Source organism: Martes martes (assembly GCF_963455335.1).
Source record: "Martes martes genome assembly, chromosome: 6".
In the NCBI taxonomy this organism is placed as follows: Eukaryota; Metazoa; Chordata; class Mammalia; order Carnivora; family Mustelidae; genus Martes; species Martes martes.
Window position 1 is genome coordinate 135,053,153 of NC_137893.1, and position 253,101 is coordinate 135,306,253.

Here is a 253,101-nt window from a genome sequence, read left to right on the forward strand (position 1 = left end):
CTGGTCCCAGTGATACTACGAGATCCGCAAAACCCTTTCATGGTTCATAACTTCTTAATATGAAAAATGTTTATCTTTTGCATATGTATTTATACCTGTCCAAACACATACAAACCCTTTATCTCCCCACCCTCTAGTTCTCCTGATACAATTTACTTACCAAAAAATTCACATGCTATAGTGGAACAACTCAATGCCATTTAGTACATTTATAGAGCTACACAATCTAGTCACATTTTTACTTTGTTTTAGTATATAGTTCTAGGAATTTTGACACATATATAGATTTGTTTAACCACCCCCAAAATCAGGATACACAACAGTCTCCTTCACCCCAGAGGACTTCCTCGTGCCCTCTATAGTTATTCCTTCACCACACCTAGCTCCTGGAAACCACTGATCTATTCTCCACCTCTAGAATTCTGTTTTTCCTAGGATGTCATACAGTAGGTAGTCTTTTGTATCTTTGCACAATGCTTTAGAGAGTTATTCAAGTTGTTGCATGAGATAATAGTCTACTTCTTTGTGCCAAGTGACAATACATTGTATAGCTAGACCACAGTTTATCCATTTACCTTTTGATGGGCATTTGCATTGTTTCTGGGTTTTGGAGGGAGGAATTATGAATAGAGTTGCTATCCAATATCTTTTTTCATGTTTTAAAAAATATTTTTCAGTTTGGAACAATCATGAACTTGTAAAAAAAAAAAAAGTTGGGAATACCATACAAATCTTTTTCTAAATGATTTGAGAGCAGTTGATAATCTGATGTTACCCCCTAAACTTAAGTACGCAATTTCTACACACAAGAACATTCTCCTACAAAACCACAGGTCAGTGGTCAAAATCAGGACATCCACCTTGATACATCACTACCATCTCATCTTCAGAGTCATTCAAGTTTATTTAGTTGACCCCACAGTGAATTGTAGAGAAAACGTACCCAGATCACAATCACATGGAGTATTTGGCTATCATGTTTCTTGAGTCTCCGTCTGTCTGGAAGAGTTCTCAGTCTTTCAGTGGTTTTCATAACCTTGACACTTTCAAAATTAACCGTCCAATTCTTTTGTAGACTATCCAATTTACTGTGTCTGATGTTTCCTCAAGATTAGATTAAGGTTATTGATTTTGAAAGTGATTGCATCCTTTAATTTCTGTTAATTATTCTTTGATATTCTGATATTTGATATTCTGATATTCTTTGATCCCTTGACTGGGTGGTAGATGCCACCTAAGATTAGGTGGTAGATGCCAGGCCAGATAAATACTTTGTGGGATGGTATTTGGAAACTATCTAGATATCCTGTTTTGTATCAAACATGCACACACTACATATAAAACAAATGCATATATTTAAATATACATATCATGTATATATATTCTTATGATATCCTGTTATATTTAATAAGTTATAATTATCAATCCTTCATCCTTCTGATGGCCCCATCATTCCTGGGGCATGTTCTTACTTTCTGGAACTACAAGATGTCCCAGGATCATCTTGTTCTTTTCTTGTGCCAAGAATGTTAATTGATATTGGGTATTTCTGCTCCCAGTCTTTCAGTAGACAGAACTAGGGAAAATATGTATATTTTATACATTTGTATATATGGTATATATGTATGTATATATATTATGCATATATGTGCATATACATGTACACATTTTTAAAAGATTTATTTATTTATTTTAGAGAGAGAGAGAGAGAGAGAGAGTGCAAGAGGGGCAGAGGGAGAGAGAACCTCAAGCAGACTCTGTGCTGAGCACAGAGCCCAACCAGGACCTCAGTCGTATGACCCTGAGTTCAAAACCTGAGCGGAAACCAAGAGTCAGACGATCAATTGACTGAGCCACCCAGGCACCACACATATACATTTTTATGTTACAGCTTTCTTTCATCTGTCAGCTGTCATGATCATTTATCATGGTTTTTATATATTTTAGATGTTAATTCCTTATCGCATATACGATTTGCAATTTTTTTCTCATTCCGTAGGTTTTCGTTCCATTTTATCGATGGTTTCTTTTGCTGTACCAAAGCTTCTTTATTTGATGTAGTCCCATTTGTTTATTTTTGCTTTTGTTGCCTTAGTTTTTGGTGTCAAATCCAAAAAAATCATTGCCAAAGCCAATGTCAAGAAGCTTACCACCTGATTTTTCTTTTAGTCTTATGATTTCAAGCCTTACATTCAAATCTGTAATCCATTCTGAGTTGATTTGTGCGCATGGTGTAAGATTAGGGTTGAGTTTCCTTCTTTTGTCTGTGGTTGTCCAGTTTTCCCAGGACCATTGACTGAAAAGACTGTCCTTTCTCCATTTATATGTGTGACTCCTTTGTCATATGTAATTGATCACATATGTGTGAGTTAATGTTAACAGAGTAGTTTACTCTATTCCATTGATCTATGTTGTTCATTATGTCAATACCGTACTGTATCAGTTACTACAGCTTTGTCATATGGTTTGAAACCAGGAAGTGTGATGTCTCCAGCTTTATTCTTTCTCAAGATTCCTTTGGCTAGCTTGGATCTTTTGTGGTTCCATGTAATTTTAGAATTTTTCTATTTCTGCGAGAAAAATGTTAGTATTTTGATAGGACTTGCATTGTTTCTGTTGATTGCTTTGTCTTTGAGTAGATGGACAGCTTCAATAATATCAGTTCTTCCAATTCATGAGCATAAAATATCTTTCCATTTATTTGTGTCTTCTTTAATTTCTTTCATCAGTGTGCAGATTTTTCATCTCCTTGGTTAAATTTATTCCTAGGTATTTTATCCTTTTTGAGGCAACTATAAATGGGATCATTTTCTTAATTCCTCTTCCTGTTAGTTCATTATTAATGTATATAAATGCAGCTGATTTTTGCATATTGATTTTGTATCCTAAAACTTTACTGAATTTGTTTATCTGGTTCTTTTTTTTTATAGCATCTTTAGGATTTTCTGTATACAATATCATTTAATCTATAGATAGAGACAGATTTACTTCATTCATTCTGATTTGGATGCCTTTTATTTTTCTGCCTAATTGTTCTGGCTAAGACTTCCAGTACTATGTTGAATAAAAGTGGCATGGGTGGGCATTCTTGTCTTGTTCCTGATCTTAGAAGAAAAGCTTTCGACTTTTCAGTGGCGAGTATGAGGTTTGCAGTGGCCTTGTCATACATGGCCTTTATTATATTGTATTATGTTCCCTCTATACCACTTTATTGAGAGTTTTATCATGAATGGACACTGAATTTTGTCAAATGCTTTTTCTGCATTTATTGAGATGATCATCTGATTTTTATACTTCATTTTGTTGATGTGATCTATCACATTGGTTGACTTGTGCATGTTGAATTATCCTTGCATCCTCAGAATAAATCTCACTTGATCATGGTATGTGATCCTTTGAATGTGTCATTGAATTCAGCGTGTTAATATTTTTTTTGAGATTTTTGCATTTATGTTCATTAAGGATTTTGGCCAGTAATTTCTTTTCCTATAATGTCCCTGTCTGGTTTTGCTATCAGCATAATGCTAGCCTCATAAAATGAATTTGAGGGGCGCTTGGGTGGCTCAGTAGGTTAAGCCTCTGCCTTCAGCTCAGGTCATCGTCTCAGGGTCCTGGGATCGAGCCCTGCATCTAGCTCTCTGCTCAGCAGGGAGCCTGCTTCCCCCCCCCACCCCACCTGCCTCTCTGCCTACTTGTGACCTCTCTCTCTCTGTCAAATAAATAAAAATTTTTAAAAATCTTTAAAAAAATTAATTAAAATAAAATGAATTTGAGGGTAGTTCATCCTCTTCTATTTGTTGGAAGCATTTGAGGATTGGTATTAATTCTTTAAAATAAAGATTTTATTTATTCATTTGAGAGAGAGAGAGACAGAGGGAACATGAGCATGGGGAGGAGCAGAGGGAGAGGGAGAGGGACAAGCAGACTCTGCTGAGCAGGAAGCCCAGGGTTGGGCCCAATCCCCGGACCCTGAGATCATGACCTGAGCTGAAGTCAGACACCTAACCAACTGAGCCACTCAGATACCCCATGGATTGGTATTAATTCTTTAAATGCTTGGTAGAATGCACCAGTGAATATATTCATCTGGTCCTAAACTTCTGGTTTGTTTGTTTGTTTGTTTCATTTATTTTTACTCTGATCTATAGTGTTTCCTACTTTCCACTACCTTTGGGCTTAGTTTGTTCTTCAGTTCCTTTAGGTATAAAGTTAGGTTGTTTATTTGAGATCTTTCCTGTTTCTCAATATAGGCATTTATTGCTATGAGCTTCCCCCTTTAGAACAGCTTTTACTGCATCTGATAAATTTTGGTATGCTATATTTCCATTTTCCTTTGTCTCAAGATTGTTTTTTAATTTCTTTTTTGATTTTTCTCTGATCCATTGATTGTTTACTAACACGTTGCTTAAACACCACATATTTGTGAATTTTCCAGTTTTCTTCTTGTAATTGATTTCTAGTTTCATATCACTGTGGTCAGAAGAAAAACGCTTGGTAGTTTTCAGTCTTCTTAAATTTATTGAGAGTTCTTCTGTGGCCTGCTGTAAGATCTATTGTGGAGAATGTTCTATGTGCACTAGAGAAGAATGTGTATTTTGCTGCTTTTGAGTGGCATGTTCTGTACAAGACTGTTAAGTCCCTCTGGACTAACTTGTCATTTAAGTCCAGCGCTTCCTTATTGATTTTCTATCTGGTTGAAGAAAGGGGGGTATTAAGGCCACGGTTATTATGATTTTGCTGTCTATTTCTCCCTTAAGGTCAGTTAGTCTTTGCTTTATATGGTTAGATGCTCCTATATTGGGGGCTTTAATATTTACAAATGTTATCTCCTCTTGTTGGATTGACACCTCTGTCATTATATAATATCCTTCTTTGTCTCATATTACAGTCTTTGGCTTAAATTTTATTTTGTCTGATATAAATATAGCTGCTCTGGCTTTCTTTTGGCCTCCATTCACATGGAACAACTTCTTCCATCCCCTCCCTTTCAGTCTCTCTATGTCCTTAAAGCTGAAGTGACTCTCTTACACGCAGCATATGGTTAGTTGGGTCTTGCTTGTTCCTTCGTTTTAATCCATTCAGACACTCAATGTCTTTTGATTGGGGAATTTAGTCCATTTATATTTAAAGTAATTATTGATTTGTATGGACTTATTACTGTTTTGTTAAGTGTTTTCTGGCTGGTTTGTTCCTTTCTTCTTCTCTGTCTCTCTTCCTTTGTGATTTGATGCTTTTCTATAGTGGTATGTTTAGATTCCTTTCCCTTTATCTTTTGGGTATCTGCTGTGGGTTTTTGCTTTGTGGTTGCCAGAGGCTTACATAAAGCAACTTACATTTATAACAGTCCATTTTAAGTGAATAACAACTTGTTCAAATGTGTTCTAGAACTCTACATTTTCATTCTCTTCCTCCATATTTTATGTTTCTGATATCACAATTTACATCTCTTTATATTGTTATTCATTAACAAATTATTATAGTTATAGTTGCTTATCTACTATCTTTTTAAATAAAATCTATCTATCTATCTATCTTTCTTTCTCTCTTTCTTTCTTAGAGAAGGAGAGAATGCATGTTTCTGGGAAGCAGGAGAGGCAGAGGGAGAGGGACAGAAAGAACTCCAAACAGTCTCCACACCCAGTGCAGAGCCCGGTGGAGCCTGATGTGGGGCTCAATCCCACAACCCTGAGATCATGACTCGAGCTGAAATCAAGAGTTGGACACTTAACTGACTGTGCCACCCAGGTGCCCCCATAAAATAATTTTTCTAATTAAACTAGCCAGGATTGGGAGCACGTGGGTGGCTCAGTCCATTAAGCAGCTGCCTTGGGCTCAGGTCACGACCCCAGCATCCTGGTATGGAGCCCCGCATTGGGCTCCCTGCTCAGTGGAGAGCCTGCTTCTCCCTCTCCTTCTGACTCCCACTCTGCCTGCTTGTGCTCTCTCTCTCTCCCTCTCTCTTTCTCCCTCTCTCTCTCTCTCTCTTTGTGTTTTCTTCTAGAAGTGCCAGTTAAAAATATAAAAAATAAACTAGAAATATACTAGCTTAAAAAATATATACTAGCCAGTTTTTTTTTTTTTTAAGGTTTTATTTGACATAGAGCAGGAGAGGGAACACGAGCAGGGAGAGTGGGAGAGGGAGAAGCAGGCTTCCCTCTGAGCAGGGAGCCAGATGCAAGGCTCAAGGAGGCCTCCAGGAGAGACCCTTAACCCCAAGCATCACAAAGTTTAATGAGCTGAATGTTTAAATTTTACACAAGCTCATCCCTCTTTAGAGCTCCTGTGTTGTCAAGGGGAAGGGGCTAAGGAAGTTTCCTGTAAAATGGCCACTACGCTCCACCTGAAACCATTGCTCTCTTCCAAACCTCAGTCTTGTTGCCAAGTTCTGCTCAGCATCCCTGAGTTTTTCTTCCCTTAGTATGAATTCACTCTTGGAGGCTCTATATTTATTGCTCTTTCTTCTTTTGAGCTCCCATTTCCCCTCCAGTTCAGCAGATATGACTCTCTTGGTGTGCTCTTCTACCCCACACACCCATTATGGAGCAGGTGAGGCAAATGCAAAGCACTCTGGGCCTGGGTGAAGCCTGGGCACACAGAAAGTCCCAAGAGTGACAATTACTTGCTTCTTATCCTCTGCCTAATTTTTCTTCTCTGTTTCCAAAAACATCAGAGGAAACTCTCTTCAACCCAGTCTACTTGAACACCTTGTCTCCTGCCTTGGAGATTCCCCACTGAGCTCAGAGGCAAGAGGCTGTCTCTCCTACCAAATCCCTCCAGGCACTAAGTTACTCCTCCTGATTTGGGCCCTCCCCATTTTCTCTCTGCCATTGATATGTGTATTACTTGTCTATCTCTATGTGACAAATGAACCCAAAACTTAAATGAATACATTTATTGTCTCACAGTTTCTGTAGGTCAAAAATATAGGAACTGGAGCACCTGGGTGGCTCAGTGGGTTAAAGCCTCTGCCTTCAGCTCAGGTCATGATCCTAGGATCCTGGGATCCAGCCCTGCATTGGGCTCTCTGCTCAGCGGGGAGCCTGCGTCCCCCTCTCTCTTTGCTTGCCTCTCTGCCTACTTGTGATCTCTGTCTGTCAAATAAAGAAAATCTTTAAAAAAAAAAAAAAAGAATATAGGAACTTACAGGCTTAGCATGAAGAGCCACAATCTCCAGCCAAGTCTTCACATGACAGCAGCCCTAGCTGACATCTTAGCTGGGAGATTGGAGCCCCAACCACAAAACTAAGCTTGTGCCAAGTCCCTGACCTACAGAAAGTGGGAGATAATAAGTGCTTGTTGTAAAATTGCGTGTCTTTGTAATCAATCTCTTACTCCACCCAGGCCCCTGGCAACTGATCTAGTGGTTTAGGCCTGCAGTTTTCTTTTTCCAGAGTATGATATGAATAGAACCATACAGTAAGTAGCCTTTTTGAGTACCCCCCCCCTTTTAACATAATGCTTTCGAGATTCCTCCCTGTTGTTGCATAAGTCATCCATTTGCTCCTTTTCATCGCTGAGGAGTATCTCCTTGTAAGGCTGTGCAATTGGTTTATCCATTCACAGCTGATGGCTATTTGGGTGGTTTCCAGGTTTTGGCGATTAAGAGCACAGCTGCTAGAAACATTAGCCTTGAGGTGTTTCAGTGAACTTATGTTTCCATTTCTCTTGAAATGCCCAGGAGTGAGATCAAAATGGATCACAGTTTTAACGCAAAGCCGGAACCTACTAGACTTCTACAGCAACGTTTTCCAGTAGAACTTTCTGTAATGAGGAAAATGTTGTATTATCCTGTAACATTCAGTATAATAGCCAGTAGCCACATGTGGCTAATAAGCACTTGAAGTGTGACTAATATGACTAAGAAACTGGTCATTTTATTTAATTAGATTTTAGTAATTCAAATTTTAGTAGCCACATTTGACTCATGGTTACCATATATGACAAGGCACTTCTAGAAGAAAACACTGGAGGGACACCTGGGTGGCTCAGTCAGTTAAGCCTCTGCCCTTGGCTCAGGTCATGATCCTAGAGTCCTGGGATTGAGTCCCACATCGGGCTGTCTGCTCAGCGGGGAGCCTGCTTCCTCCTCTCTCTCTACTGCCTCTCTGCCTACTTGGGATCTCTCTCTGTCTGTCAAACAAATAAATAAAATCTTTAGGGGATCCTGGGTGGCTCAGTGGGTTAAGCCCCTGCCTTCAGCTCAGGTCATGATCTCAGGGTCCTGGGATCGAGCCCCACATCTGGCTCTCTGTGTGGCAGGGAGCCTACTTCTCCCTCTCTCTCTGCCTGCCTCTCTGTCTACTTGTGATCTCTCTCTCTGTGTCAAATGAATAAATAAAATCTTTAAAAAAAATAGAAGAAAACACTGGAGAAAATCTTTGTGATTTCGGTTTAGGCAAAGATGACTTAGGCACAAAAATCAGATCACGAGTCATATATATATATATATATTAGACTTCATCAGAACTTAAAACCTCTGTTCCTTGAAGGAGGCTTGTAAAAAATGAAGAGACAAGTAACAGAGAAAATATTTGCAAGACAAATGCCTGGCTAAGGCATTTCATAGTTTAATAATATGGAAACGACCCAATTTTTAAAAAATAGGCAAAATATTTGAACAGACACTTCACCAAAAAGATTTTGATATCAAATAAGTATACGGAAAGATGCTGAGCATAGAGAAATGGAAACCACTATGATGTGATTCCACCTTACACTTAGTAGAATGCCTTTAAAAAAAAAAAAAAGATTTGACAGAGAGAGAGAAGCAGACTCCAGAGAAAGATTTAGAAGATGCCTTTTTTTAGTTGATGTAGAGCTGACATACAATATTATATTAGTTTTAGGTGCAACATATTGATTTGACAATGATATACATTTTGCAATGCTCACCATAATAAGTCTAATTACCATCTGTTACCATACCAGTTATATTATTATTATTATTATTATTATTATTAAAAATACAGCTTTTTATAAAAGATTTTATTTATTTATCTTTTTTGAGAGCGGGCGCATGTGGGCGCACAAGTCAAGGGAGGGGCAGAGGGAGAAGCAGGCTCCCTGCTGAGCAGGGAGCCCAATGCGATGCAGGGACTCGGTCCCAGGACACTGGGACCATGACCTGAGCCAAAGGCAGACACTTAACAACCGAGCCACCCAGGCACCCTTTATAGATAGATAGATAGATAATCACATCTTCTTTATTCATTTGTCTATCAACGGATGCTTAAGTTGCATCCATATCTTGACTATTATAAATAATGCTGCAATAAACATAAGGATGCATATGTGTTTTTGAATTAAATAAATACAGTTTTTGAGTAGGAAAACTCAACATCATAAATTTGTCAATTCCCCCTAAATAAGTTCATAAATTTAACTTGATCTCTTAAAAAATACCAATAGAGGGGCACCTGCATGGTTCAGTTGGTTAAGCATCTGCCTTTGGCTCAGGTCATGATTCTGGGGTCAAGACCCACATCTGGCTCTTTGCTCAACACCTCTCTCCCTCTGCCCCTCTCCCTGCTTGTGCTCTCCCTCTCTATCAAGTAAATAAATAAAATCTTTTTTAAAAAGTACCAATAGAACTGGGCTTTTTAAAAATTACTTTTATTAACATACAATGTATTATTTGCCCCAGGGAACTGAGCTTTTAGACATGGGCAGGTTTTTCTAAAATCCACAGAGAGGACATCAAGGACAATTGTGAACAGAATGGTAAGAGAAACTTCCAGTTAAGTGCAGGGAGAATGAAGAGCTCTTTACTCTTCATTTCCCCCCTGAGACCTCTCCAAGATGACAGTAAAGGAGAAACAAAACAAGAAAGGACATGTAAACTCATTAGGTCAAAGAGATTCAGGGGAAAACAGGAGATAAGAAGTAGTAACAAATTTGGGGGACAATGGGAAGATGATGGAGCCATAGATGACCAGAGCCGAGAAAGCTGCCTGCAGACATCTGCCCAGGGCCTGCAGCCAGAAGGAAGCTGATTTATTGATTCATGCCACAGGCCCCGGAAGGCTCAGGAATTTGAGGTACCAGGTAGCAAGAAAGGTGGGGGTAAGTCTTGGGACTGAAACCAGGGAGACTGATTGAAAGTCTATAAAAGGAACTACCCTAAACATCTTTCCCCTCTCCCCCACCTAGGTCTCTTTCCCCAGCCTCCCCGCCACCCCCCATCCCCTACACATGGCAAGAGGTTTATTCTTTGGAAAAATTGCACCAGATTGGGGGAGAACTCGAGGATTATAAGCAGAACGGGGAGGGGTAGGATGGAGGTCCTGAAAAAAAGAGAGAGAAAGAAAACAAGAGAGGATTCAGAGAAAAGATTCAGAAATTTCAACATTCTGAATATTAAATCCTCCCCCTCCCACTGCCCCCCAAGCATTCTTACACAACCCAGCACACAAACTCTGGCAGGAAGGGAAATATCCTCCACTGGCGGGATGCTATATAATTCTTCTTTAAAAGACCAGGAAGACCTCAAAGATGGACATTTTTGTCCCCCCCGCCCCCAAGTGAACTAGCTCTGTCCTCATCCGGGGGCCTTACAATGAGGCCCAACGGTGGACACCCCCTCCTCCCACACCCCAAGTATCCTATCACATTTTTGGAGTCTTCCTTATGAACACGTAGTCAAGGATCGCCAGATATTTGCGGAACGTCTTCAACAGGAAAGACAGACCAAAACAGAAAAGCAAGTCAGGGAAAATAGAGACAGCGCAGGGAGCAGAAGAAAACACGTGCGCGTGTGCACACAGACACACGCACACACACTAATCATGGATCGAGGTACTAATTGCAAGGTTTCTGGTGGTCTCAAGCTTTCGGCTGAGATTCAGAAGGTCAAGGACAAAGTAGCTAACAAACACCTCCGCCTTTTAAAGAGAGGTGTTAGATCACGCATGTGTAGGGGGACACCAGGGTCAACAGCCTGGGCAAGGTGCTAGAATGCCCGGGTCCAAATCTTGACTCTGCCCTTACTAGCTCGTGACCATGGGCGGATCAGCTGACCGTTTCAAGCTTTGGTTTCCTTCTCCTTCGTGAAGATTCAAAGATCCATGCAAAGTGTGCCGAACAGAGGCTGGCACTTAGGAAAGCTCAGGAAAGCTCAGTTGTTAAAATATAGGTGTCTTTCCTGTACCATCATGGGGGAGCACAGTGGAGTCCGTCCTCACCTCCAGCCAACTGAGGAGGGGGTTTCAATACACCCAGAGATTGACCTGTGTGCCCTGTTGCTGGACAGTCTCTGGGTCGGATATTCGGTACATAACATGAGAAAGCCCGAAGGTGAGAAGATGAGGCTAGACAGGCTTGAGGTGACACAACACAGAGGGTTGTGTAAGAATGCCTTCATTTCTAGGGTTTGATAGGGAAAGGACTTACACGTTTTTCATGGGCTGTATATGGCCCCATGGAAGGGGAGTTGGCTGGTGGTTTTCTTCGAAAGGGTCCTGGTTCGTGGACTTTCTGTCAAGGGAGAGATGGCCTCAGCCAGCAGAGGTTCAAGCAGAAACTGAGGGGGCCTTGATTACATCAGGGGAACTATGGCTAAAAGAAACCCCCAAACTCTACAGGTCTCCCACCAAAGGATGAATGGGCATCTGGACACTGCTGGGACTTAGATCCTTATCCTTGAAGCATCTGGAGACCAAGGAGCAGCGTGAAGGGGAGAGAAGCTCTTGAACCTGGACCTTCCCCACCTTCCCCACTCCTCCCCCTTCTCAACAAGTGGAAACAGTCTTCTGTTCAATAGTAAGCACTAGTAAGTGTGGAGAGCTGGGATACCTGATCTCAGTGGGGCTATTGAGACACACTGCCATTCTTCCAATGGCTTTAAAAAGTTAAAAGGTGTTGCCTCCACAAAACAAAACACACAAAAAATGCAGGCTTTGATTTGCGACGATGTGGCTGGAACTAGAGGGTATTGTGCTGAGCGAAATAAATCAATCAGAGAAATACAATTATCATATGATCTCTCTGATATGAGGAATTTGAGAGGCAGGGCGGGGGGGGGGAGTGTGGGGGGTAGGGAAGGAAAAAATGAAACAAGATGGGATCAGGAAGGAGACAAACCGTAAGAGACTCTTAATCTCACAAAACAAACTGAGGGTTGCTGGGAGGTTGGGGGGTAAGGATAGGGTGGCTGGGTGATGGACATTGGGGAGGGCATGGGCTATGGTGAGTGCTGTGAAGTGTGTAAGCCTGATGATTCACAGATCTGTACCCCTGGGGCAAATAATACACTCTATGTTAATAAAAATAATTTTTTAAAATGCAGGCTTTGAACATGAAAAGAAAGAACAGGGCTCTTGGACGTGTTAACCTTAAAAACAAAACAGTTATTTTACCAGCAAAAATGGGTTTATTCAGGAATAGAAGGAGAGAATTGCAATTCAGGACACGTCAGCCGCCGCCGAACCACAGGCAAGTCCAACAAAAGAGAGGGAAAAAATTGTTGTGTCATGGAGAAGAAAGAGGAAGCTGGGAAAGATTATTCTGAATGAAAGTCCATAGGACAAAGGCAAGAGAGTTCAGGGTAATGAAGGTTTCTCATTGGCTGGGTTGCAGGGGTGGTGGATTTCTTGTAGGAGATGCAATGTACATCTTTTCCCTGTTGGGCCGGTAATTGATGATTCTTTCCTATTGGTCATCCTTCTGCGGGGGCCTAAAATTGACCCTGTAGTTGATGTTGAGTCATAAGTCTCTCCCTTCTATCCTCTGGACTCTACTTTAGTGAGGTTTCCCTTTATTAATAATCACAAACATGAGGAATAAGGGCACCGACTCCCTTACACCCTACCATCCAACGGCCAAAAGGTTGCGTCCTCACTCCTCCAGATCGCTGTCTGATGCAGCCTTTCCCTGTAACCCAGCTTCCCTCACCGCAGAGCATGCAAACTCCTCCTCCACCCCTCATTTCCTGTCTCCCACAGCTCACAGCTCAGTTATTTGTGTTGATTTTATTTCTTAAGCGTGAGTTGCGTGCATTGTTGCGGGATCATATGCGGCATATTCTGTGCAGATGGGCTGACCAGCTGAGAGCGGTGAGAGCCACAGCCCTGGGATGCTTTGTGTGCTGGGTCCCTCTTAGGGGAGGGTCATTCTTGGGGCTAACCAGTCCTCCGGCCTCACACTGAATCCCGAAGACCCTGGGCAGAGAGGGCCTTGGTCTCTTGTCTTTCTCCATGAAGGGCCCAGGATGCATGGGGCTGGTGGGGTGGGGGCGTGGGGCTGAATGTCACCTTGGCGGGTTATTGTGGAAACAGGTGGGAGCTGGGAGATGGAAAATCTAGTGGGGCTGGGATTTCTCAACTGTGTGTGTATCTCTTCTAGTTTTGTAGCCTTGATGTCTATTTTCTTGCTGTTCTCCCTTAGTATTGGGTAAAGCCCTTGGAAAGCTTTAGCCTTCTCCCAAGTGTGTCAACATCAGTCAGTCGATAAAGGACACCAGGTTGGATGTTTACATCCCCGTCTGCGTTTGTAGCAGAGGCTTACAGAGGACAGTCCAGCCTCGACAGGCAGTGTGATAACCAGCGAAGCGAGTGACCCTGAGAGGATAGAAAAGTCAGGGTGGGGGGAGAGTTTCTCACCATAGGGTGAGTTATGGATAAGCTGTTTTTGCTTGTTTATTTTTGGTTTGCTCTGTGTTGCCAGGGACTCAGAAGCAACATGAAAGAAAAAGTAATTTGCTTCTTCATTTTGGTAAAGATAGCCAAGCCATTATCCTCTGAATTCTAGGCTGCTTTCCTGAGAGACTGCTCATTTATTCGTGTAATATATGTTGAATGAACTAATAAATTGGCCATCCACTATCAGGCACTGTGAGGGACTGGAAATTCCCTGGTGAGCAAACAGAGATGAAAAGGCCATCTTCAGGGAAGCTTACAACCTGGCGGGAGAACAAAAAGGTAATCAAATACGCGGAAATATATTTGGAATCTTCCCTGGGATAGCGGCCGTGGTGCTGTCAGAACGTGTACCAAGAACAAGGGGTCTCACATGATGGGGGGTTAGAGCTGGGGTCAGAGAAGGCTTCCTTGAGGAAGGGACAAATGACCTGGGACCGGAAGGATGAGAGAAGTTGCTCTCGAGGGAAAGGGGAAAGAACATTCCAGGAAGAGGGCACAGTCTTTGTTTCGGAAGAACAGGGTCAGCAAGAAATTAAGCTGGAGTTGCTTCAAAGATGGAGAGGAGGGTGCCTGATGCTTCAAGAGGAAGTCAGCTCTTCCAAGCCTGGAAGAAGGGATGGGATGGAGAGGTGGTGTGGTGTGGTGGCAAGTTGTAGGTAGTGTAGGCTCTGGGACCCTGAGCCTAGGACAAGTTCAGCCACCTCTGACTGAACTTGTGGGTGGTGGCAAAGGGCTACATGCGGGGCCTTCGGACCTGGGAAGGTTGTAGTGAGGAGCACTGGGCCTCCCCAACTCCCCGCATTCCCAGTGTCTGAATGAAGGGAAAGATGAACACCTAATGACTAATCTCACACGCACAAAAAGCAATGGACCAAGACCTTAATGACAGGCAAGAGATGTGGGAGCCTGGATCTTTGCATCTGGAGCCCAAGCATTTAGGTTCAAATCCTAGCTCTGTCAACAGCTTTTCTGCCCTGAACAGTTACTTGACCTCCCTGGGCTTCTGTCCCCCCCCCCCCCCCCCCGCCTTGTAAAGTGGGGATTACTGTATCTCTTTTATCAAATGGTGGGAAGATTTAAATTGGCTGATGCACGTTCAGTCTTACAAGTGTCTGCCACAATGTCCGTGCTGTATACACGTGAAGGGGAAGACGGCCAGATGTGAGGGCGTCCCCCAGTATCCTTGGACTTCCTAGCCCCCTGAGGGGCTGGTACAGCCTACAGGAACAAGAGGGGTTCCCAAAGTGGGCTGAATTTCCAGCCAGACTAGGAAGGGTTGAGACGGGGAAAACAAATGTCAAGGAAACATTTTTTGCTCCTAAGTTCTCAGAGTTCCTCCCGTTCGGATCCATGAGCAATGCCCCTGCAGGAAAAGAAGGGCAGGTGGTAAGCCTGAATCAAAACTGAGAGAGATGAGCGATTTTAAGGGGGTTCAGACACGCGGAGCCACATGGGTCACCGAATCCTAGAGACCTTCAGACTGTTCCCTTCGGACACGCAGGTACCAATCGCAGTGGTGTTGCCCGGGAACCCAACGAACCATCCCTAGAAACAGCGTTTTAGGGAGAGCTGCCCCAACATTTGAAACGCTGTGTCCTTAGGGTGTGCAATCCAGCTGCGGGGCAGGTCATCATTCACGACATATAGGGGATGCTCACAGAGACGCAGCAAGACACCGCCTCCTGCCCTCCGCTGTCCCGCAAAGAGACCGTCGCTGGGGCACAGAAAGGGGGCTCGCGAGCGCCGCGGGGCTGGGTCCCCGGCAGGGGCCGCTGCAGCGGGGCCGGTGTGCCCGCCCGCCCCGTCCTCGCTCGGCCCCTCCGCCCTCAAGGCCCGCCCCCGCGCCAGTGCCGCCGCCGTCCCCGCCTCCTGCAGGTGCGTCTCCGCGGGGACCGGGGGCTCGGCGGCCTTCCTCAGCTCCGGCGGGTGCGCCGGAGCCGCAAAAGCCCCCGGACCTCCGCGGGAGGGGGCGGGGCGGGACGGAGGCGGGGCCGGCCGGCGGCGGGGCCGGCCGGCGCATGCGCGCTCCCCCCTTCCTGGGTCCTTGACGGGTGGGAGAGCGAGGGGGAGGGGAGCGGACCCCGCTTCTGCGGGAATTACCCGCCCCCCCCAATCGAGTCTCCCCAGGCTGGGCAGCGGCACGTGCGGAGCCCCAAGCCCGGGTGTTCTCCGAGCGTAGCCTGCGGGCAGCTGCCGCCCGAGAGACGGGGGGGGGGCAGGAAGCGAGGTTCAAAGTCACGCGGCCGGAGCAGGTGGGCCCGGTAGGCCGCTGTGAAGGGGGAGCCGCGGGAGGGCTCCGAGCCGAGCGTCCCGTCTGAGTGGAGCCAGTGTGGGTACTGGCAGCAGCCCGGGGGGCAGATGATGGTGGCCGGGCTGGTGGCTGCGGGCTTGGGAGGAGGGGTCGGAACAGGGACGGAGTTGAAAGGGGGAGCTCTCAGGACTTGCCGACGAGTCTGGCCGGAGTGTGAGCTGTGAAAGGGAGAGGTCAGGTTCAAGGAGAAGATGTGGGCAGAGTTCCGGAGCTCAGGCGTGGCCCAGTGGGGTGGGAGCCGTTTGGGGGACATTGGAGGGGGTACCCAGGGAAGGAGGAGGAAAACCTGGAGAGCGTGGTTTTGGGAAACCAGAAGAAGGAAATGTTTGCTGGAGAGATGATCAAAGGGGTCAGAGGCTGGACATGGCCAAGGAGGAGGACCCAGACGACCACTGGGTTTGGCAGGGTGGATCTTGGTCTCTGGTAGCCTTGACGAGAGCAGTTGGTAGAGGGCAGAGAGGAGTGTGCGAGTGTTCATAGCCAGGGACGGGTTCAGAGCACTTACTTAGCTCAGAGGAAATTCAAAAAGTATTTATTTGTGTAAGTTTTTGCACTTCCTGTTTTAAAAAACTTTTTCCTGAAGTTTTTTTTTTTTTTTTAAATCTCAAATTCCTGATACAACCTTTCATTTCATTTACTGTGTTTTTCAGAATTGGTAGGGTGCCACAGGGAACATACAGACATTTTTCTTTTTTTTCTAATTCAGTAGGTGATTTCATAAGTCTGGTTAACAGGGTACTGTCATTCACCCAGAGTGGTGAATGTACTGCCAGAGGAATTTGCTTTTCCATTTGAACAGGGTTGTAAGCTTGTGGAAGGTAGAACCACTGGTCACCCTGACCCCCTTAGAAAAGCAAATAAATGTTGGCACAGAAGATGCTTCCAGTAAATACTTTGTGGGAGCATCTTGAAAATAGTCCTATGTTCTGAGCATTTCTGATCTTGAAAGTGCATTTTAGGTGGCACTGTTCAAAAACATGTGAACGTCTGTATTTATTTATTTTATTATTTTTTAAGATTTTATTTGTTTATTAGCACAGGGGGAGAGTGGGAGGGAGAAGCAGACTCCCTGCTGAGCAGGGAGCCCTACATGGGGCTCCATCCCAGGACCCTGAGATCATGACCTGAGCCAAAGGCAGACCCTTAACTAACTGAGCCACCCAGGTGCCCCAAACATTTTTAAAAGTATTTAATCTCTACTTTGCACATTCAATGAAGGACTTGCAGAACATCTTTTAAATTAATGAGAAATTTAGCGAAACATTTCCCACATCCTTTAAAAAAAAATCATGTGAAATGTTCACTAATAAAACAGGAAATAGAATGGTTTTGTGAGACCAGAAATTTCCTGATTCTGATAGACACGAAAAACTCAGATTCTACAAATAATAAAAGTTAATATGATAAAAGATTTGAAATACAAATAATGAATGTGTTTAGAGCATTTTAATTTTAATATAGTCCATGAGTGTGTGGATACATGCATCTATATAAAACATGTGTGTCATTAGACACAATTCACATAAGATGAGAACTAAAGCTGTTTTCCCAAGAAGTACTTGGCGATTGCATTTCCTAGGCAGAGAATCTAGAAACTAGTGATTTTTGGAAATGTTGAAACATGAACAAGTAAAACTTTTTCCTGCTTTATTATTTTGAGTTCAGTGTTAGGGTGAAAGTAATTTTATTACTCAATAGTGAAAACTTTTATTTGAATAGAAAAACCTAGGTGAAAAATTAGTAACATTTTATCCAGATAATATACCCTAATCTGGTCAATCAAACAATTAAAAATTCCCTGATATTCTCAAGTTTTTTTTTTTTAAATTTTCTAATGATTTTATTAAGTAATTTCTATACCCAACGTGGGGCTCAAACTCTCAACCCCAAGATCCAGAGTTGCCTACTCTGCTAACTGAGCTGGCTCGGCACTCCAGTATTCTCAAATTTTTGACAACTGTTTATAATTAGCAACAAATTCAATACTCATGCTCAAAACAGAATGAAGATTTGTCTTCATTTCATAGCAGTTCAGTAGAAGACCCATCACTGAGACCCTCTTGCAGAAAAATTTAGACAAAGAGCAGTATCTCTAGCTGCTTTTTGTTGATACCTCTGTTGATGGGATTTTAATTCCTTAAATTCTTTAAAGTTCTTAATGACTTTTAAAATCCTGCCTTCCTGTCTGAAAAAAAATATGCAGTTTATTCAGGAGTTATCTAGAAGCCTTTGACAGGAAGTAGGAATGTTTGCAAACGTTTGAAAACCTATAGAAGAAGAAAAGAATTTTCTGGAACAAACTGATGTCTCCAAATTTCAGTACTAGAAAGCAGCAATGGAATCAGACATCTTCATCTTTGAGAGAAATAGATAAAGACATGTATTAAGCTAAAAATGATTGCATAATTTCAAGCAGTTTGTAAGAAGGTTTTGGTCTAGTTAGGCAGTATTGGGAACTTCAATTTTCCCAGTTTTTATCAAGATGTGCAAGTTTAGCAATGATCCTCTATGACAGTATCTTAAAGCCTCAGATGGATCTGAGGTCCTCAAATGCATCTTTTCTTGATAATTACTGAAACCAGGTGATGGGAGCCTAAGAGTTCACTATGCCAGTCTATTTTTGTATATATTAAAAATTTCCCATAATTAAAAAAAAATAAACTGTCATAATACCTCTCTTGTTCCTTACCGAGGTGTTTCAGATAATTAGTTTTTCCAGATAAATTGAAGTTTGTCAAAAGCCTGTGATGTCCATGCTGGTTGAAAATCATGCCAAGCCATTTTCCCCATGCATCCTTTCAAAAGGGCACTGAGGTGATCTTTGTGATGGTCCAGCAACCCCTTTGTGGTCTGCAGGCTGCCCCCCAAGTCAGCCCACCTGCTCCCTCAGCAGCCAGTCAGCTAGGGGCCTTTCTTGGTCTTCCCTTTGGCTCTGACCTGCATTCCTTCTCTGCAGAGAGCCTCCTGGCAGCCAGAGGGTCTTGTCCCACAAGATTGTTCTGGAAACCAGAATATAACATTTTTTTCTAACCTACTCTCTTTTTCCCAATTCCAAACTTCTTATCTAGTCTTTTTGATTATAGCAGAGACAAATATTGGTGAAAATTTGTCAACATGCTTGCTTCTTGTTTTTAAGTGAGGTTTACTGAAATACAACTTAGGTGTTATGAAATTTCACCTTTCTTTTTATACAGTTCCATGAGTTTTGGAAAACCACCACGAAATAACAACACAGAATTTTCCACTGCCTGAAAAAGTTCCCTGGTCCTCCCTGCCTCCCCCATCTCCTAGTCCCGGGAAGCCAGGGATATGATTTCTGGATGTGATTCCTGTACCTATAGTTTTGCTCTTTCATAATATCATGTAAATGGTCTTAAATATGTGTGGGTTTTTGGTTCTGGCTTCTTTTGCTTAGCATAATGCTTTTCTTTATTTTTTATTACTTTGAAATAATTTTGGGTTTACAGAAATGTTGCAAAAAGAGTACACAGAGTTCCCATATACTATTCATCCAGTTTCCCCTAAGATTAACATCTTACCAAACTAGAATACAAGGATCTAAACCAGGACATTGGCATTGACACTGACTATTGACATTGACTAGTCGCTGCGAGGTACTATTCGCTAATCTTGCAGGTTTCATTCAAATTTTGCCACTTCTCCCACTAGTGTCCCTTTTCGTGTCTTGTATCCAATCCAGATCCCACAGTGCATTTCCTTGTCATGTCTCCTTAATCTGCAACCTGGGACAAGTGCCCAGTCTTTATTTTTCATAAACTTGGTAACTGTTTTTGAAGAGTACTGGCCAATTTTGCTGGCGAATGCTTCCTCAATTGGAGTTTCTCTGACGTATTCTTAGTAGAACTAATGCATTTTAGGGGAGAATACAGAAGTGAGGTTTTGCCCTTCTCACTGTATCCTCTAAGGAAGTAGATGAAGTCAGTGTGTCTTATTACTGGTGATGTTCATTTTTTTTTTTTTAATTTTTTTTTTTTTTTAAAATCTATTTATTTGTTAGAGAGAGAGCAAGCAAGCACAGGCAGACAGAGTGGCAGGCAGAGGCAGAGGGAGAAGCAGGCTCCCCGCGGAGCAAGGAGCCCGATGTGGGACTCGATCCCAGGACGCTGGGATCATGACCTGAGCCGAAGGCAGCTGCTTAACCAACTGAGCCACCCAGGCGTCCCTGGTGATGTTCATTTTGATCGCTCAGTTAAGGTAGGGTCTGCTAGGTTTTTCTTCTTTCAAGTTACTATTGTGTAATACTTTAAAAATTCACCCATGTTTTTGTGTGTATTCGCAGTTTGCTCTTTTCATTGTGGAATAGTATTTTGTTGTATGGATGAACCACAGTTTTTTTGTGTGTGTGTTTTTTTTTTCTTTAACCCCTTTATAAGTCAATGAACATGTGGTTTGCTTCCGTATTTTCTGTCCTGGCTTTATGCCGTGGACCCTGGTGTTCTGTTGAACATAGTGTTCACAGGACACCGACATCAGACAAGGCTCCGCCATGACCACAGTGAATCAGCGTAAAAACAAGACAACTCCGTAATTAGGTCCGAACCCAGACAAAAACAAGAACATTTTCTAAACCACAAAAAATGACAAAACATCCTCCTATCCTGGCTAGGAGTGACTGCTGCTCTCCAACCCAACTCAAACCCTGTTTCACTCATTGTACTTTTTAGGTAAGACACACTAGGATAACCAAGGTACCCCTACGTCTCCTGAGGGCTTGTAGTCCATAACAAAGCCTGCCTTCCGGGACATCTCCCTCACCTCACCAACCCAAGCCCTGATCCTGTAATAAATCCTTTCTGTCACTGTTCTGAGATCTGCATATCTTGATAGTGCAGTTCTCTGTCCTTGCAACTTGCTCGACCACAGGCGTGTTTGTGGTCTTTCGGTGGAGAACGTGGACACGGTAAACAACGTACAAACGCGTGTACTGAAAATATCTGCTGCTTCTCAAGTCTACAACATCCTGTTTCCCACCCCACCTTCAACTCTTTTTACTAATTAATTGGGAATGTCCCCCCCTTTTTAATGCAAATGCATATAAGTACTATGGTATATACTTCTATCTCCTTCCCTTTCTCTTACAAAACACTGTTTGCATCTGGCTTTTCCCCCCTCAACATTTATTCTGGAAATAACTGTCAAGGTTCTAGAGAATGTCTTGAGATGCCTGGCTGGGTCAGTCCATAGAGCATGCAATTCTTGATCTTGGGGTTGTGTTTTCAAGCCCTATGCTGGGCATAGGGCTTACATTAAAAAAAAAAAAAAAAAAGTGAAAAAATTAAAGGTTAGAGAGATTGTCTTTATTTTTTTATTTTTTATTTTAAACATATGACATCTGCACATTGGAATGATTTGTGGAGTGACCCTGACTTGTCACTAACAGGCTTTTTAAAAATTTTTTATTTTTTTATTTATTTTTCATTAAAAAATTTTCCCTATGCCCATTTAAAAACATTTTTTTTTGTTTTTTGGTTTTTTTTGCCCATTTTATTTTTAAACGATCTTATATTTCACATGCAGAAAAATTAACCCTTTTTTAGTGTGGTGTTCTGTGGATTTTGACAGACACGATTGTGTAAATTTTTGGTGAATGTGTTATTTTTCTGTTTTCTAGGTCTACAGACGTTTACTTCTGAGTTCTTCCAACAATTTGCCCACCAGATAGAAGTCAGCCCTGCCAATTATCCTGTGGGTGTCATTGATCCAAATATTGACTGTTTTTCTTTCATTAAATTCCTCAGGGATGGATCAAAATTTACTAAATGTGCTTGAAGTCACAGGTTCCTTTGACTTGATGTCTTCTAGATCTTATTTGTTGTCATAGAACAGACAGGTCTTCTCTGCCTGGCTCCATTCTCAGAATTTACATTCTCATAGAAACTGTATTTTGGCCAAAAATTGAGAAGACATACCTTTTTCTTACCTTTTAAGAAGTAGCAGAACTCGCTTTTCAAGTGATTTTTCGCATCTCACGCCTTCCCAAGCCTGTCGGGTAGTGTTTCCCAAACTTGAGCATTCATCAGAATCACTTGGGGACAGACGTGGGCCCCACCTGCAAGGTTTCTGATTCAGTGGTTTGGGGTAGAGCCCCGACTTTGCATTTCTAACAAGAGCGCAGGGGCTGCCAACCAAGGCTGCCGGTGGTGTGGGGACCAGAGTTTGAGAACCACTGCCCCAGGGCGCCTGGGAAACCGTTGGTTTAGAAGAGGAATACCATCCCTATCTGTTACTCATGATTTTTGTAAAGGGCATCCTTACATATATATGTACAACTACAAGCTGATTCTGTTTGTTTCTGTGGTTTTTTTCTAAAGCCCAACTCAGGAATTAGTACCACAAAGAAAACCTGATGCAACCTCTTCAGATCCTTCCCCGCCGATTACTTTCCGGGCTCTACTGTGGACTGAAGTCTCCAGCCTCCTCTGGAACCCGGATTTGCCCAGCAATGGCTCGACCAAGTTCAAGTAGGTCTTCCTCAGCCCGCCACCCCTTGTCTCTGGTAGAATGTGAAGAACCCGAGAGTTCCTGCACTTTGAGGGGGAATGTGGATAGTGGAGTGGGTCCTGGGCAAGATTTTAGAGAAAGCCACACCGGTTGTTCTCCCCTCAGGCAAACCCCTTGCAGGATAGGTCTGAGATCGTCTCTCTGTGGTCAAGTTGAAGTCCTTTGGAAACATTTTATTGCTTCTCCCAGAATATTTGCATTCAAGCTTCTCACATGGGATTTGTCTTTTTATTATTATTATTTTCTTAAAGATTTTATTTATTCATTTGAATTCATTTATTCATTTGAGAGTCAGAGACAGAGAGAACATAGGCAGAGGAGCGGCAGAGGGAGAGGGAAAAGCAGGCTTCCGACATGGGGCTTGATCCCAGGACCTGGAGATCATGACCTGAGCTGCAGGCAGGCGCTTAACCCTCTGAGCAATCCAGGTGCCCCCGGATTTGTCTTTTTTATTTTTTTTAAAGATTTTATTTACTTATTTGACAGACAGAGATCACAAGTAGGCAGAGAGGCAGGCAGAGAGAGAGAGGAAGGGAAGCAGGCTCCGTGCTGAGCAGAGAGCCCGATGTGGGGCTCAATCCCAGGACCCCGGGATCATGACCCGAGCCGAAGGCAGAGGCTTTAACCCACTGAGTCACCCAGGTGGCCCCCCGGATTTGTCTTTTAAAGCCCTCCCCTCTCAGCAAGAGGGGAGAGCTGGAGTTTGTCCTCCAGGGCAATACGGAGTTAATGCTCTACTGTGCAGATAGGATTCCTATCTCTACCTGGGCCCTTAGTCTGTAGTGAATACAGAGCCTAACAGATTTGTATAATAAAGGGTCTTTGGTGGGCCTATGAGACGTGCTTTAGGATGGCATCGAAAGGCCAAGCTCACCTCTTTTTGCCTGTTTTTCAAAATCTGGATAACTTTTCCTAATACCGCAATCATGCTCAGACGTAGCAGCGCCTCCTTACATTTTGCGCAAGCTCAGGGACGACAAACAACCGAATTCCTTGGTATTCCTGGCTGCGGAGAACAGGGCAGGCTGTTCGAGGCTAAGTGTGTGCCTGACTTCCACCCAGAGTGGGCTGTCTGGGTTTGGACCTGCAACACGTATGGGTGTTTTCCCTTAGTAGTTGGAAAATGCCTTTTTTTCTTTTCTTCTTCTTCTTCTTCTTCTCCCCACTCTCTTCTTCTTAAAGATTTTCTACCACATTAACGTTATTATATTTACAACCCATTTTCCAAGAACCAAACTTGAGTTGACCTTTTTGTTTCTAGAAGTTGCTTAGAGTGAGATCTTAATAGAGGTCACTTTGACCTAGGATCTATTCCTCAGTACGATGATGGAGTTTGCATTTAAGATTTAAAAAAAGAAAAAAGATGGTTAGGGCTAGGGAAAGCTTTATAGGTGAACTTCAAAGTCCTTGAGGACATTTGTAGGGTTTGAAGCCAGGAGTCACACACATAGTCCCTGGTCAAGTACTTGTACCTTTTCTTATTAAGCATCTTGTTCTTTCAGGAGATTCGATCAGACTGCACACTCCAATCCGCCCAGACTGGGTTTCTTTTTTCGAATTCTTCCTGGTGGGACAGCTTTAGTGTGCCTCACTTGTCACACTGGTCTATCTCCAAAGGGGATGTAAGCATGGGCGGAGCTTTGGCGTGGCTGGCACATGGTTGGGCCGGTTATGGCCCAAGGACAAGGGGGTAGTGTGCCTGCACCCATCTTCAGTCCTTTAGGACTTACGCTGCTGGAATCGTGATCCCAAGGAACTTCAAGAATGTGGTGGGAGAGGGAGTTGGAGCCTCTCCTTCTTTGTCTCTCAGAGTCTGCTTTTACTCTCTGTGCCTTCTCACCAGCAGCCAGACAGGAGGGGAAGGGGAGAAGGGGTGGGGCCTTTATTAAGATTCACAGTCATGGGGACGCCTGGGTGGCTCAGTTGGTTAAGCGGCTGCCTTCAGCTCAGGTCATGATCCCAGCGTCCTGGGATCGAGTCCCACATCGGGCTCCTTGCTCGGCGGGGAGCCTGCTTCTCCCTCTGCCTCTGCCTACCACTCTGTCTGCCTGTGCTCGCTCGCTCTCTCTCTCTAACAAATAAATTAAAAAAAAAAATTTTTTTTAAATAAGTAAATAAATAAATAAATAGATAAAGATTCACAGTCATGGGCCAGTCATGGAAGTGACTTTGGGCTTGTGAGGATGAAGCCTCGGAAGGGAGGTGGTCTCCCGGGAGACCGACAGGATCTGTCTTACCAGCTCAGTATAAAAGGTGAAGTCACATTCCTGTTCATATCTGAGTTCATCGTCCCTCCGCCCGCATCCCGCTCTCTCTCCTGTTTCCCGTCCTGCCTGTCCTGGGTTCCGTCTCTCAGGGGATGCTCATTCATTCCAGGGATTCTCCTTGGTCGCCATTGCCTCCGGGGAAAACCAGAAAACCTGCTGCATCAGCTGAAGAGTCACTCATATTTTTGCCAAAATCTGCAGTGCGTTAGCATAGGTTGGAAGATGTGTCAGGGCCATGGGCAACGCCACTCCGGCATTTGCTTCTCCCGGAGGAGGGCAGAAGAGGGAGTCTCTCTTCTCCTGGCAGCTATCCTGAGCTCTGTACTGCTTAGGCCTGGCCTGCGGGGGCCATAGCACTTACGTGGCCCCCGGACGAGGGTCTGCAGAGCCACGGTGCCTGGGAGGGAAGGGTGTCGCTCAGCCACATGCCTTGGCCTACCCGAATCTCTGTCGCCGGGGAGGAACAATGGCATTTCGAAGTCTAGCTCCTTATTCTGAACCTGGGATGAGGACATTGGTTGCAGGGGCAGATTCCACGTTATACTCCATGTATAGTGCTTGGCGCAGAGCCTGGGGCACAGGGAGCCCTCCCTAAATGGTGGCTGCTGCCCCTGATGGCCAGAGAGCAAATGGGACAATGCCTGGAGATGTAGAACTAGGCGCTCCGTCCCAGGGAGCCAGCCACGGTCTGCGACCATCGTTAACCTGCCGTCACCGTATTCTCTGTGTTCAACTCTCTTCTGTTACCCCAAGTCTCTGGTGACGTCTTGTTGAAGGGTCCAGCTGTTACTTGAGTTGTAAGGAGAAGGTTACATGTCCAGGTTTGGAGCAGAGCATCTGTTCACGGTGGGGAGGGGTTCTCACTCTCACCTTGTAATGATGCCAAAGGAAGCGGAAGTTAGCAAGATCCCCAAAGGGAACAGGATTTGGGAAGGAAGGGAAGGTTTCGGAGTCCGGTGGACATGAGGTTAACCCCCCCCCACCCCGCCACACACACATACACACACTAGCTTATTTTTACTGTTAGGAAGAGGATGCTTCCCCATCCATTAGCTTTTAAAAATCTTTGTAGCAGCCTGTTCTCGGGAAAACTCTATCGAGCACATCAAACAGCCAGGAAAGCAGAGGGCCAGTCGTTTCCATCACTTCTCACAGGTGGAGGGACGGGAGGTGGAGCTGAGCATCAAAGACAATGGCGTGTGTCCTGCTTCTTTAAGATGCTACACAGTCGTCCATCGGGCCGCAGGGACGGCATCTTCATGGTACAGGAATTACTTTTTTTAAAGATTTGTATCTTTTTTTTTTATTATATTTTTAGAGATGTATTTATTGTAGAGAGAGAGAGAGCGTGAGCGAGAAGAGGGAGGGAGAGAGAATCTCAAGCAGACACCACGCTCAGTGTGGAGCCTGATGCAGGTCTTGATCTCTCGAACCTGAGATCATGACCTGAGCTGAAATCAAGAGTTGGACACTCAACTAACTGAACCACCCAGGTGCCCCTGGTACAGGAATGATTTTTATTTGAAGATCCTAAAGTATCATTTCATGGAAGGCCATGTCAAAATATGAACAACTGATACAGGATATGAATGTCCACATGGTACACGGGAGTTAGGAATATTTTATTCTCTCTTTAGGTATGGCTGATTTTCGGAAGCTTTTTGCGAAAGCAAAGCACATAGTCATCATTTCAGGGGCTGGCGTTAGTGCTGAGAGCGGAGTCCCAACTTTCCGAGGAGCTGGGGGCTACTGGAGAAGATGGCAAGCTCAGGTGAGCCATGTTTCCAGAATACCACAGGGTTCTTCTGAATGAATCCTCAGCAGAGCCTGACTTGGGGCCCGATGTGTGTCGTGGGGGGCAAAGTTCCGAAATTAACCATGACTCTTCCATCTTGGTTACTTCGGCACCAGTACAAACTGTGTATGATTAAGGTCTCAGATGTAAGCAAAGCAGCCACTTTCCTTACTTTCTAGATCTGTATAGATTGTATTTATTCACATAACGATTTAAATTTCTTCTAGTAATTAAAGTGGAGTAGGAGAAATCTTGGTTATCATAGTTAATCACGTTTCTACAGATATTGGAAGTCAGGATTATATCTTTTTTTAGGATTTTATTTATTTATTTGAGAGAGAGAGTGAGAGAGAGCATGAGAGGGGAGAAGGTCAGAGGGAGAAGCAGACTCTCCATGGAGCTAGGAGCCCAACTCGGGACTTAATCCCGGGACTGAGCTGAAGGCAGTCGCTTAACCAACTGAGCCACCCAGGCACCCAGGTTTACACATTTTTTTAAAGTTCCTGTGTACTTTTCATATTTTTTTTGAAAAGATTATATTTATTTATTTGGGAGAGAAAGAGAGAGAGCACAAGCAGGGTGAGGGGCAGAAGCAGAAGCAGGCTCCCCGCTGAGCAGGGAGCCCTAAGTGGGGCTCGATCCCGGGACCCTAGACCATGACCTGAGCTGAGGGCAAATATTTAACCAACGGAGCCCCCCAGGTGCCCCTGAACTTCTCATATTTAAAACCACAGTTGCACTGTTGAGGCTTAGGGCTTCACGTTTAGAACATTATGTGAAGGCCGTTAGAATGAAACTTCTATGGGTATGGACTTTTTAATAATTCAGTTTGTATTAAGGCAAAAAAGTAAAATAAATTAAATAAAATTCAGTTTGTATTGAGGTATAATGTGCAGTTGACCCTTGAACAGCACAGGTGTGAATTGTCTGGGTCCACTGACACATGGAGTTTTTTTCTATATATATTATAAGACCTTTTAAAGAGATTTGAAACAGTCTGAAAAAACTCACAAATGAGCTGTGTAACCTTGAACTATCTAAAAATCGAAGAAAAAGGTATGTCACAAATGCATGAAATACATGTAGATACTAGTCTGTTTTTATCATTTACTGCCTTACAGATTTATTGCAGAAAGTTAAAATTTATCAAAGCTTATGCACCCAGTGGTATCATTCCAGGCTAGAGACATGTAAACAAATGTCATGATGCGGCGTTAAATCGTAATTACATAAACCGAACTACCGGAATGGTTCCGTAGCTACCTCCAGTTACTGCTGTACTGAGCTCACATGTTGTCGGCCTCCGCTTAAAATACGGTGTGAACTAGTTATCTCCATGTGAGCCGTTTGTCCCTCCAATAAATTTCGTATTGTAAGAAAGAGTGATCTCTTGGGGTTCTCGTTTATTTTTCCATTGTGCATAGTACAATACGATCAACCCCGAATCATACCGTGGGGCCCATGCAAAGTGCCAGTAGTGATGTAAGAAACGCTCCCAAGAAGCAGAGGAGAGTCATGACATCACAAGAAAAGGTTGAATTGCTTGATGTGACCTGTGGGTTGGGGTCTGCGGCTGTGGTTGCCCACCACTGCAAGATAAATGAATCCAGTAAGGTTCATTGGAAAAAAAAAAGAAAAGGAAATTCATGAAGTCATTGCCATAGCTACACCAGCAGGTGCAATGACCTGCCCTTTTTGTGAAATGCATTTTTAAAAATTCTTTATTAATTATTTTTATTAACATATAATATATTGTTTGCCCCAAAGGTAAATGGTCTGTGAATATTTAGGCTTACGCACTTCATAGCACTCACCATATTGTGAAATGCATTTTTAAAAAAATTTATTTATTTGGCAGAGAGAGAGATCATAAGCAGGCAAAGAGGCAGGCAGAGAGAGAAGGGGAAGCAGCCTCCTCATGAGCAGAGAGCCCGATGCGGGCCTCGATCCCAGGACCCTGAGATCATGACCTGAGCCGAAGGCAGAGGCCTAACACACTGAGCCACCGAGGCGCCCCGTGAAATGCATTTTTATCTCATCCTGAAAATGCAGCTTTGATGCTGGTTCGGGATTGCTGTAAGAAAGGTACAGCCACAGACTCTAACGTGATTTGAGAAAGAGCAAACTTAAAGCAGAAAGAAGGTAAAGGATCTAAAGCTGGAGAATTCAGGACGAGCAAAAGATGGTTGGATAATGTTAGAAAGAGGTTTGGATTTAAAAAAAAAAAAAAGCCAAGCTTATCAAAGTAGCGCCTACCAACCAAGAGTCAGCAGATAAGTTCCCAGGTACCATTAAAAAGATCGCTTTGGAGAGAGTGTGTCTGCCTGAACAGGTTTTTAATACAGACACAAGTGCCCCATTCTGGGGGAGAAAATGCTAGAAAGGATGTTTATTAGTAAGAAAGAGAAGTGATGGCTGGGTTTTAAGGCAGGAAGGGAAGGGCCAATTCTGCGGTTTGATAGAAATGCACTCTGGTTTCTGATCAGGGCAGCCCTTATCTATAAAGCTGATAACCCCTGAGTTTTGAAGGGAAAAGAGAAATACCAGCTGCCAGTCCTTCCGTTGTACCAGAAGAAGGCCTGGACTGCAAGAATCCTGTTTCTGGATGGGTCCCTTCGATGAAGTACCTTGCCAGTAAGGGGATTGCCTTTTAACATTCCTTTGAAATTGGACGACGCCCCTGGCCACCCAGAAGCCCAGGAGTTCAACATTGAAGGCATCAAACTGGTCTACTGGCCCCCCAAACACAACGTCTCTAATTCAGCCTGTAGGTCAGGGGGTCATAAGGACTGCTAAGGCTCATGACACACAGTGCTCTAGGGAAAGGATTGCCAGTGCTGTGGAAGGGAACCCTGGCAGAGAGAACATCATGAAAGTCTGCAGGGGTTACACCAGTAAAGATGCAATTGTTGTTAGAGACAAAGCTGCTAAAACCGTAAAGCCCAGAACAACATATTCCTGCAGGAGAGAACTTCTTCCCGATGTTGTGCGTGACTTCTCAGGATTTACAACACAGGCAATCAAGGAAGCCATGAAAAAGACTGTGGGTGTGGCAGAAAAGGTGGGGGACTAAGGGCTTTAAGACTGGGGTCTTGGGAGCACCTGGGTGGCTGAGTCAGTGAAGCATCCGACTTGTGGTTTCAGCTCAGGTCATGATCTCAGGGTGATGAGATCGAGCCCCGCATTGGGCTCCACGCTCAGTGGGGAGTCCGCTTGAGATTCCGTCCCTCTGCCCCTCCCCCGCACATGCACACGCTCCCTCTCTGTCTCTCTAGAATAAATAAATAAATCTTTAAAAAAAGAAAAAAGATTTAGATCTTGGAGAAATTCAAGCGCTAGCAGACGGAATGGCACGGAATAGCAGACCACGGCAGAGGAATGAACAGAAGATGACTTGATGAAGATGAGAGCTTCTGAACCAGTGCCAGACAGCGGGGGGGGGGGGGGGGGTTGGGGAGGAGGACTTGGAAACTGCACAGAAGACAAAGGGACAGTAGATGGCCTGGCAGAAGAGTTCCAACAATCTAGGATGACTTCTGACTTCTTTTCCGACATGGGCTCGGGCACTGACATTAAGGCAAATGGTGGAAGAAGGCTTGGTGCCATATGGAGCCATTTTCAGAGAAAGGAGAAGGTGAAGAAGCGGGACCGAAGTTTCGGTGTTTTTCTGTAAAGTTAGGCTCAGTGTGCCTGCCTCCCCTCCCACCTCCTCTGTGTCTGCCGCCCCTGGGACAGCAAGACCAGCCCTTCATCCTCCTCAGCTCTCTCAGCGTGAAGGCAGCAGGGCTGAAGACTCCGTGCTGGTCCATTTCCACTTCATGAGTCGTAAATAAGGATCGCGCCGCCGTATACTTGATACGCTGGTCCGTCGTGCCTGCGTGTGTGTAAACATGAGACTCTAACAACCGTCTGGCAAGAAAGGCGTGTCATCCCCATCACCGGCATCACCTAAGAACGCATCGCGTATGTCACAAGCAAGACTTGGACGGAAGCAGCCAGCCTACCCTCACATAGGCATAAAGCGAGTAATATTTAATATAAAATTAATAACGTGTCCGTTTTCTTACTGTTCTATGACTTTGCGTTCAAAGAATTACGCCACGGTGCGGTCAACCTCTCTTTCTCCCAAATGGAGAAGCTGTATCAACCCATCATCACAGGTAGGTGGTTTTTAAAAAAATGTAACAGTGTTTCTAATACCGCACGACAAATTTGACCATAATACCGAATATGCCATAAAGATACTGTAACCGTTCACGGGCGTACAGACGAGCTGCCTTGAAGCGAGGTTACCCACTGCACCAGGTACCAGAAAACCAGCCTCTTCATTAGCAGCACATGAATTTTCACACATAGATAAATAGGAATTTTTTTCACCTTATCTTTTTTTTTTTTTTGATGTCTGCTGTTAGTAATACATATAACATCTACAGTGTTTTGTATCCTGTATAAGAATATTGATGTAGGCACTGACACATGGTTCATGCTGTAAAGGGACACTGTGCTTTTGGGATCGATCCATACTGGACAGCACCGTCCATATATGTTCTCTTAGGATTTTAATGACATTTTTTCTAGTGTACTCTATCATAAGAATATAGTATCTTTTACATATGACATATGAAATACGTGCTCTTTGACTGTTTCTGTTCTCGGTAAGGCTTTCCGTTGACAGGAGGCTATTCGTAGTTAAGTTGGGGGATCAAAAGGTACACACAAGATTTTTGACCGCACAGAGGTCGGTGCCCTTAAGCCCCACATCGTTCAAGGGTTAACTGTACGTACAATAAAACTCACCACTTTGAAGTGTACCGTTCAATCCATTTTAACAGATGGAGGCAACACCCACCATCCTGGGCCCAGAATGTCCTTTTGGCCTTAGGCACTCTGCTTCCCCCCAACCCCCGGCCTAGGAAATCCCTAGTATTGGAATGTGGAAGGTTCTGTCTGTTTTATCCGTTGCTCTGTCCCCAGCTCCCAGAACTCTGGCACATGGAAATGCTTGATAGACTTTTGTTGGTTGAACGAAGGCCACCGTAAGTAGCCACTTCAGTACGTGAGTTCCAAATTTAGTAGGCAGCTTCTTGTTAATGAAAGGTTATCCTGCCCTATTAAGTGCGTTAGGCTGGCGACGTGTGGGATGTTTTCTCGCCTCTGCTGCCCTCCAGCCTATGGAGACAGGGGTGGGCATCACCGCCTTAAAGGTGAAGGAGGGGAGGAAGGAGCTCAGAGGGCCATCAGGGTCCCACGAGAGAAGGGCCACACAGAGCAGTCCCCGAATTAGAGAAGCTCAGTGGGTGCTTCCAGAAGAGAGAGGCAGTCAGTGGTGTCAAAGCAGCTCAGAGTTTGTGGGGAAGCAAAGAAGTCCGTAGATGGTGTCTGACACCACTGTGTTCCAGGGACACACGTGGACACGTTCCCGTGGCACCTGCAAACTGCTTCAGGCCACTCGCATTCTGCACGGAGGGCAAGAAGGTCGTACGGGGTGGATGCGGATAATCCACAGCATACCCTTTTGCTCCCCATTCACTCCCCAAGTGAAGACTGACTCTATTGCCGGATAGAAGGGTGACCTTTATAGTCAAACAAAATGCATAATACCACTACCGCCACCATCGAGATATAGACTATTTCTTTTTTTTTTTTTAATTTTATTTATTTATTTGAGAGAGAGAGAGAGACAGCAACAGCCCAAGTGGGGGGAGAGGCAGAAGCAGACTCTCCATTGAGTAGGGAGCCCAATGTGGGGATTGATCTCAGGACACTGGGATCATAACCTGAGCCGCAGGCAGATGCTTAACTGACTGAGCCACCCAGGCACCCCAAGATATAGACTGTATCTTGCCAGAGGTTCCCCTGTGGCCTTTCCCATCAGCTGGCAGCCCCAGACAACAACGACACTCCTCTCTTTTGCTGTGGATAAGATTTGTCCATCCTAGAAGAGAAATAATCCCTTAAAAATATATTTTATATATTCTGTCAATATATATCCTGGTTTTTATATGCGTAGTTGTGTGTATGCATGTAGCTCTACTTACTGTTATAAAAAACTGAGTTTGTCAACTACAGCCATTATACCTCAAGCAGGCACTTCGCATTTTGCTTTTTTTCCTGGATAAATGAATCGACTTCCTATATTGTGGGGCTCCGTGAAAAAGTGGCTTCAGCCTGAATCACTTTCCTGCAGATTGCTTGACTTCCTGTCCATCACTTCCTTGCCTGGCGAATGGGACAGGTGGCAATATCCCCGCCTTGGAAGTGGAGAAGTTAAAGCTGGTTTCCCCACGGTCCCTCATTAGTCCCAGGTCTGGGGCTCAGGCTGGCCCCGGGCCCCTGTCCCGCATCTGTCGCACCGGGTGGGCCTCTGGTATCTGCGTTCCAGCTTGCTCACTCCAGAAGCCGCCTGCTTCCGTGTCCCAGAGCATTCGTGCATCCTGGCTTTCTCTCTCTGACTCCCGCCTCTTCTCTCCCCCCCACTCCTAGGACCTGGCCACCCCGCAGGCCTTTGCACGAAACCCTTCCCTGGTGTGGGAGTTCTACCACTACCGGCGGGAGGTCATGCTGAGCAAGGAGCCGAACCCGGGGCACCTGGCCATTGCTGAATGTGAGGCCCGGCTGCGCGAGCAGGGCCGACGGGTCATGGTCATCACTCAGAACATCGATGAGCTGCACCGCAGGGCTGGCACCAAGAACCTTCTGGAAATCCATGGTGAGGAGCCCTCATGCGGGGAGGGGAACCAGACTTCAAACCACAAGTCCTGCCATTTCCCTCCAGGGACCCACTGAATCGGAATCTACATTTTTTAAAAACGGTTTTATTTATTTATTTGACAGAGAGAGATCACAAGTAGGCAGAGAGGCAGGCAGTGGTGGAGGGTGGGGAGCAGGCTCCCTGCTGAGCAGCGAGCCCGACGCAGGGCTCGATCCCAGGACCCTGAGATCATGACCCGAGCCGAACGCAGAGGCCCAACCCACTGAGCCACCCAGGCTCCCCCGGAATCTGCATTTTGATGAGACGCCCAGGCGTACGGTGTGCGTATTACACAGCGGCGGTGAAGTGCCCAGCTGGGCTTAGGGGAATGGGAGGCTGGGGAACCTCCTTTAGCAGCAGGGGCCCGGACGACGCTGGCATTCCCTGGGGGGTAGCCATTTACCTTCCCTTTGTCCCCAGTTGGCTCTCTCCCCTGAGGCTGGGCTTCCGTTCAGCTGGTGAGCTCTTAGGGAAGCTGCCAGATCAGTGACCTTCACTGCAGCCAGCCCACCAAGTTTGTCCTATATTCTGTCTGGCTTCCGTTCTCTGCCCTTGATGACATCCTCCTTTTCCCTCACGTCCTCTTTCATCCTCTCTCCCTGCTTGGGGCTCACCAAAAAAATCTAATAAATTGATTCATACAAGGGCATAAATGGGTATGCAAGATTTCTCCCCAAGGGCATTTGTTTTTAAGAGCCTACAAAACTTCCATCCCAAGGAATGCATTTCTAATTGTGGAATTTCCAGAAGCAGTGACGCCATGGGGAATGTTGCTGGTTTCTGTGGCCATGCAGTGAAGTTGCCCATTTTTGCCTGGGATAATGGTGGTGAAGCAGCCTTCACTTGGGTCCCGTCTCGCTTTTGTGTCCCAGCAGTAGCTGGTCACCCACTGACTGGGTGCCTTGTTGGCATGTTCTTCTACAGGGTCTGTCCGTGCGGCTTGTTTCTGTGCAGGTGCAGAATGCAGGTGGTGTCCCTTGCCAGGTATAAGTGTATCAAGTGGGGATGTTGACACCTCTCTTACAGTTGTTTCAAGGATTAAATAAGATAATATGTGCATTAGTTGGAACGTTGGGGGTTGCAGATTGTTAGAACTCTTCTAATTTAGGTAGAAACAAGAGAAAGCCCTGCCTTCCATCAAACCAAAGATGCCACCATTTTTAAGATGCAACCTGCCCAGGACAGGACTCGAACTCACAACCCTGAGACCAGGACCTGAGCTGAGATTGGACGCTCCACCACCTGATCCCCCAGGATCCCCAAGATACATCACATTTTTAATGTGACCCTTACAAAGAGAATAGTCTACCCAAACCATGATGTTTTATTATCCCTTAGAATTGTTACTTTGTAGTTATAGAAACAGTTTGTTCAAACTTACTTAGACACAGGTTTTTTTTTTTTTTATTTTGTTCTGTTAGTCACCATACAATACATATTAGTTGTTTGTTTGTTTTAAAGATTTTATTTATTTATTTGACAGAGATCACAAGTAGGCAGAGAGGCAGGCAGAGAGAGGAGGAAGCAGGCTCCCTGCTGAGCAGAGAGCCTGATGCAGGGCTTGATCCTAGGACCCTGGGATCATGACCTGAGCCAAAGGCAGAGGCTTTAATCCACTGAGCCACCCAGGTGCCCCAATACATATTAGTTTTTGATGTCGTGTTCCATGATTCATTGTTTGCATCTAACACCCAGTGCTCCATGCAGTCCATGCCCTCCTTAATACCCACTACTGGGCCAACCCATCCCCCATCCCCCGTGCCTCAGAAACTCTCCATTTGTTTCCCGGAGTCCATAGTCTCTCATGGTTCGTCTATCACTCTGATTTCTCCTCTTTCATTTTTCCCTTCTCCTAATGTCCTCCGTGCTATTCCTTATGCTCCACAAGTAAGCGAAACCATATGATAATTGACTCTGCTTGACTTATTTCACTCAGCATAATCTCCTCCAGTCCTATCCATGTTGATACAAGGGTTGAGTATTCATCCTTTCTGATGGAGGCATAATACTCCATTGTATATATGGACCACATCTTCTTTATCCATTTGTCTGTCAAAGGGCATCTCGGCTCTTTCCACAGTTTGGCGACTGTGGCCATTGCTGCTATGAACACTGGGGTGCATATGGCCCTTCTTTTCACTACATCTGTTTCTTTGGGGTAAATACCCAGTAGTGCAATTGCTGGGTCATAGGTTAGCTCTATTTTTAATTTTTTGAGGAACCTCCACACTGTTTTCCAGAACAGCTGTACCAACTTGCATTCCCACCAACAGTGTAAGAGGGTTCCCCTTTCTCCACATCTTCTCCAACACTTGCTGTTTACTGTCCTGTTAATTTTGGCCATTCTAACTGGTGTAAGGTGGTATCTCAATGCGGTTTTGATTTGAATCTCCCTGATGGGCTAATGATGATGAACATTTTTTCATGTGTCTGTTAGCCTTTTGTGTGTCTTCTTTGGAGAAGTGTCTGTTCATGTCTTCTGCCCATTTTTTAACTTGGTTATCTGTTTTTTTGTGTGTTGAGTTTAAGAAGTTCTTTATAGATCTTGGATATCAGCCCTTTGTCTGTACTGTCATTTGCAAATATCTTCTCCCATTTCGTGGGTTGCTTCTTCGTTTTGTTGACTGTTTCCTTTGCTGTGCAGAAGCTTTTTATCTTGCTGGGAAAGTTGGAAAGCTATATACAGAAGCACGAAACTGGACTGTTCTCTTCCACCATACACAAAGATAAACTCTAAATGGATGAAAGACCTCAATGTAAGACAGGAATCCATCAAAATCCTAGATAAGAACATAGGCAATAACCTCGCTGACATTGGCCACAGCAACTTCTTTCAAGACACGTCTCCTTAGACACTGTTTTAGAAACTATATCACACTTGTGCATATAAAATACAAAAGGGAGCCTGGGTGGCTCAGTCTGTTGAGCTTCTGTCTTCGGCTTGGCAGTGATCCTGGGGTTCTGAAATCAAGCCCCGCATCGGGCTCCCTGCTCAGCGGGGAGCCTGCTTCTCCCTCTGCCTCTGCTGCTGCCCGTGCTTGTGCTCACTCTCTCTCTTTAGCAAAAATACATACAAAAAATCTTAAAAAAAAAAAAACCCACAAAATATGAGTGAAATAAAGCAGGTAGGTATGCCTCACGAGCCAGCTCGTTGGCATCACTTGCAAACAACTCCAAGGTGTCTGTGGCACCGTGTGTTCCTTGCTCTTTGCCATCGAGGGATCTTGTGACACAGCGTTCCCAGAAAGGTGGCTCCTCTCTTGTCTCCAGCTTCCCTTCCAAGCTGCTGACACTCGTCCTGCAGCATCCAATCCCGGGCCTCTCTGGCTCTTACCCAGATGTGTCCGTGGAAGGTGGAAGGGTCCTGGACAAGAGCCAGAACTCTTTGTCCTCCTCACGTGGTTCTTCAGTGGTTCTTCGGCTGAAACGGCCGGGGCTGGCCTTTGTTCCATCAGGCCCCTGAGACTACCGGATTAGGTACCATGATCGGACCAGTCTGGAGCCGGGACCTAAGCTTGTATTTTGGGATGGGATGGAGAGCTCCTTCTGCTCAGCATGGGGTAGAAGAGAAATGGCTCCCCGAGGAGGGAATGCTGGACAGAATGGGGCGACACATGTCCACCCTGGCGTGTGGCGGGCTCAGCATAGCGCTGGACGCAAGGCAAACATCTGGTGAATTACGGCCACGTTACCGGCTCCTCAAGAAATGGTCACTGGTTTTAACAATTATTGGCTTATATACTAGCAGATTATGTATTCACAGAGCTGCTTTTGTATAAAAGTCAAAATTTGTTAGGTCGAAATGAAAAGTTTGCAAATACATCCAAGGTAGGGAAGCTTTATCAACCATGTACTTGGTAAACCACGCCCTTCGGTTCACTGTGGCTTCAAGTGCCCTAACGACCACTTCAAATGCACCTGCGCATCGAGGTCATCCAGGAGCCGCTTCATCATGGAGTAAGGGATTTTCTGTCTCTCCCTTCCGGATTGCAGGGTCCAGGAGGCAGGTGCCCTCAGCTGGCTTAGGACCGCTGCCCACCTTTATGTTTCCCTTGAAACCTAGGGCAGCCCCATTTGCTAACGTGGACCCATAAAAACTCAGTTATTTTGTACCCTCTCACAGAGACAATTGCTGTTGATTATACTAAACTCTGGTCTCATTTAATTCGTGTTTTTCAGGTAGCTTATTTAAAACCCGCTGTACCTCTTGTGGCGTTGTGGCTGAGAATTACAAGAGTCCAATTTGTGCGGCTTTATCAGGGAAAGGGTAATTATACTGCTCTCCGGGACGAGTGTGTGTTGTTTTCTCTTTTCAGTTGAACATAAACCTAAGGAAATTGAACAGTAGCCTAGGATTCCCATGGATATTTGTGAAAAATAAGACTAGATACAGTGCAGCCGTCTGATAAAAGAAATATCTTGCTCGGGGCGCCTGGGTGGCTCAGTGGGTTAAGCCTCTGCCTTTGGCTCAGGTCATGATCCCAGGGTCCTCGGATCGAGCCCCACATCGGGCTCTCTGCTCAGCGGGGAGCCTGCTTCCCCCTCTCTCTCTGCCTGCCTCTCTGCCTACTTGTGATCTCTCTGTCAAATAAATAAATAAAAATCTTAAAAAAAAAAGAAAAGAAATATCTTGCTCAAAGTTTACAGTGCTAAGTGAAAACCACAGGACCTAACTGTTACCTAATATGATCCCAACATACACACACACACACACACACACACACACACACCGTTCATGTCGATATATCTGTATACAGGTAAAAAATACAATAAAATGTTAACAGTGATTATCTAGAATGGTGGGATTATGGGAAATTTTGATTTCTTCTTTACCACTCTCTAGACTTCTCTAACAATTCTGTGATGAACATGTACTATTATTATAATTAGGGGGAAAAATAAGAATATACTTGGAATATTGAGAAAAATTTTACCTGGCCATTTTAAGTCAGTGTATATCATACAAGCAATATATTTATACATATCCGTGCGGAAGAGCCAAATCATGATGACATGTACAGCGCATGTCATGAAACGCCCGTTGGCTTCCCGGCGGCTCACCCCCTCCCCACATGCAGATTCCTTCTCTTGAGTAAAACCTCCAGTAGCTAATTGTTTGTTGTCTGTCCTTCTTGGGCCCCTCTAAGTCAGCATGTACTAATTCCGGGTTTCGAACTGTATGCTGCCGGGAAAATATGCGGACTTATTGGGTTATGTTATCTCTCTGTTCTTTGATTATACCAATGACATTGTTTCCTTTCTAATACCATTTGCTTCAGTGCTCCAGACCCAGAAGCTCAAGACGCCGGGATCCCAGTGGAGAAACTTCCCCGGTGGGTAAAACAACATCGGCCCGTGTTTGGTTTTCCAGATTGCCGGAAAAAAAAAAAAAAAAAAAAAGAAAGGAATCAAAATCTAAGTTCATTTTGTGAGGTGCCTCTTAATTTTTTTCTTAAAGATTATTTATTTATTTGAGAGAGAGTCAGCACACATGAGCAGCGGGGAGGGGCAGAAGCAGAGGGAGAGGCAGGCTCCCCGCTGAGCCCAGAGCATGATGCGGGACTCGATCCCAGGACCCTGAGATCATGACCTGAGCCAAAGGCGGACACTTAACCAACTGAGCCACCCAGGTGCTCTGTGAGGTGCCTCTTAAAGGCGCCAGTGCAGAAACCAGCCCTGACCTATGAGGCCAAGAGTGAAAGAGCAAAGGTGAACCAAACCAGGGTGAGAACTCCTTTCTGGTCTCTTTTTGCTTTGTGTTGTGGTGGGAGAATTTGAGGTCTGGAAGGTTTCTGGAGCTGTTAGGCTGCAGATACATACCTGGTGTGTGTAAAGCGTATTATCTTCGTCCTCCTCGTCAATCAATGTTACCAATCCAGGGGCAAAGGAGGTAGTAAAAGGTCTTGAGAAGGTGAAATTACAGGACCAGACAGGCTTTTCACATTACGATAAACCCTGGAGAGACTTTTTTCTCTCAGGTTTCGCAAACCAGATGTTACCACAGTGGTTCCTAAAATGTTTCATAGAGCACTAGATCCATGTGACGTTGATAGGCATTACTTGAAAAAAAAAATTATGTGTTCCAATAAATACGGAAACCACAGATTAAACAAAGTCAGAGTAAATTTGCTTTCCTGCGGGACTTCTCAGATCATTTAATATGTGAAGTACACTGTTCCTCCTTAAAAAGTGGTTGTAATATGTTAATATTTCACCAGCTTATTTAACTGCAGAACCCTTTTTATGATTCTTAGTCAGGATTTTCATTACCGAATCCTAAAATTTTATATGAAACAATGGGGAACCCTGAGCAGTTCTTGGGTAGATTATTAAGATGAAAAGGATGTTTGGGGGATTATTTTAGAAGGTTTATATAAGATGACTTAGAGGTAGGAGGGAGTGAAAATGAGAAGGTTTTGGCAATGGACCCTGGAGAACTTGGCTGTGGTCAGGGCAAGAAAAAGGTGAATCTGAGGGAAGAGGAAAGGAGGTCATTGATGAGACCAGCTGGTGGTCGGGGTGTTAGAGGCAGGTCTGAGCCTGGTTCCTCCCAGGCAGCCACACCGATGCGTGTGGTGAAGTGGCTGGGAAAGAGAAAGCTGCTGCGCAAACCCCAAATCCAGGGGCACCTGAGTGGCTCAGTCGGTTAAGCATCTGCCTTCTGCTTAGGTCATGATCCCAGGGTCCTAGGATCGAGTCCTGTGTGGGGCTCCTTGCTCAGCAGGGAGTCTGCTTCTCCCTCTCCCTTTGCCTCTCTCCCTGCTTGTATGCTCTCTCTACCCCTCTCTCTCTCTCTGACAAATAAATAAATAATCTTAAAAAAAAAAAATCCAGCTGCGTCAATGTTGGAGATCAGTTGGCTTTCTCCAAGCTTCGCGGATCAGGCAGCGTCCCATCTCGCAGACAGAAAGGCGCTCCAAGGAGTCACACACAATGGAAGACTCGTACAGGCCGAAGGAGGCAGGGCGAGGAAGTTTTTCTAGCAAGGAGGGAATTGTTTCAGACAAGGTCACCTTCCTTCGGGGGACCCAGGGGTGTTTCAGCGGCTTACCCCGCTAGTGCTGACCGGGTGGTTCCACACTGACTGGTGAGAGGTCGCATTTCCTGGAGAGGCTGAAGCTACAGGTTAGGTAGTAAGTCTTGGTTTGCTGACCTGGGCCTTAGCACAAGGGACTCCATTTTGGGCCTGTTGTCTTTGGAAACACTGTTTAGAAAGGGATTGTGAAGGTTGGCCGAAACACGTGTGTCAACACATGGGCCCTGTGCGTCCAGACAAAATAAAAACTTGATGAGGACCGTTAAAATGAGTAATTTCTATCCAGGATAAGCTCACATGGTCTGGTAGAGGAGGAACAGAGAATAAGAAGGATCAGAGCCACCCAACAGGACAGCCTGGTTTTGGAGTAGCCCCTAGCCTTCCTGTGACCCACCTAGGCAGACCTTCTGGCGGGGCAGGTGTTGGGGTTGGGTGAAGGACGATGTTCTTACAGGTGCGAAGAGGCCGGGTGCGGGGGCCTGCTGCGACCCCATGTGGTGTGGTTTGGAGAAAACCTGGATCCTGCCATTCTGGAAGAGGTTGACAGAGAGCTGACCCTCTGCGACTTGTGTCTAGTGGTAGGTCATTCCCTTCCCTGATCCCTGAGATTTTCTGGAACAGCAGGACTGGGGTGGCGTTTGGTATTTCTTTCCTCCCTCCCTCCGTCCCCCCTCTGAATTTGTGTGTTGAGAGGTCTTGTGGTACCCTACAGAAAAATGAAGAAACAATACGAATTGATCTTAAATGCACAACTATGCAAGACCGTGTCTTAGGCTTCACGAAGCCTCTTGCCACCAAAAAAAAAAAAAAAAAAAAGGCATGTTATTGCTTCTGATTTTGAAAGTACTACATGCTCATTATTAAATTTGAGAAAATACAAAGAAGTACAAAATTGTGAAGAGGAAATTCGAAATCCCCAATAACTCTACCATCCAGAAATAGCCACAGTTAGCATTTTAGTATATTTCTTCTCTAGATCAGAAGGGAGAAACTGCGGCCTGGGGGACAGATCTGGGCCTCCACTTGTTTTTGTAAATAAAGTTTTATTGGAACACAGCCATATCCATTCTTCTGGGTCATCTCCAGCTGCCTTCACACTCTAATGACAGAATTGACTCTTTGTGATGGAGACTGTCTGGCTTACAAAGCCTAAAAAAATTACTATTCGGCCCTTTCCTTGCCCGTCCCTGGGCTAGATATTTTCTTATGCAGATGTATACATATAGTTTAAAATTCAAAAATGGCTTCAGATTATATGCTCTGTTTTTTTTAAATTCTATCATACTTTATATTTCTTTCTGAAAATATGTTCCCATCTCAAAAGTAACTTAGAGAATTGAAATAGGAATTTAGTCCTATAATTTCTGCATTTAAATGAACCAGGATCATTTATAGATGGGAGGAGTCATCTACCAATATTTAAATCAAAAATATTTTTATGTGCTCTGTTTTGAAACAACTTTACGCACATGTATTCCATGTCAGTCCGTTCACAAATCTGCATCATCTTTTAACTCGCTGCATGGTGTCCTGTTGCTTGATATAAAGGGAGATATTTAACGAGTTTTCTGTTTTGGGACATTTAGGCCATTTCACATTTTGATATCTTAAATAATGCTATGGTGAATTGTCTTAGACATAACTTCTTAGCATGTTCTTCAGATCCTTTCCTTAGGACACATTTTCCTAGAAGTGGAATTAATTGGACAAAGGGTATGCATATTTCAGAATTTCTAGAACGTGTCTTTAGAAGCAGAAGGACTTTCTCATGGATGCATATTCACCCGGCCAGTACTGTTGAGCTCATCCCAGCGTCGTGTCCATGCTCATGACCGATGGGTCACATGAGAAAAGCTGGTTTGTCCACCATGTTCTGGTCTTTCCTTTCTTGGAAAGCACATTTGTAAATACGTGTTCGTAGGGGAACACTTGAAAGAATATATATCAAAGTGTGAACCGTGGTTATCTTGGGGTAGCAGGAGGATGAGATGTATATATTTTTTCTTTGCATTTTCTAATGTTAAAAAAAAAAAGAACATGGATTATTGGCATCATCTCCCAGAGCGGAAACGAAAACCGAGCCGTTCATCTGACATTCTCTCCATTCATGCTGCTTTTCTTCTAGCACATTCTACTAGGGATCAGCCAAAAGGATGCCTCCCAACTTCCCCATCTGTCCCTTGGAAGCTCCCCATTGAGCCCGTCCAGCTTAGCTTCCCTCACATCTGTAACCACAAACTGGCCTGAGTTTCTGTCAGGTTTTCTGAAAGAATGTTCCTTCTCCCTGGAGTGTGGTCATTTGTCTGTTTCCATTCGTTTGCTTTGTAGGTGGGAACTTCCTCCGTGGTTTATCCTGCCGCCATGTTCGCGCCCCAGGTGTCTGCCCGGGGAGTGCCCGTGGCCGAATTCAACACGGAAACCACCCCGGCCACCAACAGATTCAGGTACGGGGAATACCAAGGTGGGAGACAGAAGGCACCAAGCTGGTTTGGGTATTGTTGTCTGAACAGATCTTACCTACTGTTCTCATTCAGAAAAAAAAGACACAGAGTTGATGTTTTCTAATTTGATCTATAGGTGCTTTTTTTTTTTTTTTTAAGATTTTATTTATTTATTTATTTGTCAGAGAGAGAGGGGGGGGGGGGAGAACACAAGCAGGCAGAGTAGCAGGCAGAGGCAGAGAGAGAAGTAGGCTCCCTGCTGGGCAAGGAGCCCCATGCGGGACTTGATCCCAAGACCCTGGGATCAGGACCTGAGCCAAAGGCAGCGCCTTAACCAACTGAGCCACCCAGGCGCCCCTGGTCTATAGGTGCTTTGATGAAAGAACAAAATATCGGTAACTATAGACGAAGGCAGCCATGTCTTTTTCCAGGGGGTTTGCCTTAGGGCTCTCATTCACACTTGGAAAGTTCTTCTGGAATGAACATTTCACTTGTATTTTTCAGCAAGAGTTGGTAGCGGCATTAGGTGTGGGTGAGTTGAATACCCAGCGCACAGCCGGGGTGATGTCCGTGTGGACCTTCCTCCTTCATCACCCACTGTGCCCCCAGGGTGTGGCCTGGTGCGCGCCTCTTTGGTCTCATTGCCAAATACCCGCCGAATTACCAGAGAGCCTCAGGATCGCCATCTGGGGCTGCGTCATGGTGCTGATCCTGTCTCTCCTATTTGTGTGGAAAGTGGAGACCCTCATGCGTTTTTTGTCTCATTCTGAGTTCTATTTTATCCTCACCTTCATTTTGCCTACTTTTTGGAGCCTGGTTGTTTTGTCTTCCCGTTTAATTTCATTTATATATTCTCATCAGTCTGCTTACTTCCTTTCTAAGGTAGAATATAAATGACTCATAAAGAAATGTGAATATCATAAATAGTATAAATATTATTTTAAATATTATAAATTTAAATTTATAATTTTTTAATACTTTTATAATAAAAATTTATCCTTTAAAATTATTATAAATAAAATGTAAGTCTTCACTGAAACTTGTTATCATTACGTAAAGCAGTCGTTGTTACCTCAGCTACATATTTAAAAATATGGCTGGGTACCACGTGTGGATTCTGATGTAACTCGCCTCAGGTGGAGCTTGGCCATCGCAATTTCCAGAAACTTCCTAGATGAGTCTACCGTGCAGCCAGGATGAGGACCAGCATTCTGAGACTTCACAGGGATAAAAAAACGTGCCACAGACTCTGGAAATGCCTTTGATGACCCCCTTTGGGTGAGCTGGCTGAGTCTAATCTCCTCCGTGTCTTTTTAATCAGTACCGTTTGTGTCCTCTGCCGGCTTCTTCATTTGTGTGTAAGTGGTGGGAAGGAGGAGGACGTCCCTTTAGAAGACTGCCTTCCATGTAAAACAGATTCTTTGAAAACTATACAGTGAGATCAATGAAAAGATCTGAACGCGAGGAAGGACACTCAGGTGCATGGACCAGACAACATCATAATGTCAAGGGGGTGGTACTCCCTGAATTGATTTACAGATACGGCTGGTCTCCACCCACAGTGCAACTGGCTTCTTGGCTAAAACCGGCAAGGTGATCCTAAACTTCATATAGAAATGCAAGGGGCCCAGAGGAGCCAAAACAAAAAAGAAGGATGAAGTTGAAGAACTCACACTTTGCAGTTTCAAAAGTTACTACGAAGTTACAGTCATCAGGACAGCATAGTGCTGGAGTGAGGATAGACATATAGACAGGATTGAGAGTCCAGAAATAAACCCTCAGTGTGGGGCGCCTGGGTGGTTCAGTGGGTTAAAGCCTCTGCCTTTGGCTCGGGTCGTGATCCCAGGGTCCTGGGATCGAGCCCCACGTCGGGCTCTCTGCTCAGCGGGGAGCCTGCTTCCCCCTCTCTCTCTGCCTGCCTCTCTGCCTACTTGTGATCTCTCTCTGTCAAGTAAATAAATAAATAATCTTTAAAAAAAAAAGATTTTATTTATTTATTTGACAGAGATCACAAGTAGGCAGAGAGACAGGCAGAGAGAGGGGGGGAAGCAGGCTCCCCGCTGAGCAGAGAGCCCGACGTGGGGCTCGATCCCAGGACCCAGAGACCATGACCCGAGCCGAAGGCAGAGGCTTTAGCCCACTGAGCCACCCAGGCACCCCAAATAAAATCTTAAAAAAAATAAATAAACCCTCAGTGTATGGCCAACCAATTTTTGGAAAGGGTCTGAAGACAATTCAGGGAAAGAGTAGTCCTTTTAACAAGGACTGGAATAGCTGAATTGCCACCTGCAAAAGAATGAAACTAGACTCCTTCTTCATACCACGTGCAGAAATTAACCCAAGTGGATCATGGATCTAGATATAAGAGCTGAAAGTATAAAATACTTTCAAGAAAATATAGGAGTAAGTCCTTATGACCTTGAGTTAGTCAAAGCCTCCATGACATGACATCAAAAGTGCAAGTAACATAAGAAAAATGGGCAACTTGGCTTTCCGTCAACATTAGAAACCTCTGTGCTTCAGTGGGAGGAAATATTTGCAAGCCTAATATTTTATATGGGACTTGCATCCGGAATATATAAAGAACTCTCACAATTCAACAATAAAAAGAGAAATCGTCCAATTTAGAAATGGGCCAAATATTTGAATAGACATTTCTCCAAATATATACACACGGTCAATAAGTGTATTGAAAATATGCTGAACATTATTAAAATTAGGGAAATGGAAATTAAAACCACCTGAGATACCTTTAACAACCACTGGCGTGGCTATAATTAAAAAAACAAAAAAACAAGTGTTGGTGAAGAAACTGGCCCCCTCATCCGTTGCTGGTGGAAAGGTACGATGATGCCACTGCTTTGGAAGACAGTCTGGCAATTCCTCCAAATGTTTTATGCAGAGCTAACATAAGATCCCATGATTCTCGTAGCAGCATTGTTCATAAGAATCCAAGAGCGGGAACAATACAAATGTCCTTCATCTGATTAGTGGATAAAGGAAATGTGGTATTTATACAACGGAGTATTAGCTGGAAAAGAATGATGTACTGATCCCTGCGACATGAATGATCCTCGAAAACATTACACTAAGTGAAAGAAGCCAGACACACAAGACCACAAATCCCATGATCCCCCCATTTATATGAGATATCCAGAAATCGACAGGGACTCAGAGTGGATGAGAGGTTGTCTAGGGTTCGGGTAGGGAGGAATGGGAAGTGACCGTTAATGGGGACAGGTTTCCTTTTGGGGTGATGAAAGTGTTCTAAAGTTGATTGTGGTGATGGTTGTACAATTTTGTGAGTATACTAAAAAAAAACCCCACTAAATTATACATTCTAAACAGATTATATGTGAATGACATCTCAATAAAGATGTCCTATTAAAAATTAAATTCTCAAAAGAAAAGTAGATAAAAAAAGAAAAAAAGAAAAGAAAAAATAAAGTAAAAATTAAATTCTCTTCTAACTTATCCCCTGAAAAACAGACATGAGGCCTCTAATATGCACTATGGCACCTAAGCTAGCGTGCGTGCATTACAAGTAAAGTAAAAGTAATGTAATAGCCAGACAACTCAGGCCCCTCGTCTGCTTGAAAGAGCATCAGAATCCTCCAAGAGTGGGATGGCATCAACTTCCTAAAGGAGGGAATGAGCTACATCCCCAGTCCCTTCTCCTGTGGTTTATTTTTAGTCCTATGCTCTCCAGCTCACCTCTACTAAGTAGAAAGAATGAAAACCAATCGTCACCGTAGAAAAGTAACAAAACGCTGGTAGGGGATAAATACGAACATAAGAGCAGAGTCGTCTACAAGCCCAGAGCTGGCCTCCGCCTTTCATGCCCCGAACTGACCAGCAGCTCCCGGGCGTCTGTTGTGTGTGTGTCTTCGGAGGAAATTGAACTTGGTAGCTTTCCTGCAAGTTAAGGAGAGAATCCTGGCACTTAAGGACATCATTTCGTAAGCTGGGCCTCCTGAAACTGCAGACCTGACCCAGCCGCTTCTCTTTCTCAGCCAAGACTGGTCAGCTTCACGTCCTGAAAAGCTGCCGTGTCTCCTTTCAGACAGACCGGCCACTTGCTCGTTAGAAACTTTGATCAAATTTGACAAGCTACTCATCGACCCGGCACCAACCACATGAACCACGTTCTGTTTGTTGACTTCTTGGGGGAGCTGCGGCTGTCCTTACCACTAAGTCTGGGAATTTTCCCAGATGAGTGTAACTGACCAGCGAGGACAGTCGTGCTTTTATCTAGGAGGCATCAAAGCTGACATTTAGAAGAGATGCGGGTGATCCTCTTACTGGTCTCAACTTTTCAGACGGGGAAAGGCCCAGAGCGATTGAGTGAACACACAGCCTAACAAGGGCAGAATTTTCTCTTCCATCTCGTGTGCTAGATTTGGGTTGAATTTTACGCTAGGTCAGCAAACTGCTTCCTGTAGGTCAAATTCACCCTGCGTCTGTGTTTGTAGATAAAGTTTTATTGGTACGCAGCCACAGTCACGTGCACCTGTGTTGTCCACGACTGCTTTTGCACCTGCTACAACACAACTGAGTCATTGCAACGTACCCTGCCGGGCCTGCAAAGCCTAAAATGTGTTCTGTGGCTCTTTATAGAATGAAGTTTGCCAACAACTGCTCTAGGTTAACGGGAGCAATGAAAACTGGGATAATATGTCTTTTTAAACTAATTTCCTATTACCTGAACAGGGAACAGGGATGCTGCCTACGCTTTAAGCTTGGATCTCCCTGGACATCCGAGACCCTTGCTCAAAATGTTTAGATTCCTTGCCCCAGTCCTAATTTAGAGACAGAGTCACAGAATTGGCCTCCTACTGAAATGTATTAATATTTTCAAGGTGTTAATCAGTTCTGGTTTGGCTTTTTTCATTTTCCCCACCCCCCTTGGTTGTCTCAGGTGAGTTCCAACCAGCCATTACGGTTAGAGTAGATCCTCAGTATTTTCAGATTGCATGTCAAGCTTTTGACTGTTTTTCAACCCCGGGGCCCTTGGCACATGAGGGTCTGTGCATTTGCCGAGGCAGAAATGGGATTTGTGCTCACGCAAGAGATGGTACACAGGGCCTTCCAAGCACCCCGGCCCTCCTGTGCCCCGTGCCCACCGTGTTGTTCATCATTGAATTTCTCTAAACTTTGGAATTCAGATGAGGTCCACAGATATCTACTAAGTACCTACTATGTACTTGGTACTAGGTACTTCGTACTCAGTACTAGGTACTAGGTACACTGTTCTAGATGCTCAGGATAGGAGGTACCAGCAAACCAAAAAATCTGCCATGTGAAGATGACATTCTGGTGCTGGAGGCAAACAGTGTGCAGAAGGCATAACAAACATGCAAAGGCTAGAGCAGGCAAGACGGGGGAGGGGGGCAGCAGGCTGTGGCAAAAAGCAAAGGCGGAGCTGGAGGAGAGCGGACGGGCTGCAGGATTCATCTGGGCAGTCAGGGTAGGCCTCACCGAGGAGATGTCTGAACGGGCTTGAAGGAGGGGAAGGAGTTAGCTAAGGAGATTGTCTGGCCAAGAGCGTTCCAGACACAGGGCCACTTGGAACAGAGGCCCCCAAGCCAAAGCAGTCCTGGGAGGAAGGAGGGACAGCACTGGAGGTCAGTGTGGCCAGAGTTGAGGGAGGGAGGGGGCACGTCCCGGAAGAGGCGGTCAGTAAGGTCAGGAAGTAACATGTTTCTGCGGGAGAAGTGCCCCCAAAGAAAGTGAACTATCAGCGGAGTTTGTAAGCCTAAGAAGCTCCTAGACATGGTTTTATATAATATTTATATATGTATTTGCTCGTCAAGAATCTAAAGGGTTTACTTTTATTTTTTTTTTAAGTTTTATTTATTTATTAGAGAGAGCCAGAGCATGAGTTGGGGGGGGAGGGGAGAGAAGCAGACTCGCTGTTGAGCAGGCCCCGACATGAGGTTCCATCCCGGGACCCTGCGATCATGACCTGAGCTGAAGGCAGAGGCTTAACCCACTGAGCCACCCAGGTGCCACAAGAGTTTACTTTTTTTTTTTTTTTAAAGATTTTATTTATTTATTTATTTGACAGAGACAGGCACAGCGAGAGAGGGAACACGAGCAGAGGGAATGGGAGAGGGAGAAGCAGGCTTCGTGCAAATCAGGGAGCCCGATGTGGGGCTCGATCCCAAGACCCTGGGATCATGACCTGAGCCGAAGGCAGACACTTAACGACTGAGCCACCGATGTGCCCAAGAGTTTACTTTTAATTTACAGTTGACCACAGTTGATAGGAAGTCTGATGCCCAGCTGGGCCGCCTACTTGGCTGGACTGTCAACTGTCAAGGGTGGGTAGCGAGGGCCCTACTCTTGGCTCATACAGCCAGGCTCCTGGTTTATCAGAAAATCATGTAAAGTCAGAATAATTTTAAAAGGACACATAGATGCCTTAACAAAATATACTTAAAGATACTTTAAAGTATTTAATTTTATTTATTTTTTGAAAAGTTCATTTATAGCAAAACTCCATTCATTTATTTTGTTTTGCTTTGATAGAGCTGAAGGCCTTTTCTGTGATTCTGCAGGTCACTTGTTGTGCATCGATGATGCTTCTAATCCTCCCCATGTTCCCCAGATGCCCCTGAAGAGAAAGATCACCCCAGCCCTTATTTTGTAAAACAAAGCAGCAGCCAAAAAAAAAAAAAAAAATCCAATCCCAAGGCACTAGTCTTGACTTCCTGAATCAGAATTTCCAGGGGGTGAGGACTGTTTGTGTATTCTACAAGTGGCTCAGGTGACTCTCATCATCTGGGATTCTGGGAGAACACTGGATTATGACCTCTGGTTTGGATACTTTTCTACTTTTTTTTTCTTCTTTAAAGTGCAACAAGAGCTTATGAGAAGAAATTTGTGAAGCAGCCTTTCCCTTAGTCTTTCCCAGCTACGTTAGTTTCTTTTTTATTATTTTTTAAAGATCTTATTTATTTATTTGTCAAAGAGAGAGAGTGAACACAAGTGGGGGTAGGGATAGAGGGAGAAGCAGACCTCGCTGAGCAGGGAGCCCAATGCGGGGCTTGATCCCAGGACCCTGAGTGAGATCGTGACCTGAGCCGAAGGCAGATGCTTCATCGACTGAGCCGCCCAGGCGCTCTGTATACAAATCCTTTTTAACAACCTTCACCGTTTTCCTCCTTGAACTTGTATTTCCGTTCTACTTCCACCCCAGTAATTCATATTCCTGTAATACATTTTTATGCTTAAAATCTTTTGACTACCCTATTATGTTTCTGTAGCAAAATGTGGTATGAATCATTTGTTTTCAGTTTCCTGAAAACTTAAGAAATGTTTTATTAAAAAATTCCTCCGGATTGAATGATCACTAACAGTAATTTGTGGTATAGCTGTTGAAAACAGCAAACAAATAAATAATACATTTTGGTTAATAATTCCATAAAAATGAAATCTTACTGGAAATGCATCTCTTCATAGATGCATAGGACATCAAATTTTCGGGTTAGCCCCCGTGCTCCTGGCTGAGTGTTGGAAGGAGACTGAGTTCACAGTGTTCTATTCCAGTGTACCTGCAGTCACCAGCAACTAACCTGTAGTCAGATCGGGTTTACCGGCTTTCTGCAAATGAGGGAGGAAGGGGGCGCGTGTCGCCAAATGAAGGAAAAGGTGCAGTTGTTATAGGATTTGGAGGGGGAGGGTGGCGTTTAAGTGAAATTTAAGTGAAGCTGTTTTGGGTAGACTGAGCAGCGAGCAGCACTGTGTGGGAGTCAAGTGCAGTCTGGCTGGAAATGTGGACACAGCGTCCTGTTTCCCTGGAGACCGCAAATTGAAGTAGACGGATAACACCGCGCAGACGCCGCTATGTGAAGCTTGGTTCCACGGTTAGAAAGCAAGGTTGCTGCTCGGTGGCAGTGACTTGGGTCCTTCAAGCACATTTATCCTTTACTGCTGTAATTTCTTTCTTTCCTTTTTTTTTTTTTTAAGATTTTATTTATTTATTTGAGAAAGAATGAGAGAGAGAGCGAGAGAGAGCATGAGAGCGGGGAGGGTCAGAGGGAGAAGCAGACTCCCTGCAGAGCCGGGAGCGGGATGTGGGACTCCATACGGGGACTCCAGGATCATGACCTGAGCCTAAGGCAATTGCTTAACCAACTGAGCCACCCAGGTTCCCTACTGCTGCAATTTCTAACAGCAGTTCTGGATAGCTTAGGATTTTAGAGTACAGAATTCCTCGGTGAGTGAAAAAGCGGTAGTCCCTCAAAGAAGGGAGTTGTTTTCATACTTTGTGCAATCGTCCTGGGAGAAAAAAATCTTGTTCCTATTTGCAGTTGGCTTCATCTGTGTCTCTTATTCTACCTAGTATGGGGGAGGGCAGGCCAGATTTTTCCAGGCTAAGTTTCACCTTTCCAATGTCAATTGTAATTCTTAGCTTTTACGTTTTATAGATGTAGGTCCTGAGAACGTGAGCCACATAACTCCCCGGGAATGAAAGGAATTTTGTTATGGCATTGCCACTCAGATTTTGGACCTCTTCTGGAGTTATATGCTAAAATACATGCTGCAATTTTGTATCACATTTAGCCATCTTTTCATTGACAGTCCTATCAGAACAGACCCCCTTTCAAAAGGTTTTATTGAAAGCAAGAATGGACTGGCCCTTCCTTGCCTTGTCACCCAATCTGAGAAAGCATTTGCTGCCCGAGATCTACACCAGCATTTCAAACATCCCTTTATCTGGCCCCGCCTATATTTTCACACTCTGTGATAAGGCAACAGGGTAAGATTCCGGGGCTGTAGGGGAACCAGCTTGCTCTTGCAAAGTAGGAGAAGGATGGATGTGGGAGGGAACACTCAAAAGTCACTTTCTCAGGAAGGAGAACATGTGCAAGTTGAGGCTATGGGAATTCCCGGGAAGTTCTCTGTGACTGGCTGTAATTTTGGGGAAGTCCTCAAGGGGCTGTAACTGCACCTGGGGAGCTTTCTGGTGGCAGGAGGAGTGGAGATGACATCTGGTTGGGGATGTCCGTTAGCCACACTCTATCCAGAGAGAGGAGTATTTGAGGGCTCAGGCATTCATGATCTGGGTTGTGTCCAGAATAAACAATATGGGGCACCTGGGTGGCTTGGTTGGTTGAGCGTCTGCCTTCGGCTCAGGCCATGATCCCGGACTCCTGGGATCGAGTCCCGCATTGGGCTCCCAGACTCCCACGGGGTGTCTGCTTCTCTCTCTGACCTTCTCCTCTCTCATGCTCTCTCTCTCTCTCTCTCCCGCAAATGAATAAATAAGATCTTTAAAAAAAAAGAATAAACAATATGAATACTGAATTACCTTGAGCATAAGCTTTTTCATTTTTAACTGTGCTCACCTGGTTTTCCTCTGAATACATTAGAAAATCCTGCTTTTCCAGGATTCTCTAAATCCTGCATTCAGAGTTGGGTTTTTTTTTCCTTCCTGTTGTGTTTTCCCTTAAAGGAAGCAGAAATGAAATTTTCTTATTTCTCTCTTCTCTCTCCTCTTTGTTCTTTTTGCTTGTTTCTACTTTCTGACTATAAGGCAGTTGTCACAAGGTCCAACAGATGGCTTGAGTGTGCTATTTGCTCAGCTACGATGTTCATGGTCTGTGTGGTGCTTGCGGGTATTTTTCTTGTGTCCTTAGTGCATCAGAATCCTGTTTTTCTTAGTATATAGACTTCGTAAAACTTAGCGCTTCAGTTACAAGATTGGCCATACCATTCCAAAATGCACTTTGCAGCGAATGTCTCCCCTATCCCTTAAATAAAATTCTTGTTTCTAGCACCTAAATTCCAGGCAGTTGCTTTCCTAAATTCCCTCGATCACTGGGACCATCCAGGAAGGAAATGTCTACATCCAGAGTTATCCGAAACTAGATGAAAAAAGGGAGAACGAAGGTCATAATACCGTATTTGTGAGAACTGGGATGTTGCTTTGGATGTAACTCAGAAATGTGTGACTTGCTGAAGTGGTCCGTTGATTTTTCTAACTCTGCTTATCTGTCCTGTTGCAGGTTCCATTTCCAGGGGCCATGTGGTACTACTCTTCCCGAAGCCCTTGCTCCTCATGAAACTGAAAATGTTTCTTAGTTGCCCTGCGGAAAGAAGAAATCGTAGTACCCAGTACTAAGTACCTTAGTACCTAGTACTAAGTACTAGGTACTAGTACTTAGTACCTAGTACTAAGTACCTGGCCACAGACAGAAGAGAACCAATCGTGGGACGGTGAGCTAAATACTGGAAGATCTCAGAATACCCTCCAATTCCCTGGCTGGGATCCCACCTGATGATAAGTGATGGGGGCCTAGAAGCAACAATAGCGAACATTCTTAGAAGTCAGCAAACCGTCAAGTTAATGCGTCTTGTTTTGCGTGGCTTAAACATAAGATATCTCATAGGTGTTTGATTGGTCCTGGGAAGGGAAAATTTTTTTGTAATTAGATTATCTTTTAAAAAAAGTAATTATCCTGCTTGAATTGTTGCCATCTAGACACAGAGAGAAGAAGAGGGGTAAGACCTTGGTATTTCTGATTTTTGCCAAGTTTTGGTGGAAAATAAAATTACTCTCTATAGTAGGTCATTTATTGTATAAAGATCTTACCCCAAGAGATGTCTTTGTTGAGGGGTTTTCCTTTTCAGCATTTCCTGTGTTTGGCTGCCTTACCTCCCAGTGTGTGGGACAGCTCACCACAAGAACTCATGCAAGGAAGGAAGAGAAAAGTAGCATCAAGATAGAAAATCAGGATGAGAAAAATAAACGATGCAAATATATGGACTCCCAGGATAAACACAGCTGCCTAAAATTGAGCACTGGCCTCCTTAGCAGCCGAGGAGGAAAGGGAGAGTTGACGGTTGACTGTTTCTTAATATCATAAACACAGAAGCATTACGGTCCCTGGGGGGGCCCACCAAGCTTTCCCAGACAGTAAATTCTGAAGGTTTTTTGTTTTTTTTCCCCCATGCACTTTAAAAAATTGTGCTCATATTACCTTGGAGTCAAGTAATAAGATTACAGCTCTCTCCTCAAGCCTTGCCACCTAGGGCCCTTGGAGTGCCTGCTGTGTGGTCTGACTAGAAGGAGTGGCCCTTAGGAAACAGGGTAGGGAGGTCCTACATGCATAGGTCCCTTGGATCAGGTCGGCTCCCCGGGTGGTTACACCCCTGGGCCACATTGCCTCAGCCCCTTACAACAAAATTACATTTAATGCTACACCCTTGGCTTTTGTAGAAGTGGGCAAGACATGGTCACATAAAACTTTTTCCTGTACAAATCATAACTTTTAATAAAACCCAGAGGTTCTTTCCATGGGCAAAGAGGGACGTTCATAACTTATAAGGAGTGGGGCTCCTGAGGGCCTAATTCACACTTTGCATGAGTGAGTCAAGGGATGTACACAGAGGGGGTCTCATATAATGCAATTTTTCTACCTGAAATACCATCATTCATTGTTAGTAGGTTTGTTGTTGGGCTTCTCAAAGTTAAATTCATACATTTCCTTAGTGTTAGGAATGATGAAATTTAGCACATTGTCTCAGTGAGTCTGATTATATTTTTACTCTGTAATTTCCATCTGACCACAGTCCTGATATTTCATAACTGTTTTTTGCGACCCCTCTCCTCTCATCCTGGGCCTTTGGTACCAGCAGCAGCTTTTTTTTTTTTTTTTTTTTTGGTTTTGTGTTTTGCCCTTTTTGTTCACAGAATGGTTGGGACAATTGTCTCGTGAACTATTTTACAGAGTAGTAACCACAGTAAACAAATTTGTGTGCAAGATTCAGAGGAGAATGCAATTAGAGATGAGTGGAGTAGAGATGGGGTCAATGTTAAGGTGTCTGAAAGCCTTTAAGAGGAAGTCAGCCCTGGTGGCAGTTTTGGAAGTATAAATAGTTGCACGTGGAGGCGTATCGGTAGAGGAAACAGCATGTACCAATGCCTAGCAAGTGTGCAACAGCTTGGTTTGCTCAGCCAGTGATGAGTCATTTCACGTTGTATAACGAGTGGGAGAAGATAAACCCAGAGATCAGAGATCTGGGGAGTGGGGGGATAGAAGCAGTGCTAGGGTTGCTTTCACAAAGCAGTGGTGAAGTCATTCTTTCACCAGATTCAGGATTTGCGCTGGACCAGCCACTGTTCAAGGTCCTGGGGTTAGAGCAGGGCACCAGGCCGGGACCCTCTTCTCACAGAACTTACATCCTAATGTGAGAACTAGATGATAAGCTGTTAGGGGAGTGGTGTCGGTGATGGACAGAGGCGCGTACACTTCAGGGGCAGGTGGTCAGGGAAGCCTGGGAAATGGTGGCTGAGGTCGCCAAGCACAGGTTTGGTGCTGAGCATTGATTTAAGCCTGCATCTGTCAACTTGTTCCTGTCAGTGTCAGGACTGAAAGGCATCACGTCCTGTTGCTATAGCGCAATTCTGCCCTTGGAAGGAAATGCCAAGTCTTTGGGGGGACAGGGGCAGGTCTCACGCTCTACCACTTGTCCTTAATTGCAAATCCCACGTGTCCTTAATTGCAAATCCAACAGGAAGAGACGGTGGACCTGGTGGGTGAATACGCTTCATTACCTCCGCGGAAGACTTTCTCCCGCCCCAGCAACAGCCAGCCAATGAGAAGCCACTGTATTTCTAATCCCCAGCTGACTCCAACGGACTTTTTGTGTATGACAGCCTCTCCCAACTTCCCCCTCTCCTCTATAAAAGAGCACGCAGCCCTTAGTTTGGGGGACTTGCTGCTGGTTTTGCCAACGGCTTGCTTGCCTGGCAACTCTGCTGTTCCGGAATACACCCATTTTTTTTTTTTCTGCTGGTAAAGCAACTGGTGGTTTTGTTTTTTAAAGTTAACAGGACCAAGTGGATCCCGGTGTTAGGTAGAGTCACCGGGGCTTGTGGTCACACGTTCCTGGGCTCCTGGACGCCAAGGCCCGTGGCAGCCGTACTGGAGGAGGGAGGACCCAGGCAACCCTGCTGTCAGCTTCCCCGCGGAGGTCCCACGATGGCTCTCCCCTCCTAGAAACAAGCCTCATTCCGTCCTGCTCTCACTGCGGAAGTTCTAGTCGCTTATTTGAAGTGGAGAGAAATCCAAGGGACGTCCCGGGAGGAGAAATCTCCCGGAGGAGTGAAGGTAACAACACCCCAACTGCTGGACTGTCCGTTCCGTAGGCCACGCCCTTCCCGGCTCTGCGCATGCGCATCCTCCGTCCCACGGCCGTCTCCCCAACAGCACCTGCAGGGGGCGACGCAAGTCGCGTCGCTTGCACTTTGCGTCACGCTGCGCTTCCGCGTTGCTTCCGGGTCAGAGGCCAGACGGTTGGACGCTGCGCGGGCTATGGTACAGCTCCGGCCGCGCGCGTCCCGCATCCCGGCCTCGGCGATGGTAGACGAGGGCCAGCCCCCCTCCGAAGAGGAGGAGGAGGCGGAGCGCGGCCTGTTGCTCGGGCAGCCGAGCAGCGGCGCGGCCGCGGAGCCGCTGGAGGAAGACGACGAGGAAGGGGACGACGAGTTTGACGACGAGGCCCCGGAGGAGCTGACCTTCGCCAGCGCCCAGGCGGAAGCACGAGAAGAGGAGCGGCGGGTTCGGGAGTCGGTGCGCAGGTTCGGAGCCCGCCGCCGGCCGGGAGAACCGCCCCTTCCCGTCCCGCGCATGTTGCCCCGCACTAACTTGTCATTCTTTCAGGGATAAAACGCTCCTGAAGGAGAAGAGGAAGCGCCGCGAGGAGCTGTTCATTGAACAAAAGGTTAGAGGGTAGGGAGGCGTCTCCCTATTTTAAAGCACCCGGCCGGGGTTGAGTGCCTAAGTGTGGTGGCACAGCTGGGGGGCCTGGGGGTGGGGAAGGTCGCTAATGTGCCTTAGAACGGCGAAAACAAAGGCGCTGGAGCTCTTTGCTGTCCGATTGAGAACGGGAATGGGAAGGTCGTGAATTCGAGGTTCGGAGGGTTCCTCCCACCTGGGACATTACAGCCTCGTCATTTAGTCTCGCGGAGGGAGTTTCTCTATCCGAAATTGGGTCGCTGTGAGAATTATGAGGTACTTTGTAAACCGAGGGCTGTACAGTACAGAGTATGGTTGCTTTGCTGTCTGACGTTTGGCAGATGGGCGGCACAGAACGGACTCGAGGTGGACGGGACTTAATTGCGCTCAGTGTAGAACTGTGTCCTCTGGGGAGGCATACGGTGGGCAGCCTTGCCAGGCTTCCCCAGGTCTTCCAGAGAATGTGGAATAGGTGCTGAGCTCCGTGCGCCCAGCCGTCCCACGGCTTAGAGATCGTGGGGCAGGGCTCAGCCCAGTTCATTCATTCTGTCTAGGTGTAAAGCTGTCCTCAAAATCAGAAACTTCCAAAGCAAGTGGGGACGTACTGTCATGCACCTCACTGCTGATTAATTTTTTAATGTTTTTATCTAAGAAAAGAAAACTCCTTCCAGATAACATTCTAGAGAAGTTAACTACAGCTGGACAGACTAGGTAAGTAACGGATCTTGTTACATACACCTGTGAGTTACGAATTGGTACGTTTGTTTGAATCCAAGCAATAAAAGTAATAAAAGGCTACATAGCAGATATTTGAATCTGGTGGGAAAGGTGGAGGAAATTAACTCCAATTTTCAGTCTTTTGCTGATTCTTTCTGTTCATTCCTGTAGCTAACTTTGGCTTCTGAGTTACTGATGCCAGGGTGTTCAGTCAATAAATGAATGCTTGTGCTCCTATCCTCATACTAAGGGCGGGATAGGTGGTGGTGAATAAAATAATGTCTTGGGACTTAGCATTTAGTGGAGTAGGCGACACTCCACAGGCTCCCGAAGGTGCTGTCCCGTACTTGCCTTGGCTGCTATGGCTTCATTCATTTCATTTAGCAGCTCTGCCCTCTTTCGAATGGTTAAAGGCAAATGCTGTCATCCTCTATCTCATCTGTCCCATGAAATCAAATGTTAATAAACTTAGACTTCTGAATATTCGGTAATTTTTTATGCCCCCCTTTGCTTCTCCTAAATGCTTTTATTTAATAAAGATTTTTTAATGTCTTTTTTTTTTTTTTAAAGACTTTATTTATTTGACAGAGACACAGCGAGAGGGGAACACAAGCAGGGGGAATGGCAAAGGGAGAAACAGTCTTCCTGCCGAGCAGGGAGCCTGATGTGGGGCTCAGTCCCAGGACCCTGAGATCATGACCTGAGCTGAAGGCAGAGGCTTAACAACTGAGCCACCCAGGCACCCTTTTAATAAAGATTTTTGTCAGAGAAAGAGCATAAGCAGGGAGCGGCATGCAGAGGAGAAGCAGGCTCCCCACTGAGCTAGGAGCCTGATGTGGGGTTCAATCCTAGAACCTGGGATCATGACCTGAGCCAAAGGCAGACACTTAACTAAGTCACCCAGGGTCCCTCCTAACTGCCTTAATTTCAGAAGTTTGGTCCCGTATTTTTTATCTAGGCCACTGGTTCTTAAATTTTCAGCAAAAGAACTTTTCCAAAGTTATTCAGATCCTGAATATATAATACATTCAGATACTTTGGTGGCATGTTCCCCTTCCCTCTTTAGAAACCAGGCTCAAATGTCACCTCTTCCTTCTCCTACTCCCCTGACCCCATCACTTTCTCCTTTGTGTAGCTTTTCTACTGTGTAAGTGCTTCTATATGGGAATCTCCCTGTTGTATTTTGTCAGCTTACATTTAAGTCTCTCCAACCAGTACTCCTTGAGGCTAGTCCTTGTCTCCATCCCTGTGTTTGTGCCTGAACTGCTGATTTAATCCTTTGTGATTACCCCAAATAAAAGGATGCTGTCCTACCACCTTTCACTTCGTATTTTGAGTACTGTTACATAACTCACTTTTTTCTTAAGTCCTTAACTGTTAACTACAGCAATCTGCTTCTTATTGAAGTTTGCTAATATGCTTTCACAACTTTCTGAATTCTGAGAAGATAGTCCATCCGAGTATATGCTGGTTTGGGAATTGGTAGCAGTGCAGCAGGAGGGACTTCTGCCTTCCAGAAATGATCCTGAGTAAAAACTGAGGTTGGTGGTAATGAAAGGGGGATATCTTATTTGTAAAGCCAAATGGAATTGTGTAGTAAGTGCAGTAATCTTTGCTATCTGCCATACCAATCCGTATTTTCATTATTCTTCCTTAGCATAAAGAAACCATCAGGAAAGTTGAAAGAAGGTATGAACTATTCTGACCTAAGTAACTTCTCATGTAAGTGTCAAGTGCATTTGTAGATATCTGCAGCCAGATGTTCCTGGCCCTGAGAGAGCGTGTAGCTTGGACCTGTTCTGTTTCTTACAAATAAGAATTGCACTGAAATTGGCACGAGTGAATGTTTAAAGTGAACTCCAGTAAATGTTTCTGCTTTACTTTTACCTAATTACTAACCTGAAATAAAACTCAATTTTTTAAAGCTAATTTGCAGAAGAAAAAGGAAGAAGATGAAAAAGGCAGTGATTCTAAGAACACTAAAGACAAAGTACAAAAAGTACAGTCTGTTGGGTAAGAGTCTTCTTTCTTTTCACCTAGAATGTAAAGGTGGCCAGAGAGAGTTAAAGTATTGGCTTATGTGGCGAAATATTTTAATTAGTAGTGGTTTCAGATTAGATCCTCTGTGGGAAAACCAATTCTGATATTTACATAAGAATATCAGCCTACTAAAACATAAGTGTTAGTCTACTTCTAGTAAAATAGTTCTGATTTTGTTTTCTTCATCATCTGTGCATATACAAAAGTGGGATTTTGGTTTTTTCACGTTTTGAAATAACTAACAAAATGCTTTTAATTTTCAAAGTAAACATGTTTTCAGACGTGCTCATTTTGGCCTTTTGTGTTGGTCACCAGCCAGAATAAAAGCTACGTGGCTCTAAGGCTCAAGGATCAAGATCTAAGAGACGCGCGGCAGCAAGCGGCCAAGGCCTTCATACAGAATTCTTTGTATGGTCCGGGAACCAACAGAACTACTAGTAAGTCCTTCACAGACTGTTTCTCTCACGTTTTATTGCAAATTAAACAAAGAAATGAGAAATAACTTTCTTTTCTAGTAAATAAGTTCCTGTCTCTTGAAAATAAGAGGTTACCAGTGAAAAAGGCTGCAGCTCAGTTTCTGAATAATGCTTGGGGTAAGATCCAGTTTTCTTCTTAGTTTTTTATATATTGAAGAATGTTCTTTTTTAAGGAGACAGTAAACAAGCACAAAACATCAGTATTTTCCTTATAATGGCTCCTGTATTAGTATGTTTTCTTTTGAAAAATAGATCAGCATGTACATACATCTATACAATCTGATTTAATAAGCATAATTTTAGTATTCATAGAATCTTAAACTTTGGAATTATTTCTTGGGAATTTTATATCCAATATTCTTACTGCACAAAATTTTCTATTTTAGGAACCCAGAAAAAACAAAATGCAAAGAGGTTTAAAAGACGGTGGATGGTCAGAAAGATGAAAACTTCTAAGAAGTAAAGCTAAATGAAGAATGAGAACTTGTATGTACTTGTATGTATAGTATTTAGTTATGTGGTTTAGGGAATTAGTTTTTCTGAAAATCTAATAAATCATTTATAAATCGTTTTGAAAGGTCATTGCAAAAATCGTAGACCTTTGGGGGAAGCCCCACCACCACATTTCATCCTTCTGGAGCCTTGTTGTCTTTGAGAATTACACTGGAAGGAAAAGCAACTTAAAAGGAATTGTTTTCCTTTTTATGAGTGTTTATGCATTTAACTGAAAGTGGGTCTTCCCCGCAGTGCTGGGTGCGCAGCAGGAGTGGCAGGGCGAGAGGAGACATGGACAGCTAGGGCTTCCCAGCTGCAGCTCTCAGATGTCTTTGCCTTGCAGGTGTTTTGGTGAGAATTTGTTTCATAAAATGCAGAAAAGGAAAGTCACTGAGAGTGCAGCGTCTAAGTATAGTTACTCAAGCGTCTGTACATACAGAGTTAATAGTCCGCTAAGGGATACGGTTATCTTGGTTACTTTACGGACAAGCCAAGTGCGCCATCCTGTAGTTTTTACAGAAACAGAAGATTTCCTGTTGTCTGCAGCACCCCAGTATCCGGTTTGACTAATCCGGAGGCTGATGCTCTGAAGGCAGTCTTAGGTTGTAGAACTGATTTATAGTATAAACCATTCAATTTAATTGCTCTAATTTTCTATTAATCAGAATATGCAGGTACCTGATACATAAACTCAACTGACACTCTAGTATCTGTAATAGTAAATTTTTAATGGCTGGTTAATTATATCACTACATTTTTATTGCAATATAGTACTCATTTAAGCACTTAAAAATGGAAGGTGTACAAAGATTAAATTAAGACACGGTAAATTGACTAAATATTTGGTTTTTATATAAATAAAGGTCATAACCACACTGTTGACATGTAATACTGTTATAATACAACAGTTAAACTGTGAGTCTACAACAGAAGTCATCTGTAGTTAAACAGGAAACAAAGTTGAAAAAGACCATGTTAAAACAAAACTACTGGGACTAACAGGTTGGGATTGTAAGTAGCAACAAACATATTCACTCAGCTCCTGAGTATTTCAAGTTTTACAGTACACATTAAAAATGATTTCTTCCATCAACACTATAAATTCAAACTGTCGGATGTTTATGCGTTTTGCAAGTTACACTGATTGAATGCTTATATGGGAGTGGGGGTCGGAGCATCTCCCGATTTGAAGTTTACATCACCCACATGCTAACACAAACACAACTTGTTCCGTTTTCCTTCCTCCCTCTCCCCCAAACAAAGGCGGCAGGATTTTTTGGTTTCTTTTAGATCATTGTTTTAAAGGATTTGTGATGATCAATTTGAACGCCTGAAATTCAGTAATATTTAACTCTTAGACAACTAAGAGGTTAAAGATGGAAAATAATTTCTCCTAACACCAAGTTAGAAAATCATTTGCATCATGCTGTAAACTAGGAAGCAATGTAAAGCGACAAAAACCTGTCCCCAGTACATAATTAAAAAAATCTAAATTTCAAATCAGCAGAGCTGGTCTACTTCCATGTTGACTCTATGCCACAGTACGCGTGTGCGCTCCTGAGATGCACAGCTAATGCAGGCAGTCTTCCACTGCGGCAAATGCACAGGATCCGATTCCTGATCGAGCCATCAGTCCTAGACACTGGGTGGCCTGTCCCATTGCTAGGGCAAGTGGAGGTTGCTTTGGCAGATTGTGGGTTTCTGAGGAAAAATGATTAAAAATGGAAACAGTAATTAGCAAGACATTTTCTAAAAACTCTGTTGGGAAGATAACTGCATTACTCTAAAAATCAGCAACGTCTACACTGCTCTTAGTGACCTAACTGGCGAGGATAACTTCTAAGCCAATGAGGATTGTCTTGGACATGCTGCTCTGACTAGGTAGTACGGGTAGCAGGTATTCATCTGTTAAGAGAAATGCTTGCAGAATTAGACTTTTAAACCTTTAGGTACTTAAAAACTTTCGTATTAATTATAATTGGAAAGATGTAATTTCTTCCGTGATACTTAGAGCGAGGAGTAAGGAAGATTTACTATTTCTCTTCAGCTTGACTAAAGTCAGCTGACTTACCGAAAGAAGACACCAGGTTTTCAGTAGAAGTTTCAGTGCTGGATTCTTCCCCTTCTGGGGAGAGGACCGAACTGAGGCTAAGTGTCTCCAAGGCACACTGGCGAGTGTTAACTTGGGTTTCTAGGGGGCCTAATAGTGATGATGGCCATGAGTGATGACAAAAGCAAAATCACCCTCTGATCCTGGAGTTAATTTATAATTGACAGATAACTGCCAATAAATTAGTTTTCAGGGTCATGCATACCCCCAAAATGGTCAACTACAGTACAGATGTAGTCAATTACCAAAATCTGTTCTTTACCAGAGATAAAAAAATGAACTACTGGGGAAAAGTGGCCAACCAGCTAGAAGCTGGTGATCTCGGTGGAGATGTCCACAATTTAAGTTTAGTAATCGTATTAATTGGGAATCTGTATAATCAGTCATTTGTAGGCATAGTTGATAACCAAGGGCAAAAACCATGATACTGGCTGGTAAGGCTCCCTATGACTGAATTCAACTCTGGATTCCAAGTCTGCAGTGTGGTGGGAGAAAGAAAAGATGCAGAAGGAATGGAGCCAAAAAGGAAAAAAAAAAAAATTCAGGATTTAAAAGAGAAAATAGGATCAAGAATAAGAATCAAAATATGGCAGAAAAGGACTGGGGAGAAAGTATGGTTTGAAAAGTGGTCTGTGGGTTAGGATTAATAAGGTCCTGGCTATTATTTGGCAACACGATTTAGCTAAACTGGGATGATGATAAACATTTTTTGCCGAGTCTAATCCAAGCAGGACCGACTTTTACAGTTCTGCTGTGAGTTGAGAACAATTTTTTATATAAAATCAGCGTAACTGATTTTATATAAAATGAAAAGGAAACGTTTTCTCCAAACTCTCTCTTGTATAGGGAAGTAACGTTGCTCAAAGGTAAGCATCTGGAGGTACTCTAATTTTACTTTGGTGAGGGGCAGGGGCAAGTGGTTAATAAGCATTTTTAAGGGTTTTTTTTTGGATATAGAACTTACTGAAATTACATGCAATTAATATAACTTTAAGCACTAGAGATAAAAAACTACATAAGAGCATATTTATAAATCTGTACACTGACCTATAGCAGTCTGCTAATCTTGTCATTCTGTAGGAATTCTATCAATATAAATTTAAGTACCATTTATAGCTAAACTCACATACTACACAGTATGTAGCACAGTATATAAGAATACGTATATCTTGCATAATGGTCCTAAATTTAATATTTAATAACTGAATTCCCTTAAAGAACCCAAGATATTAAAAAAAAAAAAAGCCTCCTGCGAAAAACTGGTTACTCCAATAATTCTTTCTAGAAGATGTGGCATACATATACGATGGAATATTACTCGGCTGCAAAAAAAAAACCACTGAAATCTTGCCATCTGCAACACTGTGGTCTGGAGCTAGAGTGTACTATGCTTTGTGAAGTCAGTCAAGAGAAGGACAAGTACCATATGATCTCACTCACATGTGGAGTTTAAGAAACAAAGCATGAACACAGGGGAAGGGGGGCGAAGCAAACCCTAAGACTCGTAAAGACAGAACAGACAGGGTTGATGGAGGCGGAGGTGGGTGGGTGGTGGGCATTAAAGAAAGCACTTGTGATGAGCACTGGGTGTTGTATGTAAGCGATGAATCGCTGACTTCTACTCCTGAAACCAGTGATACACTGTATGTTAACCAACTAGAATTGAAATAAAAATTTGGGGGAAAAAATAAAAACAAAAAAAAATTCTTTCCAAGTCTGAGTTTTACCTATAAATGTAGCTGAAATTAAGCCTTCATGATTACTTATCATGTAGTAATTTCCAAAAGACAATTACAGAAAATCATAATCTGCCCTATAATCCCAGGATTGCTATTAAGTTCTATTTCTAACAACAGAGCTAAATGAATTTCATATAACCAAAGAACACATTAATCGAAGAAAATTCACATTATTATATACAAATTCTAAATTTAAGGAAACAGCACAAAAGATGACTTACTTTCTTTTTAGTAACTGTTCTTACTCCAAACACCCCACTATGATACCTTAACACACAACGAATTAACAGTTGACCCTGAGAAGCAGGGGTGTGAACTGCACAGGTGCACGTCCATGTGGCGTTTCTCTGGATCCAGCAGTGTGTTTCCCCTTACGGTTTTCTTCCCATCTCTTCTCTAGCTTTACTGCAAGAACCCAGTACAGGAGGCATATAACATACAAGATACGTGTTAACCGAGCGCTCCTGTTCCTGGTAAGCCTTCCAGCCAGCAGTACCAGCCAGCAGCAGGCTCTCAGTAGTTAGGTTTTGGGGGAGTCAAAAGTTACATGCAAATTTTTGACTGTGCAGCAGGGTTGGTACCCCAACCCCCACATTCTTCAAGGGTCAACTGTAATTAACTTCTGTAGAAGTTAATTAAATGGATTAAGGCTCAACTATGAATACTTGCTTCCTTTACATTGTGGCCAAGAGCCCTGGCCCTCTACATGTCTCCCTGTCTAAAATGTTCTCGAAACTACTCTTTGTGGCACTGCTCTCCTACACCTAAAAAACAGTCTGAAACATGTTTAAGCCTCCACACCTGACAGGGCCAAGCTGTAAGAAAACACTTCTAGAGTGGAGTCTCATTTTAGCAAAGGAACTAGATTCTAAAATCAGGTGAAAAATCACTCTTACAAATTACATTTGAAAAGAAGTATCCAGAAACTAGAAGATCGTTTTACCTAAACAACCCTGTAGAATTTATATGTAAATGCATAGGATGTCGCAGAGTCCACACACCTAGTGCAACTATTCAGTACACAAACGCCGTCAGGATTCTCGGCAGCGAGCGGCCCACAGCAACGGCAACTCGCCCACCACTCGGGCTCGCCTCCAGCCAAGCCTCGCTCCTGACACTGCCGCTCTTCCCTGCCCACCCTTTGTGTTCGGTAAGGTCACCCGGCGGAATACACTCAACTTTAGAGCAAACGTCGTGCCATTCCAGGGGCTCCTGCTTCCAGGCACATGCCCGGCACCTGGAAGGCCCTCGTGCCTGCATTTTAAGCACAGTGGGAGCTGCGATAAGGGCGCCTCAGTCCAGAAATGCTTCTGCAACATGCGCACAAAACTTCCCGACTTCCCCAGGTGTACCCCAAAGTACTGTTTATTCCATCTGAATGCACTTCATCTGGAGTTGAGACAATGGACGGGAAGGTTTCTGTATTCCAAAATAATTCTTTTAAAAATGTAGAAAGCATTTCCCCTCAAGACTTTACCAAAACAGAAATCCCAGCGCAAATACCACCTCCAATATTCAGAGAGTCTCGCTGAAGCTGTGGTTTTACTCACCTAATATTGCACTGTTAAGAGCTGAGCACACGGGTTCTCTCTGAATTGGGTCAAGCTGATTTCCAACTGGGCTGTTCCAAGGGTCTGAGTAAGCGAGTAAACTGAATGCATCCTGTTGAAAACAGAGTTTGGTTTTTAATTCAAACATTTAAACTACCATGGTCCCCCACAGTTACGAAGCTGAGAGACAAGTAAAATACACAGCTTCATGGGCCTAGACTACTGTCACAACCCACCGACCCCTATGCTTAGGCTGTATTTTTAACAACTAGATTATACAACAAAGCCTAAGCTGTTTTCATTTTTCTTTACTGTAAACAGCCATCCTCATTAATCTTCCCCCATCCCTAGGACACATGTGGAACAGGAGAATTAAAACGAATTCTTCTGGAATGTGCTAATTAAAGAGGAAGACAAAAACATGCAGATGCTCTATAATTTATTACCACTGACACAAATTTGACATTAAAAGGATAGGGCCTCCCTGTGTATTTTTTTAAACGGATGTGGGGACTCGCTACAACTCACTGGATATCATTTTCTCACTCAGGAATCAAAAAAATTAACCTGGCTCCTGTTCCCGAACATTCGGTAGTTCCAACTCAAGCCACCCTTCCCAAAGGAAATGACACACGGTCTTTTCAATCGCTCTTTGTCTTCTTTCTATGGGAGGTGCATATGACCTTGGTTTCAAACACTGCTTTCAAGTTCAAGCTGCATTATCAGCTGCTGTGTGGCCTCTGGCGGGCAAAGGCCTAAGTGTCCATTTCCTCATCTCTACAGAAGAGGTCCTGCCTGAGAAGGTCGTGAGGACGAACAGCTCAATGAAGTTAGCAATGTCAGTTCATTCTAATCTTTCAACACGTGATTTTTTAAGATTTTATTTGAGAGAGCGAGCGAGCAAGGGGAGTGGGAGAGGCAGAGGGACAAGCAGACTCCCCATTGAGCAGGGAACCTGACTTGGGGCTCCATCGCAGGACCCTGAGGTCACGACTGGAGCCAAAGGCAGGCGCTTAACTGACTGAGCCACCCAGACGTCGTCTTATTTTGCCACCAGTCAGTGCCCTATCTGGAGCACCAGTGCAGACCTAGAGAGACAAGTAACAGGACACCTTCCCAATTCAGAAGGCACACGTGGAAAAGTGCTGCGGAAACTATACATCAGTGAATGCGGTAACAACACTTCCAAAACGCTGGTTTTGGACACGCGGAAGGCTGAAACTGCTAAAGCAATGTATTCCCAGGTACAGCCGCACCGCCGTTCCTCTACTGAACTCCCCGGCGCTCAGGCGGGGGAAAGGCTCGGCCGGCCCGCGGCGCGCACACTGGCCTCCGCGTTGCGGAGCTAGAGAACCGCCCGCACGGCTCTAGCTGTCCGCCTGCGGCCACCAGGCAGGGCACACGGGCACCTCTGAAGGCGCACGTGCGGCTGGCCCACCGTCTGACACTGCCGAATCTCTGCCTCGTGCCAGACCGCTTGAACGGTCTCTGAAGACAAAAATGTATTACCCTATTCTGAGTCCCCTGCAGCCATGGGTGCGCGCGCGGTCCAGGGAAGCAGCTCCCACACCTGCCAGTCACGCGAGCAAGTGTGCCCCGCCAAGCCGCTCAGTGCTGGTTCCCGGTTCCCTCCCTCTGGGCTTACTGACGGAGAGACGATTAACGTCCTACCGCCTGTAAAGCCAACTCTGATCAATCGCATTATTCCTAAAGGACTGATCTTTGCTCAAGACTTAATTTACCCCACAACCACCTAATGGGGGACCATCCCCTACTACGGATCCATTTCTCAAGTACGCCAAGGGTTGCCCAGGAACAACTGGTATATGGAAATCTTTAAGCAGGAGACTACCCCGTTGGGGCTGCAGACCCAGACATGCTACCAAAAAGAAATGGTGCACTCCCAAATCTCAAATCCAGACCATCCTTGTGTTTTACACCTTCTTTAGTATTTAAAACAAAACCTCATGGAAGAAGATGATGACGGCGATCATCTGTCATGCACTAATACTGGGTGCAGTCATTTTGTAAACATGAACATGGACAGACTCATCTTATCGTCACAATAACCTTAGGACAGAAATACTGTTGTGCCCAACTTAGAAGCAAACCGAGGGTGGGAGAGCTTGAGAGCACACAGCTCGTGCAGAAGTCACTTAGGAAGATGCAGGGTTTCTTTTAATTGCCGCTCTAAATACTAGGACAAAAAAAGTCCAAAATTTTGCTCTAATATTTTCAATACAGTGGAATACAGTATTGCACAAAGGTGCCGGACACTTAGGCCACAGCTGGCAATCACCAGGGAGGACCGTAACTGTTTCAAGGACTCCCACGATCTTACAGGAAAGTCAGACATGTAAATAAACAACATGCAGTGCGCCGCTTGTTAACAGAGTATGTTGTGTCACGTGACCTAATCCCAGAAAGAGCCCCAAGCTCCATGGAAACAGGCTGAGAGAAAGGCAGGCCTGGATGGAACCAGAGGTAAGGGGTTCAAGCCTAAAACGCCTCTAAGTCACACTAAAAAGCTTGAATTTTTTTCCAATATGGCAGTGGAGTTGTTTTGTTTTGTTTTGTTTTTTATAAAGGATTCTATTTATTTATTTGACAGACAGAGATCACAAGTAGGCAGAGAGGCAGGCGGGGGGGGGGGGAAGCAGGCTCCCACTGAGCAGAGAACCTGTTGCGGGGCTCGATCCCAGGACCCTGAGACCATGACCTGAGCTGAAGGCAGAGACTTAACCCACTGAGCCACCCAGCGCCCCATGGCAATGGAGTTTTAAATCGAGGATCGACATGGATAAAACTGAACTTTAGAAATATCACGCAGCAACACTAAAGAACAAAGCTTGGAAGTCAGGCGAAGCTATAAGTAAGAAAATAAAATCTTAAAAGGAGAAAAAAAAAAAAAGGTTTACACCACCAGGTTCCCTGAATATCTATTTCATCTTTCTTTACAAAGGGAATGAAGTCAGGGCAGCACCATTAATGTTTTAAATCCTGCAGTAAAACAACTGAGGGTGAAGTTTTGGTGACCAAAGAAATGCAAATGAGCGATGTTAAGGTCTGATGTGGAACCCACTAGAGTAGAAGAATCCAGTAGTGCCTCTGGCACTTTCCCTTTCTACTGCTGGTAAGCCGGGAGAGGTTTCTGGAAAGCAGTACAGCAATACATAGCAAAGCCACAATAATCCTATCCTTTGACCCAATCATTCTATTTCTAGGACTTTCTCCCAGCGTTACAATTTTAGGGAAGAAACAAAGACACATGTATAAAGGCGTTCACTACAGCGCTGGAATAAAAGCAAAAAATCTAACAGAGCAGAGCTTACACGAACCGACCCAGCAGCACTGAAGGGCAGTACGCGGCCACTTAGAAATAACTGAAGGCAGAGAAACTGCAAGTAAGTGTTTATTAGGGCTGTAAACAGAAGCAATACCAAACAGCACAACTACAATCACTAGGTAAAATACACGCACACAGGATTTAAGGCACAAAACTGAAAATATCTTTGAACTATCATGGGATGAGGGTTACTTTTTACTTCAGAAGAACAGGTCTCCGTGGGAAGACTTTCTGAGGCCAGCGGGACACCAGTTAGGTAGGATTCTCAAACTGTACTTACAGTTGGCTTAAAATCGGTAGCAGTTTCTAAACAGGGTGAGTCCAAATTGTTCTATTTTTGCTTCGGTTGCCAGCTGGGGCTGCTCGCTCCTGCCGGCCTCGGCCCCGCCGCGGTTCCGTCAAGGGTGGCGGAACCCATGCAGGCGGCTGTCTGGAAAGCCGCGGGCGGGCGGGCGGGCGGGCGGGCGTCAGCAGGCGAGAAAGCGGGACAGCCCAGGCAGAGGCGCTGCTGCCCCGGGTTCAGTCCGCACCAGGCCCGCTCTGCCAGGACTCAGGGCCAGTGGAACGCGAGGGGCCTCCCGGGAAAGCATTCGGGGACTCTTACCTCTGCATTTAAACAAATCGTGCTCTATGCATGTGTGATTCAGATATCTACGCAGATCCACACACCATGAAAGATAAAAAACACCCACTACGATCACACGTGCCCTGAAGTGAAAAATGAAAGGAAAAGGAAAAAGAGAAATTTCTAAACCTTCTCAACTGCGATAAAGAAACCTTGCGTGTTGTCCTTGAATCCTCCAGCTGCTCTCCTGGGGCTTCCAAGTTGGATCAGTGAGCTTAGCCCTCTGTGCATCGAGGGGAGTTGCGGGAGGGGAAGGAAAGCGCGCAGGATATTAAGGAAGTCTCTTGAAGCAGCTGGCATCTGCTTGGAAGTCAGAAGTGCAAAATCAAAGCCATCCACATTCTTTAGATGAAGAAGATGAATTACATCTTCACATAATTCAACATATAATCAAGGACTCTCTTGGAGAAGAGGCCACTGATGCCATTTTGGGAGCTCTGCGCACACTGGAATCCAAGTCAGTCAGCTGATGAAGTGAAAGCCTACATTTTCCAAAGACACCACAGAAATCCCAGTCCCTCGTCATGTGCCTTCAGCATGAAGTCTGAACAAGAAAACCGTCAGATGACCTAGTGTAAAAAAGTGTATGAAATCTTAAAAACATTTCGTATCTCCAAGTCTCCCCTCCAACAGGAGCGCTCCCAGAACCCTCCAGAGACACCGGGGTCCCATCGGGGACCCTCTCAGGATGTCTTGCAAGCTCCGAACTGCTTTCATAAGGAAATGAAGATACTTTGTCTCCTCTCGCTCTCACACTCCCACAACCACACGGTGGGGGGGTTTCCAGAGGCTTCTGGTGTGCAGACGTACAGGGAAGGAGGAGAACGCAGCTTACCCTCCATCATACCCAGTGGTTAAAAAGACGCATACAAACGTAAAGCAATGCCACTGTCCTTATTTTTTGAAAGTTATTTTTCATAAAAATATCCAATGGATTTATGATTATTTGTCGATAAACAGATTACAGCTTTAATCTCTAGCATGATAAAAATAAATATCACCCATATGAACAAAACTCTGTTTAATAATCATCACCTGCATTAGATACAGTTAAAGGACAAGAAGTGAAGACCCACTCTGACCTCAAGGAATTCTTCATCTCAGAGGGCAAATGTGGACAGCCAATTCCCTAATATATGGATGTCTGATTTTTATTTTGTGTTTTTTAAACTCCAGCATACTTAGAGTTACATTAGTTTCAGGTGTACAATACAGCGATTCAACAACCCTATGCCTTCTGCGCTCTCCACCACCATCCCCGTTTCACGCCCCCACCTCCCCTCTGTTCTCTGTAGTTAACAGCCCTTTTATCTTTTCTTTGTTCGTTTGTTTTGGTTCTTAAATTCCACAAAGGAGTGAAATCACGTATTTGTCTTTCCGTGACTGATTTCACTCAGCATTATACCCTCTAAGTCCATCCATGTTGTCACAAATGGCAGAATTTCATACTTCTTTACGGCTGAGTAACATTCCACTGTGTGTGTGTGTATGTGTGTGTGTATACATATATATATACACACACACACACATATATATGTGTGTGTGTTATTTTTATATATACACACACACACATATATGTGTGTGTGTTATTTTTATATATATACACACACACACATATATATGTGTGTGTGTGTGTTATTTTTACATATATATGTATACACACACACACACACACAGTGGAATGTTACTCAGCCGTAAATATATATATATGTGTGTGTGTGTGTGTGTGTGTGTGTATGTATATGTATACACACACACATCTTTATCCACTCGTCTCCGGAGGGACACCCGGGCTGCTTCCATAATGTGGCGATTGTAAATACCACTACCGTAAACACAGGGGTGCATGTATCTTTCCAAATTACTGTTTTCATAGTCTTTGGGTAAATACCCAGTAGTGGAATTACTGAATCATATGGTAGTTGTATTTTCATTTTGGGGGACCCCCCCAAACTGTCTCCCACAGTAGCTGCACCTTTGCAGTCCCAAATCAAAAAATGATTTGAACACTTTAAATAAAAAGTTGGTTAAATTACATATTCCACTGGTTTTCTTTAGCATAAAATCATAATTTAACCCCCATTTCTGGCTGAACACCACCCCCGGGAAATAGCAGGTGGGCTGTCTGGTGAACGCAGAACCGCATGCGCACAGGGAAGCCACCGCCCCTCCCGCCTGGGCCGCTGGCGCTGTAGGTAAGGGGCTCCTTATTCGCTCTGAGGCTAAGCAGGTATGCTCTGTCTATACAGCAGGTGCCACACCGAGGCCACAGCACAGGAGGCCGTTCCCTGCCTGCTGCCCTCATGCCGGGCTTGGTGCTACCAGGCGGTGCTGGCTGGTGCGCTAAGTCTCAGTCTGGGGCAGGAAAGGGCAGCCCGGGCCTTGCTCTTTCCCACCAAACCGAGGCATTGGCTCAGGGCCACCTCACGCATCTCCCCTTTGTCCTTTGGACTTCTTATAGAACATTCCAGAGAAAATATTTACAACGAATCACCTCTGAGCCCAACCTAATGCTAATGCAGGATTACCAAAGAAAGAAAGAAAGAAAAAGAATCACAATGGCTAGGTTAATGTTTCACAGACTCACAGGGCTATTGGGGACTTCAAGAATCTTAACATCCCTACAAGGGACTGCAATGCTGACTTAAGGCAGGGGAAAACTCCATGTGCAACCGATCTGTAAAACTGGCTAACATCCTGAAGTGCTGACATTCTATCCATCTTGCCACCCACCCATCACACACATCAATCCAGACGAGTTCTGAAAATGTATTTCAACGCCCCCTGTTTTGAAAGATGACCCAAGGCCTCAGCAATGGCCATCAAAACGGAAACCCTGCAGGAGACATTCAAGGCGCTGCAGCCCTGAGCGGCATTTGCAGAAATAAAAATAATCTCAAATTTATATCTTTACCAGCAAACCCACACCTCTACCAACTCTGCCAATTTTACAGCCGAGAAAACAGAACCAGACAAGTAAGTTGACAGAGGGTATACAGTGCTGGCGGGTGGGAGAGCCGGGATTTAATCCACATTAGTTACTGGAAGTCCAAACGGAATTCCTAGCACGACTCAGTGTTTTACAAAATGACAATTGAATTCCTTTGACACATTTCTAATTTTTCAAGGAAAAACAAATCTACCTTCAACATTTTTTTATTCGCTGTGTTCTTGCCACACTCTCTCCTCAGCTGTTCGCTCATGGCCTGCAGCTCTCTTCCGAAGTGAATCATCCTTTCTATGGCGGCCTGACTTCCTCCACACAACTGGCGTCTTAACTGACTCGAATCAACTTCTGTAAGCGAAACAAACGAGTATTTTACTACCTTAATAAATGGAATACAATGGAGAAATGAACATAAATTGCTTATAACAGTCTGTATATTTCATTTAGGAACAACTACCTAATAGTTTATCTAAACACGTGGCTTTATTTTAATTCAGTGCGAAACGCTGCAGCTAAAAGGTCTACTTCCTCTAAGTCTCAAGAATCTAGGCTCCAAACCCAGCATGCAGCTGAAAGTCAGGTGACAACCTTCCTGTGCAGTGGGCACCTAGGGTATCAGGGAAAGGTTTATGAGAAGTTAAGCACAAATCTCTAACACGACATTAAGCAGCATTAAGAAGAAAGGAACAAAGTCAGTAACTGCCTCTCAGGCTACTCTGACACCAAACAGAGATGGAATGAAAGAGTGCCTCTTGGCTAAAAGCTGAATGACTCCAAAGAAACACAGAAGACACCATGTTATCGAAAGGGTTAATCACACACTTTTACAAAATAATTGTATGGTATATATTTATCTTGGTGGACACCAACCACTGATCAATAATGTAACTGTATGGATGACTAACGATGACAATGATTAACATTTACTGAGCACTTACTTTGTGCTTATTAGCTTTTCACAGATTGGCTTATTTAATCTTCACAATGGCCTACAGGCGTTGTTGTTATTACTGTACCCATTTTACAGATGAAGAAACTGAGGCACTGAGCTCTTAAGTAACCTGTCCAAGGTTACACAGCTAGTAAGTGGCAGTTGCAGAATTTGAATCAAGGTCATCTGGCTCTAGAGCCCCTGTTCTTAAATCACCGTGCTTAATTTACTCTCTGAATGTTGAAGCTGCTGGTATCTGACACAGGAAAACGAGGCTGCCTTTTAAATTAAACCCCTTGCCTGAGAAAATGAATTCTATGTTGAACACATAATCCTCAACAACAATCCTCAATACAGACCTTTTAACATCAAAAGAGTCAGAAATCTAATGTTGCCATGCAATTCAGACAAATAAGAATGTTGAGGCTCCAACAAATTTTCATTCTCCAACTAATGGGAGAGTTTGCCAATGGTTTAACTTTGTGGTACGATTTACTTACACAAGTTATCAACAAAACAGAACTATATATGCCAATGTGCTTTTCAGCCACATCATTTTTGGGTGGTAGGGAGGAGAAGGGTGGGTCACACTTAAGAACCTACTATGTGCCCGGCACCAAACTATGCATAAGGCACGTACATTCACATTAAATCGACATAAGAAATTGTCTGATTAGAATTTATAAAATCATTTCTACCCATCTGGCCTTTACTGGTTACACTGAAGTAAGTATAAAAACTGTTCACACCTCCAGCCCCAAACATGCTACAGAACAGTTAACACTACCAAGAGTGCAGCTGCATTAACAACAGCACTGAAATCAGGGAAACCATCCTGCACGGAAAACTGAGAAGCACCTCTGCTCCTCGAGCAGCCCACGTCCTGGGGACACTTTGGGTAATATGTTCTATATGTACTATTGTCAAATCCAATGGCACATACATCTTTAAATCTGATTTATGCTCATCAGCTGGGAATCAATACAAGTAAAAACATAACCTTGTAGTCATCATTTTTTATTAAAAATGTAAGAAATATCACTGCAGACCCATTTCGGTGTCACAATCTTCCATTTCGTGGTCATGTTTAGAGCTACCGTTTAGGAAACCATTGGATGAAGTCTCTCCAACCCCATTGGAGTAGTGCTCTGTTTCCATGTCTACATCATTACTGGAAATGAAAAAAACAAACCTAATTTTAGAAATCGCATACTTGTAGCTTAGTTTAAAATAAATTACTACTCACTACATATAGCCTGCGTATATACTGACTTCATAATATGAGGCAATAGCAATCTGCAAAAAAAGGTGTTTAGTTCAATTCTGAACGTCTTCAAAGCCAGTATATAGCTTGCCCTTAACAAATTTGTACTCCTGGATGGAAGGGGGAAAGGGTATGTCCCAAAATGTAGTGGTTTTCTGACTTTCTAGCAGTATGGACAAACTTTTTCACATATTTCCCACGATTTTACCGACTCAGATCTGCATTTCATTTTTTGCTCGCTAATGAGCCCTTGCCCCAAGATCCCCCACCCTTACCCTGCGGCATGCATTTCCAGCATTCAGGGGAAAAAGGGGGGGGGGGACTTCATTCTCAAACTATTCCCGGATCCCACTTCATTCACCTCTTTGCTGCCTTCATATTCATCTCTAAGACGATTTTTTCTTTAATGGTCTTCACTTTCTAGCATCTGTCCTCGCGGCTCAGAAACACAGCCTCCCACAAAAGTAAAAGATGACTTGGAAAAGCACTCTGTCTGGTCCTCTCAGACCTTGTTGGCACCCAACATGATTTTCCTCCCGTGGGCTTTCTTACTTGCTTAAGAATCTGCCAAACCTTAATTTTAAAAATGCCATTTTGGATATGCAGGTTGCTCCTTTCACTTTCGTCTCCTTTACTGACGAACAGCCTGGTGCCAGTCCCCGCATCTGGACTCACTGACACTGTTGCCGTGTCCCCCCACCCACCCCCAACCACCCCCTCACTCTAAGCACAACAAACACCTATTCTCAAAGATTTCTCCAGTGAAGATATACATAAGGATTCCACAACCCAGAAGGACACACTTGATGAAAATACAGCAAATACATTAAAATGTACTTTTCTCATTTAAAAAGCAATGTATATTCATTTGTGGGGGAAAAAAAACAACACTGAATGCAGATGAGCAAAAAGCGCTCTGCGCGTGAGGCCACCAGACACAACCACAGGCAACACCTCGGGGACAGCGTGCGAGGTTAAGTGTATGCACGTGAGGGCGTGGCTTCTATCAGCAACACAGATCAGGGAAAAAGACACAGATCTAGGGAGAAGGGGGCAATGGCCCCAGGATTCCTCCATCAGTCAGAAACGCTTGTTTACTCTTTCTTTCTTTTTTTTTTTAAGTAGGCTCCTCACCCAGCGCGAAGCCCAAAGCGGGCTCAGAGCGGAGCCGAGATCAAGAGTCGGAAACTCAACTGACTGAGCCAGCCAGGCACCCTGGTTTACTCTACCCTGATGAACTTTGAGAATGGGTAAGACAAATCAAATTTTAGAAAGAATAATGTTTAATTTAATGGAAATTCTTAAGATCATAGTTTTTAGCAATCTTAATATACTAAACTTTTTTCCTTTTTTGACAAAACAATGTAGTATTTGGGAGGGATTCTTTCATTCGAAACCCATTTAAGAAGAGGTTTAGAGCGTGCTCTGTGTTTGAGAGAAGCAGCCTCTGCCCTCCCGGGGCGAACAGAGGATCAGCACTCCGATGGTGAAAGTTAATTACAAGGAGTGACGCAACACTGAGTGGGGACATAATCGAGGAAATCATCCTGCAAGAGTAACAAGGGGACTGAGTTTTATAGCCTGCTGGATCAGAAGTGGGGGGGGGGTAGGGAGCGGCATTTCAGATGGGCGGAGGGTGGAGTGCAGTATAATGCAAAAAAGCATGTGTCTGGGAGTCAGAAATCCTGGGAAGTAGTCACGGTTCTGCAACTTACTAGCCACTGATTATAGAAACTGACCCCCACAAAAGTCATTTGCACTTCTGGTGTTCAGCTCTACATCTGTAAAATGGTTTTAACGGTTAATACCATCTTCGCCTACTTCGCAATCCCACTGTAAGGACGACTTTACCACCTATAAATGTAACTGTTACTGTTTAATACTTTAAAGCAGTTTAAAAGCTTCCTTTCTTCTCCTTCTACCCTGCATTCGGAGCATGCTGTGTCACCAAACCCTTCCAGTGAGCGTGCTGCCCTGAACTCAGGTGGTAATGGGTGTCTTTAGCAACTTCCTGCCATGAAGAGTATTTAAGAGACTAACCCATGAACTGCCCGCAGTCCTGCCCCCAGACAAGGACAGACCCTTCTACCAACAATACAGTACAGACGTGCTATACAGGACGGTAAGACCTAAAGGAAAAGGCTTAACTTCCTTCATTTCCATGCATAATTTTGATTACAACCCAGTCTTCTCATCTTCTGTTTTCTAGTACGTCACTGCTCCTGTGAAAGGCTACTCTAATCCCCTCTGCCCGAGACGGCCATTTTTTCTACCACTCTTCCCACACCACTTCTGTGGACGCCCCCTTGCAGCCCACACCACACAACACCATCACTTCAGTAAGCCGGCACTTGGGAGAGAGAATCTGGATATTCTGATTACTCTCCCAAATCAGAAATACAGGTTTTTATACCTACACCTCTCTCCAGAATCATATTTCCATGAAGATTCCATGTGAGAAAGTTTTGCACTGATGAACGTTCCCCCCCAAAGCACTGCAACCAATCAATTCATGTAATGAGACCAAACCAACATCAGAATGATAAAATCTACCTGTGATTTTTTATCTGTATTATTTTTATCATTCCACTAGTCCTGAACCAAAGTGAACTCAGATGCTGGATGATCTGGGCAGGCTGACTTCGAAAGAGCTTGCTCTCATACACTCGTATCCAAACGGTAACATTCCATGAACCTTGAGGTCCGGCAATCTTCAACTGAGCGGATCAAGGATTTTAGCAGAGTCATACAGACATCCCTTCTCTCAAAGCTCTGGGTAGCCAGAGACCATGCCTAGCAGAATGTTTGACACCCAACAGGTCCTCAATACCACGCTCATGCTGGATGTTTATTACTAAATGACTTAAGGTCCATCTGCTGCTATAAGCAAGCTCTCTAAACACAGGCTTTCAGAAAAGATTCTTCATGAAGTTATTTGGAACCCAGGAAACATTCTATACATTTACACCAAAAAAAAAAAAAAAAAAAACCCACACAGGGAAAAAAATAGTTGTCAACGTATCTTAGGTTACTTCTGGAGAGTAAACAGATCACTGTGACTTAACTGGGAAATATAAGAACAGCATCTATGTGACCATCTGTAGAGGCCGGTGCCATCAGGAAAACCAGAAGAAGGCAGAGCCCGGAACGGATTCTTACAGACCCAGCAGGTGGAAGAGGGAATGCAGAGTCAGAGCAAGGACTAAAGGAAGAGGCTGCACGCACACGGGGAGTGAAAAGCTCTGGGGAACTTACTCCCCACCCTTGTATTCTCTGGGGGCTTGGGAACTCCCAGGCCCTATTATGGACCATATAATTCAATTTTTCTAAATTATTAAAAATGATGACACTTATGCGCAGGTTGCTTATAGTTATGCAAAAGCTAGGGAGATCACGTACCTGGTGAAGTTATTAACTTGCTGTGATCGTGACATGTTTATACTGTTTAGTTCTGGTACATTCAAATTGGATGACTGGTGTTTACTATGGCAATATGACTGATGTGCTTTATTGGATATTACACCATTACTACAACTTTCAAAACCTGGAAACAAAGAAAAAGATGCATGAACACAGAAACACACATTAAATTAAGCTGTAAACAATGTACCCATATTCTGGTCTTGCATTTTAAAACTTTCACAATGTAGGAGAGTCAATGCATTACTTAAATAGTAAACAAATAACTTCTTTGAAAGGACATAAGGATATTAATTGTGGGCTGTAATTACCATCTTCCTTAACATTCACTGAAGGCTTAATTATGGATCTTATTTAATCCCCACAACCCCCCAGGAGGGCAGGGTTCTCATCACTCCCATTTAATATATAAATACACCGAAGCTAAGAAGTTCTCCACGTGTGAGACAATATATGGGCTTTGAGACAGGAGGTGGCGAAGGATATAAACCCGAGAATCACGGGCACGTGTGGGATGGTGAGGTAAATAAAATGAGAGGCACTAATGGAGAAAGGTATGTGCCAACGGAGGAAAAGCAAAGGGGTTATTACTCTGTGAAAGGAAAAGAAACGGTTCTGTTTCAGAAAGCGGAACACACAGAGACGGGAGAACCCCTTGGGAAGAACGGAATGAGAGACAAGCAAACGAAGACGACTAAGAAAAACCGGAAACAAACCTAGAGAAGTGATGTCATATAATGACAAAAAAGGAAAGAACTGTCATTAAGAAAACACCAAAGGCCTGAAGATAGAAGACCAGTGAGCCCGTAAAGGGACAGGAGGAAAAGAGCGGGGCAGAGCAGACCCTCGCAGGGGGCCGGCAGGGAGAGGATGAGAAAGCAGGTGGCCCAGCGAGGCGGGGTGACGGGCGGACTACAGCGACCACCCCTTCACGTTTCTACTTCACCAGGAACGCACGGTGACCTTCACCGAATGTCTATGACTTCATTTCCAAAGACAACTCAGATGCTGAGCTATATTGATGAAGATCTGCTCAGAACCCAGCCTCATTACCAGCCCTTCTTCACGTTACCTTCCTGGCACTGAGAACATCCGTCTGATCCACTTACCATTTGTCTTCCAGAACATCGTGAGATCAAGCATGCCTGTGTGCAAAACGGCTATGTGGAAACATCCAGATTTTTAAACATTTTAAATTTTGGTTCAAAAGCACAAAGAAGGGTAAAAACCTGTAAGTTCTGTCATAACACTAAGTCTCACCAGAAAAATGTGCAGTACTTCCTTTGCCTGATGCTAAGTTGTGGATGTTCATCCCATGGCTGGGGCTCATGCTGGGACTACTGAAAGGTCGAGGACTAACGGGGTAACTGTCTTGAGATTTCGGACTTCGGCCTCCCAGACACCGTACTTCACTATCTGTACCATTCACCATTTCTATAAACTGACGCACTCTAAAAAAAAAACAAAAGATAAACTGACTTAATTTTCAAATAGTTTATTTAGTACAACAGATTTTTGAGATGCAATATTTTAAAAACCTGTATTTATCACTAAGTACGGCCTTTCCATTGTATACTAAAAATATTACCTCTGGATTCATATACTGTACTATTTAAATCTGAAAATTTCCAGAAAAATCAGCAAAGACACTGTATCTCCTTTATCAAAGAATTACCGAGAAAATGACAATCTCTCTGTAGTTATAATAAAATCAATATGGACTTCATTTCTGAAGTTAAAAGTAACTTGATAAAATAATATTTGCACCTGATAGCAAGTCAAATAGTATGTAAGAACATGATGTGCTTTCCTGGACATATGACACAAAGAGCCCTGCTCCCCACTCTTCCTCATTCCTAGGCCCTTTTGCAACTTCTTCACCAAAATGGGCCACACTTAAAATTTTACTCTAAAGCAAAACAATTCTGACATTTGGCTTACAAAGGGTTTCTGATACTTAAGAGACATGAAATATTAAGCTTAATAACACCTAAATTTTAAAATAACAAAGATTCAGAAGACCAACCAAAAAAGCCACATTACGATGGCTGTTATTAAAAAAAAAAAAAAAAAAAAAAAAAAGACGCGGAGTTGACAAGGATGTGGAGAAACTGGAACTCTTGTAGGCTGTTGGTGAGTCTGCAAAATGGTGCGGGGCTATTGAATTCTAAGGATTAATTTCCTCAAAAAATTAAATACAGATTTATCATACGGTTCAACAATTCCATTGCTGGGTCTATACCCCGAAGAACTGGAAACAGGCACTCCATCAGGTATCTGTACACCCAGTTCATGGCAGCATGATTCACAGCCACCAGAGTGGAAGCAACCCAGATGTCGACCAGTCAGCCTTCGGAATGAACGCAATTCTGACATATGCTACATATGCATGAGTTCTGAGGACGTTTTGCTAAGAGGAACAAGCCAGTAACAAAGAACAAATATGTTATGATTCCACTTAGATGAGGTATCAGGGTAGTCAAATTCAATTTCATAGAGAGAGAAAGTAAAATGGTGGTTGCTAGGAGCTGCGGGCAGGGCGAAATGGGAAGTTTGTGTCTCCGTCTGGGATGACGACAAAAGTTCTGGAGATGGAAGGCTGGTGAGGACTGTGCAACAGTGTGACTGTACTTAATGCTACAGAACTGCCGTGTAAAACTGGCAAATTTATGTTATGTATATTTTACCACAATTTTCCAAAATTACACAGACTTACAATAAGGTACTTGGCGGAAAGAAAAACAGATAATCCATCTTCTAAAGAAGATTTTAACACTTTTGAACATATAGCTAACATATAGCTAGCATAACAGAAGAGCAAACAGAGCAAAAGATGCCATCTGCTTACAATCCTCAACACAGAGTTCTTTTTTTTAATCATCTGTTACTTAAATGTGCTATATTACAAAATTGTATGTTAATACCTGAAACAAGGTGAAACAAAGATTAAAACTATGAAAACATGAAAATCATTCTGATTATATAACACACACACACACATAATGTAATAACTTTTTATTAAAAACTCACTTTAATGTGAAAAGGAGATTAGGATTTCTTTCAAGTAAACTTGGGTATAACTGTTGTGTTGTTTCAATGGCTTCTCCCATTCTTCCTGCTAACACCAATTTCTGAATTCCTAGTTAGAGAAAGAAAGCAAGAGATCAATTTTTTAGGAGTAGTAACATAAACTTAAGAGGACCGTCAAAAAAAAAAAAGTAAAAAAAATACTTTAAATAAATTATTGCAATTAACTTCCATTTCTTTTTCTAAAATCATAGTTTCTATTAGGCAATCAAGGAGAGATTTCAGACATATTAAAAAACTAGAAAAATTAGGTATTTCACAAACTATTTTTAAAAATCACAAACTAATATACAAGCGATACAGGAAAAATACCTCTTAAGCAGTACTGAGGTACGAGACACTAAGTTTAAAAAGACGGATTATGTTTACAGCCTACAAGGTGGTGCCGGCCTCACAGAATACTTTTCCCAATCTCATCAAGTTACACACACTAAAAATATGTACAGCTTTTAATATGTCAATCATACCTCAATAAAGTGTTTTTTTAAAAAGACCATAGCAAACGTTAGAGATAATATTCAAAATGTCTTATCAAATATGTAACATTCTGCCCCCAGGACTATGAGAATGCTAGCCTTTGAGTAAAATCTGAATTCAACATTCACTGAGTGTTCCCTGGGTGTCAGATATTTGCCAAATCAGATGATGAGTACCCAGAAAGAGTACGCGATCATCTCCCGTTTGTCAGCGCTCCTAACATAGTGAGAACTGCAGGCAAGCATACGATTAGTGACAACACAATGTAATCGGTGCTAAAGCAAGTTTCAAGCATCCTGACTTCACCCATCCCGTTGTGTTTTGATGCCTGTCCTCTCACCAGGCCACACTCTGCCTGATGGACTAACGCCCACAGCGAGAGGGCAAACTGCGGCAGAGCCACATGCTGACTCGCCCCCGCCAGCATGGGCCCCGGCTCTGGCCGCAAGCCCGGGGACTGAAGCAGTAAAAACTTAAGATCAATGCTATCTTTAGACAGCAACTGGAATAATGCAAAGATTTACATTTCTTTCAAATATTATCTGCACTAATATCTAGTCATGGGACTACTTTACCAACTAAAAAAAAAAAAAAGTGTTAAATATTTACCTCCTAGATTGGTAAACATTTCTTATACAACTTTCTCCAAAATTGTATCTTTCCATATCCAGAATGCTAACACAGTCTTATGTGAGTTTTTTGTAAGGTGGTCTTTAAAAATGTCAATGAAAATAAATTTCAGAGGCATCAATTTTAAGTTAATATATTTGAAATTTTTTAACTTAAAAAATAAAATTTCTAACAGTCAATATAACCAAACCTATAATCTGAAAACAGTATTATCCATGCACCACAGGGTCCTTACTTTGTCTATTCTTAATGGAAGCTAATTCTTCTAGAACGGTCTGGTCTGTAGATCTGGCAAAGGCCTCTGCTGTGGCACAGTACCCATGGTGGACTAAATAAGATGAAACCATTCTTAAAATAAAAAGAAGAAACACACATCTTTTAGTCAAGAGAATACAGGCTTCATACTACAATTTATATAAAACAAGATCTACTCTGTTGTTACAAAACCAACCTATTCCCTTTGAAATAAGGCTTTAGGAACCTCAACTATAAAGTTAAAAAAAAAAAATCATTTTGTTCTGGTCATGTAGTATTTCCAAAAAGAGAACTGCCCATGCCAGGCTACCAGCACTCTCCAGAAGAATGACTGTCACTAGAGGAGAGTCACGGACAGACTCTTGATTCCTGGCTGCCCCTGATCCCCAGCTTCTCTCCTGTGACTCCCCGGCCTTATATTCAATCCTACTAACCATAATTTCTATTTCATCTTTATTGTACGACCTATCCCAGTGACGTGCTGGCATTTTATAAAATACAACAATTTTTAAGTAACAGATGAACTCTGCATGTCATGGAGTTCAACTCCTTTCTTTACGCATCGGTCACATGAGATGGGATCTACCAGCCGTGAATGCGAGAAATACTAACGTGAACACGAGAAAGAATCTTTCAGAACGAAGCCCTATGTGGGTGATAATACGAATCAATGAGAAACTAACCCTTCTCATCTCAATCAGTATCCCTGCACGTGAAAGATCACTGTACATCACTGTACATGAAAGTACGATTCCCATGGCAGCACCACGCTTCCAGAGAACCCAGCTTTCTAAAATGTCATCAAGTGGTCAAAACACCTTGGTATCTAACTACAAAAGGTGAGAAACAGTACGACTCAACAATATTAACCCAAATGTCCAATATATCCAAATATTCAACTCCTAAACCTGCCTCCCTCTGGCATAACTAAGGACCTATCAGAACGTAGAAGGAAGCAGTGATTCAGCAAAGAGGGATCTGGGGGCAGAGGGGGAAATCTCCAAGAAAAAGATTTTTCATTTTATTTCATCTAACTGGTCAAATTAGGTTTAAAAGGGTAGGGAAGAGCTTTTTAAAAAAGGACTTCCTAGTAGGTCATGGTGAGTATCAATTTTATAAAGAATGGGGTGGGGGGGTGGGAGCCTGCACTGGACTCTGGTTACAGAATTAAGAGAAATTATGTTTCCTCTACTACCGCCCTGCTGTGATGCTCAGTGGTGACCGTTTCTAAAGCACAAAAGGGATGTGACCCCGGGAGAGCAACTTATCCTAGCTCTAACTCATGGTAACGACGAGACTGTCAGCTGGACTTCGCTCTCCTGTCAACTGTGCAGGCAAAAAATACCAGTGCAGAGGTTGTGCACTACCAGATGATAATCGCTCCTGGGAAGAAGCATGTTTTCAGAATCATCATCAAATCTTCCAATCATTATCGCCTCCGAAAGACACAGACAAAAACTTTTATTATATCTTTAAATGTATAACTGTTCAAAGCAATTACACAGATATTTAAGATGAACTGTCAGACTGGTGCTATCTGGAAGTCTCTGCTTTTTTCTTGGGTGAGATGACAGCAGTGGAAATGACTACTTACATTTACTAGTACTTACTTACTTTTTAAGTCTGTACTATTTCAAGCTTTATTAAGAGTTACCATTTAGTGCTATGGACAGCCAGGAGTCATCTCCAGCCTTCTGGCAAAGGTATAGTCTACAAAGTTGACTGTCATAGTACTTATATTTTCCTGACTTCCAATCCAATGAAATTCTACCTTTTCATAAAGAATGAGTTGAGATAAAGGTTGTTCATTTTATGGTACACCTTTATTGACACCCACTGTTTGCTCTGCTGCTACCTAACCCATTCTGTATCACTGTTATTATGGAATCTGTGAAGTATTTATCCTACTTTTAGGTATCCTCACTCCATATTCCTAACTCTTTGATCTTCCTTCTTTTGCTGCCTCTTAAATGTCTAATAATAACATGTAAAAGTAAATTACCTTAAAAATAATTAGTAAGATTTTTAAAAACTCCTCCAATTGGAGGCTTCTGGTCAGATTTTTTATTTAGAATGGGGGCAACTATAACCTCCCTGAATCTACATGAAAAATAATAAACAGACTTAGCAAAAACGGGACAGAAATCCTAATAAGGAAAAGTAGCTGATATTATTTCTAAAAGAGTAAACGATTCACCAGGAAAAAAAATGAGTCAAATCTTGAAATACAAAATGTACATACCAAGTCTGTATTCCAATACATAACTACACCATTATTTTGACGCTTATTCTTACTGAGTAGTATTTCTTTATCCCCATCTACATCAGAACTACTGCTGAACACAGCCAAGTTCATATCCAAAAACCCACAGCTCCTGAATTACACAATCTAAATTATCTTCCTGAATTTATCTTTTGCATCAGCACTATTTCAAGAGAATCAAGGGACCTATGGAAAGCATTAAATCCGATTACTAAGGATAGCAAATCAATCAACCTAAGCGATCTAGTGTCACTTTATTTCCTCCACTAAATTCATATGTCAGACTAAAACACAATTTTGTATGTGTGCCACCAAATATAAAATGATTTGTTAATTGTTTAAGTAGAGTGAACTGCTTTTCATAGAGATTAAAAGATAATCAATATATTAAAATTATTAGGATATATAAAAAATAATTTTTAAGAAGAGTAAATTACTTTTTCCAGAGATTTAAATATAATCAATGATACACTAATATTATTAGGATATAAATTAGATTAAAAAGCTTCAGTAAATATTCTTTTTTGCTAAAAGAATGTTTTATAAGAAATATATTTTGGAATAATAACATCCATTCAAATTTCTTCACTTACTTTTGTATCATGGTTTGCCATTCGCCTTCCCGATCTCCAATGGGAAACCGGTCTATCTGCGCCTGTATTTTGGTTCTCCACTCTCGCATGTAGTCTTCTATATCAAACACGAAAGGATGCTGCCCAAAATTGGCATCGACGACTTCTCCTGGTGTTTGGAGCCCCACAGTAGGATATAAATTTGGCTGTAAGACAACACATCCCACTAGCATCTATCTATCCTTTTTACATTAAAGACATACTCATTCTTTCACAAATGCTATTTTTAAAACAACAGAATACAATTTACTTCTTGCATAATTTAAAATTGCAATCAAAACCAGTAGAGAAAGAAAAATGATCTAAATACAATTAAAAGGAAATCATCCAAATACAAATGATCTAAAATAGATTACAGGCTGGATGAAAAACACCACTTCCTATGCTGTGATCATCAAGAAAAAATATGAAACAACCTAAGCCACCTATTTTATTTATTCAGAGGCTGTGTGGTGTTACACATACCTATAATGAACAAAAACATGAATCTTGCTCTTCAGAACAGGTCATATAATTGTTCCAAAGATTAAAATCTAAACACATAACTCAGACCTATCTTTCTATATATGATATGTATGATGCATGTCTAGAAATGGCATGTGAGGACCAGTTACCCCAGAAGTACAATCCTAACTGGGCACACACTACTTTTAAGTTTCCTAACTTCATTCCTCTGTACATCTGGCACGCCATTAGGAAGAGGCAGTGGTAGAATGTAATTCTAAGCAAAACACAGTGCCACTGAGAGTGGGGGGTTCTCCTTATAAAAACAAATGACTCAAATGCACATATTTTTGGAGCTGAAAAGAATTTAAATTTTCAGATTCACAGAGGAATGCATCCAGATATACTCCAAGATTTTGAGGCTAAACAATCAAGTTTAACGGCTTCAAGTACACAAAAAATACCCAAGGTCTTTTGGCTCTATTACTATTTGTTATACCTACAGTGGGCATGAGCTACGGAATGTCTACTGAACAGCAGGGCTTAAGCATCAACATAATCCTGGGAAATAATCACTGTTTGCATCACAGAGATAAAGAAATTGAGGACTGGGGGTCATTAACTTGCCCTGGGTCTAGACAGGAACACAGATTTATCGGACACCAGATCTAAGTTTAGTTTTCCTTCCTACAAACTCCAAATCCTACTTCAATCACCATTCACTGTATTTACACCTTATTTCTTTGCTTTAATGGTTCTTACAAATATTTTCAGTACAAAATCAGGTAGAGACTGAGAGGGGATAATTTGGATGTAACTGTAAGATGCTCAGATTTCACAGCAAAAAGCTAAGAGGATGTATTTAGAAACAACTGATCACTCAAGCCACCAGAATCAGAAACAAAAGGAATACTGTGTCAAAATACTGAGAAACAGAACCGCACTGGATTTGGGAATGAAATGGTAATGCAATGTACACAGATGTACTGATTCTTAATCAACAAAACTAGCAAGTTCTTACAATTTAAGCTGGAAACAAGTGAGAGACTTGTTTCAACCCTCTCATTCCACCACTGAGAAAACAGACCTAAAGAGTGGGAGGGATTCATCCAAAAGCACACAACCTTTTTTTTTTTTTTTTTAAAGATTTTATCCATCTGCCTGGCAAAGAGAGACAGTGAGAGAGGGAATACAGGCAGGGGAAGCAGGAGAGAGAGAAGCAGGCCTCCCATGGAGCAAGGAGCCAGATGTGGGGCTCCATTCCAGGACACTGGGATCACAACCTGAGCCTAACCAACTGAGCCACTCAGGCGCCAAAAAGCACTCAACTTCTTCATGACAGACATAAAGCAATTAATGTAAGCCTCACCATTTCTAGCACAGTATTCTTTCCATTAAACTCCATTACAAAATTATGACATACTTTAAAACAAAAGTATAGAAGGCCAAAGCTTCTTAATAAAGGTAACACCGAATGCAAGGCAATCCTGTTTGTTAAGCAGAATTTATAATTCTGATATTCAGCATTGCCCAAAGATGCTTTAGAAATATTTTGTTTGCTTGGGGCGCCTGGGTGGCTCAGTCGGTTAAGTGTCTGCCTTCGGCTCTGATCTCTCAGGGTCCTGGGATGGAGCCCGCCGCACTCTGCTCAGCAGGGAGCCTCCTCCTTCCTCCCGCTCTGTGCTCTCTCTCTCTCCCTAATAAATAAAATCTTTAAAAAAGATGTTTTGTTTGCTAATCTAAATTTTCCTGACAAATTCAAGAACATAATCATAACACTATAAAAGATAACTGACATTCAGGAACAGTGATAAAATTGTGCCATTAAAAAAGTGTAAAACGTTCCTGTGACAAAACATGCCATAAATGTCAAGACAAACGGACTTTCCAGCAAAAGACCCTGTTGCACATATGAGAAAGGATCAACATTCTCAGTGCAAACAATATTTTCACAATACAGGACAAAGATTAACAAGCCAACTCAATTTTTTTTTAAGTGGTGACAGGTATACAGGCAATTTGCAGAAGAAATATAAAATGACAATGAAAATATGAAGAGACACTTAACCTCACTCAATTTCCTAAAATACAAATCAAAACAAGAAGAGGTTTTTTTGCACATTAGATTAAGATTTAAAAGACTAAAAATACCCAATGTTGACTGAAGGTTGAGACAACAGCCCTCTCAGCCACTATACACAGAAATGTAAACTGATAATATTTCAAGAAAGAAATTTGGCCAAGTCTATTAAAACTGACAAAACAATTTCACGTGTAAGAATGAAATCCAACAGAAAAACAAACGTGCAAAGATATACCAACTGCAGCATTATTTTTATGGCAAAATATTAAAAAGAATGTCCACTCACAGGTGGTATTACCCACCAAACTCACTGAAACTCAGACTCTAATAAGATATACCATCATTTTACGTTGAAGAAAAAACACTGCCTATTAAATCTGACAGACCAGAGATCCTAAGATGCACCCCATTTCATGTCAAAATAGGAAAGATGTGCATCTCAGAAGTTGCGGTAGTGCATCATACAATAAGATACTATAAAAAATAAGAGTAAAATATCCGTATACTGACAGAGAAAGACGTCCTATATATTACTAAAAGAAAGCAAGCTAGAGACTATATAAACTATGACTCTACCTTTTCTGTAAACATTTAAATAATGGACAGACTGGTTAATACAAGTTTAAAAACAGACCTGGAAAGATATACACTCAAGTCAACAGAACCATCTAAACAGGCTGGGATTATGAGAAACTTCTCTTTTGTACATTTATTTATAAACATTTATTATTAGTATTTCAATACTTAACACTATATATAACTTCTGTAATCAGGAGAACTCAGTAAGAAACCAGGCGTGGTAAAGCTAGCTGGGGTCAATGAAAAGTAAGTGTATTTTTATACTACTTACTCAACTTTAAACCTGAAGAACTAGAGAGAAAGGAATTAGCTCCTAACTGGCTGGACCACACATTTAAAAAATAATGTAAAAGACTTTTTCACTTGCTAGACTATAGATTTCTAAAAACAGAACAAATAGGGATGCCTGGGTGGCTCAGTTGGTTAAGCCGCTGCCTTCAGCTCAGGTCATGATCCCAGTCCTGGGATTGAGTCCCACATCGGGCTCCTCGCTCGGCAAGGAGCCTGCTTCTCTCTCCACCTCTGCCTGCCACTCTGCCTGCTTGTGCGCTTGCACTCTCTCACGCGCGTGCGCGCGCGCTCTCTCTCTCTCTGACAAATAAATAAATAAATAAAATCTTTTTTAAAAAATTAAAAAAAAAATAAAAACAGAACAAATAATCACCGAGATGTGCAATCATCACAATTTAATTTTACAACATTTTCATTATTCCAAAAAGTAACCACGCACCTAGCAGTCTGCTCCTGCCCACCATCCCGTAACCCGCGACAACCACTTTCTGACAACACAGATCTGCCTATTCTGGACATTTCATATCAACGGAATTATAGAATATGTGGTCTTCCATGACTGCCTTCTTTCACCTTAGCATAATGCTTTCAAGGTTCTTCCATGATATAGCATGAATCCAGGCTGTGGATTTATGTAAAACAATATTTTCCAGGAAACTTTCTAAATTAAAAAAAAAAAAATCACCCCTTCTTGTGCAGAATTACACAAAAATGAGAATAACTTAAGCCTCTATGAAGAGAATTAAAAAAGATCTCCTAATTTCTATTAACCCATGAAAAATACAGATCCTAAAAATATTCAAAAGCTAAAGATACACAAAATCATATCCTCAATAGTATAATTTTGTTCTGTTTTGAAGATGTTTTCTAATGAAAATGAAAGCAAATAATGTATCTATGAAAAGCAGATTTCAAATCTGCGGCAAGAACTGGAAAGCAGCATCATTGTAGATGAGAGCAGCTTCTGTAACAAAAGGAATTGACCTAATCCCAAACTGATTGAGTTTACAGAGGGACACTTCCCGAACTGGTGAAGAAAGATCATTTTGAAAAAGATACCAGGTTTTCAAAGGTGTGTAAACACCGTAGGTTCCATGATGAGTGCAACCATCTAGATCAACTTTTGTTCTGTAAATACCCTGCCAGGATGTAATGCTACGACCCACCAGTGAGGCATCACAGGTACAGAACATACAAACATTTCTTTGGTGGGACACTTAAGGGAAAGACTAGCTTTTTTTTTTCCTTTTTAAGTAGCAGAATGCTGTGTTGCACGTGGGAGTCCCAGAAGATCTGAGTCACAAAATAAAACAGAACCGCTGTATAAAAAACAAAACAAAAGACAACCTTGCACCAACCACCGTAACCACTTTACCCATTGGTGCTACAAAGCTGAGTATCTTCACTGATTAATTATAGACAAGGCAAAAAAATGACTAGTGACTCTCAAATGGGACAAAAATAATCAGAAGACAACACAAAAATAGTCAACATGTCTACAACCAGCTTAGCCTTTTCCAAATTATCACACTTGTACAAGTGAGGAACAGAAGCTCATCGAACAGCTGCTTGCTCCGACAGGTTGGTTTTACTTGCTTAAGGCCACAAAAGAGGTAAAAAGACAAAACAGAGCACCAAACACCCACCCAGGTGAGCCCTTCCGCCAACTGCAAAGGGAGCAGAATGTCGCCTGCCTCACAGCCCCTGGAGAGATCTGAGCCACACACACCCCATCCGCACCTCGAACTGGCCACACCTGCAGTCCCCCCTTCCTAAGCACGTGACCACAGCCCCGCGCGTCTAGTCAGTGGTGTGAGGACTGCGTTACTTCTCCTCCCTTTATATTAACTCATCTGCTTGCTACTGGAATCATTCTCATCGGCAAATAAACATCCTGGTAAATAAAAAAATCTTTAATTGCCTCCATATCCGCCACCAGCAACCACATGTCACTTGCTTCCTCCCTATTCAGTCGACATCCTCCACAAAGCTGTCCCTACTTTGTGATTTCCCTCCTCCTATTCGCTAGTAAACTCTTTCGAATGAGGATTTCTCCACCACTCAGTCTGCTGAAACTCTGTGCCAAAGTCACCAGCATCCTCCTCTCTGCTAAATCCGTGATTAATTCTCAGTTCTTAGCCTACGTGTGGTATCACAGGGACATCTCACACAGTTGATTTCACCTTTCTTCTAGACAGGCTTTCTTCACTTGGCTTTGAGGACACACCCCCTTCTAAGTCTTCCTCCTACCTCACCGTAGGCTCCTTCTCAATCTCCCTTTGCTGGTTCCTTCTCTTTTCCCAAACATGCATGCCCCTCTTCTCTGCCTACACACACTTCCCCGTGGATGTCTCCTGGTCTCATACTTTAAACACGGAAATGCAAAGGATTCCCAAAATTTTGTCTCCAGCCCAGATCACTCTCTTGAATTACAGGCTTACATGGCCAACTGTACACTTGGGAACTCCATTTAACTTACCCAAAACCAGGGGCGCCTGGGTGGCTCAGTGGGTTAAAGCCTCTGCCTTCGGCTCAGGTCGTGATCTCAGGGTTCTGGGATCGAGCTGCATTGGGCTCTCTGCTCAGCAGGGAGCCTGCTTCCCCCCATCTCTCTGCCTGCCTCTCTGCCTACTTGTGATCTCTGTCTGTCAAATAAATAAATAAAATCTTAAAAAAAAAAAAAAAAAACTTATCCAAAACTGACCTCGAGATCCACCCCCCAACCTTAAACCTGCTCTGCCTATATACACCAATCTCTACATCAGTAAGTGCCATTCTTTCCATTCCTCAGACCAAGAATCTCAAAGTCCGATTCTCTCTCGTATTTTTCACATCCAATTCATCAGAAAATCCTCTTGGCTCTCAGTTGGGATATTTTCCAATCATACTTATTTTTATTTTTAAATTTAACTCTTTAATCTACCTGGAACTTACTTTGGCATAAATATAAGACAAAATCCTAAGATTACAAACTTTTTCAAAAAGATTAACACTGGTTCCCATGCTGCTTATTAAATAATACTTCCTAGTGAGCATGTTGATTTTAGACTCCGAATTTTCCTTGGCTTAGCAAAGTTGTTCTCTATTATAACTTCGATTTCTTCTGTTTTGGTTTTTTTTTCCCCCGAGAATTTTCTTCAGAACATTAATAACCTATAGATAGGATGACTATCCTCTGCCTCTGATTCTACTGTCACCCTTCTCAAAACATCTCTGAAACTGAGATGTGTCTTATAAACAGTGACACCTTACATCTGTCTACACAGGCAGCTGTCACTGCCTGCACAGGTATGAATCCATTCAAGAACAAGCTCTCCGAAAATTCTGGAACTTGACTCATTTTTTTCCTGGTGAAACAGCTGGATAACTGCTACCTCTAAGACATTTTAGTCAACAAGTCATGTACAGACCAACTAAGAAAGAAATACCAGAGTCCTGGTTGGTGCAGTGCCTTCTGAAAATGGGCAGCATCAGAGCCTGCACAATGCAATTGGAAGCTTGGGAGAAAATGCCAGAAACATAATGGAGAGCTCTCAGGAAATGTTCTTGATGGCACAGATGGCAGCATCAAGTAGAAAACCACAGACATCAACTGTAAAGAAGTGGTTTAAAAGACTGGATTCTAAATATGAAGTTTGGGGAATACCTTAGCCAATCTATATTCCTTATTTCATTATTTTCAGGTGTTTAACAAGTGATACTGATTAAAATCTATACATTAAAAACCTATATTTAGGGGTGCCTGGGTGGCTCAGTGGGTTAAGGGTCTGTCTTCAGTTCAGGTCATGATCTCAGGGTCCTGGGATTGAGCCCCACATCGGGGCTCTCTGCTTGGCAGGGAGCCTGCCTCTCTGCCTACTTGTGACCTCTCTGTCAAACAAATAAATAAAAATTTTTAAAAAATCTATATTTAAATACCCTAAGAGATCATTCAGTGAATACAAAATAACAATTTTAAGTGATAACAAAGCATCCTATCCTAGTTTGTTAGGTCTTTCCCCATTAGCGTTACATGGGATGTGTGTTACGATGGGCAGTCTTTGCCTTGGTAAATAAGGTATCCACAATCAAAGCCCTCAAATCTCTAACGATGTTGAGTCACCATCACCTGCTGCCTGAATTTCTGCAAGAGCCTCCTCCCAGGTCTGCCTGCTTCTGCCCTAAATCCCTGTCCCAGTCTACTTTTCAAAGAGCCATCAGCGACCCTTTAAAACCAAAGCTACGCCATGGGAACGGAGACTCTGCAGTGTCTGCATTTCACTCAGAGTAAATGCCCAAGCACTTGCAGCGGCCCTCCAGGTGTCCATGAACTCGCTCACCCTGCCCCACCTCGATCCTGGACTCATCTAGCGCACTCTGTCTTCGTCCCCTCCCTGGGCCCCTTCCTTAGTCAGGCTCCTCTACCTGTTTCTCTGTCTGGACCATTCTTGCTGGATGTACCTATTCCGCCGACTCCCTCACTCTGTTCCGAGTCTCTGCTCCAGTGGCCCCTTGCAAACCTCGGCAAAGGTGAGTGAACCGCACAGCCCATGTTCTGTCTTTGGTACTCCCCCTCTCTTGCTCTTTCTTTAAAAGGTACCTACCATCCTTTAAAATGTCATAGTTTATTTGTCCTTAATGTACTGTTTACTCCTAGTCCCCAGACTGAATATGTCAAGAGGACAGAGCCCTTCACCTGGTCTGGTGCGTGGTGCACCGCATGAAACACTGACCGCAACCGTGGCACAGCCGCTTGCCAAAAGGTTCAGCGATACCAAAGAAACACATTTCAACTGAATGCAGTGACAGTGACAGTACAAGGTGTATTTTAAGTAACCAATTCTGATTTATTTGTTTAGTTGCGATCTAGTTCCCTTGTGCCAGGGCACCTGGCGCCTGGGGAAAGGATCTCTAGTCTATGCATCGCATATAAACTTGATAAATATCAGTGAGATGGAATTCCAAACATGTTTAATACCAGTTTCTTTACGCTTCTTTTAATTAAAAATACAAAACAGCTTTTAAAAGAAAGCATGTCTTACCGGTAGGTCGGTGAAAGCAATACCTAAAACACAAACAAAACAAAAACCAAAAAAGTGGCATTAGACACGGTTTTTCAAAGGCAGACGATAGTGACAAGCTGAATTTAAACTGAAAACAAGGGAAGGAATGGCAAAGGAAGGAAAGGAAAAAATTTTAAACCTAGATATTAAATAGTGAGACCAGTCTTTTTCTCAGTAACACCAACAGAGGTCTGAGCGAATGTTCTGTCTCCCTTCAAGATCAACATCCTTGTTAGTCACACCGCAGTGTTATTTCTGGAGTACTGTCACTGCCTCCAGGACTTTGGTTTCAGACAGATCTTCTAAGCTATGTCAAGAACCTTATAAGAAAACTGGTTGCAAAACAGTCACATTTGATTTTTGACCAATACCCATGCTGCTTTATCGAGCCTTACCACTTAAATCTTCCTCACCTACATTTAGCTTTTAAGTAATTCTAGGGGGAAGGGAAAGAAGAGATTTTTTTGTTACCAAGGGAAAAAAACTGAACGATGCAAAATGCAGTACTTTTGTTTCTTAAAAAAAAGTTTTTCCCCATGAAAGTACATTCTTAAATACCTTGACTGTTCTGCGAAAAAACTCAATTCCTCATTCAAAGGATCAAGGGTTATACAGCTGAGAATTTCTCATGCATGTCCTCTGACAGTAATTTCACCACAGTCATGTTCAGAAACAAGTCAGAGGAGTGAGTCTACTGGCATCCCAAACTGATGATTTAATAATCTCTTTTCAAATATTTAAATAGATTACTTCACTGAAAATAAAATAATAAATAAACCAAGTATTTCTGTAGGATCTCATTCATATGCTCAAAAAGACTGAGCTCTAGAAAAACAGGAGATAGTCACTTACTCTCAATTCTTCCAGTCTAAACACACATTAAAACTAAAAAAACCCACACCAACACCACTACCTTTCCCGTGTTGAATCACCATCTAAAAACTGAGGGCGTTTCCACTGAATTATCTTTTAAGGCCTCTTCCCAGTGAGATTTTATGGCTCTGTTATTGTGCTGTACCATCAGAAAACACAACTATCTGACTCTATCCTATTAAAGTAATAAAATTAGAAGACAAACTGACTATGCCTCTCTTCTATATGGTTTTTAATAAATGTGTAAAAACAGTGGCTTGTAGTTAAGTCCTGTCTTTATGACTTTTAAAAACTAGTAAATTCATGTTGGCTTATCAAAAGGAAAGCAAAACTGGAGGTCACCTAAGCTCCCCATAAAACAGATTACTTTTAGCTTCATTAATAAATAGAAAGCAAAGTGACCATAGGCCAAATATGAAAATTTATTCTAAAATTCTCAGAAAACTAAAAAGGATACAGGAAACAACACAGAATATTTTAATAAAATATTACCAATTGTATCTTAATATCTTAATCATAATTTAGCAGCCTAAAAAGTTATTTTCCTCAAAGACATCTACTATAGCAAAGATGGTCTACTTTTACAGTTTTAGCCAAAATTCCTTTTTGTTAATAATTACTGCAATCCTCAGTCTTTACCATAAACTCTAATGAAAAACCCAACTCAATCTCACAGATTAACATTTTTGAAATAGCTACCACAACCTGTACACATTCAGACCACAAAAAGATGCTACTTTAGTAAGATAGATTTAAATTTTACCTGGAAGACAATTTTTTATATTTATAATTTTCTGATATGTCAAAAGTCTTTTCAAAAAGTGATCTTCAATTGATGATTTTCAATAAAACAAAGTAAAAAAACTTCCAATTAAATTAACCTAGATACTGAACTGTTTCTCCTTTAATTATTTTCTCAAATAAAAACCGTTCCAGGGGCGCCTGGGTGGCTCAGTGGGTTAAAGCCTCTGCCTTCGGCTCAGGTTGTGATCCCAGAGTCCTGGAAGCAAGCCCCGCATCGGGCTCTCTGCTCAGCGGGGAGCCTGCTTCCTCCTCTCTCTGCCTGCTTCTCTGCCTACTTGTGATCTCTCTCTGCCAAATAAATAAAAAAAATCTTAAAAAAAAAAAAAGCTTTCCAGTTCTATTTCTATGATCAGTAAATATATATTTTTAAAATCTTCATGAAAAAGAAACTAAAGATGTATCAGCTTTTGGGTAGAAATGATCCACTCCGGGAAGTACAACAGTATTTAAATAATATTTTTATCTTCTAGATGCTAGAAACTGGACCACAGGGAAGCATACTTCCGTGAAGACCCAGAGAGTAAATCTCTTCCACTTTCCAGGCTCTATTAATATTAAATAATATTAATATAAATTAATATTCCAGGGTCTCCATCACAAGCACTCAGTCCTGCCACTGGACAGAAAAGCGCTGTATACATAGCACAAACGAATGGGGGTGGCTCTGTTCCCATGAAACTTGACTTAAAGCACAGACAGGAGACCAGTCTGGATCATGAGCTGTGGCGGGTTGACCTCTGTTCTAAAGGAGTGACCTTTTACCCAGCATCTAAGCCCAGACTCTGGCTAATAACACGGAATGAGTACTCACTATGTGCCAGGCAATCACCTAAGAACTTTGCATGCATCATTTCAGTCTACTTTACCAACCAAAGAAAGGCAGGTATTACAGTGGTTCTACTTACAAAATGAGGCACAGAAATATTAATTTGCATAAGGTCACATGGCCTAAGCCAGGAGACAAACCCAGGCAACTAAAGAACCCACATTAACGGCTCTTATACTGCCTATGTGCTTAATAAACATGAAATTTATAAATGAATACTGACAAATGTCTCAAAAATTTACTTAAAATTAGAACGTGATTTTATCATGAAGTACCTCACATTTTAAATAGGTTTCTTATTCAAGAGAAAATCTCAATATTAATGTTTGTGAAAATCTAACAAGAAACAAATAAAATCACATCATCTATGATCTTTCTATTTCCCAAAACAAAATTCCTTCTCTGGAATAAAGTTTTAAAAAACAGTAAAAAGACTAATTTTTGGTTTAAAAATATGCCTTCTTTTGCATTTTGGAATGAAAGGTCATACCTAAAAGCAGATTTCTACAGTTTAATTTAAGATCAAATACCTTAAGCAAGCAAGGCAACTAAGACCACCCTGGGTTAAATGCTGTGATGAGTCAGAGCCAGGACAGTAACACGGAATAAACTAGAGGCTACATCATCTGGAAAGGGGCCAGCCACAGCAATCAAATCACAAATCCACACATCTCCTGGTGTCCCGAAGCAACACTCCTGTGTGGACTTGGGAAAACCTTTTTGTTGCTAAGACAGGACTTCAAAATCAGTATTAACATTCAGAACGAAAAGACTTAAGCTGCATATAAAAGTGAAGACACTAATTTTATATCAGGAATATGACAGCTATTACCAATGCAGCCAGAAATCTAGAATTTTCTACTATGAAATGAAAGACACAACAGTTTTTGTGTTTCATTAAAGAACATCTATTATATGCCCAAGGAACCTATTTGCAGTCTAATTTTCAAATACAATTTATGAGCACAATGAAATTTCTGCCTTCCAAGGCTAGTTTTTGCTTCCTTTTGCTTTACTTCATCAGAAGTAGTTTGCTTTGAATCAAGCACTTCTCTAGTAATGTGAAACCATTTTACTTTTAAAGCATCAGTCTTACTATCCTTCACAGTTTCTGTATAAAAACAAAAACAAAAAAACTTCTAAGAAAAGGGAATATAACCACCACACAGTTCTCAATTTGAAACACTACAGGTGCATATGCAACCAAAAAGCGTGATTTTCTACTATCTTGGGATGGCTATGCCTCTTTATGTTTTCATTAATTTATTTTTTTATTTACCATCTGTCTTTTATCCTTGGAATTTTTGCTGTTATGGTTTTAATTCTGCTCCTTTCTGCAGAACTTGTAGTCATCACCCTTTAGTCATCACTAAAGGCCTGCCCTTTTAGTGGGTCAAATGCCTTTCCTTTGGTTGATAGTATTAAGACTTTCCTTCATTATTACCCCATACTACACTAAAAACTGACAGCCTTTTTTTCTTGGTACCTGTTACCTAGAGAATTCAGTCATACTATGAAGTGTTTAGTGTCTTACTCAAAGCAGAAAAGACTTAGCATTTCTATTACTAGAATAAATATGGGAGCATGGGGATTATTTTCACAGTTACTTCCATATATGTGATACAATGTGGCGTTCACAGAACTCAAATATTTACCATTTCCTCAACTTCAACCTGGAAAGAACAAAGAAGTAACATCCAGATAGGCATGTACTTACAATCGAGGACTACATAACAAATGTGACTACCATGCTATAAGTACAATAATCACAATATTTGATTACTTTACATGCAATACATTATCTTAGTACCTAAACTATGTCCATTCTTGGTGTAGAAGCAGGTATTGTTGATAAGGTTAACACAACAGCCAATGACATCACCAGTCGTAAAAGTTGGTCCATAAGGTTGTCCCGTTCCAGAAGAACAAAATGAATGTCCATCATCCCCATGATAACCATATGAATGTTTATCCCAGCCTAAAGAGAAAGTTCCAGTATATTTACAATGAAAAGTAAGGTTCCTCTGTACTAGAGCTATTCACTAAGATTATGACAAGAAAAGCAAGAATAGTACAATAGATGATAGCACAAAAGTAAAACTCTCAAATGTACATTTAAATTCCCAATAATTACGCCACATGATTTCTACATTAAAATACTGTTTACAACACTAAGGAAAATAAATCTGCCACACAGAAGCCTAAAAGATGTATTAAACAAGACTCTTACCGTCTAAAAAAAAAAAGGCAAGACACATTTTCCATGCATATTTCCTTTGCTAATAAACCAAAGGAATTTTGCTTTGATTGACACACACACAGAGTTTAATATAAAATAGAGGATTTTTCTATTTTCCAAAGTTTCTTCCAAATTAATTTTTAACACTAGTAAAAATACCAGAAAATATAATCCGAGAATCACTTTCATCTGATTAATGGCTTTGGGAAACAGTTCTGCCATCTCAGCTGACACTTTCCTTAGCTCACTTGGACTATTAGCCTCCATTCCCAGAATACTGAACAAATGAAAACAGGTTAAAAGCCAGGAATATACTGGGTAGCAAAGAGAATTAATCACATTAAAATATTTAAAGTCACTGATATATGACTATGTAATAGAAGTTAAAATACCAAAACAAGCAAAACCATAAAACAAAAAAATGCATGGTAGATATAAGTTTTGCTAAATAGCATAAAATTTAAATTTTTAAAAACCACCTGGCTTCCACTTCAAACTCATAACATAGAGGAGATTAAAAACACAGAAAATCAATGTACTTAACTATTTCAATTATTACTTCAAATTTTTAGACAGAAAGATGTAGCTGTAAGACAGTACTGTAATTCAATTACAAGTACCTGGTAGTCTATTCATGTTCACACCTTGAGCAGAAAGACCAATTCCCATGTAACTGTTAAAAAAAAGAAAGGGGGGGGGTGGAGAGAGGAACAAAAGGAGGTTATTATAACCATATATGTAAAAATTACCAAATACCCTGAAACATATCAGAACCCAACCCAAGTTGAAACTCACAGCTACAAAAAAATTTTACAATTCATTAAACAGCAAAAAAGGCAGTATTAAGCAACAATAAAACTCAGATTCTCAGTAAATTCCTATAATATTCATTCTTAAATATACCCAAAGTACTAGTAATAATTATATACTCTACTAACAACTATAAAAACCTTTCAACTTATCTACACGTAACTATTTAGGATTAAGATTTCTAATAAAAAGCGCAGGGGGACTTGTGGAAGAAAAAAGAAACAATACTTAGGAAACTATTATATTTCCAAAAGGACACAGTAATAATCAAGACCACAAAAAAAGGGACATGGATACGTATTTGGAAAAAATGTCAAATTCACATAAAAACATGTGAAATATTTAATAAAATTACACTTAAAAGTATGTACTGTAGGGGCGCCCAGGTGGCTCAGTGGGTTAAAGCCTCTGCCTTCAGCTCAGGTCATGATCCCAGGGTTCTGGGATAGAGTCCCACGTTGGGCTCTCTGCACAGTGGGGAGCCTGCTTCTCTCTCTCTCTCTGTCTGCCTCTCTGCCTACTTGTGATCTCTGTCTGTCAAATAAATAAATAAAATCTTAAAAAAAAAAAAAGTATGTACTGTATAGTATCCATGTACTGGTTTTCTTAGAATTTGGCAAAATGACAAAATCAAATTAAAGATAAGATTCTTCGTTTTTAATTTCTCAAACTAAAAGAACAAAATTATCTCCAAAAAAAGAAATATAAAAGGAAAAATTATTGAAGTATGTGAATCATTTTAGAAGCTTATAAAATATTAATAAAACCTGATAAAGATAGCTGAAAAGTGGGAAGAGTATAAAACAATACACTTGTAAGTACTGATGCAAAAAGAAAAAGAAAAGCCACCAACTAAATAAAAGAATAAGGTGAATCCAGTTTGTGAAAAGGCTGACTATGATTGCATCAAGACTTAAAATGGCACTTGATAAATTTTGCTACCATTATTATTATTTTTTTTTAAGATTTTACTTATTTGAGAGACACACAAAGAGCATGAGCATGAGCAGGAGGAGGAGCAGGGAGAGAGGAGCAGAGGGAGAGGGAGAAGCAGACTCCCCTCTGAGCAAGGACCTTGACATGGGCCTAGATCCTGGAACTCCAGGATCATGACCTGAGCTGAAGGCAGCCGCTAAACAGACTGAGCCACCCAGGCGCCCCTCAGCTACCATTTTTAATAAAACTCAACCAAAATAAAAGCAAACTAAAATACGACATACTTTTTACCAAATCTAATACAACAACAGTAAACACTGAAGCCATTTCCATTAAAATCAGGACATGGAATTGTCTACTACAACTGTTAAATAGTATTTTGAAGGTTTCAGATAATTTAATAATATAATGAAAACAAATAACCAGTATTAATATTAAAAGATATAAAATAATCTTTATTTAGTTGCCATGATTATATACACAGAAAACTACAGAAACTACTAAAAGCTTAGAAGATAAACTCTCACGTGGGCACACTGTAGAAAATCGATAACACATAATCCTAAAAGCTTACGAAGAGAAAAGGCAAATTATCTCCCCAAAAAAGGACCATTTATGACAATAAACAATGGCACAAAGCACTAAGGATAAAGAACTGCCAGCCTAGAACTGATGCCCAAATAAAGTATCATTGAAAATGAGGGCAAAATAAGGTATTTTAAGACACTAAAAAGCTAACAGCTTACTTTCCGCAGAACCTCACAAAAGAACTATTTGAGGATATGCTTTAGTAGAAAGATAAGTGAAAAAAATGAGAAAAAATACATGGGTCAAAGAAACAATAATCAGCACAAAAAGCATGAAATATATACTTAAAAAGAGCCAGATTCTTTAAAAATACTATTGCTTTTAAAATCTGTAACCCATATGTAATATGCTAGAATGCAATTAATGGTACTTTACATAAAAAGACACAGGAAAATATCACCCACATTCAAGAGAACAGAAACAAAAGAGAATGACTCTGAGATGATGAAGTGTTTGAAATTAAAATATAAAGAATTCTGAAGCAGCTGTTGTTACAATGCTCAAGGACGTAAAGAGAAATGTGCTTGTACTGAATGAAATGATAGCAATTTCAACAAAGAAAAAGAATAAAAAAAACCCAAAATTCTGGAGCTGAAAAATATCTGAAATAAGCATTTACTTATGTACTTAATGGCACACTAGAAATGGCAAAATGAGTAAGTAATGATGAAATCAGAGCAGTTTCTGAAGAACAGAGAGAAAAAATATTAAGGCTAAAAAAGAGAGCCGGCTGAGGCAGCATCAAAAGGTCTATCAAACATGTAACCAGAGTCCCACAAAGAGAAAAAGAGAGGGGGTTCAAAATTCAGAGAACAATTTTCCAGATTTGGAAAAAGAAAAAGATCTATAAATTCAAAAAGCATAGCAAACCTTGCAGGTTCAATACCAAGAAAAGCACACCTAGGCACAAGTCACAAACTGCTGAAAACTTAAAAAAAATAATAAAACAAAATAAAAGAACAAACACTGAAAGCAGCCAGAAAAAAAGACATTTCACTGTCACAGGAACACTGAGTTGAACACTCGCGCATTTCTCATAAGAATACAGGAAGCCCAGAAGACAGTGAAAATGAAATCTCTATTAAACCAAAGCTGGGAGAAGGGGGACTCATGCTTTATTATCACATTTAAGGTCCTTAAAATGACTACACTATACAAAATCATGCAGTAAAAACCACAGGGCTTATCAGAAAAAAATGGGGTTACAAGCACAGCATTCCTAAACTCCATCAGTAACACATTAAAAAAAAGGGAAGAACCCAACTTAAAAAACCCCCAATTCAATAAAAAATGATTTTACACACACTAAATTATTTAAGATACATAAACACCACAATAAATATATCACTTTACACTGAAAAAGATCTGAAGTTTACTTGGGGAAGTAGGTGACACAGCACTGTAGCTTGTGGGTTATTGTGAAGTGGTGGGAGGAAAGTTACTCGATGCGCAAATCTGTCCCAGCAGATGTGGACGGGTGTGGCTCGTAACACGCAGTGAACCAACATAGTTGGTACATGTCTGAGGTGTTGCAGGACATATAAAAACAAGCTCAAATTCAACAGCAGTGAGGGAGTGGCAAGATTTTTAAAGCGCATGAACAAAAATGTATTACTGTGGTACTCTGTGTTTAGCAAAGGAAACAGACACAAAAAATTTTCAGATCAATATATCAATACAGATATTTTCAAATTTTACATTTCCTATCATTTTTTAAATTATGGTTGTACCAAATATCAAATAAAAGAGACTAAGAAGACTAGTTTAATTCCTACTACAGACAAGTTTAAGTCCACTAGAGCATGTTAGTTTCCCATCTGTTCTCTCCATTCATCCTTTCTATGTTCTTTGTATTTTTCTATATTTAATCCTTGTTAACTTTTTTTTTTAAAAGACTTTATTTATTTATTTGAGAGAGAGACAGTGAGAGAGATCATGAGCGAGGAGAAGGTGAGAGGGAGAAGCAGACTCCCCGTGGAGTCGGGAGCCCGATGCAGGACTCGATCCCAGGAATCCGGGACCATGACCTGAGCCGAAGGCAGTCGCTTAACCACCGAGCCACCCAGGCGCCCTCCTTGTTAACTTTTTGCTATACGTTTTGGTACTGTATTAATGAACACCATGTAAGTGTTAAAGAGTACACTTTTGACATATCTTTGATTGAATTAGTATATTTATCACATGATGACAATGTAACACAAAGCTTTTTTAAAGCCTGTTTACCTCTTCCCACATTTTTGCTACTGTTGTCATGTTTTATTTCTTAAGATTTTATTCATTTGCCAGAGAAAGAGAGAACACAAGGAGGGGGATCTGCACGCAGAGGGAAAATCAGACTCCCTGCTGAGCAAGGAGCCCGATGCAGAACTCAATCCCAGGACCCTGGGACCACCACCCGAGCTGAAGGCAGACACTTAACCGACTGAGCCACCCAGACATCTCATGTTTTATTTCTTTACATGTTGCACACTCCATAGGAATGTCACCATTATCGCTTTATATAGTTAATGCTATTTTACTCAGTTAGATACACAACAGACTTCTCATCAGAAACCATGGAAGCCAGCGGGCAAGGGGATGACATACTGCAACGCTGAAAGAAAAGCCTGTAAAGCAAGAATTCTAAATGGAGCAAATTTATACTTCAAAAATGGAGAAGCTAAGATGTTCCCAACTAAACAAAAACTGAAAATTTCTAACAAACCAGCATATTAAGAAATAATAAGGTGGAAAAGAAAGGAAACTAGGTAGTAACTCAAATCCACACAAAGCAAGGACATCAATAGAGATAACTACATAGACAAACATAAAAGAGTATAAATGACTTGTTTCTAATTCTATCAAAAAAACACAAAGTAGTAATTTTAACATTTGGGTTTAAATTGTATACATTATAATTTCATGACAATAAAATAGCAAAAAGGAGAAAGCAGAAAATAGATACACTATGTTGCAAAATTTAACATACTATTGGAATTAAGTTGGTATCAATCCAAATTATATTTTCCTATTAAGATACTATGAGTAATCCTCCAGAGCAACCACTAAGAAAATAATTCAAGGGGCACCTGGGTGGCTCCATCAGTTAAGCGTCTGACTCTTGGTTGTGGCTCAAGGTCCTGATCTCAGGGTACTGGGATGGAGCCCTGCATTGGGCTCTGCACTCAGCAGGGAGTCTGCTCAGTATATTTTCTCTTCCTCTGCCCCTCTCCCTGTTAGCTCACTCTCTCTTAAATAAATAAATAAATATTTATTTAAAAAAAAAAAAAAGAGAACTCAAGAACTACAGAGAAGAAACCACAATGAAATTAAAAGGTACACTAGAAAACATCTAATTCACACAAAAGAAAGCAACAAGAGCAGAGCAGAGAAACAATAAGATATAATACATGTAACAATAAATACCAAAATGGCAGACTTAAGTCCTATGTTATCAGTAATGATAATAAATGCAAATGGATAAAACCATCCAATCAAAAGGCAGAGATCCACTGAATAGTCCTTTTCCTTTCTGAACAAAGATCCAGAGATATGTATTCTACAGCGAACACTTTAGGTCTGAACACACAAGCAGGAAGAAAGTAAAAAAGAAACTAAAATAGTAATCAAATGAGAGACTAGATAACTATACTAATACCAAACAAACATTAAGACAAAAGTTGTTACCAAAAACAAAAGAATATATTTTATCATGATAAAAGGGTCAATACACCAAGACAAAGTAAAAATTACACACAAATACAAATCTAACAACAGAGTCCTATTTAAAGCAAAAACTCAAAGAATTAAAATACACAATTCACAATAGCTGACAACTTCAATAACTCACCTTGAATGATGAATGGAACAACCAGACAGAAGATCAACAAAGAAACACAAAACTGAACACAACTGTAAACCAACCAGAACTAACAGACATCTGTAGAACTCTCTGCCAACCATTGTGGAGACACGCTTCTCAACAGCACAGAGAACAATCTCCAAGATCTATTAGGCCATAAAACAGCCTCAATAAATTTAAGATCATTGAAATTATACACAGTATATTCTCCAACCACAAGGGAATTAAATCAGAAACTACAAACAAGAAAAATTTCAATGTACAAATATGTGGAAACTAAACAACACACTCCTAGAAAACAAATACAAAGAAATCACAAGGGAAATTAGAAAATACTTAGAAATGAATGAGAATGAAAACGTAACACATCAAAACTTACGGGGATGAGTCTAAAGTAGTACTTAGAAGGAAATTTATGGCTGCAATTGCCTATATTTAAAAAAGAAGTATCTCAGGGCACCCATCTGGCTCAGTCAGTAAAGTATGTGACTCTTGATCTTGGGGTTGTTGAGTTCAAGTCCCATATTGGGTATAGAGATTACTTAAAAATACAACTTAAAAAAAAAAAAGTATCTCTAATAATCCAACTTTCTACTTTGAGAAACTAGACAATGAATTTTTTTTTTTAAAAAACCACAAAACCCTAATAAATCCAAAGCAGGCAATAGGAAGGAAATAATAAAGATGAGAGCAGAAATCAATGAAATAGAGACCAGAAAAGCAAAAGAATCAATGAATCCAAAATTCGGTTCTATTAAGAGGAAAAAAAGACTCAAATTAATCAAATCAGGAACAAAAAAGTGGTAATTACTACCATAGTAAAAAAAAGATTTTAAGGAAATAAAAAGAACTGTAAGAAAATTCTATGAACAACTATACAGCAACATATTACATAACCTACTTAAAATAGACAAATTCTTAAGTCATAAACCACCAAAAATGAATAGCAATCTTAAAACTTCCCACGAAGAAAAGCTATACTCATAAAAATATAAAATATTTTTATATTATATAAAAAGCAAATGCATCCATATTGTAAAGATAGGAGTAAATATCCTCTATTCACATACAACACAATTTTGTATATAAAAAATTCTAAGGAAGCCCTACCAAAAAACTAATATACAAGTTCAGCAAGATTGCAGGATACCAAGTTCAATATATGCAAAAATCAGATGGCTTCATTCTTGAATTCTACCAAACACAAAAAGAAATTATCACCAATCTTTAGACTCTTCCCCACAAATTAGGAACACTTTCTAACTAATCCTACACACAGCCAGTGTTACCCTACTGTCAAAATCAGACAAAGACACCACAAGAAAACAATTGAAACTATCCTTTATGAATATATGTGCTCAAATCTTCAACTAGCAAACCAAATCTGGCAACACACAAAAAGGATTACACATCATGACCAAGGGGAAATTTATCCTAGAAATACGGTTGACTTAGAAACATACTCAATGTAAAACACCACACTAGAGAGTAAAAAATAAAAGCAACATGATCATTGACAAAGAAACAGAATCAAGACAAAATCCACCATCTCTTCTTTATAAAAACACTCAACAAATTAGGAATAAAAGGGAACCTCCAAAGCTGGTAAAAAACATCTATTTAAAAAAATCCATAGCTAACAGCATCACACTTAATGGTAAAACATTAAATACTTCCCCCTTAAACAAGAAAAGAGGACTTCTACCATTTCTATTCAAAACAGGACTGTAGGTTCTAGCTTGGGCAATAAGGCAAGAAAAAGCAAACGCATCCATATTTTTTTTTTAAAGATTTATTTATTTATTTGACAGACAGAGATCACAAGTAGGCAGAGAGGCAGGCAGAGAGAGAGGAGGAAGCAGGCTCCCTGCCGAGCAGAGAGCCCGATGCGGGGCTCGATCCAAGACCCTGAGATCATGACCTGAGATGAAGGCAGAGGCTTTAACCCACTGAGCCACCCAGGCGCCCCAAACGCATCCTTATTGTAAAGATAAGAGTAAACATCCTCTATTCACATACAACACAATTTTGTATATAAAAAATCCTAAAGAAGCCCTACCAAGAAACTAATATACAAGTTTCAGCAAGATTGCAGGATACCAAGTTCAATATGCAAAGATCAGTTTTGGGGCACCTGGGTGGCTCGGTTGGGTGTCCGACTCTTGATTTCAGCTCAGATCATGGCCTCAGGATAGTGTGATCAAGCCCCATTTGGCCTCCATGCTCAGCAAGGACTCTGCTTGGGCTTCTCCCTTTCCCTCTCCCCCATGCTCATGCATGCAGTCTAAAAAAATTTTTTTAAATCTTTAAAAAATCAGTTTTATTTCTACTCTTTAGCAACAACTGGAAAATGAATTTAAGAAAACAATTCATTTACAACAGAATTAAGAAGAATAAAATATCTAGAAATAAACAACAAAAAAGTGCAAGACTTAAACACTAAAACCTACAAAACACTGTTGAAAGCAATTAAAGAACACCTAAATAAATGGAAAGATAACCATGCTCATGGACAGGAAGAATACTGTTAATGTGGTTAAAATGGTAATGCTACTTTAATTACAATTTAGATACAAGGCAATTCCTATCAAAATTCTAACTTGCTTTCCTACAGAAATTAACAAACTGATTCAGAAATTCATATGGAAAAGCTGGGGGACCAAGAAAAAGAAAAAACTTGGTGGACTCACACTTCACAATGTTAAAACTCCCTAAAGTTAAAAAAATTAAGAGAGTATATGTATTATTACTGTCTTTAGAACAGACATATATATTAATGCAACGGAATTAAGAGTTTAGAAATAAACCCTAAGGTTTATGGTCAATTGATTTGGACAAGAGAAACAAGACAATTTAATGGAAGAAAATCTCTTCAACGGATGCTACGACTCGATGTACCTTTGCAAAAGAATGAAAGCAAAGCAATGCCTCAACACCTTATATAAAAATTAACTCAAAATGGTTTAGAAAACTAAGGGGAAGAGCTAAAAGTATAAAGTCTTAGAAACACCAGAGTAAATCTTCATAACCTTGGATTAGGCAAAGTTTTCTAGATATTAAACCAAAAACATAAGTAACAACAAGATAAACCAGACTTCATAAAATTATAGAACTTTTGTGTGTTGAAGAATATGGTCGAGGAATTTGAAAGAGGAGAAAATATATGCAAATCATATAGCTGTTAGGGGATTTCTATCAGAATACATAAACAACTCTTAGAACTTCGCAATAAAAGAAAATCCAACCAAAACACGGCAAAGAACCTGAATAGACATTTCTCCAAAGAAAATATACAAATAGGCAATAAGTACATGAAATTAGTCATTAGGGAAATGCAAATCAAAACCACTATGAGATCTCACTTCACACACCCTAAGACGCCTAGAATCAAGAATACATGTGTTGGCAAGAATGAGCATTTAGAATTTTCGCAGTTGGTGACAATAAAAAACAGTGCAGTCACTTTGGAAAACTCTCTGGCAGTTCCTTGAAATGGTAATCACAGTTTCTCTATGACCCGCCAATTCAATTCCCGCCATCTATCCAGGAGAAATGAAAACATATCCACACAAAGAAAGTTACACAAATGTTTGTAATAACATCATTCATAATAGCTAAAAATATATTTCTACCTACTGACGAGTAGATAAACAAAATGTGGTATATCCTTACAATGGAATATTATTTGGGAACAAAAAGGAATGGAATACTGATATATGCTACAGCAGGAATGAACTCTGAAAACACTGTTACAATAAATAAGCCACAGAGTGCCTGGGTGGCTCAGTAAGTCGAGCGTCTGGCTCTTGGTTTTGGCTCCAGTCCTGTCCTAATCTCTGATCTCAGGGTCGTGGAGTTGTTCTCAGGAGAGTTTGCTTCTCTCCCTCTCCCTGTCTACTCTTCCCTACCTCCTCTCTCTCTCTTACTAAAATAAATGGATGGATCTTTGGGGGAGGGGGGATAAGCTGAAAACAAAACAAAGGACACCTGCTGTAAGGCTCCACTTACATAAAATGCCCAGTGTAGGCAAATCCACAGAAACGAAAACAGGTAAGTTGTTGCCTTGGATTGGGAGAAGTGACTGCTAATGGGTATGGGATTTCTTTTTCAGGTGATAATATCAATTCTAAAATTAAACAGTGGTAAGGGTGACAAGTCTGTGAATATACTAAAAACTACCTAATTGTATGCTTTTAAGGATAAATGTTTATGATTTTAAATTATGTCTCAATAAAACTGTCATTAAAGCATAAACAAGCGGTATTTTGTTTTCAGCTCCAGTACATAAAGAGCTTGGAATCTGTCTTCCCCACAAGAAAAAAGAAGTTGAACAAATAAGGAAGCTACAGAGTTTACCATGAGCAGGAGCCTCTGAGGAAAGTAAGTGTTAAGAATACTTTATAAAAAGTAACGATGAATTCCAGAAGGCAGAGTATAAACTAGCTTGAAGCTTTAAAATCCCCAAAGGCCCGGTCTTAACCAAGGCGGCCACATATTCATGAGTTTTTACCTTCAGTGGCTCTGCCAGATTATCATCCAGGAGGAAAAAGATTTCTTCCAGTTTTGGGCATGGGAAGAGGAAAAGTAACCATTCTGAGATATGGCCAGAGCAAAGTGTCCCCTTTTATTGGTCTGGTTTATTATTTATTTTATTTTTTTATTTTTTAATTTTTATTTTTTGAGAGAGAGATGGGAGCAGAGAGGGAAGAGCTGAGGGAGAGAATCCCAAGCAGGCTACATGCCCAGCCGGATGCAGGGCTCAATCTCACAACCCTGAGTTCCTCACTTGAGCTGGAATCAAGAATTGGACACAACCCATGGAGCCTCCGAGGCAAACCACGATGCATCCCCCTTAACAAAGACCTACCTTCAAGGGAAACTACTTTATCAGAACCTTTTTTGAATTAGTAAAAGAGCATCCAGACAACTCCAATTCCCGTTTGCCTTCATGATTAAAGAGGGAGAAGGAGAGAAGACTAAAATTCTTCTAAGTTCATAGTAAAGGAAGGGACTCTAATTCACTGTAACAACTGAAATTTAATCATATAATTATAGAACCCGGGACGCCTGGGTGGCTCAGTCATTAAGCGTCTGCCTTCGGCTCAGGTGATGGTCCCAGGGTCCTGGGATCAAGCCCCATACGGGGCTCCCTGCTCTGTGGAAAGCCTGCTTCTCCCTCACCCACTCCCTCTGCTTGTGTTCCCTCTCTTGCTGTCTCTCTGTCAAATAAATAAATAAAATCTTTTTAAAAAATTATAGAACACTTCCTTTCCCTGGTACCTTATCACCACATCAGCAAAGTTCTACTATAATAGTATAATAACAGTAGATTACAACTTAGAGAGGTGCAAGACAGAGACTCTATTTAAGGAGTTTCTAGGGAAACCCCAAATAGTGGAAACAAAAACAAGGAAACCTGACAAAAATGAAGCCTCTGACACCATTACACAATACACACACCAAACAAACATTAAACACAACTTGACTCCTAGCCAGATTCTTCACACTAAAGATCTATTTATGTAAGTTCCTATCACCCAATAAAGCACATAAAATTTTCAACAGAAAGATTACATTGAATGCTAAAAAGCAAGACAAATACATTCTGAAGAAACAAAGCAAGCATCACAAACTCAGATAAGACAGAGATTTTTGGAATCATCAAACTAAGAATTTAAGATAACTGTTATTAATATACTAAGCTATGAAAAACAGTTTTTTTTTAAAGATTTTATTCATTTATTTGACAGAGGTCACAAGTAGGCAGAGAGGCAGGCACAGAGAGAGAGGGGGGAGGAAGCAGGCTCCCCGCTGAGCAGAGAGCCCGATGTGGGGCTCGATCCTAGGACCCTGAGATCATGACCTGAGCCAAAGGCAGAGGCTTAACCCACTGAGCCACCCAGGTGCCCCTGAAAAACAGTTTTTTTAATGCTGGAAGTTAAAAATACTACCATGAAAATGCTTTTGATGATTTCTTCATCAGACTAAACACGAAGCAATCAGTGAGCCTGAAGATATGTTAATAAAAACCTCCCAGAATGAATTGCCAAGAGAAAAACAGGAATGAAAAAAATCAGAAGAGAACACATAAGACCTGCAGGACAACTATGAAAGGTATAACATACACATAATGGGCATACTGAAAGAAGAAAGAAATGGGTATTTTAAGTAATCATGGCTGGGAAATTTTTCCAACATTAGCAACAGGCATGAAACCAAAATTTCAGAAAGCTCAGAGAACACTAAATGGATAAATTCCATAACATCAACACCTGGCTTATATTCAAATTTCAGAAAGTCAAAAAGAAATTCTTGAAATAAACTAAAGGACAAAATGAAACAAGAACTCACCTTTAAGGAAGAGGGTTAATTAAGAATCACATCAGACTTCCTCCCAGAAACCATGCAAACAAGATGACATTGGAGTGAAATATCTGAGTGTCGAAAGAAAAAACTAATCTAGAATTCAATAACCAGCAAAATTATCCTTCAAAAGTTAAAAACAAATAAAGACTTTATCAGGCAAACAAAAACTGAAGAACTGCCAATAGACTTGCCTTGTAAGAAATACTGGAAGCTCTTTAGAGAGAAGAAAAAGCATAGATAAGAAATTCAGATCTAGGGGCGCCTGGGTGGCTCAGTGGGTAAAAGCCTCTGCCTTTGGCTCAGGTCATGATCCCAGGGTCCTGGGATCGAGCCCTGCATCGTGCTCTCTGCTTGGCAGGGAGACTGCTTCTTCCCTCTCTCTTTGCCTGCCTCTCTGCCTACTTGTGATCTCTGTCAAATAAATAAATAAATAAAAGTCTTAAAAAAAGAAAAGAAACTCAGATCTACATAATGAGAAAGGAATAAATGAAGATAAAATAAGATCTTTCATTCTTCTTATTCTGAACTGATCTTAACTGTTGAAAATAGTAACAATAACAATGAATTAGGTATCTGTAGTTTATGGATAAGTGAAAAGAGAGTAACAGTACATGAGAAGGGAGGGAAGAATCGATTATAATCTGTTATAAAGCACTTGCACTACCTGTGAAATGGTCAAGTGTCATTTGAAAATGGACTTGTATTCATTAAAAATGTCTACTGCAAACTCTAGGGCAACTACCAATAAAATTTTAAAAAGAAGTATAATTGGTATCTTAAAACAGGAGAGAAGATACAATCATAAAAAAAATGTTCAATTAAAACCAGAGAAGGAAACAGATTTAAAATCAAAATAATAAAGCAACAAGGAACAAATGCGATGAACAGAGAGCAATTGCAAATAATGCTGACATTAACCCAACTACAACAAGAGTCACTTTCAATGTGAAAGGTCTAATTTACCAATTAAAAGAAAACTGACAGACTGGATAAGAAAACAAGGCCCAAGTATATGTCACCTACAAGAAGCTCACTTTAAATATAAAGACACAGACAGATTAAAGGTAAAGGGTTGGAGAAAGGTATACCATGCTAATTAATACTAATCAAAAGAAAGCAGAACTAGCCATTTTTTCAAAGCAAATTGAACAAGGAAAATTACCAGAATTAAAGAGAAGCATTTCATAATGATACAATTCTCAAAGAAGACATAATAACCCTTAATGTCTGTGCACCTTACAACAAAGTGTGAAAAGCTGTGAGGCAGAAACTGATGGAACTGCAAGGAAACACAGCTAAATCCACTACTGTAACTGGAGACATCAACAAATTTGTATTATTAACTGGCAGGCACAGCAAGCAGAAAATAAGTAAGGACGTAGTCAAACTCAAGAGCACCATCAATCAACTGGATTTCATTGACATTTATAGAACAGTTCAATTCTATTCTGTTTGAGTAACAGCAGAATACACATTCTTCTCAAGCTCACAAAACCATTCACCCAGGCCACCTTCTGCTCCAGCAATCATCCCCCTAGGTATTTACCCAAATGAGCTGAAGCCTTATGTCCAGACAAAACTTGCACATGAATGTGTATGACAGCTTTGTCCAGAACTGTTAAAAACTGGCAGTAACCAAGAGGTCCCTTGATAGGTGCATGGAGAAAAACCGTACTACATCCATACAACGGACTGTTATTCAGTGATACAAAGAGAAATCTATCAAGCCATGAAAAGACATGGAAGAATCTTAAATGCATATTGCTAAGCGCGAAGAGGTCAGTTTGAAAAGGCTACATACTGTATGATTCCAATTATAACCCCCAAGAAAGGTAAAATTATGGAGACAGAAAAAAGATCAGTAGTTGCCAGGAATGTGGAGATGGGAGGGCGGAAGGGGAAAGGATGAACAGATCGAACTAGAAGGGATTTTTAGGGCAGCAAAATTATTCTGTATTACAGAATAGTATCCACATTGCAATGGTGGATACATGACACTATGCATCTGGGCAAACCCCAGAGAGCGGTACAATACAGAGAGTAAACCCTAATGTAATGTAAGAACCTCAGTTAATAATAACATCAATACTGGTTTATTAATTTTAACAAATGTACATTAATGCAAGATGTTAATAGGAGAAACTGGGGGAGTGCTAAAATTTTTCTGTAAATCTAAAATTGTCCTAAAAACCAAAGTCTACTATTTAGGGGCGAAAACACCATAAATAAATATAATGGGCAAATTAGGAGAAATATTCCAACATACATAATAAAGAATTATTCTTAATATATGGTCTGCTTAAAAGCAGAGAAAAAAATGTTCACACAAAAACCTGTTTGCAAATACTTATGGCAGCTGCACTCATAATGGACATATCAACAACACAAAGTCCTTCAACTGGGGAAGGGATAAATAAACCACTGCACAGCCTGACCATGGGATACTAACTCGGTTGTAATAAAAAGCAACACACTATTGGTACAAGCATCAGTGTGGATTAGTATCAAATGTACTATGCCAAAAGAAAGAAGTCAGTCAGTCTCAAAGATTACATATGATACAATTCCATTCACATGTCATTTCTAAAAAAGAAAACCATTAAGGGAGGAGAACGGTTTGGTGGCTCTCAGGAGTCACCAGTGAAGAGAAGATTAATTAATGGTCATTCCCTTTTAGGGAAGTATGGGGAGTGAAGAAATTGTTTTTTATCAGGCGCCTGGGTGGCTCAGTGGGTTAAGCCTCTGCCTTGGACTCAGGTCATGGTCTTGGGGTCCTGGGATCAAGTCCCGCATCGGGCTCTCTCCTTGGCAGGGAGCCTGCTTCCTCCTCTCTCTCTCTCTCTCTGCCTGCCTCTCTGCCTACTTGTGATCTCTGTCAAATGAATAAAAAAATCCTAAAAATAAAAAATTGTTTTATATCATGATCGTGGTAGTGGCTGCAGGACTCTGCCTTTGCCAAAACTCACAGAACTGTACAAACAAACAAAAGGTAAATTTACATTAATTAAAATGCAGGGCTGTTTATATTATTTAAAAACCAAGGCTAACCTATATGTGTAACAATAAAGGAAAGTAATAAATCACCTTATATGCATACATTATAATGGGGAGCACTGTTGCATCTCCATCCCCAGAAGGCCCCACCCAGGCCCTACGCCCTGCAACCACCACAGCTAGAGGAGGAAGGGATGGCCCCGCGGCAGAGAAGCCAGCACACGTGGGAGGGCCCTGCCAGAAGCCCCAACGCCTCAAACAAAACACATCTCGGTGCTTACTACCAATGCTGCTATAAAGCAATGTAATAAATGATATGTAAATAATAGAGGAGAAAGCATGTCAGGAAACTGTACATTTCTTAGAAACGTAAAGTGACAATGTTTTTCAAAAGGGCAAATATGTCCCTTTTGAGCGAAACAATTCAACTTTTGGCAGCTTCAAAAAGACTGGTGAACTAGACATTTGTGTCATATAGGATTAGAGTTATTAGCCTCTGTCAAATAAATAAATAAAATCTTTTAAAAAAAGGGGGTGCCTGGGTGGCTCAGTGGGTTAAGCCTCTGCCTTTGGCTCAGGTCAGGATCTCAGGGTCCTGGGATCAAGCCCCGCATCAGGCTCTCTGCTCAGCAAGGAGCCTGTTTCCCCATTTCCCTCTCTCACCTGCCTCTCTGCCGATTTGTGACCTCTGTCAAATAAATAAATAAAATCTTAAAAAAAAAAAAAAGGATTAGTTATTAGTTCTTAATTTAATCTTAAGATTTACTCTTAATTAAAATAATTAACTTAACCAATGCCTTATTTGAAACTCAGAAGCAATTTTATCAATGTGACTTAACAAAAGTGCTCAAGAATTTAGAAATAAAGAAAATTCCATATTACACTAAATGTTAGCTGTTCAGTAAGCATCCACCTAGTGGGTATAATGGTAACCAATCAAACTCCTTGTTTGATGCCTAATTTTAAAATTTCAAATTCTGAGTAGTTTCTTCTCATTACTCTAGGTACAAGAGGGATCTTTTTGTCTTACAAGACTAGAAAATTAAGTTAATACCTTCTGAAGTGAAATGTGTCTTATTTCTGTCAGATTGCATAATGAATATAATAAGACTCTTAAATTAAGAGCACCAAAAGAGAATTACTGCTTCAAGATACACTGGTGTACATATGTCTATTTCTATATATAGAAACTTACAACACTTATCTGCAACCCACAAGCTACCAATCTTTTTTTAAAGCTTTTATTTATTTGAGAGAGAGAGAGAGAGAGATCGCACAAGCAGGGGGAGCTACAGAGGGAGAGACAGAAGCAGACTCCCTGCTGGGCAGGGAGCCCGATGCGGGGCTAGAGCCCAGGACCCTGGAATCATGACTTGAGCCAGAGGCAGATGCTTAACCGACTGGACCACCCAGGTGCCCCACAAGCTACCAGTCTTCAGTCTGTGTAAAAGATATGAATATATATCCACTTCTTCTTTACATGAAAGAAAAAACATAACTACTTCCAACAATTAAAAGTAAACTGCAGTGGGGCACCTGGGTAGCTCAGTGGGTTTAAGCCTCTGCCTTCAGCTCAGGTCATGATCCCAGGGTCCTGGGGATCGAGCCCCGCATTGGGCTCTCTGCTCAGCAGGGAGCCTTCTTCCTCCTCTCTCTCTGCCTGCCTCTCTGCCTATTTGTGATCTCTGTCTGTCAAATAAATAAATAGAATCTTTAAAAAAAAAAAAGCAACAACAATTGTCTGGAGAGCTAAGGTTCTGAAAGATTATGAACACTTCGGAAATTATGAGAGAAGAAACATATGAAACTTCCCTTGACCATTAAACTAGTCACACTTTTTACTGTTTGTATTTTGTATGTCCTGAACATCTTAAAAAGCTTACTGCATCTCTCACACACAAACCAGCCAATCTTGAGTCTGTGGCCCAGCTGGCTTCTTATCTCACTTTCACACACACTATCATATCAGTATTTCCCCTGACCTAAACCCTCCCAGAGTCAGGGACCAGAAAACCAGAGACCACCACAATAGCCCAAAGCCTGCCCAATTCCTTCATACTAGCTTCTCCTAAACTGTTCAGTCTCGCCCTGCTTTGCCCTTCCCTTGGGAACCCCAATAAAGGCTCTGACCTAAAGCCCTTAACTCCTATCTTCTGTCACCTGACCCAAACTCAGTAATTCCCTGAGACCCTTCACAGCATGTGGGACCTCCCTCTCAGAGACCTGTGAGCATAATAAACTTCCTTCCAAGCCTTGTTCATGCTTCCTCCTGCAGCTGTAACAACTTTACCATACCATATCCAACACGTATATTCTCAGAACAGCCACTATTAGCACACAAAAGTAATTCGAGAATATGTGTATCTAAAATATTACAAATTAAGTAATAATCACCAGATGACTACTACCCGAGCTAACAAAATTAAGGTAAGAAATTGAGAAGTAAAGGAAAATGGAAATAATTATCCACAATACTACTATTCAAACCTAAAGCATTTTGATTTCTTCTCTATGATGCAAAATTTTCCACTGACAGCAAAGCAGCTACCTCTCGTTCTCTACACTGCACCTTTCCTTCTCTACAATCCACCCCCATTTCTCCTAAAGCAGAAAGATCCTGGAAAACCAAACAGGCTCTACTACTTGCCTCTGGAAAGTCCACAATAATATACATCAAGCTTTGAGATGCATATTTCTCCCATTACCTCTAAAAGAGCTTTAATAGTACCAGGGTGCCTGGGTGGCTCAGTTGGTCAAGTGTCTGCCTTCAGCTCAGCTCATGATCCCAGGGTCCTGTTATCGAGCCCCATATCAGGATCCCTGCCCAGCGGGGAGTCTGCTTCCCCCTCTCCCTCTGCCCTTCCCACCCTGCCTCCCATGCTCGTGCGTGCTCTCTCAAATAAATAAATAAAATCTTAAAAAATAAAAGTAAATACCTTAAAAATAAGTACCTTAAATTAAGGAGTGGCTATGGTTATGAAGACAACCTTTAGGTACCTAGTTATCCTGCCTTTTAAGTAATAATTAAGACAATACAACGTGAAGATCCACGAAACCAGAATACTAGTTTGAGAGTTCCTTCAACAATCCTTTGTCAAGGAAATTGCATCTGTATGTAGTTAACTACAACAACAAATAAACATAACTTGATTTCCTGACTTTTTAAAGTAGCCTGTTATAGTGTTAAACATAAAGGAAAACAATTTATCACACTTTATGTATGAAAGAAATCCTTTCACCTCATGGGCACTAAACTATGACTCTACTAATAAAGTGAAATACCTGGCTAAAAAAATCAATTCTTAAAAACAACAACAAAAAAAATACCCCAAAATCAATTCTTTATATTGTACTCCATACTGGAAATTCTTACTTTTCAACATGTTCCCATAAAACTGATGAACAATAAATACCAGCAATTTCAAATCATGCAAATAAGTTAATATGAAATTGCTTCACACTTCTGGGGTGCCTGGCTGGCTCAGATGGCAGAACATGTGACTTTTGATCTTGGGGTTCTGAGTTCAAGCCCCATGTTGAGTGTGGAGATTGCATAAACATAAAATCTTTTTTTTTTTTAGATTATTTATTTATTTGACAGACAGAAATCACAAATAGGCAGAGAGGCAGGCAGAGAGAGAGGAGGAAGCAGGCTCCCCGCTGAGCAGAGAGCCCGATGTGGGGCTCAATCCCAGGACCCTGAGATCATGACCTGAGCCGAAGGCAGAGGCTTTAACCCACTGAGCCACCCAGGCGCCCCAACATAAAATCTTTTAAAAAAAGAAAAAAAAATTGCTTCACCTTTCAATATTATAAACTTTACAGGTACTATCCATCATACCAAGTGAGGTGAACCTACAAAACCATACAGATTGTGGTATATTTTATTGTTTGATTTTTCAGCAATAACCTTTCTCTCCACAAGTGTTAGAACTTAAAATTTGCATTGGATCTTTAAGACTTTTTAAAGATTTTATTTATTTGAGAAAGAGAAAGTTAGAGTCAGAGCACAAGCGGAGGGGGAGGGGCAGAGGGAGAAGCAGACTCCCCACTGAGCAGGGAACTTGATCCCAGTACCCTGGAATCATGACCTGAGCCAAAGGCCGACACTTAACCAACTGAGCCACTTAGGCACCCCTCTTTAAGACTTTTTAATACAAAGTCTTCATTTCATAATACAAATAAGTAGGGTAATAGTGTTTTTACTTGCATTATGTAAGAACTAAAAGAAAAAATTGTATCAGAAGTGAAGACAAACTAAATAGAACATAAGAGTGAACAGTCCCCATAGAAAAAGATGGAACAGAACAGAGAAAATTTTCTAAGTAAACAAAGGAAAATAAAAGGTTTTGTGAACAAATGACATAGAAGTTAGGCAAAGAAGATCCAGCATATGCTTATAATTAGAGTCCCCCCACAAAAAACCTACAGAATGGAATAGAAAAAATACTGAAAATTATCATGATAAAACTTTCTGAAATAAAAGAAGACCTGAAATTATCATTTAAGGCCATACATAAAAGTTAACACCAAGATACATTCAGAAGCAGCTCTTTAAAGAAAAATCTTTTGACCACCCACATGAAAGACCTATTATTATTATTATTTTTTTTTTTAACCCAAGTAGGCTCCATACCCAGCATGGAGCCCAACGTGGGGCTTGAACTCACAACCTGAGCTGAGAGCAAGAGTCAGATGCTTAACCAACTGAGACACCCAAGTGCTCCAAAACCAATTTTCTTACAAGGAAAAAAAAGATGGCATAAGACTTTGACAATGATACTTCACATCCAAGTCTACGGAGCTCAAAAAAATATACGCCAGGGATTTTATACCTGGTCAAACCTTCAAATAAAATGGATGTATTAGTCACAAACAGCTCTGAACCAGAAGGGACTTCAATACTGTTCCCACGAGCTCTTCCTGAGTTCTCTAGTTAAAGAATGATCTTTGGCCTAAGGCCTGGTACAGAGTATTATTAAACATACTACATCTGTAACTGACACTCAATGATGAGGTAACAGAGTTGTGTATGCAAATACTATGTGCTTTTTTTTTTAAACAACATGTAGCTATAATAGAATAACAAAATGGGGGAGAGTTTACCAAAAAAAGAAAACTATTGATACACTGGACCCCCACATGAGTCTCAAATGCATCACGCTGACCGAAAAGAAAGCCTTACTCAAAGGGTTACATTTATATGGCATTCTGGTTTCAAACGGGAAAAAAAACAAAAACAAAAAACTACAGGAATAGAAAACACATCAGTGGTTGCCAGAAGTTAGGTAGGGGTGAGAGGAGGATCTGATTATAAAGGGCGCAGTAAGAGGGAATTTGGGGAGGTGAGGCAATAGTTCTGTTCTTGACTTAAGCATTTGTCAAAACTCACAGAACTATATATCCCCTTCCCAAAAAGGAGATTTTTACTGCAGGTGTATCAGTAAGAAATTTTTAAATGCCCCGCCCCCCAGGCCCCAAGATACTAGGGAAGAAAGAAGGGAAATGAAGAGGTTGCTTACTAATTTCATTACTGCTCACAAAGGAGATCACCTTAAAAGGAGGGGACTGTGTTAGTATATAAGTAACTTTCTAAATGTAAAACTACACTACCCTTTCCCCCAAAAGAGAGCAATGAAGATAGACCACATTATTTAAAAAAAAAAAAAAAAAAAAAAAATTCAAAAGTAACAAAAATGTTTCAAGTTTCCTTTCACTCCTATCTCTAGCTAACCACTTCCCCTATCTAGAAGCAACTACTGTCATCATTTATTTGTGCTATCTATTCAGTTTTCTAAAGCATATTTGGCTATACAGTTGACCTTGAGTAACATGGGTTTGAACTGCATGGGTCCACTTAGACATGGATTTTTTATAATATAGTACTGTAAAAGTATTTGCTCTTCCTTATGAATTTCTTAACATTTCCCTTTCTCTAGCTTACTTTATTGTATGAATGAAACATATAACACAGATAAAAAAGATGTGTTACTCAACTGTTTATGTTATCGGTAACAAATCTGGTCAACAGCATGCTATTAGTAGTTAAGTTTCTGGGGAATCAAAAGTTATACACAGAGAAGCAAGGGTAGCAATACTAACAGACAAAATAGACTTTAAAACAAAGACTGTAACAAGAGACAAAGAGGTACTACTACGTAATAACAAAAAAGATATCGACTCACCAAGAGGATATAACAAATGTACATATCTATGCATTCGACACTGGAACACCTAAGTACACAGCAAATGTGAGCAGATATAAAGGGAAGGATAGACAGTAAAACAACAATAGGGGACTTTAACACCCCACTTTCATCGACAGATATATCATCCAGACAGAAAATCAGTGTGAATGACACAATGACCAAATGGGCTTAGAGATATACAAAATATTCCATCCAAAAACAACAGAATACACATTCTTCTCAAGTGCACATGGAATATTCTCCAGGAAGGATCACATGGTAGGCCACAAAAGAGTCTCAATTAATTTAAGAATACTGAAACCATATCATGCAACTTTTCTGACCTCAGCAGTATGAAACCAGCAATCAAATCGCAAGAAAACACTGGAAGGGGTGCCTGTGGCTCAGATGGTTAAGTCTCTGCCCTCGGCTCAGGTCATGACCTCCAGGTCTTGGGATCAAGCTCCACATTCGGCTCCTTGCTCAGCAGGGATTCTGCTTCTCCCTCTGCCTCTGCCTCTCCCCCTTTTATACTCTAACTCTTGCTCTATCTCAAATGAGTAAGTAAAATCTTAAAAAAAAAGGAAACAATGGAAAATACACGAACACATGGACGCTTAAACAACATGCTACTGAACAACCAATGGGTCAATGAAGAAATCAAAGAAGAAACCAAAAGTACAAGGAGACACATGAAATGAAAATGGAAACACAAAAGACCAAAAATCTCTGGGACATAGCAAAAGCAATTCGAAGCGGGAAATTTATGGTGATATTGGCCTACCTTAAGAAACCAAAAGACTCTCAAATAAATAAACCTAATCTTACACCCAAAGGAACTAGAAAAAGAACAAAGCCCAAAATTAATAAAAGGAAGTAAATAAGAAAGATCAGAAGAGCAGAAATAAATGAAAAAGAGACCAAAAAGAAAGAAAGAAAAGATTAAAGAAAGCAAGAACTGGTTCTCCGAAAAGAAAAACTGATGGACCTCTAGGCAGCTTCATCAAGAAAAAGAGGGAGGAATCAAATGATCAGAAACGAAAGGGAAGGAACAACACCGCAGAAATACAAAGGATTATAAAAGACTACTGCAGGGGTGGCAGGGGCTTAGCTGGTTACGCATCTGACTGCTGATCTCAGTTCAAGGTCCCAGGATAGAGTCCTGGGATAGAGCCCTGCACTGGGATCAACACTTGGTATGGAGTCTGCTTAAGATTATCTCTCTTCCTTGCCCTCTGCCCCTCCCCACACACTTGTCCATGCACTCTTTCTAAATAAATAAATTCTTTTAAAAAAACATACTGCAGGGGCACCTGGGTGGCTCAGTGGGTTGAGCCTCTGCCTTTGGCTCAGGTCATGATGTCAGGGTCCTGAAATCAAGCCCCACATCGGGCTCTCTGCTCAGCAGGGAGCCTGCTTCCCCCTCTTTCTCTGTCTGCCTCTCTGCCTACTTGTGATCTGTCTGTCAAATAAATAAATAAAATCTTTGGGGCGCTTGGGTGGCTCAGTGGGTTAAAAAACATACTGCAAAAAAGAATATACCAACAAAATGTAAAACCCCCCCAAAAAAATGGGTAAATTCCTAGAAACATACAATTTTCCAAAAACTGAATCAGGAAGAAACAGAAACTCTGAACAGACTGATTACTGGTAACAAAACTGAATCAGTAATCAAAAAAACCTTCAACAAACAAAAGTCCAAGACCAGATGGATTCATAGGTAAATTCTACAAAACATTTAAAGAAGAGCTAATGCCTACTTTCCTCAAACTATTCCAAAAAATAGAAGAGGAAGGAAAGCTTCCAAACATTCTACAAGGCCAATACACTGATACCCAAACCAGACAAAGACACTACAAAAAAAGAGAACTACAGGCCAACATCCCTAATGAACACAGATGCAAATTTCCTCAACAAAGTATTAGCAAATCACATTCAACAATACATTAAAGAATCATTCACCATGATCAAGTGGGATTTATTCTAGGGATGCAACAAAAATGTCTCAATGTACACAAATCAATTAGTATGATAGACCATATTAACAAGGGAAAGGATACAAATCATATGATCATCTCAATAGAAGCACAAAAAGGACCTGACCTAATACAACATCCATTTATGATAAAAACTCTCAACGAAGTGGGTTTAGGGGGAACATACCTCAGCACATAAAGACCATATATGAAAAGCCTACAACTGGGGTGCCCGGGTGGCTAAGTCGGTTGAGCATCTGTCTGGCTTCAGCTCAGGTCTTGATCTCCCGGTCCTGGGATCTGGCCCCACACTGGCTGCTTCTCCCTCTGCCCCTCCTCCTTGCTTATGCTCTCTCTCTCACTCTATCTCAAATAAATAAATAAAATCTTAAACAACAATAACACCCCCCCCAAAAAAAAACCAAACCCTTACAACTAACATCATAATCAACAGTGAAAACGGAGATCTTTTCCTCTAAGATCAGGATAAGACAAAAATGGCCACTCCAGCCACTTTCATTCAACACAGTCCCAGAAGTCCTAGTCAAAGCAATCAGACAAGAAAAAAAATAAAAGGCATTCAGACTGGTAAGAAAGAAGTTATACTGTCACTATCTGCAGATAGCATTATACTATACATAGAAAACCCTAAAAATTCCACCAAGAACTATTAGAATAAATAAATTCAGTAAAGTTGAAGGATACAAAATTAACATGCAGAAATTGCTTGTGTTTCTATACACTAATAACAAAGTAACAAAGAAAAATAAGAACAACTCCAATTATAACTGCATCAAATAATAAATATCTAGGGATAAACTTAACCAATTAAAGAAACAGAAGATGACCGAAATGGAAAACTATCTCATGCTCATGAACTGGAAAAATTAATACTGTTAAAATGTCCATACAACCCAAAGCAATCTACAGATTCAATGCAATCCCTATCAAAACACCAGCAGCATTGTTCACAGAAGTAGAACAGTACTCAAATGTGTATGGAACCACAAAAGACCCTGAATGTTCTCAAAGCAATCTTGAGAAAGAAGAACAAAGCTGGAGATATCATAATCTCAGATGACAAAATATAGTATAAAAGAGTAATCGAAACAGTATGTGGCACAAAAATAAACATGCAGATCAGTGAAGCACAATACAAGGTTCAGAAATAAACCTACACTTCTATGGACAATTAAATCTAAGACAAAGGGGGCAAGAATGTACAATGGGAAAAGACGGTCTCTTCAATAAATGGTGTTGGGAAACTGGACAGCTACACACAAAAGAATGAAAGTGGACCACTTTCTAATATCATACACAAAAATAAACTCAAAATGGATTAAAGACCTAAATGCAAAACCAGAAACCACAAAACTCCTAAAAGAAAACATACGCAGGAATCCCTGACATTGGCCTTAGCAACATTTTTCTAGACAGGTCTCCTGAGAACAAGGGAAACAAAAGCAAATTTACTGGGACTATACTAAAATAAATAAAGAAATAAAACCTTTGCGTAGTAAAAAAAATATAAATAAATAAATAACCATCAACAAAAGGGCAACCTACTGAGTCTTAGAAATTATCTGCAAATGATATATCTGATAAGTAGTTAATATTTAAAATAAATATATAAGGAATTTATACAACTCAACACAGGGGTCGCAAAATAATAATCCAATTCCAACTAGGCAGAGGACCTGAAGAGACATTTTTCCAAAGAGGACATACAGATGGCCAAGAGAAACATGAAAAGATGCTCAACATCACTAATCCTCAGGGAAATGTAAACCAAAACCACAAAAAGATTATCACCTTATACCCGTCTAATGGCTAAAATGAAAAAGACAAGAAATAACAGGTACTGGTAAGGATGCAGAGGAAAAGGAACCCTCGTGCACTACTGCTGGGAATACAAACCTGTACAGTCACTGTGGAAAACATTATGGAGGTTCCTCAAAAAAAAAAAAAAAAAAAAATCAAAAAGAGAACTACCATATGATCCAATAATCGCAGTAATGGATATTTACCAAACAAAAACCACTAAATTGAAAAGATGCATCCATCCATATGTTAACTGCAGCATTATTTACAACGACCAAGATATGGAAGCAACCTAAGTGTCCATCAACAGATGAATGGATAAAAATGTGAGACACACACATACACAATGGATATACACATGAATATTACTCAGCCATTAAAAAAAAAAAAAGAAAGAAAAACTCAGATATTGCCATCTGTGTCATGGATTAACCTAGAAGGCATAACACTAAGTGAAATAAGCCAAAGACAAACACCATTTCATTTATACACAGAATCTGAACAAAACAAAACAAATAAATGAACAAACAACCAAGTAGAAACAGACCCATAAATACAGATACCTGATGGGTGCCAGAGGGCAGAGGGGTAGAGGGACAGGCCAGATGAATGAAGGGGAATAGGAGGCACAGGCTTCCAGTTATGGACTGAAGTCATCACAGGGATGAAAGACACAAAATAGGGAATACAGGCAATAATGCTGCAGCAGTGCCGTATGGTGACAGACGGGAGCCAAAGTGACGGTGAGCACAGCTCAAGCTACAGAGTCACACATCGTGTGTCAACTATGTATCAGAAAAAACATCAGCCAACTCCAAACTTAAAAACATAACAGCACATTCCAGGCAATAAATAACTTTCCATCAGGCAAAAAATAAAACAAAAAGCCCCAAATCATACATAGATTTTCAGCTGCACGGAGGATTTTAGCACCCTAGTATCCCATATTATTCAAGGGTCAAATGTATTTTCAAAAGAAATAATGGAAAGATAAACCAAGAACTAATAAAAAAATTAATTACCTGCACGAATGGGGAAGACAACCAGGAGAAAATGAAACTTCTGTGAAGTACCTTCTGGTATGGCTTTAATTTTGGACCAATGCAAATGTTTAAATGTTTTACATAATTACAGAAAACAGAAAGAAAAAAGAGAGAAGAAAAAAAAAGAAACCCCTAAAAACCTAAGAAATTTAAATAAATGAAACTAGTATGTCAGGTTAATTGTAGAAACACAAAAGAATTACTTCAAGGGACTTTAAAGCTCAGTTTTTGAGTATCTATCCCCAATAGGATATATTCTAAAGACAAAAAAAATAAAAAATAAAAAACCTATAAAGAAATCATATAGTAATCAACACTCTTTTTAGTAACAATATCAGTATTTTAACTTAGATATAGTTATGTTCCACTACAAAACAAATGAAAAATTATGTCAATAACATCAGGAACAATGATCTTCAGATTAAAAAAAACAAGATACAAGGGTGAAACCAGAGAATTCAAGTAAAACTGATTTGAAAATTCTGCAAAATCCCCTGAAATGCATTTAAAAAGAAGATGGGTTGATAGACCTGTTTGTAATAAAGCCAATACAGCAAAATTCTGACTCTAAAATCTAAATGTTGGGGCATGGGGCGCCTGGGTGGCTCAGTTGGTTAAGCAGCTGCCTTCTGCTCAGGTCATGATCCCAGCGTCCTGGGATCGAGTCCCGCATCGGGCTCCTTGCTCGGCAGGGAGCCTGCTTTCTCCCTCTGCCTCTGCCTGCCACTCTGTCTGCCTGTGCGCTCTCTCTCTCTCTCTAACAAATAAATAAAGAAAATCTTTAAAAAAATTTAAAAAAAAATTTTTTTTAAATTAAAAAAAAATAATAAATGTTGGGGCGTATGGGTGTTGACCATGTTAACTCTTCTGTATGTCTGAGATGTTGGGGAGGAAAACTGCTTAGAATCTGCATGGTCGGGGCACCTGGCGGGGCAGGGGGCGCTTGGCTGGCTGGGCAGCCAACTGCCGCCTTCAGCTCAGGTCGTGAGCTCGGTGTCCTGGGATCCAGCCTCGCGTGAGGCTCCATGCTCAGCCAGGAGTCGGCCTGAGGGTCCTCTCTCTCTCTCCCTCTGCCCCTCCCCCTACTCTCTCTCTCAAATAAATAAATCTTTTTTTTTTTTTAAGATTTTATTTACTTATTTGATAGACAGAGATCACAAGTAGGCAGAGTGAGGCGGGGGAAGCAGGCTTTCCGCCAAGCAGAGAGTCCAAAACGGGGCTCAATCCCAGGACCCTGGGATCATGACCTAAGCGAAGGCAGAGGCTTTAACCCACTGAGCCACCCAGGTGCCCCCAAATAAATAAATCTTAAAAAAGAAAAAAAGAAAAAGGAGTCTGTACCGTCTAAATCACAACAAGAGAAACACCAGGAAGAAGCTCAACTTTTTAGCAGCCTGTGCTTTTATCCAAGAACAATTACTCCTCTATAATCATTGTAAATATTTCAACCACTCCTCCTGAAAAACCTATCCAAATTGCCAGATGACTGACAAAGAGTCAAAAGGTCTAGGACCTAAAGACCATCTCTCCTTATTCTGAAATGCTCGATTTCACCTAAATGATTCCAGCAGTGAGCAAACAGCAAGCAGTCCGTGTGTCTGAGATAAACACAGACTGGTTACAAACTGGTTTTCTGGTTCTGAAAAAGAAAAACGAAGGACTTCAAGAAACATACTCATTATGACAAAGCTATACAGCCTTACAGTTGTATTGAAAGATTATGGGTATTTTCAAGACATTACTAAAGAGATTTTCACTCTGAATTTTTCATCAAATTCATCCTAAGGTAAAGTATAGGTAGTGGCACATGTGAGAATAATATTTTATTATTCAAATACATCTTAAGACTATTTTTTTCCTTAAAGTAATGTTAAAATTTGTTTGACTAGAGAAAAGAATGTCCTGGAGAACACACCACAAACCATCATGGGTGGGAGGACTGCAGATCCTTTTTAAAATAGTTAGCTTTTTTCTGCTTCACAGGGTTTGTCTGACTCCTCCTTTGGCATTAAGAATGCGTTACCTCCTAACTACAAAAAAGGTTCTTAAAATCCATGTGCGTTTGCTGGGTACAAGATAACTGATGGGAGTAGGCAGCGGGGTAAGGACGATTTGAGATTAACTACACTGAAGATAACCAATACAAGGATAATCTGAGAAACACAATGGTGATAAAGTTCTAGGTCCCTTTTCCCATATTTGCTGGGTACTCAGTTAAATAACACTTCGCTCACCACCACAAACAGTTCCCATCATCTTTGGTTCCCCGTTTCCAAAGGCAGGTACAAGAAGTATTCAAATCACTGCATCAATACCAAATCCCTAACACACACTCCGCATAAGGTGCAGGGCTGGGGGCTAGAGAGAAGAAAAGACGTTATCCCTACCCACCTCCGCTCGGTCAACAGATTCCTTCAGCACCGAATTTTGGCCAGCATTGCTCTGTACACTTAGAATACACTTGTGAACAAAACAGACCAAAAATCCCTTCTGCTTCTCCGCACATAAGTTGTCTTTTGGTACTACACCCAAACTTCTTAAAGTGTAAGTCTTTACTGAGAGTGATTTAAGTCTGCTTCTTGCCCTGCCCCACTGCACCCTCCAGTGAATGACACTCCTTGCGGGCAAGGACCCACATTTAGTTCACTTGATGCAGTTACTGAGTTTCTACTAAGTGGCAGGGCCTCTACTGAGAAGCATGGATAAGAAACAGGTGAATAAAATAATTTCATATTTATACTCAGCTGCTGACAATGCCTGACACATCATACGTGTTCAATATATATTTGCTAAGTTAATAAATACGTCGCTTACTTGATGCCTTTGTTCATTTCTCCCATTCCTCTGTTCGCTGTGTTTCCATCTGCTGCTTATCTCCCGTTGAAACCAGAAGGAAAGACCTTTTATAGCCTTTTAAAGCTGAATGGGAAGAGAGGCCTTTATTTCTCTTCCACTCCCCCACCAAATAATCCAGAAAGTCAGCAAGCATAGAAGGAACACTCTGAGGAGTGTACTTTATTGTCAGCAGAAGAATTTAGGAGAGAATACAGAGACTGGATTTCTTCCTGGTCACTCCTGAACCACTGGCAGAGCGGCATCAATATTTTGCTTGAAAAGCTAAAAGTAGCATACTCATAATAAATTATAACTCTAAAAATATTTAAATAAAAAATTCATTACCTCTCACATTTAAAATTAACTGTATCTTCACTGCCTGTATTAGTATGTATAATTCAAAACGTGAACAAAATTCCTCCACTGAAAGTAGATCCATGAGACAAAGACTGCTTTTAGAAATTCATCTTGATGGTCAACAATCATTAACAAAGAATACAAAAATATATAGCCTTTAAAAACGTCTCCTAAAAAAAAGTTACGCAGACAAGGTGATAGATGATGTAACCTTTTGTTATGGAATGCATTAGAAATTTATTTTTAAATTAATTATAAAACTTAGGCTCCTGTGTCCCAATAAATAAGCTTATTTTCCTGAACACATACAAATTTGTTTCATTTAAAAGAAAATCCAAGGCAAAACCCAAAATATATTACTTCTTTCACTCACTAAAAGAAACTTCCTTCAAGCCTTATTTCTTAGGCAATAAGGTACAAGTAACAACTACCATAGTCATAGTCCTAATTTTCCAACGCAGACCCAGAAATAACACACATCACAGATAAATTAAGAGGTATCAACTCCCACTATGTCATGAAGAAATTTGCTGCATTGACCGATTTATCTTAAACCAAGTTCTTGGACCTAAATATTTATTTGCCTGCTCTAATCCTGGATAAACACACTGTTTTTTGTTGTTCCTGTTATTGTTTATTTTTTTTTAATTTATTTATTTGACAGACAGAGATCACAAGTAGGCAGAGAGGCAGACAGAGAGGGGGGGGGAGCAGGCTCCCCGCCGAGCAGAGAGCCCGATGTGGGGCTCGATCCCAGGATCCTAGGATCATGACCTGAGCCGAAGGCAGAGGCTTTAACCCACTGAGCCACCCAGGTGCCCCTGTTATTGTTTTTTAAAGATTTTATTTACTTATTTGACAGAGAAAGACCCAGTGAAAGAGGGAACACAAGCAGGGGAGTGGGAAAGGGAGCAGCAGGCTCCTTCCCAAGGTCCTGGGATCATGACCTAAGCCGAAGTCAGATGCTTAACAACTGAGCCACCCAGATGCCCCAAACACACTGTTTAAAAGAAAATTAAATCTTAAGTATAATCAAACTCTCAGATGAGCACTTATCACTGCAACTGAAAAGTGACTAACAGCTCCTCTTTCTGGTCCATTCTTTACAAAGAAGTTGGGATTTTAGGAAGAAGTTTTAGTTCTCTTGATACAGTTAAATACATCTCCAAAAAGGTATCACTCGCCCAAAATTAGCAATATGACTAGCTTTTCTTCCATAAATGAATCGTGCTCCCCTTCCAAAAGCATGGGGTTAGACCTAGAACTTAGTCAAAAAGTGTACGAGAAGGATAAATAAGATCTGCCCAAAGATACAACAGTTTTCTCCAAGAATAAGGAGGGAAGTACAGTTTCTCATCATTTATTCACGCGTATGAATGCTAGCTATCAAGTCAGTATTGGAGTGACAGAAACATAAAATAGTCCCTTACCCTTGCGTCTGCAGTTTAGACCACCAGGAGGCAAACAACTGAAACACACAGATATTATAATTACAGTCCGGCCAACATGTGAAGGAGGCATATGAAAGGCATAATACTATTTGGGGGAGGACAAGTGCCACCGAAAAGGTATCTTTAAACTACGCTAATTCGTTAAGGGGGCAAATGGCAAAGGGACAGGGGAAGGTGAATGTGAGAAGGAAGGAAAGCGCCCGCAGAGAGAACGAGAAACCTGAGCCCGCCTGTACAGAGAAGTAAAACAGGAGCTGATGGTCCTGCGCGCACTCTACCAGATACACTTCCCACAGACAGCCGATTCTGACTAGAAACAGATCCTTGCGAGTGTGCTCTAACCCAAAAAGTCTGTTCCGCCTCTGTCTTTGGGGTCATCTGATGTTGATTCAACCCTGTTTAGCATCCTACTTCCTATTTTCTGGGGCTTATATCTTCAAGTCTAAGCGGGCATCCAAATGGAAATGGAGATTAACCGGATGCCCCAGTTAGAGCTTCCACCGCTCGTGAAGGAGATGAAGTATAAGGACCTTGAATTTAACGTAAGTGACAAAATGAGAAGGGCCCTACAAAATATTCCATTCAATTCAGCTGCCAATTCAGTATTTTTAATATCTGTAAGTCACTTCTTAACCACTTCCACAGCTGTTGACAAATGATTAATTTAAAACCAAAGTAAAGGAGCGCCTGGGTGGCTCAGTCGGTTAGGCCTCTGCCTTCAGCTCAGGTCATGATCTCAGGGTTCTGGGATTGAGCCCTGCATCGGGCTCTCTGCTCAGCAGGGAGCTTGCTTCCCCATCCCCCTCTGTGCACACCCCCCACCCCAAGCTGATGCCCTCTCTCAAATAAATAAATAAAATCTTTAAAAATAATTCAAAATAAAGGAATTACTGTGTTTGTTAAAAAAAAAAGGGGGGGGGGCACCTGGGTGGCTCAGTGGGTTAAAGCCTCTGCCTGCAACTCGGGTCATGACCCAGGTCCTGGGATCGAGCCCCGCATCGGGCTCTCTGCTCAACAGTGAGCCTGCTTCCTCCTCTCTCTCTCTGCCTGCTTCTCCTCCTACTTGTGATCTCTGCCTGTCAAATAAATAAATAAAACTTAAAAAAAAAAAAAAAAAAAAAAAAAAGGGGGGGGGCAGATAAAATTAAAGATTCTTTAACATCATTCATCATTAAGGAAATGTAAATTAAAACCACAGTAAGACGGGGCACCTGGGTGGCTCAGTGGGTTAAAGCCTCTGCCTTCGGCTCAGGTCATGATCTCAGGGTCCTGGGATCAAGCCCCACATCAGGCTTTCTAGTCAGTGGGGAGCCTGCTTCTCCTCCTCTCTCTGCCTGCCTCTCTGCCTACTTGTGATCTCTGTCTGTCAAGTAAATAAATAAAATCTTTAAAAAAAAAAAAAAACCACAGTAAGAAACCACAAAGATCCCTATTATGAGAGCTAAATTTTTTTTTAAAAGCCTGACAACACCAAGCGCTACAGAGGATGCAAAGCAACAGGAACTTTCACACGCGGCTGGTGGGAATGCAAACTAGTACAGTCGCTCTGCAAAACAAGTTGGCAGTTTCTTGTGAAGTTAAAAATGCACTTAACACATGATCCAGCAATCCCACTCCTAGATATTTACCCAACTGAAATGAAAACTCAAGTTTACACAAAAACCTGTACATAAATGTTTATAGTGGCTATATTCCTAATTGCCAAAAACTGGAAACCACCCAGATGTCCGTCAACTGAAGAGTGGGTAAGCACACTGTGGTTGGCTCAGCCATACAATCAGCAATAAAAAGGACTGATCTACTGATATATGCAACAACAGCGATGAATCTCGGATGTATTACACTAAGTGAAAGATGCCAAAATTAGAAGACTGCATACTATGATTCCATTTATACACCATTATAGAAACAGCAAAACTATAGAGACAGAAGACCAATCAATGGTCGTCACTGAGAGATGGGGAAGAATTGTCTACAAAGAGGTAGAGAGGAATTGTGGAGGGCGATGGAACTGTTTGATCACTGATCCTTCAACAACTGGGTGGTGCTGGGACACGGATCACCCACCCCACCACCCCTGCCACCACACAAGCTGAAAATCCTGTATAACTTTTGCTGTGCCCAAAACTTAACTATTTAATAGCCTGACGGTGACTGGAAGCCCTACCAGTACTGTAAACAGTTCAGGCGTATTTTGTACGTTGTATTATATGCTGCATTCTTATAATAAAGCTAGAGAAAAGAAAATGTTATTAAGAAAATCACAAGGAAGAGAAAATATATTTCCAGGGCTGTGCTGTAGTTATAAAAAAAAGTCCACTTATAAAATAGATCCATGCAGATCAAACCTGCATCATTCAAAGACCTACTGTATACTGACTGTGGTGGTTACATGAATATGCACATCTGTCAAAACTCAAAGATCGGCACACTAAAAATGATACATTTTACTCTATGTAAAAATCAGGTAATTTTAAAAATGGGGAGAAAAAAGATGAATGAGAGATCTTGGCAACAAAGAGATCAGACTGAAAAGTTAAAAAGGAGTTAGTCACATCATGCAAGACCCTGCTAAGAAGTTTCAGATTTTATCCTCAAAGCAACAGGGGTACCAAATGATCTCAAGGAAGGGACAGACACAAGTCAGTTGTGTTTGAAAGAAGGATGATAACAGTTGCACAGTGAAGTAAAAGCATAACAGGGAGCAATTGGGAGACCAAAGAACCCACCACCTAGGTAATTTAGGGGATTAATTAGCAAACCTGAGGCGGAGGCCATAGAGATGGACAAAATAAGAGATAGGAAGCTGTCAAGTTTCTAGAACAGTGAAACCACTAAGCAAGCTGGTGCTGAGAAAAAGACTTAAAACAAGCGACACTGCAATACCTGTGGGACAGGCAAATGCAAACATCGGGTTAGACAGATCCGTCTAGAGCTCAAGGGAATAACCCGAGATGGGAGTTTTAGATTCGACGCTCATCGGGCTGTTTGCAGCCATGAAAAGGTAAGGTCAAGATCATGCAAAGACAAACACGTGGAGCAAAAAGGTGAAGAGAACCCTGGGAATAATCAGGAGCAACATCAGCAAGAATGAGGTTGATGGTGTAATTTTAAGTATAAGAAGAATTGGCTGAGTATACAGGCCGCAGTAGAGTTAAAAATGGTTACAATCGTGTGCCTGTTTCAACCTAGGGTGTCTCAACCACTTTATCCTTGGCTTCTCTGATTTTATCTTTGGCTTGATCACCCTGGGACAACTGAGGCAGTTCAATAAAAAGTCATCAATGAATTCCAAGGCTGCACTTTCTACTTTCCATACTGTTGAGAATGAAAATATTCAGCAAATAAAGTCGGAGGAATCATCTACTTATTTTTTCAGTTAAACACAGAAGAAGCACTAATAGGTTAAATGATTCACTTCAAATCCAGGTCAACTTAATAACTCTTAACTCAACTGGGCCAACTCACCCAGTAAGTTTATCTTGGGAGCTGGACTAATGACTTTATGGATGCTTTAAAGGACCTCTCACACCACAATGAGGTTACCAGGAAATACCATAGGATAGAGTTAGTGATTCTAGGTAATCAATTCTTAATCAGAAATATGCACCAAAATTCCCAGTGAAGCTTACTCAAGAATGCCTATCTTACCCAAGCTCTGCTTCTGAAAATAGTGATTTAGGAACTTTTAGGGTAAGGCCCACATTACTATCTTTGTAATAGTCCCGTAAGCGATTCCGATGTACACTCACATACTACACACTGATCCCAAGTTGAAAAGTGATGCTAGAGAAGTTGGTTCCAGAATCTACATGGAATTCTCACCTGGAAGCTTTTACACCATACCCTAATCCTTGGGAATCACCTCCAGTTGAGAGCATAAAAACATACTTCCCTGATCTAAACGCAAGAGTCTAAGTGCCACCCCCTGTGCAATACCTACGAATCACCTTTTGGCCTTGGTTAACTAGCTCTGAGAAGATTTAAGTTCTCAGCAGAATCCAGAAAAGGGCAGTGTAAGACAAGGCATGCTTAATTCCAGTGCTCCAATTTAATGACAAGCGGACCAAAAAACTTGGTCATTTCACCAACTCAAGTATTAGCTTCAACTAGTATCAAAGCAGAACTATATCCAACCTGCTGCATTGTGACACTCAGATCCTACTTTATCAATTACCAATATTTCCAAGACTCCCATTTTCCAATTACAGCATAAATATTACAAATCAAGACAAAAATAATTATCCAAGAATAGCAAACAATTTCACCAAAATGTACACTTACCCATCTCTTCCCTTACTAACAATTTTTACTTCAAAATAATAAATCCCACAGGCTGCTGGAATTGGGTGCGTGGCGCGAACAGATGCTGCATCTTTTGGGGTTTTGCCATGACCTGCATAGGAAACAGGAAGTGGAAAAAAATCAAATGAGATATTCAATGAAAATCTAGAACAATTCAGGAAGAAACAGAGTTTTTAGAATGGTATCTAGACATTTCTGCTCCTATCAGTACATATAAAGACTTAATGAAACATGTGTCATTACAATGCAATACGCAAAGAAGCCCAAGGTTAGTCATGGGACTCTTGACACTATTACTAGATTAACACACTTTCAGAATCTGAACACACTGAGCCTACCAAACTAATATTTCAGGGCAGACTATATTTTTAAGAAAAAAAGGATGCATTTGAAGAACATGATGAAAGTATGATCTTAATTTTATTAGATCCAAACATGCTTATAATTTATATTATTTCCAAGCAACATTCTTTTGTCAAATGGCCTATTTTTTTTTAAAGATTTTATTTACTTATTTGACAGACAGAGATCACAAGTGGGCAGAGAGGCAGGCAGAGAGAGAGGAAGGGAAGCAGGCTCCCTGCTGAGCAGACAGCCCAATGCGGGGCTTGATTCCAGGACCCTGGGATCATGACCTAAGCCGAAGGCAGAGGCTTTAACCCACTGAGCCACCCAGGCACCCCAAATGGGCTATTTTTTAAACCAGAAGCATCTATATCATGGGTATATCTTTAAGTGAAATTTTATATAATCAACTGAATTGGCAAAGCAGCTTTCTTACTTTAAGAATTTTCAAGTTTGGGTGCCTCAGTCTGGTTAAGCAACTGCCTTCAGCTCAGGTCATGATCACGGGTCCTGAGACTGAGCCCCTGCATCAGGTTCCCTGCTAAGCAGGGAGTCTGGTCTGTTTATCCCTCTCCCTCAGTCCCACCCCCCGGACCCCACTCATGCTCTCTCTTAAATAATTTTTTTAAAAATCTTAAAAAAAAAAAAAAAAGAACTTAAGTCTGTTCTTGGGCATACTTTTATCAGCTCTACACAAAGGCTGATTCAACAAATTTCTTTGGTCAATTACAGCCTACTAAGAAATATATCTAATCTCTAGCTGTATATTCTTTCTCTCTTTTTAAAGAAAGGAATGCATCATCATACCACTGCTGAAATCTTTAGGGAATCTGTCAGACAATGGCTTTTAAACTTTGTAAAATAGCTATTCTTCAATTCTAATCCTGAAGAATTTCCTTCGCTCACAATCACCTCCCATCCCTCACCCAAGACACAAATTAGCCTGAAAGCTAGCATATGAACAAAAATCAAGTGAACAACAGAAAATACACCCCTAAAACCACAGCAGAAGAGGTGAAGGAGCATGTCAGAAAGCACTCAGAGTAAGACAAGTCTGCACAATCCCCAAAATGACTCCATGACAAAAAATACTCTATTATTCATTGTTCCAGTTAAATATGCTTCGCCCAATACAAACTTAAGTCATTAGCCCTTTAGTCATACTATAACATTACCTTCATGGGCAGAAAAATTCCCCTTCTCAAATTTACCATGACTGTTTTAAAACTAAATACCTTCTTTTAAATCAAAAATTGTATCTTAGCTATACAATAACCATCACACACCAACGAGATACCTTCCTTTCCCATACACTTCATCATATTACATCATTAAACAGTTAAGTTTACATTTGCAATGCAAATAAGCACATTCTGACATGGCCCAAAAGAAACTGAATGAACTCAGCCTTTCCCTTTTATTACCATGAAAACCTGTGTCCCCAGATGTCTTAAGTATATAGGTTATGGGCAAAAGTTCTCAGCCTGGTGACCACTGAGAGGTGATAAAGTTGGTTAGGAAGACAAAAACAAGAGCAGCAATATACAGATACCCCCCAAATTGCTTTTAACATATGGAGGTAACCGATTTACACTGAGCTAAGCAAAAGAAAAAAAATAGCATAAATCTGCAGAATGACATAGGTCCCTTCTTAAAAATAGACATTTAAACTGTAAATATGTGGGGCTCCTGGGTGGCTCAGGTCATGATCCCAGAGTCCTGGGATCAAGCCCCACATCGGGCTCCCTGCTCAGCAAAGAGCCTGCTTCTCCCTCTCCCTCTGCCCGCTGCTCCCCCTGCTTGTGCTCTGTCAAATAAATAAATAAGATCTTTAAAAAAAAAGTTAAATATGTGTTCAAATAATTGAGTTGCCTGGGAAATGCTTGGGCAAACTAAATTCATTTAAAAAATTTAGACAGTTAAAAAAATATATAAAGAAAACCCTGATTAGTGCTGGAGTCCTAAATCAACTAGCTTTTATTTTTTGGTTTTGGTTTTTCTGGAAGGGAAGTGACCAAAACTTTTAGGGATAAAGTAGTCCCAAGGTATTCTTAACAATGATGATGATGATGACAACAGTTACCATATGTTTAATACTATGTGAAAGGCACTACTCCAAGAGTACTATATTTGTTCACTTGTTTAGCACTCAAAACAACTTCAGAAGTAGATACTATTTATTATTAAGGAAAGGAAATTAAGGGAAGATGAAGAGACTCGCCCAAGGTCATAATGTTGTTTGAGAATTCCAAACCAGGATTTGTGCTGAGATTTAAAGGCAAGAAGTCCAATCCAAGGCAAGCTCTGAACCCACAGGAAGGACCCAGTTACAATGAGCATTCTGGGATCACTTCACTTGTTTTCCTATCTCCTATTCTTGCTACTTCTGTGGGAAAAGAGAAAGAAAATTAATATTTGAGGGTAAACTCTCTCTCAAAGAATTAAGTGCTTTTGTATAGATTTTTCTCATTCAACATCTGTGAAATGGGTTTTAACCTCATTTTATTTTTTTAAATTAACCTCATTTTAAAGAGAGAAAACTCTTACAGGTATTATATAACTTGCCCTGAATTAGTAAATCATGCGTTAAATCCATACATGAATTAAACTGCCCTACACTTTCCCCTCATGCAAAAATTACTATCAACAACTACATAATCCTTAATCTTCAAGGTTCTATTATATTCACTATGCTCTACTTAGACACTGTGGAAAAATGTCATAAAGGTTAAAAGATTTGTTTTATTTTTAAATTAAATTTAAACGTAAAGACCTAGGAAAAAGCTGAGATGTCAGATTAAAAGCATTCATACTCTTGGGTAAGACTAGTAATATCAGAGTGAAGGGCCTATTTCTAATAATGTTCATCAGCAGGAAGCTTATCACCTTAAATTCTGTGACAACCAGAAAACAACCTCACACTACCAAAGTATAAACTGTTAAAACCACGAAGTCTTCAATGTTAAGTATTTTCTATGTAGTTCAAAAAGGAAATACATTTATTGCTTCAAAGCTCTAAGGCTAGCAAGACCATGCTCTTTCATTTCACAACCTGTCCATTCCTTGTAAATGGAAGGAAAGGGTTTGAATGAAGCTCACCTCCAACCCCCCCTCCACTCTCCAATATACAGTCCCAGTTGCCTTTCTGGAAATATAACTCAGTCTTCCTTGTACCTCTATTCCCCCATACAACTAAAATTGCTTAACATTCTCCCATTCAGCCAAGGAAAACCCTGCTGATCTGGTCGTCAACACTTTCCACCGCCTTCCTGAACCTGCCACACTGGCCTGACCATGGTCTTTGCCCCAACTCTTCCCCACACTAAACTGGAAAGTGCTATACCCTTCCTCCTTACCTGCTTATGTCCTGCTCATCCACTTGCTCTTAGCTCACGTTTTCCTTCCTCAATGACTCTTGCTCTAACCTCTCTGACTTGTCCAACCTCCTTTTTATATGCCCTCACAGCAACACATATCTGTCCCACACAACATTACCACACTTCCCAATTATTTGTGATTATCTTACTGACCTCACATTTCAATTCCTGGACCTCTTTACTCCCACTGACTTCCTACTCTAACTTTAATCATTCCTTCCTGGAGCGACACTCTGGACTCTGACATCACCTGAAACTACTCCACCTCAGAAAGAGTAAATTCTAACGAAATCTGTTCTGCTACAAAAAACAGTTCTTGAATACAAATTAGCTCACATGTACTTGATAAATACAGGAATGATGTCAGCATAAAAACTAAATCATTTAGTGCCTAACACAGCTTTTCCCGGTACATCAACGAAGTACAGAGAAAAATCTAGCAACATACAAAAAACCCTAAGTCAAAAACCTGGGGCGCCTCCACAAGTGCATTCCTAGTGTCCAATGTTCAGTGGCTTCAGGAACCGCTACACCTGCCACTATATTAAGCCATCTGGGGAAAATTCAAGCCCAATACTGATCAAAAAGTACTAAGATATTTCCTCTTTGTTTTTATCAGCATGGACCATCTCTTGCATATTTACTTTCCACTTTGTGTTAGAACTCAATACTACTTTACTTTGCTGCTCTAATTAGCCACTGGGAACTTTTTCATTTGGCTCCTCTAACATACCTGTATTATGGTTTTTCTTTGTTTGCTATTTTCAGGCCCCAGAAGACACTGGAGGCTAATCGTGCATGCCTCCTGCCCCAGTCCTAGAATCGGCCGTTTCTCCAATCATCCATTTCTCCAACATCTGGCTACTAAGCATGCTCCTTGTTACTGGGGTGTCACTGCTTTTGGGCTTTCTCATTGATAAGAGCAAGGAAATATATGTATGTATACTAAACCCCTGTGTGTGTGTGCCTACATTTCTATACGTAACCGTCCATGTTTGTATTAAACCAGACATGAGGTTCACACTAAGGTCTCCAACTTTATTACCACACCGATCATTCTAACATTCTCTCTCTGCTTACCTATAAAATTCCACCCCAATGATATGAAACTTAGCTCCCACCACCCACCATCCATTTAACTGTTTGATTCCAGTATACATATATAGTAACAGCATCTGAATTGTTAACTCATATCCCCATGGGATACAACTTTAGCAGTAAGTTTGGTTTCTCTTACCTTTAGTTTTACAGACTACTGATTTCCAAAGTTACCTGTGTCAGCACTCTTCCCCCTCTTCTCTGATGCTGTTTCATATATTTGTAATACAGATCGTTTTATCATATTCTGCATTTTATCCTGGGATTTGCCCCTCCAAATGATTTTTTAAATTTACATACATTAAAGTTCACTCTATATGGCTGAAAACTTCTGTGGGTTTTAAATATATGGTGTGATATGGCGCCTTGGTGGCTCAGTGGGTTAAGCCTCTGCCTTCAGCTCAGGTCATGATCCCAGGGTTCTGGGATGGAGCCCCGCATCGGGCTCTCTGCTCAGCGGGGAGTCTGCTTCCCCCTATCTCTCTGCCTGCCTCTCTCTGCCTACTTGTGATCTATGTCAAATAAATAAATAAAGTCTTAAGTAAATACATGGTGTGATGTATCCACTAGCAGGGCATCATACAAAATACTTTCACTGCCCTGAAAATCCCCTGTGCACTGCCTATCCCTCCCCTCAAGCCTCTGACAACCACTCTTTTTTACTATCTCTATCGTTTTGCCTTTTCCAGAATGTCAGGTAACTGAAATGATACAGTATATAATCTTTTCAGACTGCCTTCTTTCACTTAGCAATACATGCACTGGAGATCTGCAGGTGTCTTTGCAGGGACGGACAGCTTATTTCTTTATATCGCTGAATAATACTCTATTGTATGGATATACCACAGTTCATCCATTCACCTACTCAAGGACACTGAGGCTGCTTCTTGTTTGGGGCAATTATGAGAGAAGTCGCTATGAACATCCACACACAGGTTTTCATGGGGGCCTAAGTTTTCACATCAGCCGGGTAGGAGCTCAGCTGCTGGTAAAAGTATGTTTAGCTTTGTCAGAAACTGCCAAACCACCTTCCAGAGCGGCCACATCATCTCGAGCTCCCACCGGCCGTGCGTCAGCAATGGGCCTTGTCAGGTTTCCGTCGGGCTTTAGCCATTCTAACAGCTGAAGTCTGTACGCCTTTCCTCTTTGTCTGAAAGAGGGGGTGGGGGCCGAAAAGGGCTAAACCCTGAATCAGATATTTATTTCTGATTAAACAGCTGTCAAGCACTTAACATCTCTAAGAAGGAAGCCCAACGCCAGGGCTTACGGCTCCGAAGGATCGGCAGCCTGGGATGCTGGCCGCAAATGCCAGTGCGAACCCAACTGGGCTTGTGTTTTACTAGGACTGTTATTTTTGTGGTGCTCTGGTCCCAAAGATCCACAGGTTTTACGCGGTCTGCCCCTGCCCAATTTTTCCCATAAGCCCCGTTACTTTTGGCGCCCAATTCTGTGGAACACGTAGGAGCACGTCTTCCCAGGAACACGTTTTTGGAGCTGAAATGCCTGTATCTTCCTCTAAGACACAACTCCCTATCCTCTCCCCTTTCTAAACACTTCGCTTCCACACTTCCTCTTCAACATCAAGGGAACTCCCGTTCCCTGAACCCTTTTTCCCCCTCTTGCAGGTTTCCCTGCCAGTAGAGGGTACATGGTGACCCCTTAAGAGCTCCCAAATATCCTTGATCCTTCTCTCACATGCCTACCCTTCCGCCACAGGCAGCCAGCAAAACCACAGCCTTAGGTCAATAGTAGACTCCGCCTTCCCTACTCTTGGCCTGGGCGGCTGCCCGTCTCCCAAACAAAATCCAAGTCTTGCAACAGCCACCACTACGAACCACTGTTCTCCGAGGGGCTCTCCCAGTGCTGTCAACCGCACACTGAGAAACCTCTCGTTGGCGACTTCCCCGTTCCCCTCCACGGCTGGCTACACGTTTTCATCACTCACGCGAAGCTTCAGTCCTGAACTCGGATAAGTGAGCACACGGCCACACCGACTTCATCAGATAACGGGACTCCGCTGTTGTCCACGGCCCTGTTCCACTCCTCACTCTCCTATTACAAACCGGTCAGTGTCCACACGCATCTTCACCTCTTCCCCTATTTCCAGAGGAGTCACACGTCCTCCGCTCTTCTTCAGGACTGCCCTGCGCTCCGGAACGGCTCTCCTTCCTCCAAGCCCGCACTGTCAGCCTCCTAAGCTTTTCTTCCCTCTTCCCTTCATTACTTTCCTCCCCCCCTCCATCTCTCAATCTGTACCGGCAGTGTCCCCAAAATAGCCACTTTCCACAAAATCCTACACGCCTTGGTGCTATAAACCACAGTCGATAATGCACTGGGCTTCGTAGTGAGTATAATTAACCTTTTTTTTTTTTTTTTTGAATGTTAAGGTAACGAAAGCAAGTACTATTACTGTTAATTTTATTTGCCAGAAGCTATGTTAAATTCTGTACACATTAACTGGGACTCCGTGCATCGGACTAACATTACACTCTCATCCAACTTAATGTCACTTCAGTTTCACCCACACCGCTGAGCTAAAACGAGACTTACTTAGAAATGATACAACAGCCTCTAACACAGTACTTTCCAAAGGGGTTTTTATGGATAATTTTGATTCTGTGGATCTTCATCGTCTTTGCTGACACTAGAAAGTAATCACCAGGCACAACCTAATTCCACTATCAACCATTTAAAATAACAACAACAACAACAATCCTGCCTTAACCTTCATCCTCTTCCAGGTACCACATGAGCTCTTCCTCCGCCTCTATTTCTCAAGACTAATCTGTATTCGCTATCCCCTCTGCTCGATCTCCGCTACTGACTCTGATCTTTGCCCCCATCACTAAATTCAGACTGCTCTTCTAAGGTCACAATGCTCTAATTTCCAAATCCAGTGGAAAAATTTCTCTGCTCGGCTCACTAAACCGATCTGTTGCATTTGACACTAAAGGTCACTTCCTCATTTCTGATACTCTGCTCAGCTTCTGCGACACCACACTCTTCCCCTGTCCAGGTACCTCTTAACGAGTGCTTCTTGGACTCTCCCCAGTCTTTTAATGCTGGCCTCGCTCAGCTGAGGGCTCCATCTGTGCCCCACGGCTCTTCTCACTTTACCTACTCTCTCTCTCTCATGCCCTCTCCTTGAGTTTCAGCCACCACCTAGAGGTAACTCCCAAATCAATCGTGACCTAGACCCCTCCCCACACTCAGGGCAATTATGGTACGTGCCCACCCTTCCTACAAGAAAGGGCCTCACAGGCTACCCCCACCAGAAGAAGCAGGGCCCAGACTCTCCTTGTGCCAGGAGGGCACTCTGTATTTCATAACTACCCTTAACAACCCTAAAGCTGATCCAACACAGGTTAACAGCTGACACCAAGGCCACCAATCCAACACCACAGCATGTAATGAAAAGCTCTGCCCAGCTAAGAATGATGGCAATTAGCTTATCCAATCTGTTAAGTCCCTCTGGAATCTGGAATAGAAGTAAAAAGATAAACCAGTCAGGAGGGAAAAGAGAATTAAACAACCAGAAACTACAGCGGAGTCACTTCAGCACTAGAATAAAGTGAAAAGTCATGAACTCCAGCTGCTGCAATACTTGGGGCCACCTAACTCCAGAAGATCTGTTCCTGCTCTTTCTGGAAGGCTTCTCTGGGATCTTCTGGTTTCCGGTGAAGTCAGGTCATATGGCTGAGATTCCCATTCCTACACATCTCCAAATACACTGTAATACTTCCTTGCAATTATTATTTGATTCACGGTTCACTGCAAGAAACTCACAGAGCTAGAAACCCAAGTGTCATCCTTGATTTCTCTCTCCACCATTCCATCAACTCCTATCAGTGTCACTTGAAAACATCACAAATACGTCTGCTCTGCTCCACCCCACCACTGACCGGGTTCAGGTCCTTATTTCCTACAGAGACTTCTCAATGAGTTTGCTAGTTTCAGTCTTGTACTCCTTAAATCCACCTTCCAATTAGTTGTATAATATGACAAAAATGAAAATATGAACCAGTCACTTCCTATTTAAAATCCTTTGATGATTCCTCCTGTCCTACAGAATAAGATCTAAGCTCAATAAAATATTTCCAAGGCCTCTCTCGATCTTTTCCCAGCTGCTACTCGTCACACACTCTTAAATTCCAACACTCCAAAACTGCTTATAGATCCAAACATATACAGTAGTTCTCACCTCTTAAGCTTTTAGTTATGCATTTTCACATGTAATGCCTAGCCCCCCTCCTCCTCATCTTGCAGGCCCAACCGCTGGCCTCAGCTCTCCAAAAAGCTGGCCCTGACTCACCAACTTCATCACTTCCAGCATCAGCCAGGGGTCGATGCTCCTCCTGTCCTCCACAGGACTGTTCAGAACTCTTCCCTCACTACGCTTGTATGTTTTACCTGCTCGGAGCTCTCTGAATTCAAAGATAGTATCTTATCACCTCTGCATGGCCAGAACCTGGCACAAAGTAAACATTCACTAAAAGCTTGTCGAATAAATGCATGGAGAGCAAGGCATGTACACAAACTGTCCAGCAGACTACTTGCCCTACAGCAACAGCTCCATGAATTATCATCACCACTTTTCTACAAATGTGATTATTAGATTTACGTAATTCTTGCAACTATCAACTACCATTTTGGAGCTAAATTCCCCATAATACTGGCAGAGATCGCAGGGAAAAGCTCGGTTTGGTTTTTCAATTCCTTGATTTTGAGGAACCTTTTTATATCATTCCCCATAATTCCTAAAAAACATTTGCATTGGTAGGCAAGCAAATATTGTCAAGATATTTGTTTAGCCTTAAGAAATGTAAAAAATTCAGTAAGTGATTCAAGAAGTGTCAAAGGCCTAATGACTGTTGATACTCAAAGGGATGGGAGTGGGGAGCACGAGAATATCAGCTATCTGGTTAGATGCCATTAATAATGCTTCAATTAAAAGTGCAATTCACTAGTTCATGGCTACCTATCATTTCCAACTTTCACTTCTCTGTTTCTTTCCTGTAAGCTACCCTAAATCAGTAGAATCAAGGCACCTGGACTTATCTATTACCGAAAATTAAAACTCAATACAAACTGAAATACGCAATACTCTATGGTAGGAAAGAGCACTAAATTTAGAGTTGGTGAAAATTAGTTTCCAACCCTGGCTTACTTGCGACCGGGAAAAATCTAACCTCCAGGTGCTCCCACTTTCTCATATCTCTAAAGGAGAATTCCACCATCTTGTCCAAATCCACTAACATGTTTGTGTGTATTAAAAAGCTTTGTTAAGTATCCAAATGCGATAACTTCACAAATAGAAAAATGCAATCTGTAACTGAAACATTTAGGACTAATTGAATCCATTGTCATATGCATTAAAATGCTTTAAGTTGGAATAAAGTCCTCATTATAACTAAGTCTAAACTTGTCACATTTGTACTTATTCGAAGCTGACAATTTTAAAAAATAAAAGGGGCTATGCCTGAGTACTTCAACAGTTGGTGTGTGACTGCTAAGCAAAAGGTCGTTTTAAAAATTTTAACATATAGTATACACACCCTGCTCTTCCTCTGCAATCCAACCAACTCTGACTGCATGTCTGGCATTGTTTAACATCAGTCCCTTCGAATCATTTAAGGAACCATATGGCTTCCCAAAACAGCAATTCCAACTTAGAAGAATAACATCTTTAAAAACCGAGCATGTTCAGAGCAAAAGAAACCAAGATATTTCTACTTCAAAGGTAAGAACAACCCTTACCATTATGGAAAAGAATTGGCAATCTTTTCAAACTCTGTAACATGCAAAAACATTTTATGAACAGTAGTTTTAATGTTAAAAATGTCTGAAAATGCTGAGGTAAAAATCAAAGTGGCACAATGAAATGTTAAAATTCACTCTTATTTTGTGACTTCAAAGTTTTATTCTCCACTACCTATGACACTTCCCCTTTGCTCCCTTCCCCTATTACTGGGACAGAGTTGCCCAGGACTTTGGTGTGGTCCACTCAGAAGGCACACAGAACGACAACAGGAAAAAAAACAAAAAAATGCACACACATTAAAATAACAAGACAAGAGGAAGAGGCAGTAGAAGGGGGAAAAAGAACAGTGTTTTTGACAAGGGGGAGGGGAGAGACAAAGGGTAGACAGAAGGGAGAGAAAAAAGGTAACAAAATCTGTTCTTCCAGAAGTAATGCTTCATGTTTATAAAGCAGTGAAGTTTCCAGAAAGTGAATCTTAGTATTACACAACAAAAAGTAATAAAGAGGCCAACAGGAAAAATAATGGGAGGCAGCAGTGTCATAAATATTCCAAACTCCAACCAATTCCTCATAAGCATGAACTTTTCTTTGACCCAAATCATAATTTTATGTAAAAGGAGTTAATAAAACTAATCAAGGCATGTTACAGTGCTTTAAAAAAAAAAACAACAAAAAACACAACTCATCACAAAACCTAGATCTCACAAAAATTCAGAGCTGGAAATTTCCTTACCATGCAGCTCAACTCTCTCATGTCTCAGAGGAAGAAACTGAGGCCCCGTCCTGTAACATGCCTAAAATCACAGATGATGGCAGGACTCAGCAAAGCTAGGACTCTTTGTTCAAAAAATTTCCATACCTTTTGCCTCTGATTTTATAAACTTATTATTAACCATCGACCATAAATTTAAGATAAAGTTTTGTCAAGTCTAACAAAAAGCCTTCCGGTAGCCAGATAAGAAGTAAACACTTCATAGCACAGCACTGTTCACACAAATCGGAACACAAAATTAAGTAACAGCCTCCACGGAGTCTTAACAAAATGTCCTAACTTAAGAGAAAACAAAGGTCATTTTAGACCATTTAGATTAAGAAACAAAATATTTAAAACTGAAAGTACTCCTCTGGATCTATGGCTAAAAAGAAGGAATATTCCCCAAGGCCTATTTTTGTGCGTGATTCTTTCCAGCCAAATCATTTGGTAGATTTCTGTCGCCATTCGCCTTTCTAATTAAATAGCACTTATTTATCAAGGTTCTTCTCATATTTTAGTCTCGCATGCTTTAAGAATATAACCACAAGAACTGTTTATATCCTCTACATCCCTGTCACTAGGATCTGATTAAGACCCTTCCTTTGTAGCCAATCAAAAGGAGGCTGCTTTGAATGTAAAAGCTCCTGCTTCAGGTTTGGGGCCTAAAAACTGGATTTGGTTCCAGACAGACTGATACATCAGACTGATTTTGTTTTCTCCCACACAAGTAAACTTGACACATGCTATTATTCTGGGCTACATTTCAAAAATTTTCAAAGCAATTTATAATTTCATATAAAGCTCATCTGTTTAAAGCTTTGTTTTAACACAGGAGAGGTAGGTGAGGGAGGAGGGGGACAAACACAAGCCTAAGGCTGCTTTTTGTTTTTAACTGCAGGTGTAAAACATAAGCCAATTTTCTTTAAAATTCTCTGTAACATTTTAAGATACCCGTTTCTAATCAGACTTCATATAACACCAGCACATAAATACAGGGCATTTCCAATCAGTAGTGGTAGGTTTCTGCTCCTCTAAAAAAAACACCTACTTCTGAGGTTCACCTCTTATCCTCCCAGTTGCTCTGAGTAAGAAACACTGATGCCAAACTTGGGGCCCTTGTCCTTTTGTCCCCCCAGACAATCTCTGGCCTGATTTTGGACAAAATCCTCCACTGATTACCCCTCCCCCTATATATCCCTGCTCTCCCTTAATTAGAAATCATACCTCAGAATCGTGCCTCTGTTCCCCTACGTAAGAAGAGGACGCCTGACCCACCGCCACCTGGAGAACAATGTAACCCAACTCCGGGTCCATAGATTCCTCTATCCGAGCCCTAAGATTTATCTTCAGGGGAAATCAGAAAGCGAGTTATGTCCTGTCATCCTGGATTCCCTCAAGGTGTCCTCCTCCTGGCCTAGGATTACCAGCTCCATTACACCTAGGGGCATTCTACTCACCTGCCTTCCCCAAGAACCTGGGCCCTGTCCCCGCGACCTCGGTCCCACCCTCGCAGCAGCGGAACGGGCGGCGAGTCACCTCGGAGGGCACGGGGCCCCGGGCGGGAGGGGGTCGGGGGCGGGTCGAGAGTCGGCGGCAGCGGCGGGACACGTCGGGTCAGTGGCCCCACTCCCACCGCACGACACACGCCCAGTACCTTTGTAGTGCACCCGCAGGTTGTTCTGAGAGAGGCCGATGTAGCTGAACTTGTCCTTCGGGCTCCAGGATCGCGGCAGCGGCGTCTCCTGCTCGTCCACGGCCGGGTAGAGGCGCTTCAGCCGCCGCTGCAGCTCCTTCTCCTGCTCGTTCAGGGCCGAGTCCCCGTGCGGGAAGGGGGCCGCGGCGCTGCTGCCCGCCGCCAGGGTTGCGGCCGGGCCGCCTCCGGCCGGGCCGGGGCCCGCGGCGAGGCCCGGAGGCGCTGGGGGTGCGCTGGCGGGGGCGGCCGCCGAGGCGGGCGGCGGGGGCGGCGGAGGCGGCGGCGGCGGGGCCGCGGTGGCGGGGGGCGGCGGCGGCGGCGGCGGGTGGAGGAGCAGGGCGGCCGCCGCGGCCCCCAAGCCGCCGCCGCCGCCCGCGCCGCCGCCGGGCGAGCCGGCCGGAGAGGAGCCGGCGCTGACGGCCGGGGGCGCCGGCAGGACGACTCCGGAGACGGGGGCCACGGCCGCTGGCGGTGGCGGCGGCAGCTGCTGCTGCTGCTGCTGTTGTTGTTGCGGCGGCGGCGGCGGCGGCTGCTGCCCGGACATCCCGGCCGCGACTCAGCCTGCGGCCACCTCCACCTCTTCTCTCCTTCCTCCTCTGCTTCCCGGGGGCGCTGTCGCTGCGGCCGCCGGCACCAGGCGCCCAGTCCGCCCGCCCCGGAAGCAGGCGGCGGGCCGCGCGCCGAGGGAGAGCGCGACGGTTGGGGGCTCGGAGACGGGGGGAAGCGGGCGGCGGGCCGGGGGAGGCCCCGAGAGAACGTTGGCCGGGCGCGGGCCTGGGACGAGGCGCCGAGGGCGGGGGCGAGGCGGGAGCGCGGGCGCAGAAAGCGCGGTGGTGGCCGCGGCGGCCGCTGCTCTCGCGGCTGTTTCCCGGCGGGCGGGCCGGGCCGGCGCGAGACGCTGCGCGCGGGCGGCGCTGGGCGAGGGGGCGGGGACGGAGGCGCGAGGGGCGGGGGCAGCGCGGGCGGCAGGGGGCGGGCCCGCGGGGGTCCCGGCGCGCGGGCCCCGGGGGCGGGAGGGGGGCGAGGCGCGCGGCCGGAGCGGCGGAGCGCTCCTCCGGGGCGGGGCGTGAGGCTCCCGGCGCGGGGTCCCTCCGCCTGTCCCCGCCTCCTCCCGCGAGCCCGCCGCTGCCCCCCCAGCCCCCGCCTCCGGCCACCCCCCCCCGCCCGCCCGGGCCCTCCCGGGAGAATCTCCTCCTACTTTACTTCTTTTTGTTGTCGTCGCCCCACCTCCTCCCTCCCCGCCGCCGTAGGGTTCCCGCTGGAGCGGCGGTGCTGCTTCTCGCCCAGGCGAAAGTAATCGAGCCCGGCTGGGGCCGCCGCGAGCCCGGCCCGCGGGTGCCCGGGACGAACGGAGAGGCTCGGCTCCGGGGGCCCGACGCAGACCCCGAGGTGAGCGGTCCCGAGAGCGCCCACGGGCTGCCCGGGCGCCGCTTGGCCGCGCTTGCCCCGGAGTAGGTTCCCTTTCGCCGCCTCCCTCTCTTTATTTCGCACCGAACTTAATACCCTAACATTTATCATATAGGGACAGGAAATCATTTCTGAAGGCAAAGTCTCCCGCTTAAAATAGTGGTCATTCTATTAATTAATTTTATGAGGACTTAAAGTGAACTTGGAGTGGTAGAAGGTGCCACAGGAATACTATTAAGGACTGGCATATCTTCAAAGAGCAGGAACATAAACTGTATGAATACAAGATTGTGGTGTGCATTTAAGAAAGGGCTTCTAGAGACGTCAAAACATTTTATAGACCCATTAATTTTCATAACAGGCCTCTTTGTTAGGTAGCAAAGAATTATGCACATTTTTAAAACAAGGAAATATTCACCGAGGTCAGCAGAGTCAAAAATAGGACTTCCTACTTTGCAATTCCCAATAGAGTGCTTCGCTTGGTCGACTAATTTGGCACAATTTGCCAAGTGTTGCTCTCTGACCCATCCTAGCATTACTATTTTGTTTTCAACACTTCCCTTTGTTTGGGTCATCCTTTCCTTAGCTGGCGAAATCGATCTTAACGCGTGTAAACTACATGCTATAAATTCTGCTATTTTGTTTGCTTCCAAAGATACTGTGATGGTAATTGGCCAAATAAGCAAGGAATGAATGGTTTGCTGAATAGAGAATTATTTATTTTGTCTTGAAGTGGCTAGGTAAATGATGATTTAATTGAAGGCCCCTAATGTGTGGCCAGAACTAATAAAGTCATTCAGTCTAATTTCTCCCTCAATTACCCAGACAACTCGATGCCTTGTTGTTCTTTAATAAAAATACCCGATAATGCTAACCTATTGTTTGGTGACTTTTCTCCAAGCCACTGCTCTTTAAATTACATGATGTCATTGTATTTAAATTGTTCTAAAACTTTCATTTATATTACAGTAACAATGAGTTAAGTGTAAGCCAAACTCCTTTTAAATATCGGCTAATCAAGGTTGAATTAATGGGCTCCAAGCCTTATCAGACTTTCTTGAAGCAGTCAACAAGTTTTTATTTATGAAGATGTACTTTTCTGTGTCAACATGCTTAGAAACCGTTTAAAACCTTATATATTCTAGGAGCAGTTGAAAGAATGAAAGTATCCGACATTTTGTTAGAAGCTTTTTTTTTTTTTTTTTTTTTAGATTTTTTTCGTTATTTATTGGACAGACAGAGATCACAAGTAGGCAGAGAGGCAGGCAGAGAGAGAGGGGGGGAAGCAGATTCCCTGCTGATCAGAAAGCCCGATGCGGGGCTCAGTCCCAGGACCCTGGGATCATGACCTGAGCCGAAGGCAGAGGCTTTAACCCACTGAGCCACCCAGGCACCCCCGTTAGAAGCTTTTTAAAGGAGTACCTGGGTGCTCTCCAGATAAGCGACCTTAAGAAATTAATGCCTTCACTTTGGGGGGAGGATGCTGTGAAATGGCCACTCTTTCATACTAAAGGTGGCAGGAAACATAGATAACGTCATTTTAGAAAGCCACATATTTGGTGATACTTATAAAGAGACATAAAGGTATTTGTGCCTTTCGACTTACTCCCACCAGAAAGTCAAGGCCAAGTAATAAATCTAAGACGTGGCAGAATCTCAGGCTAACAAGAACTAGATGAAATATGCAAGCGAACAAAATGTCCAACAGGAAGAGCCTGGTTGAAGAAATGGTCATATAACCCACTCAAAAGAATTAGGAATACAGGAGCACATCTAGCACATTTGCTTGAATTTTTTTTTTAAATGCATCCCTCTGGGCAGTGGAACTTCCAAAAGAAGGAGGCCAACCAATTAGGAAAAGGCGCTCCTTTCTCTTGATTTAGTCATTGGATATTGGACCCAATTTCAGACCTCTTCTCTCTGGGCCTCTCACACAGGCGCAGTCTGAAATAAGTGTTATATGGCTCCTTAAAAATATGGTTTTGAGGGGCACCTGGGTGGCTCAGTGGGTTAAAGCCTCTGCCTTCGGCTCAGGTCATGATCTCAGGGTCCTGGGATCGAGCCCCACATTGGGCTCTCTGCTCAGCGGGGAGCCTGCTTCCCTTCCCCTCTCTCTCTGCCTGCCTCTCTGCCTGCTTGTGAACTCTGTCAAATAAATAAAATCTTTTTTAAAAAAAATATGGTTTTAAAAACACAGAAGAGAGATTATGATGCGCTACATGGGAAATGCCTATACAGTAATTACACACTGCCAAAATTGTTACCAAAAAGATGTGAAGGGAAAAAAAAAAAAACACCACAAAAATGTTTCTATAATGGGCAATTATATCATTAAAAGTAAATTTTTTGAAATATTATGAAAATTTTTTTAAATTTTTTATGAAAATATCAGACTTTTACATGAGACATTTGTGGCAAAAATCCATTAGCCTTGGACTTTTACACAATCTTTTTTACCTGTTTCCAGTCCTTCCCACGTATCGCTATAATATTGATATATATCTTTGCTATAATATTGATAGATATCTATCTGCTGAGGTTCTCAGTAAGAACCAATAGAAGCCAAACCTGGCTCTCTTAAGCAGAAGGAACTTACTGGAAAGATACTGGGTAGTTCACAGAATTGACAACCAGGACTAAAAACAAAGGCCAAAGGCGGTCAAGCAGCATAAATGTACTGGCCAGGGCCCCACCACTAGTCCCAGCAGCCACCATCTGATGCGCCCTCTACCACCTAGCCTCTTGTCCTTGTGACCCCCAATCTTTTCATCACTCGATCCGTTTTCAAAGTTGGTGAAGCCTCAGTTGCATGACGGCGCCAGGGGCTACTGTGCGCAGAGATTCCCGACTTCTCCTTATAGAGAAGGATTATAGAGGTTATAGAGGTTCTGAAAGTGATGCCCTCAGCTCAGGGTAGGCCTGGAGTGCCTAGAGACTGCAGAGCTGGTCTTTTCTGGCAGTGAGCAGCCTCCTGCATTCACAGAGTACTTTACACATCATATCCATTTTCTATGCATGGCATAAAATGAAAAAGGTTAGAACACACTGCCCTAGTGGAAAAAAGGCCACTGATGTCCATCGTTGAGGCTATCCCAGTACTAGGAAAGAGGGTCAGATGCTGGCCAGCCAGGTTCAGTAAATATCCATGACAGTAGCCTTCCTGGATATGCTGGAAAGTGTGATGGCCAAGTATCCAAGATCTGGAGTATGGCTTTAGGGTCTGCATTAGTTATCTACCCCCAAACTTAGTGGCTTAAAATAACAACATATCACCCAGTTTCTGAGGGGCAGGAATCTGGCCCAACTTAACGGGGCCCTCTGCATTAGACATCTCCCCAAGCTGTCAGCTGGGCTGCCCGCATTCCAAGACTTTCTGATGTGAACAGGATCAACTCTCAAGCTCACTCCTCTGGTTATTGGCGGGATTCTGTTCCTTGAGGCCATTGGACTCAGGTCCTGCCTTCCTTGCTGGCTATTGGCCAGAAGTGGCCCTCAGTCCCTTGGCCCATGGGTGCCTCCAACAAAAACAGCTTGTGTCATCAAAGTGTGTCAGCCAAGACAGTGGTACCAGCAGGACAAAAGTCAGTCTTTTGAAACCTCATCAAAGAAGTGCCATCCCATCATTTTTACCTTCCTCTATTTGTTCAAAGGGAAGTCACTAAGTAAGTCACTCTAGGTCACTAGGTCCAGCCTACATTCAAGGGGAGGGGATTATACTAGAGGATGAACAGAGACTTCAGAGTTCAAGGCTAAGTCGACAAAATCTAATGAGATTTTGCATCCTATCTTACCCAGGCCAGGGAGGTCTATCTTGCTGACTATGACCACAAACCCAGAGATAGGATTCTTGGGGCTTTGGGTTCAGGGTGAAAAGGATCTGCATAATCACATGAAATAATACAAATGCATTATTTAATATTCATGTGTGATTAAAAGGAGCTAAATTCAGTGTTCACTCATAAAATAAACGCGAACCCAGAAGTTATTAAATTTAGAGGAAACTCCATGTTTTATTAATCAGTTCTAGAAGAATTTGAACAAAAACTGCAATTCTGGCTTAAAGAACCCGAGCTAACAAGTTAATCTACCATCAATCTGATTTTCCTCTTACTTTTTCCTTCTAATTTTTCGAGTCTACTGTAACTCCTCTTTCATCTGTCAAAAGTCGTATTTTTTCTTCCATATGTATCTCTACGTCCCTCTTTGTTTCCTCAGTGCCATGAAAAGTACATACAAAACGGAGTAACAACAGGGAGCCGAACTTCCTCTGAAACTCACCTCGTCTGCACTGTCTCCCTTAGTGCTACTGGGGAGGTGTGATCAGGTTCTCAATGGATTCATGAAATGGGAAGTCTGCCCCAGAATTTCCCCAAGTTCCAGGCAATGCCTCCTACCAGCCTAGGAAACATCTATTAGTTAAGCGGATTCTGAACCATACCAGTGGCCGAGGTGTGCTGTTTTTGTCCATTTGGGCTGCTATAGTAAAATACCAAACACTGGGTGACCTATAAACAACCAATGTCTATTTATCATAGTACTGGAGACTAGGAAGTGCAAGATCCAAGCACCAGCAGAGTCAGCATCTGGGGGTGGCCCTCTTCCTGGTTCACGGATGTCCTCTGCTCACTGTGTCCTCACATGGCAGGAGGGGCGAAGGAGCGCTCTGGGATCTTTTTTATAAGGGCACTAATGTCATTCACGGGGGCTCCACCCTCCTGACCTAATTCCTGCCCAAATGCCCCACCTCCAAATACCATCACAGTGGGGATTAGATTTCAACATGTGGCTTTGGAGGGGGAGGGGATACAAATATTCAGTCTATGGCAAATAGGAGGGAAGAGATAGGTCGAAGGAAAATAAAAGACAAAAGTAGAAAAAACAGAAGAGGAAAAAAATAAACGGGTCCTTAACAGATAATGATGAATAGTTTCCCAAAGTGCCAGACACCACTGAGGGCTGTTACTTGCCTCCTACTTCCATAAGATGTGGGCTGCATGTCAGCTATCATTTATGGGTATCTATTATATGCAATACACAGTGCATGTGGACATTTCTAGAAAAGGGGTGGGGGGAGTCTTAAGCTCCTTGCCTTAAAGGAGTGTATAGTTTTGTGGAAAAGAATATTGCTTTTACACAACCAGTTATTCAGATCGAGGATGAAAAGTGCTATAATAAAGACAAAAAGCAACATGGCTATTTTTCTAATATCCCAGGAAACACAATTCTCCAGTCCAACCCATTGTTATAAGTAAAACAAATTAATTCTTCAATCTGAATTTCTTTGCAGGCAGGTTACCGCATGGACATAATTACATGTATTTTTTTTTATCATGATGGGTTTCAAAGAAGTTGCAAGGTGTAATTTGCAACCTAAGTAAACATAAGAAAAAAAGTAATTTAGTGAAGCAATTTATTTTACAATTCACTATTTCCTTCATCATGGCTATAAATCATCTTATGCTCAGTAATTAATTTTTTAAACATTTTTGTTTGTTTTCCTTAAGGGCCTTTAGGAATATGCAAGGAAAAATATGCCAAGCACTGTGTGAAGATTTTTAAAATTGTGATGTTTCAAAGATGTCAGAACATCTGTATTTTAGGGGCGCATGGATGGCACAGTCAGTTAAGCATCTGCCTTCAGCTCAGATCATGATCCCAGGGTGCTGGGATTGAGTCCTGTAGTGGGCTCTCTGCTCAGTCAGGAGCCTGCATCTCCCTCTCCCTCTGTCCCTCTCTCTCTGTATTCTCTCTTGCTCTCTCTCTCTCAAATAAATAAAATCTTTAAAAAAATTTTATATTTTTAAAATCAACATAAACTGTTTCAAAGACTTCTTTAGTAGTTTTCCGCTTCAGCTGCAATCCGTCTACCTTACAAATATTTAACTTATAAATAGATATCAATTATTTGAAGGAGCGGCATTTGCTGGGAATTACTGGCTTGTCCCCTGTCATCACCAACCATCTCAGTCCCTCATATGTGCTTTGTGTCACTATCCATCTGAAAATGTCCTGTAGATCATCAGCATTCTTCAGAGACCAAAGACCTTTCTAAATCCTGAAACTCCAAATCCCACCATCACGTAGCATGCTGCCCTATAAAATTCAGTAAGTACGATGCAAATCATCTACATGGTTAGCGAACAACAAAGTTGCACTAAACATGAGGCTGCTGGGTGTTTATTGCATGACCAAGTGCATATTTCCGTGTAGTGCACTAACCTCATCACGCACGTGAGGCAACCTGTACTTTGCAAAATTACAAACGTGAACTATGTCAAGAATCTTCTGGGCTGCTTCTGAAAAGTCAAGACCGTAGGTGTTCAATGTCGAGGCTAGTGGGCTGGATTGTTCAGCACCTCCCTCTTTATCTTGGTGCCGTTGTATACACACACACATCCACACTGTAGTTCACCCCAAAATAGCATCCCAGAAGGCAGCCACCTGTGAACCTGGATGCGACCTTACTGGACAGAGGGTCTTTGCAGTTATGATTAAGGACCTTGTAATGGGATGATCCTGGATTGTCATGCTGAGACCTAAGATCCAGGGCAAATGTCCTCCTAAAACAGGCACGGGGTGGATTTCAGACAGACAGATGAGGAGACACACACCCAGAAGGCCAAGTGAAGGCGGAGCAGGGGGAGAGCCTGCCGCAAGTCAAGGACGGCCAACCTCCACCGGAAGCCGGAAGAGGCAAAGCACGGATCTTCCCTTCCAGACATAGAAGGGGCGCAGCCCTGCCAACACCTTGATCTCTGACTTCTGGCCTCCAGGGATGTGAGAGAATAAAGTCTTGTTGTTTTCAGCCACCAAATTTGGGGTCCTTTGTCATGTAGCCTGGGTAAGGAATGCACACATATACTTCAGGTGTATTGGGTTCTGGGGACAAAATGTTGCACAAAGTTGTTAAGATAAGTATACTGTGTGTTGTGGGAGCCAGGGTGATTGACTAACACATTTCCTTCACCAGAATTGCTTTTTTATTTGAATGTACTTTGCTGTAAGATTCAGAGTCTGCCACCATATTAATGGTGTACCTCAATAAGGCATATCTAGGCTCACGGCTTTTCGTGATTTAATAGCTTAGCCTCATATCTCTGTCTCTGTCTCTGTCTCTCTCTCTCGGGGTTCTGATTGTATTTCAGTAAAGGAAGGGGTTATAAGCACCTTGGTTTGATGGAAAAGTAATTTTATGATTGGGGTATGAATTGAAATGGCTCTTCCACTGGGCAGGAAGTACAGATGCCATAAACCGGCCCTAAGGACACTATCAGAGGGTCCCCTTGGCCACCACAGCTCAGAGCTGTTACTTCTTAACCATTACAAGCCCAATGGCACACGTATCATGCTTTAACGACTATAAACATCTGACCCCATACGGATAACTTTGTAGGATAGGTCAATTGTCTTCTATCAGGTTTCCTAGAAGCAGAACCTGAGATGGAGTTTCTTTTTTTTTTTTTTTTTTTAAGATTTTATTTATTTATTTGAAAGAGAGCATGGGAGGGGGAGGGTCAGAGGGAGAAGCAGGCTCCCCACTGAGCAAGGAGCCCGATGCGGGACTCAATCCTCAGACTCCAGGATCACCACCTGAGCCGAAGGCAGTCGCCCAACCAGCTGAGCCACCCAGTTGCCCTGCAGTTTCTTTTTATTATTATTTATTTATCATTTTTTAAAATGATTAATCCCAAATAATCAAGGTACAGGGTGATACCAGCTTAGGTGTACCATATAGTGATTCAACATTTTTTTTAAAAGATGTTATTTATTTGTTTGACAGAGAGAGACCACAAGTAGGCAGACAGGCAGTGGGGGCAGGAGGAAGCAGGCTCCCTGCTGAGCAGAGAGCCCGATGTGGGCCTACCCCAGGACCCTGACATAATGACCTGAGCCGAAGGCAGAGGCTTAACCCACTGAGCCACCCAGGCGCCCTGTGATTCAACGTTTCTATCCATTACTCAGTGCTCATGGCAATAAGCGCGCTCTTCATCCCCTTTATTTCACCCATCCCCCCACCCACCTTCCCTCTGGCAACCACCAGTTGGTTCTTTACCCATACAAAGTCTGTTTTTATGTTCCTCTCTTTTTTCTTTGTTTGTGGAGATGGGGTTTCTGATGCAAGTGATTTTTTTTTTTGAGACAGTGTTCTCAAGCACCATCTGTAAGTGAAAAAGGGAAGCAGGCAGTTCAGGGGAAGAAGCCAGGCAAAGACAAGTGTCCAGGGGCACCTGGGTGGCTCAGTCGGTTAAGCGTCCACCTTCAGCTCAGGTCATGATCCTGGATCCTGGGATCAAGTTCCCCACCGGGCTCCTTGCTCAGAGGGGAGCCTGCTTCTCCCTCTGCCTGCTACTCCCCCACTTGAGCTCAATCTCTCTCTCTCTCTGACAAATAAATAAATAAAATCTAAAAAAAAGATGAGTGTCCAATGAAGTCTGGCATCTGCCTGGCCCCATGGGGGGGGCTCTGAAATGTGTATGGCACTGCAGCATTGTCCCCCCGCTTGGGCAAGGGTCCAGGACTTTTATAACGTGTATTAATCACTCATCAGCTGCAGACCACCTCCCTCCCGGGGGGAGCATAACATCCCAGTATCTCTGGGCCAGGAGACTCCCTACAGGCAAGGGCAACCCTCTGGAGAAGGACGCAGTGCGAACTGCTGGCAACTCACGTTCCCAGCTGGCAACTCACGTTCCCAGCAGCCTGAGATGGGTGAACCAGCATGTAATAGAAACTGGTCAAGGTACTAATAGCTATTTCGGGATGTGTGGGCTCTGCTTCAGACTGCATTTCTAATCACACGGCTGATCACTTCCATGAATACCGATGCCATAAGAGAACTTTCTGGCAGAGGAAAAAAAAATATGTTTGTATTACTGGAGAGTTGGAAAGTCACAAGTCTTGCAAATCACATTAGGGAGATAGTATCAGCAAACACTTTCAGGTTCTAATAGGAATAATCTGGGAAGCGTGGCTTTTGTAAAGAAATCTGGTTTTAGGGGCGTCTGGGTGGCTCAGTCGGTTGGGCATCTGCCTTCGGCTCGGGTCGGGATCGAGCGCTGCATGGGACTCCCTGCTCAGCGGGGAGCCTGCTTCTCCCTCTGCCCCTCCCCCGACTCTGGCTCCCTCTCTCTCTCTCAAATGGTAAATGATTAAGATCTTAAAAATAATTTTTTTAAAAAGAAAAGCAAAGAGAAAAGAAATCTGTTTTCAGGACACATGTGGGAGCCCAGGCCAGCCGTGAGTTTGGGCTGCTGTGCTCAGTGCTGACCTCACATGGTGCTTAGTTTCCCAGTCTGTACGTCTTCCTCCTCTTCCAGCTGACCACATGAATGTCCGTCTGTGTCAGTGTGGTTTATTTTAGTCTGTAAGGTCCTAGTAGGCACAGGTCACCTCTATTTATTGTTCTCCATGTGGCATGTTGCACAATTACCTGCCTAATAACTGCTTCTTGTTGACGATGCAGTGTAAATAGGTGACTATCCGCCTGTCGACGGCGGCAATGACATTTCACTTAATGACCGCCCGCGCTTTCAGCATATGACAAAGGCGTCATCCTCACATTCAGATACCTCCAGGAGCCACACAGATCTTGTGAAACAGTGGCCCAGGTTAGGTACAACACAAGAGAGAGAAGTGGGAACTGTAAGAGGCAAAGTGTGTAAGGGGATTGAAATTGTCATGTTCGGAACTCTACAGGGGTGAAACAAAATCATTCCGTGGGTCAGACCTGGTTAATGGGTCACCAGTGAGTGGCTGAACGGCAGCTCTGAGCTCCGAGCTGGAATTTCAGTCCAATTACAGGTGTCTTGGATGTACTCTGCTGCCTCCCATCCACCTGGGTCCCCGAGGAGCCAAAGCCTGTTAGGATTTGCCTCTACCCACCGTGGCCAGTTGGAAGCACCTGAAATTTCAGTCATGCTGCTCTGCTTGTAGAACCAGATCTAGGGATCCTGATAGACTGCCGGCTTGCCAGGGACATCTGAGTCACAGGTGCCCCATATGCTTAACACAACCAGGAGAGACACCTTCAAAGAGCCTACTTCCTTTGGAGGGTCCCACCTCTAGTAGGCTCTCCTTAAATACTTCCCGATGCCACAAACAAACTGTTTTGATAATCTTTGATTCCGGGTCTGGAGAAGGACCTTATGGGTTTGATTCTCAGAATAATCTTTCTCACCATTTGCTTATGCTGCAAAGATTACATGTACTCATCGCAAGCGTTGGCAGGAATGTGGAGAAAATGGATCCCTCATACACTGCTAGTAGGAACGTAAACCGGGACAGCCACTGTGAAAACCAGTAGGGTGGGTCCTCGCAAGGTGACACTTACAGGAACCCTGTGACCTGGCGATTCTGCTCCTATGTACACACCCAAGAGGAATGAAAACATGTCCGCATAAAAGCTTGTGCACAGATATTCAGAGCAACAGAATTCATAATAGCCCAAAGGTAGAAACCATCTAACCGTCCATCAGCGGATGAACAGATAAAATGACATGTGGCGTATCCATTCCATGGACCAACGAAAAGGAATGAGCTATGGGCACAGGTTACAATGGATGGACCTCGGAAATGGTGTGCTAAGTGAAGGAAGCCAGTCACAAAAGACCACGTATTTTACGATGCCATGGATATCTTTTATCAAACGGTTTTAAAATCTATTCTTCTACTTTCTTTTTCTAGCATCCACTTTGTCAATTTTATAATGGATCGCCAATAGAAATCGGGGTTGGAATTCAAAAAGCCCAATGTTTCTGTGTTCAGTGGTGGGAATTCCACTCAAGACTCCGATGTCCAGAACAAGTGGACTAGTACAGCGGTTCTCGAACTTTACGCGGCAGGAATGACCCAAGCCATAGATGGAGGGCACAGAGTGCATCCGAATGACCCAAGACATCGATCTATGGACCTGTAGATCCATAGATTTGTTAATTTCCAACAAATCCGTCATATTGCCAACAAGGTACCCCTGATTCGGCTGGTGACAATTTGTTGCTGCTAGTCTGAGGACCACACTTGAGAATTACTAGACTAGAATTTCTTCTTTTTTATTTATTTATTTTATTTTGAAAAAGTCACAGAGTGGGGTGCCTGGGTGGCTTGGTCGGTTAGGCGTTTACCTTTGGCTCAGGTCATGATATCGGGGTCCCCGCATTGGGCTCCCTGCTTAGTGGGGCGTCTGCTTCTCCCTCCATCTCTCCCCCAGCTTGTGCCCTCTCTCTTTCTCAAATAAATAAATAAAACATTTTTAAAAAATAAAGAGAAAAAGAAAAAGTCATAGAGTTACAGGAAAGTTGGAAATACAGCACAAAGAACTTTTTCTTTTTTTTTACTGGGCCATTTGATAATAAGCTGCCGACATAATGCCCTATTATATCCTAATACTTTCGTGTAAAACTCCCACAAATATACTCTTCTCCACAACCAAAGTAGGACCATCGTGATCAGGAAACAAACATGAATGCAGGGACTCCTGGGTGCCTCAGTCATTAAGCATCTGCCTTCGGCTCGGGTCCTAATCTCAGGGTCCTGGGATCGAGCCCCACATCGGGCTCCCTGCTTGGCGGGAAACCTGCTTCTCCCTCTCCCTCTGACCCTGCTTGTGTTCCCTCTCTTGCTGAGTTTTCTCTCTGTCAAATAAATAAATAAATAAATAAAATCTTTAAGGGGAAAAAAGAAAGAAACACAAATGCATTACTACCACCTAATCACTATACCTATTCAAGTTTGGACCGTTGGCCCAATAACATTGTTTACAGCCCAAGGATCAAGAGGAGAACCACACGTCGAAGTTAATTGTCATGTTTCCATGGCCATGGGCCGGTTCCTCAGTCTCTTTGATGTTCTTGACCCTGACACCTTTTCATTTATTCCCTGTTATTTTTTATAGTAACCCCCAGTTTGGGTTTGTCTGGTGCTTCCTCCTGAGAAGACTCAGGTTATGCACCCTGGGCAAGAATAACATACAGGGGCGCCTGGGTGGCTCAGTGGGTTAAAGCTTCTGCCTTCGGCTCAGGTCATGATCCCAGGGTCCGGGGATCGAGCCCCGCATCGGGCTCTCTGCTCAGCAGGGAACCTGCTTCCCCCCTCTCTGCCTGCCTCTCTACCTCTGTCTGTCTGAGAGAGATCTCTCTGTCAAATAAATAAGTAAAATCTTAAAAAAAAATTTAAAAAAGAATAACATACAAATGTCTCTGTGTTCTTCCCCGTGCATTTTGTTGGGCATCGCATGATTTCTATGACTCCCACTAACGATGATGTTACCTTTGATCATTTAATCAAGGTGGTATGTGCCAGGCTTCTCTGCTCTACGGTTACTCTTTTCCTCTTTACCGTTAATTAACATTTTGTGGGGAAGTATTTTTTTTTTAAGATGTTATTTATTTATTTGACAGACAGAGATCACAAGTAGGCAGAGCAGGCAGAGAGAGAGGGGGAAGCAGGTTCCCTGCTGAGCAGAGAGCCCGATGCAGGGCTCGATCCCAAGACCCTGAAATCAGGACCTGAGCCGAAGGTAGCAGCTTAATCCCCTGAGCCACCCAGGCGCCCCTTGTGGGGAAGTATTTTGATATGAGCTAAATATTTCATCCCTTATCAAACTTCCCATTCACAAATTCATTATTTATATATCTATCAATGCATGGCTTCCCATTTTATTCAATAGGTTCATAAACCACACTATTATCATTTATTTTGATGCTCAAAGTACCCCTGATTTGACTAGTGGGAGCCCTATGTCCTTCCCACACGTCCCCATCCTTCCTTGAGCATTTTCTTACTCTCTTGCCCAAGAAGATATTCCAGACTCATCTTGCACTTTCCATCCTGCGGGTTTGCAATCAGTCGTTTCTCCAAGAAGCCATACATCCTTTTATTTATTTATTTTTTAATTTTTTTAAAAGGGTTTTATTTGTTTGACAGCGAGACAGAGAGAGCGAGCGCGCAGGCCAGGAGAGCGGCAGGCAGAAGGGGTGGGAGAGGGAGAGGGAGAAGTAGACTCTCTTCTGCGCAAGGAGCCCGACACAGGGCTCAGTCCCAGGACCCCGAGATCATGACTCGAGCCAAAGGCAGATGCTCAACCAACGGAGCCACCCAGGAGCCCACCACAGTTCCTTTTAGTTGGAAATGACATCTGAAGCCCAGATTTGGGGGAGTGTTGTTGCTCTCAGGCCTCCTCAGTGACAGCTAAGGTGTATCTACTACACGTGTGTACTAGTTATATACTGCCACTTAGAACTCAGCCACTTACACCAACACACACTTATTATCTCACAGTTTCCGAGGTCAGAGATCCTGGCATGGCTGAACTGGCTCTTCTCCTTGAGGGTCTCACGCAGTACCTGGAGTCGTGATCTTCTCTCCAGGCTTAGCTGGGGAAGGACCCACTTCCAAGCTCATGCGGTGGCAAAGAGCCTCCGTTTCTCAGTCGGGCTGTTGGCTGGAAAGCTGCCCTCAGTTCTTTGCCCTGTGGGCTCCTCCACAAAACCACTGACAACGTAGTAGCTTGCTTCATCCCAGCCAGCGAGGGAGAGAGTCTCTAAACAAGACAGACATGACCATCTTAGGTAGCATGATCACAGAAATCACATCCTATTATCTTTGCTGTATTGTATCGGTTAGAAGCCGGTCATAGGTCCTGCCACACTCAAGGGGAGGGACTTACACAAATGCCCAGAAGTATGGATGACTGGGGACCATCTGAGGAGCTCCCTGCTACAATCACCTTACTGAGTAATAGAGGCGAGGAGGCCATCCTCTAGTCTGTCTGCCACAACACATACCCGCATAAATACATCTATGTTTATTTGCTATCTATCCGTCCAGTCTGTCTACCTCTCCGATCTTGCAAACCACACTTCATTACGACGATATCCGCTTGCAATAGAACACCACGTTGTTCATTTTTGTTCTCTTCTTTTCCATGTTTGTGACTCCCTTACCCAAGGGTGAGAAAACTTTATATACTTGTTGATGGGATCCATTCCTTGTCTCTACCGCCACTCCTTCTCCATTACAGATGCTCTCCTCTCTGCTCAGGCTCTGAGATCCCATATCCGGCTGCCCTCGCGTGCAGACGCTTCCGTCATCAAGTTCAAGACTCTGACACACACGTGGGGCCGCTCTGTTTGGGGACACCCCCTCACCCTCCGGGGCTCTGACTCCAGTGTCGGTCGTGCCTCTCCTTGTGTGGTGGCCCTCTTTACCTTACTTGAGATCTGACACACAAGAGCCGACCCTCTCTCCGCACACCATGGAGGTCCGGCCCCATCTAACACCTTACATCCGGATCATTTGGGAAGAAGTAGAAGGGAAAGGAAGCAAAAGCGCACATTTCTCTTTGACGCTCCCATCTTTCCCTCCTTAAATACAGTTCATCCTCTCCTCCCTCCAAAGTTGGGAGAGGAGGTACAAAACGTTCCCTGAACAGATGGTGTCCGGTGCAAGCGGTTCTTCTATACATTTGCAGCCTATGAGCTGGAGTGGGAGGAGCTCTAGTGGGCGAAGCAGCAGGAAAAGATATAAAGGAAGGACGAAGAGAAACCAGCGCACACAGCGCTTTCCTTCTACCTCTGGGCTTTGTGGGAGCGCATCTGTTTTCCGGTCTGCATTGCCCCCTTTTCTTTCCTCTGCGTCCGTGCAGGCCTTCATGCAAGGGCCAGACCCTGAGGTTCCTTCTCCCACAGAAGACCCTCGCGAACTGGACCCCGGCCACCTTCTACCTCCTTCTCATCTTCCAGTCCAAACTCACGCCCTTGTCACCACACCCTAGCGCGTGATTCTATATGACCTCGTGTTGGTCGCTAGTTCTTTTTTTTTTAAAAGGTTATTTATTTATTTATTTATTTGACAGACAGAGATCACAAGTAGGCAGAGAGGCAGGCAGAGAGAGAGGGGGAAGCAGGCTCCCCGCTGAGCAGAGAGCCCGATGTGGGGCTGGATCCCAAGACCCTGAGATCATGACCTGAGCCGAAGGCAGAGGCCTTAACCCACTGAGCCACCCAGGCGCCCCGGTCGCTAGTTCTTTTATTTTACACACCTTTTCTCTGGACTTGGAGAGTAAGTTCCTTAGAGAGAGATAACGCTTCATTGCATCCATCACACACTCACTGGGTGACTGAAAGCAGCCACTTAGCAGGCATATTTGAATGGGGAAAGAGACAGATGGGGCCCTCACCAGAAGAGTGACCACTATGCATTTCATCTCTTATTCCCTTGTTTGGTTCAGTCTCTTGACTAGACGGCAGGCCCAGCACTGAAGGCTCAATAAATATGTGCTGAATTATAATTTGGCGTACACAGTAGCCACAGTCTCTCTGGAATACACGGACCCCGGAAGCCACGTGTGCTGTATTCCCCCTACCCCACATGGATGGCCAGTGATGTGCAGACAGAGCTGGAGCCATGGCTTTTTTTAAGCCCCTGTTTTCCTGGACCCTGTACGTAATACGAGCCCCTCGTTTAGAGGAGTGTCGCTGAATGGGATGCACGATTATATTTACGGACCAGGGTGAAGAGAGAGAGCAAAGATTAAGATGTTCTTCTGATGCAGAGTCTGGGTTAGGAAAGGCGGCAATGAGGAAGCAGTAAGAACAACTTCCTAGTGTGACACGTACCCTCCCTGAGCCTAACCATGTCACAGCCACGTTGTTTAACATACATCCTTCAGTGCTACTCACCACATGGGGCTACACATGATTTGAATTTCTGACTTACTTGTAATAACATCAGAAGTTTGTCCTTTTTTTTTTTTTAAAGATTTTATTTATTTATTTGAGAGAGAGAGAATGAGAGGGGGGACAGTCAGAGGGTGAAGCAGACTCCCTGCTAAGCAGGGATCCCGATGCGGGACTCGACCCTGGGACTCCGGAATCAGGACCTGAGCTGAAGGCAGCCGCCCCACCAACTGAGCCACCCAGGTGCCCCCAGAAGTCTGTCTTATAATAAAATCCCTAGTGGGGCGCCTGGGTGGCTCAGTCAGTTAAGCATCTGACTGGAGGTTTTGGCTCAAGTCATGATCTCCAGGTTATGGGATCAAGCCGCCCCTGGGGCTCCAGCTCAGCGGAATCTGCTAGGAATTCTCTCCCTTTCTTTCCCTTTCCTCCTACTCTCTCCCCTCCTCAAATAAATAACGTATCTTTAAAAAAAAAAAAAAATCCCTAGTAACTGCACAGGGAGTAGATATCAGTCACCACCACAGAATGTTAACTAGTTTGACCCACGTCACTAAGAAGCATCAGACCTGGGCAGTCTTGACCTTCTGATCAGCTGCACCTTCCACCAGTGCTGATGGAGATGACTGTTATCTTTTTTTTTTTTTTCTTGCTGGGGTTCACAACGAATGCTAACACAACTGACTGGCTTTGGGTCACGCCTCCCGTTGGGGTGATGTTCTCAAGCCTTCCCTAATCACCCCGATCCAAGACCCGGCTGGTCAGAACAGTCCCAAAGCCGCACATCAGGCAAACCCGACATGCAGTACCCCCATCCCGCCACCGCTGGGGTCCTCGGCGGCGGCGACGACGGGATGGGGCTCCTTTAAGGGCTGGAAGCAGGGAAGAATGCACGGGGGTTGCCAAAACAGCATGTGAGCCTGGTGAAGAGGATCCCGAACTGAAAGCACGTGAGAGGGCGAGGCAGAACGTAAACAGTGCTCTTTCTTCTTGGCAAAAACAAGAGACAAAAGCCACCTCGGAGGAGGAAGAAATGCTCGTTTTAGATGGGAGAGTGATAGCCATTGTTAGAGGACGGTCCCATCACACTGAAAATGATGCTGGTTTTTGCGTTTGTGTTTTTAAGCAGCACATTTGAGGCTGGTTCTGTAAAGTAATTGGATCCACGTGTACACAACACAGACTACTCGCCCATTTAGCTGGCCAGGGGATACCTGAGGAAATCCGGCAGCATTCTGACGGTGTTCTGTGGGTCACGGATCACAGTGGGTGCTGCTGAGTATTCTCGTTCCTTCTGAAACACGGAAAGGAAAGGCTGCAGGGGTTTAGGACAGGGTTAGCCCCGTAAGGATCCGCTTGGTGACACTCGCCTTGTCCTCGTTCGCTTGACATTCAACATCAGCATACCCTTGTGCTCCGGCAGAGACCCCACGGAAGGGAGGCCAGGCAGCAGCAGACGGTATGAATCAACTCTCAGACACACAAGGGGCTGGAAACGCTCCTTATCTGGAAAACCGAGCAGCTTATGCTCAAGAGAGGCTTTGCGATGGATTCTTTTGATTAGCAAACACCCCCAATGGTTTTGGCTGTACCTCCGAATCCTCAGTTACCAGGTGCGCTTAATTTAAGTTCCAGCTGCACTGAATCAGGTGGTGGTCGAAATACACCGCCAACGATGGCTTTTTCTCATTTGCCAGGCTAGTGGGGAGTGGAAAGGGGGTTGAACTATGGAGTCAGACCCAACTATAATCCACTTCCGTCCCTAAATCCCTGAGTACCAGCAGGCGGGTCAGTGACCTTCTCTGATGTCCAGTTTCTGCATCTGCAAAATGGGGGCCACTTTTCCCGCCTCACAGAACGCTCTGCAGTCCCCAGCACATTTCTGGCCCAGGGCAGGTGCTCAGAGAAGAAAAGCGGCGATGGGTTTTGTTAATTACAGAGTCAGAAACCTACGGAGGTTGCACATCATAGAAGGTCAGCTGCTCTGACCTAATTCCTGCCTAGGCCGTGAAGGGGGACAACTACCACCAGCTCAGAGATTTCAGGTTTCAGTGTGTAAACTGCAGGATATTGGTCCTTCAAAACCCATGGGAGACACAGAAGGACAAATAGTGTATGATTCCACATAAATGAGGAACCTAAAGTAGGCAAATTCATAGAGACAGAAAGGATAAGAGAGATTGTCAGGGGCCAGAGAACGTGGGAGTTGTTGCTTCATGGGTATAGGATTTCAGTTTAGGGTAATGGAAAAGTTCTTGAGATGAATGGTGGGGATGGTTGCATATCACGTGACTATACCTAATGCCCCTGAAATGCACATTTAGAAATGGTTAAAATGGTCAATTTTGTTCTGTTTATTTTACTACGATTTTGAAAACGGGAAAAAAATGCCTTGGGATGATACAAATCCTGGGGCCGCTCACTGGATCAGCCGGTGCAGCGTCCCACTCTTGATCTCGGGGTCACGAGTTCGAGCCACATGTGGGGGCTTGTCAAGATCACCATAAATAAAACTTATAAAAAAAAAGATACATCCAATCATGGAATATCATCCAGCTGTTAGCAAGAATGGGGTAGATTTTGTTCTGGGGACATAAAAAGATGCCCAGTAAAAAAAGGCAAGTTGTAACCATAGGTGGAGTATAATGTCACTTGTCTCTGCTTCACACTTACTAGCTCATCTTATCCCTGCGACACCCCCTATGATGTACCTAGGATTGTCTTCACCCCATTTGGCAGATGAGGAAACGAAGCCGCAAGCAAGGTGAGGCACCTTGCCCAAGGATACAGATCTAATAAGTCGCAGAGCTAGAAGTCTGATCTAGCTTCTGATTCTCTGGATCCCAAAGTCTGAGTCCTAGATGCTTCCGTATCATCTTCGCTTGGGAGCTTCTTAAATATGCGAGTTCTCTGGCCCCGCCCCAGACCTCCTGGATCAGATCTGCACAGCACTGAGATCCAGGAGGAGTCTTGTACATCTCGGAGGCCGAGAGGACCACAGCCCAAACCATCAGGCAGCACTTAATGTGTGTCTCATGAGAATAATAAATGTTAACATATGCATAGGTAAACTTTACTTGGAATTCGTGGGCTTTTGTGTTTATTAACTGAGCAGCTTATTTTACAAACTAGACCAAACAAACAAACAAACCAACCTGGCCACAAACTAGGTTTCCTCCTGTCTTATCATTAGCTTAAGAGTTACTTGTCAGGGACACCTGGGTGCCTCAGTTGGTTAAGCATCTGCCTGCTGCTCAGGTCACGATCCCAGGGTCCTAGGATCCAGTCCCATGTTGGGCTCCCTGCTCAGCCAAGAGTCTGCTTCTCCCTCTTCCTGCCACTCTTGCTGTTTATGCTCTCTCCCCCTCTCTCTCTCTCTGACAAATAAATAAAATCTTTTAAAGAAAAAAGTTATTTTGTCAGTTTAGAAATGTTTTTCTCTTGAGACTCCTACCTCCAACCTTCCAAACTCAGTCTTCAAAAGTAGAGTAAAACCTTATTGAACTCAATTCTGACTTACAACATATTGCTTTGGAATCTGGTGAAGTCTTTGAGAAATTGAAGAAATTGTTTAGTAAATAACTTGTCAAGGTAGTCACTAGGCTTGGAGGGGGGCATATGTAAGCCACTAAACAAAGCCAGCCCAGGTTCTCTTTTTTTAATTTTAAGGATCTTGGTACATTAATGGTTTCTGATTGCAAAAGAGACATCGACCTTCATTAGGGGGCCAGAACTGCTTCTGGACAGACATTCTGATAGTACTTTAGTTGGTCTGACATAATTTAATGCACTAGAACTAATGTCTTAGGAGTGACTCTAAAACTCCTACATTTTCCGAGGCATGGAAATTCCATCCCCTTTCCATACCCACCCTTACAACTGGGCTGATTGATACAATTTTTATCTTATCAAGTCTTGAATATAGTATAATGTAGTTAGGGTGTGTTTGCTTAAACCCTGAACTAAGAAAGTTTCTCTGAACATCTCCATGCCTCAGTTTCTTCACCTGTAAAATGGGTACATTAAGGGTTACCGCCAGGGTCACCACATGTGGTTGTATAGACTGAGAGCTGCATAGGGCTAGGGGGCACCTGCCACAGTCTCCATGATTGTAGGCTGCTGCTCTGCCTGGAGGATTCCTGAGAGGATAACATGAGCTAATAACCACACAGCAAGTGAAATTGTTTGAGTGTTTGATGTTTTTAACAGAACAGGTGTTGATTCAAGGGATTATTGCCCTCAAATAAATATTGGGATGAATGACAAGAGAAATCAACTTGAAGAGTTAAGATGTGCTTTCCTCAATCAAAACCACTGATTTGATACACAATTAATATGTTCTTCCATTAAGAAAAAAGTCAGAGGGGCGCCTGGGTGGCTCAGTTGTTAAGCGTCTGCCTTCGGCTCAGGTCATGATCCCAGTGTCCTGGGATCAAGCCCCACATCGGGCTCCCTGCTTGGCGGGAGGCCTGCTTCTCCCTCTCCCACTCCCCCTGCTTGTGTTTCCTCTATCACTGTGTCTCTCTCTGTCAAATAAATAAATAAAATCTTTAAAAAAAACAAAGTCAGAAAACCTACCTATCGTACAAGATGGAAGGGAATTTCTGCCTTCTGGGGCCACGCAAGGAAGTGACAGACCCAGGAGTACAACTTGCTGGAGTGGCGGGAACTTTGGGAGGAGTTAGGTGCTGGGACCACACAATCTCTCGATCCCAGCAACACCATCACCAGCTGTAAGACCTTCATGCTAACCTCAGATGAAGCCCCTTTAAACCTGTTTCTTTCATCAGTACAGAACAGAATGATAACTTCATCACTGGAAGGCCTGTTTCTTTCATCAGTACAGAACAGAATGATAACTTCATCACTGGAAGGAGACAGGCACGCAAGGACTCACCACTGTTTGGGGCACTAGTGAGCTCCCAGCGAGCTCTTGCTTGCTTGCCTGCTTATGGTCTTACCAGAAGCATCATTATTACTCCAGAGACAACCCTCTCCTCTTTCCACTTCGCCTTGTACTTCCTCGCATGCCTACTTCCTTCCAGAGGGTACTCATCCCACCACTATGATGTCCATCCATGGTCTTCTCCTGCTTGGCATTTTCTCTCTAGCAGCTGTTCTAAACCCTTGAGTTGAACCCAATACAAGACTCATCTCCTGGGAAGACCAAGAAAGGCCAAGAGAGATAGAAGTCCACCTAAATTACTTACCAACAGTTCGCCTCTGCTCTTAACCCTTAGGAATAACAAAGTGACCGTGGTTTTGTCCTCAAGATGCGAAATGTGGTTTCATCTTCATCGTGGCCTCCGTATGTAAATATCCTCAAATATAGAAAATGGGTCCTGGGTTTTTCCTTGTGTCATGTTTTAACTATTTCTTGCAATCAAAGCTTCAAAGTAGAAACACTAAGGGTTGCCCCACTTTGTAAGTTTTAAAAAATGGAATTTATTAAAAAACATTGCTTATTAAATGAGTCTACCAGCTACATGGGAGCCGTAGACACAAAGAGAGATAAGGTCAAGATTGGTCCCCCGGGAAGGTATAGCCTTGTAAGAAAAACACAAGAGGATGAGAGTTACGTAGCAGGTGCCAGGTTCTGCGGCAAAAATAAGCCCCGGATGCCAAAGGGCGTTCTCCGGTCACCACAGGCAGGCGTTTAAGGCCAGGTTTCCCAGGAACTAGGAAAATGTTTGAGTCCTTGCGGGGGAAAAAAAAAGGCATCATGTCCAAAATACGAAAAAGAAATGAGATCAAATACATATGTAACTGAATGTCTTCAAAAACTACCATATGTCAGCTGCATCCAAATTATTTATAAAAAGTGATTCCATCTGAAGATGATTTGTAAGCTGGGCTTTTTTCCCCCCTTCCATTGCCTCTGCCCCAGTTCCCTGGGGTTAACAGGCAATCTTTGGGGCTTCTTGGCTTGTGGCAGCCTGACTCCTGTCTTCCCACGGCACCCTCCCTGCGGGGCTCTGTGTGCAAATTTCCCCCTTTCCATAAGGACACCAGTTCCTCTTGGCATAGGGGCCCGGCCCACCGCCCCCCTCCCCGCGCCCCCAGGGTGGCCTCCCCCTGATTTAACTCATTACATTTGCAAGACTCTATTTCCAAATAAGGCCCCGTTCTGTGGTACTTGAAGTTAGAACCGCAGCACATGAATTCTGAGGGACACGATTCACCCCATAAGAGTGGGCAGAGTAGTCATGGGAGGAAGGCCAGCCAGGCACCTGCAAAGGCCCTACAGAGACCAGAGAGCCCAGGGCCACGCGGGGAAGAGAATCAAGATGAGCCTGAGGTGGGGGGCCCGGGTGGCTCAGTCAGTTAAGCGTCCAACCCTTGGGTCGGCTCAGGTCATGGTCTCACGGTGATGAGATAGAGCCCCGCATCAGGCTCCGCCCTCAGTGCCTCCACTGTGCGAGATTCTCTCTCTCTCTCCCTCTGCCCTGCCCTCCACCCCCGCTCGTGCTCATGTGTACTCTTTCTAAATAAATAAAATCTTAAAAAAAAAAAAAAAGATGAGTCTAGGATGTGTTTAAGAGCAAATTACAAAGTACTTCATAAACCAAATACAAGTTTCATCTACAGGCCAGGGTTTTCCAGTATGAGATTTTATAATTTTTTTTTTATTTTTTAAGATTTTTTATTTATTTATTTGACAGACAGATCACAGATAGGCAGAGAGGCAGGCAGAGAGAGAGGAAGGAAGCAGGCTCCCTGCTGAGCAGAGGGCCCAACGCGGGGCTCGATTCCAGGACCCTGAGATCATGACCTGAGCCGAAGGCAGAGGCTTTAACCCACTGAGCCACCCAGGCGCCCCTCCAGTATGAGATTTTAAAATCAAAATGAAACGATAAAACAATCCTTAGGCACCTCTGCCTTCCCTTGCCCTCCTTTGACCCAAACTCCCCGTACCCCTTATTCCAATATCCTAAAAACCAACGAAGAAAGAGTCAAGCTCAAAGGTGTAGGGAGTCCCCAGGGCATGTTCCCCGCATCATCCCAGGGCAGAATCCAAGGAACGGATCCTTGTTCAGGGGGTCTCCTTCCACACCTGCTGTTTTCATTGGTCTCATTTAGAAGGTAATTCTTTGGTTGTTGTTGAATCTTAGATCATAATTTATTGGATCCATTTTTTAAAGTAGTATTCTGTAATACTAAATGGACCAATCTCGTCACGATCACTACCTGTATTTAAACGTTTTATGAAAGGGGGCGCCTGGTTAAGTGGCTGCCTTCAGCTCAGGTCATGATTTTAGGGTCCTGGGATCGAGCCCCATGTCGGGCTCCCTGCTCAGTGGGGAGTCTGCTTCTCCTTCTCCCTATGTCCCTTGCTCCCACTTGTATGCTCTCTGACAAGACTTTATTGATTGATTTGTCAGAGGGAGCAAGAGAGCCCAAGCGGGGGAAGCAGCGGGCGGAAGGATCGCACAAGCAGTTCATGTAATGCAAGTGGCTGGTAAACAAGGGAAGGGTCTGCCACTGACCCAAGACATGCGCGTTAAAACAGCAACGAGTAACTTTTTTGCTTCCTGGGTTGACAGAAATGGAAAAGATCCAGCGTTGCTAGAGCTGGGGGTGAAAAGCGCTCTGGGAGAAAGTAGAACTTGGTTTATTTCTGGAGGGCGATTGGCAGCATCGACCACGATATAAAGGGTAAATAAGCTTGTGTCCAGAAAGTACAGTTCTGGAGATGCATTCCGGTGATACAGCAATGGGCAGCCTTCACAGAGCACTTCCTGTGTACCAGATGCCATGCCAAGTGCATCACAAGGACGACGTTATTCGCGTCACAAGATGACCTATCATCACCTCCATTTTCCAAGAAACTGAGGCTTGGAGAAGTTAGGTTTTCTTGGTGAGAGATTAGCGGAGCCAGGATTTAAATCCGGGGAGTCTGATTCCAAACCCTGTGCATATAATCACTCCCTTTAGTATACCTCACACTTGCACCAGGATGTACTATTATAATAGACAGACAAAATCCAAGATTCTAGCATTAGAAAGATCGGGGACTTCGGAAGGATTGGGGACGCCTGGGTGGCTCAGTCGGTAAAGCGTATGCCTTCGGTTCAGGTCATGATCTCAGGGTCCTGGGATCCAGCCCCACGTCAGGCTCCCCACTTAGCATGGAGTCTGCTTGTCTCCTTCCCTCTACCCCTCCCTCCTGCCTGTGCTCTCACTTGCTCTATCTCAAGTGAATAAATAAAAAATATCTAAAAATAATAAAAGAAAATAAAATCACAAGGATGGTTTGATAAATAAGTTACAGTCATACCTTGGGAAGCCCTACAGCAGTAGATAGTTTCATTCGTACTGACAGGGAAACTACTCATGCCATTTTATTAAGTAGAAGAAAAGGAAGTTGTAAAATGACATGAGCAGTAAAATGGATTTTTTTTTTTAATCAACTAGGTGTGTGCATAGGTACAAGGGGACACATACCGCTTCAACAACCCACCCCCACAGAGTGCTGTGAGAAAAAGGACACACACCGAGTCATTTACAGTAGTTATTCCTTAAACGTGAAAGTAGGGGGATGTTCACTTCTTTAAGTATGTATCATTTAGGTCTCTTAAGTTCATTAGTGACAGAAAGCCTAACCCAAACCAGCTGAAATACTACAGGGGAACATTTGCTCGTGCCACTGGAAGGCCCAGAGGTCTGGTGTGATTTGACAGTTTGACAAGGCTGGGATGGGTGTGATTTGGCAATGTAGCGATGTCTTCAAGGCACTGGTTTCTTTCCATCTTTGTACTCTGCTTTGAGCTGTGTCAGCTGCATTCATAAGCAAGATTCCCTCATGGTGGCAAAAAGGTTGCAGCGGTTCCAGGCTTCACATAAGCACCCCACCGTATCCTGAAGCAGGGATGTGTTCATGTCCTCTGTTACTTAGCAAAAGTCTTCAGGTTCAATGTCGATGGAACCAACCCTAAATGAACTCCGGGGGCCAGAGGAATGGCAGGGAAGTATCAGCTTGGGCCTATATACTCTAAATAAACCACTGTGGCAAGGAGTCCTACTGAGATTGATCAAAGCGTGTCGTCCCACCCCCCCCCCCCCCCCCCCCCCCCCCCCCCCCGCGCTGGGAGTACCGGCTGGGAGTACCGTAGATCCCATGTAAATCACTCACGGCTGCCACGTGATGGGGGAGGGGTGGAATGCTTGTTGTGGAAACAACACTACAATACACATCTGCATCATTTACATTTTCTACCAATTCAATAGACACCAAAGCATTTAAAACTTTGGTAATTTAAAAAATACAATAGTGGACCTTTTTTTTTTGTTCATGAAAATACTTTGCAAATGATCTTTTTTTTTTTTTTTAAGATTTATTTCTTTGAGAGAGAGAGAGAGAGAGAGAGTGAGAGAGAACCCAAGCAGAGGGAGGGGCAGAAGGAGTGAGGGGGAGAGAGAGGGACAGTGCACCAGCTTGGGAGGGGAGATGGCCAGCAAGGGAGAGAGAGCATCTGAAGCAGACCCCCTGCTGAGCTTGGAGCTTGGGTCATGACCTGAGCCAAAACCAAGGGAACCGGCTGAGTCACCCAGGCGCCCCAGCAAATGATCATTTTTTACAAATATTTTTATTTCTTCCTCAAGTTCAAATTACATAGCTAAACTTCCTACATCAAAGGGTCATCTAAGAGACGTGATGCACCGTGTTGTAGCTAGAGGGACCAGTGCTGGACTGAGAATTAGCAACCCGAGCTCAAGTTCTAGCTCAGTCAGCAACAGTGAGCTCTCAGCAGAGTCACGGACCTGCTCTGGACTCAGCTTCCTTATCAGCAAATGATAGCTTTGGAGGAGACGATCACCACAGTCCCTTCTATCTCAAGTACTCCTTTCTCTTTGTTTATAAGATATTCCTATCCATCCATCCATCCATCCATCCATCCATCCATCTATCCATATCCATTCATTCATTTATGGCTTTTGTTTTTAGTAATAATACTATACGCATAAGATAAAAATATTCTAATACAAAGAGCTTCACAGTGAAAAAGTTCGTTCCTCGTCCCACCCCGCCTCCCAGCCTCCGCTTTGTGCCCCGCCCTCGGCACTGTTAACCATCTATCCCGTAAGCATGGACGCCCCCACCCCCGCCCCCACCCCCGCCCCCCACCTCATTTACCCAAGCACTGAACCACCGCCCCGGCATCCCCCAGTCTGCTTTTTTTCTATCTCCAATGGAACTCTTGGGTCCAAAGTCTTTTTGATAGAAACATTGCAAAATGACCCACGGAGAAAGGGTGATGCTTTATTTCTCCATTGAATTATCAACACCTTACGTTATTATCCTTTCATTTTTGTTGTTGTATAGGATCAAAAAACCACACCTCCTTGTGGTTTTACTTTGCCTTTCTTTCATCCTGTTTGAGGTTGAGAATGTTAACAAGCTTAAAAGCCATCGACAGTTATTTTTGTAAATCATCTGGGCCCGTACTTGGCCCCTTTGCTCTTGTGAATCTACCAGTTTTCTTGGAATGTGGAAAATGGGGCATCCTCGACATCCCTCTCCTGGGACGGTGGAACTTAGAGACCTTCCCATTAGGCCGTGGGGTTACAGGTGGGCATTGAGTGGGGGTGGTGGGCAGAATGGCCCAGGAGGGACCCACGGAGTGAGGGGGGCACCACATAGACCGAGAGAATGGCTTATACATTGGAAAGGGTTTGGGACATCGCCAAAGAAAGAAAGAACAAAAGAATGTGCAATAGGGACCTTATGGCCTCCTAGACCCTGAAATATTGGCGATCTAGCCCTTTGCAGAAAACATTTGCAGGTGCTGGAAGGGATAAAAAGAAAAAAGAGGAGGCTGGGATGGGGGAGGCTGGCGCAGGCGGGGAAGCAGGAGGGTACTCAGACACATGGCAGCTCCGAAGGGAAGAGTCCCCAGTTCTCTTAGCTGGAGGGCTTCTCGGTGTCAAGTTTGGTCAAGAGTTCAGGAAGGATCAAAATTTAATCTGGGGCATCTGGGTGGCTCAGTTGGTTAAGCATCTACCTTTGGCTCAGGTCATGATCTCAGGGTCCGGGGATCGAGCCCCGCATCGGGCTCTCTGCTCAATGGCAAGTCTGCTTCTCCCTCTCCGGCTCCCGCTCCCCCTCCCCCTACTTGTGCTCCCTCTCTCTCTGTCAGGTGAATAAATAAAACCTTAAAAAAAATAAATAAAGAGTGTTCTGGAATCAGCAATGAGGAAGCAGGTCACTGTGACCTTTGTAGAACAGGTTTGGGGGATTGTTGATAGGCAGGTTTCTGAGTCACAAGAAAGAAAAAAAAACCTGAAAGGGAGGGAAGGCCCTGGGGGTGGGGTGGGGTGGCTTGAGGTTGGGGAAAGAGACAGGGGGAGAGAGAGAAAGAAATAGGGAGGGAGAGGCCTGGACACAAAACAGGAGTGCTTAGCAGAAGTTAATTGGAACAAAGAAAAAACTGGCAAGACTTCCTTAAGAGAAATAATAATTACTATATAATGTTATATAATCATAATTATTATCACAGATGCAAATACTGTTTACTTCTCTAAAGCACACGTTAGGTCTGTCTGACGTAAGCTGTAGCTTCTCCATTCGCTCGACTCTCTCACTCTGTAGGGAAGGAAATCCCTGATGGACATAAAAACAGTGTCAAGCCTGCGGTGGGGCCCTCCTTGGATGCAAGCCAGACCAGCCCCCACATACCAGCCCCCACACGTTTTATGTGTTCCTCAAAGAGGAAAAGTGACACGGCCAGGCCACACAGTGAACAGGGCAGGAGCTACAACTCTGGCTTTTGATCTCAGCTCTTCTTCTGCCCGATGGCCGCCACGTCTATCCTCTCTGACGGCCCAGGAGCATCTGACGGCCAGCTAGCATCGTAGATCCTCTCAGTTTTTCCAGATTTTGTATATTCCTTTCCATTCATTTTCATTTATATATTCATTCCCAAGGCGTTGTAGTTCATTCTTTTCCAAACTTCTATTTGGAATACCCTCTTCCATTTTTGTAAAATTAATGTTAGGGAGGTAGAATTTTTTGTTCAAGGTTTTCTTTATTTTTTTTTTAATTTTTATTTATTTATTTATTTATTTATTTATTTTTAAAGATTTTACTCATTTGACAGACAGACATCACAGGTAGGCAGAGAGGCAGGCAGAGAGAGAGGAGGAAGCAGGCTCCCCGCTGAGCAGAGAGCCCGATGCGGGGCTCGATCCCAGGACCCTGAGATCATGACCCGAGCCGAAGGCAGAGGCCTTAACCCACTGAGCCACCCAGGCGCCCCAAGGTTTTCTTTATTTATTTGAGAGAGAGAGAGAGGGTGCGGGATCATGGAGGGGAGGAACAGAGGGAGAGGGAGAGGGACAAGCAGACTCCCCACTGAGCGCGGAACCCAACGCAGGGCTCCATCTCACGACCCTGAGATCACGACCTGAGCTGAAACCAGGAGTCATTCACCCAGGCGCCCCAGAGGTAGAATTTTCTCATTGTGGTAAAATATACAAAATACAAAAATTACCATTGCAGCTATTTTCAAGTGTACCATTCTTTGGCATTATGTACGCTCACATTGTTCCTTAACAGTTTACATGAAGAATTTAAAATTTACATTAAAAGTGACATCCATCACCACCATGAAAAGCCTGAACATTTTTGTCATCCCTGACTGAAACTCTGTACCCATTAAACAATAACTCCCTATTCCCCTGGTTGAGGTACAATTTGTACCCAATAAACTCCCCATCTTAAGGGTACATTTCGTTGGATGTTGACAAACGCATACTCTTGGGTAGTCACTCTCTCATCAAAATATAGAACATTTCTGTCACCACAAAATGTTTCCTTGTGGCTCTCTGCAGTCAGTCCCCAAACTCTGTCTCTGACCTCTAATCTAGACTTGTGTTTTGCTCAAAGCACATATTTTTTGCAGTCCTGCAGATTAAAAAACCACACCTCATTGTGGTTTTACTTTGTCTTTTTTTTTTTTAATTGTGTATGAAGTTGAGAATGTTTCTGTCATTATAGGTTTATTTTCCCCTTTTCTAGAATTTCATAAAAATGGGATCAGACCGTGTATGCTCTGGGGTATTTGGCCTCTCTCACTGAGTGTAATGTTTCTGAAATTCGCTCCTGTCTTGTATACCAGAACTTTGTTCCTTTTTATTGCTGAGAAGCATTCTAAGATATGAATCTTCCAGAACTCGTTTATCTCCTCACTGGCTGACACACATATTGGGTATTTTCAATTTTGTTTTGCTATTATGAATAAAGCTTCCATGAACACTCATGTACAAGTCTTTGTGTAGACACAGATTTTCAATTCTCTTGGGTAAAAACAGCAGGAGTAGAATTGCTGGCTCATAGGGTTAGTGTAACTTTATGAGAAATGGCCAAACTGTTTTCCAACGGTGGTTGTTGTACCATTTTGGTTTTCACCTTCAGTGTCTGAGAGCTCTGTCACTCCACATCCTTGCCAACACTTGGTGGTGGTGTCAGTTTTTCACATGTCAGCCATTCCAATGGATGCGTAGTGGCGTCTTTTTGTGGCTTTAATTTGCATTTCTCTGATAAATAAAAATGTTGAGCATTTTTCCTGTGCTTATTGATTCATTGTAGGTCTCCTCTTGTGAAATGTTTGTTTAAATTTTTTGCCCATTAAAGAAATGGGATGCTTGTCTTCTTCTTATTGATTTGTAAGATTTTTTTTAAAAATATATCTGGATACAAGCAAGCCCTAGTCAGATGCATATGGATATCAGAAGTTAAAATTTGTCTAATCTGACTTCATAGAGGCAAGGATAGGACCCCTTCTTCTTCTCCTTCTTCAAGATTTATTTATTTAGGGGCACCTGGGTAGTTTAGTGGTTAGGCGTGTGCCTTTGGCTCAGCGGGGAGTCTGCTTCTCCCTCTCCCTCTGCCCCGCTTGTGTTCCCTCTCTCACTGTGTCTCTCTCTGTCAAATAAATAAAAACAGAATCTTAAAAAAAAAAAAGATGTATTTATTTATTTGGGAGAGAGAGGAAGACAGCGTGTATGCACATGCGGGGTAGGTGGTGCAGAGAGAGAAGGAGAGAGAGAATCCCAAGTCGACTCCCTTCTGAGCATGGAGGCCAATGCGGGTCTCGCTCTCATGACCCCAAGTTCATGATGTGAGCTGAAACCAAGAGTCAAATGCTCAACCAACTGAGCCAAGTCCCAAGGGTGGGACTTCTTAAGACCAGGTTTTATTCTTGTGGATGGCACTGCTCTGAAAGCGTAGCTAAGGGTGGCTTGGCTTGGTGGGCGCTGGCATTTTTGAACCCTATATCTAAAGTGGTAATAAGCAGCGGCTTGGGGTCTTGGTGCACAAAGACATTCTACGGCTCCCTGGCACTCCAGGAAGCAGCCTCAGGAAACCATAACCCAAAGCCATGGTGAGTCTTTGATGTAGGTTCTGAAGTCTCTAAGCCACGTTTGTCTCTGGAAGAAGGAAAACGTGATAGAAGCGTCACAGGCCTAGGGGAGCTGGGGGCCTTGGCTTGGTTTCTGGATGGGGCACTCTAAGGTACATGGTCTGTGTCATGTCCTGGTTACAATGAGGGAAAGCAAATAGCTCTGATGCAACAGCCTCGGAAGGCAATGGAAGGTGCTAGAAGGTGACAACCGGTGTCCTCACGTTCCTGCTCTTCTCTTTTTCAGTAGAATATTTGAAGTCGTCAATGATGTGGGGCCTCACAGAGTCCTCCCCAAATCCTAAAATCCTACACAGGAAGGTCTCCATGCAGCAATGGGGAGTGTCAGGGGTGATCTCGGACGCAGATCAAATGGCTTCTCAGTGATTATCTGGAATACTATCTGCAGAAATATCTCTGGCCAGGAGACCGAAGGGTTTCCTTAGAATGTGACTGGCAAAGCAGGAGGGCACCTTTGCCTGAACAGATGCGGCGCAGCTGATTTTTACATGGGCGGCTGGAGCCAGAGACGAGCACTGGAAACGGCCGTGTGTGAGCGGACTGCCTGTCGGGGGCTTGCTTTGAGCCCAGGGGAACGAGGGAATCAGAGCCGGAGGGAATGAGAGGAACCAGGGCGGGCGGCAGGTGCACAAAGACCAAGCAAGGAAGGAGAAGCCGGGAATCCACATCTGCACTACAAAAAAATAAAACGAGGTTTTGGGGAGGGGAGTCAGGAAGGCTTCATCAGGTTTGAGATGAGACCTTAAGGCTGAGTAAGAGTCCACTGAGGATGGAGGGGAGGGCTGAGTGGTCCCAGCAGTGGGTCGACATGTCAAAGGGTCCTGGGTGGCCGGCACTTCTTGGAGATGTTACTTCCATCTTGGAGATGTCCGTTTCACGGTGACACCCTACAGCCTTGAAGCTCCAAGCACAGGGTGGGCACATTCTCCTTTGTGTGGACGAAGGCTGTTACGCCCACGTGCTCTGCAACCATCCTCAGGCGGCCCTGTCTTCTGTCCCCCTGCCCCATGCTGCTATCCAGGGTCCTGTTCACGTTAGAGGCTGGTCCTTTAATGTTCAAAGCCCTCCCTAAAGCCTTGGGGCTCGTGATGAGTATCTATCTCCCTCGGGTCCGGAGGACAACTGGCCTTCTGGCCCCAAATTCCTGTTTTTTTGCCTCATTGCCAGGCTTGGCCAGGCTTCCTCAGGGACATCTGGAAAAGAACTTTCCGACGCCATGTTTTAGCTTTTAAAAACGACAGGCTGTTCTAAAATCTCACAGTCATATTGGGATGGCCTCAATGTTTTTGTTTAAGAGCCTTTGAAGCAAATATTGTATAATGATACTTAGTTTCATACTAGATGTAGCCAAGAGCCCAAAGTGCAGTTATGGGGGTACCCATGTTTTGGAAAAACTGATACATGGAAATTCTCCTAACACAGCTCTATTCCGAGAGGCTTTTTCACATTAAAAAAAATCACTGCTGGCTTCCTTTAAATAATTTCCCCCCGTGTAGTTAAAAGATCAAGTTTTCAAGAGAAATTCAATCCATAGTCAACTTCTCAGCGTCGGTAGGAGGACAGTCGTTGTATAAAGATGGGCCCATCTGAATGTCCTGTTCTCCCTCCCTCCGCTGAGCACATCAGGATTTGCACGGCCTCCTCTTCCAGAAACCCGACCGTCTCCAGCCTTCTCTTGGGCCCCTCTGTGTTCAGCCAGGGACTCCCCCCCAGCCCAGACTCTGGAGCTGGACTGTCCCTGGGAGACCCGAGGCCCCCCCAGTCTCCTCTGGATCCCGAACGCGTCCAGCCATGCCCCTGTTGCTCTGCTCCTCTTTCCAGCAGAACTCTCCAGGCAGTTGTCTGTACCGATCGTCTTCAATTCCTCTCCCATTATCCTTGAATGCAGTTTCATCAGGCTCTCACCCTGCCGCTCCCCTGCCACTGCTTTTGTCCAGGTCACTCGCCAGGCCTGACGGGCACCCCTCCTCCTCTCCTCTCACTCGACCTCTCACCAGCTGATTCTTCTCCGCTGTGGAAGCCTTTCCTCACTTGGCCTGGGGACCACCACTCCCCCATGCTTCTCCTGCAGCCTCCTCATCTCCCCAACCCCCCAGCCATCGGAATATTCTGGAACTCAGTCCTCAGACTTTTTCTCTCCTCCCCTCTGCATTCACTCCCTAAGGGGCATCTGTGGTCGCGTGGCTTTAGATGCATCACAACAGCTGCCAAAGTCACGTTTCGGTTGGGGCCTCTCCTCTGAACTCCAGGCTCACAAAGTCTTCCTATGTCCCCTCTTGCTCAGCTACGGTCTATGACACTCAGCTGCTAGAGTCATCAGGTTAAAACATAAATTAGAGCTTGTCATTCCTTTCTCAGGACCTTCCATGGTGCCCCATCTCGTGTGGAATGAAAGCCCGTCCTTAGGTGGGTCTCCAAGGCCTGTATGACGTGGTCCCTGGACGCCTCTCTGAGCTGGTTTTCTGTCAACACTCGCTCACTTTGCTCCCATCGCTGGCTCGCACGAGGTAGTGCTGCCCGTGGACAGCCCTTGGGCGCTGAGGATGGCCTCGGGGCAGGAGGGTGGCCTCCCCTTCCCCCTCCCACCAGCAGCAGCCCACCCCACCCCTGTCCCAGGGCAGCCACTGCTGAATGAAAGAGGAGTGCAAGGGGCCATCCCCCTACGCAGCAGCGTGGGACAGCTCTGGAGGGTCGTCCTATGTTCAGAACTCCCGACACGGGGGGAGGAGTCAAGATGGCGGAGAAGTAGCAGGCTGAGACGACATCGGGTAGCAGGAGATCAGCTAGATAGCTTATCTAACCATTGTGAACACCTATAAATCCAACGGGAAATCGAAGAGAAGAAGAGCAACAATCCCAGAAACAGAAAATCGATCACTTTCTGAAAGGTAGGACCTGCGGAGAAGTGAATCCAAAGCGACGGGAAGATAGACCCCGGGGGGAGGGGCCGGCACCCGGCAAGCGGCGGAGCGACGGAGCACAAAATCGGGACTTTTAAAAGTCGGCTCCACTGGGAGACATCGCTCCAGAGGCTAAACTGGGGGGAAACCCAGGCGGGGTCAGCATAACCCCAGGACCCGCAGGGTCACAGAAGGACTGGGGGTGTCTGAGTGCCGCAGAGCTCGCAGGTATTGGAGCGGGGAAGCCGGCTATAGCGACAAAGCCGAGGAGTGAGCTCTAAGCCCAGGGTTACCTTGTGCCGGTCGCAGGCTGGGTGGGCTCGGAGCGCGGCCGGAGGCCACAGAGACAAAAGCGACCCGGCGCTTTTCTCCAGCTCCAACAATTGACTGCTTTCCTCGAGGCGCGACCGCAAGCCAGGGAGGCGGGACTGTTGGGCGCTTTGCTCTGAGAGCGCACTGAGGAGCGGAACCCCAAGCTCTCGGCTCCTCCGGGCCGAGAGACTGGGAGGCCGCCATCTTCATTCCCGTCCTCCGGAACTCTACGGAAAGCGCTCAGGGAACAAAAGCTCCCGAAAGCAAACCCGAGCGGATTCCTTAGCCCGGCCCCTGGCAAGGGCGGTGCAATTCCGCCTGCGGCAAGGACACTTGAAAATCACTACAACAGGCCCCTCCCCCAGAAGATCAACAAGAAACCGATCCAAAACCAACTTCAGTCACCAAGAACAGCGGAATTCCACAGCAGGAGAAAGCAAATCCTACCTGGACAAAATGACAAGGCGGAAAAACTCACCTCAAAAAAAAGAACAAGAGGCCGTACCGAAGGCTGGAGACCTAATCAATACAGACATAGGTAGCATGACAGATCTAGAGTTCAGAATGACAATTCTCAAGGTTCTAGCCGGGCTCGAAAAAGGCATAGAAGATATTAGAGAAACCCTCTCCGGAGAGATAAAAGCCCTTTCTGGAGAAATAAAAGAACTAAAATCTAACCAAGTTGAAATCAAAAAAGCTATTCATGAGGTGCAATCAAAAATGGAAGCTCTCACTGCCAGGATAAATGAGGCAGAAGAAAGAATTAGTGACATAGAAGACCAAATGACAGAGAATAAAGAAGCTGAGCAAAAGAGAGACAAACAACTACTGGAACACGAGGAGAGGATTCGAGAGATAAGTGACACCATAAGACGACACAACATTAGAATAATTGGGATTCCAGAAGAAGAAGAAAGAGAGAGGGGAGCAGAAGGTATATTGGAGACAATTATTGGAGAGAATTTCCCTAATATGGCAAAGGGAACAAACATCAAAATCCAGGAGATGCTAAGAACGCCCCTCAAAATCAATAAAAATAGGTCCACACCTCGTCACCTGATAGTAAAATTTACAAGTCTTAGCGACAAAGAGAAAATCCTGAAAGCAGCCCGGGAAAAGAAGTCTGTAACATACAAGGGTAAAAACATTAGATTGGCAGCGGACCTATCCACAGAGACCTGGCAGGCCAGAAAGAACTGGCATGACATATTCAGAGCACTAAACGAGAAAAACATGCAGCCAAGAATACTATATCCGGCTAGGCTATCATTGAAAATAGAAGGAGAGATAAAGAGCTTCCAGGACAAACAAAAGCTGAAAGAATTTGCAAACACCAAACCAGCTCTACAGGAAATATTGAAAGGGGTCCTCTAAGCAAAGAGAGACCCTAAAAGTAGTAGATCAGAAAGAAGCAGAAACAATATACAGTAACAATCACCTTACAGGCAATACAATGGCACTAAATTCATATCTCTCAATAGTTACCCTGAATGTTAATGGGCTAAATGCCCCAATCAAAAGACACAGGGTATCAGAATGGATAAAAAAACAAAACCCATCAATATGCTGCCTACAAGAAACTCATTTTAGACCCGAAGACACCTCCAGATTTAAAGTGAGGGGGTGGAAAACAATGTACCATGCTAATGGACATCAGAAGAAAGCTGGGGTGGCAATCCTTATATCAGATCAATTAGATTTTAAGCCAAAGACTATAATAAGAGATGAGGAAGGACACTATATCATACTCAAAGGGTCTGTCCAACAAGAAGATCTAACAATCTTAAATATCTATGCCCCTAACATGGGAGCAGCCAACTATATAAACCAATTAATAACAAAATCAAAGAAATACATCGACAGTAATACAATAATAGCAGGGGACTTTAACACTCCCCTCACTGAAATGGACAGATCATCTAAGCAAAAGATCAACAAGGAAATAAAGGCCTTAAATGACACACTGGACCAGATGGACATCACAGATATATTCAGAACATTCCATCCCAAAGCAACAGAATATACATTCTTCTCTAGTGCACATGGAACATTCTCCAGAATAGACCACATCCTGGGTCATAAATCAGGTCTCAATCGGTACCAAAAGATCGAGATCATTCCCTGCATATTTTCAGACCACAATGCTCTGAAGCTCGAACTCAATCACAAGAGGAAATTTGGAAAGAACGCAAATACATGGAGACTAAACAGCATCCTTCTAAAAAATGAATGGGTCAACCAGGAAATTAAAGAAGAATTGAAAAAATTCATGGAAACAAATGATAATGAAAACACAACAGTTCAAAATCTGTGGGATACAACAAAGGCAGTCCTGAGAGGAAAATATATAGCAGTGCAAGCCTTTCTCAAGAAACAAGAAAGGTCTCAAATACACAACCTAACCCTACACCTAAAGGAGCTGGAGAGAGAACAACAAAGAAAGCCTAAACCCAGCAGGAGAAGAGAAATCATAAAGATCAGAGCAGAAATCAATGAAATAGAAACTAAAAAAACAATAGAACAAATCAACAAAACTAGGAGCTGGTTCTTTGAAAGAATTAATAAGATTGATAAGCCCCTGGCCAGACTTATCAAAAAGAAAAGAGAAAGGACGCAAATAAATAAAATCATGAATGAAAGAGGAGAGATCACAACCAACACCAAAGAAATACAAACAATTATAAGAACATACTACGAGCAACTCTATGGCAACAAATTTGACAACCTGGAAGAAATGGATACATTTCTAGAGATGTATAAACTACCACAACTGAACCAGGAAGAAATAGATAACCTGAACAGACCCATAACCAGTAAGGAGATTGAAACAGTCATCAAAAATCTTCAAACAAACAAAAGTCCAGGACCAGACGGCTTCCCAGGGGAATTCTACCAAACATTTAAAGAAGAATTAATTCCTATTCTCCTGAAACTGTTCCAAAAAATAGAAATGGAAGGAAAACTTCCAAACTCATTCTATGAGGCCAGCATCACCTTGATCCCAAAACCAGACAAGGATCCCACCAAAAAAGAGAATTACAGACCAATATCCTTGATGAACACAGATGCAAAAATTCTCACCAAAATACTGGCCAATAGGATCCAACAGTACATTAAAAGGATTATTCACCACGACCAAGTGGGATTTATTCCAGGGCTGCAAGGTTGGTTCAACATCCGCAAATCCATCAATGTGATACAATACATTAATAAAAGAAAGAGTAAGAACCATATGATACTCTCAATAGATGCTGAAAAAGCGTTTGACAAAGTGCAGCATCCCTTCCTGATTAAAACTCTTCAAAGTGTAGGGATAGAAGGCACATACCTCAATATTATCAAAGCCATCTATGAAAAACCCACCGCAAATATCATTCTCAATGGAGAAAAACTGAAAGCTTTTCCGCTAAGGTCAGGAACACGGCAGGGATGTCCGTTATCACCACTGCTGTTCAATATAGTACTAGAAGTCCTAGCCTCAGCAATCAGACAACAAAAAGAAATTAAAGGCATCCAAATCGGCAAAGAAGAAGTCAAACTATCACTCTTTGCAGATGATATGATACTATATGTGGAAAACCCAAAAGGCTCCACTCCAAAACTGCTAGAACTTATACAGGAATTCAGTAAAGTGTCAGGATATAAAGTCAATGCACAGAAATCAGTCGCATTTCTTTACACTAACAACAAGACAGAAGAAAGAGAAATTGAGGAGTCAGTCCCATTTACAATCGTACCCAAAACCATAAGATACCTAGGAATAAATCTAACCAAAGAGGCAAAGAATCTATACTCAGAAAACTATAAAGTACTCATGAAAGAAATTGAGGAAGACACAAAGAAATGGAAAAATATTCCATGCTCATGGATTGGAAGAACAAATATTGTGAAAATGTCCATTCTACCTAAAGCAATCTACACATTTAATGCAATCCCTATCAAAATCCCATCCATTTTTTTTAAAGAAATAGAACAAATAATCCTAAAATTTATATGGAACCAGAAAAGACCTCGAATAGCCAAAGGAATATTGAAAAAGAAAGCCAAAGTCGGTGGCATCACAATTCCAGACTTCAAGCTCTATTACAAAGCTGTCATCATCAAGACAGTATGGTACTGGCACAAAAACAGACATATAGATCAATGGAACAGAATAGAGAGCCCAGAAATAGACCCTCAACTCTACGGTCAACTAATCTTCGACAAAGCAGGAAAGAATATCCAATGGAAAAAAGACAGCCTCTTCAACAAATGGTGCTGGGAAAATTGGACAGCCACATGCAGAAAAATGAAATTGGACTATTTCCTTACACCACACACGAAAATAGACTCAAAGTGGATGAAGGACCTCAATGTGCGAAAGGAATCTATCAAAATCCTTGAGGACAATGCAGGCAGCAACCTCTTTGACCTCAACCGCAGCAACTTCTTCCTAGGAACATCGCCAAAGGCAACAGAAGCAAGGGCAAAAATGAACTATTGGGATTTCATCAAGATCAAAAGCTTTTGCACAGCAAAGGAAACAGTAAACAAAACCAAAAGACAACTGACAGAATGGGAGAAGATATTTGCAAACGACCTATCAGATAAAGGGCTCGTATCCAAAATCTATAAAGAGCTTATCAAACTCAATACCCAAAGAACAAATAATCCAGTCAAGAAATGGGCAGAGGACATGAACAGACATTTCTGCAAGGAAGACATCCAGATGGCCAACAGACACATGAAAAAATGCTCCACATCACTCGGCATCAGGGAAATACAAATCAAAACCACAATGAGATACCACCTCACACCAGTCAGAATGGCTAAAATTAACAAGTCAAGAAATGACAGATGCTGGCGAGGATGCGGAGAGAGGGGAACCCTCCTACACTGTTGGTGGGAATGCAAGCTGGTGCAACCACTCTGGAAAACAGTGTGGAGGTTCCTCAAAAAACTGAAAATAGAGCTACCCTACGACCCAGCAATTGCACTCCTGGGTATATATCCTAAAGATACAAACGTGGTGCTCCGAAGGGGCACGTGCACCCGAATGTTTATAGCAGCAATGTCCACAATAGCCAAACTGTGGAAAGCGCCTAGATGTCCATCAACAGATGAATGGATAAAGAAGATGTGGTATATATACACAATGGAATACTATGCAGCCATCAAAAGACATGAAATCTTGCCATTTGCGACGACGTGGATGGAACTAGAGGGTATCATGCTTAGCGAAATAAGTCAATCGGAGAAATATAACTATCATATGATCTCTTTGATATGAGGAAGGGGAGATGCAAGGTGGGGGGGTTTGGGGGGAGGTAGGAAAGGAAAAAATGAAAAGATGGGATTGGGAGGGAGACAAACCATAAAAGACTCAATCTCAAGAAACAGACTGAGGGTTGCGGGGGGGAAGGGGGACGGGAGAGGGTGGTGGGGAAATGGACATTGGGGAGGGTATGGGCTATGATGAGTGCTGTGAAATGTGTAAACCAGATGATTCACAGACCTGTACCCCTGGGGATAAAAATACATTATATGTTTATTAAAATAAAAAATTAAAAAAAAAAAAAAAAAGAACTCCCGACACGGGAGACAGCTCCTCCTGACCCTGGTCTCCGTCCCTCCCCCCTTCCCTTCCACAAGCTGATCCCAAGAGCACTCCCCCATGAACTCCCCGGGCACCCATCGCCACCTCAGACAGAAACTGCATCCTGGGGAACCCGACCTGGGAAACTGATTCCTTTGCTCTTTCTGGAACCCACCAGTACGCTCTGCTCACAGAGCTCTTCTCCTAGATGCGCTCGCAGCTCCCTCCCTCCCTTCCTTCCCATCTCTCCTGAACGTCCCATAGAGAGCGGCCCTTCCTGACTAAAACAGCATCGCCATCATCAAGTCCTCTCCTGTCATCTCTTGGAAACAATTTAATGAGTGTGGTGGAGCCTCATTGGGCTGCACGGTTTTCTACAGTCTTTGTCACCATGTGATAAATATTTCCTTGTTTATTTCTCCCATTGCACGCTCGCTCCGTAGGGCATGGACCTCACCTATTTTGTTCACTGTTATTCATTCCCTGGCTCCTGCTGCGGGGTCGGGACTCAGCACCAAGACAGGATGCTGCTGGTCTTGCTCTGACCTGATGCTGGTCACTGGCCACTGTTCTACCCTATGTGACAAAGTCCTGGCGTGCAGCTTTCCACCTTGACTCCTTCGATCTCTTTGACGCTGAGTCAATGTCTTCACGGCTCCCATCGTATCCTCCATGACTTGGTAGAGGGTCTGCCTTATTACCTCCTCTCCAGCCTTTCTAGAGGCAGGATCCTGCCCCTCCAGTGTGGTCCTCTCCATCTGCTATTCGTTTAGCAGGAATCCTACCTCTCACTCTCCAGGTGCCCTCGTGTTGTTGAATACCGGGACCTCCTCCTACAATCCAAGTCCCCGTTCTCATCCATGTGCCACCCGCAGTCTGGCCGGCCTCCCTGAAAGCCCCGTTGAGACTATGAGCCACGTTCATCGGCAGCATCCGAGAGGCCACTGACAGGCAGTGTCTCTGCTGCAGGGAAGAAAGTTCAGGTTGAGGTGCACATCCCAGCTCTGCCGCTTACTGTGGGGCCCCCCCCTTGTGCTAGCCCCTCAATTCTCTGTGCTTTAGCTCCCCACCCCCTTGGAAAACACAGTCGATGACATCAGCCTTGCAGAGCGGCTGTCGCCAGCACAGGAGGACATATGAAGACGTCTGGCACGTTGAGGGCAGTCAGCAAACTTCCCTGACTATCCTGAGATCCTCGGTAACATCTGGCACATTGTGTTCAGTGGAGTGGCACTGTGTCCTGAAGAGGCAGCTTTGAGTCTCGGTAGCCTCCGAGTGCAAAAATCTACTATTTCCCTCGGGAAAAGATTAGCCTTACCTGAAGGGTTGTGAGAATTTCAAACATCTCGGAACAATACAACAGCAACCTGCGCGGCCAAGTTACGTGGCCAGTTGGGTCTACCGGGTCCGGGCATTTAGCTTATGTCCACGGAAGCCTGGCTTTGCCTCTTTAACGGACAGGTAGCCCTAACGCAGAATGAACACTATCCTTGCTTTTGCCAGATTTAATAGAAACATTTATACTAAACCTTGCCAATTTCACAGAAGCTTTTCTAGTTCCCATTACTTTGCTACTCCCAAGGAAGGGAGTAATCATTTCGGGGGCAGGGTGTGGTATATTTAACAGAGCGGTGAAAGCAAGTTCAACACAAATGACCAATGTTGGCAGATTGCATAATGCTCGAGTTATTTTTGTGATGGGCAGTGTTTTTCTTTTTTTATTCTATTTTCCTCCCTCTCAAGTTGGCAAATGATTTCCAATGAACAGCCTCTGTCTGGTATAATCCAGTTAGCTCACGTTGCATACACAGTGTCAAAGAGAGGCTGTGTAACGAGACATTCATTATTTTAATGGACTCCCAGTATAGTGAAGACGGAGGAGGAAATGTTGGGGTGTTCACTTGTAATTTGTGCTCTTGGTTTGGAAGCAGGGCATGAGCTCAGCAAAGAGAATGTAAAAATACACAATAAGGTCCCCACAGTTTCTGAAGTCTGAGCCATCATCTGTTAGGGAATCGAAACATGTGTAGACACGTCATGAAGGTTTTAATATTTTTCTACGTGACCAGGTACAGAGCTTCCGAGTCCAACTGCTGTGTTTTCTCTGGGAGATCTCTAGGCAGGATATGTTTAAAGGTACTACTAAATCCGGTAGTAACATGGTATTCTCTCAACATACTTTGTCCACTGCGATAGCTAGAGGTAAAGAGTGTCCTTGAGAACATGTAGTGTGCATCCAAGAAGGCAGTCAGATTCATTCTTCACACTCAGCCCAAGATGGTTCAAAGATTCCCAGTTTCCTCCTGGGATGCTGAGTGCAGAAGCCAAGGGGACGTTTGAGTCCAGTGAATGTTTTCCAAGAGAAGCTTCAGCACTTGAACTCAGTTTTCGTTCTTTCTCTCTTTTTTTTTTTTTAGAGGGTAGGGAGAGCGAGAGAGAGAATCTTAAGCAGGTTCCACACCCAGCATGGAGCCCGATGTGGGGCTCGATCTCACAACATGAATCATGACCAGAGCCAAAATCAAGAGTCAGATGCTTAACCCACTGAGCCACACAGGCGCCCCTCCAGTTTTCATTTTTCAAAAGTATTATATGCTCATGGTAAGAAAAAATTAAATAGCACACAGTGAAGAGTAAGCCTCCCTCAGCACACTGATGGCCCCCCTTCCAGGTCCCTTCCCCAGAGGAAACCATTGTTACCATTTTTTTGTGGGTCCTTCCCAATAGAGTCTATGCATACAAGAGGAGCTTTGATTTTTTGAAATGCGTTTTTATAGGTTCAGCTGAAGTGGTTTGTAAGATAGCTTTTCCAAATAACTCTCCATGGTAACATAACTTTGGAACATACACAACCACACACACTCACACGGATATACACACGTACACACACACACAGTCGTCCTCTACAGCAGAAAATGGAGGGGAAATGATGCAACAGCATGACTAGTAGGTATATTCCAGTAAACCGTGGTGGTGAGTGGATTCTCAGATGGTTCCAGACAGCTTTTTGTACAGAAATAGCCCGGTGAGAACACCCAGCCTACTCAGACGGCAGAACAAATCCCAGGAACTTGCCTTTGTGCAACCTTCCCCTTCAAGCTCAAGTCTAAACACATCAGAGCTTGGCAGGGCTGCCTGGGTACATTGGCCGGCAGACAGACACTCTAGTCCCTCAGGCTCTCTGTGCTTTTCCCTCCGAACCAGCAGATTCTTACGGATTGGACCACACCAGCCCATCCCCTGCCGCCAACCTGCAGAAGCGGAAAGCCCCTCGAGTTTCTCTCCATCACACAGCTGGACCCAAACCCAACTCGCTCCCACTTGGAAGGAAAGGAAGAAACAGCAGCAGGTGTAAAGAAACACACCTATATGTGCATGCTTGGCAGAAACAAGGAAAATCATTCTGTCTAGGAGGCCATTCTGAAGCTAGGTCATGCACAGGATCGCTCAAATCGGGAAGTGGTGTCTTTGGCTTCAGGATAGCGGTGGCTGATGGGAGCGATACGGAGTAACATGAGAAGCTGCCGTTCTAGAGACTTTTTCATAATTGACACGGGAGTGGGGAACACCAGAGGATTTGCTCTTACCTAAGTCCCAATACAGAATAATAAAAGAGCTGTCCTAATTTTTAATATTCTTTTTTTTTTTTTTAATTTTATTTATGTGACAGAGAGAAATCAGAGCTAGGCAGAGAGGCAGACAGAGAGAGGGGGAAGCAGGCTCCTGCTGAGCAGAGAGCCCGATGCGGGGCTCGATCCCAGGACCCTGAGATCATGACCTGAGCCGAAGGCAGAGGCTTAAACCACTGAGCCACCCAGGCGCCCCAAAGAGCTGTCCTAATTTTTAGCGGAGTCAGCCAATCTACAGGGAACCCGAGTAAAAATTTCTCATCAAAAGCCAACACTCTAAAATAGGAACCATATGGAAGGCGGTAGAAAAGGAACGTTTCCATCGTATAGCAGATATCCTTGGGAGAGCACGTCTTACTCCTGGTTAAGGAAAGAGAGACTTTTATGTCTGGTTTCCGGGACACTGGAACGATCACGTTCCACGGAAATAGTGCCTCACCTGCTGGCTCCTGCCTGAAAAATCCTTTCCGAGTTGAGAAAGCCTTAAAGTCCTCAACAGCGGAGAAAGCGAAATAAGCAAAATCAGCGATCGTGATAATGCTCATTTCCTGAACGCTTACTTACGGTAAATGCTTACACTCATGCTCAGGACTTTACATGAATGATCTCCTTTAATCCCTGTGGTGGCTGGTCCCCAGGATGACCCCTCCATGACCTGGCCTCTACATACATAGATGCCCTTGTGCAGCGCCCTTCCCTTGAACCTGGGCCGGCTCTGGGATGCACATGTAACCAGCAGAATGGGGCAGAAGGGATACCGCGCGGTCTCCAAGCCTAGCTCAGAAGAAGCTGGCCACCTTGGTTTCCTGGAAGGGGCATTCTGGGGGAAACTCAGTGGCCAGATGAGAAATCCAATTCCCCTGAAATTGCCACATTGGGAGGAAGCCCAAGCAAGTCACGTGGAGCGGCTGAGTGGAGAGCGACGCTGGTGATGGCCTTTGGATAGTCCCGCCGTCCCACACCAGGTGCCAGACACGTGAACAAAGAAGCCAGCTTCATGCCGTCGCAACGTCCTCTCAGACGATTTGGTCCCGACCTGGAATCTGATGACTCTAAGTGAAAATTGCCCAGAGGAGCCCACTCAATCCGCAGAACATTAGGAATCATAAGAAATTGGTGCTTTAGACCACCAGGTTTCGGAAGGCTTTGTTATCCAGCCAGAGACTGCTGAGACATTTACTCTCCAGGATTCTGAAAATCACAGTGAACTCTCCAACATCCGTTTCACCCCTTCCTCACGGTGCAATCTGGGTTCCCCTAGGGTACCCCTCATCAGACTATGCTAGTGGTTTTCGTGATCCTGCGGCTTCAGTGTTATTTCAGAACTCATTAGAAAGACAAATTCTGGGACGTCTGGGTGGCTCAGTCGGTTAAGCGTCTGCCTTTGGTCGGGTCAGGATCTCAGGGTCCTGGGATCGAATCCTGAATCGGGCTCCCTGCTCAGCGGGAGCCTGCTTCTCCCTCTCCCTCCGGCTGCCGCTCCCCCTGCTTATGCTCTGCCTCTCTCTGTGTCAAATAAATAAGTAAAAAAAAAAAAAAAAAAGAAAAAGAAAAGGTAAATTCTCAGGCTCTTCTCTAGACCTGTGGAATCAGAAATTCAAGCATCAAGGCCCAGTTATCTGTCCAGTTATTTGTGTTTTTATACGTCCTTCGGGTAATCCTGACATATGCACAAGTTTGAGAACTCCCAACCGTATACCAACCCTGGTAACCCTGTCCATACCTTGCTAGTAACCACTTTAGGGACCCAGGCCTCAGTCAAGCAGCACCTGGCATTCCCTTGGTGTCAGTCATGAGTCCGTGCCCGAGGGCATGGTCCCTCTATCCTGGTGACAGTCACTCTGTGAAAGGAGCTGGCCTTCAGATGCGGCTGCCATCAAGGACGGAAGGCAGGGAGGCCGACCAAGCCTGGGTCCCCGGCAGCAGGATTCAGGCAGACTGTGGCTCCTCTGAACTTTGAATTAGGGCAGGGGGAGGGGGGATGTCCGTCAATTTCCTTACTGCTTAGACCCACGGGAGTCGGCTTCTGGTTTCTTGCAGCTGAAAGGCACCTCCAAACACACAGAGTGTGATGATCTGTCTTTTACATGGGAGAGGCTAGCTGATTTGCAGTATAGCTCGGACCCCTAGGAAGCAGAAAAGCTAGGGTTGTATCCTAGCAGAAAAGCTAGGATCTCTGTGTTGTCAAAGCCCACCATCATAATGAAGCCCCGAAGGGGGAGCTTTGCCCTCTTCCTGAGATCAGAAGCTTCTGTGCATATACTCCATGGGTTAGGGCGTCTGAGAGAAGAAGGGATACCACGGAGTGGGGGAAAGGCCCAGGGAGAGGAGGGAGGTTGCAGAAAAGAGAATTCCTGCTGAATTCTACTCGGGTCTGGTCTCTGCTTGGGTATTTCTTCTTGTCCCTAAATTGAATGACATCCTTTCTCCTCTCCTTTCCCCCCAAACAGATTGTCATATTCTGTTGTTTTGCAGGGAAGACGCCGGGAGAGGGTAAGGCGAGAGTGTTCCTTTGGGGAGTAGGCTGATTGGTCCAAGGAGGTCTATATACGGCATCCACCCACAGCCCGCTACTCCAAAGACAGTTTATAATCACAAAAGGAACAATCCGGAAGATTCCAGCTGTCAACACAGCTAAAATGTAGCAGCAGAAGACTTTGCACAGGAGACACAGGCCATGACACGGACTGGGGATTTTTCTAACCTCGGGGATCCCCAGGCTCTGTGCCCCCTCAGGGGATGCCAACATTTGAGGGGGGTGGGGGGCTCTTGCCTCTACTCCCCTACACTGTGGTCTCCACCGGAGGTCTCCTCCATCCACTTCTGACACACCCCGGCCTCTTCTGGAACCCACCATGGGAGTGAGGTGCCTAATTTTAACCTGTGATCCGAAGCCCAGTTGGGGGCCGTCCCAAGGTACCAGGCGGCCGCAGCTAGAGGGCCCTTTCAGGGAAAACACGAAACAAGGCTTACGAGAAACAAGACAAGAAGGGGACAACTCTTTTCTCCAACTGTCATCCAGAGTTTGAAACACAGGCAGATCATCTTTGTTAAAAGTTCTGATAAATGTTCTCCTAATTCGAAACCGCTGGCTCTGGGAAACAGCAGGCATTTCTTGAAGCCTCGGCTGGTGCGTGGCCTTAACTGAGCATTGGGAAAGGACATCAGTGAGGGGACAGTCCTTCTAGGGACACTTAGAAACGACTATAAAACAAGTCAACAACGGAGATAGAGAGGATAAGATGCACTGACAACAAGGCACCGCCTCCTTCCTAGGTACCATTGTGTCTAAACTAATGTGACCCCGGTCAGGAGCCCAGTCGTTAAGTCCTGTCATTATCCCCATTGCACCGATAAGCAAACCGAGGCACTGGGTGCTTAAGTCATTTTCCCAAGGTCAAGGGATTTCAAACCGAAGCAGGCTGATTCTGGAGGCCGTGCTCCTGACCCTGATGCAGGACGCTAACAGGGAGGAGCGCAGGGAAGAATGGGGTTCACCCAGACGGCCCCCTGGAGGAGGTAAGGGTTCAGAAACTGGTGGGGATTCAGGGCCATGTTGTTGGTAAATGAGAATAAGCAAGATTAAAAACAAAACGAAACAAAACAAAACAAAACAAAACTCAGGTTCCCCTTCTTACTAACCCATGTTGCCTTTTTCTTAAGATATATTTATTTATTTGAGAGAGAGACACACAGCACGAGTGGGGGAGGAGCAGAGAGAGAGACACGCACAGCACGAGTGGGGGAGGGGCAGAGAGACAGCACCAGTGGGGGAGGGGCAGAGAGAGACAGCACGAGTGGGGGGAGGGACAGAGAGAGAAAATCCTAAGCAGACTCCCCGATGAGTGTGGAGCCCGAGGCGGGGCTCGATCTCCCCACCAGGAGGTCGGGACCTGAGCTGAAACCGAGAGTCGGTGGCTTCCGGCCTCCCCCACCCCGGCGGCCCTGGCCCCCGTTACCTGTAATGATCGTCGGGGCAAGTCTCTTCCGTAGCTTCGGTCCTTGGTCCCGCGCCAGGCCCCGGGGGCCGTGTTTTCCCGGAGCTGTGGGTCCGGACGGAGAGCGATCCGATCCCCGGGCTGAGCCGCCCTCTTTTAGAGACAAGGAGCCCCAGCCGAGAGCGACCCCGTGGGCCCCGCGCGGCGTGGCCAGCCTCCCCGCGGGCTCCGGCCTTCGGTGCAGCGGTCTCTCCCGCGCTCGCCCGCCCAGGCCGGAGCTGGGGGCAGGCGGAGGGCTTGGCGAAGGGCCCTTCCGGGTGGGGCCGGGTGGTCTGGGCCCCTGGACGGCTGACCTCTGCGCCTGCTGCCGGTCGTAGCGCCCCGTTCTGGCCCCCATGCCCGCTCACTCCCCAGAAGAGAGGCCGGTGGTGAGGATGGGTGGCCTGGGCCCAAGGGGAGTGCCCTGGGCGCCGTGCTGAGCCTGCCGCCCCCCCCCCCCACCACCCCGGGAGTGAGGGGCGCCCGCCAGGCGGCTGGGGTGGGGGGCACCTTTCCAAACCCACCAGCTCAGTTTCTCTCCTTGTGCAGACTAGGAGCCGGTGGGGCTCCTCATGAAACATTTTACTTATTGTATTATTTTAAAGATTTTACGTATTCGAAAGAGAGAGCGCGAGCATGAGCAGGGGAAGGGGCAGAAGGAGAGGGAGAAGCAGACTCCTCTCCCCGCCCCCGGACCTGGGAGCCAGACCCGGACTGGATCCTGTGACCTGAGCCAAAGGAGATGCTAAACCGACTGAGCCACCCAGGCGCCCCTCCTCATAAAACATTTTAAACAGAGGGAGGCACTAGGTCATTTCATTTAGTCGTCACTGAACCTCAATCACTAAGTAATTTAGGGTTTATCAGAAGCCAAAGCATCATCTTGGGAGACTGGGCGGGAGTCCTGGGGGTGTGCAGGCAAAGTCAAAGGTCAAAAGGTCAAAAATGTGAAGGTCAAAAATGCGAAAATGTTTTATAAATGTTTTATAAACTATTTAAGACCCTATGTGCAAGAAACTGGAATCACTTACTCCCGGACTGGGTGGGGCCTCCAGTGAGCAGCCAGCTCTGTGACCCAGGAAGTCAACTGCACAATTCTCTGGCTTGGGTTCTCCCTCCGAAAATTGAACGTGTAGGATGGACAAGTTTTTTTAAAAAGCAGTTTTTTAATGAGTTCAGTGTATAAGTTACTGATTTGAAGTGTGTTCTCAGTATATTCACAGAGTTGGGCAACCGTCACCATAATCCATTTTTAGAACATTGTCATCACCCCAAAAAGGAACCTTGTACCCTCTGCACTCACTCTCCACCCCCTCAGCCCCAGGCAGATACCAATCCCCTTTCTGTCTCTATGGATTTGCTTATTCTGGTGAAGCTCTGTGTGTGTGTGTGTGTGTGTACACACATGTTTTATACATATACACTTTTTTTTTTTAACATACAAGAAGCTGGGGTAAAAAGCAAGTGTGCCCTTCAAGTGTGCCCCTTCTTCCTACCATCTGAGATCTAAATTCCCACTTTGCTTGGGAAGAGCAAGACATACATGGTTTCCATGGTAAGCCAAAAGCAGGCAAGAAGGGGTTTATGCAAAGAGAACAGAATTTGGATAGGATGTGAATGCTACCAGGGGCCCAGACAGGATTTGGGTAGCCCAGCTTTCTGGGAAATTTTGAAAAGTGGCTGATTTTTTTTTTTTTTCTCATGTAGTCCTACAGATAGATGGTTGACTTGGTTGATTAGGAATGAAATACCCGAGGGACCCCTGGCTTGCTTAATCGGTGTAGTGTGCGACTCTTGATCTCAAGGTTGTGAGTTTGAGCCCTGCATTTGGTGTAAAGATTATTATTTAAAAATAAAATCTTTAGGGGCACCTGGGTGGCTCAGTGGGTTAAGCCTCTGCCTTCAGCTCAGGTCATGATCTCAGGGTCCTGGGATCGAGCCCCGAGTTGGGCTCTCTGCTCAGCAGGGAGCCTGCTTCCCCCACCTTCTCTGCCTGCTGTCTGCCTACTTGTGATCTCTCTCTCTCTGTCAAATAAATAAATAAAATCTTTTTAAAAAAATAAAATCTTTAAAAAGAAAAAGAATGAAATATCCTAATTATCATATCTCAAAAAAAAAAAAGGATACTAACCAAATAATAAGGAATTATTTAAGGTCTACACTTTAGATGAATCTAAGGCTTGGACAGTGGCCTTCATGTTAACATTAATCCTTTTATATAAAGACCCCCAAATAAAATTATGAACATTCATGGTCACCCTGGGATTTATATGAAGGGCTGGTATAATATAATACTTGAGAGCTTATGGTTATTTCCTTGAGGTTATCTATGTTCCTCCAATCCCTGCTATAATCTATACTCCAGCTTTTCTAAGGATTTGTGTTATTTATTTATTTACTTACTTATTTAAGAGAGAGCACAAGCAGGGGGAGAGGCAGAGGGAGAGCAGGGAGCCCAATGTGGGGCTCAATCCCAGGACCCCGGAATCATGAGTTGAGCTGAAGGCAGACACTTAACCGACTGAGCCACCCAGGCGCCCCAGGACTAGTTTTTTGCTAGGATACTGTATCTTTCTCAAAAACTTCATCTGTCTTGGTACTCTGGGGAGGTTGCGAGGGAGTAGAGTTAAGGGAAATGTACTTATTTGGGTAGTGGTATAAGCAACGTTACTGGTCATTATGAGTAAGTGATTCCAGTTAATTGCACAAATGGTTTTATAGTTTTAGAAAACATTTTCACTTTTTTTTTTTTATTACCTCATTTGATGCTTACCAAGTGCTGTCAGTGGGTAGGGTCTCTATTCCTCACAGTCAGAATGCTTGGGTTTGAATCTGGAGTCACCGAGTATCAGCTGGGTGCCTGTGGGGCCCGTTACTTCGTCTCTGCCTTGATTTCCCCCTCTGTAAAGATATCGTTTCAATGCTTACTTCCTAGGGATGTGATGAAGAGTAAGGGAGCATGGAAAGATTTTAGAATCGTGCCTGAAATACGCTACACCAAAGCTCCATAATGATTCCCATTCTCATTATTATTGTTGCTGTTATTTTAGAAATGTGGGAACCATTGGCTTGGCAAGGTCCAGTGGTTTTCCCAAGAGCACAGCAAGTGGCCAGGCTGGGAGCTGAACCCAGATCTCCTGACTCATCGCATTAGTGGTTGTGAAATTATCTGCCTATAAAAACTGGTGGTTAGCAACCAGAACAAGATATTGTGCCGCTAAAACAAAATCATCACGGTTTTATTAATTGGCAAGCAGAAGTTAATAGACTTTTCCAAACCTTAAACTTTTGCCTTAGTGTTTGCTAAACCTTGGAGGATTGGCTACTATTCTGTCTCCCAGCACTCGCGGTGTTCATAACCAAGCAAAGGCTTTCACATAAGTATTAATGGGGAAGACTCAGAATGACCTGACCATGCTCAGTTCAACAGCTTTTTCATTCTCAGGGAGCACTGGCCTTCTGGTTTAACTGCATTCACACATCTTTTTTTTTTTTTTTTTTTTAAGATTTTATTTATTTATTTGACAGAGAGAGAGATCAAGTAGGCAGAGAGGCAGGCTGAGCAGAGAGCCCGATGCGGGGCTTGATCCCAGGACCCTGGGATCATGACCTGAGCCGAAGGCAGAGGCTTAATCCACTGAGCCACCCAGGCGCCCCTGCATTCACACATCTTAAGCAGACTTTCTGCAGGTGCACCTGTCCTCGGTTGCATGAAGGAATTGGCTTCGCTGGGAATCTGCAGGATCCCACAAAGAACATGATGTTCAATAAGTTCCACTACCCCCTTCACAAGCCTGATGGTCACCAACTGTGCCACAGCCGTTCCTCCCCAACCCTGACTTCTACCATATGTAGACTCACTTTTTTTTTTTTTTTTTGGTAGACTCACTTTTTTACTGTCCCTCAACCATGTGAATTTCAGATCTAGTATGTATGTTCTGAGTTATTCTTATAGGAGATAGTTGGAAAAGAAGGGACCAGGATACTGGGAACAGAGGTCAAGAACAGATAGGAGAGTTGGGGGAAATGCGTGCTTCTGCCATGCAGCCAAAGGCAACTGAGGCAAAAATAAACCTCAGGATATGCGGGTACAGCACTGTTGAATGGAAGGGGAGTGGTATCTGGGTTATGCTGTGCTTTGGCCAAAATAATTCGGGAAAGCTGAGGATATATTGCCCTGCAGATGGGGAGGAGTTTTGAGAAATAAGCATGTATGTAAATTTGTTCATTAACAGATTTATTTTTCCTCAAATATGCAAGTTATTTGGAACAAATCCTGAGAATTAGTTTTAGAATTAAAAAAAAAAAAAAGGAATTAAAATTTGGTCAGAAAACCAGTAAAAATATTCTGTGGCATAGAATAAAATAAAATCAGCCACAGGTTCTTGGAAATAAAGGGAAAGGACATCCTAAAGCATTTCTAGCCATGAAAGGGTGGTAACTTAATTATATCCTTCTTCCTAGTGCACAGCCTGTGTTAATCTCACAAACACTGTAACCAACACTGTTGGATGCCAACCCAGCAAAGACTTCCAGCTTCCCTCTTCCTTGTCCCGCTCCCACCAGAAGGGCTGCAAAAGCTAAACATTCTCTTTTGCAACTTGTCTTTCTGTAGGTAGCCTTGTGACCTCATCCTGGCCTATGAGACATCCAGGGTTTTCTGTGGAAGTGGGATAGAGCTTTCTCCTTGACTAAAAGGAGAGAGACCTCTGAAAAGAGCCCTTGTGCACCTCGCTCTCTTTTTGTTTTGCACGCTGCCATGTGAGGATGTGATGCCCGGAGCTGTGGCAGCAATTTTGTGACCAGCTAATACCAAGGCTGAAGCTGAAAGCTAACACACAGAGGAGGCTAAGAATGGCAAGATGGAAAGAGCTGGGTCCTTGAAAGCAATGTTGAGCTGCCAAACCAACCCTGAGGATCACCTGTATTTCTAGACTCAATTAAGTAGTAAATGTCATTTGGTATAAGCCGCTGTTTGTTTCGTGTTACTTTCAGTTGAAAGCAACCAACAGCTATGATGTAAAAAAAAAAAAAAAAAAGAAAAAGAAAAAAACTTTCATAAGTGCTTTCATGGGTTTGCCAAGTATCTTGATCCCCCAGGTTTCCATCTTTTCTCCCTAAAATCTCATCACACTTTTTCACAAATAGCCCAGAGACACCGCCTGTTACAGCGTCTTTCAGAATGATGTGAGGCTCATGCACACTATAAACTTCTACAAAAGTAAGAGAAATAGTAAAAAATGCTTCTGTAGTAGGTAAAGACACTGACTTTTCATGCAAGGGACAAGATGCCACGCAGCAGCTGTTTCTTCCCTCCTGGGAGAACACACGTTGTGGATGGAGTCAGAGGTGGCCAAGGAAGAATTCAAACACCTGTGCGAGACAGTAAGTGCAGGAAGGACGTGCTGAGGACAACCATGAGCGCAGCTCCCTGGGCTTTAATATTAAGTTGACCCGAAGCTTCAGAATCATGAACCGATTAGTGGGGGGTGAGGGTGGGAATTAATTTAAACTGAGAGAAAAAGAATCAGGACTTTGTAAAATGTTCCACTCCTTATTCCTGAGAGTGCTGGCGTAGTAACAGTCATGAGCATGTTTGCAACATGTAAAAGGCGACCTGAAGCTGGGTGTTGCCTGTTTACGTCAAGGATGCAGATACCCAGCGCCCGGACCCCTCCCCAGCATCCTGCTATCCCGGACCCTCGCCCGGAAGCTGCAGAATTAAAGTAGAGGTGCAACTGGCAGGACGCTGTGTGGTCAGAGCTCTGCTGTAGAAAGCCGGAGGTTTTGGTTCAAGAGAAAAAGCTGTTTCTAGAAAATGTCATTCTTTGAAGCTGTGTTCTTATTTTGAAAGCCATCAAAGGCCCCAGGTTGCTTTCAACCTGTGAAAGCTGTTGCTTTCAGATGTGAAAGCAGGACCAGGTGGGAGGCTGTGCACAGCGCCCCACACCCTGCACCCTACACTTGCTCTATAAATACAGGGGCTGAATCTGCAAATCTGTCTGCAAAAGTCTCCAAAAATTTGGGGACTTTCAGGATGTTTATGGCTCACCTTAGTTCTGGTTTATCTGACTCTCTAACTTTGTTAGATTTCTGATTGGAGAGAATGAAAGGTACCTAACATTAATTTCTGGGCTATTTCATTCATCCACGTTCCCAAGGGGTTTGCTTTTCTCTGGAGCAGACTGACGTTGTTACACAGAAGGCCACCTGCACGGAGTTGACTCTCGAAGAGTTCCCTCCTCCCTTATGCAGCAAGTCCGCAGGCTGGCACTGCGGGTGCTCGCTTCCGATCCCTTCTTCAAGGCTTCGTCTAGGTGAACGAACCCTCCAATCACTAAGCGGTCAGGGACGTGCAGGGGTTTCAGTTCTCCACAATGGAAGCTGGTCTGAGAATTCTGCCCCCCCAAAGGCGAGGTAAGAGGTGCAGAGAGGGGTTGATTGCATTTTGACTTTTGCCCTTCATGAACTTCAATCATAAGCCAAAGGCAAATTCTTTCTTGCTCCAGCTAGCCTGATCGGGACTTCGATTACTCGAAAACTGAGTCTGCACAGATACTTCTAAAAACTTGTAATTAAAACTCATTTACGCCTCTACGTAAGCCCCCAGGTTCTAACCATCTCGAGTCACATTTTTCTATGAATTCCAATGTACACAGATGAGTGAAAAAAATCTTTTTTCTCTTAAAACACTTCCCCTCAAGTATTTTACATGAGCATGTTAATTCTTTTGAATAAAAAATTTATTTTGCAAATCAAGTAAGTACTTTCAAAGTTATCGTCTATACAAACCCCCTTTTTTAGGGTATTAGGTTTTCTTATAATACAACAGTGCTGTCATATACAATGGAGGGAGTAACATTAAAATACAGTGCAGGCAGAAGTTGTTTTCGATTTGCCAATTCATTGAGTAATTCAAATGAAAGGTGTAGTAGTTACATAGAAACAATTAAATATTTTCCATAATAAAAATATTATACCCACTCATATAATAATATGTAACTGACTATTCAGTAAAGTGATACAATGGTTAATAAATTGATTTGGGTTATAATCAAAAGAACAGAATCAGAAGAACATGAATGTAAATCTAGAAAGACAGATATTTTCAAAACAAAATTCCAGCGAAGGGCTAAACATTCTCAAACACAAAGAGTAAATCAAGAATAAGTGGTTTCTGTTTAACATGTTCTCTCTTTAGTGTCAGGAAAGCCACAAATTTGATAAACATATGGTAAAGCCCAAGTTTTCGAGACATGAGTTCTGTAGTACCATTTATGTGTTATTTGTTCAGAAACGATGCCAACCCTATCAACAGAGCATGGCCGGGGGAGGTGGGGGGCAGGGGGGAAGCACGCCCATGCTGAATGGTTAAGTAACAGGCAGAGGCGGCGACGGAGGCGGCTGGAGGCCGGGACATGGGGAGGGAAGCTCACGTCACTCTGTGCAGCTAGAAAGGGAAAAGCCCGGCTCGGGATTTTTATTTTTAGAGTGTTCCGAGACAAATTCCAGCAAGATGTCTGGTTTGAGTCAAGCCTTTCTTCTTGAACTTGACTTCACAACTGAGGTACTTGGCATACTTAAGGGAAAAAATGAATACACTCAGATTTATTTTTCTTAGATATTAAGGTAGAAAAGCAGCTTAAGGAATAAGAACAGCCCAGAAATCAAAATCTTGTGTCCTGTAAAGAATGGTATGGACAGACAGGTTTTGCTTATTAATGGAACAGGAAATGACGAGAATTGGAGTTTAGGCTCTTTAAACAAGGAAAGGGCAGGGGAGAGCAGAGTGTAGGAATGCAGAGGCACCCCCCCCCCCCCAAGAATGGAAAGGAAAGCCAGAGTCTGTCCATTTGATGTTCTGCTTTGGGCATTTGTAGCAAAGGCGTAGCAGGTTACGTGTATGCTACCTGGCCCTGGTGAATTTCCTAGGTGCTACGGCCTGGGTCACCTGGAAATTGTGCCAGGCATCCTCCCCCTTCTGAAATTAGGCTAAGGCCAAAGTTCCTAGGCGATCGGAATCCCTCTGAACCAAGCTAGTTCAGAAAGCTGTCCCACTATGTCCCATCCCAGCATGCTTCCGGTGTTCTAAGAAGTCTGGGCCAGCCAGCAGTGAGAAGGGTATGCTTGTATTTCTGGCTCATATGCTTTTCAAATAGAATGTGTTTGACCAAACAAAGGGAACACAGTCCCGAACTTTCCTAACCTCCATATATGCATGCAATCTGAGCCACCAAAAGGCAAGTTCATTGTTCCCGACACTGCGGGTACCGGGAGTCTGTTCGGTCCTGCGGAAAACTACACAACAAAATCCAAGGCCCAAATTAAGTGACTGCTGCAGCCAGTATAAACCAGCAGGAATGTCATCTGGAATACTTATGGCAGATAAAAGAGCGTCACCCCACTGAACGATATTTTCAAATATTTTATCAGGAAGTAAGGTCACTTTGCTTGTTTCTAACCTATGCAAGTTAGTGTTTGCTTTGAAACATAACTGCATACAGCGCTTTTTTCCTCTTGTGGATTCTTTTGATTTTGGAGGAGTGTCTGTGCTCCAGGCCCTTTCTCCAAGCTCTTACTAACAATAGTTATATTAAGTAGTTGCAAATGTGGTCTTAATGGGATGTCATTTACTTAAATCTGTAATACTTAAGGCAACTGCTCAATGTGCAGTATTTTCTGGGGATCCTTTTCTGAAAGCGGAAGCACAAATGGCTACAGTATTTTACGAAGCAGTTGAGATAATGTTGGATCAAGTTTAAAACAATCAAATCATTATTCACTTTGAAACTGATACCACTGATGCCAAAGTACTCGATTTTCAGGCTCATCTGGAGTTCAGCAGCTTTGTGCTAAACATATGTTTCAAAAAAAAAAAAAAAAAGAAAGAAAGACACTGACTTACATTTTCTGAACTTTAGAAAGACATCCAAAGGACAAAGGTAACTTTTTTGCTAATGCGGTTACAACAGTGACTGCGGATGATTTATCCTACTGATTCGATGAACATTGATCAACAAGTGCCCATGTGGCTTCTCCACTGTACCAGGTCATGTGCACGTGCGTGTATGCAGAGAAAGACACAAATATGCTCTCCACGTTCTCGTTTTTAAAATGCTTATTCTCTCCCACACCAGTCATTCAAATAACGCGAGAATGTCCCTCCCTATAAGAACCCCTGCAGGAACACACACACACAAAGTGTAAGGGTGGGAGAGAAATCTAGCACTCTGAGAGGCAAAAACAGAGCCCCATTTGTAATGATTACAAAATTTCATTAGGCAACAAGATTTTCTGGCTGAAAGGCACATGAAAAATAACCATGACAACTTACGAAGACAATGGAAATTAAGAGAAAAATAACTGCTTTAGGGGGATGGTACAGGTGAATCATTAGCACACCAACCCACTGGAGCTGAAACGCAGCCCCCTAACGTGGGCACTGGCTGAGGGAAAGGGCTGGGTCAGAGGGACAGAGGGTCTGGTGCTCTCGGTTTAGTTTCAGTGATCCTTTAGCACTTAATGAAGTCGTTGTGCCTTTTAAATGGAGACCCCCAAAATCCTCTATGTGACAGAAGATTGAAAACTGTAGAGTTATATAAATATTTACTGTTGACACGTCCCACAGGTTAGACCAAGTTCACTGGTCCGGCTGAGTGGGGTCTTCTGTTTTGTCCACCACCACTCAGCAGTACAAAGGCAACTAAACAGAAAAGACGAAAGGAACCGTTATGACTTCTTTCCTTGGTTGTATGTCCATAATCTGCATAAAATAAATAATATACATTATGTCAAAACTAGGGTTAAAATCTGGAAATGAGGGGGGCAAAGAGGCCCAGCAATCTGGTATTCTTAAGGCAAAACAATAGGGATCTCTTTAAATAGACACTTTATTATATCCATAGGCGATAAAATCCCAGAGCTACTGTTAGGCACGTAAATACAGATCCTGTAAGAAAAAAAAAAATTGAGCATGGTATTAGTTGTGTTAAGAGTTACTTAAAGAAAAACATTTTATTAAGAAAACATACAGGCACTTATCCACCTATCCACCAAACAGAAAAACCGACCCAAGAAACTCAGATCGCATGTGAGGTGCCACATTCGATGAGACACCCACCCACTAAAACACTCCGCCCTTTGCAATCGTCTTCAAAGTAGAAAAGTATCCAATAGTCAACAAAACTTTTCAATGAACCTCAGAAATTCTGTGATCACAAAGGATATGTGTATGTACTATAGAGGGACACACCCTTTAAAACATCACCAACAAAATTCCACTTCTAACTACTATTACAACTTGAATATATTGATTAATCCAAAATGTTAAATGTGAATTATAATAATCACCAAGTTGTTTTTATATGTGAATTTTCATTCCCTTTTTTTGGCTCAAAAATTACAAAACCGAAATAACTCCTTACAAGGGGTGTCCCCGATTGAAGCAAAGATCGCAACTCAAAAGCCTTTCCTTCCATCCATTAAATACTGTCTTGAATTTCACTAAGAAAAATTCCAAGTAACGACAGTTCAGTGACAGTATCTTATAAAACTTAAGATTCCACCGGTTGTAAAGCATATCATTTTACTACTAAGGAAAAAAAAATACCGATTACTGTATGATACTCCATCTATTGGAAATGATTACCTGCCTTCTAATTTCAGAGACGTTAAAAGGTGAAAAAAATGTGTTAGAATCGAAGAAACGCAGTATCTGCCTTTGATTTATTTTCCAAATTTTATGTATTTTCCGCTTGTTTGAACTATCCAGACACAAAAGAGCTTACCTGCTAAATATTTAATGTTATCGAGCTTGTGTGACTCCAGCATGGTTTTGAGGCCAGCGACCTCAGTGTCTATCTTCCTGTCTGTCTGGGTGACAGCCCGATCTTGCTGGGCATGCTTTCAAAACAAAGAGATTCACAGCATTCAACCACTTGGGATACACCTGCCGTCCCTTCGGCTCCTGCCGTCCCCTCGGCTCCCGCAGTCCCACAGGCCCTCCGCAGCAGCGGGAAGTCCCAGGGAAAGACGGGCTACGCTCCCTACGCTTAGGGAGACCTGGGCTTTAGCTTTAGTTCCACTATCCTCACGTTAGGTAGCGTTGGTCAGGGCCTTTACTGTCTCTGGGCCTGTTTACTTTAATTTGCAAAAAAGCAAAAAAAACCTCACCAAAACCCCAAAACGAACGCCACTGGCCCTGTCCTCACACAGGACAACCAAATGTGATAATGTAAAAAAAGCTTCTGTAAAAGATACACTGGTCTACAAATTAAGGTTAAAGTTAAAAGGCAGTCTGTACTCAAAGACAATAAAGGTACGTCATTTTTTTCCCTCTTGATGGGAGGTATACAAAAAATGCTTTCAAAAGTGAACACAGGGACACCTGGGTGGCTCAGTCAGTTGAGTGTCTGCCTTTGGCTCAGGTCATGATCTCAGGGTCATGGGATCGAGCCCTGCTTTGGGCTCCCTGCTCAGCAGGGAGACTGCTTCTCCCTCTCTCCACCTGCCACTCTCCCTGCTTGTGCTTCCTCTCTCTCTCCGACAAATAAATAAAATAAAATAAAATAAAATAAAATAAAATAAAATAAAATAAAATACAAAAACAAAAATAAAAAGTGAATGCAATCTTAGGTAATCTAAAAGCAACAGTATTTGCCTTGACACAATTCCTATTCAGATTTTAAACTTTTCTTCTTTCATAGTTCAAACACCAAGTATTTTATTAGTATGAGGCTTGGTTATACCAAAGGCTTATTTGTGTTCTTTTCCAAATACAATACAGTTAAACTAGATACACAACCATCCTCTAAGGGTGGCAAGTTCGGCTGATGTTATAAAGGGGTTGTAACATTTCATTAATGCACAAAAATAATTCACTAAATATCCCAGGACAAGTAAGTACAATTGACCCTTTAACAATGGTTTAAAGTGCATGGGTCCACTTACACCTGATTTGTTTCAATATGGTACAGTGCTATAAATGTATTTTCTCTTTCTTATGATTTTAATAAGAGCTTACTTTGTTTTAGTGTATAATACACATAACATAAAAAATATGTGTTAATTGACTGTTTATGTTTCAGGAAGGCTTCCGGTCAACAGTGGGCTATTAGTAGTTAAGTTTCTGGGGAGTCAAAAGTTATATGCAGATTTTTGACTATGTGGGAGGGTTCCTAACCTCCCTACTGTTCAAGGGTCATTTGTATGTAGTTCCTTATGGCTAACAAGTCTGGTAATGAACAAGGAAATAGAGGTCTGGATGAGCAGAGACATATTCCAGAGGAATATTCTATTATTCTCTGATGGAAGTGTCTTGCATGTTTTAGAGGTCCCAAGTAACAGAAGGCGGAAAAAAAGTAAAGCATGTCGTAAGTTCAAAAAGTAATTTAAAAAATCGCCATTCCTTATTATTCTTCAATCACTGGGATTTAAACTTTCATGAAGATAAACAAATATTCTTTTAAGTGCCAAGAAAATTCTAGGATACCCCACTTCTGGGTACCTGCCCCAGAGAAGTGAAAACAGGGACTCCCAACAGATACTGGTACAACCACGCCCACAGCAGGATGATTCCCAACGGCCAAAAGATGAAGGCAACCCAAGTGTCCACTGGCAGGATAATCCAGATGTGGTCTATCCGCAAATGGAATGGTATTTAGCTTTAAAAAGGAGGGGAATTCTGACAGGCTACGACATGGATGAACCTTGAGAACATTATGCTAAGCGAAGTCAGTCAGTCACAAAACAAATATTGTGTGATTCCACTTATATGAGGTTCCTAGAGCAGTCAGTTCATAGAGACAGAAAGCAGAATGGTGGTAGGCAGGGGCTGGGGAGAAGGGAATGGGAGTTAGCGTGTTACAAGTCGTTTCAGGGCTACAAGATGTAAAGAGCTCTGCGGATGGGTGCCAGTGATGGTTGTATAAGGATGTGAATGTACTTTAATGCCACTGAACTGTTCGCCTAAAAATGGTTAAGATGGTAATTCTATGTGTACTTGACCACAATGAAAAAAAAACCCAAAACACACCCTAGGACACAAAACTTGAGTGTACCCTCCCAAAACACATCATTACAAAGGACAGTAACCACACGTGGGATGAAGCCAAGATGAAAACAATGACCACGAAAAGTAGTCTCATTTCTTACCAATGCCACCATTTCTGTCCTCATTTCCAGCAGCTTCCTTTCATTCAATGAGTACTGAAACCAACGAACATGTAACATAGGTCAGATTCTGATTTATTCCTCTCTCTCCTTTTCTGGTGCCTTAAATACTCTGGTCTCAGTACTTCCAAGAATATAGGACATCAGACACCACATCTGGAATCAAGTAGCCTACCTGCCCCTTTCCTTTAGATGTATTTTTTTGAAGTTTCTTTCCTCTTTCTTTTCTTTTTTAAAGATTTTGTTTACTTGAGAGAGTCAGCGCACAAGCAAGGGGAGCGGCAGGCAGAGAGAGAAGCAGACTCCCCACTGATCAGGGAGCCTGGTGACGGGGCTCAATCCCAGGACCCCGGGATCACGACCTGAGGGGAAGGCAGATACTTAACCAACTGAGCCACCCAGGTGCCCCTGAAGTGTCTTATTTCTAAGCCACTCATTGCTCCAGTATCTGGATTCCCTTTGTCACCTTTCACCTCTCTCCTCTGCTCTTGTCATCTGTTCGCTGTGATGCCATTTGGCCCCTCCCACTCCTGTAACAGCATTCCCCAGGCACCAGTTTGCACGGCTGCTGAATCGTGTGCTTTTTGCTTTTGAGAGGGTTGCAAAAGTGGGGAACAATTTAGTTTGGGAGCTAACCTGTCACAATCACAAAACTGGTCACTACCTGAGGCTTAGACAAAGTTAGGAATGTTATAAAATTGGGGGAAAAATAGTTTCAAGGAATATTTTTATGTGACAGGCCATTGCCTAAAGATACAATATAAATACACTGGTACAAGATAAGCATTAAACCATCACATGTTGGGGCACTTGGGTGGCTCAGTGGACTGAGCCTCTGCCTTCGGCTCAGGTCATGATCTCAGGGTCCTGGGATCAAGCCCTATATCGGGCTCTCTGCTCGGTGGGGAGCCTGCTTCCCCCCTTTCTCTGCCTGCCTCTCTGCCAACCTGTGATCTCTCTTTCTGTCACATAAATGAATAAAATCTTAAAAAAAAAAAAAACCATCACATGTTGATTTAAATGAAAAAACAACCCACTTGGGTGTGTCACAATCCAGTGTTACTGAAGGAACTGACCAGCATGCCCCAAATTCAAGTGGTATCTTGCCTTTGGCTATTGACTTTTTTGGGGAGGGGGGGGCTATTGACATGCAAAAATTTAGTGCAATTTTGTTGACACCGAGACCAAAATCAGACACATCTCCTTAGCAGTGGGTATTAGGATTTAATTGAGCAAGTGAAAATTAGCATTTAATTCTTCAGTAAGGTAACGCTATGATAGGGGAGAAAATTAGTGCTTATGCATCTAGAAAACTTTCTAGCTATAAAATGTTCCCCTGGACTATCAGGGAGCTAGAGTATAAAAAATAATATTGCTCAGAAATTTTTAAATAAAAAAAAATTTTTTTTTTAATTTTTTTAAAAAGTTGGAGAAAACTCCCCCAAACCCCAAACCAAGCACCAATCAGGACCAAAGAATGCTGATCTAAGTCTTTAAACTTCAGGGTTTTAGAAGAGGAAGGAGCTATGCATCGAAATGCCACAAGAGGGCAGGGTGGACCGGATTTTTCAGTCAGTATTCACCCCCCACCCCCCCACCCCCGCCCCCAAGAGAAAAGCCAAGCCTCAATCTTGGCCCTGCCATGATTTTTAAATTAACATCTATGTGACTCTATTCCCCTGTACCCCAAAGTGGCTTAGAGGCCATAGTGCTCTGAAACTGGCTGTAAGTAGCACCAGCTACAGAACTGAAACAGAACTTTATTCAACAAGGAGAGGGAAGGTGCCGTCACTCCTTTCTACCAACACACACTGAATACACACTGCTGTCCTGTACTCAAGTCTTCTCAGTTTAGGATGACCAAGAACCACTTCTCAGCTAGGTTAGTAAGTCCCATCGACTCAACGGACTTTCACCCATGTTCAGAGGATGCACAGCTCTTAGCTATGGGCATCTTCCTAAATCAAGCACATTCAGATTTTTGCTAAGTACAAAACTTGTAAGGTCAAAGTTAATTAAAAGAGTTTCTCCTTGGGGCACCTGGGTGGCTCAGTGGGTTAAAGCCTCTGCCTTCAGCTCAGGTCATGATCCTAGGGTCCTGGGATGGAGCCCTGCATCAGGCTCTCTGCTCAGCGGGGAGCCTGCTTCCCGCCGCACCCCCCCACCTCTCTGCCAACTTGTGATCTGTCTGCTGAATAACTAAATAAAAATTAAAAAAAAAAAAAAAAGTTTCTCCTTGGGGATGGGGGTGGGGGATGGGGTAACTGGGGAATGGACATTAAGGAGGGCACGTGATGTAATACACACTGGGTAATATATAAATAAGACAGGAACCACTGAAACTAGTAATACACTATGTTAATTAATTGAATTTAAATTTAAAAGATCTAATCTGTTAAGATGGTTAAAAAAAGAGTATTTTAGAGGAATTTGAAATTAAAATTCTAAATAACAGTGCTATGCAGAGCCATTTGACACCTGAGGCAAAAGGAAAGTTTGGATATTTCATCTGTCATAGATTTTATGTTAATTTAAGTATTTTACTACTGCATTGAAGTATTATTCATCCTAATTAAAAACTTTTTCCTTTTCTAGAGACTAATCATACACTAGCACCTGTTAAATATTTTAGTGATGCTAGGTGAATTAATCTTTACTGTCGAAAAGTGGTTTTTGAGACAAGAAAGACAGGTGACATGGGAATAATGATTTTGTACAACAAAGCTCAGCTTAACTCTTGAAATCCAGAGGTGGTTCCAAAATAGAGTTAAGTACTTATTTGAATTTCAGTATTAGCTTCACTTAGTAGTACACTGTAGTACATTTTGGTTAAAAGCAAACTGTGGAGAAAAAAAAAAAAGCAGGGGCGCCTGAGTGGCTCAGTGGGTTAAGCCTCTGCCTTCAGCTCAGGTCATAATCTCAGGGTCTTAGGATCGAGCCCCGCATCGGGCTCCCTGCTCAGCAGGGAGCCTGCTTCCCCCCCTCTCTCTGCCTGCCTCTCTGCCTACTTGTGATCTCTCTCTGTCAAATAAATAAATGAATAAAAAAAAATCTTAAAAAAAAAAAAGCAAACTGTGAAAAACCAGGAGACAATGAACAACTGCGTATACCCAGTTTCCACATGTGAATCCAGTTCCCTGTTAGTAAAATATGCCTCACACAGCCCATTTCTCATTATTCTAAGAATAAAGAAGGCATCTAACCACTGTTATCAAATTCAAATAAAGCCTGAACAAGAAGATAGATGGGTTAAAAATCACTGGAAGCAACTCAACATTATTATTAGAGGGGCGCCTGAGTGGCTCTCAGTTAGTTAAGCCTCTGCCTTCAGCTCAGGTCACCGTCTCAGGGTCCTGGGATCAAGCCCCGCACTGGGGTCTCTGTTCAGCGGGGAGCCTGCTTTCTCCTCTCTCTCTGCCTGGCTCCCTGCCTACTTGTGATCCCTGTCTGCCAAATAAATAAATAAACTCTTTAGAAAAAAAAAGGTACAAACTTACAGCTGTAAAATAAGTTAAGTCCTGGGATGTCGTGCATGGAGACTACAGTGAGTAACAATACACTATTTGAAAGTTGCTAAGAGAACAGATCTCAAAAGTTCTCATCCCAAGAAAAAAATTTTGTACCTATGTGTGATGACAGATGGTAACTAGACTTACGGTGGTGATGACCCTGCAGTGTATGCAAGTAGCAGATTGTCATGTTGTTCCCCTGAAACTAACGTAATGCTGTCTATGTCAATTACAACTGAATACAATAAAAAATTTAAAAGTGTTGCAGTGCAAACTTGGGGAAAAAAAATGTAGTTCCATGCATTATTTTTTAAAAACCAAGGGCAGCAGAACTGTATCTGCACAGCTTTCTTGGGTCCTGTACACAATCCCACAAGTTAACCAGACAGGGGCAAGTGCCCTTCCGCTTACTTACTTAGAGCCTACATTTCTGAGACCCCCTTCTCTTTTTTTTTAACATTTATTTATTTATTTATTTAAGAGAGAGAGAGAGAGAACGCGCGCGCACGCGAGAGAGAGAGCATGCGTGAGCACACACGAGCAGGGGTAAGGGCAGAGAGAGAGGGAGCAGCAGGCTCCCCACCGAGCAGGGAGCCTGACGAGGGACCCAGGACCCTAGGAACATGACCTGAGCCAAAGGCAGACGCTCAACCAACTGAGCCACCCAGGCGCCTCTTCTGAGATCTTTCTGGTAGCAAATGCACAGAAGTATTTTTCATAATTAAAATGTTCAATTTAGTGTAACTTAAAAAATTGTTTTGAATTTGCATTTGGAAACAATGCAATCAAGTCATTAAGATTTCTCTATTTAAAAGTTAAAAAAGGCTATATGGGGGGCGCCTGGGTGGCTCAGTGGGTTGAGCCTCTGCCTTTGGCTCAGTTCATGATCTCAGGGTCCTGGGATCGAGCCCTGCATCGGGCTCTCTGCTCAGCGGGGAGCCTGCACCCCATCCCTTCCTGCCGCCTTTCTGCCTACTTGTGATCTCTCTCTGTCAAATAAATAAATAAAATCTTAAAAAAAATTTTTTTAAAGACGATATGGAAATTTTTTTTAATCTTGAATTTCAGTGTAGAATTTAATTTAATATTATTCAAGGCAGATGATCAACTTAACTTTAGAAAAATCTGGACCTTTGGAGGTTTAAGTTAGATGAAACAGGGTGAGATTCGGTTTGATTTCTTTGGTAATGTCTAAGTCACACAGAATTTAGTCTCTCTCTCTCTCTGAAATAAAACGAGATTCAAACTTGATTTGACCAAGAGTTTCATTTTTTTTTAAGGTTTTACTTTTAAGTAATGTCTACACAATGCAGGGCTTGAACTCATTATCTCAAGATCCAACAGTCACACACGCTCTACCGACTGACCCAAGACTGGGAGCCAGGTGCCTCCCAAGATTTTCATTTTATTTTTCAAAGTATCAAACTTAAGCTCTAAGCTAGAACACAATTAAAGAGAAAACCATGTCTATCAACGATGCACAGGTGAACTGTCCATATACTCAGACCAGACCGAGCATTCCATCCTACAAAGCGATGAATTCATGCTCTGTTTTTAATAAAGAAACATACCAATTCCTTCACTCTGCTCTTTTCTAGATTGAAGTCTAACTTGGTATCTGTTCGGACTTTGACCACTTCATCCTGGCAGGAGGGCAAACAAAGAGAGAAAGAAACCCAAAGTGAGAAATGGAAACCCTCTTGGGATGTGAAGCCTGGGACTTCCCAGTCATGTATACAAGTAACGCCCGCTTATGCCTAAGTCAGGCCAGAGTGGGTTCCTGCTGCTTTTAATCCTGAGATTCCCAGTGTAATCTCCTTATGGAATTTATGACTGAAGCTGTTCCCTGGCCAACTCTGGAAAGCAGAGAAGGACTCAAAGGAGGAAAATATGAAATTCTGGTTTAAATAAAGCCTTCTTTCTAACACTCATCACAACCTTTTCTTCCTTAACATCCATGTCCTTTCTACTTAAAAAAAAAAAAAAAATCAAACAGCTGGCACAGTCAGCATTTTGAAATCACATGTAATTCTCTAAACCCAGTCTGTTCTAACAGAACCTAAAGGCTCCATACGTTGCAACGTCAACATTTAATTTAAAGATAATTCCATTCATCCTAGAACACAATTTTCTTAATGAATTTGTTTACAGACCTCTTCAACTTATTCACTGTGTTCTTAGCTAAACCTTCCAGTGTGTACTTTTGAGACATATTACACAAATGCTCAACATGGGATTAAGTTTTTAAGAACACCTAAAGAACTTCTGACATGGTATTTATTACTATGTTTAAGTAACTGCCCACAAGCACGCAAGGAGGAGTGAGGGTCTCACCATTATTTGTTGTTTTAATCGATGTAGCTCCACGTTTATCTTCTAAAAACACATAAAAAAAAAAAAAAACAAGTCAAGGATATGGCTAGAAGGTTAGAAAAAAATACCTAAAACTTGGTAATAAACATACATTAAAACATGTTTTCGTGCACAGTTCTAGCTGCATTCAGAATGAAGCATGAGATGAAAAGTCTTGGGAGCAGACATGATTATCTGTCATACCAGGATGGTATTACAAGGCATGCGCCTACTTGGGTGCCTCGGTGGCTCAGTCGTTAAGCATCTGCTTCCAGCTCAGGTCATGATCCCAGGGTCCTGGGATCCAGCCCCCGCATTGGACTCCCCGCTCAGCAGGAAGTCTACTTCTCCCTCTCCCACTCCCCCTGTTTGCATTCCCTCTCTCTCTTGCTCTGTCCAAATAAATAATTAAAAATCGAAAAAAACCAAAAACAACAACCAAAAAGCCCACATGTGCCTATCTTGAGATCAGTTTCATCCTGAAGGTTACATAAAATCAGTGACACAGTTTAATTTTTTTTAAAGTAGGCTCCCTAGTATGGAGCCCAGTGCGGGGCTCATGTTTCTTATGACCCTGAGATCATGACTCATGACCCTGAGATCAAGACCTGAGCCAAGATCAAGTCAGAGGCTTACTGACTGAGCCATCCCAGTAACACATTGTTTTTAACATACACGTTTGCCTCCAGAGGCCCTGCTGTCTTTATACCTTCTTTAATTCTTCTCTTAACAAATTCTGCCTTCAAATAGCTGATTTCAAGGGCAAATGTGAGAATTTCAAACTACTGTTTTCTAGCATAAGGACTCTTTTGCTAGAAGGCCTTTCATAAGACTAAGATGAACCACTAATAAATGGACTTCATTTATGAGAATTTAGCTAGGACCGAAAACAAAAGGAAGGATGCAAACAGCACTCACTTCAGTGCTGAACGCACTTAAGAAACCAAGGGATACATTTGCAATGACGTGGATGGAACTAGAGGGTATTATGCTAAGTGAAATAAGTTAATCAGAGAAAGACAAATACTGTGATTTCACTCATATGTGGAATTTAAGAAACAGATGAACATATGGGAAGTGAAGGAAAAATACAGTAAGATAACAACAGAGAGGGAGGCAAACCATAAGAGACTCCTAATCATGGGAAAAAACTGGGTGATGGGCATTAAGGAGGGCACGTGATGTGATGAGCACTGGGTGTTAAATATAAGTGATGAATAACTAAATTCTACCCCTGAAACTTGTAATACACTGTATATTAACTAAACTGAATTAAACAAACAAACAAACAAACAAAGACCCCCCCCCCCCGAAACCAAGGGATATTTTACAGCAACACTTTGTGATAACCAGAAGCTGGAAACAATTCTAATATGCAGTTGGCCCCTGAACAACACAGGGGGTTAGGGGCACTAATCACCACCCCCCCGCCATTAAAAATCTCCATAAATAAGGGTGCCTGGGTGGCTCAGTGGGTTAAGCCTGTGTCCTCAGCTCAGGTCATGATCTCGGGTCCTGGTATCAAGCCCCGCATTGGGCTCTCTGCTCAGCAGGGAGCCTGCTTCCCCCATCTCTCTCTGCCTACTTGTGATCTCTGTCAAATAAATAAATAAAATCTTAAAAAAAAGGAAATCTTCATATGTAACTTCTGACTCCCCAAAAACTCAACTAATAGCCTACTGTCGACCAGAAGCCTTACTGGTAACATGATATCTTTTGAATGTTATGTGTATTACATACCATCTTTTCAGAATAAAGAAAGCCAGAGAAAAGCAAGTATTATTAAGAAAATCACATGGAAGAGAAAACACTGACTAAACTGTGTAAGTGGTTGGTTATTTGGTTCACACCCGTGTTGTTCAGGGGTCAAGCGTGTATCACAGTAGAGTAACAAGGCACATTCATGTAACACTACAGACAATGAGCAAGACTGATCCACTATAAGACGCACCACAGGATTCCCCCAGATGAAGTTCTGGAAAAGGCCAAACCAGTCAACGGTGACACAGGATATAGTGGTCTTCCTGGCAGGAGTTAGCAGGCTTCTGGGGTGCCAGAATATACCAAGTCTTGATCTGGTGTGTGGACACTTGGTGAAAACACATCTAACCTGTCCACTTTTGTCTGTGCATTTATGTCTGAACGTCTCGACAGCGAGCATTTTATTAGTACGAGCAGCTCTTTAGTTTTACCTCATTTTCTGCTCTGAGGGCTGAAAATTCGCTCTTCTCCAAAATAATCATATCCTTTTTCACATTGGCAATCTGAGACATTATTTGCTGAACAGTGATCTCCTAGGAAAAGAGAAACGAAACATGTAACCTAGGCTGGCCTAGGATGCCTGCCTCCTACCTGGAATCATCTTAGTGAGAAACCAGGAAAACATGGACACGGGGAGAGAGGTTCAGCACGGTCGTCCTCTATTCCAGAATGAAGAAAGGAGAAGAATAAAGGCTCACGTCCAGTATCACCACCAAGTGAGCCAGTTCAAAGGGTGGCGGTCTGAGGACCAGCAGCTGAAGAACACACTGCTGTGATCCCAGCCGCACCTCCCTGTGTTTGGTACAGTGGACTGGAAGAGTCCATTTTCAAACATAGTTGAATTTTCCAGCATGACTCTACAATAGTTGAGAAGAAAGCTTTGAATAAAGAAATACAAATATACGTATTTTAAGGTAGGCTCCGTGCCCAGCGTGGAGCCCAATGTGGGGCTTGAATTCACGACCCTGAGATCAAGACCTGAGCTGAGATTGAGTCGGACGGTTAACCGACTGAGCCACGCAGGTGCCCCTCGAATAAACTACTTTTTATACCACTAGGATCATTTCCCTCTCAACTATGGCTAAAAGTACTATATGCCTATTAGGGTGCCTGGGTGGCTCAGTTGGTTAAGCATCTGCCTTCAGCTTGGGTCGTGGCCCCAGGGTCCTGGGATAGAGCTCTGCTTCTCCCTCTGCCCCTCCCCCTGCTTCTGTTCTCTCTCTCTCTCAAATAAATAAACAAAATCTTAAAAAGTACTATATGTTTTTCAATACAATATTATCCAAAAATACGTATTACAAATAACAACCTAACTTCAGACTTTAAATTTGCTACCATGCCCTGACAAAGCTAACCTGCTGCATCTTGGTGACCATATCCTTGTAGACGATGTCCATGTTGGCATCTGTGATCTTGACCAATGCAGAGACAGTGATTTCTGCTTGCTGAGTGGTGAAGCCTAAGCAAACACACAAAGACAGTCATACTCTGGGGACTCTATTTGTTGGAAAAAAAGAGAAAAAAACCCTTCACAGAAGGGGAGAAAATGTTCTGAATTCAGGAAGACTGGAATCCCAGGCTGTGCTGTGTCTGTCTCTCTGCACAAGCATGACCCACCTATTTCTACATGTAAAGATAAAGGGCTGGGCTGGTGTCCTCTACCGTCCTACCTAGTTGCAAAAAATCCTATTTCCTGAGACTGTCTCATGACATAGAGGAAGCCTGCAATGCGGGGTCAAGGAAAGGAAAGCAAGATCAAAATTACAGACTCAATTTACTGCTTTTGTAACTTAACAAAAATTCTAGGTTATCTTTATTTCCTTCCCTGTGGCTTAAATTTTCTATGACTTGATTTCCCTATTTTAAAGTGTACACGTTAGTAAAGAATAATTTACTTAAGTAGGAAAGCTCAATTATTTCACATCCAGCATAAATCCATCAAATCATTGACCATATAAAGACAACTAGTAATTTAGCTATTAATTCATCTGATGTTAAAAGGAAAAATCTGTTCTTTTTATTTTTCCTCCACAAGTCTCTTCAGTCACTTATAGAGAGGGGACCAGGATGGGAAAAAAAAATAGCTTTGATATCAGTAAACTCAGATGCTGAATTGAAAGATCTAACTCAGCAGTGTTACTGTGTTTAATAATTTTAGATGGTACTACCTGTGAAGCTAATAAAACACTATATGCTAATTAACTGAATTTATATTAAAATTTTTAAAAAGTTGGAAATAAAAAAATAACTTTAGATAGTAATTTATATTTCACATTGGCAATTCTAATAAAATGCTTAAAACCAAGACCCTGGAAAGTAATTTTTTTTCATTAAATACTTCCACCTGTAAGAACTACAGAAAAATCTACTGATTCTTGTAATTAAAGGCACATTTGTTTGCATAAATTGTAAGTGATACAATTTGGATGAGATTAAGCAGAAACCATGTATTTTTTTTTAAAGATTTTATTTATTTGACAGAGAGAGACAGAGAGAGTGAGCACAGGCAGGTAGAGCAGCAGGCAGAGGGAGAGGGAGAAGCAGGCTCTCTGCTGGGCAGGGAGCCTGATGGGCTCCATCCCAGGACCCTGGGATCATGACCTGAGCCGAAGGCAGCCGCTTAATCCACTAAGCCACCCAGGCACCCTGACTATGATTTTTTTTTAAATTTTATTGAGTGTGAGTGCAGACTTGCTTGCTCACATACGCGAGTGGGGTGGGGGGGGGGAGGGCAGGTGACGGGGGAGAGAATCTCAAGCAGACTCCCTGCTGAGCTCGAAGCCAAGATCTCCAGCTCTGAGCACTGAGATCCTAACCTGAGCCAAAATCAAGGGGCCTAAGGGACTGAGCCACCCACGTAGCCCCCTACTATAATAAGAAACAAAGGGATTTGAAAGAGACAAAAAGACCTCCAAAGACCTAGTCCCTTCATTTATTCAAACTCCTTTGATTTTCAACATGTGGGTCATGTGCATCTAGCAAAATCATCCAAAAGGTTACCCACCAAAATGTTACATTGGCTTGCTCTGGGGTATTGGGGTTCAGAATATTTTTCCTGTTTCTTTTCTGCCTAAATTTTTTGAAAATGAAAATGTAATTTTTAAAACTTTATGAAAAAGTGCTCATAGCTAAACATAGTTAGGTTTGGCAATTATGAAGAAAAGAAAAAGAGACCAGCAGAGAACTTATGCTGCTAATATACTCCACAGCCTTATAATTTATAACCACCTAAGGGAGGAGAAAGGGATAAGAAAAAGCAGAAGTTAGGTCTGAAAACCTACCGGGTTACCAGATACAAAATAATGTTCTGTAGGGGGCGCCTGGGTGGCTCAGTGGGTTAAAGCCCCTGCCTTCGGCTCAGGTCATGATCCCAGGGTCCTGGGATTGAGCCCCGCATCGGGCTCTCTGTTCAGCGGGGAACCTGCTTCCTCCTCTCTCTGCCTGCCTCTCTGCCTACTTGTGATCTCTGTCTGTCAAATAAATAAATAAAATCTTTAAAAAAAAAATATTCTGTAGGAATGAGAGAACAAGACACCATCAGGGTTAGAGAGATTATAGACACGCAGAAAGTTTTGTGAAGCAGGAGACGCAGCTCTGGAGAAGGTAAGGATGGAAGGTGGGCGTGCTCTTGGACAGGTCCTTCTGGCCCTCCCCTATAGCATCTTAAATATCCATCATTCATCTAAGAGGCCTCGCGCCCTACATCTTGGCAGGGTCCCCATAACACCGGTCTTGAGATACGCAAAAATTCATGTGTCAAGGTTTGAAATGAAGAAAGGCAGGAAGTACATCTATCAAAACATCACACTTTAAAGGTGAACAATTTTTATGTATCAAAAGTAAATAAATAGACTTTTTTGGTGGTGGAGGAGAAATAAACCCCACCTGTTAACGGGAGAAAGATCTGTGGCCATCTCGAGCCCACTGCTGCTACCTTGCCATTTAACAAGATTTATGATGCTCTCTTACTCTCATCAAACCCCAGTGTGTAGAGAAATGCCCCCATTCTCTCCAATATGGCTTTTAACAATGGGTTACTTTGAATGCAAGAACATTCGATCCACAGAAAAAAGGAAAAAGCAGGAAGACTTCTGCTTATCCACATAATTTCTGATGCCTCTCTTTTCCATTCTATTTTTCTAAATTCTGAGCCAAAAGAAGTTTTGGTGAAAAAAGGCCTAATGTTTCAAGTTTGAGAAGGAAAGCAATGAAGACTATGATACGGTACTTAACAGTTTTCCTGAAGCGCACTCAGGTACGCTATATTTCCTTTAATACTCAGAGGACCCTTTGAAATTCTTACTGTGCCCACCCTGCTAATGAGATGAGGAGATAGAGACCGGGAAGGACGGGGACATCTGGGTGGCTGAGTCAGTTAAGTGTCTGCCTTCAGTTCAGGTCCGTGATCTCGGAGTCCCGGGATCGACCCTGCACTGGGCTCCCCACTCAGCAGGGAGTCTGCTTCTCCCTCTGCTTCTGCCCCTGCTCAAGAACTTTATCTCTGTCTCAAATAAATTAAAAAAAAAAAATCTAAAAAAAAAGAAAAAAGGAACTGGGAAGGATGAGAGAATGCCCCGCTTTGCAGCTGGGCCCTGGCGGAGCTTGAACCCAGAGCTTCTAACTCCCCAGGTGAGCACAGAGCTCACGCCACCTGCTTGGCCCTGGCGAGGGAAGCCCAGCTCCAGAGAGTAGCTCTGCAGATACGAACACGTACAACTGGCGCAAGATCTAGAGCGTCATGAAGACTCATAATACAGAGAATTAGAATCGGTCTGTCTAGAGAAGATTCAAAGAGAATGTTACCAATGCACTGAATCCACTTTCAATAAATGTCATATATGTTAGAGCATCTTTTACATTAATAGTGATAAGGAAAATATTAATTGAACTATTAAAAAAACCCCACAAGTTGAAATTAGCAATTGCTGCTCAGCAACATTTTAATTTCATAACAATTTTAAAAGCACACAACACGCACAGTAACAAAACTACCACTTTTGTGCATCAAGCAAGTGTCCTAGGAACCACTCCTGAGTTTTGCTAACTTGTGTCTAACTTGTTATCTGCAACACTCTACCTCCAGAGAGATGTTGTAAAAATACACTTCAAGGAACACAGAGAAAATGTATACAAGAAGTCTCAACTGGTCCGGTGGAAGCAAAAATGTCCTTAAAAAATAAGAACCCTTCGGCTCGGGTCATGATCTCGGGATCCTGGGATTGAGCCCCGCATCGGGCTCTCTGCTCGGCGGGGAGCCTGCTCCCCCCTCTCTTTGCCTGCCTCTCTGCCCACTTGTGATCTCTCTCTCCTCTGTCAAATAAACAGATAAGATCTTTAAAAAGAAAAAAAAAAAAAAGAACTTAAAAAAACGGAGATTGACCAAAAGATCATCTGTAGACTTAAATGTCAAAGAGAAATAGAAGTTAGATAAGATCAGGAAAACTTATCATTTAGTGTTTTTCCGTGGCCCTGAGTGACCCACGAAAGGATTACCATTTTCTTCCAGTAAACACACTAAGGCATGGGTGTCAAAGTAGAGCTTCTTGTTTCCGCAAGAGGTGAAATCTCGCCTTTTGTGCTCCAGATCTCTCCTGTGCTCCAACTGCAGGCTCCCAGCCGAGAGGCTTAGCTCTAGAATGTAAAGAACAATTAGGCTCAAAACAGGATGATGGTAAACAGAAGCCATGGAAGAATATGGCATACCTCAAAAGCCTACCTGACTGGGGCTTTATTGAGATGAAATTCACATACCATACAAGTTGCCCATTTCAAGCGTTCAATTTTATCTTTACTAAAGAGTTCTGCCACCTTCTGCACAATCCTCTAGAACATCTTCTTCATCCCAAAAAGAAACCCTATACCCTTTAGCTATCATGCCCCAATCTCCCAACTCCCTCAAACCCAGGCAACCCCTTACCTACTATCTTTATGGACTTGCCTACTCTGGGCATCACACATGAATAGAATAAGGGATGTGGTATTGTGTGTGGTTTTTTGACTTAGGTGAGGTTTTCAAGGTTCATCTACCTTATTGTTAATGTGCATTTTGTATCTTTTTATTGCTGAATCACATTGTTTTAGGAATATATCAATTTTTTCTTACCTATGGAGTTGTTTCCACTTCTTGGCTTCTATGAACAATGCTGTTGGGAACATCTGTGTATGAGATTCTGTGTGAGCAAGTTTTCCGTTCTCTTGGGTATATACCCAGAAAATGAATTGTTGCATCATACAGTGACTGTGTTTAGCCTTGTGAGGTTATGCCAGATTATTTTTCCAAAGTGGCTACACCATTTTTCATTCCCAACAGCAGTGTCTGAGGGTTCCAATTTCTCTACATTATCAACACTTGTTATTCTTTTTTATTATAACCATCCTAGTGGGTATAAAGTGGTATCCCACTGCAATTTATTTTTATTTTTTAGATGTCTGTTCAACTACGATACTTATTTATTTGTTCTCTATAATTAAAAGTGTTTCTTGGCTTGTCTCTCATTTTTTCCTTTGTTCATTTGTTTCTTCAATCCCACATATGAGTGAAATTTTACGGTATTTGTCTTTCTCTGACTTATTTTGCTTAGGATAATAGCTTCCAGCTCTACCACATCATTGTAAATGGTAAGATTTCATTCTTTTCTATCACTGACTAATAGTCTATTACATATATAGATTTTTTATATCTGTGTATCTGTATCTGTATATCTATATCTATATATATACACATCACCTCTTTATCCATCCAGTAGTGGACACTTGGGCTGCTTCCATAATTTGGCTATTGTAAATAATGCTGCAATAAACATGGGGATAGCAGTTTTGACTTGTACTTCCTTGATGCCTAATGATGTTGAGCATCTTTTCATTGCTTATTAGCCATTTGTCTATCACTGGAGAAACATCTATTCAGACCCTTTGGCCATTTAGAAAATTGGGTTATCTTTTGGGGTGCCTGGGTGGCAGCTGGTTAAGTGACCAACTCTTGGTTTCAGCTCAGGTAGTGATCTCAGGGCTATGAGGCTGAGCCCCAAATCAGGCTCCAAGCTCAGTGCAGAGTCTGTTTGAGATTCTCTCTCCCTCTCTCTGCTCTTCCCGCTCATGCTCTAATAAATAAATCTTTTTTAAAAAATTGGGTTATCTTTCTGTGATTGAGTTGGTCATTAAGAACTCTTTATACAATTTTAGGGGCATCTGGGTGGCTCAGTTGGTTGAGCGTCTGACTTTGGCTCAGGTTATGACCCCGGAGCCCTGGGATGGAGTCCTGTGTCAGGCTCCCTGCTCAGCAGGGACTCAGCTTCTCTGCCCCTCCCCTGGTTGGTGGTTTCTGGTGCTCTCTCTCTCCTGTGCGTGCGCTCACTCTCAAATAAATAAATAAAAATCTAAAGACATATATACATTTTATTTATTTATTTTTGAAGATTTTATTCATTTATTTGAGAGAGAGGATAAGAGAGAAAGCACGAGAAGGGGCAGGGTCAGAGGGAGCAGTATATACACCGCTGAGCCACTCCAGGATCATGACCTGAGCAGAAGGCAGATGCCTAACTGACTGAGCCACCCAGGTGCCCTTCTTTATACATTTTAGATATATATATATATGTGTGTGTGTATATATATATATATTTACTGTATATATACTTTGTGAATATTCTCTCCCATTCTGGGGGCTGGCTTTCACTTTCTTGATGGTGACTTTCAAAACACAATAGTTTTTAATTTTAATGAAGTCCAACTTATTTTTGTTCTTGTGCTTTTGGTGTCATATCTAAGAAACTACTGACTAATTCCAGAACACAAAGATTTACACCATTTTTTTTCTAAGAATTTCAGCTTCAGCACTTACATATAGGTCTCTGATCCACTTGAGTTAACTTCTATGTGGCGTGAGGTGAGGCTTCGACTTCTTCTGCATGTGGAAATCCAGTTGTTTCAGCATTATCTTGGAACTTGTCAAAAATCAGTTGACAGTAAATCTTCTCTGGGTTCTCCACTCTATGCCACTGATTTATATCTGTCCTATGCCAGTGACACATTTTCTTGATGACTTATAGCTCTGTGGTAAGTTTTTATATTGGGAAAGGAATCTTCTAGTTTTGTTCTTTTTCAAGATTGCACTGGCCATTCTGAGTCCCTTGCATTTCCATATGTACTTTAGCATCAGCTTATCAATTTCCTTTTTTTTTAAGTCTGTAGATCAATTTGGTGGAGTACAAAGTCTTCTAATCCATGAACATAGGATGTTTTTCCACTTCTTTAGCTCTTGAATTTCTTTAATAGTGTTGTGTAGATTTCACAGTGCAGCTGACCCTTGGAACACAGGTTTAGACCACATGGGTCCACTTATACACAGATTTTTTTCCATACTGTATTTCCTCTTCTTTATGATTTTCTTAAAATTTTCTTTTCTCTAGCTTACACTATTCTAAGAATACAGTATACAACACATGTGATATATAAAATGTGTTAATTGACTGTCTGTTATGGTAAAGCTTCTGGCCAACAGTAAGCTATTAGTAGTTAAATTTGGGGGAAGTCAGAAGTTATACACAGATCTATAACTGTGTGGGAGTTGGCACTCGTAAGCCCTGTGCTGTTCAAGGGTCAATCCTATAAGTTTTGTGTGTTTTTTGTTAAATTTGTCCCTTAGTACTTTACTCTTTTTGATGCTACAATAAAGGTAATTGTTTTTTAGATTGTTCATTCTAGTGTAGAGTAATGCAACTGATTTTTTTTTTGAACTTGTTAATTAGCTCTAGTGGTTTTTTTAGTGAATTCCTTAGATTTTTCTTACAGGGTCATGCCATCTGTGAACAATGATAGTTTTATTTCCTCCTTTTCATTGTCTTGCACTGGCTAGAACTCCTAGTGCAATGTTGCATGGCTGGTGATGGCAGACATCCTTGCTGTCTTGTATGATGTTAGCTATGGGTGTTTCACAGATGCCCTTTATCAGCGAGGAAGCTCCTTCCATTCCTAACTTGCCAAGTGTTTTTTATCATGAAGGGTGCTCAATTTTGCCAAATTCCTCTTCTTTGTCTTCTGAGATGATCACATGTTTTTGTTTTTGTTTTCTTCTTCTTCTGTTTTTTTAAATATGGTGCAGTACAGGAATTGATTTTCAGATGTTAAATGAACCTGTTGTTCCTGGGATAGAATACCCTTCGGTCATGATGTATACTCCTTTTTTACATATAGCTGGATTTGATTTGCTGAGTATATTGTTGAGGATCTTTGTCTTTATTCATAAGAGGTATTGGTCAATAGTTTTCTTTGTGGTGTCTCTACAAAAACCTATCTTCAGAGGGATGCGTTCTAGTAATTTGTATGTTAACCTTTCTTATGAATTTCTGTGCATTTAGCCACAGATCCAACTCATCTTGTAAACTTGTTTCAAGGTGCTCATCTGAAGATGGTAGCATGGTAATGGTTCTGTGGCTTTTGTATTTCATGAACCATAAAAATAGTTTAAAAAATATGTAAGAACTGCAATGCCAACTAGTAATTCTATCCAGAAAGGACAATTAAACACAATAGTTCCTTATTCTTACAATCATACTATAAAAGACATTTTGACCGCAGAAGAAAAAAAAAGAGATGGGCAATATAAAATTTAAAAACTTTCATTTAAATGTAATAAACATAGCTACATGAAAATTTTACTATGTTTGTCTTTACTTTTCTATGATGCCAGGTTTGTAGAAGAGTGGTAAAAGAAATAATAGTGACTACTAAACAGTCACTACTAACTTGAAGTTTAAAAGTCTGAGGTAAATCCCCTAAGTGACCGGAAAGCTACTTCAGTTAATCAGCTCCTACTGTCAATCCTTCACCTCTAAATGCTCTAAAGGAAATTGCATGTAAGCAAAAACATGACATGGACAGAACCCTACAGATCTGATGTTTGTCTAGAAGCCGAGAACAATGGTTCCCACCTTGGAAAGAGGAGTCACAGTCAGTGTCAAGTGCAAGAAATCCAATCATTTAGTACCAAGTACTGTTTGCAGACTGGCAAAATGTAAAATGCAACAACTGCTAGATGAATGTGTGAGTTTAATGGTTTAAAAAAGGGGGGGGGTTGCCTGGGTGGCTCAGTCGTTAAGCGTCTGCCTTCGGCTTGGGTCATGATCCCAGGGTCCTGGGATTGAGCCCTGCATAGGGCTCCTTTCTTAGCAGGAGGCCTGCTTCTCCCTCTCCCACTTCCCCTGCTTGTGTTCCCTCTCTTGCTGCATCTCTCTCCATCAAAAAAATACATAAAATCTTAAAAAAAAAAAAAAAAGGCCCTTACATTCAGGGAACCACTAGCCTACAGCATCAGGTCCTTGGCAAGGCACACAAACACAAAGCCTGTCCTAATTTCACCCACACCTACCCTTTCATCTTTCTTTCTCGCCACCTAAGTTATTCTCTGTCCTGTACTTGTATACCTTGGTACTTTATCCTGATGTCTGGCTTGACCCCCTTTTTCAACTGGCAAATTTTAGCATCATTTTAACCCCTCTTCATTTAATTTTACAATCTGCTAAGTAAACATTATGCTCTGGGTAGGGAATTATGCTACACTGTGTGGTTCCGTCTGCTAGTTGCACCCAGGTCAGAGGGCAGCCTTGATTGCTCGGTATCTGTGTTCTCAGCCCAGCCCAGACACCTCTATCACAGCACTCACCATACTGTTTCCACATCTGTATCATCTACTAGGTCCAAACATCCCAAGAGCAGCCAGTCTTAGTCATTTTCACGTTAGTAGCCTCTAGCAGAGGGCCTGGCCAACTGCAGGCCAGAAATAATTGTGTAAGAGAACTCTCTGATCTGGATCATGAGACTGTCTAGAAAGAAAATTTGCAATCAATCCCTTTCACCTCTTCACCTACGACCTTCTCTTTGTACATAAATTAACTCAGTTAAATCTGGCCCCTCTTTTTTCATTCATCCCTCTTTTTTTTTTTTTTCATTAACCCCAGTCTGAGACAAAACTGGCCTCCAGGAGAAGAGACCCCAAATGTCTGCCTGATCACAGAAAAGACCGAGCTTGAGAAACAGCGGTGATGAATGAATGAATGAATGAATCTCTCAAGGGGCCCTCTAGAGGCTAACCCACCCATATTTAAACTGTGCTCAACTGTCCCATGGGTCAGGAAGCTTGAAAACAATTTGAGTCTAGAAATGGCTAGTGAAGAGTGATGGGATTTTTCTAGTACCAAATTAACCTTCTGTGTGACTTAAAACATCTCCCCCCCCCCTCACACACACACACACACACACACACACATCCCAAAAATAAACTATCATGACTACTTTCTAAGCAAGAGCTAATTCCAATTTAGATGCTGCAGATTTTTTTCTTGTTCAAAACAACTGGAATTAGGGGCACCTGGGTGGCTCAGTAGGTTAAGTGGCTGCCCTCGGCTCAGGTCACGATCCCAGGGTCCTGGGATGGAGCCCTCCATGGGGCTCCCTGCTCAGTGGAGAGCCTGCTTCTCCTTCTCCCTCCCACATTGCCTACTTGTGCTCTATCTCTCTGTCAAATAAAACAACAACAACAACAACAACTGGAATTCATTTCAACTGTAAGCTTACTTCAACAGACTATGTACTGTCATCTGAAAAGTGTTGAGAAGGTCTGGCCACTTCTCGCTTGGCAGGCCAACCCCTGCTGATGGAAGCTGAATGCCATCTTGCTTTCTGTCAAAGGGCGAAGCCTGAGGAGGAGCAATACTCTTGGCATTTAGAATACCTCTGACTCATTTTTCCTCCTTTATTGTGACAACAAAGTGAGGCCCAAGAACTATGAATTCCCACTAATAACCAGGAAGCAAGTAAATGGAGTTTAAAGTGCAATGCGTAATTCTCCCTTGGAGGGACCTTCAGAATATCAAAAGGATATATTAAAACACACACACAAAAACAGCCCGAAGTTAGGCCTGAACGGAGGAGGAAACCAAGTACAAACTTACTACTCACAACATCCCTAAGTCTCAGTAGCCCTTCTGAGAACCGCGGCACCGAGCAAATAACTAGGCTGAAAGTAAAGAAACAAAACTCAGTTGCTGATGGTTGCTCCTTAACTGTGTCTTGGCTGTTTCCCCATATTTATGCATCCATCCTCACTCTGTGAAGAAATGAGATCCCCTGAGCCTAATTCAATAGTACCACCTTCCTGACAAAATCAGAAAACTCATGAGAAAGAATACTCTTCCCTTTTGCCCCACAGTCTCGAATGAGGAGATGAAAATAAATCACAAGTCACCAGCTTATCAAAAAAAGAAGAGAAACAAAAGACAGAAGTACTGAAATCAAGATCAAAGTCATCCCTAACTCATAATTACTGCAGAACACTGACAGAGTTCACCACTCATTCCCCACCCTTTGTATGTAAAGCTTCCCTCCTTCACTTTTTTGTCCTCCCAGTCTTTCCCCAGACTCGGATATTTTTATACTTTAGAAACAGTCAACAGGGCTGTTGGGTGGCTGGGTCAGTGGGTTAAGCTTCTGCCTTGGGCTCAGGTCATGATCTCAGAGTCCCGGGATCAAGCCCCACATCCAGCTCTCTGCTCAGCGGGGAGCCTGCTTCCCCCCTCTCTCTCTGCCAGCCTGCCTACTTGTGATCTCTCTGTCAAATAAACAAATAAAATCTAAAAAAAAAAAAAAAAAGACACGAGGGAAAAATTTCTTAAAAAAAAAAAACAAAACAGTCAACATTTACTGGGCTTTTCTATTAAGAAAAAGATTGGGGGGGAGCCATCAGTGTGGTTACTGATGGCTATGGATTGATATGCCAGACCACCCAAAGTGGTATTTTTGCCCTTTGCTAGTAAAGATTACCCCAAATGATATTTCCATCAACAATTTGCTATTTAGTAAAATGAGCATGTTTCAGACTTCATCTCTATGCAAGGCTGTGACTGCTCTCACCTCTTTCAAGTATTTAACCAAATGCCACCTTCTCAATATAAACTATTCCGATAACCCCATTTAAGCTCATTGCTGGAGGCCCACCTCACTTCCTAAGCCTTACCACCTCCATTTTTCCCCTGCGGTATTTCTCACTTCCGTACGCAATCATATGTAAATTATATGCGTACACATAAATTGCAGCTACCTATCTACATCATCTCCGGTACTAGCGTGAAGGTCCCAGACTTTCCTGATTTTCCCCAAGTACCCAGAAAAGCGTCAGCCAAGCGCAGAACAGGCAACTAGTGTTCAGTGAGTTAATAAATCCACGACAGTCGGAAGTGAAACTGCAGTTCCCAGAGCTTCGCTCCTCAATCTCGCAGGCTCTCCCGCAGTCGCCGGCACCCGAGCGGCGACACGAGGGACGCGTCACCGGCGCCCATCCGGCGGCTCCACCCGCCGGCGAGCACCAGCTCCCTGCCCAGCGCGCACGGCCCTCCCGGCATCCCGGCCAACCGCGGCCAACACACCTTGTGCCCCGGACTCCGGGTCACCAGGGCGGGGGCAGACAAACCTTCGTCCCACGCCCGGAGAAGCGCGGTGACCTCGGCTCATCCGACCTCTGGGTCGCCGAGCCTCCCCGTCCCGTCCTGCCCGGAAGGTCAAAGCCAAAGCTGGTCCCGCCCCCGGCCCGGCGAGACGAGCCCCCTGCTGTCCCGGCCGCGCGGCCCTCACCTCTCCTGGACGAAGTGAGGGCGGCCACCCGGCCGCGGCACAGGTGGAGGGCGCCGGCGGCCCAGGCGACGCCCGGGGCGAGGCCCGGCAGGCACCTTCCCGCGCCGCCTCGGCCAGCCGCGGGGACAGAGGGCCCCGGGCGCGAGCGCTCCCGGTCCGCGAGGGGCCGGCGCGGGGCGACCGTGGCCAGGCGCGGGGAGGGCACGAGCAGGAGGAGGAGCAGCGGGGAGGCACGTGACGCGCCGCGGGGAGCCGCCGGGGCGCGAGGCTTCAGCGCCCCCAGACCCACGGACAGCGCTGACAGGCAGTGGCCCGCCGGGACGCCGCGGCCGCCCGGGCTTCCGCAGCGGTCTGAAGGCAGGAAGAGCACAAGCCGCCGGCGGCCCGGCGGGCGCTTCGGTCTCCCGCCCGCGACGAAGCCGCAGTCCATCGCCACGGCGGTCACAGACCCGGGCGCGCGCTCATCCCGCTCGCGCGCCGCGCCGGCCCGACTCCACAGCAGGAGCTGCGTGGGGGGTGGCGCCGGGCCCGCCCTTTCCTGCCGGGCGGGCGGGGTCCGGGCGCGCGCCGGGGCGGGGCCAGGCGGGGCGGGGACTGGATGGGGCGGGGCCATGCGGGCGGGGCCAGGCGGGGCGCCCCGCGAGAGAAGCGAGCCCGGGTCCTGCGCGAGCTTGGGAGCCGCTCAGTGGAGTGGAGGCTGCGGAGGCTCCCGTCTCTGTAATGCCTTCATGGCTGCCACGATTTGCTGCCACGGGCGTCCTTCAGAGTCCCCAGGAAAGTCCCTGCACCGCCAGGCTGCTTAGATTTTACTGTCCTCATTTGAAGTCCCCCAAAACCTGGCGCTGGGGTGCATGTTAAGGAATTAGCAGGGGCGAGGGAGCGGCGTTTACATAGTCAAAACATTATAGGGCTAAACTTCAGAGCTTTTGTTTCCCGATTAGCACACCAAGAAAGGATAAAGTCTCAATCCCGGGAATTTAAAACGTGGGGCATGAATGTTAACTGAGACCTCCTGGAGTAGGAGATCTGAAACTAGTGGTGCTCAGTTCAGGAAGCGTTTTGAATGTGTAATGCACTGTCTCAGTTACTGGTCCGTTATGTGAACTCAGTAGATGTTCCTTGAGTGAATGAATGAAATACGCACCGGGCTGCAGGCTTGGAGATAGAAGAAAAATGAGGCTGTTCTTGTCCTCCGGGAGTTTTCTGATACACTTATATTTGTCCACATACTTGATGGAAGAAAAACATGGTATGAGCCATAAGAGCTATAAAGGGCTGCTTAGACAGAAGAGGGTGCATAAGGCTATAGTAGAGGTGAAAGAGATGTTTAAGTGGCTATCAAGATACAAAGAATTAGAAATATTAAGGTTTAAGTAGACATTCTCATAAAAAGTAGGAGTTACACTTTTCTAGAACTGGTAGGGAAAGCAATTTAGCAATATGTATCAACAGCCTTTTAGTTCATAAATTGATGGCATGTAGTTTGTTTCCAGTTTTTTGGGTATTATGAATAAGACTATTATGAACATTCTTGTATAAGTTTTTGTGTGGACATATGTTATGTATCTCTCATTAAAGAAATAAATATTCAATACCACTTGTTAATGCACAGTAGGGAAGACTTTGTTCAAGGGTGGAGGACGATCTTCACAGGTATTGGGAGCAGAGCCATGGAATTTGGCAGTGGGAGAGGGAGAGATTGGACTCAACTTCAAGTACAGCAGAGACAGGTGGAAATTTATAGCCACAGAGCATGGTTGGGGGGGGGGGGTCAGTGGATGGGGAATTACTACGAGAAAACATCAGGACTTAGATTCTGGCTGGATTCTGGCTAAACCAACCTCCAGGATTCTTACTGAAGGCAGATCAGGGTGATCAGATATGAAGGATGGGGGATCCTGGTTAAATTTTTATGGGGAATTTTGCTAAAATTGGATGATGCAGAAAGGAACAGGGAAGTCCAAAAGTCAGGCTTAGTTTGAAAGGAGTTCTGTAGGGGCGCCTGGGTGGTTCCAGTGGGTTAAGCCTCTGCCTTCAGCTCAGGTAATGATCTCAGGGTCCTCGGATGGAGCCCCTCATCCAGCTCTCTGCTTAGCGCGCGGAGCCTACTTCCCCCTCTCTCTGCCTACTTGAGATCTCTCTCTCTGTCAAATAAATAAAATCTTAAAAAAAAGAAAGAAAGAAAGTTCTGTAGAACCTGAACAACATTTGGTTAATGACAAAATCTTTGTCATCCTCTTGGAGAGGATCTAAGAGTGAAACTGCTGATTCATATGTTAAGTGTAGTTTAAATTTTTAAAAATTTTTATTTATTTAAGTAATCTCTACACCCTGCGTGGGGCTCAAACTCATGACCCCGAGATCAAGAGTTACAGCCCTTCCCAACTGAGCCAGCCAGGTGCCCCAAGTGTAGGTGAAAGTTACGGAAAATGCCAAGTTGTTTTCCAAAGTAATCATACCCCTTTATACTCTCACCAGCAGTAGTTGAATTTCAATTATTCCATCTCCTAGCCACATTATGGTATATTCTCTCCTAATGGAATGGTTTCTCATTGTGGTTTTAATGTACATTTCCCTGATGAGTAATGATATTGAGTACCTTTTCATGTTGTTTTAAAAACTGTTATTGTCAGTAATGAAATGCAGTCCAGTGCTTAGCACAGTGCCTGCCATACAGGCACTAGTAAGTGTCAGTACCAATTATAGGTTGGATAAGACTTTCCGCTGGGTAAAATGTGTAATACACGTTATTTGCTTTCCAAAGCATCTCCTCTTTTTTTTTTTTGTCTCAGCACCGCAGTTTTCCATGGGGAGCCCCTTGTCCCTGCTCTCAGTCCATGTGGTTTGGGTTGGCCAACCTTTCTCCAGGCCACAGGCAAGGGCATGTCACCCAATGAGAATCAATGAGCTTTGAGACTAGGAGTTTTTTAGGAGTTACTGGGAAGGAGAAGGGCTTATTTTATGCTGATACCTAGGTGTAGGATGTTTTGAACCTTGAGCTCTTGGGGTTACCATGTGGCCTGAGACTGAAGCCATTATGAAGAAAACAGACCTGAAGGATGAAGAGCAATGTCTTGGTTCTAGCTTAACCTGAAATTGACCTTTTTATTTATATAAGCCAACAAACTGCTTTTGTTTAAACCACTAGGCTTTGTGTCTCTTATTCTGACTAATAGCAGGAATCTAATGAATGGAGAGACTAAATGCAGAGATCTAATGGCCAACCTAAAAAAGTATCAACATTTCAAGACTTCAGGCAGGGGCCGAACAACCTCCAAGGTTCAGGACGTTCTGGCAAAGTTGAATTGGAGAATACACTTCGACCTGGTGCCAAAGTGGGGCCCTTCTACTTCCACCCCACGTCTAGACTTGGGGACCTTCCATGAGCAGAGTTGGGTTCACAGAGCAGACCCTCTGAGACACTACAACTGTGAGAACTCTAGATGGGCCTCCCATACTCTGCGGTACCAGCAGAGAAGAAAGGAATGATGGCCAGGGCTGTCTCTGGAAGAGGCCCTGGACCTGCACTCTATATAGTTACCCGGCGATGACAGAAAGATCCAGGGCTCATTGTCTTGTTGCAAGCAAGTCAAAGACAGAACAAAGGAACTGGAGCTTGCGGAGTGTGACTTTTAACATAAAGAATGACCCTTTTTCCAAGTAAACATTGACCAGCAGAGATCGGCTTCTACTAATCAGATTAACTCTTCTCCATAATGGAGGAGTAGTCAAGGGCAAGGAGAGGATTCTGGTTCCAGGTAAGATGGAGAATGCACACCGCATCTTGTCTCTTCAACTCAACACAGCTGTAAAATCCGGACAGAAAGCATAGAGCAGGTATTTGGGGACTCTGAAAACTGAATAGTAGCAAGCAGATCATTGAAGACAAAAATTCAAAGTACCATCTAACTGATGTTCAGTTCATAGGATTTGTTCCCCCGTGGCATTCTTCTAGCCTTTACTGTCAACCCAGAATCCTATCTCCAGCAAAAATTCCATCAAGAATGAAGTTAGAATAAAAATGTCAAAAAAATGTTCTCAGATGGAGGAAATCTAAGACGATATTTTTGCCAGCAGACTTGTTCTAAACGAATTGCTAAAGGAGGGGTGTCTGGGTGGCTCTGGTGGTTAAGCAGCTACCTTCAGCTCAGATCATGATCCTGGAGTCTCAGGATCAAGTCCCGCATCGGGCTCCCTGCTCAGCTGGGAGTCTGCTTCTCCCTCGGACCCTCCCTCCTCACATGCTTTCTCTCTCTCATTCTCTCTCTCAAACAAAAAAATAAAATCTTTAAAAAAAAAATCTTAAAAAAAATTGCTAAAAGAAATTCACTAGGTGGAAGGGAAATGATACCAAAAGGGAGCTTGGAACATTAGGAACGAAGGAAGAGCAAGAAAAATAGTAAATACCTAGGTAAATGTAATGCACTATTCTTCTTCTTTTTCTTCTTTAAAATATGCTTAATGGTTGAAAGCAAAAAAAAAAAAAAAGGAAACCTCCAATGTCTGATGGAGTTTTCAGTATCCGTGGAGATAATGTATAACATAAGTACAAAATAAAGGGGCAAGAATAAAGAGATTTATATAGTGGTAAGTTTTCTGCATTGTGCCCCAAGGGCTAAATACTGATTCTAAGTAGACTTAGAAAAGTTAATATGGACATTGTAATGCCTAGAGCAACCCATAAACACACTATTCACAGAAATAGAGTTAAAATACACAATAAATAAAATAATAAAATAATATAAATTTAAATAAATAATATAAATAAAATAAAAAATAATAAAATATGTTCAAATAACTCAAAAAGAGAAAGGAAAAGGGAAGTAGAAAATTAAAAAAAAAACAGAGGGAATCAACTAGAAGCAAATAATGAAATAGTAAGATCTAAGTCTAAACATAGCAATAATTACATTAAATGTAAATGATATAAACCAGGGGTCAACAAGTTTTTAAAAGGCCAGATAGTAAATATTCTTGACTTTATGGGCCACATACAATGTCTGTGGCATATTCTTCTTCTCCCAAAACAGGTGGTACTGGTCAAGGGGCCATTGTTTGCCAACTGTGGTCTAAGCACACCAATTGAAAGACAGAGATTGGGGCGCTTGGGTAGCTCTGTCATTGGGCCTGTGCCTTCAGCTCAGGTCATGGTCCCAGAGTCCTGGGATCGAGCCCCGAATCAGGCTCCCTGCTCGGCAGGAAGCCTGTTTCTCCCTTTCCCACACCCTTTGCTTGTGTTCCCTCTCTCGCTGCATTTCTATCAAATAAATAAATCTTAAAAAAAAAAAAAAGAAAGAAAGCAGAGATTATTCGATGAATTAAAAAGTAAAAGAAAAAAGAAACAATGACCTAACTACACAATTTATAAGAAACTCATTTCTGTTAGAAGGATGTAAATAGGTTGGAGGGGTAAGGAAAGAGGGGATTCTTCTTAGTGCTTCCCTAGGAGGTAAAAATCCCAATTAATGTACCTTTTAATGTGGGCTGAGATGAACTTGATAGAAAGAGAGGGAGTTCTCCTGTGGAGGCCGAGAAAAATTAAGGCCATCCCACCTCAGGTTTAGCCTTAGCATAAGTACAGCCATCTTAGCTCCAGCAGCCATCTCAGACTCCTGTGCCCAAGGGCTGAACTTTCCCCTACTTTACTTTAGTTCTAAGAACTCCCACCCTGCTTTAGTTCCAGAGACCCTCACTCTGCTTTAGTAACAAGAAGCCCCACCCTGCTTTAGTTCCAGAGACACCCCCACCCTGCATTAGTAACAGGAACCCAAATACCCCTGCCTTAACTAAGCTCGGGGTCCAAGTCCCTACTCCGCTGTGTCGAATATACTTGGACCCAAGCTTAAGCTTGTCAAATAAACCCTCATGTGATTGCATCGGTGTTGGCTCCTTGGTGGTCTCTCGGACACAAAAACTCGGGTATAACACTCCTTGCTATTTCCTTCCTCTTCCCTTTTAGGGAGGCCAGATTTCTGACAATTTCATAGTTTAAGAACATAAACCTGAAACTGAAAGTGAAGGATGGCTCTGAGTTATCAACCCTGAGCTCTTTATGCCACACAAAGGCCTTTGGACACTCATTCTGTGCCCATTTACCCTTCTCGTGTATGATAGTAAATACATGAGCCTATCTCACAATCTTATTGGGTGAGAAACAGTAAGTTAAAAGGGAGGAGAAATAAGAAACTTATGCATAAGGTAAAGTAAGAAAGGCATGTGACAGTGATGTGGGAAACAAAGGCAGAAGGAATTGTAGATAAAATTAAATGCCCTTATAACCTGCAACCCATTGACAAATACCGGAGGTGAGCAGAGTATACAGTTCCTCCAGAAAGCTGCCAATAGTCTTAATGTTAATGCCTTGCTAGAATGAAAAACAGCCTTGGTTTGACAATAGCTAAGCCTCAGGTTTCCTGAGTTGTCTTTTAGCATATGAAAATCCTTTTGAAACTTCCCTAATCTTTCCTTCCCCCAAAGCCAAAGTATATCTTCAGTTGCTCCTCACAATCCTGGGGAGACAGCAGCTCTTTCTGCCCATGGGTCCTGTCCTGATGCTTTAATTAGACCACCATTTTGCACCAAAGATACCTCAAGAATTCTTTCTTGGTTGTTGGCTTGCGACCCCACCAACACACCAACCTCACCAAAAAACATTCAACAACTACATCAATAGGGGAACCTGGCTGGCTCAATTGGTAGAACGTGTGGCTCTTCATCTCGGGGTTGTAGGTTGGGTGTGGGGGTGACTTTAAAAAATTAAAAAATAAAATAAAATCTAAAAGAAGAAAGAAAGGTATGTGACAGTACAATTGTCACTGAAGACTATGATGGCAACTTAGAGGATTCAAGGAAAGGTTAAAACATAACCACTCTTGGCTGAGTTTCTATTTCAGGGATGACTATTATATGTTGGTTCACTTTCATTTTCCATATCTGTTCTATTCTTTGGAAGGGCTATGATTGCTTTTTGTTCTGCATTTACTTTGATCACCTCAAGCCTGCTTCTCCGAGAATAATTTTATTTTTTGCTATACCAATTCTGTTCCTTACTCTGTGCTCTCTACATTTGTAAGGATCAGAGCAAGAGAACGAATGAAGGACCCATTACCCATATATCCAAATATTTAGACGTTATCAATCAAGCCAAGAGACCATTAAATACAATATGGTCCAACCTCCTTTTTCGTGGAGGGGAGCAGAATATGCCATCCCCAAATATGCCACTTTGGCATAAGGATTGTTTTGAACTGAAGACAACTGGGAGGAAGTCAATACAAGGAAAGTTCTCTGCTTTCCCCCTATTTTCTAAAAGCAGGACAAAGATCTGTAAAGGTGTCCCCTCTCTTTTCACTACCAGGAAGGACAGAAGTGAATCATCAGAGGGAACTCTAGATCAGCCCAGAGACTGAATCAGAGGACTACATAATAAACCTTTTCTACAGGGTTGCCTGGGTGCCTCAGTTGGTTAAGCGGCTGCCTTCGGCTCGGGTCATGATCCTGGCGTCCTGGGATCGAGTCCCCCATCGGGCTCCTTACTCTGCGGGGAGCCTGCTTCTCCCTCTGCCTCTGCCTACCACTCTGTCTGCCTGTGCTCGCTCACTCTCTAACAAATAAAAAAATTAAAAAAAATTTCTTTTAAACCTTTTCTACAACTAGCCCTTAGCTACCATTACTTCTCCATAGATTCACCTTCCTACAATTTGCTGTCCCTGAAGCTCAAAGTCCTCATCCTTTGTCTTGTTACTTCTCTACAAAATAAGGGTTCTTTGTTAAAATGCTGTATAAGCCTGGGGCGCCTGGGGCCCCTGGGTGGCTCAGTGGGTTAAGGCCGCTGCCTTCGGCTCAGGTCATGATCCCAGCATCCTGGGATCGAGCCCCGCATCGGGCTCTCTGCTCAGCAGGAAGCCTGCTTCCTCCCTTCTCTCTCTGCCTGCCTCTCTGCCTACTTGTGATCTGTTTGTCAAATAAATAAATAAAATCTTTAAAAAAATAGAATAAAATGCTGTATAAGCCTAAATTCTACCCACACCTTCACATTACTCATCTCTGACCACTCCCATGTGTGGGCTTGTACTTGTTAATAAGCTTTTTTTTTTTAATTTATTTGACAGAGAGAGATCACAAGTAGGCAGAGAGGCAGGCAGAGAGAGAGGGGGAAACAGGCTCCCTGCTGAGCAGAGAGCCAGATGCGGGGCTCATCCCAGGACCCCGGGATCATGACCTGAGCCGAAGGCAGAGGCTTTAACCCACTGAGCCACCCAGGCACCCCCTGTTTGTTTTTTTCTTGTAAATCTTTTATCAGTCTAATTTACGGACCCCAACCAATGACCTTAAGCTGGAGGAGGGGAAAGCAGATTCTCCTCCCTTACGCTTGACAAATACACTTTCTTACTGAAAAAATACAAAATATGTGGATAAGCAATGGTTTTCATGGTTTTATGTTGTTTCTACATGACTGTAATTTGCCAAATCAATGAAGATGATGAATGTCATTGTCACTGGGCACATGTGGGTATTGTGTTCCTGGGCCAGCAGCATGTAGATGAATGCTAAAATAAAGACTTTCCTAGTTAATATGTTTTTATCTACTCTAAACAATTTCTTTCCTTCATGTCAGCAAAATCACTAGGTATGTTGTAATAATGAAGATTTTCACATAATTTGTTTACTTAGTGATGAGAACACCTGGCAACCTCCTCTCCCCCACCTCCTGGATGGGATATGTGTAACATTCCTCCTGGAAGTGCCAACTGACTTAATGTTAATGGCTTACTAGAGAGAAACACAACCTTGACTTGACAATGGCAAGGCCTCCAGTACCTTGTAGGTCCTCTTCAGCATATGAAAGTTCTTTTGAAAACCTCCCTTTTTCCCTACCCTCAACTCCCAAGTATATAATCAGCCACCCCTCACCACCCCCCCAGTCACTCTGCCACTCTTTCTGCCTAAGGGTCCTGTCTCTGTCTATTAATAAAACCACCATTTTGCACCAAAGATGTCTCCAGAATTCTTTCTTGTTCGAGGCCTCCGGACCTCACCCCACCAAACCTCACCTATACCCTAAATTACATCATTAGGACAGGAAAGATCTAAAGGTTTAAAAAATCAAACATACTCGAATTAAAGACAATTGAATAGTTTACATAGGAAATCCAAAGTAAATGGAAAAAAAAGTTGCAAAATAGTTTCAATGGTTTTTATAGTTTTCTCCAAAACTGAAGTTTCTCTATTGAAAGATGACATAATTACAATGATCAAAAATAAAAATTAAAGTTGGCATTTTAATATTTAACACAGTCAAGATGCCTGGGTGGCTCAGTCCGTTAAGTGGCTGCCTTCAGCTCAGGTCATGATCCCAGGGTCCAGGAATTGAGTCCCACATTCAGCTCTTTACTCATTGGGGAGCCTGCTTCTCCCTCCACCTGCAACTCCCCCTGCATGTGCTCTCTCTCTCTTACTCTCTGACAAATATAAGGACCTACTTAGCAAGAGGCTTTCATTAAAGTTAAACTGTCCCTGCTCCCCTTCCCCCAGGGGACTTACTTAAAAACAAGTCCCGGAAACCAGCTCCAGGTAACAAAGCCCAGATACAAGGGTGGGTCAGGCCAGATGGAGATATCCGATCAGTGGGGGGTTGCATACTGTCCCCCTAGCTACCAAGGAGTATGGGCCCCGCCCTTTGGGAGCCTTTTGGGCACCAATCCCAACCAAGGTGATAGGCTGGGTCAAATGTCTACTAGGGTAAATTGTAACTCAATTGGTCACCTAGCATCACTGTGGAGTTTGCTTTGTGTGTTACAATCTCACTGGTCACCTGTGCGTGGCCAGGCCCGACCGCATGGCCTTTGCCCTTAAAACCTAGACTGTGAAACAGAGAAGGGTCGCCCTCTCTTGCAAAAGGTGTGTCCCCGAATGTTCAGTTATATTCTTGATGCTTGGCGCGAAATAAATCTTTGCTTGACCTTCGCTTTATATCAGTCTCGCTCCTTTAATCACGGACCCGTTATTGGGGCATAACAACAAATACATAAATAAAATCTTAAAAAAATTTTTTAACACAATCAAAGTAAATATTTTTATATTGATAATTTTTTCTCAGCTTTGGTGATTAATAGCTACACAATTACCAATATTAAGAATTAACACCATGGGGACGTCTGGGTGGCTCAGTTGTTAAGCGTCTGCTTTCGGCTCAGGTCATGATCCCAGGGTACTCGGATCGAGTCCCACATCAGGCTCCTTGCTCAGTGGGGAGCCTGCTTCTTCCTGTGCCTGCTGTTCTCCCTGCTTGTGCTCACTCTCTTGTTCTCTCTCTCCCTGACTAATAAATAAATAAAATCGTAAAAAAAAAAAAAAATTAACACCATGTTTCCATGTCTTGAATCTACATAGGAACACATTTAAGAATAAGATGTAATATGGTTTGTTTAATACTACAAAATGTTCCCTGATACCATGTGCCATAATTGTGAATAATGCTCTAATTTTTCAGTGTTTCTGAACCAAAGAATTGGATGCAGAGAGAAAGATGAAAGGATGCTTGGCTTTACCGGCAAACAACATTGCTTTAGGCAAGAGTCTCAGGGATGCATCATATCTGACGCTAAGTACTGGACAAGTTAGTTGGTCTTTTATTTTTCCTAAAGACTTCAGCTCAAACCCTTCTCACAGTCCTGAGCAGCATCCATTTACTGATTTTGTTTTCTTGGATCTTTGAGATATCATCTATCCTCTAAAATCAGGGGCCAGCACCTCTTCTGCTTCTATGTAAGGGTATATATAAGAAACCGAATTTATAATTTTAGTTATGGTATTCTTTCTGCCTTTAATTCATTTAGTTGAAAAGGAAAAGTGTCTTTTTTCTTTTCTTTTCTTTTTTTTTTTTTAAAAGATTTTATTTATTTATTTGACAGAGAGAGAGAGAGATCACAAGTAGGCAGAGAGGCAGGCAGAGAGAGTGAGAGAGGGAAGCAGGCTCCCTGCCGAGCAGAGAGCCCGATGTGGGACTCGATCCCAGGACCCTGAGATCATGACCCGAGCCGAAGGCAGCAGCTTAAACCACTGAGCCACCCAGGTGCCCCGAAGTGTCTTTTTTCATATTATTGCATTTAGTTCATCTTGTCTTTGATTTCTTATTTTATAAAACTCTTATTTTTATTGAGTTGCTTTATAGAGAAACCATTACAGAAAACTACCCTCACTCCTTTGAGTTATATTTTCTTTGACACTGGGTTCTATATCTTCCTTTTTTTTCTTTTTCTTTCCTTTTTTTTTTTTTTTTTAAGGATTTAATTTATTTATTTGAGAGAGAGAGAGAGAATGAGTGGGGAGGAGGGGCGGGGAGAGGGAGAAGCAGGCTCCCTGCTGAGCAGAAGCCCCACGTGGACGGACTCAATCCCAGGACCCTGGGATCATGACCTGAGCTGAAGAAGATGCTTCTTAACCGGCTGAGCCACCCAGGTGCCCTCTATATCCATCTTTCTAATCTTGTTCCTTTCTCGCCCTTAAAAAAAATATTTTCATAACACAGGCAGCATGTTTTCATGTTTTTCTGTAGGTGGCTCTATCCAGACCTTTAATTTACTCGGACGCAGATGATCTCTCCTCAAAAATTGTTTTCTCATTTTTACATGAAACCTGTTCGTCTTACCCTCTGAACTACACCTGGAGGGTGTAGTTCACAAGCTCTACTCTTCTGTAGCCTAAAGTCCTGGTGCTGACGGGGGAGAGCTCAGCTGAGATTGCCTGTAGCCTTTCTTAGAGAGACTGGGCTAGTATCTTTTTGAGGTTTTATTGATTGACAGGTCTATCAACAGACTTTGTTCCCCAGGATGGACTGGGTGGGGAGGAGGCGGTGATTGATGGAGGAGTAACTGTATTTCCATTGGAAGGACAAATGTCCCTGCAGTGTGTTTCTGTTAGAGAGAGTCATAGTTCCATCCCCCGTTTTACCTGCCTTCCCCCAATAGCTGGAAAAAGGGCATTTTTGGAAGATTAGTCTGGCATCAATACTCAGGATGGATTGAAATGGAAGAGGTTGGACTCCGGGAGACCAGAGAGGCAATGGTAAAGGTGAGAAATGAATCAGGTTGAAAACATTGAGTGGGAAGGAAAAAGAGTAAAACACCTTTGGAGGGGGGAAAAATCGCCAAACCTTCAGTGACAGAAGAGCTGTAGATAACCCAGGATTGGGAATAGACGAAATTTATTTAACCGGGGGGGACCAAAAAATTGATAATGCTGTCCGCCGTGTGATGAAAACCATATTGATTTTTTGAATGTGCAGAAAAAGGTGAACTCGGTTTGGGCATCCAACTCCTTCAAAAGTGAAAAAGCAAGCAAATAACACTGCATGTTTTGTAAAATCTCAATCTGTTCCATATTTATTACGAATAAAATATATATTATAGATAATACTATATATACCACGACCTATAGTATTATGTATAATTACTATATTAATAATATGATAGCATTTATTATTATTACAAGTATCCACCATTTTTATTTTTATTTTTTTTTAAAGATTTTATTTATTTATTTGACAGAGAGAGATCACAAGTAGGCAGAGAGGCAGGCAGAGAAAGGAGGAAGCCGGCTCCCTGCTGAGCAGAGAGCCCGATGCGGGGCTCAATCCCAAGACCCTGAGATCAAGACCTGAGCCGAAGGCAGAGGCTTAACCCACTGAACCACCCAAGTGCCCCTGTCCCCTACTTTTAAAAAATGCTTTAACAACTTTTTGCATTTACGGAAGACCTACGTTAGTACCTGTGTTCACTGACTGTAAGAAATCCGAGGAGGATTTTTGCTTTTACAGGAAAAGGTTAAAAAAAAAAAAAAAGCCGCAGCCGTTCAGCGTCTGTTTTGCAGGGAACTGTTCAAGAGGAAGCATGCACTCCAAGCAGCCAGAGCAGCCCCACCAAGCTCCTGACCCCAGCTAATGCCCAGCATCTTAACATCAAGCTGCCAGTGCTTTCAGCTGTGTCTGTGAGCATCTGGGCTTTACCTGGATTTATTTTGTGCATCCACTAACGAGATGTGTCTAAAGTCTCAGAAAAGTCCAAGAAGTCATTTTTTGGGCCTGGGAGGACTCAAAACCTTTTCCACGTGAATTAGTGGTATTTGCTTCACTGTTATATGCGATTCTGGCTTAGGAAAGGCTTCATAGGGGGCACCTGGGTGGCTCAGTGGGTTAAAGCCTCTGCCTTCGGCTCAGGTCATGATCCCAGAGTCCTGGGATCGAGCCCCACATCGGGCTCTCTGCTCAGCAGGGAGTCTGCTTCCTCCTCTCTCTCTGCTTGCTTCTCTGCCTACTTGTGATCTCCATCTGTGAAAAAAATAAATAAAATCTTAAAAAAAATGTAAAAAAAAAAAAAAAGAAAGGCTTCATAGGAGCGCTGTACTTCTTGGTGGTGGGAGAAACTTGTATATTGTATTTTGTACACTATATATGATTACATATAAGAGAGTGATATGTATTGCTTTAGAAGCCCACATAGTAAAATATTTAGCAGTGTTTATTTCTGAAGGGGGATTTGTGGGTGGATTCATTTTTTTCTTTTACTTTTACCAACTTTAAAAAAATTTTTTAAAAAGATTTTATGCATTAATTTGACACAGAGAAAGAGACAGAGAGGAAGGGAATACAAGTGGGGAGAGTGGGAGAGGGAGAAGCAGGCTTCTGACTGATCAGGGAGACTGATGCAGGGCTCAATCCCAGGACCCTGGGATCAGGACCTGAGCCCAAGGCAGATGCTTAACGACTGAGTCACCCAGGGGTCCCCTTTATCAACTTTCTGCAAATGAACATATATTACTTTTATAATGGAGAAAAAATAGCAAAAAAATCGAGACATCAAAGTAGATGATACTATATTTTATGCAAATTGCCACAAAAATTGTTGAACAGTTCTTTGAAACCTGGAGATAAGTTTCATTGCTACTGAACACTGCAATGGGGCTAGTCCATACTGAGATGAGCTGAGAATAAAATACAGAATGGATTTTGAAGACTTATAATAATAATAACAGTAATAATAATAAAATAAAATATCTCAAACACTCTGTTGAAATGATGTTGAAATAATAATTTTAGACGTATTAGGTTAAAGAAAACATTATGAATATTAATTTCATGCATTTCTTTTTACTTCTTAAATTGTGCCTGCTGGAAAGTTTAAAATTACATATGTAGTTCACATTCGTGGCTATGTTCCCATTGGACACTGCTGGTCATCCAATTTTTTTTTTTTTTTAAGATTTTATTTATTTACTTGACAGAGATCACAAGTAGGCAGAGAGGCAGGCAGAGAGAGAGGGAGAAGCAGGCTCCCCGCTGAGCAGAGAGCCCGATGTGGGGCTCGATCCCAGGACTCTGGGATCATGACCTGAGCCGAAGGCAGAGGCCTTAACCCACTGAGCCACCCAGGTGCCCCTGGTCATCCAATTTTTAATAAGCCAGCAAACACCAAGTGACTTCAAGCACCCTACCAATTCAGTGCCATCATTCTCTGTAACTTTATCCTCTCTGGAACATTTGTCCTCACAATAGTTCTGACACCAAATGTGTGGGGATCTGTTTCCCACACCAGCAACCACTTCCCCAACTCCAGACACCAACTGGGTGTCTTACAACTCATTTCAATTCTGACGCTGACTTCTCAGAGTTGGTGTCACACGTTTAAGGGTTCAGTCCCACAAGACTACCCCCCCTTCAAATGCCAGTCACAAGTTCCAGGTTGTCACCTGTAATTCAGACCAACTGGCTATCCATTGGGGGTTCAGTAATTTGCTAGAATGACTGACAGAACTCAAGAGAGTACTTAGTACTGGGTGATTAGAAAAGGATACAACCCAGGAAAAGCTGAATGGAAAAGATGGCATAGGGCAAAATATGGGAAGGGTCTTGGAGCTGCCATGTCCTCTCTGGGTGCGCCATTCTCCCAGGGCCATGACTGTGTTCACCAACATGGGAGCTCTCTCAGTCCTGTCATGTAAGGGTTCTGTGGAGGTTTCATTACTTAGGCACGATTGATTAAATCATTGACCACTGGGGATCGGACTCAACCTCCAGCCCTTCTCCTCAGCCTGGGTCTTTTTCTGCTCCTTCTAAGGGTCTACTAGATTGGTGTACCTAAGAAAAATACAGAGTCAATCCCCAGGGCAGGTGGGTTCACCGCTGGAAATGGGCATCTCCTCATTCCTGGGAACTGTGTTCATTTTGTTCTTGGTCACTATGTGTCGATTTCTGAAACTATGTTCCTTCCCTTTAAAGTAAGGCTATTGGACTAGCAGATGTTCCCGAAGCTTCAGAGGATAATTACAACACAAGTAGAAAGCAACATCAGACTGTGTGCTCCTCTTTGCTCTCCCGATAAGTTTTCCTGCCCTTCCACTAGAGGGAACCTCTCTCTCCTCCAGCAGGCCCTGCCCCCACTGTAGTCCCTTCCTCTCTGCCTTCTTTCTTCCAGGGTCCAATTCCCTCCTCCGCACCAGCTGACAACTCCAAAATTTCTTGAGACTTTACCATGTAGAATAGTCTGTCGACATACCTTCTATCCAGACTGCCCAGGTTTCCTTGCATTTCAAAGCCAAAGAGGTTCCTTTTGTTGGTTTCTGAAAGGATAAACTGCTCAGGTTTCCTTGGCTTTTTACAAGGCCACCGTTTCCCGAGGTCACACTAGTTTTGTTTGTGGACAGGTGGCATACGCACATGACGAGCCAAGCTCTGTTGTATTGACGATTCTCAGGTATCAGAAAAGCTGTAAGCCTGGAATGTTGTCTACCTCCCCCAGAGCGAAATGTGATCCTGGAGTTATTTGCAGAATAACAAGAGGGTTAGGACCCTGGGTGCCTGCTCTGACTGTTACTGACTGTGTGCCTGGAGGTGAATTTCTTCCCCTCTCTCACACTGAATTATCCCATTCTTAAAGAGGATTCAGTTGTAATGATACCATCTAGCTCCTAGGAGAGGATGAAAGTGAGATAATGAATGGTCAAAACCTACTACCATTCTTGGTGTATCATATGTGCTCAATAAATAGTACCTATTTTGGCCATTATATATATAAATCCAAGGAATCTGAGTTGGTGAGAAATGTATACTTCCACAGTGTAGTGTGTCTTTTAGAAATCTTTTTTGGTTGCAATAACAGATACCTTGACCTATGGTAGCTCAGACAATTAGGGGTCTCTTTAACTTAAAGAACACAATCTGGAGATGGTCAGTTTGGGACTGACTCAGTGCTCAGCAATGTCATGAAAGTCCCAGACTCCTTTTGTCCTCCTGCTCTGCCTGGCTCAGTGTGGGGTTTTCATTCTCAGGCTTATTGGATTCATGGTCACAAGATGGCTGCAGCATCACTAGGCCTCACCACCACATCCCAGGCTGGAAAATAAGAGAAAAGTGAAGGGGCCAAAGACCTTCCCATTGTAACAATTTGTCTTTTGTTTCATAAACGGATGCCCGTCCTGGGGCTTACTGCTCATTTCTCATTGGCTGGGGTTGACCCCCTTGGCCATGCCTGGTTTAAAGGCTGAAAAGTCAAGTATTTACTTCCTATGCCTCAGGAAGAATTGAACATGAGAACTAGGCAAAAGTATGGAATGGGTATGGATGCAACCTATGCCATCTGTCACAAAGCTATGGAATAATTTGGAGAACAGAGATGGTCATTTCTATACCCCAGGGACCCAGGGGAACTGGAGTCTCAGGACATAGTACATGCATAGGGGTTTTACTTCTAGCCAAGTTGCTGGAAGAAGGAAAGGGGCTCTGTTCCTTTTCACTGACATCTATCAAGCAGCTGTAATACTACCGGGACTACACAGTTGAATAATATTGGCACGGTCACCATCTTCAGTGGTAGAGGAACACATACATGTCCAACTATATGATATTCTGTCCACAAGGATGGGCACGTGATGTTGTGGGGGAAATACAGAGGAGGGGGGGTATTTGGTCAGACTGGGCAATCAAGAAGGGCTACCCAGAGGAGGTGACTCTGGTGCTGTGTTTTAAAAGACAACAAAGATTCTACAACATGAACGAAGCTGGAAATACAGTGTAGGTAGAGGAAATGTGTGCAAAGGCCTGGAGGTAAGGAGACCACATAGATGATTCAAAGAATCTTGAAGAGCTGGTTGGAACTGGGCCATAGGATCTATGTTGGGATCTAAAGTAAAGCAGGACTAGAGAGATAGGCAGAGGCAGGCTCAAGAAAGCCTTGTTTGCCAAATGAAATTTATATGGCGCCATGGAAGCACTTCAAGTCAGAGAACAACATGATCAAATTTAAATGTTTAAAGAAGCTGGCAGGCAATGAAAAGGATGGGCTGTATGGAGAAAGAGGATGAGATCAGAGGCAGAGCAATTAGAAGGTTCCTGGAAGAATCAGGGAGAAACAGTGAATGGGATTTGCAGAAGAGTGACTTCCAGAAGAGCATGGGAACTGTGGGGAGTGACTTCGTTGTAGTGAGGGCAAGAAATGACAAGATGACTCAGTTACGTGGCTTTGCCACATCCTAGACCTAAGGGGAGTTGGATGCAGGCTTATGATTGGTTTAAGACTGACCAGGACATTGAGGTTACTTTTGCTATCTGTCCTATATATATACCCCAACATGAGGTGTATTTAGGTATTCAACAAAACTCAAGAGATTTGTGGATTCAGAGTGAGGCTTAATCATGTCCTTTGAAGGCAAGCAATGATGTGAAGGTGTGTCTGGTACCTTCTATCCACTGCCTTACATCCTCTCAGCCTCCCCTCTGGTGTCAGTAATGGCTAGAACGAATAGTTCTGTGAGGGCTTCGACTCATTTCTCAAGGAGAGCCTCTCGCCTTGAGCATGAGCTCTGTGTGCCTCCTTCAATGCAATGGGAGAGGACGACCGTGGGTCTTTGATCTGCCCACCCAAATGAGGAGGCCCCCAGATGGAAGGAGCCAGGCTTCCCAGACCACCACGTGGAAGGCTGGCCTGCTCAGCTCATGACTGATTTGTGGGTGGGGCATGAGTGGCAAATGCCACCTCGATTCTCTTGCAGTCTCTGAGATTCGGGGACATTTGTATGAGCAGCGTTGGTAGAGCTCTACCAGTCTACCCACCATCTGAATCCACGGAGAGCTGCTCTCTTGACCAGGAGGGATATGGTGCCCTTAGAGTGTGTTGAGCATAGCTTCCGCGGGTGTGTGGTAGCCCCACTTGCCTCTCCAGGAGAGAAGCCAGACGTTCACAGCATCCCGTGCAGTTAGATGTATGACCTGATCTCCGCCCACCAGATACACGGGTGCAGGGCAGACTATGGGAAGTGAGCCCCGTGAAGGCAAGCACCCCTGTTCGGGTAAAGGCGGCAGCAGAGCTGTTAGCTGGGGGCAGCTGGGCTAGGGGTTTGCTGTCTCACGCACAGCACCACATGTGACCTGCAGGGTCTTTGTAGGCAGAGTACTGTAGTATAGGTTCAGCAAATGTTCCCACCTCCCTACCCTGCGAGCCTGGCTCCCATCCTTCCGCAAGTTTTGTAACCTATTTAGGAGTCTTGATTCACCTCATTTTTTGCTTAACTAGGGGTGGAATCTTATGGTCTGAATGTGTGTGTCCCTGTACTCCTAATTTTTAAAAAAGATTTTATTTATTTATTTATTTGAGAGAGAGAGAGAGAGAGAATGAAAGAGAGAGAGCACAGGCGGGCAGAAGGGGCAAAGGGAGAAGCAAGCTCCCCATCGAGCTGGGATCCTGATGTGGGATTCGAACCCAGGACTCTGGGATCATGACCTGAGCCAAAGGCAGATGCTTAATGACCACCCAGGCGCCCCTAATTCTTAGACTGAAGCCCTAACCCACAGTGTGATGGTGTAAGGAAATGGGGCTTTGGGGAGGTTACTGGGTTTAGATAACCTCATGAGGGTAGAGTCCCCTGATGGGATTAGTGCCCACGGGAGAGGAGGAAGAAACATCAACGCTCTCTTACTGCCGTGGGGAGACACAGAAAGAGAGTGGTTCTCCGCAAACCAGGAAGAAGGGTGTAACCAGGAACTGAGCCGGCGGCCACCTAGGTCTAGAACATCTGGCTCCAGACCGGTGAAAAAATAGATTTCTTTTGTTCAAGCGACTCCATCAACGGCATTTTGTCACGGTATCCCGGGCAGACGAGTACCCTGGCTATACTGACTTATTAGGATATAGGTTCAGCATCTAGAACAGAAACCCACAAACAAGATGAAATAATATATGGTGGATATGGTGGCTCTGTGGTGTGGACAAACTGGTTGACTCACCCTAGAGCGTTGCTGTTATCTACCAAGATAAGCCACAGCTGGTCTGGCATTCTAAACAGGCAGAAAAAGAAGGGGAGGTGGTGACTCTTCCCTCGAGGGCCATGACCTAGAAATTGAACACATTACTTCCACATACGTGCCATTGGCCAGAACAGAGTTAAATGGCCAAACCCAGGGGACAGAGAGTCTGGGAAATAGAGTCTTTATTTTGAGTGGCCTTAACCTCACTACCACGGGTGAGGTTTAGTCCTATCTGAAAGAGGGAGAACAGAATGCTAGAAGGAAACAAATAGTTCTGGCACAAAGTATAAGAGAAATTTGTTCATATTGCCAGAAAAAGAACACACACACACACACACACACACACACACTTGGTTCTTTAGTGAACAATACTGCAATCTATTTCTTTTAATTCTGATCACTCACGGAAGCCAGGCTGAAAAATCTCATTGCTGCCTCCAAGTGCTGATCCGTTTCATTTCATGCCTATTGACTCACTTCCAGAATCAGCCCATGTAACTGGGAGCCTACCCAGATCCCGACTTTTCAGGAGTTATCTCTGGCGTTGAGTCCTGAAGAAAACGAGCCCCTAGTGATACATCTTATAAATGTTAAAGATAGTGTGGTAAGCACAAAATACATATTTTTAGCAAAGAGGTCAGGAGACGTCAAGATGGAGTATAGTTCACGAGTATGGCTTTCTTAGTGCCCAGTGTTCTCACCAGACAGGTACTAGGCTGATGGTCATGCAATCTGCCTAACCAGGGCCCGGTCCTTTAAATCACAGGAAACCCCAAATAGGAAATTACAAAGTCCCTATAACTCCAATCGAGTTATCCTGAAACTCGGGCAAAATAATGATAAAAGGGTTGCAAACCACATCATTTGGATCTAATATTTAGGTCCCAGGCACCATTTCTCATAATCCTATTGGTGTCATTTTGCTGTACTGTTTAAAAAATTACATGTTATGGAAATGATTAATCACCACACAGCTACAACCTACCTCACCATGACCTGTCTGAGACACGAGCACCAGGTCACCTCCTTTGCAAGGCCCCGGAGAGACCTAGCACAGCAAGCTAGCTAGAGCATGCCCCAACCCCATTAACAATTACTTTTTTTTTTTTTTTAAAGATTTTACTTATTTATTTGACAGACAGAGATCACAAGTAGGCAGAGAGGCAGGCAGAGAGAGAGGGAGGGGCAGGCTCCCTGCTGAGCGGAGAGCCCGATGCGGGGCTCGATCCCAGGACCCTGGGGGAAGTCCTGTTTACTAGCTTGGCACTTGGGTGGTGTCTGGGAACTTGGGTCTCAGGAGGGGTCCCATTGTTAAGTGGCAAGCGTAGTTCACGGTGCTTAACCTGATTGTAGAAACAGTAGGGTTTATGTTGAACACCTGCTATCTTTCTGGGAGTCTGGAATTTTGTTTGGTCCAAGTCAAGCAGAGGCTGTCTACATGATCAGTCCCTAAAAAGACCTTGGGCACTGAGTCTCTACTGAAAACATTTCCCATCTGTGGTCACAGCTCATAGCTCAGGAATCTGTATGATTCCGATGGGAGAGGACTCTTGGAAGCTTGTGCCTGGTTGCTACCAGGCTTCGCTCTCTTTGCCTTTTTCCTTTGTTGATTGTGCTTGGTATTCTTTTTCATGTAATAAATCAGCCATGACTATGACTGTGTGTTGGGTCCTAGGAGTCTTCCTCGTGAACTGACTACTGAATATGGAGGTGGTCTTGGGGATCTCTCAGACATAGAGTAATAAAAACTCATCAACAGGTTTGTAATATCCACCATATATAGAACAATTTAACATCCATCTCTCCATTAGAATGCAAACTCATGGGGTAAGGACCATGTCCTATTTATCACTCTGTCTTTAGCACGGAGGTATAGTGACTATCACATAAATGATGATTAATTCCTTTTTCTGAAAAACCGGTGGGAGGAGCCGACTTAGTAGGTTAACTGTGGAAAAGTGGATGCTATGGATTTGACCCCAAATTTCTTTTCATTTTAGATCATACAGAGAAGCAACCCAGATTATGGGAAAATACTTTAGGATGAATACATCTTATATTGTATCCCAGGCATAGACCTAGCCCATATCCCTATGTTACGAAATGTGATTCTAGGTATTTTCACTCATCTATATTTCCCCCTGGTACTGGGTTAAATAGTGAGTGTCTCCCCTAAGTTCATGTCTTCCCAGAAGCTCAGAATGTGATCTTATTTGGAAATAGGGCCATTGCAGATAAAATTGGGTAAGACAATAAGATGAGCTCTAATCCAATGACCAGGGTCTTTATAAACAACAGTACACAGAGACTCAGAGACATAGACAGAGAAAAGATGACGTTAATAAAGACACATGTAGCAAGGGAAGGCCACATGAAGACCTTAGGAGATAGGAGTGATACATCTACAAGCCAAGGACACTAAGGGTTGTTGGCGACCACCAGAAGCTAGGAGAGAGGCATGGAACAGATGCTTCCTCTAGACCTTTAGGAGCCACCAACCTTGCCAGCACCTTGATCTTGGACGTCTAGCCTCTGGACCGGTGAGAGAATTGATTTCTGTGGTTTTAAGCAAACTTGTTAGTAGTACTTGTTGTAACAACCCTAGAAAACTAATATACCCCTTAAGTTTTATGTAATGAAGATGCTTAAATTTCTTTCTTTTTTCACTTCTAGGCAATTGGCAAGCTCTCTTAATCACAGCCGTACAACTTTTATATTTTGTCTCTGTAACTTTACATAATTATGCATAAATATACATATTTTAATCTGTAAACATGGGCCTTTATTCCAGCATACAAATTCTTATTTCTAAATGAACATGTCTAGATGGTTTCCTTCAGCCAGCTTTGGAGCTGAAAAAAAAATTACCAAAACCCATAATCTTGTGTGAATCCGTTTGGCTATTTTGAACTTAAATATTCTTTATTTGAATATTTCTCCTTTGGAAGAAATGACATGATACAAATCCAGTAAGTATATATTCACAAAAGCATAGTCTAAATATTTTCTCTTCTGAGAAATCAGTGAAGCCGTTTACAGAGAGTAGAAGAATCCCACGAATCCTATAGCAGTAAATTGATCAAAATGGATTTCAATTTCTTAAAAATACTTAGGGGCACTTGGTCAGTGGTGATGGGAAAGAGGGAAATAAAAGCATATTTACTTTTATGTAAATATAAATACTTTTATGAAAAGTCGACTTAAGTAAACCTGGTTAATCAACAATATTGGTAAATCAGCGATGCCTACTGGGTACTTGCTCTGCAGTTAAGACAAGATAATTATCATGAGCATGAGATCATTGCTGATAGGTTGTTTTCCTCTCCAACTTGCTTCACCCCGCTCAGGGTGAGGGGTAGTCCAAATTCAGTCCCGTAGGGAAGAGCTGTTTACAGTAGCAATATAAAGAGAAATAAAAGTAAACCTATGCTTTTGAGTTTCAAAATAGACTTCTGTTTTAAAATGTAGGTTTTATTATTATTCAAGGTTGGTGAGACCAACAGATGAGGAGGTACCTGCCACTGAAAAGATGATTTGTTGTATTTGCAGATTCTAAGAAAAGAAGGCATGCCGTGGAGAAGCGTGAGGGCCGTCAGGAGATGGAGGGAGTGAGGGGAAGGTGTGGGCAAGAGCGTTTACTGTGGTTTCTATGGGGGACGAACATGAAGGCAGGGTAAGCAGGTGTAGGGGTGGCTTGCTGGAATAATTTCGTGGGCTTTGGGTGTAGGGTTGTCCAGAGTTGTCCGGCACCCGGTCCCAGGTGATTAGCGCTGGGGGATGTTGGTCCTGAGTGAGCGAGCCTGATGAAGAAGGTCGTGGGAGGTGAGCTCTGGGTTGGCTGGTTTACAATCTCTCTGGCAAGTCCTTGACTCTCTCTAGGAATTGTTTAATCCTGGGAGGGGCCATCTCTCTGAGTCCGCAAACCCTAAAAGGTCAAAGCATAAAAAAACAGAAAATAAAAAGGCATGAGCAGCTTAACTTGAATTTTTTTTTAATTATAAAAATGTTCAAATGGATCCCCAAATAGGTAAAACAGTGTAACGATCCCCCATTTAGGCATGGTTCAACCTAATTATCAACAAATCTCATTTCATCCAGCCCCGACATCCTCTCCATCTTCCTCACCATTGGACAGTTCGAAGCAAATTCCAGATGTCTTATTTTACACATAACTACTTCACTATTCTCTAGAAGAAAATAATTCTTCTTCTTCTTCTTCTCTTTTTTAAAGATTTTATTTACTTATTTGACAGAGAAAGAGAGAGATCA

At 43.0% G+C, this 253,101-nt stretch overlaps 4 protein-coding genes across 17 annotated transcripts; 2 read left to right on the forward strand and 2 right to left on the reverse strand.

Annotated features, from left to right (window-relative positions):
* The first annotated feature begins 12,927 nt into the window (after nt 1-12,927).
* SIRT5 (sirtuin 5) lies at nt 12,928-53,366 on the forward strand. 12 transcript variants are annotated; one of them, XM_080805860.1, is made up of 11 exons: nt 12,928-13,049; nt 13,822-13,913; nt 21,578-21,651; nt 22,278-22,427; nt 26,372-26,505; nt 33,013-33,238; nt 37,460-37,547; nt 38,560-38,613; nt 40,771-40,894; nt 42,645-42,760; nt 52,771-53,366. In XM_080805860.1, the coding sequence occupies exons 4-11, from the start codon at nt 22,313-22,315 to the stop codon at nt 52,844-52,846; spliced, it is 933 nt and encodes a 310-aa protein (XP_080661986.1). In that variant the 5' UTR covers nt 12,928-13,049; nt 13,822-13,913; nt 21,578-21,651; nt 22,278-22,312; the 3' UTR covers nt 52,847-53,366. The 12 variants fall into 12 exon arrangements, with proteins under 12 accessions (XP_080661986.1, XP_080661995.1, XP_080661989.1 ...); XM_080805869.1 differs by lacking the exons at nt 12,928-13,049; nt 13,822-13,913 and adding exons at nt 15,356-15,509; nt 19,964-20,160; XM_080805868.1 differs by lacking the exons at nt 12,928-13,049; nt 13,822-13,913 and adding exons at nt 15,673-15,963; nt 19,964-20,160.
* Nucleotides 53,367-54,747: 1,381 nt separating this feature from the next.
* On the forward strand, nt 54,748-64,735 carry NOL7 (nucleolar protein 7). Of its 2 annotated transcripts, XM_080805249.1 has the most exons (9): nt 54,748-56,348; nt 56,431-56,491; nt 57,158-57,216; nt 58,880-58,911; nt 59,148-59,235; nt 59,578-59,699; nt 59,778-59,855; nt 60,125-60,224; nt 64,483-64,735. In XM_080805249.1, the coding sequence occupies exons 1-8, from the start codon at nt 56,083-56,085 to the stop codon at nt 60,199-60,201; spliced, it is 783 nt and encodes a 260-aa protein (XP_080661375.1). In that variant the 5' UTR covers nt 54,748-56,082; the 3' UTR covers nt 60,202-60,224; nt 64,483-64,735. The 2 variants fall into 2 exon arrangements, with proteins under 2 accessions (XP_080661375.1, XP_080661374.1); XM_080805248.1 differs by lacking the exon at nt 64,483-64,735 and having other exon boundaries at nt 60,125-60,320.
* RANBP9 (RAN binding protein 9) lies at nt 60,943-147,847 on the reverse strand. The gene is made up of 14 exons (XM_080805247.1): nt 147,191-147,847; nt 134,181-134,292; nt 99,311-99,363; nt 98,262-98,429; nt 93,928-93,950; nt 85,471-85,655; nt 82,595-82,707; nt 81,196-81,304; nt 79,426-79,616; nt 78,145-78,289; nt 74,531-74,652; nt 72,747-72,898; nt 65,633-65,744; nt 60,943-61,934 (listed from the first exon to the last, which is right to left on the reverse strand). The coding sequence occupies exons 1-14, from the start codon at nt 147,771-147,773 to the stop codon at nt 61,804-61,806; spliced, it is 2,199 nt and encodes a 732-aa protein (XP_080661373.1). The 5' UTR covers nt 147,774-147,847; the 3' UTR covers nt 60,943-61,803.
* Nucleotides 147,848-201,855: 54,008 nt separating this feature from the next.
* MCUR1 (mitochondrial calcium uniporter regulator 1) lies at nt 201,856-230,027 on the reverse strand. 2 transcript variants are annotated; one of them, XM_080807209.1, is made up of 9 exons: nt 229,539-230,027; nt 221,409-221,546; nt 217,271-217,374; nt 216,347-216,448; nt 214,137-214,178; nt 213,374-213,445; nt 208,276-208,329; nt 205,911-206,025; nt 201,856-205,072 (listed from the first exon to the last, which is right to left on the reverse strand). In XM_080807209.1, exons 1-9 carry the CDS (start codon nt 229,966-229,968, stop codon nt 205,017-205,019), a joined length of 1,113 nt encoding a protein of 370 aa, XP_080663335.1. In that variant the 5' UTR covers nt 229,969-230,027; the 3' UTR covers nt 201,856-205,016. The 2 variants fall into 2 exon arrangements, with proteins under 2 accessions (XP_080663335.1, XP_080663336.1); XM_080807210.1 differs by lacking the exon at nt 205,911-206,025 and having other exon boundaries at nt 204,381-205,072; nt 229,539-230,022.
* Between the last annotated feature and the right edge of the window lie 23,074 nt (nt 230,028-253,101).

Coding starts and splice junctions, on each gene's coding strand:
- SIRT5 (XM_080805860.1), top strand. CDS start 22,313: ATGCAACCTCTTCAGATCCTTCCCCGCCGATTACTTTCCGGGCTCTAC. Junction 22,428..26,371: donor AATGGCTCGACCAAGTTCAA/GTAGGTCTTCCT, acceptor TTCTCTCTTTAG/GTATGGCTGATTTTCGGAAG. Junction 40,895..42,644: donor TCTGCGACTTGTGTCTAGTG/GTAGGTCATTCC, acceptor TTTGCTTTGTAG/GTGGGAACTTCCTCCGTGGT.
- NOL7 (XM_080805249.1), top strand. CDS start 56,083: ATGGTACAGCTCCGGCCGCGCGCGTCCCGCATCCCGGCCTCGGCGATG. Junction 59,236..59,577: donor CAAAAAGTACAGTCTGTTGG/GTAAGAGTCTTC, acceptor GTTGGTCACCAG/CCAGAATAAAAGCTACGTGG. Junction 59,700..59,777: donor GGGAACCAACAGAACTACTA/GTAAGTCCTTCA, acceptor TTTCTTTTCTAG/TAAATAAGTTCCTGTCTCTT.
- RANBP9 (XM_080805247.1), bottom strand. CDS start 147,773: ATGTCCGGGCAGCAGCCGCCGCCGCCGCCGCCGCAACAACAACAGCAG. Junction 78,290..79,425: donor AAGTACTGCACATTTTTCTG/GTGAGACTTAGT, acceptor CTTTGTTTCCAG/GTTTTGAAAGTTGTAGTAAT. Junction 65,745..72,746: donor CGAATAAAAAAATGTTGAAG/GTAGATTTGTTT, acceptor TGTTTTCAACAG/GATGCATTCAGTTTACTCGC.
- MCUR1 (XM_080807209.1), bottom strand. CDS start 229,968: ATGGACTGCGGCTTCGTCGCGGGCGGGAGACCGAAGCGCCCGCCGGGC. Junction 216,449..217,270: donor TGGTCACCAAGATGCAGCAG/GTTAGCTTTGTC, acceptor CTCTTTTCCTAG/GAGATCACTGTTCAGCAAAT. Junction 213,446..214,136: donor GATTAAAACAACAAATAATG/GTGAGACCCTCA, acceptor CCCTCCTGCCAG/GATGAAGTGGTCAAAGTCCG.